General features: G+C 32.0%; 12 protein-coding genes and 2 long non-coding RNA genes across 26 annotated transcripts; 6 read left to right on the top strand and 8 right to left on the bottom strand.

Moving 5' to 3' along the window:
- The first annotated feature begins 12,646 nt into the window (after positions 1–12,646).
- Positions 12,647–19,746, top strand: LOC126842340 (uncharacterized). Of its 2 annotated transcripts, XM_050579272.1 has the most exons (14): positions 12,647–12,742; positions 13,648–13,717; positions 13,804–13,833; positions 13,916–13,948; positions 14,012–14,062; positions 14,138–14,167; positions 14,255–14,311; positions 15,390–15,440; positions 15,705–15,725; positions 16,113–16,175; positions 16,610–16,630; positions 16,830–16,877; positions 17,305–17,388; positions 19,248–19,746. In XM_050579272.1, exons 2-14 carry the CDS (start codon positions 13,654–13,656, stop codon positions 19,496–19,498), a joined length of 804 nt encoding a protein of 267 aa, XP_050435229.1. In that variant the 5' UTR covers positions 12,647–12,742; positions 13,648–13,653; the 3' UTR covers positions 19,499–19,746. The 2 variants fall into 2 exon arrangements, with proteins under 2 accessions (XP_050435229.1, XP_050435230.1); XM_050579273.1 differs by lacking the exon at positions 16,830–16,877.
- A 4,577-nt stretch (positions 19,747–24,323) lies between these two features.
- Positions 24,324–29,936, top strand: LOC126842379 (uncharacterized). The gene is made up of 13 exons (XM_050579330.1): positions 24,324–24,385; positions 25,173–25,242; positions 25,328–25,357; positions 25,439–25,471; positions 25,535–25,585; positions 25,662–25,691; positions 25,775–25,825; positions 25,999–26,049; positions 26,316–26,336; positions 26,697–26,717; positions 26,917–26,973; positions 27,365–27,448; positions 29,072–29,936. The coding sequence occupies exons 2-13, from the start codon at positions 25,179–25,181 to the stop codon at positions 29,278–29,280; spliced, it is 702 nt and encodes a 233-aa protein (XP_050435287.1). The 5' UTR covers positions 24,324–24,385; positions 25,173–25,178; the 3' UTR covers positions 29,281–29,936.
- A 4,330-nt stretch (positions 29,937–34,266) lies between these two features.
- Positions 34,267–55,244, top strand: LOC126842443 (uncharacterized protein C05D11.1-like). 2 transcript variants are annotated; one of them, XM_050579458.1, is made up of 19 exons: positions 34,267–34,814; positions 41,647–41,787; positions 41,863–41,883; positions 42,160–42,260; positions 42,354–42,563; positions 44,494–44,616; positions 44,722–44,876; positions 45,852–45,951; positions 46,821–47,096; positions 47,785–48,039; positions 48,375–48,548; positions 48,635–48,871; positions 48,950–49,130; positions 50,725–50,977; positions 51,051–51,237; positions 51,877–52,020; positions 52,114–52,274; positions 52,445–52,597; positions 53,302–55,244. In XM_050579458.1, the coding sequence occupies exons 1-19, from the start codon at positions 34,613–34,615 to the stop codon at positions 53,360–53,362; spliced, it is 3,135 nt and encodes a 1,044-aa protein (XP_050435415.1). In that variant the 5' UTR covers positions 34,267–34,612; the 3' UTR covers positions 53,363–55,244. The 2 variants fall into 2 exon arrangements, with proteins under 2 accessions (XP_050435415.1, XP_050435416.1); XM_050579459.1 differs by lacking the exon at positions 41,863–41,883 and having other exon boundaries at positions 53,302–55,242.
- LOC126842444 (uncharacterized) lies at positions 53,380–56,017 on the bottom strand. Of its 5 annotated transcripts, none has more exons than XM_050579464.1 (4): positions 55,905–56,017; positions 54,521–54,676; positions 54,092–54,434; positions 53,380–53,928 (listed from the first exon to the last, which is right to left on the bottom strand). In XM_050579464.1, coding segments are annotated over exons 2-4 (576 nt in total). In that variant the 5' UTR covers positions 54,523–54,676; positions 55,905–56,017; the 3' UTR covers positions 53,380–53,697. The 5 variants fall into 5 exon arrangements, with proteins under 5 accessions (XP_050435421.1, XP_050435417.1, XP_050435419.1 ...); XM_050579460.1 differs by having other exon boundaries at positions 54,589–54,676; positions 55,905–56,011; XM_050579462.1 differs by having other exon boundaries at positions 54,589–54,676; positions 55,921–56,008.
- Positions 56,018–63,803: 7,786 nt separating this feature from the next.
- Positions 63,804–81,044, bottom strand: LOC126842377 (uncharacterized). 2 transcript variants are annotated; one of them, XM_050579328.1, is made up of 6 exons: positions 80,787–81,044; positions 80,312–80,622; positions 65,413–65,658; positions 64,989–65,213; positions 64,399–64,528; positions 63,804–64,118 (listed from the first exon to the last, which is right to left on the bottom strand). In XM_050579328.1, exons 1-6 carry the CDS (start codon positions 80,874–80,876, stop codon positions 64,110–64,112), a joined length of 1,011 nt encoding a protein of 336 aa, XP_050435285.1. In that variant the 5' UTR covers positions 80,877–81,044; the 3' UTR covers positions 63,804–64,109. The 2 variants fall into 2 exon arrangements, with proteins under 2 accessions (XP_050435285.1, XP_050435284.1); XM_050579327.1 differs by lacking the exons at positions 63,804–64,118; positions 64,399–64,528; positions 64,989–65,213; positions 65,413–65,658 and adding exons at positions 78,145–78,446; positions 79,001–79,130; positions 79,674–79,898 and having other exon boundaries at positions 80,066–80,622; positions 80,787–81,040.
- On the bottom strand, positions 73,787–75,008 carry LOC126842378 (uncharacterized). The gene is made up of 3 exons (XR_007686325.1): positions 74,906–75,008; positions 74,279–74,408; positions 73,787–73,914 (listed from the first exon to the last, which is right to left on the bottom strand). It is a non-coding gene; the product is annotated as an uncharacterized LOC126842378 (long non-coding RNA).
- A 2,319-nt stretch (positions 81,045–83,363) lies between the features above and the next one.
- On the bottom strand, positions 83,364–87,795 carry LOC126842376 (uncharacterized). Its single transcript, XM_050579326.1, has 4 exons — positions 86,824–87,795; positions 86,432–86,656; positions 84,214–84,343; positions 83,364–83,659 (listed from the first exon to the last, which is right to left on the bottom strand). Exons 1-4 carry the CDS (start codon positions 87,714–87,716, stop codon positions 83,651–83,653), a joined length of 1,257 nt encoding a protein of 418 aa, XP_050435283.1. The 5' UTR covers positions 87,717–87,795; the 3' UTR covers positions 83,364–83,650.
- Positions 87,796–95,301: 7,506 nt separating this feature from the next.
- On the top strand, positions 95,302–149,463 carry LOC126842336 (protein unc-80 homolog). The gene is made up of 62 exons (XM_050579263.1): positions 95,302–95,502; positions 95,729–95,850; positions 97,417–97,465; positions 98,331–98,357; positions 98,442–98,462; positions 99,349–99,494; positions 99,584–99,749; positions 99,857–100,049; positions 100,119–100,210; positions 101,589–101,669; positions 101,738–101,809; positions 102,073–102,191; positions 102,353–102,532; positions 103,095–103,267; positions 103,343–103,542; positions 103,853–103,980; positions 104,704–104,800; positions 105,079–105,279; positions 105,659–105,903; positions 105,978–106,216; positions 108,199–108,377; positions 109,172–109,320; positions 110,378–110,495; positions 110,587–110,743; positions 112,684–112,843; positions 112,935–113,047; positions 113,116–113,306; positions 113,968–114,174; positions 114,546–114,681; positions 115,591–115,878; positions 116,681–116,824; positions 118,884–118,981; positions 119,283–119,475; positions 120,762–120,919; positions 121,347–121,466; positions 121,564–121,724; positions 121,811–121,964; positions 122,502–122,749; positions 123,202–123,409; positions 123,753–123,945; positions 124,228–124,397; positions 131,258–131,506; positions 132,324–132,456; positions 132,707–132,847; positions 133,710–133,903; positions 134,055–134,165; positions 134,623–134,852; positions 134,917–135,112; positions 135,562–135,780; positions 136,655–136,791; positions 137,238–137,460; positions 138,433–138,585; positions 139,131–139,334; positions 139,967–140,083; positions 140,157–140,300; positions 140,708–140,834; positions 140,920–141,132; positions 141,195–141,379; positions 142,232–142,394; positions 143,522–143,725; positions 143,803–143,918; positions 145,154–149,463. The coding sequence occupies exons 2-62, from the start codon at positions 95,759–95,761 to the stop codon at positions 145,511–145,513; spliced, it is 9,885 nt and encodes a 3,294-aa protein (XP_050435220.1). The 5' UTR covers positions 95,302–95,502; positions 95,729–95,758; the 3' UTR covers positions 145,514–149,463.
- Positions 149,464–151,518: 2,055 nt separating this feature from the next.
- LOC126842354 (uncharacterized) lies at positions 151,519–180,686 on the bottom strand. 5 transcript variants are annotated; one of them, XM_050579289.1, is made up of 6 exons: positions 180,584–180,682; positions 160,640–160,737; positions 159,672–159,920; positions 158,001–158,184; positions 157,707–157,879; positions 156,614–156,860 (listed from the first exon to the last, which is right to left on the bottom strand). In XM_050579289.1, the coding sequence occupies exons 1-6, from the start codon at positions 180,669–180,671 to the stop codon at positions 156,771–156,773; spliced, it is 882 nt and encodes a 293-aa protein (XP_050435246.1). In that variant the 5' UTR covers positions 180,672–180,682; the 3' UTR covers positions 156,614–156,770. The 5 variants fall into 5 exon arrangements, with proteins under 5 accessions (XP_050435247.1, XP_050435246.1, XP_050435249.1 ...); XM_050579290.1 differs by lacking the exons at positions 156,614–156,860; positions 157,707–157,879; positions 158,001–158,184; positions 159,672–159,920; positions 160,640–160,737 and adding exons at positions 151,519–151,642; positions 152,546–152,718; positions 166,181–166,364; positions 179,435–179,683 and having other exon boundaries at positions 180,486–180,686; XM_050579292.1 differs by lacking the exon at positions 180,584–180,682 and having other exon boundaries at positions 157,707–157,864; positions 160,640–160,814.
- Positions 153,327–154,981, bottom strand: LOC126842356 (uncharacterized). The gene is made up of 3 exons (XR_007686322.1): positions 154,712–154,981; positions 154,441–154,647; positions 153,327–153,641 (listed from the first exon to the last, which is right to left on the bottom strand). It is a non-coding gene; the product is annotated as an uncharacterized LOC126842356 (long non-coding RNA).
- Positions 180,687–182,345: 1,659 nt separating the features above from the next.
- On the bottom strand, positions 182,346–185,088 carry LOC126842344 (homocysteine S-methyltransferase YbgG-like). 2 transcript variants are annotated; one of them, XM_050579278.1, is made up of 6 exons: positions 184,916–185,088; positions 184,648–184,819; positions 183,606–183,752; positions 183,266–183,528; positions 182,712–182,920; positions 182,346–182,637 (listed from the first exon to the last, which is right to left on the bottom strand). In XM_050579278.1, exons 2-6 carry the CDS (start codon positions 184,799–184,801, stop codon positions 182,490–182,492), a joined length of 921 nt encoding a protein of 306 aa, XP_050435235.1. In that variant the 5' UTR covers positions 184,802–184,819; positions 184,916–185,088; the 3' UTR covers positions 182,346–182,489. The 2 variants fall into 2 exon arrangements, with proteins under 2 accessions (XP_050435235.1, XP_050435234.1); XM_050579277.1 differs by having other exon boundaries at positions 182,351–182,637; positions 182,709–182,920; positions 184,916–185,084.
- An 11,274-nt stretch (positions 185,089–196,362) lies between these two features.
- LOC126842360 (troponin I-like) lies at positions 196,363–201,966 on the top strand. The gene is made up of 8 exons (XM_050579296.1): positions 196,363–196,481; positions 196,987–197,036; positions 197,405–197,533; positions 197,666–197,789; positions 198,558–198,658; positions 201,196–201,239; positions 201,303–201,444; positions 201,769–201,966. The coding sequence occupies exons 2-8, from the start codon at positions 197,025–197,027 to the stop codon at positions 201,826–201,828; spliced, it is 612 nt and encodes a 203-aa protein (XP_050435253.1). The 5' UTR covers positions 196,363–196,481; positions 196,987–197,024; the 3' UTR covers positions 201,829–201,966.
- Positions 201,967–221,912: 19,946 nt separating this feature from the next.
- LOC126842415 (52 kDa repressor of the inhibitor of the protein kinase-like) lies at positions 221,913–225,178 on the bottom strand. The gene is made up of 3 exons (XM_050579426.1): positions 225,161–225,178; positions 224,044–224,269; positions 221,913–222,547 (listed from the first exon to the last, which is right to left on the bottom strand). The coding sequence occupies exons 1-3, from the start codon at positions 225,176–225,178 to the stop codon at positions 221,913–221,915; spliced, it is 879 nt and encodes a 292-aa protein (XP_050435383.1).
- A 496-nt stretch (positions 225,179–225,674) lies between these two features.
- On the top strand, positions 225,675–227,905 carry LOC126842350 (dehydrodolichyl diphosphate synthase complex subunit DHDDS-like). Its single transcript, XM_050579284.1, has 5 exons — positions 225,675–226,145; positions 226,204–226,365; positions 226,712–226,860; positions 226,919–227,103; positions 227,179–227,905. Exons 1-5 carry the CDS (start codon positions 225,982–225,984, stop codon positions 227,380–227,382), a joined length of 864 nt encoding a protein of 287 aa, XP_050435241.1. The 5' UTR covers positions 225,675–225,981; the 3' UTR covers positions 227,383–227,905.
- Positions 227,906–248,585: the final 20,680 nt, after the last annotated feature.

Here is a 248,585-nt window from a genome sequence, read left to right as displayed (position 1 = left end):
TGGATTTGTGGTTGTCTTTTGGCAATCATTAACCATTTATGTCTGGTTTTATTATTGTGTCAAGGGGATTGCACATGAGGGCTCTGGTTTTTTTTTTGACGTTTTAGACCAAAAACCTAGACGAAATTTTCGACCACTTGTAAGTCAAACGGGTGGTTTAGACAGTAAAGCTAAAGAATAGAGACCAGAAAGGCAAAACCGAGATAGTAGTTGGATTCGGGTATATTAAAAAAATTCTATTAATTGCTAGAATTGGACAACCCAACACAAGTGATAGGACATTGTGCATCATTCGAATAAAACGTTTTCTAAACAACCATCTAGATAATACATTGTTCAAGAGAAAGTTGAATAATGTTTAAAAATATTATTTAAATAGTTTGCGAGTGTTTGTTTTTTCAAGTTATTATATATTTGAAAATATTATTTCTTTTATATAAAACTAATTATTCTAAATTTAGAAAATATATAACTGTCAGCTTGTGCCACCGATTGTGTATCAAAATACATTGAACAAATTGTTTGATTCATTAAGGATAAAACATTAATTTTCTTTTGAAAAAATAGCATTTATTAATTTGCCAAATCACACGTTATTAGTTTCTTGTTGAACTCTGTGGGAATTTCGGATGATTGTTCTCCGATGAAAAAACATTGAATCGTCGTTATGTTATCTCTTATCACTTATCTGTTATTTCTTATCTCTTATCACCTGAGTGGCCATTATTTTGGTTTTGCTTAATACGATATTACACGGGCAGTAGCTAATTCAACATAAAATTACCTAACCAAGTACACCTGCCGAACCGTTTTGATATTTAAATCATTGTCAAAATTCATTAACAATTAGAAAAACAATTATTGGCCGCGGCTTAATTTAAAATTAAATTATGATAAAAACAGAAACGTCGATTAAAAAAAGTTACTGCGTGAACGATTCGACGCACCATGCTAAATTGTTGGTTTTTTTTAATACCTACTTAAGTTATTTTACGGGTAAAATAACATCCTTGAGTATTTGTAAACTGCGTTTCTTTACTAGCGTTTTTCCATCACAAAACACTTACCTGATTTTTTTTGTTGTTGAAAAAAAAACATATTAATATTTTCCAGTGGAAAACAATCTAAAAATTGCAAACCGGCGGGTGGAAGGTTGGTACGGAATATGCAAATAAAGATTTTCTTAAATCCAAGCCCAGGGGGCGAAAACATTATTTGAAAATAACTATAGCTGTATAAAAATAATTTAGGTTTACTATGAGAAAATATTTTTCTCTTAAGCTTCACCGAAATACACGGAGAAAAAAATTGTATAACGTTGACGTTTTGTATTGTTAAAAAAAAAAAAAAATACAATTGCAATTAAATTGTCATATTTTTTTTTGTCTCTCTCTCCATAACAAAATTATTATGCTTGACTAGAAAGGGCGGAAGAAGGTTAAACCCGTCCAAGAAGAATAATTGGAATATTGTTTGTTTCGATAAAATTATATTAAAGTTCAAAAATGAACTATCAAAAATACTAATTGGCGTTTTCAACAACTATTCAACGATTTTTATACATTTCTTTTTGTTATCTGTAAAAACAAAAATATGTCTAAACTTGATGAAATATTATAATAGGTACAAAACGGTCTTTGAAACAAATGTTATGTTATTTTAACATCGATGTTGAAATAATGGGCTGGATACAAGAAATTTCACGCCACCATTTAAAAATATTAGGAGATTATAGATTAGTGATAAGAGATGAGAGATAAAAGATAAATGATAAGTGATAAGAGATAACATGTATTCACGATTCAGTGTTTTTATGTGGAGCGGAGAAAATAAATTGGTTTTTTTTCTGATTTTAGATTCAATGACCGGGTTTTTTGTCGACATTATTATTCCAGATCGTGTTGTCATGTTTGTTTTTCCTTTTGAAAAAAAAGAAATCATGCAATCGTCTTTGGAAACGGAAAATATATTTCCTATAACAATTTGAAATTGAAATTCAAGTACATATTGTATCATTAGTATAATATGTATTTCGGCTTTAATTTATTTTTCCTCCTTTGCCCAAGTATATTTTGCTCGTTACTACGTTGAAAATCGACGATTTATCTCTCATGGGGAATCACTTTGGCAAATAATAAGAATTTCCGAAATCCGTCCATTAGTAAATCGAAAACATTATTTTGCGCTATACACTATAATACACTATCAGTGTTTACTGGGTAAATAAAACGGATGTCGTTAATGGAAAGGAAAAGGCGACGCGGATCTCACAAACGGTTGCAAAATATATATATATGTATATAATAGAATACCAAAGTAAATAAAAACTGAACCGTCACCTGAGTGATACGTGTGCAGGGCGATTCCTATTTAACGTGAGACACTGTCAAAATAATGTTTGACAAAATTAAAATTTTCATCGTTTTCCGAATAAATTTCGGAGCTTTTATCAACTTTTCAAACTTAGATAAGAGATAAATGATAACAGGTGTGATAATTGATAAGAGATAACAGGTTGTGTATATTGTTGTGAGCCATGAAATTGGACAGTATAATCAACAAACCGCTTGTGTTTGAAATAGTAAATTGACAAAAAAAAAAAAACTTAAATAGTTTAAAGGCGATGTGGGAAATAAAAAAAACAAGACCTACCATACTGAGGAGTGAAGGCTAAATTATAGAGATTTAAAAAAAAAATCCAAGTCGAAACAAAAATTACAAAAAATCTATTTTTAATATTTTTGGAACCATATAAAATATAATAATAATAATAATAATATAATTATTGTTATAAAATGACCTAAAGGAATGTGTGAAACTATAGTTTGACCCAATGAACAAAGGGTTTTTTTTTTTAAGTTGATATATTAATGTTATTATTTGCTTATTATGCCGTGTAGCATAGATTGTAAAAACATTCTTTAAGTAAATAGAAAAAAAAAACATTAAAATATCCCAAAAAAAAGAGCTCCAAAAATGTTATTATTCTGATAATTCTGTTTAAACGACACTTACCAGGCTTCATTTTAAGCGCAGTAGCACACTAATAATTGGACGGTAAGAAATTAAAACCGTACACTCGAGAAATAATTAGGTGTATAATATTAGGGCTATACACTATAAAATATAGCCCTAATTATAATTTCTGTCTCAAGTAACCTGGAAAATCTCAAGTTTAATTATAAGTTTGGCTAATTTTTCGAGGAAGCAGTCCAATTACGTCCAACACATTTTTTATACGGACTCTTGGAAATAATATAAAATAAAATTATTTTTCTTCTTTAGGCTCTTAACATATTAATGTAACTTTTGCCATTTTATAAGCCACTGTTAATCTTTAAGAGAACATGCACAGTATACACCAGCAAAGTAAAACATTACCGAAGTGGGCTCCGGTGTCCACAGATTAGCAGAATGCACACAATGTGATTTTATATGAACTTTGCGTCCAATGACAATCTTTAGTTTAATAATGAACAGTGACATGTTCTGGAAGACAATAATATAAAAGTGAATATTTTCTTATAATTGTTGTATAATGAAGAAGGGGGGTAGTCAGTTTATTGCCCATACAGTAAAAATAACAATAAATATGTGTAACAAAAAATTTAAAAAAAAAAGTTACTCGATTACTGTTATTATTGTTAGCTGAAATGACAATACTCTCAACACTTATGGTGAGACTTAGTGCAACTGAACTTGGGCAAAGTAACGACAAATAATTCATCACATTTTAGGGATCATTCGAGTTTTTGTTTGAAGAAATTCGGTTAGGAATAGTCTGGGTAAAATTTCATAACGACCGGTCTAAAAAACTGCGAAAGAATATGCAAAAAAAGGCACACCGTGAATAGAGTTAAAAAAAAAGATTTTTTGTCATAAAGTTTATAATATGTAGTTTCAATCTTAAACACATTTTTGCCTTTGCGATGATTTCAAGGCCAGCCGGAATTTAGGGGAATTGTCTTTAATTTAAAAATTTAGTAAAATATTATATTACTTAATTTCGATAAAACCATCGAATTTACAAAAAAAAAAAAAAATTAAACAACACATTTAAATACTTTGAAATAACATCGTAGACATTAAAATGTCTCCAAAAGGAAAAACTAAAAAATTGTGATGATTATTTTCTAAGAAAACCACAGTCTTAGGTTTAATGGATCCTTAAATTTATATAGGTATCTTATAGTTAAACTAAATACAACCGAACTGAAATAGTAATACAGACATTTCCCAATAGTTTCTTTTCAGTCAAAATATTCAGAGAATATTTTACTAAGAAAGTAAAAATCAACCGTCGGAAAGGCTTTTAAGTTGACGAAAATTCAATTAAATCGTTCGACTCGACTTTGGCTTTTGTGTCGTTCACGTTTAGGTTTCCCATGACATGTACCTGTCGAATTTTAATGGCCAACGACACATAACGGGAAAGCTTTTATAGCTTTTATAGTGGTCTATAGTGTAGCAAAAAAACAAATAAGACAATTATGAATTCGGAGTAATGGAGAAATACGGTTTAAAATCATTCCAGTCGATACCGTCGAATTTATAATAATACATTTTTAGCTTCGATGCTGATCATAATGCCATTAAGTATTTATATATATATGAGATTAGAGATAATAGATATGGACTATGGAGGAGGATGCGATACATCAAGTTGCAGGATACAATATTTATATTCTTATAAGACTTAAAAATGACAATTATCTGCGATTTCTTTGTTTTATCTTTTGATAAATAATTTAGATAGATGGTCCACCAAATGTCTCTGAAATGTATTTCCTATGATAGCTTTTTGATCAGCTTCTTTAAGATTCGTTTATATTCACCTGCTATCTATCCCATGCCATGTTTACATTTTACACATAATCTAAATTTGTAAACATGTTATGTTTGTTATCTATCATTTCATCTTTGCGGATTGCCTCATGGGCATTAATCATCCTGAGTTAAGAAACGAAAAATTAAATAACTATTATATATTTAACTTAAAACTTTTTTTTTACTTAGTCCACTTATGATGATTACTACGTACCCATTTAGTAGTCGATAGCGTTATGGATAAAAATTAATATTTTTTAGACATTAAATTGTATTATATTTACATAAAACATTTTAGTATTAATTGAAAATTATTTACAATATCTTCAGTTAATAACCTACAAAGGGAGATGAACCACATTTATAGCTTTCCAAGTACTAATTATAATAGTTAATAATATTAGTAACTAATAGTTATAAAATATTCTAAAATACATTATTCATTAAGGTTATCAGGAAAACCTAAATCCAAATAGTAAGTACTGATGACATGTTTAATGAGATCTTCGATTTGAGATCCAAAGTGATGTATGATATCCGTTTTTTCGATATGTGAAAAGTCTAATGCATATTTCTTAATTATTTCTCCGATGTGCCATTTGTCCTTCTCTGGAAGTGTGCAATACTTGTTTACAAACGGTTTCCACCTTGAGATGTTCTTGCGCATAATGGAAGTGAGCAATATTTTGGAAAACACACCAACCTTATGCTTGTAGTCAACATCGTCTTCGCCTATATAAGTCGGCAGAAGGTGAATTAAATTGTTTGATACGTCTCTGTACCACTGCATCATTTGTAATATGTTTAGTATGTCTTTGATGAAAACCAAATGAAAATAATTTTTCACGGGCGGCATCGAACTTAGTAAATAACTTAAAGCGTCATACATGTATTTAAACATCGGCTGGCCGTTTAATAATTGTTTATAGGTAAAATTAAAAATTTTCCACGGAATTTCATAGTCAACAAAATCATCGTAATGCAATGGTTGTTCGTGAGAGTTATCTTGGACAATAATTCCATTCGGTTCATTTTCTTTCTCAACAACCGATGTGCGCACATCTCTTTCCGAATCATCTCTATTATGCCCATGCCATTGATCGTGTAGTTCCGTTTTCAAGCGCTTACTTTGCATTTGTTGATGACCCTCATATACCACCTGAGGTTTCATCTTCTTTTGTCTTTCACATGCATGAAATGCTATGTTTCTTGAATTTTTTCTTTTATAGGTACACGCATGTAGGAGTTTCCTAATCAACGTTATAAATTTTTCTGTCTCGTTCATGTATGCACACGCTAACAAAGTAACGACCATGTAGGATTTTAAGTACACGTTTTCGAGACTAACATGAGAGTTTTCGACGTTTCTAGTGCGGGAGAACAAACCTCTGTGAATAAACAGATCTTTGCCAGAAAAGGTAAATTGATTTGTAAAAATTGTATGTTTGCCTTCCACATCTGTAATCCGTGCCCATTGTAAATGGCCTAAAAGAGCGGTTAGTACGTCGGTCATATTTTGTGTGTCCACTTCATATGCCATTGTACGTTCACCGTTATAGTACATTGCAAAAAAAACAAGAAACCCGATTAATACTTTGCCCGACATTCTATCAAGGTAAAAAACTGTAGATATACTGTAACAAAAAAATGTTGTTTAAGTAAAGTTTCAAATGGTGATCGGCTCAATTCTCGTTTTGCAGTTGTTTGTAAGAGTGCTATTGTATGTAAAAAAAAAAACGTATCTAGATATTCCGGCTAATGTGTATGTGCGATATTTGTATTAGTAGACGACTATTTGCAAATGTATAGTTACAAAACACTTGTCTATGAAAAAAAAAAACAACAAAAATAAGATGGTGGCCTGAAGGAGAATATTCAGGGGAGACTGAAAAATCAAACTGTTAATACCTCTTAGATAAAAACACCAAACGATTAAAACCTTTATGGCATTTAATTTAACAAACCTTTGAACTGCTACACTGTTATAATTGCAACATACAATTGTATTTACAAATTAGTATAATATGTCTTAAATTTCGGACTTGGACGTATCAACAATTATTATTGAATAGTCAGCAGATGTTTGAATTCATGTATGACGCATTAAGTTATTTATTCGGATTCATGCCGCCTGTGTACAATATTTACATGATATGTAAGATTTTTCAAGTTTTGTATGTTTTTTTCTCATAGACCAGTGTTTTATAGCTATACATTTGCAAATAGTCGTGTGCTAATACAAATATCGCATATACATATTAGCCGGGTTTTTTTACACACAACAGCACTGTTACAAACAAATGCAAAACACAAATTGCGCCGATTATCTTATACTTACACAACATTTTTTAGTTTCCGTATATCTACAGTTTTTTTTTCTCGATATAATGTCGGGCAAAGTATTAATCGGGTTTCTTGTTTTTTTTGCAATGTACTATAACGGTGAACGTACATTGGCATATCAAGTGGACACACAAAATATGACCGACGTACTAACCGCTCTTTTAGGCCATTTACAATGGACACGGATTACAGATGTGCAAGGCAAACATACAATTTTTACAAATCAATTTACCTTTTCTGGCAAAGATCTGTTTATTCACAGAGGTTTGTTCTCCCGCACTAGAAACGTCGAAAACTCTCATGTTAGTCTCGAAAACGTGTACTTAAAATCCTACATGGTCGTTACTTTGTTAGCGTGTGCATACATGAACGAGACAGATAAATTTATAGCGTTGATTAAGAAACTTCTACATGTGTGTGCCCGTGAACGACAAAATTCACGAAACAGATCATTTCGTGCATGTAATAAACAAAAGAAGATGAAACCCCAGCTGGTATATGAGGGTCGTCAACAAATGCAAAGTAAGCGCTTGAAAACGGAACTACACGATCAATGGCATGGACATAATAGAGATGATTCGGAAAGAGATGTGCGCACATCGGTTGTTCAGAAAGAAAGTGAACCGAATGGAATTATTGTCCAAGATAACTCCCACGAACAACCATTGCATTACGATGATCTTGTTGACTATGAAATTCCGTGGAAAATTTTTAATTTTACCTATCAACAATTATTGAACGGCCAGCCGATGTTTAAATACATGTATGACGCATTAAGTTATTTACTAAGTTCGATGCCGCCCGTGAAAAATGGTTTTCATTTGGTTTTCATCAAAGACATACTAAACATATTACAAATGATGCAGTGGTACAGAGACGTATCGAAAAATTTAATTCACCTCCTGCCGACTTATATAGGCCAAGACGATGTTGACTACAAGCATAAAGTTGGTCTGTTTTCCACAAAGTTGCTCACTTCCATTATGCGCAAGAACGTCTCAAGGTGGAAACCGTTTGTAAACAAGTATTGCACACTCCCAGAGAAGGACAAATGGCACATCGGAGAAATACTTAAGAAATATAAATTTGACTTTCCACAGCTCAAAAAAACCGATATCATACGTCATTTTGGATCTCAAATCGAAGATCTCGTTAAACGTGTCATCAGTACTTACTATTTGGATTTAGGTTTTCCTGATAACCTTAATGAATAATGTATTTTAGAATATTTAAAAACTATTAGTTACTAGTAGTATTAACTATTTTAATTAGTACTTGGAAAGCTATAAATGTGGTTCATCTCCCTTTGTAGGTTATTAACTGAAAAAAATTGTAAATTATTTTCAATTTATACTAAAATGTTTTATGTAAATATAATACAATATTTGAACATAGCATTGGACTAGACCCTTATTACATACACAACTCAACGGGTTACCCAAATCCCTTTCCTAAGCTTTGATGCTAGTTTGTAAACACTGCACTTCGCTTTAATACTTTCTTACTGGGATGATCTATAGCGCTTGCTAGGTTTGGACTAATTCCAATGTTGTAATAATTACTGTAAACTGGCAAGCTGCACACAAAGTGCTATTGTGTGTAAAACTAAAGAACAAAAAGCATAACATAAAAGTGAATAAAAAAAGTAATAATAATATTGTGTAATTTTCAAGAGGAAACCTAGAAAATCACTTTTTCAAGATGGCTATTTTTTGAAGAAAAAAAAAGCATTTATTGTGTTTGCCAATTTCCCTGTACCCTTTCCTTACCTTATCCTTTCAAGTGTTCAACGGTTTTAAACTCAAAACAATATTTCTTCAACAAGACTTAAATGTTGTACATTTTTCCTGGAATTTTAAATCCCATTTCTCAATGTGTTATTGGGCTTAATCTGTATAATATTCGAATAAGTTGTAGTAATATATATTGTAGACTCGAGTGTTGGTTGTACTTTTAGTGCTAATTGGTCAGTAATTATAGCTCTCGACCCTTGGATTTGTAAGTACAGCCTCAACTTGCTTACTTAACATACTTCAGTCGGGTATAGTAATTTCCACCACTCCACGCCCCCTTCCACACTTATAAAGTATAATTTTTTAATTAACAATTGTTAATTGACGAAATTAAATACTTATAATATATCTCGATCTTGTCAATACACGTTGCAAACTAATTAGAGTTAAATACTATTGCTAATATCATAGCCAGTGTACCTCTCAGTGTTTTTATTATGTAGGTAGCTCAAGTGCAAAGAATATAAAAAATAAAATTTAATGATTACCAATTATTAAAATAATAAAGCCTACACACATAACCGCTGTCCCACTATTTATCTAACTGCAGACATACAGAGTGATCCGTTTAACTTCATTTTGTACGAAAATAATTGAAATGTTGTCGTTTTTGTTTTTTGTATACCAATTTTTGAAGCTCAATATTTATAAATATATATACATAATATAATTATATAAATGTAGAACGATTGACCAATTTTTAAATCATGTCTTTTAAACTTAAATATCTTTAGAAATAATTATTCAAAACTGGATGACCAATGAAAATGTTTAGCAAATCATTCTCATTACAAACAGTTAAATATAATATTATACATATTTTAGCTACTTATAAACTTAATATAGCAACCAGAAAATACTCTATAAAAAGGAAAACATTTACTTATTTTGTAATATTGTAAAATTACATAATCATTTTTTTTTTCAAAAAAAAAAAACAACAAAAATTAAGTTGTCTTATGAGAAAATGATTATCTTACCTAAACTAGAGTGACTGTCCTATATTATGCATATGTAAATTTAGCGGCATAGCTATCTTATTTTTTTTTCATTATTATTATATGTTTGCATAAGTCTGACGCGGAGTATTTAAATTAATTGTTTCGCAGTTATTGGTTTTAAAACCACTCGTTGAACTAATGTTTGCATTATACAATTTCAATAATTTTATAGCGTATACAATCTTATATCTCCTTTTTTTATTTTATAGGTATTTGCCATTTTTTTCTTCATTGTAAGAAATATTACACCATTTAGCTATATAATTTTGTACTTTATTTATCAATTTTTAACTATTATGAAAGAAAAAAAAACACGTATTCAACTAAAAGCCACTAAATGTTTGAATTATGAATTACTAACAATTCCAAAATCGAATAACATTGTATTCTTTGGAAATTTCACAAATAATATTTATGCTCTTTTTAATTCTGCCCAACTACCCCACTAGTTGTGATAAAGAGATAATATATTTTGTGCATTTATCTAAATCAAAAGAGGAGCATTTCAAAGGTTACATTTTTGTCACTGACTCACTCATCGTGAAAATTATAAAACACTTCCCGTATGGGTAGAAACGAGAAGTTTGGCACAAAAGTAGGTCTTATATTGTAACTAAAAAGGAAAAAAATCTGTTGCAATTTACCCAAAATGAATGTGGTGACGCCCGCGATGCTGGTAAAATAACAGATATAATATTACAGTGATAGAAATAAAAAAACTTTCTAATAAACACTTTGATGTATATATCTGTAGACGGTACAAATCGATCTAATGATTTTGAAGGTATATGGGCCTAAATAAATACAAAGTTAACAACAGATAAACATGCCTTGTATGTAGATTTTCTTTTTACCCGGATTTGACGGTAAAATCCGAATAATATTTCTTTTAATAAATTCTAAAATTGGTTTCATTTTGGTTATGGAAACAGAATTTTAATTTTAAAAAATTGGGTTTAGTATTAAAACAAATTGCAAATTTCATTTATTTAACTACAAGAAACTGAAAATTTTAAATGAAAATTGACGTCTTACATAACATAGTAAAGTAGCCAAAAAACTCGAATCTCTTTACAGAATTGAATTTGGACTATCCTAAGTGACCTAAAATGAACCAAAATGGCCACTGTTACTCATAGACAAACGATTGTTTAAATTAAAAATAATACCTTAACTTTGAATTAACCGGTAAAATAATTGACATGGCCAACATTTATTAGAACCAATTTTTTCTTAAATATTGCCTTTACAAAACTCCATAAAAACTAGACCGCATGCGATCCCCTTAAAATAAAAAGTAGATCTTTTAAAGTTAAACTGCTAAATGAAAACTAATTTCGACCGGTTATCGTCAAGTTTAATTCAACTCATTCAACCAATTTTTTTTCTATTGAAAACTAAAATAAAATTCAAAGGAACGTTGATTTCGTATTAATTGGAAAAAACTTGAGTTGGAATCTCTACTATTTGAGGTTGAGATTTTTCGTTTATCAAAAAGTGTAAAATACCAATTTTACTTAACTTTATATGAATAAAAAAAACCTCTACAGAAATTAAAATAAAGAAAGAAATTTAAGTATTTTGATTTTTTTGAGTATTTTCACAGTCTTGGTTTCTTTAAGCTGCCTAATTAAACACATTTTAACGTTTAACACAGGTACTGTGTACAACAAACAAATTGATTAATATTATATTATAAAAATAATGATTATAATTATTAAACATAAAAAATACATAATTGAATTTACCTATTAAATAAAGAGTAAAATTAAAATTTTAATAATATAATTTATAAAGTCATATGTGTGTAAACTACTATATTATCAACGCTCATAAAAATAAAATATTAACTTTTTAAATATTTGAGACAACCTAAATCAATTATTATAAAAATCTTGTATTATAATAAAAATTCGTTTGAATCCAAACAATTTGTCGAATAATAGTAGATATCAAATCAACAATGCCTATTATTATTATATACCTGTCTCATAACGTTTAAACCATTTAAACATGGAGCAAGTGTAAAATTTGACTACCATTATAAAAAAAAAAATCATCCAACAGAATATCTCGAAAAATAAAAGATAAAATTATGTATTTAGGCTTAAAATATGCATAAAGTTACACCTTATAAAAGACAAAAATTAAAAAAAAATCAAAAGCGGATCTGGAAATCAAGGGGTTCCAAACTTTTTGAACACCCTGTACATATTAATATTTTTTTATTGGATCTGGGAATTGCAGCAAACAGTACAATTATTTTCTTGCGCGTGTACAGAATATTTTAACCAGAGGCCCAAATTCAGGTTTCAAATTGATAATATACGTTAGGTTTTATTTTATACTCTAAACATTTTATTCCTATGAAATACGCTAGTATATTACAACAAACGATAAAGTGTGCAAACAACACATATCTAGTGGTCACATTTCTTTGGGTCTTATTTACTTTGAGTTCGCATCGATATGAAAAAAGACGTACTAGTATAATATTATTTATAATCTAATACATTTGATTTAATGTCTTATGAATTTTTAAGTTTCGTTTCGATGTGAACAACATATTATATGAGTAATAGAACACAGTACTGTATTGGGAAATAAAAACCACAGCCTAAACATTCCTTTACACCTGTATAAATAAAATATATATTTGCACACTGCAATACTTATTCCAAATTTACACATAGACAAGCCACAAAACGAATCACTTTAAAACGGTTGTTTTAACAAACAGAAGTTCACGAGAGTTCTAGAAAATAATATTCAAAGCTAGTAAGTAATTAATGCGTTTTTATTAAGTTATTTTGTACAGAATTTGTACACAGTTTTGCATTTATCAGAACACAAATCCTAATATTTGCCTCTTTTGGCCCGATATTTAAAAAATTTTTATTCAAAATCAGAAAAATTTTTTTAAAAAATGTGTGTACGTTTCATATGAAATACAAAACACTTAGTTAAAAAAAACATTTTTTTAAAATTTGTATATGTTTACGGGCCCTACTCAGCATTTATTAAGGTGTATTGTCTATAGGAAATTTTTAACTAAGACTTAACATAAAACTAACATGTTTTTAAACATACATATTACCATGGAATTGACTCTTCTTTTCTAAGTATCTCCTTGGATAATTTTTTTTTCAACAATGTATATGTCTCAACTTATGAAAAATGCAGTTTTATTTTTTTAATTTAAAAAGTTTATGAAAAATGTAAATTTTTTTTTCTGATTAGCGTTTTATAAATATCATTATTTTAAAACTAGTCAAATTAATCATTGTCAATTGGTATGAAATATTCTTTAGATTTGATACTTTCAAATAAAAAAACTTCATGTAAAATAACACATAACTTGATTTTAACATTGATGCTAAGCTAAAAAGACTTTTTGAAACAAATAAAATAAGTTCATCCTTTCTATAACTTTTTTTTTTTTTTTAAATCAAATGAATTCCAAATTTGTATGGATTGATTTATATTATTTTGACCATTTTATCTGAGAAGTATCTCCCAAGTTTGATGTCTTATCTACCGATTAACTACATCAAGATATAGGTTTAGTGATTTAGAAGTTATCATTTTAAAACGAAAACCTTCTCGGCATATCATCGTAGCCGAATGTTATTGATGACCATATATCTAATACAAAAGGCTTTTAATTTTATTATTGTTTGCAGATTAAAATGAGACGTTTTTGTTTTTTGATTTCATTCGTTGTTGTAAATGTTTTGGCAGTAGTTGATGAAAGTAATTATTATATATTTATTTTTTACACTGACCTACTCGAGTTAATTAAAAAATCTTTAAATAATTTAATGATTGACTTTTTAAAGATGAGTTGATAAGGGAGATTAAATTCACAAGTTAGTAATTTTTTTTTATCATACAAATTTAACTGTAATTTGAAAATATTCGCATACATTTATTTCAATTTATTTATTACAGATAGACAAATCGAACGGGTGGAATGTAGTGATGGTATAGTGTACACTTATTTTTAGAATTTATTTGTTATGTCAACTCATTTTTTTTAAATTCTAGTGCGTTTGATACCGGTAATTAGAAAATATGTTCGTGGAGATAAACCGATGGGTAATTATAACAATTCTTATATTTTAAAGTGTTATTTTATAATATCTCTTTTACATTTTTTTATGCAAATTTTAGAAGAACTGTCGTTTATGTTTACTGCACCACGTAATAATTTTTCTCAAATATATGGACATATGTGTCTGCACATAGCGGTTGGACATTAAGTATAAAACGTTCTCGTTAAAATTTCAGATGCGAGATTGCGAACAATATTCAGCCCTGGTACAAACACCGAAGAATTGCTGCAGCGTAATTACTCTTAGAAATTTTAAATTTAGAATATTTACATGTATTCACATTAGGTTGTACCAAATAAAAATTGTTTTTTTTATTCTTCTCTTGACATTATGTTCCTTGGGGTAAAATAATATTTCTCTATTTTTTTCAGATTTTTTAAACTATTTTTACAGGTTGCGGGCATCAGTTTTCCAAAATAATTTTTTTTTTTTAGTTTTTAATTTTTTTAATATATAAATATCAATTTTAAACAAATGTTGCTTGTATACAAAATTATCATTACAAAAAAAACTACTATCCAACTAACTTAGGCCTTAGAATGTAAAAATTGCGAAAACATTGATATATATATATATATATATACCCCTACAAAATATTTTTTACTTATTCCTCATTTAGTTGCGAAGAATTCCGATGTACTTACATAAAACATTATTCTAACAATAGATCAAAAAAAAATTAATTAAAAAAAATAAAACAAACAAGTTTTGAATACTGTTACCTAACAATTATTTTTTTTTTTAGTTTTTAATAGTTTTTACAAGTAATTAACGAAAAACAATATTATTTTATAAAATAAAAAAAAATCTTTTTATAGAAATACATAAGTTGTATATACTAACACCGTTATTCTAACAATAGTAAAAAATTATTTTTTCGATCTATTGTTAGAATAATGTAAGTATATCGGAATTCTTCGCAACTAAATGAGGAATAAGTAAAAAATATTTTGTTCCCTAAAAATACTATTTTAGGGTACTATTAAAGGTATATATATCAATGTTTTCGCAAATTTTACATTAAAAAAATTAAAAACCAAAAAAAAAATTGTATGCTCGCAACCTCTAAAAATAATTTTAAAAATCTGCAAAAAATAGGGAAATATTGTTTTACGCCAAGGAACATAATGTCAAGAAAAGAACAAAAAACACAAAATAAAATTTTTTTTTGGTACACCTTAATACTTATACATGCATAATTTATATAATATCAGATTTATTATGTACTTGCATATTTAGTTTTATCTCAAGAAAATATGTACACAAACATTGTATAAATTAATTCAAATTTTTTTTTTTTTTAATTTTAGAATACAAAGATGCCGAAATTGAATTACAAACAGATATAAGCGCCTTGTGTGGTAAATATAATAATTTGTAATTGTACAATTTCAAAAATGACAGTCATTTATTTCCAAGCAAAATACGTAGGTGAAAATTTGAGTTCGTAAATCTTAAAGCTATATTTTCTCGCTCAAAAAGTTTCAAAGATTGTTCAAAGTATAATAATTATTCAAACGGCTAATTCAAACTAGTCTAAATAAATGTAGTTTCAAATACTGTTATAGACAAAATATAAAATTAGTTTTTATTTAATGTATAATTATTTAATTTTTTTGTTACAGGTGTCCCTGTTCCTGACGAAAGTAATATATTAGTCAAATAATATGTGTCAATAGGTTTATAGGTCCGCTATAACTTCATATAAAACAAAATAAAGATAAATGTACTAAATAAAGAGGAATAATTTATAATGTTTTAACTATTTAAGTTATATAATTAGCAACACATTTTGAACGTTTTTCTTGTTTTTTGAAAAATTTGTTAAAACCTAGACATATTACTACCTACCGTATTTTGTTTTGAGTTTTAACAGAAAATTAAATTTGAATAAAAACCATCTGCTTTCCGTTGGCTTGCTACATTTATTATTAAACAATGACGATTATTAAGTTGCATATTTTATTTTTATTTATGCTAATTTTTTTATTTGAAACTTTTTTGTATCTGAACTTATAATTTGTTTTTACTAGGTGTGGGTCTAATACGTACTGCAATAAAAAAAGTGGGTTGTGCATTTGGTGGTTCTTCGTCGGGTAATTATTATAATTATATAAAAATAAAGCTTATTAATTGTGATAAAAATATACTTTTCACAATCATTTTAAAACATATATTGCTTGGGACTTAAAAGTAGTTAGTATTTACAAGGCATATACTTGTTTAATTAATAATACACAAGTATAGGGCAATTACTTACTACCATAGTTCATCATAAGAACATTTGAACAAAAACTTACATAATAGTACTCCATTAATGTCAAAAATATGTAGATGAAAGTTTGAGTTCATAAATCTTAAAGCAATATGTTTTCTTGCTCAAAAAGTTTCAAAGATTGTTCGAAGTATAATAATTATTCAAACGGCTAATTCAAACTAGTCTAAATAAATGTAGTTTCAAATACTGTTATAGACAAAATATAAAATTAGTTTTTATTTAATGTATAATTATTTAATATTTTTGTTACAGGTGATCCTGATCCGGACGAAAGTAATATATTAGTCAAATAATATGTGTCTATAGGTTTATAAGTCCGCTATAACTTCATATAAAACAAAATAAAGATAAATCATTTAGGATGGTGTCGCCATTTATTATTAAAATATTTATTGCATATTTTATTTTTATTTATGCTAATTTTATTATTTGAAACTTCTCTTTATCTGAACTTAAAATTTGTTTTTACTAGGCGTGGGTCGAATACGGGCATGGGTAAGAAAACTGGGTCGTGCAGGTGGTACGTTGGATAATTATAATAATTATATAAAACATAAAAATAAAGCTTATAAAACTTTATTGTGATCAAATAATTTAATGTTGATTTATGCAAACAAATCAGTGATGTATCGTTGCTTAGCGACAATGCTGAATATTATGCTTACTTTATATTTTTTTAATGAAAAAAAAAAAAAATACTAAATGGCATATGCGAAACAAACTTTTCTATAATTTTAAAACATTTCGCTTGGGACTTAAATGTAGTTAGTCATATTATACTTGTTTAATTAATACACAAGCATAGGAAAATTATTTACTACTAGTTCATCATAAGAACATTTGAACAAAAACTTACACAATTGTACTCCATCAATGACACGAGCAACTATATGTATTTTATGTATAATATTTTTGTAATTAACACGGTTATTTGTTAAATTATACAGATAAGTTTCCTGAGTATAAGGCTGCTTTAGTCAGACCAAAGCGATTCCGGGATGCTTTAAAATTATATATAAATTCTCTATCAAGTAAGTTTTATATCAAGTTGCAACAGTTGAATTTTTGTTATACGTATATATATATATATGTGTGTGTGTGTGTGTGTGTGTGTATGTATATACAGGATAATTTATTTTGAGTAAGACACTAATTTTCTTGGAAAATATGAACATTAAAAAAAAAAAAAAAATTTGCTTTAATTTTCGGTACACATTGTACTATATTTTTCAATACTGTAAAAGTTTGTATCTCCAACCCTTATATAGAAAAAGAGGTAGGGCATAAAGGGGTCCACCCTAATATATACATAAACGTATTATTTCCTGTGTTAACTAAACAAAAAACAGAAATTATTTAAGGCAAGAGTCAAAGATAATAAATATTTTATTTCTATTGTTATTCTGCCAGTCAAGTGCAGACAACTTTAAAATTCATATATATATATATATATATATAAATATATCAAACTTTTTTATAAACTATTATGACTTATTCAAACTAAAAGTAACGTTTTAAGATAAAGTATACTTAAAGCATTTTTTTTTAAGCTTTAATAATATTCCTTGATTATATACATGAGTATATTAAATTGTTATTTTCATGTATATTAAAAATATAGTCATGACAAAATTGTTAAAATTAATGTTTGTTAAGATAAGAAGAATGCTCTTAAATTTCGATTAATCTTAGTTTTCGATTAATTTGGACATAGTTGTATTAAGTTTTTTCTTTGCTTTTTTATAATTTTTTTTTTATAGTATCTTTAAAATATTTTTTTAAAAATCAGTTTCAGCGGTAAAGTAATCTTAGCTCTCTGAAATCAATATTTATTTGTTTTTTCGAGTAACAGAAAATGATTGAATCGAGTTTTTTTTTTATTAAAGATTTGGTTTCAACATTAGTCATTAGTCGTTCGTGTATGATTTACATGATTTTTAGATACTTACAATAATGGTGTATAATATGTATTTTACAGTGTTTTAATTGAATTAGTGTTCTGCATAAATTGTATTATTTTGTTTATGTTCTGGATGTTGTCAGCTAGTGCTTCTTCGATTATGTGTGTGATTGTGTTTGATTGGGGACTGGGCCAGTCTTACACTTGGGTTTTTCCTATTTGGTTATTAGGTGCACGTATTTCAGGTTTGAGTGGCCAATTTGAAGCTTGCTGGGCATACCAATTCTCTTCTCGAGATATGTGGGGTGGCGTTCCATTTTGTTACTGACGTTTTACATGATTTCAGTTTGTTGATTCACATGTTATCCCATTTATTTGCATATAGCTCGTTTATCAGTGTTTTTGAGTCTGTGTATGGAACATTAAGAATCAGTGGTTAAATTTAGTTTGTATTCTAAAATGTTGATTTTGTCGTGTTGACCAGAATTTGAGAATTTTCCTAATATTTTTTATATTAACCCGGGAAAATTTTATATTATATATGTAAATCTGTTTCTGTTTTTTTTTCGATTTTTCTAAAAAGTCGAAATTTAAAGATTAAAATTTATACATTTTATGTTTCAGCTTTTTAGAAACATATTAGACGAATTCACATATTTCAGGCAACACAAAAAAACCAACTTTTTAAATTACAGCTCTACTTAATAGCTTTCTGTTACTCGAAAATACAAATAGGTAATTTTTTTTACATATGAAATTAGTTTTCTAAAAAAAAAAAAGTTGATGGTTACCTAATAGATTATGATATACGAGGTTTGCAGTCTTTTTTATCTCTATTTGAAAATGTTATTTTCTTAAAGTAACAAAGCTGTACCATACGGATCATCTGTATATAGCATTGATCACGTATAGTAGGCGTGGCTTACACACTGAATAAATTTAGTAACTAGTAAGTTAAGACTTTTATATATACCTTTTTTATTTTTTAAGGACCAGGCCATGAAGATTTCGGAGACTGTAACCAGATGTGCCGATTAAAAGGTGTTTACAAAAGTGTATTGTATTACACAAGATCTCACATAGTAAAACTAGCGGAAGTTGTAGGTGATCATTGTCATCTAACTGATTTAGAAAACAGAACAATAATAGTCAGTTGCGTTGGGGATGACGTTAAGTTTGTCCCTGAGGTTCACACTCCGATTTATTTGAATGATCACAGTAGTAGTAGTAGTGAAGACTAATTAGAAACGCATCATTAATATATAGTAAAAAGTATTCACTTGCTTCTCAGTTATTATAATTTATACCAGGAATCTTACAGTTAACTCATTAAAAATTATACAGTACTATTGTTATTATATTTCAATAATTATTCCTAACCACACCTGTATCCTAATTATCATGATTTAATGTATCTTACAATTAACCATCTTACTTACGATTATAAAATCATTTGTGGTTTTTTACCAGTATACAGATTCGATTAGAAGTGGTTTTGAAAATAGTTTTATTTCTTTTAACTATCCTCTTTACATTGGCTTATTATAATCCATTCAAGCCCTATTGAGCCTTTTATTGTATTATACTATTGTACAACATAATATATATATATATATTAGTCTGGTATATATTAGTTGGCAAATAATTGCTTTCCGTCCGAACTAAATGTTTATTTACCAAGTCGAGTCAACCGTGTATCAACCTAGTGTCGAAAAATTATATACAACCGTATCTACTATTATTTGTGTTGCCCGCAACACTTGATAATATTGTTAATTAATCGATCGATACTTTTATTAAGTTATATTGGCTGTATAAGTCATAGGTTAAAGTTGTCCAAAAGAAAAACCAAAAAAACTGCAATTATTTTAAGTAATAACGGTTGTCCTAACTGTTATCCTCGATGAATCAATCACCCTGTATGCCTATCTACTTTGAATGTTTTTTTTTTGGTATAGTCAAGTATTAAAAAAAAAGTTTATGCACTTATTCGAATATAATTCAATTTGCATTCCAACGAATAGGCAATAGAAAGTAAATAAACGATAAGTAAGAAGCTATTCAAATGTGGAAACGCATCGGGCATACATTTTAAAGTAGAGAATGAATAATTAATTTAAATAAAGTGTTAAATACAGAGTTGTTTATTTGTCTTGAAACGAAACAAAGTGGCATTAATTCCATTGTAATAATACAATTATTTTGATTATGATTTGATTTGCGCTTTTCATTTATTACTACAGTCATAATAAAGTATAGTTTTATTATTCTCAAAGGATTTCCCTCTGTATTTTCCAACCGTTTAATCATTAAACACTAGTTTATCATCATCTCACTGAGCGCACATCTCGCTCAATTATTATTATTTGTGTTGCCCACGCACTTGATAATATTGTTAATTATTCAATCAATACTATTAATAAGTTATATTAGCTGTATAAGTCATAGGTTAAAGTTGTCCAAAAGAAAAACCAAAAGCATTGACGAAAATAATTAAAATGTTGTAGTTTTGGTTTTTGGTATACCAATTTTTGAAGCTAAAAATGTATAAATATATATACATAATTAATTGTATAAATGTAGAACGATTGACCAGTTTTTAAATCATTTCTTTTAAACTTAAATATCTTTAGAAATAATTATTCAAAACTGGATGACCAATGAAAATGTTTAGCAAATCATTCTCATTACAAACAGTTAAATATAATATTATACCTATATTAGCTACTTATAAATTAATATAGCAACCGGAAAATACTTTATAAAAAGGAAAACATTTACTTATTTTGTAATATTGTAAAATTACATAATCATTTTTTTTTCAAAAAAAAAACAACAAAAATTAAGTTTTCTTAAGAGAAAATGATTATCTTACCTAAACTAGAGTGACTGTCCTGTATTATGCATATGTAAATTTAGCGGCATAGCTATCTTATTTTTTTTCCATTATTATTATATGTTTGCATAAGTCTGACGCGGAGTATTTAAATTAATTGTTTCACAGTTATTGGTTTTAAAACCACTCGATGAACTAATGTTTGCATTATACAATTTCAATAATTTTATAGCGTATACAATCTTATATCTCCTTTTTTTATTTTATAGGTATTTGCCATTTTTTTCTTCATTGTAAGAAATATTACACCATTTAGCTATATAATTTTGTACTTTATTTATCAATTTTTAACTATTATGAAAGAAAAAAAAACACGTATTCAACTAAAAGCCACTAAATGTTTGAATTATGAATTACTAACAATTCCAAAATCGAATAACATTGTATTCTTTGGAAATTTCACAAATAATATTTATGCTCTTTTTAATTCTGCCCAACTACCCCACGAGTTGTGATAAAGAGATAATATATTTTGTGCATATATCTAAATCAAAAGAGGAGCATTTCAAAGTTTACACTTTTGTCACTGACTCACTCATCGTCAAAATTATAAAACACTTCCCGTATAGGTAGAAACGAGAAGTTTGGCACAAAAGTAGGTCTTATATTGTAACTAAAAAGGAAAAAAATCTGAAAGTTGCAATTTACTCAAAATGAATGTAGTGACGCCCGCGATGCTGAAGCCAGCAAAAAGGAATATGATATCTCCAACAATAACCTTACAGTGAAAAAGAGCCAAATTCCAGACCCCTCCAGAAAAATTAAGCCTATCAAATTAGTGGTGTCTACATTGTGGCCAAATCTGTTATTTGCCTCATTCAGAAAGGCAACGTTTCATTCAGAAACTGGCCTAGTATTAAGCAATACAAATAAAAGAGCAGTTTAGCTCTTGAAAATAGGAGTGAAGTGAGGTTATGAACTAAAGAAATAGCAGACTTGGCCACAATTTTAGTTATCACTACTTTGATAGGACTCTTTTCACTGTTGGGTTATTGTTAGAACTTGAAGATATTTTGTTATCCGTCTGTTTCTAAAATCAACGCATATTTTTTTATGTGTTTGAAAGAGCTCTTTTAGTGGAACTGTGTAAAAAGCCTTTTTCAGGTCCATATAAACGCGACAAATGTATCCCTACTATATTCCATCTGCTTTTCAATTACTAGTATTCTTAATCTCAAGATTGTTTTCAACAAATTAAAAATGAAACTATGAGAATATCATTGCAGCTGTGTATCACAAATCGATGTTAAAGCAAAAATAAAGTTATTCGTTTTTGCCAAACGAACATCAAACCGTTGAATTTGCATACAGAGCAAATATTGGTAAAATAACAGATATAATATTACAGTGGTAGAGATAAAAAAACTTTCTAACAAACACTTTGATGTATATCTGTAGAGTGTAGACGATACAAATCGGTCAAATGATTTTGAAGGTATATGGGCCTAAAATGATAAATAAATACAAAGTTAAAAAAAAATTGGGTTTAAGTAATAAAACAAATTGCAAATTTAATTTATTTCACTACAAGATACTGACATTTTTAAATAAACATGACATAGTGAAGTAGCCAAAAAAACTCGAATCTCTTTACAGAATTGAATTTGGATCATCTTAAGTGATCTAAAATAAACCAAAACGACCACTGTTACTCATAGACAAATTATTGTTTAAACTAAAAATAATACCTCAACTCTTTACAAATTAACCGGTAAAATAATTGACATGGCCAACATTTATTAGAACCACTTTTTTCTTGAATATTGCCTCTAAAAAACTCCATAAAAATAGGCCGCATGCAATCCCCTTAAAATAAAAAGTATATATTTTTAAGTTTAACTACTTAATGAAAACCAAAATAAAGTTCAAAGGAACGTTAATTTCGTATTAATTAGAAATAACTTGAGTTGGAATCTCTACTATTTGAGGTCAAGGGTTTTTTTGTTTATAAAAAAGTGTAAAATACGAATTTTACTTAACTTTATGTAAATTAAAAAAACTCCTACAGAAAATAAAATAAAGAAAGAAATTTAAGTATTTTGATTTTTTTGAGTATTTTCACAGTCTTGGTTTCTTTAAGCTGCCTATTTAAACACATTTTAACGTTTAACACAGGTACTGTGTACAACAAACAAATTGATTAATATTATATTATAAAAATAATGATTATAATTAATAAACATAAAAAATACATAATTGAATTTACCTATTAAATAAAGAGTAAAATTAAAATTTTAATAATATAATGTATTTTGTACTATGTGTGTAAACTACTATTATCAACGCTCATAAAATTAAAATATTAACTCTTTAAATATTTGAGACAACTTTAATCAATATTACAATAAAAATCTAGTATTATAATAAAAATTCGTTTAAATCCAAACAATTTGTCGAATAATAGTAGATATCAAATCAACAATGCCTATTATTATTATATACCTGTCTCATAACGTTTAAACCATTTAAACATGGAGCAAGTGTAAAATTTGACCACCATTATAAAAAAAAAAAATCATTCAACAGAATATCTCGAAAAATAAAAGATAAAATTATGTATTTAGGCTTAAAATATGCATAAAGTTACACCTTATAAAAGACAAAAATTAAAAAAAAACAAAAGCGGATCTGGAAATCAAGGGGTCCCAAACTTTTTGAACATCCTGTATATATTAATATTTTTTTTTTATTGGATCTGGGAATTGTAGCAAACAGTACCTACAATTATTTTCTTGCACGTGTACAGAATATTTTAACCAGAGGCCCAAATTCAATATTCAAATTGATAATATACCTTAGGTTTTATTTTATACTTTGACAATTTTATTCCTATGTACTACGCAAGTATATTACAAAAAACGTAAAAGTGTGCAAACAACACATATCTAGTGGTCACATTTCTTTGGGTCTTATTTACTTTGAGTGTGCATCGATTTGAAAAAAGACGTACTAGTATAATATTATTTATAATCTAATATATTTTATTTAATGTCTTAATTTTTAGGGTTTCGTTTCGATGTGAACGACAAATTATTATGAGTAATAGCACACAGTTCTTAATTGAAAAAAAAAAACCATAGCCTAAACATTTCTTTACACCTGTATAATTAAAATATATTTGCACACTGCAAAACTTATTCCAAATTTACACATAGACAAGCCACAAAACGAATCACTTTAAAACGGTTGTTTTAACAAAGAGAAGTTCACGAGAAAATAATATTCAAAGCTAGTAAGTAATTAATGCGTTTTTATTAAGTTATTTTTTTATTTACTATTTTTTTATCTTCGTGCTTAGATTTGCGATCAACTTTTAACCACTCGGCTAATTTCATTAATTATAGAGTACAGAAATTGTACACCGTTTTGTATTTATCAGAAATCCAAACCTAATATTTGTCTCTTTTGGCCCGATATTTAAAAAGTTTCATTCAAAATCAAGGAAAAATAATTTTAAAAAATGTGTATATGTTTCATATGAAATACAAAACACTTAGTTAAAAAAAAACATTATTTTAAAATGTTATATGTTAACGGGCCCTGCACTAGCATTTATATTAAGGTGCACTGTCTATAGGCAATGTTTCACTAAGACTTAGCATAAAGCTAACATTTTTAAATATACATATTATCATAGGAAAGAAGTATCTATTTGGATCATTTTTTTTTTCAACAATGTATATTATGTCTCAACTTATGAAAAATGCAATTTTTTTTTAATTTAAAAAGTTTATGTAAAATGTCAGTTTTTTTTTTGATTAGCGTTTTATAAATATAATTATTTTAAAACTAGTCAAATTAATTGCCAATTGGTATGAAAATATTCTTTAGATTTGATACTTTCAAATAAAAAAACCCTCAAAAACTTCATGCAAAATAACACTAGGCATAATTTCATTTCAACATTGATGCTAAGCTGAGAAGACACTTTTTTTCAACGATGTGTTTTTATTAATTTTTAAAACAAATGATGACCATATCTAATACAAAAAGGCTTTTAATTATATTATTGTTTGCAGATAAAAATGAAACGTTTTTGTTTTTTGATTTCATTCGTTGTGGTAAATGTTTTAGCAATAGTTCCAATAGGTAATTATTATGTATTTATTTTTTACACTGACCTACTCGTGTTCATTGGAGAACTTTAAATAATTTAATGATTAACTTTTTAAAGATGAGTGGATAAGGGAGATTAACTTCACAAGTTAGTAATTTTTTTTATCATACAAATTTAACTGTAATTTGAAAATATTTGCATATATTTATTTCAATTTATTTATTACAGATAGACAAATCGAAAGGGTGGAATGTAGTGATGGTATAGTGTACACTTATTTTTAGAATTTATTTGTTATGTCAACTCATTTTTTTTAAATTCTAGTGCGTTTGATACCGGTAATTAGAAAATATATTCGTGGAGATAAACCGATGGGTAATTATAACAATTCTTATATTTTTGAAGTGTTATGTTATAATATCTCTTATACGTTTTTTTATGCAAATTTTAGATGAACTGTCGTTTATGTTTACTGCACCACGTAATAATTTTTCTCAAATATATGGACGTGTCTGCACATAGTGATTTGATATTAAGTTTAAAATGTTCTCGTCAAAATTTCAGATGACAATAACTTCCTAATAATAGCCAACGGAGAGACCGAAACGCTGCAGAGTAATAATTATTCTAATAAAATTTAAATTTAGAATATTTACATGTATAGACATACATGCTTAATTTATATAAATTAAGATTTATTATGTACTTGAATATTTATTTTTATCTCAATAAAAGATGTACACACATAATGAAAAAATTAATTCAAATTTTTTTTTTTTTAATTTTAGAATACAAAGATGTCGAAATTGAATTACAGACAGATATAAGCAACTTGTGTGGTAAATATAATGATTTGTAATTATACAATTTCAAAAATGATAATCATTTAATTCCAAGCAAAATATGTAGATGAAAATTTGAGTTCGTAAATCTTAAAGCTATATGTTTTCTTGCTCAAAAAGTTTTGATAATTGTTCGAAGTATAATAACTATTCAAACGGCTAATTCAAAGTAGTCTAAATAAATGTAGTTTCAAATACTGTTATAGACAAAATATAAAATTAGTTTTTATTTAATGTATAATTATTTAATATTTTTTTTACAGGTGTCCCTGTTCCTGACAATAGTAATATATTAGTCAAATAATATGTGTCAATAGGTTTATAGGTCCGCTATAACTTCATATAAAACACACAAGTATAGGGCAATTACTTACTACCATAGTTCTTCATAAGAACATTTGAACAAAAACTAACATAATAGTACTCCATTAATGTCAAAAATATGTAGATGAAAATTTGAGTTCATAAATCTTAAAGCTGTATGTTTTCTTGCTCAAAAAGTTTCAAAGATTGTTCGAAGTAAAATAATTATTTAAACGGCTAATTCAAACTAGTCTAAATAAATGTAGTTTCAAATACTATTATAGACAAAATATAAAATTAGATTTTATTTAATGTATAATTATTTAATATTTTTGTTACAGGTGATCCTGATCCGGACGAAAGTAATATATTAGTCAAATAATATGTGTCAATAGGTTTATAGGTCCGCTATAACTTCATATAAAACAAAATAAAGATAAATTATTTAAGATGGTGTCGCCATTTATTTTTAAAATATTTATTGCATATTTTATTTTTATTTATGCTAATTTTATTATTTGAAACTTTTCTTTATCTGAACTTAAAATTTGTTTTTACTAGGTGTGGGTCCAATACGTACTGTAATAAGAAAACTATGTTGTGCAGGTGGTTCGTTGGGTAATTATTATAATTATATAAAACATAAAATTAAAGCTTATAAAACTTTATTAATTGTGATCAAATAATTTAATGTTGATTTATGCAAATAAATCAGTGATATATCGTTGCTTAGCAACAATGCTGAATAGTATGCTTACTTTATATTTTTTTAATGAAAAAAAAAAAAAAATTACTAAATGGCATATGCGAAACAAACTTAAATGTAGTTAGTCATATTATACTTGTTTAATTAATACACAAGCATAGGAAAATTATTTACTACTAGTTCATCATAAGAACATTTGAACAAAAACTTACATAATTGTACTCCATCAATGACACGAGCAACTATATGTATTTTATGTATAATATTTTTGTAATTAACACGGTTATTTATTAAATTATACAGATAAGAAGCCTAAATATGCGTTTGGCTTAATCAGACAAAGGCTATTCCGTGATGCTTTTAAACTATATATAAATTCTCTATCAAGTAAGTCTTATATCAAATTGCAACAGTTTAATTTTTGTTATACGTATATATATATATACGTGTGTGTGTGTGTGTGTGTGTATGTATATACAGAGTAATTTATTTTGAGTAAGACACTAATTTTCTTGGAAAATATGAACATTAAAAAAAAAAAATTTGCTTTAATTTTCGGTACACAGTTTGTATCTCCAACCCTTATATAAAAAAAGAGGTAGGACATAAAGGGGTCCACCCTAATATATACATAAACGTGTTATTTTCTTTGTTAACTAAACAAAAAACAGAAATTATTTAAGGCAAGAGTTAAAGATAATAAATGAAAGTTAATAAATATTTTATTTCTATTGTTATTCTGCCAGTCAAGTGCAGACAACTTTAAAATTCGTCTAGACCATTTTTCACAATATGTCTTCTATACATATATATATATATATATATATATCAAATTTTTTTATAAACTATTATGGCTTATTTAAACTAAAAGTAACGTTTTATAGATAAAGTATACTTAAAGCATTTTTTTTTAAGCTTGATTTTTATTCCTTGATTATATACATGAGTATATTAAATTGTTATTTTCATATATATTAAAAATATAGTCATGACAAAATCGTTAAAATTAATGTTTGTTAAGATAAGGAGAATGTTCTTAAATTTGTTTTCGATTAACTTGGACATAGTTGTAATAAGTTTTTTCTTTGCTGTTTGTTTTAATATTTTTTTTTATAGTATCTTTAAAATAATTTTTTAAAAATCAGTTTCAGTGGTAAAGTAGTCTTAGCTCTCTGAAAAAAATATTTATTTGTTTTTTCGAGTAACAGAAAATGATTGAATCGAGTTTTTTTTTTTATTAAAGATTTGGTTTCACATGTTTTACATGATTACAGTTTGTTGATTCACATGTTATCCCATTTATTTGCATATAGCTCGTTTATCAGTGTTTTTCAGTCTGTGTATGGAACATTAAGAATCAGTGGTTAAATTTAGTTTGTATTCTAAAATGTTGAATTTGTCGTGTTGACCAGAATTTGAGAATTTTCCTAATATTATTTATATTAACCCGGAAAAATGTTACATTATATATGTAAATTAAAAAAAAAAAAAGAGGTAAAAAATTATAGGAAAGTAAAAAAATCGAAAAAATACTATTACAGCAATCAAAAGAGTCATGCGTGAAAATATCATAATTTTCTGTTTTTTTCGATTTTTCTAAAAAGTCAAAATTTAAAGATTAAAATTTATATATTTTATGTCTCAGTTTTTTAGAAACATATTAGACGAATTCACATATTTCAGGCAACACAAAAAAACCAACTTTTTAAATTACAATTCTATTTAATAGCTTTCTGTTACTCGAAAATACAAATAGGTAATTTTTTTTACATATGAAATTAGTTTTCTAAAAAAAAAATGTTAATGGTTACCTAATAGATTATGATGTACGAGGTTTGCAGTCTTTTTATCTACCATTTGAAAATGTTATTTTCTTAAAGTAACAAAGCTGTACCATACGGATCATCTGTACATAGCATTGATCACGTATAGTAGGCGTGACTTAAACACTGAATAAATGTAGTAACTAGTAAGTTAAGACTTTTATATATACCTATTTTATTTTTTAAGGACCAGGCCACGAAGATTTCGGAAACTGTAACCAGATGTGCCGGTTAAAAGGTGTTTACAGAAGTATATTGTACAACAAAAGATCTCAGTTAGTAAAACTAGCGGAAGTTGTAGGTGATCATTGTCATCTAACTGATTTAGAAAACAGAACAATAATAGTCAGTTGCGTAGGGGATGACGTTAAGTATGTCCCTGAGGTTGACGACTAAGATTAATTTGAGTGATCACAGTACTAGTAGTAGTGAAGACGAATTAGAAACGCATCATTAATATATAGTAAAAAGTATTCACTTGCTTCTCAGTTATTATAATTTATACCAGGAATCTTACAGTTAACTCATTAAAAATTATACAGTACAATTGTTATTATATTTAAATAATAATTATTCCTAACCACACCTGTGTCCTAATTATCATGATTTAATGTATCTTACAATTAACCGTCTTACTTACGATTATAAAATCATTTGTTGTTTTTTACCAGTATACAAAATTCGATTAGAAGTGGTTTTATTTCTTTTAACTATCCTCTTTATATTGGCTTATTATAATCCGCCCAAGCCCTATGCCTGAACCACTAGTGTTCATAAAGTCAATAGTTGCCTTTTATTCGACATTATTTATTTATAGTAAATTTAGGCCATTCTGCACTCTATTGTGCATTCGCTGGAGTTATGTTCAAGCAATCACATGCTCACTATACTGTTTATTATAACCATACAAGCATAGTCCGTTTACACTGATTGTCAAGATATACCTAACAGTAGGTATTAAGTTGTGAAATAAAAAAATCACTTTAGTTTAACACTTTAATTATTAACTGTAGAATTAAAATAGTAAACAAATTAAATGCAAAATTCCTTATTTAGTGGAAATTGTTTGAAACAATTATTTGAGCACAGAGTAACATTTTTTGACTAAATAACATAATTAAACATTCATAATAGTAACGTTTTGCGACGGTTGTCCATTCAAATGTATGCACTTATGAGATTGTAAGAGAAATTTTAAAGCTATTGTTTACTACCTATAAAAACTATAAAAATTATCATTTTTATATTAATAGCATATTAATCTGTTGAACTGTGCTGTTACTTGTTGAATGTAGAACATAGATAGTAGAAAAATATATAAGATGAAACAACATTCAAGAGAAAATGTAATATCTTTACAAAGTCATAGCTAACGACTAGATGGATGAAAATTAAAAACATATGTTGCAATTTGAAAACGTGAACTTAGACCTTTTTTTATCGTATAAGGGATGGAGATTTTGAAATTTTCAAACTATTGAAATTGTATAGTAAAACTTATACCTAAAAGAATAGGAAAACAATAACATTCAAAATATTCATATTTTCCGAGACGTTAGTTGGATCACCCTGTATACTGAACAATATATAATTTTTGAATGGACAAGTGCAACTTAATATACAACATAATATTTTTCTGAACTGTATTGTTGTGTGAAAAACGTCAATGTGTGTGTGTTGGACATTGTAAATGAGAGAGAGAGAGAGATAGAGAGAGATAGAATGGCAATATCCGAAATGGAATTATTAGGTAGAAATTGTTTTTGCTGAGAGGAAGGATTATTTGACCGACTCGAAAGACAAATTACATTTAAAAACAAATGATCGACCGAATAGTTGTGTAAACGGTGGAGTTACACCGTGCACTAAGTGTATTGTAAGACAACGTTTATAAATAATCTAGGTTTAGTAAGTACACATCAAAGAAAAACAAACAGGTCCGGTCCATTATATATCCCAAGTCCTGACGTTGGCAAATAATTGCTTTCCATCCGAACTAAATGTTTATTTACCAAGTCGAGTCAACCGTGTAACAACCGAGTGTCGATAAATTATTTACAACCGTATCTACTATTATTTGTGTTGCCCGCAACACTTGATAATATTGTTAATTAATCGATCGATACTATTAATGAGTTATATTAGCTGCATAAGTCATAGGTTGAAGTTGTCTAGGAGAAAAACCGAAAAAATTGCAATTATTTTAAGAAATAACGATTGTCTCAACTGTTATCCTCGATGAATCATCCTGTATACACCTATCTACTTTGAATGTTTTTTTTTTCGTATAGTCAAGTACTAAAAAAAAAAAAGTTTATGCACTTATTCGAATTTAATTCAATTTGCATTCCAACGAATAGGCAATAGAAAATAAATAAATGATAAGTAAGAAGCTATTCTCAAATGTGGAAACGCATTGGGCATACATTTTAAAGTAGAAAACGAATAATTAATTTAAATAAACAACAAATACTTTCTAATGTTAAATACAGAGTTGTTCATATTTTGTCTTTAAACCAAACAAAGGGGCGCTGATTAGACTGTAATAATACAATTTTTTTCAATTATGATTTGATTTGTGCTTTTAATTTATTACTACAGTCGTGATAAAATGTTTTGCATTACAGTGGTATACAAAAATTGTAATTACATTATAATATGATAAAATTGGTTTTGGCTGGTATTTCTCAATTCATGTACAATGTAAGCAATATAAAACTAATGTCAAATATATTGCAAAAGTTTTTAATTGCACATCCCACTTGACAAGTTCATGTTATAGTGACAAATAGTAGATCATAGAACTCATTTTACACTATTTTTTAAATAAATAAAAAAATACAAGTTTTATTATTCTCGACAAATTTCCCTCTGTATTTCCCAACCGTTTAAATATTTAACACTAGTTCATCATATCTCACTGAGCGGACATCTCGCTCAATTATAAAATATTTAACGCCGTTAAAACGGTTTAGCGCCAAAAGACGGTCGTTTAAATATTTAACAGTTTACTCGAATAAAAGCTCTTTCGAAAATTATTAAGAACTACATCTTTCCCTACGTCGCAGCAATACTGGGAAATATCACTCTTCCAGGATTACCTAAGGGATCCTTCTCGCTTGTTCAAAATATACAAAATTATTTGAATAATAATCATTGTATTAAGCTTTTCTGGTAGGTAGGTATGACGTCATTTGTTCATACCTACACGACCATGATAATAGTGAAGAAAAAATGTAATCTTGAATTTTTAAAAATCAAGTACCTATGTGATGGCTTGGAATGGTCTAAGTATGACAGTAGTTGAAATGACAAAAAAAAAATTGATATTGTTAACTTGTTTAGAGTTTGTTGTGAGAAACCAAATTTCTACACACTAATAATAAAAAGCTGAATATATTTTCAAAGGGAATTGCACGCTGTCTGTTTTTAAGGATTTTTTTCAAATCTTCCAAAATTAATTTATAGCAATCTATTCACAATTATTAAGTACCTTTAGGCTTTATTGGGACTAAAAAATAAAAATAAGTTTAAGTGTTGTTAAACGTTCTCTAAGTTAATATTGTTTTCTATACTGACACTTTTTTGAATTTTTTTTTCTTTAGCATGTTAATATAATATTTTGCATGATTTTAAATAAAAATGTTAAATTTCATACACGGAACAAGTGTGATTTTTTTTTTTTAATAAATAAATATAAACTTTCTATTTTAAAAGTATTGATTAGAACAAAGGCCCAATTTAAAATTAAACATTTAAAACTCTATAAATTAAAACAAACCAATTAAATAGTAACAAAATTAGACGAAATTATAGTTTTTGTTTTTAAAAAAAAAAAAAGAATATAACTAGAAAAATAGTTTTGTTGTGTTCAAAATTGGGTGTATTTTTGAACTTGATCGAATGGGATTAGTGATCTAATACGTCCATCATCGATCATCTATTAGATTAAGTATAAAACATAGTGTTTTTGAATTCGATTACTATATTAGGTTGCTCATTTAGTAGACTAATAACATACAAGTTGAGCTGTTATTCGGTTTTTCCTTATCACAACTCGTAGTGTTAAAAATCATAACACAATTATTTCTAATTTTTTTCTTTTTTTTGTTATAATTTGTTATTTTATTTATTCTTTTGTGCGAATTTAACTGAACTTTTGTTCAATGATTTATATAATTGTCTATATTGTGTATTATATAACTGTTACTATCGCATTGTATTTATATTGGACACTGTCCGAAAAATTAAATAAATTCAATTGAACTGAATTGAACAGTTCCTGTAGACTTGCGGTCTTCTAAAATGTCGACGTGATCCAATTTAAAAGGGGACGCCGCTCCGCCTATTTTTTAGGAGTAAAGTATAGGCAATTTTTTTACAAAATCTTAACTTAAAGGTTATACTGTGGTGTGTACAATATTATTAGTTCATTAATTAGGGCACTCTTTTATGGCGGTTAAATTATTTGTTTTTATGAGTATTATGGTAGACACATAATTTGGGTTTATTAAGTTTTTTTTTGTTTATATTAAATTATAAAAAACAACAGCTTGGAACCGGCTGTATGAATATTATGAAAATTATTTTTTTCCCCTACACTTTTATGTATATTGGACAAAATTGGCATATTGGCTACACTGTCAGATCAAACTTTCAAGTTTTAGTGTTATTACTGTGATTAGCTCTTGTTCAGCAATCATGTGAGTATATAGTCGGAGCAAAAAAAAAAAAAAATATTAAAGGCAAGTATTATTCTTTACATTGAAATTTAATTTTAAAAAAACATTTATCTTCTAAGTATTAGAAAATATAGAGAAATATGTACCTACGAGTATGGCGGAAAAAAAATATTATCGAAAGTATATTTGAAGTTTTCCAAGAAAATAATTAGTGTCTTATACACACGGGACGATTCAAACGTGTACACCGTATCCGGGTTTTGTTAAATATTGTTTCGACAAACATCCGGTGTGTGCATTTTGCAAAAAAAGATAAATCAAACGTCGAACAAACAATTAAATTCAACAAAACCGGCTGATAATAAAAGTGACTGCCGCTCGTTCCTCCCCCCCCCCCCCCGGCCGGATATACTTATTAAATTTATCGTATTTGTCGTTTTTCTTCTTTCCGGACCCTAGCCGTGGCCGTACTTAATATCGTTATCATCAACAGCAAGAGCCGTTTGTCGAGGGAAAATTAATTTAACGCGGGCGCACCGCCGTCGTTTTGGCCGTAATTTAATTTGCGCGGATGACGCACGCACGGGGAGACGTCGCCCGGCCGCGGCGCCCGGCTACGCTCCCGGCGGTGCCGCGGTGCCGCACAGGCGCGCATGGCGCGATCTGGCGCGACCGACTCGCCGACGGCCGCCGTACACTTCCTAACGGCCGTTCACTCCTGATAGTACCGGCAGTTTAGGCGCACACACGTTTCGACGCGTTCCCCTCACTGGTCTTCGGTACGTCTCGTCGTTTCCAAACTTACTTGTACTCATACTTACTCACCCGTTTACTCACCCGTTCACTCACTCACTCACTCGCTCACACCCGTTTTGTCACCGTTCGACACTCGTCCCTCGTCGTTATCTCGCGCCGCGTTTTCTCACGACCTTCGCCTTCCTCACTTTGGATTTTTTGAATTTATTTTGTTTTTGTCCATAACATTTTTTTTTTTTTTTTAACTTGCCACCACCGGTCTCTCTCTCTCTCTCTCTCTCTCTGAAAACATGTCCGCTTCCGACGTTCAATTGGAATCCTGTCCGGTCGACGTGGCCATCAACGAGATGCACGGCAACAAATTCGCCCTGATCAACTGCTCGCTGCTGGAGAACACCATACCGGTGTACAAGTACAAGTGCAAGCGCACCGGCATCACCATAGTCATCGGCGACATCGAAGGGCCCGTCGTCAACGGATACTTCACTCTGGGTAAATTTTGATAATAATAATAATAATACGTTAACACGTATGCTTGTTTACTACGCTCGTCGTGCCTACGCCGTGGCTGTTTCGATAATAATTCGGACGATTGAGGATTTTTGTTTTTGTCGGCGACACGAGAGAGAACGCGTCGGTTATTGCTTGCATAGTTGGTGGACGGATGAAAAATGTACGACGAGGAAAACGTTTGAAACAGTCGTGTGATAAGAATGTTTTTCATAGGATTTGTACAAAAAAAATTTGAATAAGTCTCGTGTTTTTCGAGGTTTTTAATCTAAGCGCAGAGCCGAGAGCGTATTGCTTTTAATCGTGTATTAATATTGTGCTTACGATAACTATTTTTATTCGCTAGATTGAAAGGCTTTTTTTTTTTCTTCAATTTTATTACAAGCCAAACGATTTGCAATTGTATGGGAAAAGTTAAAATAGTATAGTTTAAATTTAAAGTACAACATACTAACAGAAAATGGGAGAAATAGTTGTGCACATTTGTTTTGATGTATTTTTCGTTGTGTAGCAAGTCCAACGTGTAATCTAAAATCAGGAAATCAAGTTAATTAAACCATTTGTTATCGCTTTTTTTTAATGTACTCGTTGAATCTACGAAATTGTTCTGCCGTAAAACAAAATTGGCAATTTTTTTCCACCGATTCGGTTGGGTGTCAGTAACCGGTTTCCTAATACCAATATTGACAGTCTAATCCGTTACCCGAAACCGGTTGATCCATTCTGGCAGGTTCTCGGCCTTTTGTTTTCAGCTACTGAACCGGTTACGATTGCTATAACTGGTTCGGCTACTGAACCGGTTACAATTCCGTTACCGGTTTGAATCGGTTCCAGTGAAACCGGTTTCAATCAATCCGGTTTCCCATTGTACCTTATACAAAATAGAAATTTAATTAATTAACTACAATTGCAAACACAATTGCAATGTTAACTTCTTATTACACAAACTAGAATAACATAACACATTTTTTTTTAAATTTCAAAACCTCAATTGAACAATTGTTGTAGCCGATCTGTCAGTTGTTAGTTGTTGTCTTTTCATTTTGCCCGTAAGCTTCCTTAGCTTCGGGGTTTAAACCGGTTTCACAGTCAAGGAAATTTAGGTTAAACCGGTTCAAAATTTCCTAATAAAATCAATTTTAAAATTATTTTGTAAAAAAAAAATAACTGCACTTATTTTGGTGACGTTTGCTTTTTGTTTATAGCGTTTAATTAGATAGAAAATTTGTTTTAGTTTTAACTTCCAATGTACATACTTTATTTTGTTAAAAATCAATCGAGGGTGGATTAAAATTTTCTTTTTTTTACATTTAGATTTTCTAATTTTTATAAACATTTGTTACTTGATGAGTAAAATTTAATTAACTTAAACATTAATGAAAATTGTGTGCCGTTAGAATATATATGTTTGACTAACGATGCATACAGAACAAAAATAAAGAAAATTTGAATTAAAATTTTCTACGGCCATTAAAATTGTAATTTTTTATATTTTATTTGACAAACTTCTTAATGAAAAAAAAAAATTGAAAATTGATTTATAACTATTTTTATTGATTTTAAGTAGATGAGTTGTAGTTTTGTATATTGTATTGTCTTTATTTTAGGAATGTGATTATTTTCAGCGACTCAAACCGATTTAATGCTACCGGTTTCGATGTAAACCGGTTTTTAAATATCTTTTGTTTTATTGACACAGTTAAAAAAGATATATTTTATTAACTCAAGGGGTACAGATTAATGATACTGGTTTCATTTATGGAGGACCATTCTTATGAGTATGAGTTAGAACTTAAAACCGGTTCCAACAATACAATTTGACATAACTAAAAAGCAACCCAAAAATGGGATTATCAGACTAACTTTAAATTTAAACCCGTAAAAAAATTCTTTATAGCAAGAAAAAAACAATGGTCTGTTTGTTAATAAAATAAGAAGTCATATGTAGGGTGACAAACCGAATACATTTTTTCCCGTGTTAACGTTGTTTGCTATTCGGTTATTTTTTAAATTTTAAAACACCGGTTAAAGCTATTCCCACGTTATCGTGATAGTTGAAACCAGACTTTAGATCAACAAAACCGGTTTATTCTATAATTTTTTATTTTTTCATTATTTTATAGGTAGCATACTATTTTATATAAAGAATAATAATTTTAAAAAAATACTAAAGACAGGTAAGCAACACAAGATTTGTGAAGTTTCCATTTGAGCAAAATTGCATTAGAACAACATTAAACCGTATTATATATTTTCTTCGTTATGGTTTTTTTAAAAAAAAAATAATAGGAATTATAACTCATAACTCTGATGTAAGTATGTATCTATGTATCTAGACTTGTTTATAATAATTGTTAATTCAAAATTTATTAATTTATCATGCTAACAAATCCTGTGCTTTAAAATACATGTTCCGGTTTGAGCGGCAGTTGCGGTTACACGAGACCGGTATTTTTTATTTTCCAGGTTTCAGACCTCGTTTTTAAATGATAATGTGAAAACTAATAAATTATAAATGAAACAAATTAAAAACTAAAACTCAATCGTGGTCATGTATATTGCTTTTTATCCAAAAAAAAATACTAAATGTTTGTTTTACTCTATTCGGACACGTAGAACCGGTTAGTTGATCCGATCTTACCGGCTGAACACAGCAAATAGGTTCATGAGATCTAGTCTTCTTTGTCTTCTTAGGTAAACCGACCAGTATTGATCCTAGGCATTGGAATTGCTATGTTCTTTTGAAATTTCGGTTGTTGACGTAAAGAGTTGGATATAATCTCGTGTTGTCTTGTCTTGCTACAATCATGTATTCCGTTTTGCCCTCACTCAAGTCCAATTTTCAGTGCAGCTTTTTCCAGTCGACATGACAAAGATCTTAATCCATCTTGTGATTCATCCTTGGAATTTAACTCTTTCTTGAGGTGTAATTTTCATCTCTCTTATTACTTTCTCTGTCACTATTTTGAATAAGATTGACTTTGACAAACGTTTCTAAAATGTTTATCTCAACCAGTTGTATTAGCTTGTCCTGGAAATAGAACACCCTCATGATAGTATTGTTTAGGCTCTCTGTGTATGCTATCATTTTTATCTACTTGGACAAATCACCGCTGTCTTCCATTCTTCTGGCATTTTCTTTCTTTTCACATCTCAGTATGTTGCTGACTTCCCTTTGGCGAGTTCTAAACCTTGTCAACGTTACTTCATTACTGGTGTCAGTCAACATTGTCTTGTCTTGCTAGTTTTTTCTCCTTTGTGCGGCTTCTTCACTTATATCTTATCGAATCACAGTTTTGCCTTTGATATGTTTTCCCCTAGTGTTCCTTCGTTGATGCTTCACTTATACATTCCCAAAGCAAAATCAATTAGTTTAGTACCATTATCATTTGTGTTGACATGTAGACTATATGTTTTCCAATTGTCGCTTTGTATCATTCTTCATGTCCTATTTTTGCATTGAAGTCACCCAGTAATTACCATTTCAAAATTGTCTGTTTTTAAGGTTAAAATTGAGATTCTAGGATTTATATAACCGTAAAACCGGTACGAATTAGACCACCCTATGCAGGACCTTAAAATTTAGTAGTGTTATTAATTTTAAATTGTTGGTTAAACCGGTTTTTAGTTTCCTTTTAACTCGTACAAATGGACCAGTTCAAATCGTCTACAAAGGTGTAAAAAAAAAAAAACTGTATTGTACCATTTTTAGCAATACAATTAAATACATGTATTTTTATAAAAGTTTTTTCTTTATCGTTAAAAATTTGAAGAAAAAAATGTTTATTAAAACCTACAAATTTGTTGTAATTAGTTATTTGTAATGAAATACTTGTTTTCTTTTGTGGGAAAAACATTACATCATCAATAACTATTATGACATTATCCAATCGATTGTCTCTTATCAGCTGAATTTGTTATCAATAATCTGTTATCAGTTATCAAGATATTATTGATTTCCTTCCTCCATCTCCTCCTCTCCGTTTTTAAAATTACAAAAAAATTAAATCAATCTTTTGCCTAATGGAAATTCATGAATATGTCTTATGTTCAGCTTATTTTCTGTCTCTTGACGGTAACTCTTATAACTGTCTCTTTATTACTTGGAAGCCGAGTCGCTTGTCTTATAAGTTATCAAGAGATTATACATTTTCCCTTATTACCATCCCTATTAAATTGCTCTACTCTATATTCTACTTGCAATCCAAGCATAACCGGTTTTCTATCTCTTTTCAAAGCCGCTTCATTAGTCATTACAACTAACCATGCATTATCTCTTATCGCCCTCGCTATCACACGTTCTTATCTCTTATCACTTCTCCTTTTTATAAATATATCAAGTGAATTTATCAAAACGTTTTTATATTTCATTGAGTTTGCAAGAGTTCACATAATTTTTTGCAACTTCCCTACTCACCTTCTCGTTTAACTTTTTTCAGTAACGTCTTTCATCTTTAATTTATCTTTAACTTTTACTTACTTGCTTTCGCTTAATCTATTACTATTATTCTTTGCTGAGACACTACATACTCTAATGGAATTTCTTTGTGAAACAATTTTAATAAACGATAGCATGGATTACCAAAAAGCTGTCTTACACCATTGTGTTTAACAATTCTTGAAGATACTTTGGATGTGTCTCATTGGTTAGGAGGTTAGGTTAAAATGTCCAAGCACAGACATTTTTAAAATTATATTTTTAAACAAATTACATACATTTAATAATGTACATTTTTAATGTCAATTAATACGATAAAAAAAATATCAATATTTTTATACATTTTTTTATTATTTATTTATCTGATTTATGTAATGACTTAAAACAATTTTTTAGTTGACACTTATACCGAGACTTGTTTAATGGCAGACTTATTATGTTTTATTAATAAATTCGTCTATACTAATAGTATAATAATACAAATTCAATTATATATTATACATAATAATATATAATACTATTATTATAATAAACATCTTTTCTTATCAATTTATAACAATTTTTCTTTTTTTATTCGTTGAGCATATTAAAAAGTAGTTACCCGCCTTATAAAAAGTATTCTTCCAATAAATATCTCTAATTAATGGATTAAAAAAAAATCAGCTAACATTTCAATTATCAAATTTCCGGTTATTAGACATTAATGGCGTTAATTGAGAACACACACTCAAAACTAAGATATGGTCATGTACTCATTAAGAAATTAAATAAAAATACTTTTACGATTGTTGTTAAGATTGACCGCATTGACTGGGCGAAGGTTATAATTGATTAGGAAAATTTGAACTTATTAATATTGTATGTTTTGATAAATAAAAAAAATGTTCATTATTCATAAAAAAACTTCTTAATTATGTTTAAAAAATATAAATAAAATGTAAAATTTCACTTTTTGGTCGTATAGTAATTTTTTTATGATCTTTATGCTCATTCAGCCTTTTTGTAAATATCTCTGAATATATTTATCATATAATCAATAAACACTGTTGAAATGCAACTGAGTACAAAACTTGTAATAATTTATGTCTTCTCGAAGACTTTTTTTTTTAATTACATAATTGTTTTTTGGTTTACACTAGTAAAAAAAAAAAACTGATTTTTTAAAACTTAAAAATTACTAAAATTTTAAAATTAAATTAATAAAGTTCTTTGACACAGTTGAAGTCTTAGTCTATTGAAATTTTTTTAAAAATGCCTTCTTCCACAATTTTGAGAAAAGTTGTATTGAAAAAGAAAGGGTTTATTTTTTTAATTTGAAATTCATATTATTAACGCTTGTTTTTTATCCATATCACACTTAGTCAAAATTTAAAGGTTAATCCTTGTACTTTGTCTCAAACCGGGGCAAAATTCTGAAAATTAAATTAGTCAGCCATCTCATTGCGAGAGATCCCTGTGTTTCATGCATACGTGTAGACATGTGGTGTGTGATGTTAAAAATGTTTAATGTGCAATGAGTATAATAACTACTACTTAAAAAAAGTAATTTTCGGTAATTAATAAAAGTAAATGTCCTTCTTTTCAACGAGAAACGTATTATATTTCATGAATGTATTTTATGGCACCTACCTGTTTTTAATTTTGTCTGAACATTTCATGCGATTCATCAGATAGTTTATAACAACGCTCAGTGTTAATGAGAAGTGATGAGAGATAAAGAAGTTTCATAAGGGATAAGGAGGCTCGTATAACATTAATTAAAACTTTTAATTTTACTTAAAGTCTCAAATATATTTTTTTTAACGGTAGGATTTTTAAAAAAGTAAAGACAAATAACTGAAAAAAGAACTAACATAAGGAAAATATTGACAAATGTAACTATATGCCGCTTATTCCGGGTCTAAGTGCAACTGTGAATGCACTTCAGTGTCCAAAATAAATTTCGTTTCTCTAAATAAATTAACTTCCATAAACGATCTCGGTATTGCTATTTTGTTTCATGTTTTACTTGCAAATAGAAATATTAAAACATTCCTCTTGTGAACCTAACTTAGCAATTTAGATCCTTATACAATTCGACAGTTGACAGAGTTTAATTTATAGCTTTTACAAAATCGTTTTCAGCGTGTGGCTAAGTGGGGGAAGTGATGTGTAGTGGAAATGGTAACTGATAACGTTATCAGCTGATATGAGATAAAAGAATCAGCTGATAAGAGAATTAATGATAACAAAAATTAGCTGATTAGTGATGATCAATGGGGGAGTTTTATTCGAGGGAAAGTGTAAATTTGTATTTTTTTTTTTTTTTTATAATGTGGTTTGCATCTGAGTTATGTTCAAAAACTGAAAACCACGTACTACTTTTCTTATCTTTAGCTACCGAAGCGCACGACGACGACGGACTTCCGCACACATTGGAACACTTGATCTTTCTTGGATCCGAAGACTATCCGTTTAAAGGCGTATTAGATTTGGTCGCCAATCGTTGTCTCGCGTCCGGCACGAACGCTTGGACAGGTATTATATATATAAAAAAATATGTTCAAAATTCTTATCGCTTTTTTTTTTTTTTTTTACTTGTGTTTTTCTAAGACGTCGTACGCTCTAGGACAGGTATTATAAAAAAAAAATTGCATTTAAAATTTTGAACAGCGAGAACCAAAACAGTATCGTACCGCAAATACTCGACCCCTCAGCAGCTCACCTAACACTTAACTTGACCTAATCCTACCTGACCTACCGATAGCACGCTGAAGGCCACCCCCCCCCCCCTACAATTGGTCTTTTTGATTCTCGCTATTTTAAATTATAATGGTATATTTTTTTCAAAAAAAAATCATGTATTGTTAATTGTTATTGAATTATTGTGATGGTGTTTTTTCCCCTAAGACGTTGATCACACTTGTTACACCGTCACCACGGCCGGAAGTGAAGGATTTCTGTCGTTGCTTCCGATCTATCTCGATCACATTTTGTATCCGACATTAAAAGTATTTATATTTTGGTCTTCGATTCGATTCAGTCGACTCAAGGGCTTGCATGCATAATTATCATGTTGTTTTTTTTCGATTGCTATCACTTAGGACGCCGCGTTCGTCACGGAAGTGCACCACGTGACGTCCGAAGGCAAAGACGGCGGTGTGGTCTATTGCGAAATGCAGGGAAGAGAAAATTCCGGAGAGAGCATTATCAATTATGATCTGCTCAACCGCTTGTATCCTGGCGAATGCGGTTATAAATCTGCGACCGGAGGCATTATGAAGAACCTAAGGGAATCGACTACCAATGAAAAAGTACGGTTTACAAGTACCACCAATACTTTTGATAGGGCTGGCGGCATTTGTCGGTGGCTGGCAGATAATCACCCCACCTCTAAGGGTTAGGTCTAGCAAGTAAATTTGTTAATTAAACCGCGTCCAAATCGAACGATTACGATGTAAGAATCTTGTCTAGAAATTATGCATTCATTCCGAGACTAGTTTTGAATTGAGCAAATCAAGTACCTAGGATGAAAAAAATATGTCTAAAATGGTGTTTTTTTGCAACTGGAAGCGATTTGGAAAAAAAAAATGAATAAATGTACTTTTGAAGAAGAAGAATATTCCTTCTTCTTCTTTGTTGCCAACCTTGTCCTAAACTACCACTTGACACCATCTTACATCATCCTATCATACACCAGTAGTCCTCATATCATTCTCAATCGCATTCTAGCCATCTGTTTTTTTTTGGTCTTCCACTTTCTGTATGTCCTTTGTAGCTTCATACATTACAACAGAAAATAGGCGAGGGCATTAAGCAGAACTCTGGTGCTCACCTACTCCAACTCTAAAACCTTCATACATATATCCTCTGTCAAAATAATATAAGATTTCGGAACCCCCTTTCTTTCGTTAACCCCAGTACAAAACCACTCTCGGTACTCTGTCATAAGTCTTCTCTAAATCTATTAAATAGGGGTTTCTTCTTCTCTCTATACTTTACTACAAGCTGTCTCACGCAAAACACCGGTTCCATCGACGATTTCCCTAGCATAGACCCAAATTGGTTTTTAGATATTGATGTGTCTCACTTCTAATACTCTTTTCTGTAGTACTTTCCTAAATCTTATCCATATTCGTCAATTTTATTCCTCTATAATTTCGACATTCTTGTATAGTATCTCCATTGCCTTTAAATAAAGTCACTTCAAAACTCTTACGAAAATAACACTGAACTCTTATAGCTTAAATATATTCTTGGCTTGTAGACATTTTTTTAGGGGGGGGGGGAGAGCTTAACCCCTGTTAAAATAATTTTTATTTTAAATTTAATTGGTAAACTAAGGTCTTTAATAAAAAATGATAACCTACCTAGTAATCTGTGTAAGAACCTAACTTGTAACCAAATGTAACCTAACCTACCTAACCTAGCCTTATCAATCTAACCGTACCGTACCTTTCTAAACAGAATTTAAACTAAATCCAGCTAACTCTTTTTGACTTTTTGGCTTCGGTCCAAATCCAACTTGTTATCTAATCCAAATCTAACCTAAATGAACCTAACAATAACCTAATTTTTTCATTTGACGCTTTTAGGCAATTTGCTCGTTGCAAAAACATATTCAAATGCTAATAACGACGAACAATAATTTTCTAATGAATAATCGATGAACAAATAAGATTAAATAGAAGACGATTTTTAATTTATCTCTGTATCTAGATAAAAAAAAAAATAAATATTGCCAGTAATTCTGCCGCTAGCCCTAGTAGTACTTGTTAACTATGAAATATATACAGGGTGTTCCAAAAATAATGGTGGGGTTTCAAACAGCTGTAGGTAGTTGTGAAGTATTGGCCCTACAGCGCTCTGGCAGGGCTTGAATAAAAGAGAGAACCAATACTTTACAACCTACAGCCGTTTGTAACCCCACCATTATTTTTGAGACACCCTGTACTAATAATTAATAGTACAAAAGAGGCGTCTAGTTTCGAAAACCGGGTAAAAGCAATTTTTGAATATGTTCACTAACGACAAAGAATTTCTTCGGATGGGCGATTTTCGTACCAACCAAGACACAGTTTGAGTTGGTTATAATCTTTTTTTGGACGTTCAATAAGACAGTTTTTACGTACCGTGCAATACAGTGTGGTCACTTAGCCGGTTTTCAAATTAGACGCCTCAAATAAATGTTTTTTTTTTCTTTCTACTAACGTGTTCTGTGTTATCTAAATTCAATCGTCGCAGGTACGCCAATACCATCACGCTTTTTACCGTCCCGAAAACCTATTGCTGTTGATAACTGGAAAAATCGAACACTCCGCTTTGTTCACCGCCCTCGAACCGACCATCATGAAAATTTTGTCCAAGGTATTGTCCGAGACTTCTTGGTCGCATTTTAAAATATTTTTTCCTCTTTTCTCACAAATCGACGTTACGATTTTTAATTGATAAAAAAATTCAAAAATTCAAAAGGGCAACCGAGGAGATTACGTTAGACCGTGGCAGACCCCCGTGGAACCGATTGAGGACTCGTACAACTTCGCTAATGTCTTTCCGTGTGATGAAGAGACAAATGGGTTGATAAACGTCGGATACCGAGGACCGGACGGTGCGGATTTCATGTATAAGTGAGTGCCACTGTTGATTTCTTAAAGCACTCCGGCTAAGCGGTGCTGTACAAAAGAACCGCAGAAGAGAAACTATGTAATTCTTACACGGGCTCTCTCGGGAAGAGATAAAATCATGTCAGACATCTTGATAAATCAACAGTGTAGCCGCGAACCACGGAGAAATGTTAAAGAACGAAATATTTGCGTTCTGGCATCACTGCCTATTTCTCAATATGTCTGATCCTGAGATTCAAGAACGGCGACAGATTTTTTATCGGATTCCCACCGTCGAAAGAGGTACCCTCGTCATAGTTTACCACACTTTTGATAAGGGTATTATCAAAACCTGTCGCCGTTTTTGTGTAGAGCACTTTGATAATGATTTGGGTTTCTTTTGTAACATGGACATGTTTTTGGCATGGGGGCTATCTACGACTTGCTCGTCTTCCAGTCTATGGTCTTGAAAACCACACTGGCAAACCAAGCTCGTTTCATCTATCTCCATTCTTCTTAATCTTAGTATTACACTCTCAACTACATGGGGTCGGCCCAGACTTACACTTCCACAGAACTCGATCTTCTACCCCGGCTATCCTCATATTACTGCCTCTGCCTCATGTCTCTTCGTGACATGACCGAACCATCTCAACCTATTCTCTCCCGTTTCCCCCACAATTGCAGCAACTCCCAGACTCTCCATCACGTGGATCTCTTCTTCTTATTTCCAATCTAATCTGATCTTCTCATCTTGCACGTTAGCATTGTCAATGGCCTTTTCCCTGTCCGTTGTAATACAGCTGACAACGGTTCCTGATAAATGAAGGGATGATGAGTAGGATAATGTAGATAGAGGGGAGAGGATGTAGTGAAATAAACATAAACTCCAGCAGATAGTGGGGATGGTCCAAAAACATGTCCATGATTCGTCGTTTTACCATTAAGCGGAGATAATGTAATAACTTTTTTTTTTTGTTTTTTTTTTGTCTGCTCAAGGTATTTAGCTTGCGAATTGCTTTTAAAGTATCTCACGGACACGCCGATTTCTCCGTTGCGCAAAGAGTTTGTCGAGATAGCCGATCCGTATTGCAGCCGAGTAAGTGGTGTATATTATTGTTATGCGATAAAAATTGTTGTAATTTTAAACAATGGACCAAGTCGATGACCAGACTGGAACAAAAAAATATATATAGGTACTCATTGAATTATTACTTGTTGATGTTTGTGACAGAAGAAAGACTGAACTTTTGAAATTAGCTTAATTTGTTTTGTGATAAAATATAATTACAGTATATGATTTAAATCTTTAGTAAATAATTGATGAACAGCCTGGCCTATAGGGTTATTGAAATTTTCATTTTTGTTTTCAATCCGTCAAAGTATCAAATGATTTTGGATTTATTTAGAGCTGCTACTCGTGTAAATCGGGCCAGAGGAAAAAAATGTCAGTGTCTTCAGAATAAATAAAAAAAATAAAAATCAACATTAGAAAACACCAATACCAATACTTTCTTCTCGCCTGATTTTGGGGTCCCCGATTTCGAATTCGGCATTAGTTTTCAACTTAACCTTACGCTTATGGATGGGAAGGGGAGGGTGATTTAGATTTATATACCATAGACCATAGTATACTGAATCTTAAGTTTCTAAGCCAATAACGGCCAACAAAAATCCATATTTTTTAGTGTATTTTTGAATTTTCTCATAAGAAAAAAAGCGAATTTACTATTTATTTATCTATAAGCTTTAAGTACAAGTTCTTTAGCGCCTACAGCGGGTTTAGATAAACGCTACAGTTGACCTTCAGTTTCCAATTTTCAGCTCCAATGTCCTGTGAATAGAGTCTAAATAATTAAAAAAAAAAATAATTGTTTTATTTTATTTTATTTTTTAACAAACTTTTATCAAAACACTGTTGAACAACCTGTTTAATTTATTTGCTATCCTTGTGTTTGTTTCGAACAGGTCGGTTTCAGCATGACGGCCCATATGAGCCCGGCCATCGTGATCGAGTTCGAAAACGTACCCGTGACCAAAATAGACGCTTGGACCATTCCGGTGAAATTGGAAGAAGTGTTAAACAAACTGGCGTCGGACGAGGAATACTTTGACGTGGACAGACTCAGGGTTTTCATCGATAGGTACAAGCTGGCGTTGTTGACCACTTTGGAGAATTCGCCCCACGACATGCTCGCCATGTTGATCATCGGAGACTTTTTGTACGGAAACACTCCGGCCGACGTACGTTGAACACATTATTTACAATCTCCACTAAATTATTATCATTGAATTTTATTATTAATTAAAACACACACACAAGTGTTGCTATTACACACATGAACCGATTCCCTCCGGAGCTAAGTACAGGATAGACATATATAGTTGACCGTAAGCCCATCCGTCTACGATGAATGACGCAAACATCATGACTTGGAGTCCGTTAAATTGAAAATGTTCAGTTACATGTACAACTTTTTATATTTTCTGATCTCATTTGTATACAATAAAAACAACACAAGTCAAATATATATTTTATAATATTTATTTAACCATCAGCTATGATCTTACCACTGATCTTACAAATAATTGCTTGAATGTGTAAAAATGCAAAACAAGTTAAACTTCTGTAGAGGTGATGTGTAATATATGAACATAACTGCATAAACTTAAAAAGTTAAATACATTTTTTTTTTAATGAGCTATTCATTTATTTTATTATGTAAACATTTTTAAAATAAGACAAATCTTATTTGGACTGCTAAATTTATTGTAATGGGCTGAAAAAACACTACCTGTTAGGTTAGAGAACAAACTAAAATCGGTTGCCGTTCTTGTGGTGTTGTAGCACCGCTTATCCGTATAATATTTTTTCGCTGTCAACGCTATCGAATGATCAATAATTGTTGTGGTTTTTTTAATTGTCTCTTAGTTGGAGGAAAGGTTGAACAGAATCCGCCTTTTGAAGCAGCTATACAAAGAAGACATTTTGTTCTGGATCGAAATACTGGAGACTTACTTCATCGACAACAAGCGGGTGGTCGCCCGGGGATCGCCTTCGAACAAGAGACGTAACGATTTGGCCGCCGAAGAACACAACAGAATCGCCCAACGCAAGGCCATGTTAGGCGAAGAGGGTCTCAAGACCAAAGCCATCGAGCTGTTGAACGCCAAAAACGAATGCGAGGCAATAATTGTTAATCGTTTTAATAGACCTAGCTTGCCCCTCCTGAATCGAATTTCAGTAATGAATAATAATAATAACAGTAGCTACTGAGAAACTTGCTACCGTTATCCATTTTGTCTACTTTCAATTGATTTTCGAACAACTTTGTACACGGTTTTCATTGTTCCTCTTCCAGACTAGTTGTGCTTTGTACAAAATGATTGCTAACAAATTTGAATTAATTCCAAATTCATTACCAAACGCAAGGGGTTAATTTCAAAAATAATTTGCACAAATTTGAAATAAGCCATCTCAAAGTTGAGTAATAATCGTATCTTTTTTCATGAATTTTACAGAGAGTGCCGCCAAAGGCATTGTTGACTTCCGTTAAAATCCCAAACATTAATTCGATAAAATTCTTTTCGTACGACACGTACTCGACCAATTCGACGTTACAACACCCGTCGTTCCTGACAACCGACGTTCCGCTCTACGTAGAAGCCGATCACGTTAAAAGCAACTTTGTATACGTGAGTGTCGATGCAAAATCTGAATTGTCAACTATTAATTAAACATATATACTAATTAATTGGATGTGTTGGTTTTGGATTTACAGATGTACACGTTCATAAACACCAAGGACTTGCCGTTGAACCTCCGCATGTATCTGCCGTTGATAGTCGATTTGATTACGGAAAGCACGGTCGTGCGCAACGGCGTGCAAGTCCATTACACCGATATCATCGCCGAACTGGAAAAAGATCTGGTCAATTGGAAATCCGAAGTGGGGCTCGGATCACCGTCCTGGTTTTTGTGCGGAACCTATTCTTCGGTGTTTACGTTGTTTTTGCAAGTACGTGAAACGACGATAATGTATAATAACCCAATTTTTTATTAATTAATTTATTTGTTTTTGATTTGATGTATCCAGTTGGAACCGGAAAAGTACGAGAGAGGCGTTAGATGGCTCAACGACTTTTTGTACAACACTAAAATAACAAAGGAAAAGTTTTCGGTCAGCGTATCGAAAATCGCCAACGAAGTGTCCAGTTTCCGTAGACACGGCGATCACATGTTGAAAGACTTATTGAGAAACATGATGTACAACAAAGGTGAGACGTCGAACAAAAAAAAAAAAAACTTAAATGATAGCCCGATAAAAGAAATTATTTTAAATTACATTTTTTATTTTTCTGTGCATTTAATCATTTTTTTTTTTTTTATATTATTATTATTTGCTAGTACTCGAAATGAAATATTTCCAAAAACAATTAACCCGCTTAGACTAAGAAGAATTAAATGGCTAAACGCCACACGTTTTAGAAATCTTAAAAAGTTTGGTAAACTTTGTGGGTTTGCCGGATTATATCAATTTAACACAAAATTATAAAAAAAAATGTCTGCTGTAGAAAAATTATAGGTAAAATGGTTTAAATTAAGATGTTGCAAAATAGTTAAAGCACAGCTTTATTTCTAATTGAAACAAATTTCTTATTACCGTTTTAAATAATAAAGTTATTTGAAATAATTTATTTCTTTTAACGGTTCAAATAGTATTAAATTGTTATATTTTATTTTTGTTAAATAACGGCTTTTTTTTTATAATTATAATGGGTAAAATATTATCACTCATAAAACTGGTCATTTTAATACAAATTCAAATAACCAAAGATTATTTAAATATATAAAAATTATTTATAAATATAATATATATAAATTAATTATATAATAATAATTTTAATTTTTTTATTTTACAATACGGGCGTTAGCCCAAAATACAAAAATTTAACAGATTAACATTTAACAAAAAACTTAGTACTATTTATGTTTACAAAAAAAAATATATAGCATGCAATAATATTTCACAAAATAAAGATTAAAAAAAGAAGTACATAATTGATATCTGAATAGAAAAATAATTTATTAGATTGGCTAAATGAGAACATATTTACAGAATTTACCAGGATAGTAAGAAATCAGGATTACTGTTGGCAATGCACATTAAACGAATCGGGGGGGGGGAATGAAGATAATAGTTAATAGAAGTGGAAGGAATGAAAAAAGGAGCAGTGTATCGAGTATGTCGAGCAGGAAAGTTAACTTTGAGAGCAAGACAGCGGAATCTATCTCTCCAGATATAATTTTTAAAAGGAAGATGTTTATTTGCGAAGACATGTCTTCGGTCAGATAAGGTGGAGAGTTGTAAAAGATCTTGAATGGGAGTTAAGTCGTGGGGAGAATGTGGAATTTTTAAGATAAATGCCGCAAAACGTAGAAATTTACGTTGGACTCTTTCAAGCATGACAGAATCAGTTGAGGTATAAGGGTCTCATAAAACAGAACCATATTCAAGAATAGGACGAACTAAAGAGCAATAAAGACTTTTTAAGGGTTTTAAAAGATGAAACTCGTGAGCGACTCTTTGGATAAAGCCTAGGGTTTTCAGAGCCTAGGGTTTTTTATATAATATAATATAAATGAATTATATATTATATAAAAATTATTTAGTCTAACCGAACAGACATTTTATATTTAAATTAAATTAAAAAAAAAAAGATGTTTTAATGAGTTATAAGAAAATATATATAATTTTAACTGATCATTTTTTTGTGTCGACAAATGCGCGACGGTTAGAGTATGACATAATATGCAAAAGATATACTTGATGATTTCTAATTTCTCACGCTTGATTAACGTTGCCGACAGAGAACAACCACTACGCTTGCAGCACGCTTAGACAGCAGACGTTTTTGGCCGGCTTGCAGGAGAAAATCGAAACCGAAGAAGGATGGTTGTCGGTGACCGAAGATTTGTCTGCCCTGAAATTGGCACTGGCCAATCCGGACAACATCAAGTTGCACATCTCAGCCAATTTGAACCGTCTTTGCGAAATCAAACCGAGGGCGTCGGCCATGTTGAAGCGGATAATTCCTTCGGAAGCCACGCCGACCAAACAGCAGTACGGCGACGACGCAACGATGTTATCCAAACAAAGCATTTTATTTATCTATGAAAATCTAAACATTTCACAGGTTTGACACTGTCGACGATTACAAGTACACGTTGCCCGTAGCCCAGTGCGTCAACCGGGCTTGCATCGTTGGCATGGGTTCCATCGAGTCGAGCTTCTTCGTTCAGATCACCGACTGCATCAACGACTTCAATCATCCCGACCTGCCCGCTCTTTTGGTGTTTTTGCAATACTTCACTCAGTTAGAGGTACGCAACGATAAAACATTATGGGAAATACAAAGCCGGCGTCTGTTTAACATTAATATTTAATCATATCGGTTAAGTCGGCGGTAGTAAGTTACTATTAAAAAACAAAAATGGTTACTTGAAGTACGTTGCTTCAAATTCAAGTCTTTTGATATTTCATCTATGAAAAAAATAAAACTGTCTTTCTCTCTTCCCCACATTCCGGAACGCCGTCGAGCTACTCATGAGACATGTTCATGATCCAATTTTTCCAGGTTATTAGTCAATAATGTTCATTGGATCTTGTGTCTCTTGTCGGCCAATTTTCTTATATATCGTCTCCCATCGGTTATCTCCAAGGTGTTGGACTGTGTAATCATTCAAATAATTAAATCTTCTTCGTCTTCGCTTTACACGCCCAACCACGTGGGGTAGGCTACCCTAGTCCTACGTCTCCATAGAGTTCAATCGCCCCGGCTATCCTCATATCACTGTCTATTCGGTCTTCTTCTTCCTCTCTTTTCCTCTTGATAACAACTCTCATTGTCTCAACCTATTCTCTCTCTCTCTCTCTCACTACTAGACTCCCCATCATGTCCGTCTTAGCATCTCATTCTCCGTTCAGTGTATTTAAAATACAATACCGATTATTTATTTCAGGGTCCGATGTGGCGAAAGGTGCGCGGATTGGGTTACGCCTATTCGTACAGCATTTCTCCGAAGATTCACGAAGGAAAGATTTACTTGTACTTTTACCGAGCCGTCAACATACCCGCCGCCTACAAGGCCACCAGGACCATTTTGGTAACGTTGGTTTTGTGTTTATTTTTAAATAGAGGGAACTCGCCAATGACTTGACCGAGGATTGTTGTTTTTTTTTTGCGTGTGTTCCCCCAGGAAGAGCACGTGTTGACAAACGCCCCGTGGGACATGGCCCTGTTCGAATCAGCCAAGTGCGCCACCACGTTCGAAATCATCGACCGCGAATCGACCGTGGGCGATTTGATTTCCCAATCGGTGTTGCACCACTTCCGGGACATGTCGCAGAACTACAACCAGTATGGGAAACGCATAATATTTCATCTGTGCAGGGTGTACAGGAACGATGGGGTTTCAAACGGCCGTGGGGGTTCCAATGACTGCCGTTTGAAACCCCGCCGTTCTTCTCCCTGTCGTGTTTTGTTTTGAAACACCCTGTACATTCCGAGTTGTTGTGTCGTTTCCGCAGGGACCTCGTGAAGAAAATCGCCAGTGTCACCATCCGCGAATTGCCGAAAATCGGTAGGAAATACGTGATGCCTTTGTTCGATCCCAAAGTGACCGTAACCGCTATGGTGTGTCAGCCATCGAAAATCGACGACGTGGCCGCCGAGTTCAAAGAGTACGTACACAATATAATGAGTGTAATATTATTATTATCTTCATCTTCTACAGCTCCCTTCGGCACGGCCGATAAAACAACGAGATGACCCATTCGGGACCTGCACAGCACGGCTGTATCTTCACTCTCATCTAGTTTTAATTCTAGTGCACTCTTTGCCCGTTGATAGTGCCTGCCCATACTTATTTTAAGATCTCACAACACCTGTGCTCGGTTGGAAGGATAATACAAAGTTCATTAAGATCCGAGAACAAGAAGAGTGAGCGTTGTGGATATTGTGAAGGGCCAGGCAATTATAATTAACCCCATTTCCTTCTAATGAAGGGCGCAGAATACATAGGAGTTAGAGCTGGCACAAGATTATGGCCGAACCTATGGGGAGGGTTCTGCTAATTGTTTTCTATGTAAAACCAAGGCAAGTGAGGATAAACAAGTGGGACAGACAAATTTGAGCCATTCGTTTAAACTGACATACATTTTGAATAACTTCATGAAAAGTACAGTGAAACATACTTTATGTTGTTTTAAATAAGTTTTTGCAACCAAAAAAAAATAAAAACTGTACTATTTGAGATTTTATTTCTATCAATCCTTTTTTAAAAATTTACTCACTATTGCCAATAATAATTTCCTAAACCCGACATATGTTTGATACGGCCAAACTAATTAAAAGATTATTGTAATGTTTTCCCCTATTATTTCAGGATGGGCATTCCAGTGAAGGTGTACCAAAATCTGGACGAGAGTTTTCTCAGCGATGCTTAAAAAAAAAAAAAAGTCACTTAATCGGTTGAAACGTTAATTTTTAATTCCATTTTTATTCGCTTTCAAAAATATTTCTCGCTCGTTTCGAGTTTAGCCAATTAGTTCCATTTTTTTTTATTAGCTTTTAAAATTTTTTTGAGCTGTTATAGCTTATCTCGATCAACGTACGCGACATTAGGTTGTTTTATCTTGAAATAATACAATTTATCTTGAATCATATATATATATATATATATATAACATGTGTAAAATATTCAAACAAAATTCTCATCGTTTCGATTAAAATAAATCACAATTAAATATATCAGTTGAAAATAATTAAATAACTAGCAACGTTAGTTTTGAGAGGTTTCGTCCGGGTTGGCACGAACCGATATTCGGTCCAACTCCAACGAAGAAAGACCGGACTGTTTGAACGTGTCGTACACTCCGCCGGCCACTTGAATGCCGAACGCAGTGATGTTTTCTACGTTCAACGTGGGTCCGTCGTCTAGCGGCTTGCCCCGATAGTAAGGCTTGAATTTCTTCAGCGGCAGTTCCACAGTGTTTTCCGTGTCCAACGTCACCTGGTGTGGTAGTAATAAGTCGTTTAAAGAATAATTATTTCTAATTTGTTTTTTTTTTTGTGTATATTTCATAATGTGTAACATATATAATATATATATATATATATATTATTATTATTTTGTATTATACTGTATACGTATGTATGTGATTATCGACAAAAACCTGGAATTGTTGTTCGAACGACGGGTGCGGCTCGTTGTTTTCGTTGTTGTGCCGCAGTACGATTTTGTAACGGGTAGCGTTGCCCTTCGGCCGGCACACGAAATGTATGTAATCGTATCCGTTGAGATTTAATTGCTGTCTCGTCGTGCGCACTCCGCAAAAGCCGGCGCCGTTTGGTTGCGGGTTTACCAACGTGAACAGAATGGCCGACTGCGCTTTGCTGGTCTTGTACACGTCAAACGACGCTTTCGATTTGCCTTCGGCTCTTACCGTGTCCGACAGTTCCGACCAGTCTTTGGACAGATCCCGAACGTTACCGAAATCGAACAGCGTCAAACTCTTCCTGGGTTTTTGTTTATTTATTAAAAAAAAAAAAAAATCAATCAATCAGAATACAATCATTTGATTAATATAATGTAATTTTTTTACATTAAACATATTCCGAGTTTACATACGAGCTTTTTTCGCTAGTCGGTACGTCTTCTGGGTAAACTTACGTCGGTTTTTCTATCGTAGTCGACAAATGAGAAAGTCGGATGCCCATCGTAACCAGTAGTATCGCCAACAGTGTTCTGGTCATATTCGCTTAAACAAAAACAAACTACTTTGAAACATCCGGGCAATGAAAAATCGTAGGTACCAAGTTAAGTTTATAAGATACGGCACCGACAAAGTGTATACCAGTTTTTTTCCCGTTTGTAATATATATTTAAATTTACCACGAGTGTTCGACAAAGCACTGACCAATTAATAGAATTTAATAAGGACGTGCCACCAACGTAGTATAAAATATATTATAATAAAAAGCCGTTTAATATTAATCGCATAACCATTGACACATTGTAATATTGTCATTTCTCATAATATGTTACCGTGATTTTAATGTACCATTAAGGTTATTTTCTGGCTATGTGATAACTTTTACGTTATTTATTTGAAACAATAGTTTAAAAGTCTTAATCGTATGAAAATAATATATGTTATACTAATGTTAATTCGTATACGTACAAAAGAATTTAATCGGTGAGTTACTTTTTCCCAAAACTATAATATTATTATATAAACATTTATTAATTTAAGTTAGACAAAATATGTTAGTTTTACCATTATGTGTCAGACACACATTATATGATAACAAACAAATTAGTCATTAGCAATCGGTTAGATTAGTTTTAATAATATCATTAATTATCTTTAGAATAGAAAAATGTTTTAAGATTTAACGATTTGTCACGACGTACAGTCGTATTTAGAATTAAGATGATAATTTCTCATTATATTATAAAAAAAAAAATTAATTCATATTATACCATTAACGTTTGATTATTGTAAGATTAAAAATAAAATTTACTTTCAACTGAACAAAAAAGTTCTATTTAATCACGAGAGCCATTTGATTATTATTATTGGCATATTATAATGTTCAATCATACACGAATAATTGTTCCGATCCTTGTTCCCGTTCCGTGTTCCATTTTCTGTCACACCGACTGACGGTAAATGAAATTGCTTAATTTTTATTCTTGTCATTACCTATTTTCTTATAATATTAAAAAAAAACCACCAGATCGTTAGTACGAGCATGTACCGAGAGCAATGTAGGTAAGTGTGTACGTACGAGACGGGTTTAGCTTGGAATTCTCGACACATAGCGTACGACAGTATTTTATCACGATAGCGTTTTAAGTAGAGTGGTTTGTTTAGTTTTGTTCTAGGCCATCGGATCGGACAGGGATAACGATAAAAAAAAGGTTATTATAGTTTTCAATGTCAAAATATATTTTTGTAAGTAGTATATAGTAATAAACGTTACCTCGAGTGTCACTTACTGAACAATTTATGTATTTGTAGATATTTAACATTAAATAATGTACATATTTTTTTTTTAAAAAGTCACCATGTAATAATAGTGCAGCTCGGATGCATTTGTGCATGATAAGTGATAATTGCAGCTGTTATCACTCCAATATTGCGCTATCAACAGCTGTAGCGACTGCCGTCTCTTTGCGCCATAGATAACGAAAAACCACGACCACACAAACACAGGTATGCTGGCAACTCGCGATAGCCGACAAAATGGCCGCCGGTTTTCACGGGCGATACCGGCGACCATGTTGTTAAAAATGGACAACACGAGCTTGCCGACATACCTGTTCGTTTTTATCACACTTTCCGCCGAAATTTCACAACAATCGACAGTTTATGGTGAATTTGATTTTTTCAGTTTTCCATAACAAAACGGTTTGAATTTTTGCAAGCTGTCTTACCATCACTGAATGCAAGCTCTACATGCGAATACCTAATGTAGTAAGTAAAAAAAAAAAAACTCTAGATTTTAGACATTGTAAAGTCATCGGTGTTGAGTCATCGATATTGAAAAACCAAAATCCAAATTCATCAAATAAAAATCTAAACCTATTGTTTAAAATAAATTATTCGTTTAGGAAGCATTTGATTTGAGTTATTTCCAAAACATTTTACACAACTCTTGAAAATAATTAATTCCGTACCTAGGGTTGCCAACTTTCAAATTGTGTAATGTAGGACAATATTTTTCATATCCAAGCCGGCAGCGGGGCTCCATGGTCCCCTGCCAAATGAGAGCCTCACCCAAATAGTAAATACTTATTTTTAGTTGATAAGTAAATGAAATTTATTAATATAAATTATCATAACAAAAAACAATATTAATTATGAAATGCATACTGCAACTAATGAGAACAAACAAAATAAAAAATAATATACATGACTCTTGAGTCTTGGTCCAAATGTAGGACTGTCCTGGCCAATGTAGGACGGTTGGCAATCCTAACCGTACCTAACCCAACATTTCTCTAAAATAGTTTTTTAAGTAACAAAATTTGGTGATTGCATATTTCATATTATTTGAATTATCATTTATTTGTTCAATAGCTATGACTTTGTTAAGATACTACATTTAGTCTTAAGAGAGCGTCGCACCTGTGATTTTCAGTGGTAAAAACATGTTTAAGCAGACTGAAAACAACTCGTTTAATTTTGGGTTTAGAGTAAAAGCGCCCGTTATAAAATTTAAAGAAAACAATATTCCGAAAGACAAGACGGTGCGTTTAAAAAAAAAAAAATCATTTTTTGAAAAGTTACAGTCATTTAAAAATGTTAAAATAGTCGTTATTTCTAAACTATGTATTCAGGGGTTATACTTGGAATAATGAAAAAAATGCTGTGATAGTCCAAAAAATAAATTAACTGCCAAAATAGAGCCCTAGATGTTGAACTAATAATTACACATCACAGTTTTATCTTTAAATTAAGATTTTGTAAAAAATTGCCTATACTTTACTCCTTAAAAATGGGCTGTGCGACGCCCTCTTAATCGTTCTAAAAAAAATCAATACAATTATGTTTTTTGTTTCCAACTGCCATTAACTGCTATTGGGTGATTTGTGAATAGCCGATGAAATCCAAATAGTGAACTTATTGTGTACTATCAAACTTCAACCGTGATCAAAGTATGTTTTTTTTTTGAAAGTCGGAATTAACTTGTCTCCTTGTACCTCCTCCTTGTATCTTGGATTCTTCACACTCTAGTCGGTAACACCGTGCTTGTTAGTCTGAGATTTCATCAGATTACATCTAGTGAGTTAATTAATCGTCAATGAAATGTAGATGTACCTGTTAATTATATTTTACTTACTTTTTGTAAAAAAAAAGCATCGTTGGGTCCATTTTCATTTTTATTAATTGATAGGTACTAAACAATTATTTGGCTGTGTGTTAGTTTGACATTTTTAGTTTGACCGTAGCAATCGTTATTAACATGTTAATTTACTTGTTGTTCAATCCTGAGCGACCACTTTTTGTTTGTGTACAAATTAAAAGAAAATGGCCGGCAACCATGACAAAGGTTCAACTTTGGGATTTTTAGGTGTTATTTAAAACAGAACTCGTATCTCATTAGAAAATTGTCTTACGACAAAAATAATTTCAGATTTGAAATCAGGAGAAAAAATCTTGTTGAATTGATATGTAACATGATTTTGTTTGTGACTGGCCACGCTTGCGTCCACCGAGTGGCCACTGAATGGCCGGCATGTGACCAAATCCAACATATGACACGTGACACATTATTTTGGGTTAGAATTTTATTCTCAATTCAGCGGTGTCCTTAAAATTATTTGAAGCTCGGTAGAACTTTACATTACACCACTCTGTATATGTATATTTTCAAAATGCCCAAACCTGTTATTTTTTTTTTTGTGCATCCAAGTACAACAACGAATGATGCGAATTTAGATTATATTATTTGGCATTGTATATCCATCTTAAGTAGTTAAAACAACTCGAATAAATCAAACGTAAGCTATGTGTTTTTATTTATTAACACACTTACTTTAATATTTGCTATAAGCTTGGCAAACGTTATTGGGCTAACGAGGTAAAAACAACAACACACCACATGGGAGACTGTTGTAAATATTATTATTGGCGAACCGATAGAGTCTGTTAACGACATGGTAAAAAGTTAAAAAACACAACTCCTTCCTCCACTAACATACCCTAATAACGTTTAGCAAAATATTTATTGAGTAATACAATAGTTGGCACGATATGGTCTAACAATATAACCAATGGCTGTTTTGAGCGAAGTAATACATTTAAAAACAACTTAAAATTAATGCCAAATGCTTTGAAAATTCAATTTTATTGATAAAATCATCTAGCTCTTAAGGAGCCAATAAAAATAAGGCAAGTCGGGTTAGATTTGCTTTAATGGTTTAAAAGTTGAATAAGAATATGAACTCCACAACACATCCTTTTATTTGCGTTTGTGCGCTTTTATGAGAAAACCATTGTTTGTTATTTTAGAAAAAAATTAAAAAAAAACAATCCCATAAGTTGCATAATTAATTTATTGTGCAATATTTTGTGTAATTTTAACATCAGATTATATTATTTTCGATTATTAAATGAGACATGTCAATGTATATTTATAATATCAGATCCAAGTTTCTTCGTGCAGGTCTATGGATTCTGGAAAAACTACAACAATTGTTAAAAATGGATATAAGTTTGGTTATTGGTTAGTAAAAACCAAATGTATATTTTGCTAGCCACCTTTCTTATAATTTTCCCATTAAGGCAAAACCTTATTGTAGCAAATATAAACGTCGTACTAAAAAAATGCTTTGTAAATCAAAAAAAGTTCTGAGAGGAATGAAAATCATGAAATACTCTTAACTTGCACATGGGACACTTTAATTGATACATTTAAACATGTTTTCACTAAGCGAGCTTGTGAATAAAAAGATTTAAGAAAATCCTAAACCTTTAAGAACACAGAAAAAATAGATTGGGGCAGGGTAGGTATTTTTAAAAGGTTTTGAAGGGTCAAACTCCACAAGGCATACCGTTATCCAACTGTGTTGAGTTTATCTGAGAAATCACTAAGAAAAATAAATATGTTGCAGAGGTAATGTATTGTACATTTCCTGTATACTTCATACTACTGTACTCTCATTCTTTGTTAATAGACGTGTATGCTCTGCTACATTCCTACTAAATATCAATACTTAATACTTACATGTCTGCCGCTTTCAGGAAGATAATTGAACGATTTATCTTCATTGTGAAACAATATCATACCAAATTTTACAACGTGTTCTTGCCTGTAGCGGGTGGTTTCCACAAGATTCATTTTTATTTCGGATGTGCTAAAATATGTAATAATGATAAATATTAAATGATAGAGGGTTTCTTAAAGTATTAACAGTTATTAAGTATTAGAAGCAACGAATGTACCCAAATCCGTCTATCTCGTTTATGCCCTTTTAGTCTATATTCTTTAGCTATATACTGTCTAAGCCCCATTCTCTACCAATCCACCGTTCGATAGGTATACTTCATCACATCGTTCTACTTCCCGGAAAGTTCTTTGAATCTGCATTTGTATAATAGCATGTAACAATAATTAATATCATACCGTACAGGGCTGGTATGGCCATAAATGTTCGTTGGGTCGGTAGTGTTTGCAAAATCCGATTTCAAACCAGAAATCTCGAATTCCACATTCTCCACGAAGCAACCCGAAGCCTTTATTTCGGGAAATGCTGGCGATTTTCCCGGAATAGGTTTCGAAAAATCTCTGTACAATGCCGAATAAGTGTCTGTGGCCTCCAGGTACGGCACAGGTACAGCGCCTTCTCGACTAAATAACAAACGCATGCTATTCAGTATATTAGGTGGATAGTTGGGGAAGTAAATACGCTCACACTCGGCGAGGCCAAGCGAGACACCGAAGACAAAGCGCAGTGTATTTTGTATTTTAAGATTGAGATACTAAATACGCGAGATACGTGCAACTTAAAAGACGAAAAACAAAAAGAATTTTTGAAATACTTATTGTCGATACCTACTTGTATTTGATATGCCGTCCGTCCACGCTGGCCTCTTTGGCCTGCTTTGCATCGAAATACTCTAGGAGCCCAGTGAAATCTCCGAGGATGCTCGTCTTTAGGGATTCGAAGTTCTTTACAAAACCGCGGTCGTGTGGTGCGCACTTGTCTACTAGGAAACGGTCGAACAATTGAATCGCCTCGTTGATAACACAGGCGAGTTCGTTGAGGGTGTCGATGAGCGGTAAGTTATATTCGTTTGTAAACCTCGTTTTTATCACTTCGGTGTAGATGTTGTACTTGATTTTAAAACCGAGATTCTTCTCGATTAATCCTGCCCAAAAATTGTGCAGTTCCCTCTTTGGCATACCATAGGTTCGGTGGAATGCGTATATTTTTTCGGTGTTTTTTTTTTCCAATCTAATGTCATAGTCCAATATATTGTATTCCCACTGTAACGAATGATATAATTCATAATATGTTTCGTTTTCGTATATCGATCGAATGTCGAATTTCGAACAATATAGTTCCGTTTGACTTATGGCCGAGCTGATGTTGGTTTTGTGCTCCCACATATCCTGAAATATTAAGTAAGCGGTTATGGTTGCGTGCCTCGCTAACGTGCATGCATACGCCGTTTTTATTATGCTGCGGATCCATTCCAAATCCTCCGCAGTACTGTTGTCGGCATTTTTCTTAAAATCGTCCACAGTGGCCTTAACATCAACGGTGATTTTAGTACCATTTACATCTTTGACAATGATTTGTTGGGCCATAGCCGCTTCCCATTCGGCAATGTTCATTTCGTTGTTAAAAACTTGTTTTAGTCCATTCAATTCTAAATAGTCAGTTATAGATGGCATGCAATAGGTGCCGTAAAGACACAATAGAACCAAACTAAAATGACTAATCATATTGGCATTGTTTAAGTGACGTTATATTCTTGCTGTAGCTTCTTATACACTAAAACGTTTTTGTTCGTCGGTTTAACCTGCGGGCAAGCAACACGGCGATTCAAGTCAACAAAGGCAACGTTGGTAAAACTATAAAATATAGTTTCTGTTAAAACGCATCAACAACATTTAAATACGATTATACAAAATAGGTACCTATTCTCTAAAATGTATGCAAATGTAGAGCGCTACCGCGCATGCAAACATTCAAAACAAATAAACAACCGAATGAAACAAGTTTTCAATAACAGGATTTCTACCTAGTAAAAAAGTTTGCTTCGTTTTTAGAATAACATTGCGCTGAAAAATACAAGAAATAAAATATCCAGTACAGAGGGTCAGAAAATAGTGGGCAAGGGGGACGTCTCAGGTTTACAGGAATAATAATAAAATAAAATTCTACGGCAACGCGTTTTTTTTCCTTCGCCCTGAAAATCAAGAGAACTCAAAACTAAATTTAATAATTTTTCAATTTCAACTCTAACCCCCTGTAAATTTGATGGAAAACTATTGCCAATTTCCTGAAATCTAAATTTCGTTTAACCTCCAAATATCCTGTAATTATTTTTTTATTGTAGAAAAACTCTATTTTATAAAGTTTATATTGAACAGTTGTTTTGCATCCACAGTTTCACAATGAACCATTTGTTTAGCATAGAAGCCTTTGCGATGACACCATGCAGATTTAAAAATTGATGTGACCCAAATTTGCTAACTTTTTCTGTTATGATTTATATTGTACTTGATTTGGGCTGTGCTGGCTTACATTGTACTGGTTTAAACCGTAGTGAACTGTGTTCATTTATTATTTTGTTTTTGGGTTTTTACTGTATACCTGTAGTCTTTGATTATTAATCAAATAAAAATTCAATTGAACATTCTACAGAAGTTTAGACTGAAGTTCGGACATTTCGGACCGAAGGGTTTGAACATATTTAATTTTTGGTGTTCTAAAGGGGTATGATTTCTGATCTATGGATCTGCGTCCAGAAATTAAATTTCTGTTAAATTTAATGATTAAATATATAAAAAAGAATATCAGAAACGTAGATTGTATAAATATTTAAAATAGATATTAGGAGGAATCGAAACCAACCGAGGGCCTCTCAAATATCTAAAGACGTAGTTAATAGGTAAAACATAATGTGCGCGTGTATTGTTCAAATAATAAAATAAAATATGTTTTTATACTTTACGCAAAACATATAACGATTACTCGTGTACAGATTTATCGGATTGAATAAAGGCGTACAGTGGAAGTAGGGGCATAGTGAGGACGGGGAGGTCACAATAATTGTACAGGAATTATTACAACTGAAAATGATAAAATTACTTTCAAATGAACGATACGATGTGAATCTGTGGTTAGTAAGTTCAAACCAAGTATAGTCCAAGTATTTACTTATCAGCATCGAGCCGTTTAAAACCCCACTATTATTTTTGAGACAACCTGTATTTTCAAAACCTGTGAGCTCTCCGTCTCCACTATCCTTTGATCTACTATCCCACTGTACTGGCAAACTCGGATAAAATAATCAGTTACAATAACATTTCTGTAGCCCTGTAAATTACCCGTTCCTACTTTAATTTGACGTTGAAGGTTTTTTTTTTGGTGCATCGAAGTAGGACAACGAATCATACGAATTTTGATTATAATATATTATATCGCAGATCCATTCATTTTAAAAACACCATCTAATTGAAACTCGCACATAGCACAGTGTTATCAAAAATTATTATTCTGGTTTCTTTGTGAATGATAACAGCAGCTGTTATCACTTAAATCTTGCGTTATCAACAGCTGTAACGATGGTTGTTTCTTTGCGCCATAGATAACGAAAAACTACGACCATACAATCAGGTACGCTGGAAACTGGTGATAACTGCCAAAATGTCTGCCAGTTTCCATGGAACACTTGTGTGTTTCTTACCGACGAACATGTTCGTTATTATCAAAGTTTCCGCTCAAATTTCATAGCAAACGACAATTTATCACGAATTTTATTTTTCATGAATTTTTTCAGTTTTCCAAAAAAACTGTTTGCATTTTGTAAGCTGTCTGCTAACAATGTTTGACGATTATTTTGTATATTTCATCTTTTGTAGGGACTTTTAAATTATATTTCTGTTAATTACACGAGTTTACTTCTAAGATTGCATTTAGCAAGCTATTTTATTTATTCATATGAAATTATTAACACACATTAACAATACAATATAAATTATAAGCTATGAAATAATAAGGAGATTGGCAAATTACACAATTCAGCATATACAATTAAAATAAAACAATAAATTAGAACTCCACGTTTATCGTCAATGAAATGTAGATGTAATAATTTTTTATTGATAATGAACAACTTATTATAAAGTTATTTCCTACTTAAAAGCCCATACGTAGGGTCACTGGAAATATTATGGGATATTGATTTTACATTTTTAGTTCAAACACAATTTAGCTATACAGACGGATAAGAAAAAATAATTTTGTCTTTGAAAGGTATTCGTTTTTGTCAAAAGGTGTAGGAATTTATTTTAGAAAAAATATTTATTAAGAAATCCCTTAAGTTTGCTATCTAATTCATTGTACAATAGCTTCTGTAATTTTAATATTTTATTTTATATCTAATTATTAATTGATACATGTCAATGTATATTTGTGATACTAGATCCTAGTCTCTTCGTGTTGGTCTATGTAATCTGGAAAAAATACAAAAATTATTAAGAATGGATATACCTAAGTTGGGTGTTTGGTTGTTCCTGGTAAAAACCAAATGTATATTTTGCCAGCAACTTTCATTATTATTTTTCCATTAAGGCAGAACCTTTCTGTAGCTAATATAAACGTCATATTAAAATAATGCTTTGTAAATCAAAATAAGGTTCTTTAAAGGAATAAAAATAATGATTTTCTCATTCTTTGTTAATAGACGTGCTTGTTCTGCTACATTCCTACTAAGTATCAATACATAATACTTACATGTCTGCTGCTTTCAGGATATTTTTTGAACGATTTATCTCCATCGCGAAACATTATCATACCTATTTTTACATCGCTTTTTTCCTTATAATGAGGGTTTTCTATAAGCTTCATTTCCATTTCAGATGTGCTAAAATATAACAATAATAAATATTATACGATAGAGGGTCTATTAAGATATTTACAGTTTTCTGATTTTCTATTTGCTTATTTGGCTTAATTAAAAAAAAAAATGGATAGTACAGGAGAAGCACAACTTTGGAGGTGCAGCAAATATATCAAAATTCTATTATAGATGCACATCTTAAAAGTGATGAGCAAACGCCACGTAAGTCATATATGGATGTGAAGTGGGCATATCCAGAGTTTTCCTAATCGAGTGTAAAATCTAAAACAGTAAATGTACCTAAATCCATCCATCTCGTTTATGCCCTTCTTGTTTATATTCTTCAGCTATATACTGTCTAACCCCCATTCCCTACCAATCCACCGTTTAATATGTATGTCTACTACATCATCGTTCTTCTTCCCGAAAAATTCTTAAAATACTGCATTTATACAATAGCATGTAACAATAATTTATATCATACCGTACAAGGCTGGTTTGGCCATAAATGTTCCTTGGATCGGTAGTATTTTCAAAATCCGTTTTTAAACCAGAAATCTCGAATTCTACATACTCTACAAAGCAACCCGAAGCCGTTATTTCGGAAAATGCTGGAAATTTTCCAGGGATTGGTTTTGAAAAATCTTGGTACAATTCCGAATTAGCATCTCTGTCCACCAGGTATGACACAGGTACAGCGCCTTTTGGACTAAATAAAAAATACAAATTTATTCTGTTCACGAGGTGTATAGTTGGGGAAGTAAATACGCTCACACTCTGTGAGTCCAAGCGAGACACAGAAGACAAAGCACAGTGTATTTTGTATTTTAAGATTAAGAGTTCATGATACGAGTTACTTAAAAGACAACAAACAAAAAGAATTTTGAATACGTATTTTTGATACCTACTTGTATTTTAGAAGCTGTCCGTCATAGGTGGCCTCTCTGGCCTTATTTTCGTCAAAATGCGCTAGAAGCCCCGTGAAATCTCCGAGGATGCCTGTTTTTAGGGATTCAAAGTTTTTTACAAAACTGCTGTCGTGTGGTACGCACTTGTCTACGAAGAAACGGTCGAACAATTGAATCGCCTCGTTGATAACACAGGCGAGTTCGTTGAGGGTGTCGATAAGCGGTAAGTTATACTCGTTTGTAAACCTCGTTTTTATCACTTCGGTATAGATTTTGTACTTGATTTTAAAACCGAGCTTCTTCTCGATGAATCCTGCCCAAAAATTATGGAGTTCCGTCCTAGGCGTACTAAAGGTGCGGTGGTATGCGTATATTTTTTCATTGCCTTTATTTTCTAATTTAATGTCATAGTCTAATATACGTTTTTTCCACTGCATCGAACGATACCATTCTTGATATGTTTTATTTTTAAATATTGATCTAATATCGAATTTCGAACAATATAGTTTCGTATTGTTTATGGACCAAGAGATGTTGGTTTTTTGCTCCCACAAATCCTGAAATATTAAGTAAGCGGTTATGGTTGCGTACCTTGTAAACGTGCATTCATAAGCTGTTTTGATTACGCTGCGGATCCATTCCAAATCCCTCGCAGTACTGTTGTCGGCAATTTGCTTAAAATAGTCCACAGCGGCCTTAACATCAACGGTGGTCTTAGTACCATTAACATCTTTGGCAACGATTTGTTGGGCCATAGCTACTTTCCATTCGGGAATGTTGGTTTTGTTGTTAAAAACTTGTTTGAATCCATTCAAATCTAGATAGTCAATTACAGACGGTATGCAGTAAGCACCGGAAAGACACAATAGAACCAAACTAAAATGACAAATCATATTGGTATTGTTTAAGTGACGTTATATTCTTGAAATAGCTTCTTATACACTAAAACATTTTTGTTCGTCGGTTCAACCTGCAGGTAAGCAGCACGGCGATTTAAGTCAACAAAGGCAACACTGGGAAAACTATCAATTATAGTTTTTGTAAAAACGCGTCAACAATATTTAAATATGAGTACACAAAATAGGAACCAATTCTCTAAAATTTATGTAAATTTAGAGCGCTACTGTGCATGCGAATAGTTCAAACATTCAAAACAAACAAACAACCGAATGAAATAAGTTTTCAAAAACAGGTTTTTTGTGCTAGTTAAAAAAACGTATACTCGTTCATTGAACTATATTGCGCTGAAAAATACAAGAAATGAAATATCCAGTACAGCGGGGTCAGAAAAAAGTTGGCAAGGGGGAAGTCACAGGTCTACAGGAATTATAATAATAATATGATTATTAATAACTCTCGAAATTATACATATATATGTCAAGTTACATTATCAGGTGTTCACACAAATGCAAAAAAAAGATTTGATGGCAACGAATTTTAACATTGAATATTCTAAAAGACAAAATTATTTGATATTACATAGAACCAAAATGTTTATTTATTCACACTAGTTTAAAAAAAAAAATAATTTTCTTCAAAGTATGTGAAAATGTTAAAAGAAACTCAATTCTTCGTCCTGAAAATCAATAGACCTCAAAACTAAAGTTTGAAAAACACATTGAAAAAGTTATAGAATTTAAGAATATGTAAATTGCTAAGGCAGGAGGGTTTGAACATTTATAATTTTTGGTGTTTTAAAGTACACGTTATGGGGTTCCATTTCTGATCTATGGATCTGCGTCATTAAAATACCTTTGCACTCACAGATCCACACCAAAGCTTATACTTCCTAAAATTTTAATTATGTAATAAATACAATATGAAATGGGATATCAGCAATGAAGATTGTATAAATATTTAAAATAGACTTTATACATTTTGTATTAAATGTAATGACTAATATTATTAGAAACAGAACATCAGAAATACAAATTGTTTAAATATTTGAAATACACTTTAGGAGGAATCCGAAACAACAGAGGGCCTCTCAAACATCTGAAGATGTAGTTAATAGGTAAAAAATAATGTGCACGTGTATTGTTCATATTTAAAAATAAATATGTTTTTAACATATTTATAAAACATATAACGCAAAACATATAACGGTTACTCATTTATAGAGTTATCGTATTTAAAAAAAACAGTACACTTGGGTCGAGACATAGTATGGACGGGGAGGTCACAATAATTGTACAGGAAATAATACAACTAAAAATTATAAAATCACTTTCAAATGAACGATTCGATGCGAATCTGTGGTTAGTAAGTTCAAACCGAGTATAGTCCAAGTGTTTACAAATTAGCATCGAAGCGTTTTTTTGATAGTGATTTTATCGCTTTTATTTATAATAATACCTGTAAACCTGTGACCGATTTGTCCCCACCAAGCTTTGATCCCATTGTACTGGCACATTCGGATAAAATAATGTTAAGTTAAAAGTATTTCTGTAGCCCTGAAACTTCCCTATTCCCACAATGATTTGACCTTGTAGGTTTATTTTTTTTTTTGGTGCACCCCAGTACGACAACGAATCATACGAATAACGAATCCTAACGAAAAATCACGACCATACAAACAGGTATGCTAGAAAATCGTGGTGACTGTCAAAACCGACGAACATGTTGTATAAATTGATAACACGAGTTTACCGACATGCCTGTTCGTTATTATCAAACTTTCCGCTCAAATTTCACAACAATCGACAATTTATCGTGAATTTGATTTTTCATGAATTTTTCAGTTTTTGAAAAAAACTGTTTGCGTTTTGTAAGCTGTCTGCTAACCAAATTTGGCGATTATTTTGTAAATTTGATCTTTTTTGGTGACATTATTAACTATATATAAGGAGATATGGAAACTACAAGATTCAGCATATAGAATAGAATAATACAATAAAGTAAAACTCCAGGTTTATCGTCAATGAAATGTAGATGTATTTATTTTTTATTGATAATGAATTATTTATTATAAAGTTATTTCCTACTTAAAAACTAATACGTAGGTTGCTGCGAATATTAATGGATATTGATTTTACATTTTTAGTTTAAACACGATTAAACAGACGGATGATGAAAAATATTTTTGTTTTTGAAAGGTATTCGTTTTTGTCAAAAACTGTAAGTATAGTTTATTGTAGAAAAAGATTTTTAAAAAAATTCTCTTATGTCGCATATTTAATTCATTGTACAATAATTTCTGTAATTTTAATATTAGATTATATATTCGATTATTAATTGAGACATGTCGATGTATATTTATGATATCAGATCCTAGTTTCTTCGTGTTGGTCTACGGAATCTGAAAAAAGTACAAAAATTGTTAAAAATGGATGTACCCAAGTTTGTTTATTAGTTGTTCACGGTTTAAACAACATGTATAATTTGCTAGCCACGTTTCTTATAATATTCCCATTAAGGCAGAACTTTTCTGTAGCTAATATAGACGTCGTATTAAAATAATGCTTTATAAATCAAATTTAAATCAAAGGAAAGTACTTTTAAGGAATAAAAATTATATAAATTAATTAAACTACTCTTAACTTTCACACGAGAGGAAATTTATTATGAAAAACAATAGGTTGCAAAGGTAATTAATTGTACATTTCTTGTATACTTCATACTTCTGTATTCTCATTCTTTGTTGATAGATGTGCTTGCTCTGCTATATTTCGAATTAATGTTAATACTATATACTATGTACTTACTTGTCTGCTGCTTTGAGGATGATCATTGAACGATTTATCTTCATTGCGAAACAAAAACATACCAAATTTTACATCGTGTTCTTGCCTGTAACGGGTGGTTTCTACAAGTTTCATTTTTATTTCGGATGTGCTAAAATATATAATAATAATAAATATTATATGATAGAGAGTTTCATAAGGTATTGACAGTTATTCAGTATAGAAGCAATGAATGTACCCAAATCCGTCTATCTCGTTGATGCCCTTTTAGTCTATATTCGTTAGCTATATACTGTCTAAGCCCCATTCATTACCAATCCACCGTTCGATAAGTATTTATACTTCATCACATCGTTCTACTTCCCGGAAAGTTCTTTTAATCTGCATTTATATAATAACATGTAACAATATTTTATATCATACCGTACACGGCTGGTAAGGCCATAAACGTTCCTTGGGTCGATAGTATTTGCAAAATCCGTTTTTAAACCATTAATCTCGAATTCTACATACTCTACGAAGCAACCCGAAGCCTTTATTTCGGGAAATGCTGGCGATTTTCCCGGAATAGGTTTTGTAAAATCTTTGTACAAATCCGAGTCAGTGTGTCTGTTCGCCAAGTATGGAAAAGGTACAGTGCCTTCTGGACTAAACAAAAAATACAAATTAATTCTGTTCACGAGGTGAACAGTTGGGGAAGTAAATATGCTCACATTCGATGAATCCAAGCGAGACACAAAAAATAATGCACAATAAATTTAGTGTTTTAAGATTAAGATAAAAAATACATGATACGAGTTACTTAAAAGACAAAAAACAAAAATAATTTTAAAAAAGGTATTTTTGAGACCTACTTGTATTTTAGATGCTGTCCATCCTTGCGGGCCTCTCTGGCCACCATCTCATCAAAATACGCTAGAAGAACCGTGAATTCTCCGAGGATGCCTGTTTTTAAGGATTTAAAGTTCTTTGCGAACTTTTTGTCGTGAGGTACGCACTTGTTTACGAGGGAACTGTCGAACAATTGAATCGCCTCATTAAGAACACAGGCGAGTTCGTTAAGAGTGTCGATAAGCGGTAAGTTATATTCGTTTGTAAACCTCGTTATTATCACTTCAGTATAGATTTTGTACTTGATTTTAAAACCGAGATTCTTCTCGATTAATCCTGCCCAAAAATTGTGGAGTTCCATCGTAGGCATACTCCAGGTTCGGTGGAATGCGAATAACTTTTCGGCGCTTTTATTTTCTAATTCAATGTCATAGTCTAATATATGGTATTCCCACTGCATCGAACGATACCACTCATTATATGTTTTGTTTTCAAATATTGATTGAATATCGAATTTCGAACAACACAGTTCTGTTTCATTTATGGCCGAGGTGATGTTGTTTTTGTGCTCCCACAGATCCTGAAGTATTAAGTAAGCGGCTATGGTTGCGTACCTTGTAAACGTGCATTTATAAGCTGTTTCGATTATGCTGCGGATCCATTTTAAATGCACCTCATCACTATTGTCTGCATTTTGCATAAAATAGTCAACAGCGGCCCTAACATCCCTAACGTAAGTTTTAATACCTTTGAAGTCTTCGACAATTATTTGTTGGGCCATAGCTACTTCCCATTCGGCAATTTTGGTTTTGTTGTTAAAAACTTGTTTGAATCCATTAAAATCTAGATAGTTAATTACAGACGGTATGCAATAAGCACCGGAAAGACACAATATAATCAAACTAAATTGACTAATCATATTAGTATTGTTTATGTGACTTTATATTCTAGCGTTAGCTTAAGATACACCAAAATATTGTTGCTCGTCGCTTCAACCTGCAGGTAAGGAACACGGTGATTTAAGTCAAAAAAGTTAACTTGGTAGAACTATAAAATATTGGTTTTGTAAATACGCATCAATAATGTTTAAATACAAATATACAAATTAGATATTCTCTAAAATGTATGTAAATGTAGAGCGCCGCCGTGCATGCGAATAGTTCAAACATTTAAAACAAACAACCAAATAAAATAAGTTTTAAAAAACAGGTTTTCTTAATAGTAAAACAAAGTATACCTCGTTTATAGAATAACATTGAGCCAATTTAAAATATCCAGTACAGAGGGTGTCAGAAAATAGTAGGGAAGGGGGAGGTCTCAAGTCTACAGGATAATAATAAAATACAATTTTATGGCAACGCATTTTTTTTCCTTCGCCCTGAAAATCAAGAGAACTCAAAACTAAATTTTATAATTTTTTAATATTAACTCTTACCCCCTGTAACTTTAATGGAAAAATATTGCTAATATTCTCAAATCTAAACTTCGTTTAACCTCCAAATATCCTGTAATTATTTTTTTATTGTAGAAAAATGATATTTTAAAAAGTTTATATTGAACAGTTGTTTCGCATCCACAGTTTCACAATGAACCATTTGTTTAGCATAGAAGCCTTTGCGATGACACCATGCAGATTTAAAAAATTGATGTGACCCAAATTTGCTAACTTTTTCTGATTTATATTGTACTTGATTTGGGCTGTGCTGGCTTACATTGTACTGGTTTAAACCGTAGTGAACTGTGTTTATTTATTATTTTGTTTTTGGGTTTTTACTGTATACCTGTAGTCTTTGATTATTATCAAAGACTACAGTCTTTGATAATAATCAAATCAGAAAGTTGTTTTGTATCCACATATGAACCGTTTGTTTAGTATAGAAGCATTTGCGATGAAAACTTGCAGATTTAAACTTATGTGACCCAAATTTGCTAACTTCTTATTTTATGATATACATTGTATTTGACTTGGGTTGTGATGGCTTACATTGTCCTGGTTTAAACCGTACTTGGTTTAGACTATCCTGGTTTAAACTTTGTTTAGTTATTAGTTGTTTTTTGGTTTTTAACCGTATACCTGTAGTCTTATATTATTATTAAATGAATATTCATATAACCATTCTACAGAAGTTTGGATTAAATTGTCTTTTTGAAAAAAAGTTATAGAATTAAAGTATATGTAAACTGTTAAGCATTATGGACTGGAGGGTTTGAACATATTTAATTTTTAGTGTTATAAAGTACATAATATGAAGGGGTATGATTTCTGATCTATGGATCTGCGTCTTTATTAGGCACTTTATACACTTTGTATTAAATGTAATGACTAATATTATTAGAAACGGGATATCAGAAATACAAATTGTATAAATATTTGAAATACACTTAAGGAGGAATCTAAAATAACCGGAGGGCTCTCAAACATCTAAAGATGTAGTCATTAGGTAAAAAATATGGTGCGCGTTTATTGTTCAAATAATAAAATAAAATGTGTTTTTATACTCTACGCAAACCATATAACGATTACTCATGTACAGATTTACCGAATTGAAAAAAGGCAGTACATTGGAGCATAGTGGGGACAGGGAGGTCACAATAAGTGTACAGGAATTATTCCAACTAATAGTGATAAAATCAAAGCTTCGATGCGAATCTGTGGTTAGTAAGTCTAAACCATATAACACAGTATAAACCATCACAGTAAGAGAGTCTATAAGTGAGATGCAGTGTTTATAAATTAGCATCGAAGCGTTTATTTGAAAGTGATTTTATCGCTTTTATTTATAATAATTTCTGTAAAACCGTGACCTCTTTGACCCCACTATGCTTTGACCCATGGCAAACTAGGATTGCTAGTTTGCAATGCAGGGTCCTTCTACCGGCCAGCCTGGTGTATGAGGCTCCTCCAAACGAACCTCAACCATTGTAGGCTGGCCCAGACGATCGCTGAGGAAGCGATCGACGTGGTCATAGCCTCGGACCCGTACAGGCAGGCACACGGAGTCGGTGGCTGGCTAACTAGCACCGACACTGGTCGAGCGGCCCCGGGAGTGTTCGGGACAGGAGTGACGGTGGGATCCGTCGAGAGGGATGTAGAGTACATGGATGGCGCGTCCCCCCCCCAGTATTCTATGGGTGCATGTGAAAAAAAAAAAAAAAAAGGTAATTGCATGTCGCACACAGCACAGTGTTATCAATTATTATCATTTGGATTTATTTGTGCGTGATAACAGCAACTGTTATCACTCTAATATTGCATTATGTGTATTTCTTTCAGGGCCGTACCGACGAACATGTTGTGAAAATTGATAGCACGAGTTTGCGGACATATCTGTTCGTTATTATCAAACTTTCCGCTCAAATTTCACAGCAATCGACAATTTATCGTGAATTTGATTTGTCATGGAATTTTTCAGTTTTCGAAAAAAACCTTTGCATTTTGTAAGCTGTCTGCTAACAAAATTTGGCGATTATTTTGTATATTTTATCTTTTATAGCGACATTATTAATTACGAATTAATAAGGAGTTTTGGAAATTACAAGATTCAGCATATAGAATAGAATAATACAATAAAATAAAACTCCGGGTTTATCGTCAATGAAATGTAAATGTATATATTTTTTATTGATAATGAGTAATTTATTATAAAGTTATTTCCTACTTAAAAGCCAATACGTAGGTTCACTGCGAATATTATGGGATATTGATTTTATTTTTTTAGTTCAAATACAATATTAAGAGTAGCTATACAGACGGATCAGAAAAAATAATTTAATTTATTGAAAGGTATTTGTTTTTGTCAAAAATTGTAAGCATAGTTTATTATAGTAAACGATTTTTAAAAAAAATTCCCTTATGTTGCATATTTAATTCATTGTACAATAATTTGTGTAATTTTAATATTGAATTATATATTTGATTATTAATTCAGACATGTTGATATATATTTATGGTATCAGATCACAGTTTCCTTGTGTTGCTCTATGGAGTCTGGAAAAAGTACAAAAATTGTTAAAAATGGATTTACCTAAGTTTGGTTATTAGTTGTTCCCGGTTTCTTATATTTTTCACATTAAAGCAGAACTTTTCTGTAGCTAACATAGACGTCGTATTAAAATAATGCTTTGTAAATCAAATTTAAATCAAAGTTAAGTACTTTTAAGGAATTCAAAGTATGAAATACTTTTAACATTCACATGAGAGGAAATTTATTTTGAAAAACAATAGGTTGCAAAGGTAATTAATTGTACATTTCTCGTATACTTCATACTTCTGTATTCTCATTCTTTGTTGATAGACGTGCTTGCTCTGCTATATTTCGAATTAATGTTAATACTATATACTATGTACTTACTTGTCTGCTGCTTTGAGGATGATCATTGAACAATTTATCTTCATTGCGAAACAAAAACATACCAAATATTACATCGTGTTCTTGCCTATAATGGGTGGAATCTACAAGTTTCATTTTTATTTCGGATGTGCTAAAATATAATAATGATAAATATAATATGATAGAGGTTCTTTTCAAGTATTTACAGATTTGTAGTTTACTATTTAAAAATTTTTTTTGTTTATGTTATTTTACAATATTGTAATATTTATTTATAGTCTAACACTTTGAAATATTATTAACTATTATGCCTTCAAAAAAAGACACTAAATAGTGTAGTTTTTTTTAGGAAAAATGCTTGAGTAATGAGCAAACGCCACGTAGGCGTAGGCCATGTATGAGAGTCAAGTTGGCATATCAAGAGTCTTCCTAATCGATTGTAAAATCCTAAGCAATGAATGTACCCAATTCCATCTATCTCGTTATGCCCTTTTAGTCTCTATTCTTTAGCTATAATGTCTAATCCCTATTCTCTACCAATCCACCGTTTGATATGTATGTCTACTACATCATCGTTCTACTTACCGGAATATTCTTTAAAAAATGCTGCATTTATATAATAGCATGTAACAATAATTCATATCATACCGTACAGGGCTGGTATGGCCATAAATGTTCGTTGGGTTGGTAGTATTTACAAAATCCGATTTCAAACCAGATATCTCGAATTCTACATACTCTACGAAACAACCCGAAGCCGTTATTTCGGAAAATGCTGGCGATTTTCCCGGAATAGGTTTTGAAAAATCTTTGTACAATTTCAAATTAAAGTCTCTGTCCGCCAAGTATGGCACAGGTACAGGGCCTTCTCGACTAAATAAAAAAGTATAAACTATTCAGTTCACGAAGTGAATAGTTGGGTAAGTAAATACGCTCACACTCGGTGAGTCCAAGTGAGACACAAAAGAAAATGCACAATACATTTTGTATTTCAAGATAAAGATACAAAAAACATGATACGTGCAACTAAAAAGACAAAAAACAAAAATAATTTGAAATACTTATTTTTCATACCTACTTGTATTTTATATGCCGCCCATCCACGCTGGACTCTTTGGCCTTCTTTGCATCAATATACTCTAGAAGCCCCGTGAAATTTCCGAGGACGCCTGTTTTTAGGGATTCGAAGTTCTTCACAAAACTGTTGTCGTGTGGTACACATTTGTCTACTAGGAAACTGTCGAACAATTGAATCGCCTCATTGAGAACACAGGCGAGTTCGTTAAGAGTGTCGATAATCGGTAAGTTATATCCGTTTGTAAACCTTGTTTTTATCACTTCGGTATAGATTTTGTACTTAATTTTAAAACCGAGCTTCTTCTCGATGAATCCTGCCCAAAAGTTGTGGAGTTCCTTCTTTGGCATAGTATAGGGTCGGTGGAATGCAAATAGTTTTTTACCGGATATATTTTCTAATTTAATGTCAAAGTCTAGTATATTATTTTCCCACTGTAACGAACGATATATTTCATAATACTTTTCATTTTTAAATATTGTTTGAATATCGAAATTCGAACAATTTAGTTCCGTATGATTTATGGCCCAGTTGATGTTGGTTTTGCGCTCCCAAAAATCCTGAAATATGAAGTAAGTGGTTATGGTTGCATACCTTGTAAACGTGCATTCGTATGCTGTTTTGATTATGCTGCGGATCCATTCCAAATCCGCCGCAGTACTGTTGTCGGCAATTTGCTTAAAATAGTCCACAGCGGCCTTAACATCAACGGTGGTTTTAGTACCATTAACATCTTTGGCAATGATTTGTTGGGCCATAGCTACTTCCCATTCGGCAATTTTGGTTTTGTTGTTAAAAACTTGTTTGAAGCCATTCAAATCTAGATAGTTAATTACAGACGGTATGCAATAAGCGCCGGAAAGGCACAATAGAATCAAACTAAATTGACTAATCATATTGGTATTGTTTATGTGATGTTATATTCTTGCTATGGTAGCTCAAGATACACTAAAACATTTTTGGTCGTCGGTTCGACCTGCAATGTCTTCAGAATACTTATGATAATAGATGGTGTTAGTACAGCGGTAGGTTTATTTTTATTATTTGTTTAGCCTTTGATTGTTATAAAAAACACATTTAGGTTTAAAAACAAATGTGATCCAAATTTGCTAACTTCTTCTGTTCTGTGTTATATTGTACATTGATTCATTTTTTTCTTTAATTTTGTAATAATAAATAATATATATGTATATATATTATATAAATGCATTTAATAATGTATTATCAATTTATTTGTTTATTAAATTAGTTCACATTCGACGTATTTAGATCGATGTACATTTATCAGAGTAAATTTTATCAACCCTAACAAAAATAATTTTTGAATTTTAGTTGTATTTATTAGGCACTTTTTTAAATATTAATTGTGTAATAAATATAATATGAAATAGGATATCAGAAATGAAGATTGTATAAATATTTTTATTAGACTTGAGGAGCAATCGAAAACAACCGATGGCCTCTCAAAAATCTGAACATGTAGTCAATAGGTAAAAAATATTGTGCGCCCGTATTGTTTAAATAATAAAATAAAATATGTTTTTATACTTAGCGCAAAACATATTACGAGTGCTCTCATGTACAGATTTATCGAATTGAATAAAGGCGTACAGTGTAGTAGAGGCATAGTGAGGACAGGGAAGTCATAATAATTGTACAGGAATTAATACAACTGAAAATGATAAAATTCCTTTATATTGGGGACGGGGAGGTCACAATAAGTGTACAGGAATTATTCCAACTAATAGTGATAAAATCAAAGCTTCGATGCGAATCTGTGGTTAGTTAATCCAAACCAGTACAGTCCAAACCATATAACACAGTATAAACCACCACACTAAGAGAGTCTTAAAGTGAGATGCAGTGTTTACAAAATACCATCGAAGCGTTTATTTGAAAGTGATTTTATCGCTTTTATTTATGATAATTTCTGTAAGCCCGTGACCTTTTCGTCCCCACTATGCTTTGATCTCACTGTACTGGCATATTAGGATAGAATAACGTTCAGTTACAATAATATTTCTGTACCCTTGTAATTTCCACATTCCCACTATTTATATTACATCGTATATCCATAAATTCTAAAGTCACCATGTAGTTGCAACTCGCACACGCCATAGTTTTATCAATAATTTTCATTCGGTTTCGTTTGTGAATGATTATAGCTGCTGTTATCACTCTAATATCGCGCTATCAACAGTTAAAGGTCATCCCTTTGCGCCATAGATAACGACAATTCAGTTTTCGAAAAAAAATGGTTTGCATTTTGTGAGTTGTCTGTTACGAATTTGGCGATTATTTTACATATTTCATCTTTTTTTGCGACATAATAAATTCTGTTGATTACACGAGTTTACATCTGAGATTTCATCGGAATAAATCTAGTGAGGTAATTTATTATCAGTTATTTTATTTATTCGTATGACATTATTCACACACATTAACAATATAATTTAAACTATATTAATTATAAATAAATGAATTAATTATAAGATGTGAAAATTGCAAGATTCAGCATATAGAATAGAATAATACAATAAAGTAAAACTCCAGGTTTATCGTCAACGAAATGTAGATGTATTTATTTTTTATTGATAATGAATTATTTATTATAAAGTTATTTCCTACTTAAAAGCTAATACGTAGATTGACTGCGAATATTATGGGATATTGATTTTACATTTTTAGTTCAAACACAATTTAACTGACGAATGATGAAAAATATTTTTGTTTTTGAAAGGTATTCGTTTTATTAATTCGGTGTATTAATTTTTTTAGTAATTATAAATAATTTATTATTTTCACGTTCACTGCGAATATTATGGGATATTGATTTTACATTTTCAGTTTGAATACTATTTTAAAAGTAGCTAAACAGACGGATGAGTAAAAAATAATTTTGTTTTGGAAGGTATTCGTTTTTGTCAAAAATGTTAACTATACTTTATTTTAGAAAAAGACTTTATAAAAAAATCCTTTAAGTTGCATATTTAATTCATTGTACAATAATTTCTGTAATTTTAACATTAGATTATATATTTGATTATTAATTGAGACATGTCAATGTATATTGATGATATCAGATCCTAGATTTTCCGTGTTGGTTTATGGAATCTGGAAAAAGTACAAAAATTGTTAAAAATGGGTATACCTAAGTTTGGTTTTTGGTTGTACCTAATAAAAACCAAATGTATATTTTGCTAGTAACGTTTCTTATAATTTTCCGATTAAGTCAGAACTTTTTTGTAGCTAATATAGACGTCGTGTTAAAAGAATGATTTGAAATCAAAAAAGTACTTTAAAGGAATTAAAATCATGAAATACTTGCACATGGGATACTTCAATTGATGCATTTAAGCATGTTTTTACTAAGCTAGTTGATGAATAAAAATATTTAAGAAAACCTTGAACCTATAAGATCCCAGTAATGACAGATTAGTGTAGGTTAAGTTTATTTAAACGGGTTTGAAGGGTCTAAACTCTACAAGGCATACCGTTATCCAACTGTGTTGAGTTTATTTGGGAAAATGACTATGAAAAACCATAGGTTGCAAAGGTAATTTATTGTACATTTCCTGTATACTTCATATATTTGTATTTTCATTATTTTGTTAATAGACGTGCTTGCTCTGCTACACTCCTACTTAGTATAAAAACATGATACTTACGTGTCTGCGGCTTTCAGGATAATTTTTGAACGATTTATCTCCATCGCGAAACATTATCATACCTATTTTTACATCGCTTTTTTCCTTATAATGGGAGGTTTCTACAAGGTTCATTTTAATTTCGGATGTGCTAAAATATAATAATAATAAATATTATATGATAGAGGGTCTCTTAAAGTATTTACAGTATTGTAGTTTTCCATTTGCTTATTTGGCTCAATTTTAAAAAAAAGATGGTTAGTACAGGAGAAGCACAACTTTGGAGGTGCAGCAAATATCAAAAACCTATTACAGATGCACATCTTAAGATTAATTAGCAAACGCCACCTAAGCCATGTATGGACGTCAAGTGAGCATATCAAGAGTCTTCCTAATCGAGTCATGGCTACTTTGAAGCTTTTCTCCATTTAGTTTGGTACTAAATGGAGAAAAGCTTCAAAGTAGCCTAAACAACGATGGTATTATAAAGTTAAATACGAATTAAACATAAGTTATGAATGTACCTAATTTCATCTATCTCGTTCATGCCCTTCTAGTCTATATTCTTTAGCTATTTACTGTCTGATCCTTCTACCAATCCATCGTTCGATAGGTATGTCTACTACACCTTCGTTCTACTTCTCGGAAAGTTCTAAATTTATATAATAGCATGTAACAATAATTTATAACATACCGTACAAGGTTGGCATGGCCATAAACGTTCCTTGGGTCGATAGTATTTGCAAAATCCGTTTTTAAACCTGAAATCTCCAATTCTACGTGCTCCACGAAGCAACCCGAAGCCGTTATATGGTCAAATGCTTGCGATTTTCCCGGGATCGGTTTTGAAAAATCTCTGTACAATTTCGAATTAGTGTCTCTGGCCTCCAGGTATGGCAAAGGTACATGACCTTCTCGACTAAATTAAAAATACCAACTATTCATTACATGAAGTGAACAGTTGGGAATTTAAACACACTCACACTCGGTGAGTCCAAACGAGACACAAAAGATATTGCACAATAAAATTTGTATTTTAAGATTAAGATTAAAAATACAAGTAACACGTAATAAGATTTTTTATACTTGTATTTTGCATGCCGCCCATCCACACTGGCCTCTCTGGCCACCATTGCATCAAAATGCGCTAGAAGCCCCGTGAAATCTCCGCGGATGCCTGTTTTTAGGGATTCGAAGTTCTTCACAAAACTGTTGTCGTGTGGTACACATTTGTCTACTAGGAAACTGTCGAACAATTGAATCGCCTCATTGAGAACACAGGCGAGTTCGTTAAGAGTGTCGATAATCGGTAAGTTATATTCGTTTGTAAACCTCGTTTTTATCACTTTGGTATAGATGTTGTACTTGATTTTAAAACCGAGCTTCTTCTCGATGAATCCTGCCCAAAAATTGTGAAGTTCCATCTTTGACATTGGTTTGGTTTCGTGGTATGCAAATATGTTTCCGTCGCTTTTATTTTCTAATTTAATGTCATAGTCTAATATATTTTTTTCCCACTGCATCGAACGATGCGTTTCTCGATATGTTTTATTTTGAAATATTGATTGAATATCGAATTCGGAACAATGTAGTTGCGTATGATTTATCGCCCAGTAGATGTTGGTTTTGTGCTCCCACAAATCCTGAAATATTAAGTAAGCGGTTATGGTTGCGTACCTTGTAAACGTGCATTCATAAGCTGTTTTGATTATGCCGCGGATCCATTCCAAATCTCCCGCAGTACTTTTGTCTGCAATTCCCATAAAATAGTCCACAGCGGACTTAACGTCAGTAAGAGTTTTAGTACCTTTGAAATCTTCGGCAAGTATTTGTTGGGCCATAGCTGTGTCCCATTCGGGAATCTTGGTTTGGTTGTTAAAAACTTGTTTGAAGCCATTCAAATCTAGATAGTTAATTACAGACGGTATGCAATAAGCGCCGGAAAGGCACAATAGAATCAAACTAAAATGACTAATCATATTGGTATTGTTATGTGACGTTATATTCTTGCTATAGCTTAAGATACACTAAAACACTTTTGTTCGTAGATTCAACCGGCAATGGCTTCAGCATATCTATGTAAATAAATAGATATATGTAAATACATGTGTGTGTTAGCACTGCTGTTGGCTTATGGATAATAATTGTTTACCTATGGCCGTATGCATTTTTAAAAAATTGAAAATCACCGATATACTGTGTTTCCCTTAAGTCAGCATTTTTTCTTTACTGAATATTTTTATCAGTTCGTAGATAGGGTTGTATGTTAATTATTCAACAACTTTGTTTTCAATTGAAAAGAAACCCATAATAATATTGTAATATTGTGTTTTTGTCAACAAAAGCAATATTGGTAAAACTATAATATATATTTTTTGTAAAAACACATCAACAATATTTAAATATGAATATACAATATAGGTATTTGCTAAAATGTATGTAATTGTGGAACGCTACCGTTTAAGCGAATAGTTCAAACATTCAAAATAAACAAACAGCCAAATGAAACAAGTGTTAAAAAACAAGTATTTTTACTATAGTAAAAATTGGTATACTCGTTTATAGAATAACTCTTAGCTGGAAAATACAAGAAATAAAATATCCAGTACAGTGGGGTCAGATGTTAGTGGTGAAGGGGGAGGTCACTGGTCTACAGGAATTATAATACTATTATCAAATGTCAATCTGTGATTTTTGATAACCTTCGGATTTTTATATACTTTAAATTACATTATCAAGTGCTCACGCAAATGCAAAAAAATAAAAATTCGAGGGCAACGAATTTTAACATTGAATATTCGAAAAGACAAAATTATTTGACTTTACACCGAACCTAATGTTTATTTACTCACACTAGTTTTCTTTAAAAAAGAAAATGTTTTATAAATATGTGACTTTAATGCAAATGTTAAATGAAAATCAAATCTTCGCCCTAATCAAGAAAAGTTATAACTAAATTTGATAATTATTCAATTTTAACTGTAATCCCCTATAACACTATTGGAAAACGATTGACAATATCCTTAAATCTAAATTTTACTGAAGCCCCAAATATCCTGCAATTATTGTTTTGTAGAAAACAATATTTTAAAAAGTTTATATTAATAGTTGTTATGCATGCGATGTTTCATACCGCACCGTTTGTCTGAAGCCTTTGATTGTGATGAAAACACATTCAGATATAAAAACGCATGTGACCCAAATTGGCTAACTTCTTCTGTTCTGATTTCTATTGTACTTAATTTGGACTGTGCTGGCTTACATTGTACTGGTATAAACCATACTTGGTTTAGACAATGCTGGTTTAAACTGTGTTTAGTTATCATGTACAGATTTATCGAATTGAATAAAGGCGTACAGTATAGTAGAGGCATAGTGAGGACAGGGAAGTCATAATAATTGTACAGGAATTATTACAACTGAAAATGATAAAATTCCTTTATATTGGGGACGGGGAGGTCACAATAAGTGTACAGGAATTATTCCAACTAATAGTGATAAAATCAAAGCTTCGATGCGAATCTGTGGTTAGTTAATCCAAACCAGTACAGTCCAAACCATATATCACAGTATAAACCACCACACTAAGAGAGTCTTAAAGTGAGATGCAGTGTTTACCATCAAAATACCATCGAAGCGTTTATTTGAAAGTGGTTTTATCGCTTTTATTTATAATAATTTCTGTAAACCCGTGACCTTTTCGTCGCCACTATGCTTTGATCTCAATGTACTGGCATATTAGGATAGAATATCGTTCAGTTACAATAATATTTCTGTACCCTTGTAATTTACACATTCCCACTATTTATATTACATCGTATATCCATAAATTCTAAAGTCACCATGTAGTTGCAACTCGCACACGCCATAGTTTTATCAATAATTTTCATTCGGTTTCGTTTGTGCATGATTATAGCTGCTGTTATCACTCTAATATCGCGTTATCAACAGTTAAAGCTCATCCCTTTGCGCCATAGATAACGGCAATTCATTTTTCGAAAAAAAATGGTTTGCATTTTGTGAGTTGTCTGCTTACGAAATTTGGCGATTATTTTACATATTTCATCTTTTTTTGCGACATAATAAATTCTGTTGATTACACGAGTTTACATCTAAGATTTCATCGGAATAAATCTAGTGAGGTAATTTATTATCAGTTATTTTATTTATTCGTATGACATTATTCCCACACATTAACAATATAATTTAAACTATATAAATTATAAATAAATGAATTAATTATAAGATGTGAAAATTGCAAGATTCAGCATATAGAATGGAATAATACAATAAAGTAAAACTCTAGGATTATCGTCAACGAAATGTAGATGTATTAATTTTTTATTAATTATAAATAATTTATTATTTTCACGTTCACTGCGAATATTATAAGATATTGGTTTTACATTTTCAGTTTGAATACAATTTTAAAAGTAGCTAAACAGACGGATGAGAAAAAAAAATTTTGTTTTGGAATATATTCGTTTTTGTCAAAAATTTTAACTATACTTTATTTTAGAAAAAGACTTTTTAAAAAAATCCTTTAAGTTGCATATTTAATTCATTGTACAATAAGTTGTGTAATTTTAACATTAGATTATATATTTGATTATTAATTGAGACATGTCAATGTATATTGATGATATCAGATCCTAGATTTTCCGTGTTGGTTTATGGAATCTGGAAAAAGTACAAAAATTGTTAAAAATGGGTATACCTAAGTTTGGTTTTTGGTTGTACCTAATAAAAACCAAATGTATATTTTGCTAGTAACGTTTCTTATAATTTTCCGATTAAGTCAGAACTTTTTTGTAGCTAATATAGGCGTCGTGTTAAAATAATGATTTGAAATCAAAAAAGTACTTTAAAGAAATTAAAATCATGAAAAACTTGCACATGGGATACTCCAATTGATGCATTTAAGCATGTTTTTACTAAGCTAGTTGATGAATAAAAATATTTAAGAAAACCTTGAACCTATAAGATCCCAGTAATGACAGATTAGTGTAGGTTAAGTTTATTTAAACGGGTTTGAAGGGTCTAAACTCTACAAGGCATACCGTTATCCAACTGTGTTGAGTTTATTTGGGAAAATGACTATGAAAAACTATAGGTTGCAAAGGTAATTTATTGTACATTTCCTGTATACTTCATATATTTGTATTCTCATTATTTTGTTAATAGACGTGCTTGCTCTGCTACACTCCTACTTAGTATAAAAACATGATACTTACGTGTCTGCTGCTTTCAGGATAATTTTTGAACGATTTATCTCCATTGCGAAACATTATCATACCTATTTTTACATCGCTTTTTTCCTTATAATGGGAGGTTTCTACAAGGTTCATTTTAATTTCGGATGTGCTAAAATATAATAATAATAAATATTATATGATAGAAGGTCTCTTAAAGTATTTACAGTATTGTAGTTTTCCATTTGCTTATTTGGCTCAATTTTAAAAAAAAGATGGTTAGTACAGGAGAAGCACAACTTTGGAGGTGCAGCAAATATCAAAAACCTATTACAGATGCACATCTTAAGATTAATTAGCAAACGCCACCTAAGCCATCTATGGACGTCAAGTGAGCATATCAAGAGTCTTCCTAATCGAGTCATGGCTACTTTGAAGCTTTTCTCCATTTAGTTTGGTACTAACTGGAGAAAAGCTTCAAAGTAGCCTAAACAACGATGGTATTATAAAGTTAAATACGAATTAAACATAAGTTATGAATGTACCTAATTTCATCTATCTCGTTCATGCCTTCTAGTTGTAATGATTATATTGTACTCATTGAATCATTTACATGTAATATCTCAATACATAATACACAACACACAATACATGAAATTATATGCACTAAAAATACCCCTATATATGATAAGATTATATGCACTAAATTCAATATATGCACTAATCAAAAATGCCAATTATATAAGATCAATTATATGCACAAATAATAATATCGCACACAATTATTTATATATTATTTCAAATACAGTATTTTATAAAAGTATTAAAGGATATACTAAAATAAACATGACACATAACATATGCTGACTCATACCATACAATTATACGCTTGGATGATTATCCTAGAAAACATTTCATACCTCACCCCCTGCTAATGACGCATTTACTCCCTATATAAGACAATACGACGGGCTTGTCGCCGCTCAGTCGTTTAACTACAATCGTCTGCAACTTATCAATTATTTAATTGTTAAGGCAGGGTGTGCGTAGTTAACCGATTCTTTTCGTAATTGTTTATGGTTTTGACTCAGTGTATGTTCCAAGTCCTATGCACAACAAAACATTGTGTTTATTTATTTATTTCATTTAATAATTCGTCTATTAATTTAGCTATCTTAACATAGTCCGAGAGACTGGCCTGGTTCATTTAATTCTCTTGAGAAGCGTAAAGCAGCTCTAGGGATCCAATTCCTTTGAATTAAATTATTCACTTGGAATTTGGATGTTCTCGTCAGCAATTGGAAAATTTAAGTAGTTAAGTAGTTAATTAATTAGTGTTTAGCTAAGGGAAGACAACTAGAGTAGCGGCTGTTTAGTGAGGTTAAATATGGACCCTTAAGGTCTGTTGCTTCTAAATATCGCAACCTAGTAGTCTGATCTTCTAAACGAATTTGTGTAGTCCTCTGACTAGTTATCACGTAGCATGCTAGAGGATCACCAAGTTAAAAACGCTTAAAAGTAAATTAATTAGTGTTTAGCTAAGGGAAGACAACTAGAGTAGCGGCTGTTTAGTGAGGTTAAATATGGACCCTTAAGGTCTGTTGCTTCTAAATATCGCAGCCTAGTAGTCTGATCTTCTAAACGAATTTGTGTAGTCCTCTGACTAGTTATCACGTAGCATGCTAGAGGATCACCAAGTTAAAAACGCTTAAAAATATATCTGAAAAGGGTAACTTTATTTGGACAAACAGGAATACACTCCGAGCCGGATCATTAATACATTACACCTAATAGTACGCGTGTTATTAAGTAAAACTTTCGGTATCTATTAGAAACTAACGAGTTCGGTAAGTGCGTGTCATACGGGACTTCTATTTTCAGTCACTACAGACAACAAAGGAACAACGGAGGACAGCGAGACAACGCATTTCCACTCTATAGCTGAGCCATAAGGTACGTGAAAGCTTATTAACACTAGCATACTATTGTAGTAATAGGATATGGAAGAGTAGGACACATTTAAAAGCACACATATATATATATTAAAAATAATTTCATAAAGACATCACAGATTACCCCTTCTATCTCTATATTTATAGCTACCCATTTGTATTACTACATAGTCTATATTCTTTAGCTATTTACTGTCTGATCCTTCTACCAATCCACCGTTCGATAGGTATGTCTACTACACCTTCGTTCTACTTCTCGGAAAGTTCTAAATTTATATAATAGCATGTAACAATAATTTATAACATACCGTACAAGGTTGGTATGGCCATAAACGTTCCTTGGGTCGATAGTATTTGCAAAATCCGTTTTCAAACCTGAAATCTCCAATTCTACGTGCTCCACGAAGCAACCCGAAGCTGTTATATGGTCAAATGCTTGCGATTTTCCCGGGATCGGTTTTGAAAAATCTCTGTACAATTTCGAATTAGCGTCTCTGGCCTCCAGGTATGGCAAAGGTACATGACCTTCTCGACTAAATTAAAAATACCAACTATTCATTACATGAAGTGAACAGTTGGGAATTTAAACACACTCACACTCGGTGAGTCCAAACGAGACACAAAAGATATTGCACAATAAAATTTGTATTTTAAGATTAAGATTAAAAATACAAGTAACACGTAATAAGATTTTTCATACTTGTATTTTGCATGCCGCCCATCCACACTGGCCTCTTTGGCCACCATTGCATCAAAATACGCTAGAAGCCCCGTGAAATCTCCGCGGATGCCTGTTTTTAGGGATTCGAAGTTCTTTACAAAACCGTTGTCGTGTGGTACACATTTGTCTACTGGGAAACTGTCGAACAATTGAATCGCCTCGTTGATAACACAGTTGAGTTCGTTGAGGGTGTCGATAAGCGGTAAGTTATATTCGTTTGTAAACCTCGTTTTTATCACTTCGGTATAGATGTTGTACTTGATTTTAAAACCGAGCTTCTTCTCGATGAATCCTGCCCAAAAATTATGGAGTTCCGTCCTATGCGTACAAAAGGTACGGTGGAATGCGAATAACTTTTCGGCGGTTTTATTTTCTAATTTAATGTCATAGTCTAATATATTTTTTTCCCACTGCGTCGAACGATGCGTTTCTCGATATGTTTTATTTTGAAATATTGATTGAATATCGAATTCGGAACAATGTAGTTGCGTATGATTTATCGCCCAGTAGATGTTGGTTTTGTGCTCCCACAAATCCTGAAATATTAAGTAAGCGGTTATGGTTGCGTACCTCCTAAACGTGCATTCATAAGCTGTTTTGATTATGCCGCGGATCCATTCCAAATCTCCCGCAGTACTTTTGTCTGCAATTCCCATAAAATAGTCCACAGCGGACTTAACGTCAGTAAGGGTTTTAGTACCTTTGAAATCTTCGGCAAGTATTTGTTGGGCCATAGCTGTGTCCCATTCGGGAATCTTGGTTTGGTTGTTAAAAACTTGTTTGAAGCCATTCAAATCTAGATAGTTAATTACAGACGGTATGCAATAAGCGCCGGAAAGGCACAATAGAATCAAACTAAAATGACTAATCATATTGGTATTGTTATGTGACGTTATATTCTTGCTATAGCTTAAGATACACTAAAACACTTTTGTTCGTAGATTCAACCGGCAATGGCTTCAGCATATCTATGTAAATAAATAGATATATGTAAATACATGTGTGTGTTAGCACTGCTGTTGGTTTATGGGTAATAATTGTTTACCTATGGCCGTATGCATTTTTAAAAAATTGAAAATCACCGATATACTGTGTTTCCCTTAAGTCAGCATTTTTTCTTTACTGAATATTTGTATCAGTTCGTAGATAGGGTTGTATGTTAATTATTCAACAACTTTGTTTTCAATTGAAAAGAAACCCATAATAATATTGTAATATTGTGTTTTTGTCAACAATAGCAATATTGGTAAAACTATAAAATATATTTTTTGTAAAAACACATCAACAATATTTAAATATGAACATACAAAATAGGTGTTTGCTAAAATGTATGTAATTGTGGAACGCTACCGTTTAGGCGAATAGTTCAAACATTCAAAATAAACAAACAGCCAAATGAAACAAGTGTTAAAAAACAAGTATTCTTACTATAGTAAAAATTGGTATACTCGTTTATAGAATAACTCTTAGCTGAAAAATACATGAAATAAAATATCCAGTACAGTGGGGTCAGATGTTAGTGGTGAAGGGGGAGGTCACTGGTCTACAGGAATTATAATACTATTGTCAAATGTCAATCTGTGATTTTTGATAACCTTCGGATTTTTATATACTTTAAATTACATTATCAAGTGCTCACGCAAATGCAAAAAAATAAAAATTCGAGGGCAACGAATTTTAACATTGAATATTCGAAAAGACAAAATTATTTGACTTTACACCGAACCTAATGTTTATTTACTTACACTAGTTTTCTTTAAAAAAGAAAATGTTTTATAAATATGTGACTTTAATGCAAATGTTAAATGAAAATCAAATCTTCGCCCTAATCAAGAAAAGTTATAACTAAATTTGATAATTATTCAATTTTAACTGTAATCCCCTATAACACTATTGGAAAACGATTGACAATATCCTTAAATCTAAATTTCACTGAAGCCCCAAATATCCTGCAATTATTGTTTTGTAGAAAACAATATTTTAAAAAGTTTATATTAATAGTTGTTATGCATGCGATGTTTCATACCGCACCGTTTGTCTGAAGCCTTTGATTGTGATGAAAACACATTCAGATATAAAAACGCATGTGACCCAAATTGGCTAACTTCTTCTGTTCTGATTTCTATTGTACTTAATTTGGACTGTGCTGGCTTACATTGTACTGGTTTAAACCATACTTGGTTTAGGCTATGCTGGTTTAAACTGTGTTTAGTTATTAGTTGGATTTTGGTTTTTAACTTTATACCTGTAGTCTTATATTATTATATAATGAATATTCAAAGTTATAAAAAAGTTACAGAAAACCTGTAGTCTTCGACTAACAATTAGTTGAACATTCCACAGAAGTTTGGACTACATTGACTTTTTAAAAAAGTTACAGAATTAAAGTATGGTAAACTGTTAACGCATTTTGGTACTAAAGGATTGGTCATATTTAATTTTTCGTGTTTTAAAGTACATATTAAGGGGTATGAATTCTGATCAATGGATCCGGGTCTTAATTAGGCTCTTTAAAAAATTATGTATTAAATATAATGATTACAAATATGAAACGGGATATCAGAAATGCAGGTCGTATAAATATTTTAAATAGGCTTTAAAAGGAATTGAAAACAACCCAGGGCCTCTCAAACATTTGAAGATATAGTCAATAGGCAAAAACTAATGTGCGCGTTTATTGTTCAAATAATAAAATAAAATGTGTTTTTATACTCTACGCAAACCATATAACGATTACTCATGTACAGATTTATCGGCTTGAAAAAAGGCAGTACAGTGGAACCCTGAAAATCAAGAGAACTCAAAACTAAATTTAATAATTTTTCAATTTTAACTCTAACCTCCTGTATTTTATACGGAAAACTTTTGCCAATTTTCTTAAATCTAAATTTCCCCGGACCTCCAAATATGCTGTAATCATTTTTTCATTGTAGAAAAACGATATTTTAAAAAGTTCATATTGAATAGTTGTTTTGCATTCACAGCTTTACAATGAACCGTTTGTAACTTATGTGACCCAAATTTGCTAACTTCTTCTGTTCTGATATATAATTGTATTTGATTTGGGTTGTGATGGCTTACATTGTCCTGGTTTAAACCGTACTTGGTTTAGACTATGCTGGTTTAAACTGTGTTTAGTTATTAGTTGGTTTTTGTTTTTTAACTGTATACCTGTAGTCTTATATTATTATTAAATGAATATTCAAATAACCGTTCTACAGAAGTTTGGATTAAATTGTCTTTTTGAAAAAAGTTATAGAATTAAAGTATATGGAAACTCTTAAGATATTCAGGACCGGAGGGTTTGAACATATTTAATTTTTAGTGTTATAAAGTACATAATATGAAGGGGTATGATTTCTGATCTTCGGACTTGCGTCATTATTAGGCACTTTATACATTTTGTATTAAATGTAATGACTAATATTATTAGAAACGGGATATCAGAAATACAAATTGTATAAATATTTGAAATACACTTTAGGAGGAATCTAAAATAACCGAGGGCCTCTCAAACATCTAAAGATGTGATCAATAGGTAAAAAATATTGTGCGCGTGTATTGTTCAAATAATAAAATAAAATATGTTTTTATACTTAACGCAAACCATATAACGATTACTCATGTACAGATTTATCGGCTTGAAAAAAGGCAGTACAGTGGAACCCTGAAAATCAAGAGAACTCAAAACTAAATTTAATAATTTTTCAATTTTAACTCTAACCTCCTGTATTTTATACGGAAAACTTTTGCCAATTTTCTTAAATCTAAATTTCCCCGGACCTCCAAATATGCTGTAATCATTTTTTCATTGTAGAAAAACGATATTTTAAAAAGTTCATATTGAATAGTTGTTTTGCATTCACAGCTTTACAATGAACCGTTTGTAACTTATGTGACCCAAATTTGCTAACTTCTTCTGTTCTGATATATATTGTATTTGATTTGGGTTGTGATGGCTTACATTGTCCTGGTTCAAACCGTACTTGGTTTAGACTATGCTGGTTTAAACTGTGTTTAGTTATTAGTTGGTTTTTGTTTTTTAACTGTATACCTGTAGTCTTATATTATTATTAAATGAATATTCAAATAACCGTTCTACAGAAGTTTGGATTAAATTGTCTTTTTGAAAAAAGTTATAGAATTAAAGTATATGGAAACTCTTAAGATATTCAGGACCGGAGGGTTTGAACATATTTAATTTTTAGTGTTATAAAGTACATAATATGAAGGGGTATGATTTCTGATCTTCGGACTTGCGTCATTATTAGGCACTTTATACATTTTGTATTAAATGTAATGACTAATATTATTAGAAACGGGATATCAGAAATACAAATTGTATAAATATTTGAAATACACTTTAGGAGGAATCTAAAATAACCGAGGGCCTCTCAAACATCTAAAGATGTGATCAATAGGTAAAAAATATTGTGCGCGTGTATTGTTCAAATAATAAAATAAAATATGTTTTTATACTTAACGCAAACCATATAACGATTACTCATGTACAGATTTATCGGCTTGAAAAAAGGCAGTACAGAGGAGTAAGGCATAATGGGGACGGGGAGGTCACAATAAATGTACATGAATAATTCCAACTAATAGTGGTAAAATCAAAGCTTCGATGCGGATCTGTGGTTAGTAAGTCTAAATCAGTACAGTCCGAACCATATAACACAATATAAACCACCACAGTAAGAGATTATTAAAGTGAGATGCAGTGTTTACAAAATTACCATCGAAGCGTTTATTTGATAGTGGTTTTATCGCTTTTATTTATAATAATTTCTGTAAAACCGTGACCTCTTTGACCCCACTATGCTTTGACCCATGGCAAACTAGGATAAAAGTCGTTCAGTTACAATAATGTTTCTGTAGCCGTGTAACATCCCCGTTCCCACTATGATTTGACCTTGAAGTTATGTTTTTGGTGTATCTAAACAGGACAACGAATGATACAAATTTTGATTATAGTACTTTATATCGTATATCTTAAGTAATTAAGTATTCACTGTCACGTATTTATGTAAATATTTTCGTAGTACCCAACCCACGTCAATTGCAAGCTTACCATACTCGACTAGCGTATCTCGAAATAAGAATAGCGAAGATTACGTCAGAATTAGGTTTAGCGACTTTGATGTAAATCATATGCGGTATTTTGGTCATTAAAATGGGTTTACCCTTTTTTTTTTTTTTGTGCAGCGCTTCAATACATTACTTTGGCCGTAAAAAGCTTTAAAACACAACTTCTTCCTCCACAAACATACCCTAATAAAGTTAAGCAAAATATTTATTGATTAAGAAAATAGTTGGCACGATATGGTCTAACAATATAACCAATCGCGGTTTCTAGGGGAAGTAATACATTTAAAAACGACTTAAAGTCAATGCCTAATGCTTTGAAAATTCGATTTTATAGCTAAAAAGATCTAGCTCTTAGGAAATTTGGTAATTTCACTGTGAATATTAAAAATATGTTTCAATATGGACCTCATTCATGTTTGTCCCTCGCAAAGCAGTTTTAATGGAGAAACAATTGTAATTTGTGACTGTGATAGTCTGACAAAAAAAAACAATGACAATCAATAAAGAATTCCCATTACTGTCTTAATACTTATACACTATAGATCCAAATTAAGATTTGGCAAAAAATTGTCTTTACTTAACATATTTACGATTTTTTGTTTTTATGTAAAAAAATTGGGTTTTAATATTGCAAATTTGATTTATTTCATTACAATAATCTGAAAATTTTAAATAAAAACCGGCTTTCTACATAATTATTTAAAGTAGCCGAAGAACTCAAATCTTTTTGCACAATGGAAATTGGACCATTGTATGTAGTCAAAATTTAGTCAAAATGGCTTTTACTCATAAAAAAAATGTTTTTTAATAAAAAAATTCCTTTAAAGTTTAAACAAATTAACCCGTAAACTAATTGACATGTTTGAAATTTATTAAAAACTATTTTTTCTTAAATAATGCCTACACAAAACTCCTTAAAAACAGACCGCATGCAATCCCTTATTGGAAAAACGCTTTCATTAAGGGGCTGAGGATAGGCAATATCTGACCCAAAATTGGTTTGTAAGACATTTCTTGGGACTTAATCTTTATATGTAATTTAATACACTATAATTTCTTTAAAATATGTTAGACTATCGAAATTGAATGTTGTAGCCGTCGGTTGCTTTAATTTGTATTTTCTGTTAACAATACTAAAAAGTAAGCAAGACAGAAATGTCTAAAAATAACAAGAAACAACGAAGACACTTGACAACTGCAACATTCAAATTTGATATTTTAACATATTTTAAAGAAATTTAAGTTTGGTATTGACCAAATTTATTTTTTTTCCTGCTTTTTTATAGTTGTGGGTATTTTTTTAGTTTAATTCAATTTTGTTGTGATAACCTTTTCATAATTTTATTTTTTATTCTCTTTTACTTTAATGTTTGTGATATCAGCAGTAGGTCAAGTGCCTACTAGAATCAAATGTGTTTTCTTTCGTTTAACTGAAAAAAACGTATGTTCAATTGTTTTATTACTATTAGGTATGTTCTTATTTTTTTTTTCTTGTCTCGAAAAATTACACCATTCAATTGATTAGTATTCTGTGTCCTATTGGCAACCCGAATTAATGGGCAGCTCGCTTTACATTATTTTATTAATAAAGTTGTTCATATTATATTATAATGAAAAAATGTTTGAACTGTTCACACTACATTTTACACGGTCTGTAAAAATATTAAACATCAAACAAGGTAACTGATGTAAACTGATAATTGTGGTTGGTTTCATAGTCACTCATCTGATGATGTTTATTTTTCAAAATTAGCCAAAATCATAAAGTCAATTTTAAAACCAGCCTTATGTGAAAAAAAATAGCCCGTACAGTGGGGTCGGGGCATAGTGGGGACGGAGAGGTCACAGGTCTACAGATTTTATTATAACTGAAAGTGATAAAATCACTTGTAAATAAACGCTTCGATGCGAATCTGTGGATAGTACGTTCAAACTAATTATAGTGGTTTAGAAGATATCGTGGGACCAGCAATAATGTACTTAAAATTCAAAAATTTAGTCTTGTGCAGGGTGGATACGATAAGGGTTGATCGCCTGTCTATAAAAATGTACTATCATAGTTACCCATTTATCATGATTAACAATATAATGAAAATATTTTCATTACCTGTTGACTGTTGATTCAAACACACACACACATAGCCACCTAGAAACTGACTACGGCCAAAGTGTAAATTCACCCTATTTTTGGGGTTTTTCCTTAATAAAAAAAAAATTTGACTACAGATTTTTGAGAAAATTGTATATGTTACAGTTCCATTTTAGATCTACTTTTGGTCTAATTTTCAGATCTAAATCCTTAAAACTTTGCTTGAAAAAGTGAAATAAAGAAAAAAATTCTATCCCTTCCAAGGGAAAAGGTTCAAATATTTTAGCGTTTGAATTTTGAATTTTCATTTATTTGTTCATTTGTTATGACTTCATGAAGATTTGATTTTTTGACTGTATTTGTTAATATTTTCAATCGTTACTACAAAGACGAAAAGTTGTATTACACGCATAAAAATAATTTGATAAAGTGGGTTTGTAAAACCAACCTGTGTTGGAATAGGTAATCTGGTAATCTGTAGATAAGAACCGTTTGTCTATCATTATTTCAAAATCTTTTATACCAGTGACTTTTTTTTGTTAGAGTGTTATCGCCAAACGGACAATGCGAACATAAATATGAATTTTATGTGCTACCAGTTTTGGACAACCGAAGAAACATGATAATTATTAAAAGCAAATGTAGTATCTTAACAAAGCCATAGCTATTGAACAAATAAATGATAATTCAAAATTCAAACGCTAAAATATTTTTTAATTTTTTGTCTACAAATTGATGTAAATAAAAACATTTGTTGCCATTTAAAAAAAAACTAAAATTCCCCTTTTTGGCCTTCAAGTATTGGTGATAAAAATTTTCAGAATATTGGAAAATTTAGTACAACGTGCACCGAAAAATCATGGAAAAAAATATTGTTCAAAATATTAATATATTCCGAGAAAATTAGTGTCTTACCCTGTACAATGAATCACACTGTACAATCCAAAGCGTTGATCAAATATTAACTTTATTGTCGTTTTTTGTTGTGTTTTGAAAACGGACGCCTCAATTCGGCGGCCGCTACCACGATCGTGGTCCGGTGGTCTGTTATCACGACCGCTGCGTTTTTTCCTTATCAATCGTACTGCGTCGGCGGCGGCAGCGGGCAACGGTGAGCGGTGAGTGGTGAGCGGTGAGCGGGCTCAACGATGGCAAACGCAACGGCGGCGGCGGCGGCGGCTCCACAGATCCTGCCGTTTCGCCCGGTGCTGTAGTATTGATCGCGCAGCCCGCGGCAGCCGTCGCCGCCGCAGCCGCCGCCGCCAGAGCCACGGCTCGCACACACCGCGTAGGGTGCACAATACTTTTCGGCCACACAGCATTCATATTCATATTATTATATTTTTGTATACATAATAATATACAGATATAAATTAATTAAACATACCTACACCAAACGCATTAAACATTAAATAACACACGTAAAAGCCGTTCAGTGAAAAAAAAAAAAAACAATATTAATATGTATTATTCTACACGTGAGTACAACAACAAAAAAAAAACCGTATAATTAAAATAACAAAATAACACAGCCCAAATCGCGCAATCGATTATAATAGTATTGTTATTTTTTTGTAGTATTAAAAAAATAAACGAAGATGGCCGTGTGCCGAACGTGTCGTGAATTTTTTTCTTTGAAATTTTAAACATTCTGGTTTTCTTGTGATAATTTTTGTTTGTTTGCTTACATTTTTTTTTCAACAGCTTGAGAAACGCGAAAAACCCGCCAAGGCCATGGACCACCATTTGCATTGGAACGAATGGTGCACGACCGTCGACCAGCATGTGCCAATCAATCTGCAAAACTACTTTTGGGGTTTGACCAGGTAACCTATTTGTACATACACATGTAGGTGTTTTTGTTTACAGCCAATAGTGTCTTCAGCTGTTTTTACCGCACATGTGGGTTTACATTATCGGTAAAATGCTCTAATCTATTTAATAATGATAATAATAATATTTTATCTATTTGAAAAGAACAACAAAATAATTACACGCCCTCAAAAAAATTAAACCAATAGTATCAAACGCGAAACCGTGACTAAACTAATAGACAAATTTATAATGTAAATTTATAATGACACATCAAACTAAACACACAAAGAAATAGATTTAAAACATAATCGAGGGGCTACAATTTATTCAAAACGTACCTTTTCCAATTTTCTACTTTTTCAGTACAGCAAGTTTAGAAACATTTTAAATGGCTTAGATATCATAACTCGAGATTTAAAATATATGTATATTTTTAATTGATTTATAAACTCTATCGTTTCCTTATTGTTTTTTTTTTAATACATTTTTTTGGGGATTTGAAAATCCTATTTTCGGCGAAACGACCATTTTCCGTGAACAGGCAATTATTTTGAAAAATCTATTAATTTAAAATAAAATAAAAGTACACAATTATTTTTCTTTTGCTGTCTTTATTGTAACTCTGTAAAAAATATCACAAAATTAGTTAATTTGTAATATTTGTTTTGTTTAATTTTTGTACACAGTTACATTATACGTCTTCATCATATTGCTGACAACAATTTTATTAGTTCTAGTTCTTTTCATAGTGATTATTGAAAATATATTATAATTCCAAAAATAAAAATCAACCACACTAGATATTCAAAAATATTAAAAACTTAACAGTACCTATAACTGCAGTTTGATAAGATTTTTGAGGGAAATTGTACCACAAAATCACATTCTAATGAAGACAGGAAAGATATTATTACAATTTACTAAAGTTTAAATTATGTATAATTTTAATAGAATGTGTGGCACAAGATATTTCTTAATTAAATATTATTAATCAATTAATTAGATATAATTTTTCAAGTATAAATTGTTAAAAGAAAAATAAGTCCATTTTGAAAAAAAAATATTTAAAATTAGAGAAAAGCCCACTGGTAGGAACTTGCATACTATAATCTTGTTTATGAGTTGAATTGTAAACAAATGGTGGGGATCTGGTGTGTTATGCAGAGAATTTTTATGGTTTTTAAGCTAATAACCCAAGACAATCAATATCATTATTAAGTTAATTAAAAATAAACTTAACATTAAATTATTATTATTAAATTATCTTGATCTTCAGTGAATCCAATTTTACTTCCAACGCTAAGTCCTCAATTATAATTAAAAACAACCGATTCTTTACTCCTACAAAGAGTAATTTTAGAGCATTTCAATCCGTTAATGCAAATGGAATTGCTACTACATTAGGCTTGAAAACTATCTAAATCACCTTGTAATTTTATACAATCGTTAACATTAATAATTTCAAGGTGAAGCTTCAAGTCTTTCAGTTCATAAGTGGTCTTGACTTATTTCCATTTTTCACAACACAATAAAGTCAAATTGTTTTAAACTATAACATAAATCTTGTTTTGTTTCAGTGCATTTATTCGGCCAAAAGTGGGGAAATTACATGAAAATTCATGCCTGGTAAGAAAACAGTTTTTTTTTCCATATCTGGTAATGCTTTATAATAAAAAAATGTAATTGAATTAATTTCAAACTACATATTAACGTTTAATATGTATTTCACAAAAAAAAAATTAATCATTCAGAAAATAAAAGTTCTAAGCTAATTTGAAAAATCCATTGTTTCACATAACGAATTTCTTTCCGGCTAAATATTTCATGTTTTCGTATTAATCTAAAATTATTAAACTTAACGATATTATTTTTATTGTATATAAATGTTGATTCTCTCAAAAGAATAATAAAAAAAGAATATGTAAAAATGTAAAGCAATTTATTTAAAAGTTTACATTTGTTTGTTAACAATCCAATAATATCAATGATTCTACTAAATCTTAAAAATCATATTTTTTCTAAAGAAGGGATTATTATTTTAAGAGATATCTTTAAGTTTTAAGGACTAAAAATTCAATTAAAAAGAAACCTACCTATTTAAAAAAAATCAAAGTGTAATTACTGTTTTAAAAGAACTATTATTTTTATAGGAGTCGCTAAACAAGCAAATATATATCGTTTTAATTTTGCTTTTATTTTTCAATAGATATATTGCACTGAATTGTTTTACAAGTTAGTCACAATTGGGGATTTCCTCTTTATTTTTATTTTTTTTTGGTAGAACTTTTTATCTAAATTCCAACGAAAAACCTTTTTGAGTCAGTCCAACGGTTTTTTACAAAAGATACCGTTATTTACTTTGTTCATGATTTGTACTAGTAATAATATTAGAATATCAACACAATACTTTTTTGTTTTTATTTTTGTATATTATTCAATAAATTGTTTTAATACACAAAATGATGTTTTTTATGCACTTTGAACAATGAAGTTTTGTCAACACGTGCACGGTCATCACGTAAGTATAATAATAATACAACAAACAACTTTTTTTAAATGCAACACTGAAAGACAATATATTTTATTTTCACGCTGAATTAAGGAAATGAAAGAAGCATGCAAGGTAAACCGAATCGACACTGTTTATCGTATACGTTTATTTAGCTTTGGTTGGGTTCAAAATTTGCTAGCTAGATAAAAATCTGTGATAAAAATCTTTATTGACAACTTTCCTGGCCGATGTGCCTATTTATGTCACATCACACTTTCTCATCTCTTTAACTCCTACCCTTATTATGAAGTATAACATTACATTTCTGAGTGCACTAAAGCAATTGTGTTTTAGCTTCTTTTTGTTATGAATAATTTGACTAATAAAATTAAAAAAAAATAATTCAATGAACATGTCTAATGATAGACTGTTTCTCTGTCACTCGTCTGCTGATTAGAATAGAAGCTAATGAGAAAGATATAGTTTTGTTATGATGTCTTTTATTTTAATAACAACATCATTAAAAAGGACTATTTTTGAGATTTTAGTTAGTTTAACGCTAAACTTTGGAACCGAATATGCTGAATTTACTAATAAAATCTAGCCTCAATTTTGACAATTGTTGTCCAAAAGTAAATCATTCCTTTTATTGCGACCATAATTTGCCAATTCCATGTACAAATTATAAATATTAATAGGTATAAATAACTAAACACCTTAATAATATTTTATTTTAATATAGTATTAAAAGCATTAATTTAGGTGACACCAAGTTGTATACATTTTTCCATAACAATTATACCGTTTTTGAATTTGAAAAGCTGTAACTTTCAAAGTATTCAAATAATCACCATGAAACGTTGAACAGATATTTAATAATATGCTTACGGAAAAATGTGATATTTTTACATCATTTTCGAGAAGGTCATAAAATATTTCAAAAATTCTTGTTGATTATACTTATAAATTGTATGGATTTCAATGTATTTACTTGAGCGTTTTGTCCGCTTTTTCGTAGGCCTTTGAACGATTACTAGTCCAAGACATACGAACCGACGTGCCCGATCCGCTTAAAGAAGAAATTAAGACGTTGAACAGATGGACCATTATCCAAGCTTCGCTTCCCCATCTTGTTCACTCGGCCGCCGCCATTCTTCAAAACCGGTTAGTAGTATATTCTTATTCACGTTGAATTAAAGTTGTGAGAGTTTTAGACATTTTCGTTGGTAATAATGTTTTGGAAACGTTTCTAGAAAAGGTACCAACATGCAATACATCGGCGCCATCGAAGCGAAACTGCTGCATATCTTACATTGGATTTTGCTGGAAGCTCCAGACGAATGTGCCGACTCGGATTACGAAAGAGGAACGTTTCAGACTTTACCACACTATTATCTTTACAATATACCTGCGATAACGGTCAGTAAACGGGTAGACCGAGTAGTCCATCTTCGACGCGAAGCCCGAGAATTTGGAAATTTTAGGTGGACAAAAAAAATATTATATTTTGTTAATGTCTCTTTTAGCTATTCATCTACCTGCTCGCTCCGCTGGTGAACCAAATGAAAGAAGCCGATTTGTTGAACAACGGTCTCGAAGGCGGTTTGAAACTGTGGCAAGCCCTTTGGGAAAACCGAGCACCGATCAACGCTTGTTTCACAGCCCATTGTAAACCCAAACCGAAATCGATATGGTACAACCTGAAACAGTTTTCACAAGGTATATATATTTATATTTTTTATTTTTTTTAAATCTGAAAATTCAAAAACAACTTGTTGTACGTTTCAGAAAAACTTAGGAGTCAGGACTACAGCAGTCGCACGATATCGGGTAGCTCGACCCACGCTAACGACGGGTTCAACAAATCGGTCGAAGAAGAGGTGATTATATTTTTTTGTCGGCACTGATAAAATTCTTTTAACAAAGACACATGCTATAAGCCTAGGGGTTAATTCGAAATTTCAGTGGATATTTTCATCTCGAAATCCGTTACGGTGGATAAGGAGATATTATAGATTATTCCTTGATAACTGATAAGATCATATTGATAAGAGTGGTAGCTGATAAGAGATTTAAGACGTGCCTCTGATCCAATGTCTTTCCCTCGAGGAAACATTAGTATTACTAACCTAATATTTTCAGCCCGGGGAATAATCTGTTTCGCAACAATGTAATCAAGAACATCCTATTGAAAGTCGGTTCTATCTTTTTATCGAAGGAAAGTGTTATGATCAGCCCACTTTCATGTCATTCATTCGCTATCATCTGTATTTGTTATCGACAATATCTTATCAGTTATCCGGGAATTACCGATTCCCTCTTAGATCTATTCCATCGCCTTCTCTCGGCAGTGTTGGGAAAGTTCCTTTTTAAATGAACTCGTTCTGCTTTCCTTTTTTTTTTTATTGAAACAATTTTTTTAGAAAATTTTAAATTTTAAATAATAACGTATTATCAAAAATATTAGGTTATTATATTATCTACACAACAAGTCAATGATATTTAATTAAATTTGAAGTCCAAACATATTTATTCTACCGGATCAAAAGCAAAATATATTAGAGTCGTTCATGTTGTGTTCCTAACAATTTGATGTCGTTCATCTGTGCATTGACTTAATTTATTCTTCAGTAATATAGTTTTCAAATATTCCTGTAGGTACTTACTACATTTAAGTTATATTACTTCTTTTGATTAGATTATATATTACTTCTTTATGCCTTGTCTAAATAAACGATATTGTATTATCAATAGAAAATAGCTGAGTACACAATAGACATTTGTATATTGTACAAAAATTGTGTTTTGTTTGAATAGTAGTACTTTTTTTTCAAATAGTAGATCACTTGGTTTCTCTGAGGGTGATACCGGGAGCATGACTTTTGCTTTTTGTTAACAATGATTCTCATCAGCGGTTGAAAATGAAAAAAAATATGCCTTGTGCCACAAATGTACCACAACGAAATTGACAAAATGCATAATGCATAATTATTTAAATGCATAATGATATCCATTATTAATGGACATACGTAATGGAGATACACAGAAAATGATTGAGCAATTTTTTAAAGAAATTTTCGTTCACGTTTCCAAAAAAAGGAACCATTTCCTGTTCCTCGTTTCTTTTTGTTGTTATTTGTTCCATGTGAAAACATCAAGCCATAGTGGTCATGTGGACCACAAGTGGCGGATAATGATATATTAAATGTATTCAACAAGAATAACGAATCGTTATTTGTTTTTTTTTTTTTTGGTCAGATTTGGGTAACGTCACCAAAAGACAAGTCCTTTCCCGAGACCATACCGGAAGAGAGTTCCAGCACCGAAGACGAGCAAGTGGTAGGTCGCTATATTCCATTCGTTTCGTTTAACTTTCAATGCAAGTGACTTTGTACGTGCAATTGTAGGTTATTTTTCATATTCCTCCGTGCGAAGAGTACAACGGCAACGTCGACGACGAATTATCAAACAGTTATCCGGTACGATATTAAACGGTTTTATAAGATTAAAAAATCTGTCCATTGTCGACCTACAAAAAAAAGTTATGAGCAAATGTGATATAATGACCGGGGGTAAGAGACGGAAGGAGGGGCGGTGAGAGATCAGTAGGTGTGATGAGAGATAAGAAATGTAAAAAAAATTACTCGGTTACTGTTTCTCCTTAAAGAGGAATACGTTTTATTTATAGTTGCCTTGTTTATACTTTATTTTTTTTATACAAACATATTTTTTCCTCCCACAGGGAAAACCGAGTATTTATCAACTGCCCGTCAGCAAATCGGATCCCTTGTATAATTTTGAAGATTTCGCGGCGATAACGTCTCCCGAAATGAAACAACTGCAAAAGAAGATCAAAATAAGGTGTCTATCTTTGAACGTTAAGTAGTTTAGATGCAGATCAGATTAGAAGGGATAATTGAACTAAATTTATTCAAAATTAGCCACTAATTGTGCAATATTTTTTAATCCGTTTACGATAACTAACTGATCTGTTAAACTGTTCTATTGTTATTTTCGCGTAGTCAATCGAAAAAAAAGAGCTGTTCGAGCAATTACAAAAGTTCCAGTATCTTATCGGAAGAATCGATCTCCGTCGACTTGTATGCGGCTACTTTTTTGGACGTGGCGGTGATAAGATGTTTGTTTGTCCCTCAATGGTGTGAAGAAGGCGTATACTGGAGTCTTCAATATCTCTATCACAGGTAAGGTGTCTAATTTTCTAAACTCAACCGCTAAATTCTTACCTAAAAAAAGTTTTCATCTCATCTAGGAGAAAGGGTTTATTTTTATTTGTTTGGTTTGTCAACGTTTTTCAGTAGTACTATGACTAAAAATATTCCATACATATGTGGGGACTAATTAGACTATATTATACTTAACCGTTATAAGACGGAAGTGAGGCCAGCAATGCTATATGGGTCAGAATGTTGGCCAATAGACAAGAAAACTGAACAGAAAATGGGGGGATAGGAGAGGCAGAAGGAGAGGAGAAGGGGATGGGAGAGGAATTTGTCAAATCTAAAAACAAGGAGAATCAGCTAAAAAGAGATGATGATTTATAAGGAGTGAAAAATCAGCTGATCATAAGACGTGTCTTGTACTTTTTTTATTATAGAAAAAATTAAAAATTTTACCTTTTATGTGCTGTCTATCATACTATGAATAGTTTATGAACTACCCCTTATGGGATAAACAATTTATTTTTTATTTTTTCGTCTAAATATTCAATTTTTAATATTTTACTGTCTTTGTTTACACCCAAAGACTGCAGAGCATTAACGAAAACATAAAAACCAAACAAGAACCACGGCGGAGGAGTAATTCGTTGCCGATTCCGAAAATCGAAGTGTCTTTCCACCACGAACCGGATTTTCGCGGTAAAATCGTCAAACCGAATTATTCCAACACCATAGCCGACATGGGCGACATTTCCCCAGGTACTAAGATTAGCCACTAGCCACTTGTAAGCCTGAAAAATTCTCAAAAAGGGCTTATTATGTTTTCTACTTTAGACATCAGCAAAGAGAGGAAAAGAACGTTTTTCGACGATCGAGATTCCGCTAACGCTCAGTCCAGGCAATCTAGCGAGCGAATTAAAAAGAAAAAGAAAATAGTCGATTTGAAATCGTTTGTGGGCTGTAAACTATTGTCGAAGTCCGAGAAAAACCTCCAGAAGATGGATTACATCAACGACGTGATGATGCTGGAACAGGTCAGTCATGGATTTCCTATAGCTTTGTTTAAACACAAATGTTCAATGGGCGGAGATCAAAATCTATCCCATATTGTTGACCTATAACGTTTTGGCCGATTTGACTCCTAAACACCCATTCTTATCACTTATCACTTCTCCTGGTCATTCGTACTTTTTGTAACCTAATGGTTGTCAGGTGAGAAGTGTGAAATGTTTAGTTAAGACTAGAAGCGAGTGGGCGCCATTAAAAATATTCATGTTTCATCTGTTCCTCCTTTATATTTTCTTCTAATCTTTCTTATTTACAACATTGTTTATTTTATTTTAGCAAAACCGTAATTCCGTGTTTACAAGTCAAGAACTGTCGAACCCGTTGATGAAAAAACTAGAATTCTTCTTTCAGGGCAATAAAACCACGACGTTTCTGAACAGAGGAAAAAGTCTTCCGAGTCTAAGGTGAGTACTGAGACAACATTTGATAAGCCATTTAATGAAGAAATCAATAGCATAAACATTTCCAAATAGAGTTTTTTTATTTCCTTTAAGTGCTAGGTTGGATTACCTATGTACTTTAACAAAGTAACCAATAATTCTACTGGTGCGCTTATTTTCGAAGCTCTTAGAAGTGTATTTTTTTAAATATCTTAAAAAAATATTGAAAAAACCAACAAGTCTCAATCAAAATTAAAATTTAACTTTCTGGAAAACAGTATCTTTCATTTAAAAATAGTTCACGTTTTTAATTGTTTTTGTATATTTTTATGAATAAGTAAAATGTAGTACTTAAATTTGTATTGCTAAATGGTCAGTAATGATAAAATTAAGTTATTTAAAATAATTTAACACTGTTGGTACGATAAAATTATTGACTTAAAAAAAAAGAAAATACATTTTTTCAATAAAAAAATAATTTTGAATTGATTTTTGTTTGATATTTTTTTGCAATATTTTTTTTAATATTTGAATAATAAAAGAATAAAATGGAACTCTAAGAGCCATAAATACAAATTTCGCAAATCACTCTTGCGGGCACTTTTGATATGCAAAGTACATCCCCAACCAAACTTAAAAAAAAAGTTTTTTTATGTTTTTCCGTCTTATTTCTTAAATTTTGGTTTTTATTGACTGTAACCTAATAATCCAAAACGTTGAGACGATATTATGGTTTTAATATTTCAGGGCTAACGACATAAAAAACGTAAAGAATTTCATGAATCCAATAATCACCATAACGGAAGATTTGGACGCTACTTCGCCCGACATAAATTATTACAAAGTGAGTGTCGCCGTTTAGCCAGTTCTTTACCTTACCGTACCCCGTTCAGTTATCATCTTGAGAAACTGGTGACCGTTACACGTTTTCAAACTATTAGGGATTAGTAAAACTATCAGCACAGAAGTGTTGCCAACTTTATATTATGACATTTTCATGTCTTAGCTCTGGCACATAATCGAAAAAAATTGTCAACTTAAAAAAGGTCACGCTAGCTCAAGATGGACAGCGGGTTGTAATGCGAATCCGTTAATAATTAATGTTGCTCTTCTGCCTGTCAGGCTCGTTTTTTTGACGAGTTCCAGTTCGACAATTTTTTCCCGCAAGCCAATAAGCTCTCCAAAGACTTCCATCATTCGCCTTTGACCAGATCTCAGACCGATTCCAACATAACGTACATAAGCGAAGAAATAGCCGAAGTGCCGGGCTCGCAGAACTTCATCACCAAAGACGGCGACGTCGACTACGACGTCGTGTTGAGGGTAAGTGTCGTCGGTCATTTACAACTGTCAATGTTACAATATCGAAACAAATATTATGTCTTATATGTCTTATATGTCTTATACCATGAGTGCCATGCGTGACCCAAAGGGAAGGAAGGTAATGTGAGAATTAGGGTTGCAGAAGGTAGTAAGGAACTGATGGGGCGAGAAAGAGACGGGAAGGAGCATAGGAGGGGAAGGGATGGCGAGAGAGGCTTGTAAGAGAGGGGAAGAGATTAGATAAGTGTGGATGATACGGTGTTAAGTTAGTCTTTTAATATGAGATCAGAAATTCATCCATGACCATAAGAAATGATACTAACGATCCAACGCCATCTTGGGATTAATTTGTTTAACGACGGCCGTCATGTTTTTCCAGGCTATTCATTTTTCCGTTTATCAACTGAGCACCAGCAAAACGTTTAGGGTTTGTGAGGTAATCGTCAATTTGCTAGAACTGCTTTTGGATTTGGGCATTCTGAACCATTCGTGGACCGGAGACGTTTCGAAAATGTCCCATAACAATTTATACAGCATTAACAACGCCTGTTCGGATTACTTGTCGCACTTTTCGTACAGCAAACCGATGTCGGCGCACGCTCTTGTGATGAGCTCGCTTATCAGGTATGGGAAAAGACTAAAATTTTACCGTCTAGTATTTTGCTTAAGCCGTTGATTTTTTTTGTTATTCGTTACAGAGTGATACAGAACTTGGGATGTCCTCACAGCTGTGGCGAAGGCCATAGGGGACCGCCGGCCAGTTTCGTACGAACCCAGTGCCAGATAATGCTGAACCGGCTAAAGCAGTCCGACAGAAAACAATTTTCCAACTATCTGAGGCATTTCGTGAAAACCAACTCGTTGACTTATGTAATCAATTTCGTCCATTCATACATCGGGTTTTGTATCGAGCCCGCGCTGACGTATTCTCCCATATGTGAGTATTTTCAGTAACACAGAAATGCGAATCAATGAGTGTGTAAACAAATAAATATTAATTCAATTCTACCACATTGCTCATTTAAAGTACCTAAAACAGGTTTTTTTGTTGTTCATATGCCAGGGTATCTATGACCATAATGATCATCAAATGAAGAGTAGATAAGATTAGGTTAGGATTCACCGTGACGCTTTTAAACTATTATTGCTCTTCAACGGCAGATGAGCATTGAGCATGTATTATGCAGCATGATACTATCCTCGTATCACTCTTTATTCCATCTTTTTGTTCGATCTTCCTCTCTTTTCTTTTACATTCATCTTCATAACAACTCTTATTGTCTCTGCATTATCTCTACTCATAACATGACCGAACCGTCACAACGTATTCTCTCTCTCATTTTCCCCACAATTAATGCAACTCCTAGGCTTCCCATTATGTATTTATTTCTTATTCTATCCTTCCTAGTCGCTCCACTCGTCCATCTTAGCATTCTCAACTCCGCTACACTCATTCTCTGTTCAGTTTTCTTATCCACTGCTCCTCAATACCGTCCTATAAAATTTACCTTTCAATCTTGTAGGCATCCTCCATTTTTTTGTACCACCGATCTACTTGAACCTATCACACACTCAACAACTTATAAAATGATAAAGAAATGTATATTGACCAAGTTGTTACGTTTTTGGACCACTGTGTGACGTTCCAACTAGTCCACGGCAAAAACGGGTTGGCACTTGACACACATGGGCTACTTTTGAAACTTTTTACGAATTTTTAACGCATAACGTTATTAATTTAACCGCCGTCTTTTAAATATAAAGATAAGCGATTCTATACACAAGAACGGCGACCGATTTTATGCGGGATTCCCACCATCATGAGAGGTGTCCTCGTCATAGCTGATGGTCGGGCGAACGGTAAACTATGACTATGGTACCTCTGTTGATGGCGGGAATCCCAAATAATATCCATCGCCACTTGTGTATATTTTCAAAACCAACGAGTCGTATCTGTACATTCACACAGATATTAAATATATGAATTTTAGTTAAAATCGAACGCTTTATTTGGATAACATTCGATACATATTAACATTTCCGTTGGCACGTGTAGTAGAAAACATCATTAGCCTTGCTCGCCTTCGGCGCCATCGGAGCCACCTTCGCCGTTACTTATCATGTAGGCGACTCCAAAAGTGATAAACGATCCAATTATAAATATGACGAGATCGACTTCCATCTTATCGTATCGCGCAGTCGGTTATTGAATACTTGTAAGGTTCAACGGTATTGGCGTAAAATCTGCTTGACAATGTCTGCAGTATTGAACTCTTTTCAAATTCTAAGTTTAGTATTTCATATAATAATAATATAGCATGGCAACGAGTTTTTAGCCAACGATATTCGTCGTTAAACGCTATGTTTCATAACGTTATAATAACTTAATAACATCACTGCTCGAATAAAATCATTTTGAAAAATATCTGTTACGATCTCAAAACGAAATATTTAAAAATGTAAATAAACTGTTAAAACTGAATTAATGACCATGGCCATTTGTTCGTTCCAATTAACGTGACTTCTGGAATTCTCCGAGGTGTACATTTATCCCCTCTCTTATCAATGATGTTTATAAGGCTTTCCGTAGTAGTAAATTTGAAATTGACATTCGAATGACTTGAAATCATCTAAAATGAATTCTTGCATTTATGTCTTTGAACAATTTCCTTGATGGACATCTTTAATTTTAAGAAATGATGTGCTAAACATACGATTACGAGCGTCTATTATTGTGAAATAAATAAATAAAAACTATTAACTCGAGTATTAAAGGGAAAAGGTCTACAGTTTAAAAAGTGATAAACTTTAAGAATAATTTATTTTCGAACGAAATATTAATTTGTTGTTTTGAAACTTTAACACGTAGGTCTTCTTTTCTTATTTCTTATTTATTTTATCGTGCAATTTTTTTCGTAGATAACAAAAGAAAATCAATCGATACAGTTTCTCAACTCAGCGGTTCTCCATCGGGCTATGGACCTATGAACACGGCTTGTTGTCGCGCCAACGAATACCACGTTATCAGCGTGATATTCAGAAATCTAATATCCAGAGTTGTTTGTACATTTAAAGAGCTGAGAAGTTCGGAAAACGCTGTAAGTATTGTGACATGCGCTTGACTTGTATTATTTCTCTGATAGTCTATTGAAAAAAGCGACATTTGGAACTATATCGTTTAATTAACAGCAAACTAAGAGAAACACAATTATTTAGATGTGTCCCAAAGTTTGTACCTCACTACCTAGTCAAGTTTTGAATTTGCCACCAGGGTAATGATGGGTAAGGAAATATTTGTGTTATGAGTTAGAAACTTTGGTCCATTCCCACAGTATCGTGCCTGCTTGTTTAGTTGGCTAATTTGAACAAAGCGCCCGTCGATGGGGTTAAATAAGTGGGTCCTTGTAGGAACCGATGGCTAGCCTGTGTGTGCACTTAAATAAACCCAAAGATAAATAATCTAACTCTCGAGTATGCAACAAATAAGTAATGAAATTATGATAAAAGTAAATGTTAAATATATGTATTTATCACATCTCTACCTGGATCCTAAGCGTTCTCTGTAGTTGGTCCGTGTAATGGCGGAGTTGGTGTTATCTAGAAGTATAGATCCGTATCGTTAAAATTCAGTTTTCTATGACACTCCCACTTCCCTAGGATTGCACTTAATGGTGTGTTGGGTCAATGTAAACAAACAATGTTTTTTAGTTTTTAATGGATTTTCGCATAAATAAAGTGATAAAAGAAGAGGTGATTAAAGACATTTTAATTAAAAATAATAACAATTTTTTTTGTTCAATTTTAAAACTAAAAGTGACCAATTTTCGCGAATGGCCCATAGTATTTAGCCGAACCAAAATCGTTACCAAACACTTATGCGAAATTCTTACAGGACATTTACAGCACGTTGAGGTTCTTGATTGCGTACGTCAAAGACATGCACCCTTCTGTGTTCAAACGAGCCATGTTAAGCGGTTTAATCGATACATCGTACCATAAAGACGGAAAACATTGTAACGTACAGACCACGCGTGTAATAAGGTAAGTAATTGGCTTTTGTACAACACGAACTCGATTCTTCGAGAAAAGGAATAAGTTATAATTCAAATCGGTCGTTCAAAAAACGATACAAGTCATATTTAACCTCACACAAACCTAATCTAACATAATTCTATACAAACCTATCCTAACTTATACTAGCCAAACCTGACAAAAAATAATTTTATTACTTCAGGAATCAAACTTAATTTGTAGTTGCATCTTTTTTGTAAAAGTTATTTTTAGGATTTGTACTATTTTATGATTTATGGCTTAAAATAAATTTGTTTTGAACAAATCAATATGAAACACATTTGACTATTGTAATCGCAAAAAAATTGGTCAAATAATACTATTTTTATATGTAACAGAAGTTTTTTACTAATAATAATACAAGTAAGCAGGTGACTTACCTAACGCCTTGTTGGAGTGTCATAAATAACACATTTCCTAAAAAAAAAAAAAAAGTTTTTAATATTTATACCATTGCACATACATTTGCATTTTTATTTTCAAAACATTTATACAAAATATAGTTATTGCTGGTAAATACCACAATTTCAGAATAAAAGTCCAGAATAATACTTCAATGTGTTGTTAAGTTGGTAAATTGAATATTTATTAAACATAAAGTGGTAATAAACAAAAAATAATGGCTTTTATATGATACATTTTTTTCAACAAAAAAAATTAATAATTTTTGTTTTTGAAATAAACGATTTAATCAGATTTAGGTTTTACATAAATGTGTCAGTTGTTAAATTTCCTTGTTTTCATTGATTCAACTATTTACTTGTCGAGGGGTATATTATATGGCAAATAGACCATTTTTAATTTGTTGAAACGCTTTTCATTTCTGTGGTTTTCATAATTTGTTTAGGAAAGAGAATAAGTCCACCAGCCGTGAGAGACTAAAAAAAGGCACAGAATAAGTGCAGTTGTTTGTGCTTTCCCAACTTTTTGTATTTTTGGTTTACTTATTCCCTTTCTAGAATAATTCATGCACACAGTTTTGAACGTTAGTATTCAAATCGACCGAAACCGTTTGTTTTTCATTCAGGCATATACCGTTGCACGACCACGAGGAACATTCCAAATCCATTACTGAACCTTTTATCATCGACAAAGTGAACAGGAAACTATTGTTTAAAAAGCGCACTACTTCGACCAGTTATTCGGTAATGCGGTCAACGTTTTATAAACCTGGCCATTTCACGTAGCCAACTATAATTCTCGACCTGACTAAATTATGCATGTAAAAACGTTTAGAATGCTTTTGAAAATCAAATCAGCGAAGACATTAGAAACCAGGTGGCGTTGATCAATTTGAAGAAAAGAAAAAACCCGATGACTTCGAAGCCGAGCGAAGGAAGTATGCAGTGTCCGAAGAAATCCTACTCCGAACGTCTGCAAATCAGAGAAATCGGTAATAATTGTGCGATGATTTATATTTATTTTTAATAAATAGATATGTTTTTTTTAATGGCTGGGAACAAACCGGAATTCGCTTGAATATTTTCACGTCATCTGTACGTGTTACGTTTGTTGTAAGGGATGTGAGGGAAAAGGGAGATTAATTAATTACATGCCATTTTTTTAGGCTGGTGCAGTTACATTAAGGAAATAACCATGTTTAATACGAGCGATTTTGGCCATTTAATTAAGCTCGAGCTGACCCCGTTTGTATGTGATAAAAAGGAGAAAAATTATTTTAATATAATATAACTAAAATTCTAAAAAGTTCTCCTTCTTAAAAAAAAAAATTAGATAATCCTAGATGTTTTATTTTTATTTTTACTATCATCAAATGATATGAACATGATTTCAGTATCGAAGCTATATAAATTATAGAAGTTTTTTTTGTTATAGAAGTTTCATAAACAGTGTTGTATACAATGACATAAGTGATATAATTAATACATTCAATATTGGTTGTTTATTCATCATTATTCAAGTTTCCAATTCTGGTAATAGTTCTTGCGGAATTTTTTCACATTTGTACATTTAATTTAATAACTCCAACAATCTCATAGAGTTATTAAATAAAATGGCGAATATTCCGTCGATGTCAGTTTTAACGTTGAAAATTTTAACGTTATTCATAAAAAAAAAAAAATATCCGGCTACTACCTCTGTGTACTCTTGGGACGTTTCATCATGTTTACTAATTAAATCAACCATCGTTTGCAGATACGTGAAATATTCGTTCAAACCATCAATTACTTGGTGGTCGTCTATGTCGGCTTCAAAGTAATCTCTGACTTCTTTGGCGTAGTCAAATGCTTTTACAAAATTCATCAAATTCTTCTTTAGCATACACACTTTCGTTAGTTTCCAACCAACGTGGAAATTGATCGCACAATTTCTTTAAGCATGAATAAAGTATGTCAAATACTGCAGTGGATTCGAATAGAAGACCTTTCAAATCACATGTGCTGGCCTCGGGTGCATTTTTTTCCGTTCACTTTCAATAAATGTTGTTATGCATTTATAAATCTCTTTGATCAATAAACCCTTATTATGTTCTTCTTCGAGAAGAACCAGTAGCACTTCCAACCTAAATGTCTGTACAACTGGAACGGACTGAAGTTTGTTCCAAAATGTACTAAAATGTTCCAATTCAGTATAAGGTTTAAGCGAGCTACAAAAATCCTTACAAAATTCTGACAGTGTTTCTATTTTTTTTGGCACCAATCCAACTTCTACAGAACTAGGAATGTTGTCTTCATCGCTTTGCCATTTATCAACTTGTTGGTCCGGATTCACTTGTGTTAAAGTCTCATCTAGTGGATTTGGTTTTAGCTCAGTCGCATCTACCGGATTATCTTCTGGTAGACTCTCATCTATGTTTTAAATGTTTCAAATATGTTTTATGACTGATAAATTTGAAATCCATGCGACTTATAAATTCTTTATTAGTTTGTATACTCAACATAGCTAAAGTAACATTTAAAAACTAGAGTTTCTATTTTTTAGTAATTTTTTCTAGAAATCCAAACACTTCTTAGTAAGAAAAAAACATTTGTGGTTTTAAATAAAATAACAAATTATTATTAATGTTGTACAATATAAAATTAGATCACTTTTGATATGAAATTGTTCTATAGGGGGTTGGTTAAAAATTTGTGTAACATATTTCAGTAAGATCAAAATATGTCCAAGTGTTGACCTATGACTTTGGCCAATGTGCCTGCTTATCGCTTATCAACCATCCTCAGCACACTTCTTAACTATAAACTATCAGGTGAATCGTGCGAAATGTTCACTTATGATTGAGAGTGGATGGATTCCATGAACATATTCACGACTCGTCGTATCTTCTTGGAGTGGATGAAATTTCTCATTTTTAAAAAAAAATTTTTTTAGTTAACTGGATTAGTTCAAAGTCGAGCGTTCACCAATGTCGTGGCAGGTCACAAGGCATGAGTTCTTCGTACGACTCTTCGTCCGACGTCGGTTCGCTCGTGCGGCAAGCGGCGAATTTACACCAGTCTTATTGCAGAGGATCGAAAAAGAGTAGTACCGGGTAATGTTTGTTTTGTGATACGGCCGAAAGGTGTTGTTGGAAAGCTCATCGATTTTAATCGATACGATACGCGTTTGTTTTTTTTTCGCAGAATGTCGTCGACGTTTAAAAAGACCAAAAAGCGAATGGGACACCAACTGAACAAATACATGTTCCGCAAGGGCAGGAAAAAAGACAAGAGCACCGACGATTCTCAAGGCAGCTGTGAGGCGGACGATACCTCCTCCTTTACCGGAATTCCCATTTAATCAAAATCTATTGTTCTTTTTTAGTTATGAGTCGCCGCGATTCGTTGGACGACGGCGACCATCCTCATCAGTCTGAATTCGTCGTGTTGAAAGAAAGGAAATTGGTGCAGATCAAACAGCTGAAATTGGGCATCCAACGTTTTTCCGTCATGATAGAAATGTGTGGCCCGGGCACGGTGCCCGATGCCAATTTGATATCTGCGGCTTTCGATTTGGTATGTAAAATACATAACTCGGCCGTAGTCGTCTATTTTGAAAAATACGTTTGCTATTAAAAGTGTATGCAATCATCTTTTGATGACGAATTCCATACTTGATTAACAACCCTGAAACTTGTTGATTGGCCAAATCGCCCCCGTTGTCAGTACTGACAACCTTTTTTTTATTGCTGTCTCATTTTTTATAACATTTAATAAACATTTCAAGTATGTCCTTGACTTCACTTTTATGTTTTGAAAAAAAAATGACCACGAGCTCTTGCAAACAAATCCTATTTAAGCCAAAACTGCTAGGGCTGACACGCGCACACAACTGCACGAGGCTTACAAAAACAATCTTGTTTTTCAATAACATTTTCCTGTTTACTAACTTAGCGTTTGTATTATAAAGATAAAAAACATATTTATATTGCAACATACTTCCTAGTGTATAAAATATGAATTATTATTTCAACAAAAAGTGCTACTGTGCAATTTTTCTAAAAAGTTCCACCGAAAAAAAAGCAACCGTGACTAACTTAAAATTTGCAAATTTAATTTATTTCAAAATAAATAATAATAATAAGTATAAAATTGTTTTAAACGCTATACATTTTGACGTTAGAATATGTTTCAAGATAACGGAAAAAAATTGATTTATCGCGTCTACTTGTTTCAGCCAAACACTCCGGTGCTGGCCAGGGCGGCTTTTCTGTTGGAGTGTTGCCATTACGTCCATTGTTGCAACAAAGGCCAATGGACGACGTGGGCGAGATCGACCAGACCTTCGGCGTTGAATTTCAAGACGTCGACCCTGTTGAACGGGCTAAAGAAAACCGCCATGGTGCAGCATAACGCGGGCAAACTGTTCCGGCAATGGGGCGAGGTAACGGTGTAAGCCACTGAACTCAGTATATGGAACGCTTATTCGGATCGAAAAATGTCCAGATCTGGAATGCTGTCATTTTGTGTAGGTACCAATTTCATGGAAAGTAAAAATGCTACGTTACTTTCCAGGATACATATTTAAATGTTAGGTAAGGTGATGACAACACCTTCATATATTTGATGTATCATGGACAAAACAATAGCTGTTTACAAAATGGCAGCTACCAGTGGACATTTTCGTAAGCAGTCATCTATAGGCAATGCGCGTTCCATAATTATTGAGTTCAGTGATGTAAAACCCACGAATCGACGGTGTGATACGATGGCGAAGGATTATATTATTAACATTGGCTTTTTGTCGGTCGACAGATAATTTCTGCACGCATCGACGAAATGATGGCCGACGACCTAAAGCAAATGCCTCATGTGTTGTCTCTCATCACCAACGAATCGTATCAGCGAGACCTGCAGACCGAAGACGAAGAAGAAGACTTTTTGGACGAAAGTAAGTGACCCATGGCCGAGTTTTTGTGTGAATAATATTATAATTACTTGGGGTCTGGATAATATTCTCAAATGTTTTCGTTTTTGGACTGGTGTTTATCTGGCATTAGCGTGTTCGCGACACCGGCAAGTTAGGTTAGCCAAGGCGGGGAGGAGAAAAAAGTGAAAGTGGGGGAAGAGTAGGAAAAGGAAATGTGATAAGAGAGAGAGCTGATAATGGCTACTGATAAGGAATCAGTGATAAAAAACCGCAGACAGTCCAATTAATTGCAAGTCTGTATCGAACTCTTACTCTTTGCGGAAGGTTTGGAAACTTGTATTGTATTTCTAATATAAGGTTGCAAAAAAATGTGGTTTTATCAAAAATCTAGATTCAAATATTAGTATTGTTTTAACGATAATGTGCTTCGATCATTGTGACTGGCTTCTCGATATCTTTTAAATAATCGTATCTTGTTTTTTAGTGTAGTAAGTCATTACTACATTACATATTGAGCTAGTAGTTTTAAAAATTCATCCCTTCTCCCTTGAAAACAGTAAAAAAAATAAACTAATTTTTCAATTTAAAATTACTTTAATTTTAAATTTGAATGGAATATTCTTTAGGCGCTGACAATAATGTAGGGGTGATTTATACATTGGCATAGTAAATTATCAGGTTATTTTCAATGAATCAACAGCGAGTAGGTGTCTGAAAAATATTTGGGATACATGGGTAACGATGGAATTTTAATCGTATCCACCTTATACTAAAATTACAATCTCAAGCACATTATTGTCTTAACAACGCTTTTATCAAAAGTTTTACGGTTTCACGACGAAGCATTTTTATTTGAATGTGATTTTATCACTTTCGGTTGTGGTCATCCTAAAGACATGCGATCTCTTCAATCCTTTTGACATGTTTCAGCTTGTGGCGTCACCCGGACGATGAACTGTCCGTTGGTGTTGCGAATGGTGGCCTGCATGTTGTTCCTGGAGATCACCTCGTACTTGCGGGAGACCTACAGGAGTCGGCCGAAAGCCAGGCAATCAAACACTTACACCACGTTGCCAGTCGCATCCAGCACTTGGGACCGGGAACCCCGGCAATCGCACAGCCGGGAAGGGAGACGGTGGTCTATGGCACTGTCATCTATGGGCCATTCGCAGGCGTCCGCTCAGAGTTTACAGTCCATAGCTTGCGACAAAGATACCGGTAAGTCGTGGATCGAGTAAAAAAAAAAAAAAAATGGAAAAAAATGATACTTACATCAAGTGAAACTTCTATAGGAGTCGTGTGAAATTTGGGAAACTTAGGCTTTTTGGTAGAGACAAAAATACATACACAATCAAGTCGTTTTTGGAAAAAAATATAGTTTATTTTTAAGTTTACTACTACTGTTTCAATTATATTTCATATCGTTTGATAAACATTATATATTAATGAAACACTAGTTTAACTAAACTATATATTTCTATCTCGTTCAATCACCCCAGCTATCCTCATATCACTCTCTATTCCATACATCCATATTTTCTCCGGTCTTCCTCTTCCTCTATTTTCATAACATTTCTCATGGCCTCTGCTTTATCTCATGACTGAACACGATCGTAACATCTTAACACGACCGAACTGTCTCAACCTTTTCTCTCTCTCATTTTCCCCACAATTGATGAAACTCCCAGACTCCCCCTTATGTATTCATTTTCTATTCTACCGACCCTAGTCACTCCACTCATCCATCTTCTCATCTCCACTAAACTCATTCTCTGTTCAGTTTTCTTGTCTGCTGCCCTACATTCCGACTCATATAGTATTGCTGGCCTCACTAATGTCAAATAGGTATGTTTTTTGTCTGGATACATTTAGGTGTAAATAATAATTGGAATTATAACTATTACTGCAATATGTATAAATTGTGTAATACGTACGGGAAATGCACTTGCATGCGAATATATGACTGTATAGTCCTACACATATTTTGTTGTTGATGGATTTGTGAACTGTTGTATCGCAGAAATGGAGAAAAGCGGAAATAACGACCTTCCGCAGAGCCATTTAAAACCGGAAGAGGACGTTAGTCGAAAAAGTAGCATCGTGGTCGCTACCACCGTGTTGACCAAACTCCGCAGACACGCTAAACTAATTAAAGAAAAGCGCGGTATGACCTTCCAAGAGTGTTACTGATCGATAATGTTGCACTCGAGTAGATCACATTAGACTTTATAATTAACTATACATATATTGCAGTGTGAAATCAACACAACGGTTTTCACACAATTATGCTTGGAATTTTCCCAAAACTTTTTATCGTTATTTTAAAAAAACCCCACTGTACTATAATACACCGACCTGGTTTGGTAGTCACGGGACTGTAGAAATTTAGATAAATAAAAAATAATAAAACTGGTCAACAAGATTAGAATACTCTGCCATAACTAGTCCTGTATAGTTTGACTTGTAACAGAAAGTTCTAAAACGAGGTTCCTGCCTCTCATCATGTGGCAAATCACCTTCGGAGACCAAACTAGTTTGGTTTGGACTGTACTACTGGTTTAGGCTACGCTTGTTTATTTAAATTTAATATTTATAATCAATTTAAATAAATTCTGAATATGTGGGAAAACATTGTACTGTTGATTGCACACCGAATATATTTTATAATGATACTACAATAGGTATAGCATGCATAGAGTATAGTCCCATAGCTAATTTTACATAATATACCTACGCTTTTTTTTTATTACCTATTATTTTTTTTTCGAATACATTCTAAACGTTTTAACAATAATATGTTTACCAATTATTATTATTGTTAATAATATACTTATTATGTTTTATGTTTTTTCCGTGCACATTTTGAAGGACAAATCGCATTTTGCACATTTCCCGAGAAAATTAAACCGTGTACAATGCAATACAGTTTTTTTGTCTGCTTTGTTGGCTCTTTTTTTTTAAAAAAATATTAAAATTAAATTTACCCATTCCCACAATGATGGCCTTTTGTAGATTTCTAACAACAATTTTTCTTCAATTTATTTTAGTACTACTTACTTTTTCTTTTTTAGACTTAACTTTATTTATAGGCTGTTTCCAATGCACACCAACTGTCCGATGAGATTTTTAAAATAGAATTGCTTGTTCAACAAAGGAAAAAAGTTTTAAAAAATCGGAAAAACACAAAAAATGTCATTAGAAACATTTGATACTTTTTTTAGTTTAATGATGTACTTACTTTATGCCCATTTTTAATGCTTACAGCTGGCGGACTTGTTCCCTTTCCTAAATTATAAAAAACCTGATAGAAGAAAAATTAGAAACCTTTAAATAAAATCGATAACTTTCAAGGTTTTTGAGAGGAAAAAATTAGTTTTTTAAACCAAAAATAATAGAATTGAACTTATGGTGTTAGCAAAAATATATCTATATAATATATATCTAAATATATTATGTATTTATAACTTTTAAAAGAGAGCCTAAATAGGTAAAGTTGTGCTGTGTTTGATTAATCATAGTAAAACTATCATTAAAAATATGTGAGAGAGCGTATGCCCCTTTTTGTTCTTCCCTCAAATGCAAAACTGATCCGGGCGTTGTTTAGATGATAACAAAATTATTCATTGAGTTTTATGAACTGTTATTAATTTTGTCCTATTATTTGTTACAAAACAAATTATAATTTGGTTTTTTTTTTCTTTTTAATTTTAAGATTTTTTTACATTGTAGCTGTAACGTTTACCTACGCTGTGCTGTGTATATATTAGATATTATTATTACTAGTATTATTATTATTATTATTATCTGATTATTAGTAAATAGAACAGCACCAGTATTGTATTTTTTATATTTAACTGCAGTTTTACCCGTCATTTCTTATTTGTTTAATCAAGATTTTCTATAAACTTCGGACAAACCGATATGTTATATTTTATTTAAACAAAATAATATTATAGTGACCAGCTGCTATTATGATATACCTAGAACAAGCTTATGAACCACAATCGCTACGCAAGAATGCACTTACAATAATGTCATTTTCTTGTATATTTTTTATATTGTACCCATATAGTTTAATACTGTTCCAAAATGATTTGTAATTAGTATTTAGTTTTGGTAGAAATGTTTAATACCGTTTGTGTTTGATTATACTAGGACATTTTGTTTTTGATTTTATGTGTTAACCGTATTTTTGACATGGCATTTTTTCCCCCATAAAACAGCTGCTCCAGCCGATAAAGGGAAAACGTGTCTGAAGAGCAAAGACAACGAACAGCAGAACAAAAATGAAAATACCAATCCAAACGTTCACTTCAACCAGGTGAGAGTGATTGGTTAAAACACTAAATTTAATTAAAATGTACTCACCAAACTTCATCTTGTGGAATTCGTGGCTACTCTTCCTATTTTTGGGGGCCAAAATCCTTAAACATAATACACGTACAAATGCATTATTTTCAATTAATTAACTGAAACCACAAAATGACGTTTAATTAATTAAATTGATTTACCGTTGGCGAATCACTCGAGTACTCGGAATCTAAGTCTCGCATTATAGCGTGTAATTCAAGTACAAATATTGGACCGGAGTCGACCTAATGTTGTATTTTCATCGCCCTTAGTGGGACGAGGGTGGACCTGCGACGGTCATCGACGAAAAAAAAGCCAAGTCTTCTGGTGGTCAACCGACGGCGGGTGGAGCACAACATTTTTCTCAGAGAAGAGGCACGGCCGGTTCATTCAAGCGGTACAGTTTGAAATTGCGTCGGAACACCAAGGAAGGCATCAAGGAGATCTTGTCGTCCGACGGCGATTGTAAGTTCGAGAGTAGCTGTTGTTTTTGTCCAGAACACCAGTTACTCTCATTTAAACATCAACGGCAGTAATAAATTCGACCCTTTGGGCCTAGAAATAGGAGCTAATCCTCCCCCCCCCTCTTGACTCCGCCTTTTTGTTTAACTTCGCACTTTGAGAGGACATAGAATATGATTTTGCTTATCTCCCAACCGCATTTCGCATTGTCCGGTGCAAGAGACATGGCTATCAACATTTGTAAATTGTTCGGGAGAGCATGAAAATTGTCCAGGACACGGTTTTGTCAATTTATGAATTTTGGTACCAGGGTATACCAGGGTATCTAAGGCGCTCAGATGCCAAACCGTTTAACTCGTTTAACTTTTTTTCAAATTGCGAATAATAGCATCAAGATAAATAACTCCGTAGTTGAATTTTCACCACTAGAGTGCTCTAAGTACATTGCCAATTGTACTTACATACATTGTTTCAAATAACTGTAACTGCCTGTACTGAAAAATTTCAGTTTATGGAGTTAATCAGTTTGGCTTCTGAGCGCCTCATGTGTAAAGTGTGAATACATACCAGTACGACTAATAACATATCCACGATTCAATGTTTTCCCACGGAGAGGAGAAATCAGTTGTGGATTTTATTTATTTCAAGTTCAATATCATACGGTACAATATAATATATTTATCATAAACGTTTTTCTTTATTTTTGGCAATTTAATAACACCAACACATAGACAGTTAAACATGACAGTTAAAATAAGAAATAATTAGTCATAGCCACCAAAACCATGAAATTTAGAGCATTTTTAATTTACATAATTTTATATAACTACTCTCGCTGGACAGTTTCTTCATTTTCATTAATTCTATTATTTTCACTTATGCTTACTGTACATTACCCTTGTACATACTGTAAAATTATCCAAATATAAAAAAAAACATAATATTATATAATCTTTTTTGTGCGTTTTCAAACTCTGTTCATTAAATATTTTGCAAGACAAATCCTGTGGACTGCATTTGTCGCTTGTGATGCGTAGTCTATGATTATCTAATTTAGTGAATTAATTCCTCGAATCAGATAGGGTTTATCGATTTACTCTATATAGATAGTTGTCGGTAGTTCAATAGTTAGAACCTAACTAATCCAAATCACACCTAAACAACACTAAGCTAATTTTTTTTAATTTCGTGACGCTTTTCGGCATATTGTGATCATCGCAAAAACTTATTCTATGATAATCATATTATTATTGCATTATAATAACATCATTTACTCGCTGTTGTCTTAGACCGGAGCGACACTTCGGAAGGATGCGGTGCGGCCATTGCGGGCGAGGCGAGCGGTGAAGAAGAGTCGGCTGCCATGTTGAGCGACGACCACATACCGGTCAGCCCTTGCGACAGCAACGAAACCGACGACACCACTTACTTCATGCCCTGGTTAAAGGTCGGTATCCTTTATGTTATGTAGTCTAGAAAATCGCACTTAGTCTAGTGTCTACTAATTATTTTCCATCAGGAATGAAAAGAAAAAAAAATACTTTTATCCTTTCCTAAATTATAAGAATAGCTGAATGAAAATAACCAGTTTCTAGTAAACATTTTTGAATTATTTGTATTTGGTTTTAATTGGAGGAGTAGAGTGCTGGTACGGTGCGTGGGGATATAATTTAATACCATTACCAATCCACCCCATTGAATGCTAATTAGTAGAGAAGTATCTATCCCCAAATGTGGTTATCGACCAGTCACTATTTCCATTGCACCATTCAGTTAGAAAATCATCCGTCAATAAACTTTGACCGTAACTAGCCTAACCCTAATTGTATTCACCCTTTACGATGATTTTTGTGTTTGTGTTATTTTTCCTTCAGTCGGTCATACAAATCAACAAGACATTCGATCACAGTTGCACTCACCAGACGTTTTGTCATCCGCTTTGCTATAAACGGCACATGCGGGCTTGTTCGAGGCTCGTCAAAGCCATGAGAAAGGTACCCGGAACACCGTAAACGGTTTCAAAATAATGTTTTTTTATCTTGCCCAATCGTTGCGATATTGTTGTGATGATATTTTTTTTGTTCTTACAAGTTGTACGGCGAAGAATTTGGATTGATGAGTTCGTTGGAACTCGACTTGGATTTGGACGTGTTGATAAACACAACGAAAATCGATATCAAAAAGAACGTGCCAGTGACGAGCAGTCAAACGTCGCCTAACAAACGCAAAGACAGTTTCGGAAGAATCGAAAAGTAAGTATAGCGATACTTCCTTAAACAGACGTGTCGATGGACCATATGAAATTATAATATGATACCGTGTCGGTTTGGTTTTTCAGCACAAGTCTTTTGTACAACATCGGCGAAAGCATTTCGACTAGTAAAAAACTGTTGTTGAAGTCTGATTCGAAAATCCACGAAAAGAAGGACAGCAAAAACCCGAAAGAGCCCAAGAACGACCCACCTATAATTTTAAAATACATAAAAAACCAAGTAAATATATTTTGTATTGTGTATCGCGATTGAGAGTTGGAAAAAAACCAGCCCCTCCTCAGAAAAAACCAAAGATTTTTAATGTCTTATCCAAACAAATAAAAAGACTGTCTTTCTCAGAAGATATCAGGTCGTAAACACGTCTTATGGCGACTATAAATTAATATTCATCGTATTAATACTATGTACCCTAACCAATCTCCTTGCCTTGCTGCGCTCTTTCCTTTTCCTTTTCAAGAAAGAAAAACTAGAAAATTGTAATCATCTTCCGAGAAAATATCTTAAGTTAAAATGGTCATTATGTAAACTATCCCATCCACTCCTATTGTTATCTGCACTGCTTTCTTTCCTCTTACCCTTCCTTCTCATTCCCCTCCATCACGAGGGTGTCAATTGCGAGGAAATGTTCAACAGACCCCTAGCCATAAGACATATTCATGCCAATTCGACAATTTGCTTTATAACGTTTTTAAACTAGTAATCAGAGTATTCAAAACTCGCGTGACTTGTATAGTTTAACTTGTTTGACTTGTCCAGGTACACGATTTGTTCCACTGTTCGATGGCGTTATTGATCAAAGCCGCCGTGGTGCTGACGGAAGAACAGGTTTTGGACATATTGCCAATCGCTTGGGAATACCTTTTGGACTCCAACCAAGAATTGGTGGCCGCGTCTTCGACTTTGTTCATAATAACCGCGTACAAAGCACCGCAGAAGTGCATCGAACTGATGAACAATAGTTTCACCGACCGGGATATTACGGTCAGGGCAAACTCTATTTTGAAGTGAGTACTTACAACAAGGGTTATTATAGTAATTTGAAACAGAGCAAATAAATTGACTATAAGTGGTGTCTAAAAAAGGATTTTGTATGGCAAAAGTGGAAATAGTTTACTCCTGTTTTCTTCAAAAACTTAGTTTGCTGAAAATTGTCGAATATATATTTTTAAGCTGGGCATCGTACTAAAATTTGCATGAGACCCTCAACGTGGAGGAGAGGGGGGAAGAAGGCGATAGCATGGAATAGCGATGGGATCATTGTTGATATTGACAGGTTATCGTGAAGAGAATCAGCTGATCACGAGACACGTTCATGATCCGTTGTCATTCCTCTAAGAGAATTATTGAATTTTTAATTTGCTAGCTTTTTAATGGCCACTTTGGTTTTGACGGGACTCAAAATAAATAGCAGTTGACATCTTATCACTTAGGCTAATATTTTTTTGTGCGTGATTAGGTTTCACGTGTTGTGGAAGAATCGGTATCAGTCTTGGCCGCGGATGGAAGAAGGAGCACAAAATTTGTTCCGGATCCCTCCACCAGGCATTGAGTTCACGCTGACTTCGCCAAAAATCGGTATCGAATTCTTGCCGACCGTCGACCCGCCTTGGATGCCTCAAGTGGAGACCAAAGTGGAAGAGGTTGCCATCGGCCAAGACACGCACGTGAGTAGTCGAGGACGAGTCAAAATGTCGCCGTTATTATTAATAAGAACGTCTTACGGTTAGGGGTCTGACAAAAAAAATTGTTTGCCTTAAATATAGCTAATTTGATTATGGCCGGGGTCCGTCGAAAGCTTGCGTGACGCTTTTGTGTCACAAAGGTAAGGAGCCAGTAGGATAAGGAAAATAGGAGCGGGGAAAGGGTTGGGATGGTGTTGAGGGGTCATCGATATTTCCCGGATAAACGATAAGAGTTGATCAGTTGATCATAAGGCATGTTCATGATGAGATACGAGTTTTTTCGAGGCAAGTATTAATGTTTTCCACTTTTGTTGTTTATCCGCAGAGGTCTTTGGTGACGGCCACGAAAACCAGGAAGAAACAACAGACGGAACTGATCAAAATGGCTCTGGAAGCCAAAGAAGACCAAAGGCGCAACGAACGCGAGAGTTTTTTGGTCACGGCCATTCCCATCAACAGTCAGGCGGCACACGAGCAGAGCATGCACCACGGTCTGTCGGATCCCGAGTACGACGAAGGTGCGCGTTTATTTGTTTCATCATCGATTTTAAAATATTTTAACACTGACAAGCGGTGTTGTACACGAGAACGGCGACCGTTTGAATACGGGATTCCCGTCGTCGACAGCGGTACCCTCGTCATAGTTTATGGACGGGCGGACGGCCGACAATGGCGAGGGTACCTCTTTTGACGGCGGTAATCCCACATCAAATCTGCCGCCAATTTGGTCTATAGCGCCGCTTATCTGTTGATTTGTTTACCTACTAAGTCTTTGCCGTGTGTTATGTTATCCTGTACAGAAACGGACGAACACGAGAATCAGGCACGTGTCGTCACACATCATTCGGTTCCCTCCGTCACCATGCTCTTCCCGTCGGTCCTCTGTTCGGCCGTGGTTGACATCGTGGCGTTGCTCAACGATCCGGCCGTGACGGGCGACGGTACGTCAGTCTGCGAAACCGCTTACCAGGTAACGGGTTATACTATATTACTGCGTAACCGGTCACGGCACACGTATTCGCGTCTATTGCACAGCGTGACTTTTGTTAGCGAGTGGAAAGGGGGCGGTGTGTACAGCCGAAGTTATTTGAACTTTTTCAGGCTAGGGTCAATTCAAAATTTGAGTAGACAGGGAATGGTATGCGAAAGAAAAGGAGAGTGGAAAAGATAGAGGATGGGATGGTGATAAGTGGAAATCAACGATTCCTGGATAACTGATAATAGATTATTGATAAGATAATCAGCTCATAAAAGTATAACATAATCGGCTGATAAGAGATGACTGATAAGTTGATTTAAATTCTTTAAAAAAAAAAAATTATAATTTCATTGAAATTTTATCAATGAACATTCTCTGTTTTACTTTTTATAAAACGTGTATATTTTGAAAAACAGTTTTTCTTTACAAACTCAAGAGACAATTTACTAACAGTAAATTATTATTATTATATAATATTGTCAATAATGTTTTAAATACTTTTAGTACTTAAATATAACGTTATTAAGTTATAAAGTATGTATGCAGTCTGAGAGTGAAGATCCCTCACTTATCTGCATTTAAATTTAAAAAAAACTTGACAAGGTATAGTAAAATCAATACCTTTTCAGTGCCTCTTTCAAGCCATTTCAAATATGTTTGGGATATAAAAAAAAATCATATTGTATAATAATAATACAAATAATAAGAAATAAGAGTAGCCTCAATTATGGATAACTAATGAGGATTATGATTAACAGAATTAATCATACAAAAAAATATAAAATAAAATAATCATATTCTTGTTATAAACTCTAACTGCAACAGTACCCGTTGTGCTTTTTCAGAGTCGCAACCCGGTTTTGATATCCTATATATGTTTGCATATTTTTATTTTGCAAGAACGAATTTCAATTATGCATTATTACACCATTATAAATAAAATTAAAATTCGTTATTTAAATAAAGTTTTAATGTAAGAAACTTCGTTGTCAGTTATTATCATATTACTATTTTACTATCGACCCTCGGATCTCTATCACTATCATTTCCATTTCTTTATAGGTCTATGTTAATTATACAAAAATGCACTATTTCCATAAAATATTGTTGTATGACATACTTATAGGAGTAATAAAATAGTTGATCCAAAATTAAAATTAAAAATATAAGCCCATATTTTTCAAAACGTTTGAATTATTTTTGATAAAAATAATGATGTATGTATAAAAATAAATATAAAACACTTTATCTTCTAAGTCCCGTTTATTTTCTATACTAACTACGAACCAACATTAATTACACGGTATGCTTAAAATTAAAATTTTACAAAAAATATCGGTTATACTAAGCTCCAAAACTAATAGGAGGTGTAACATCCTCTCAAAAGAATTGTAATCAAATATCATAAAATTTTATAAGTGTATATTTTATTAAATTTAAAACATCTCCTATTCAGCAACCTAAATAAATATTAACGTAAAATATATATCTATCCTTTATTTTTTTTTTAACAACACCAAGTCGGATAAAGTCGAGTTCTAGTAAGATTTTTTGTCGATATTTTCGCTGCATATACTTAACAAACGTTTACTTATTTGCTGACGACCGACCAACTATCGAGGGCTCCTTGGATTTTTTCGAAGACTGGTCATTCGATTTCTTCATGGTACCATGAATCTATAAACAAAAATAATATGAAAGGCATTACGAGCAGCACATGACTGATTTACATAAAACTGTTTGTAGTTTGTATGAAATTATCATTATTATATCAAATGTGTCAAACACTATGTCACAGTAATTAATTTTCATTTAGTATTATAATTATTAATCGAATTTATGGTTTTCGAGAAAGGTTATAGTCTTAAAAAAAAAAAAGTGGGAAAAGTACATATTAACCGTAATCAATTTCTAGGTGCTACGTGAAAGTAAACCAACGGGTATCAAAAACATATTTTAATTTTATTGTAACAACAACAGCAATAACTATTAGAAAAAACAGATGATCAACATCAATCGTATTCATTCAAAGACATAATCTTAAAACGCAGACAATGACGAGTAATAGTTTACTTTGTCCCACGCGTAGCAGGTCAGACCAAAGTTGACTCTGAAGTTTATATGGTGAACATCGTGGAACATTACGTCTGGAGCCCCAAGCTGCCACCACGAAGGTTTGAAATCGATGCCAGAATGTTGGACGATGACGTGGTAGGCGGTGTAAAACGATACTGTGGCGTAAGGAACTGAAACGGCGTGGTCATAATGAAATACAGAAAATCATTATTAATAATAACGATACAGCATAATTATATATTCTGCGCATAAAATGGAATTAGATGTTTCAGTATTGGCCAGCAACAGGCTGTACTCACGCCAGTGTATTGGTACGACGAACAACAGTGCTAAATGAGTCAACAAGTTGGTTATGATTTCAATCGGGTGTACTGTATAAGCGTTCCACGGGTACGGTTGATCGTATCGGTGGTGGTAGGCATGTACATGTTTGTATAGAAACCGTGTATGATACGCTCGGTGCATCCAATATGTAGTGTAATCCTGTCAAAAAAAAAAAAAATAAACCCTAAGACGAACCAAATGTTTTTCTCGGTAAGATCGTGCCAATCAACGTGTACATTTGGCTGTAAATATTTGTAAATTCTTGGATTCAACACATTGGCAGCGTCGCAACAAATCATATTGTCCTAGGATAGCTTAAATTTGAATCTGCTCGGGAAAGGAACAAAGATTAGGGTGTAACACTATTCCCGAAAATAGGATGGCCAAAATATGGAGCTTGAAGTGTTGAACCGAATCTTTAAGTTTGTGGTGTAATAACTGTGCAGTAAGTCAAGAAGACCTACATAAGCTGAAGAAGCAGAACTTTCATGACTCTGTAATTGTGCTTTTACAATTTTCTTACTGCACTCATGGTACTAGTACAATAACTTCATACCGCAAAAACCATCGAGGAGCGGATAACTCAGGCCAGTTTGGGTTAAGCTGTGATCTTTACACCTCTTCGGGCCCTCGGAGTCGGACGGAGAGGAGTGTGGCTACTAACGGATACAGCTAGAAAACGGCTTATGGCATTGGATGTGACATTTAAAAGAGTAGAATTTTATCACGATTATATTTTTAAGCAGACGGCCAACCAAGAATTTTTTTTAACGTGCTTCTTCTTCTGCTGTCATATATTACTCTTTGAGAGTTTTCACCGACACCACGATGTGCTTCAATAATACAAACGTACACAAATAAAAAATAAATACCTGGGAAAAGTATATCAGCGGCCATTGAACAATCCACCACTTCCAAGAGTAAGCGTCAAATTCCGTGTAAAGTAAACTGGGTCCGCCACAAACTACGTATGTGGTGTAAACTGATATCGTGGCAGTGGCGGTCGACAGCCCGATGATACTGAGTTTGATATCTTTCAACAGAGCGTTTTTATTTGGCCATTTAGTTGGCTGGCACTTCCATTCGGCAGAGTTTTCCTTACGCTTTACGTAGTACGACCACTTTGCAGAAAAAGAAAGGCACATCAGTATAAAGAACGTGTAGAGACATTGTACTCCGAATCGCAATAGAGGGACTACAGGGTGTGCCCTAGTAAATCTTTAAAGCAAGAGAATAAGTCTTGTTTTTAAATATAAAAATTTATAACCAGGTCTCGGAACTTGGTGACCTTTTTCTAACTAATTGCTATGCGTTGACTATTTTATATTCTCTATACCCTCATTTGAGAGTAATATTTCTCATTCAGAGCTTATATTGAAAATAATTTCCGTCTGAAGTGTTAAACTTTAACATCTTTAAAATGAATGACTTGGTTATTGAACAGTATCAGCAAATTATTTTTACTTAAATAAACTAATTTAAAGTATTCGTTTCTAAAAATAAGTAGATGGCGTATTGGAAAATACTATAAACGGTCAACATTTGAATATTGTCTAATATTTTATAACATCATAAATTATAGTGTAAAAAAAAAAAATTAATAATTATTATGAGAATGTGAGTTTCTCTTTCGTGATAGATTAATGAATGACCTTGTATTATAGTTTTTCGCTTTTATGTATTTTTTTTTGTCTTATTTACTTGACATAATATTAGTGTACTAAGGCACACCCTACACACCCTGTAGTCCTATTTATGGGTGTATACCTACCTCTAAATACTTGCAGATCACAAAGTGCCCGGTAACTACTATGATAGTTAGCAAGATCCAATGTGTCCAGTATTCGCGAAACACCGAAGAGCACCGAACTTCCATCAGTATATTATCGTTGGTCAAACTGGTATTGCTTTTCAAGTGGTTCAACAACCCAGGCCAACGGTTCGCTTGACATTCCATAGTATCGAATATAGTCCAATCCTAAAATAATTTTTCTATAGAAATTTTCACTAAAAGTCATACATTTTAATTTGATTTACTCGTCATAAATTCAAGAATTATAATAAAAAGGAATAAGTCTCGTCTTTTGTAAAACAACAATTAGAAAATACAAGAAGTCTATACTAGAGGAGTTATAAAGACATTTAGAAAAATAGTTGTAAAACTACAGTCCACGACTGCATATTATGTAGTGTTGGGTTAAAAAAAAAAAAATCACTGACACAATGCATTGTTTTAACAATATTAACATAATTTTAAAAAATGTATTCACACAACTTAAGTGTTTTTTTAAATTTATTTCTTACGTAATCACACATTTATTTATATGCCTTCTAAGTGTTGTCGGTTAGTTTGAAATTGTTATTAATATTATGATATTTTATTTTATTCAGTTAAAACGACGACCTTGTTCCATGGGTATTTTTTTTGTTTTGAAACTTTTTTCAAATATTGCAATTATTTTAAGGTAATGACAAGAATTTTAAACTTTTCAGTCCATACAGCTCCACTGTAGTCCAAAAATTCACCGACACAATGCATTGTTTTAACCTTGATAGAACCTGGTCATATTAAAAATGCCAGTACAGTGGGTTCGGGGCATAGTGAAGACGGAGAGGTCACAGGTCTACAGATTTTATTATAACTGAAAGTGATAAAATTACTTTTAAACAAACGCTTCGATACGAATCTGTGGATAGTATGTTCAAACTAGTTATAGCGGCTTAGAAGTATCGTGGGACCAGCAATAATGTACTTAAAATTTAATATTTAGTCTTGTGCAGGGTGGATACGATAAGGGTTGATCGTCTGTCTATAAAAATGTACTGTCATATTTACCCATGTATCGTAATTAACAATATAATGAAAATATTTTCATTACCCGTTGATTGTTGATTTACACACACATAGCAACCTAGAAACTGACTACGGCCAAAGTGTAAATTTACCCTATTTTTGGCGTTTTTCCTTAATAAAAAAAATTTGACTACAGATTTTTGAAGAAATTGTATATGTTATAGTTCCATTTTAGATCCGCCTTCGGTCTAATTTTCAGATCTTAATCTCTAAAACTTTGCTTGAAAATTTGAAATAAAGAAAAAAAAATCTATCTCTTCTAAAAGAAAGGGTTTATGATATTTTTTTGGTTTGTTAATGTTTATTGATAGTACTATGTTTGAAGAACAATTCATATAAATTTGGAACTTTTTCAACTATGTTTAAAAAAGTTATAGAGCATCGTATTTTTAAGTTGAAAAATTTGTAAATTTTTTAGATGTTTGTCTCGTTTTTGGTGGGGAAGGGGAGACTTTTTAAAATTTTTAGCTTAATTTAAGTACTTTCCAGGTATGATTTCTAATCTATAAAGTTGCTACACGAAAAAATCGGTTCAGCGGATTACGAGATATCGTGGCACAAAAAAAAAAATTTTAAAAAACACATCATTGTAAAATTAATATCTTCTCAGTTTGCACCGAAGCTAAAATCAATTTTAATAAAATATACCTTTCGTGACCTTGGAAATAATATTAATTGTATTTTGTTTCAAATATATTCATTTTTTTTTTTTAATAAATGCAAATTTATTGATTTTGATTATTATGATTTATTATGAAACAATGTATTCCCACATTCATTTATATACATTCTTAGTGTTGTTGTTTCGAAAATGCAAAAAATTTAAATGTTTGTATAATATATTATATTTACTTCCGTATGCATAACAGCATAACAAAAAATACTTTTAATCATTACAGATTTTGTATTTTGAACTGGTATTTCATTTTTATCTTGCACCTATCCTAAAAACTAATTCAAGACACTTGTTTTTTCTATCCTGCTTTTTATGTTATAAATATCATGTATTTAGTCGAATAAATACCGTTTTTATTCTAATTCTGCTTATACATTAAATAATAGTAGTTTTATCGTTTAATTTATTTCTATAGCCACACACTATTGATTTAAAAATTATAGATTTACTTAATGTTTAACGGGATCGCTACATATTATTCCTTCCACCGTTAAGATATAAATGCATACGTTGAATTTTATACACTTTTTTTTTAATATAAGCTGGTCGCTACAATATTAATCTACGAACTGTTTAAATATACACGTTGAGTATACTATATTTATCTTTAAATGGAAAAAAATTACATGATGAAAATTTTTCCCTCGAAGAAAAGCCATTGACAATATGTCTTATGGTTCTCTTATCAGCTGATTCTCAGAATAATGGATTTTTTTTATTCCTGTAATTCTGGATTGCTTAGAAGAGTATTCTGGCAAACTCTGGGTGTTACTAAGGGGGGGGGGAGGGGCTAGGATTGACTTAACCACCTCTCACCCCATTTCAAGAGTTCGAAGGCTACGCTAAAATTTTTAAATATTTTCTATCAAAATAATTTTATAGTTAAACTGTCGAAATATTTTAATGTCGTTTGTACATTAGGTTATTTGGGCTTGCTTGGTTGAAGACTGCAACCTGTTTTTGCGCTTCGTGTTCGAAAGGCTGACACGCGACAACCAAGAGAAAATGTTCAAGTTGCTGCGACACCTGATACGGTTCGTGCCAAAACTGCCCCACCAGGCGGCGTTCACCCTGTACAACTACATCATCGGCTACATAATGTTCTACGTGAGGTCGCCGCACGAAGAAGGCCAAGCAATGATCGGTTCAGCTCTGTCGATTCTTTGGATGGTATTTGAAAAATAAATAAACAAATATTTATACAATCATAACAAAACACCCTAAAATATAAATTAGACTGTGCCAAAAAAATAAGAAAATTATTATTTTAACCCCTCCCTACCACTCCCCCCACTCGAAAGTAAAATATTCAAACTAAAAATCTCTAAAATGTAAGCTTTATGATCTAGTTTTATTTACAATTTAAAAAGTTTTTCAAAATTCTTAAATCTCAAAATCACTCTCTCGATATTTCGCAACATTGTTTTTATAAAGCTACAGCCCATTGAAAAAATTCTAATAACTTTAAAAGTTGCTAAAAAAAAATGTACCGTTTAATATTCAAAGAAGGAAGTGTCATAGCTTAACTTTATTTTTTTCTAACCCGTTGTAGTGTTGGTAGATTAAAATTAAATATACAGAGTCATTTAACTATAACTTCAACAGTTAGCAATTATCTAAGACTATCCTTTAGAATATAATTCTTTTTTTTTTACTTAATATCAAATATATTTTATACATTTTATTAATATAGTTTGTAAATTTCGTGTCATGATTTCGTTAATACATTTTCTATTATAGGGTATTTTTAAGTTAATTTTAGGTAGAGAAGACTTTAAGGAGAGTGAGAGGGAGGAAAAGTAAGTGAAAGTGGTTGGTTAGTGTGTATTGTATAGGTCCAAAGTCATCAAAAGTTGTATTCATGGTCTAATGTCTTGCGTTCGAGGGAAAGACGATAGTTTTTTTGGATGACTCTGTATATAATAGTATATGTATTATATAACTTTAAGTTGGTAATGCAGTGCGATTTGATTTTTTCGCGGTACAGGTTGTCCACAGTGTACACGGTATCATGTTTAAAGACCTAAAGCAAATATTGCGAAAAGAACAATGCGATGGATCCATTCTGCTGACAGCCAACGTGCCTTCGACGAAGAAAGTCGTCGTCCACGGTCCTCAGGGTAAGAGAAACAAAAGGAATAACAAATTAATGATTATTACAATTAAGAACTCTGCATTAAATTAGGTTACCACTTTTTAATTTTTCAATGTTGCTATTGATTTCCTTCGAGTTTTTCGTGTAGTAGCTACGGGGCCTGTCCTAATATTTCTCTACACTTCCTCGGGTCACCTACACAACTAACCTAGTCTGTTTCAGATTTTAGTCATTTCTTCGTTCTATAATTATTTTACTGGTGTTGATGTCCACAGAGCAAATGTCCGGAGGAATCCCATCGCAGTTTCCCGTCCAAGAAGACACGCAGTTTTTCCAAATCCTCAAAGAATCGTTGGATTTCTTTGGGATACCCGTAGAGCGACAAAGAGAATATTTCCTCGTCAACATCAAGACCCGTACGTTTACATGTGTTCACATGAATATGTCTTGTGGAATTTGGCAAAAATGTGCGTTACGCTTCTGTGATGGAATAGTGATAAGTGTGAATGCGACGAAGGTAATATGGTAATAAGGGTAAAACGATAATTTCTGGATAACTTATAAGAAGTTTTTGATAAGAGAATCAGTTGATTAGTGAATCATCTTATCGTGGAAGTAATGATAGCTAAAAGTAATGGAGAATATGGGATGGGGGAAAGAAGGGTGTAACTGATAAATGGTCATACGAGGTGATAAGTGTAAATAAGAGGGGGTGAAATGGTGATAAGGATAAATCGATAATTGTTTGTTAGCTGGTAAGTGATTTTATTGGTTAGGGAAGGAATCTTATCTTGAAAGTACCTACACAAAAAAAAAGAAGCATGATAACTTTTTGGCAATTGGTAAACGAGTAAATATATCAAATAAACGTAAAACGAGTAAAAAAACTTGGGTAAATAAAAAGGTAAAATAGGAAAATTTTAGAAAGAGGGGCGGTACTTGGATGGAGTTAAGTATATAAGAGATTATTGACAAAAGACAGTATATCGACAAACTATGAGACATGTTCATGACCCACTGCTCAATCCAAGATTGAATCAGTCAAATCCGAGATTTTGTGGTATTAAATCCAAATGTGGTATATCTTTTAACATTAACTCCTTATTAATAAAGGATGGTGGTTGCGCTTTAAGACATACATGATACGAGAATTAGTCGACAAGAGGCAATCGAAAAAAGCCATAAGACATATTCGTGATCTTATTGTTTTTCCACAAAAAGAAAAAATTTTTTATTTTTTTTCTTCTAACAAATCCTCATCGCGTACTATTGTTTCAGGTCAAATCCACAACCCCACGTCGTACGTTAGGGATTATTATTTTTTCAAACGCTCGCAGTATCCGCAGCTGGAACTCATTCAGATGGATCTCGTCGAAGCGTTCGACCAGTTGCAGAGCCAAGAAGTCATTCACAAGTTCATGGAGATCGGCAAAGTACTTTTGACTTGGGCCATATTGAAAAACGTCGACATGGTAAGCAGCACACTTTTCTAAAAAAGTTAAAAAAAGTTTGGGGCAAAATTATTCAAATTAGCGTACCTAAAAATGGTTAAACACGTCCTATTAAGCACGTGAGGATGTTTTTTGTTGGAAAACTTCACTACACCTATTTTCAATTGAGCAGGTCGTACAAAGAGTGGTGTTCTTGCACGAGGAGTTGATCAAACTGCCGTCGTTTCCCAGGAAAGCATTGGAAGCCGATCTGGATTTGTACAAAGGAGGCAGCATGGGAAAGGTAAGACCGTTTGTGACTGTTGTAAATTTGTATTTAATTATTATGTATTAGCTAAACAGCTGGTACCCTCGTACCCTTAGTTAAAATTTATAATAACCTTACAAGGTTGCTCACGCGCACAGCTATACATGTGCTTACGTGACCAGAAAGATGTCATCAGCATATAATTGAAATTTCTTACAAATATCATGTATGTGTCCAGAAACACTTTGAATCTTCGGTTAACTATCATATTTCTAATCGATTTTGTTGGATGATTCAGCTTAAGCGTCAATGCCTCGATCTCTTCATACATTATTGTACGCTGAAGATAAATCAATAAATAAATGCTATGTGAGCTAAGAGGGTGATAACTTGCTCACAGCATAATTTCCCATCCCTAAAACCGGTTTGCTCTGTCGGAAGGGTAGCATCTATCGTTTGGACTTTTCAGTTTGTTCACGTGACTTGTTTGCAGGAGCTGTTGGGACTGGACTTATTGCACAAGTTCATGTGGGTTCGGTTGATAGCCCGAATGTTCGAAGCCATGGCCGGCAACTTCGCCTACTCCGGTGATATACACTTGTTCTTGAACGTTTTGAACGGAGCAGTGACGTTGCATAGTGAAGACTCGTGTATTTTGCGCTACGTGATGGCCACTTATATAAACGCAGCCCGGAATTTCAAGAATATATTTTCCAGCAACGGGTACGTCCGGTTAGGACCATCCAACCATACTGTTTGAAACTCAATTGTTTTTTTCCCCCCTTAGATACTTGCTCATTATACCGACGCTGCTTCAGTTGTACGCCAGCCACCACACCAACAAGATCGTTACCCGGTCCATCGAGTACACCATCAAACAGTTCTATCTGATGAACCGCAAACCGTTTATACTGCAAATGTTCGGCAGCGCTTCGAGCATACTAGACTTGGACGACGCTACCAATACGGGAAATTCCAACAAGGTAAAACCAAATGAATAACTCACGAAACCTACATGAATATTTTCGTGAGGATTTTACAAACAGAATGGGCAAGAGAATGGGTAATGGGAGGTAAAAGGAGTGGGTGTAGAGATGATGAGATAGTATAAAATGTGGATGTGGTGGGGATGGTATGGTGATACAAGGATAACAATAATTACTAATGATAACAGCGGTATATCAGCGAATCATAAGACGTATTCCAATCTCTTTTCTTCAAGGGAAAGATTGAACCGAATATTTAATTTAGAAACTTCCAAATAATATGTAATTACACTTTATTGGTATTACTGAATCCAAATGTGGTATCTTTTCTGACATCAACTTCATATAAGGGGGACTGAGGAAGTTACGCATTTAAAAAAATATGCAAAGGAGAGGGATCTTTGATGGGATAGTAAGACAGAAAATAAGACACGATTATGTCACAGGTGGAAGCCAATTACTTTTTCAAGCTGATACTAAGCTTGGAGACGGTATCGCACGACCCAATACACATAAGCGAGTTAATCAAGGAAGAGAAACCGCTACAAGCCGTCGACTTTTGTTACCAAGACGAAGACGAAACCATTACCGTGCAAGACTGCACTTCGTTGTGCGTTATGGTCATAGCTTTTTCGCCGGAAACGTTGCGGTCTTATCAGATGCTCGTGAGTACACAGTGTTCGGCTTTATCTCTAAGACTAGGTCAGTTTAACCCTTTCGGGCTTGTAATTGACTTTGATTTGTTTTTAGGCTTTGGGGTGGCGGGGGGGTTAACCTAACCCAACATGGTTCTTATATTCATTTTAAGAAACAACATAAAATAATCTAAATGATTGAATTAAATTATTATTACAGTTAGAAACAGCCAAGTTGTGTTTTTTTGGCTCTAAAAAGTTGTATTATTCTGTATCGAGGAGAATAAAACAATTAAAAACGATAACTTTTGTTAACCACAACAAAACAGACAGATAATTTTTTTTTTACATATACTTAACTAGGAAAATACCAAAAAACATTTTATTGTATTTGTTACGATTCGAAATCAAACTATGTAACTTAACTCAACTTGAAACGTTTTAACTAAAATACATATAACATTTTATCCACCTGGAACATTTTGTACGAATAAAAACTAGTTAATATGTCATTTTTGTTAGGGAAATATATGAATTAATTTCTTTTTTAACCAATTTTGCATCAAATTTGCAATAATCAGGTTGATTAACTTAACGCAAGGCGCTCATTTTTTGGTAAAATAATTACAAAGTTGTAGGTTTTTTTTTAAACATTTTTATTTATGTTATTTTACAATATTATAAGAACCTATATCACGGCTTAAATTACTTTAAAAGTAATAATACAAAACAGCCAACATTTTTTAATTAAATTATTCTCAATTCAAAAATTTAGTAAAATATATATTTTATATATACTCTTTTGCACGACTATCATTTTGAGTAAACACAACCGGTTTAAGTTAACCCAACACTTGGCCGTAACATTAAATGATGTTTATATTTTCCACTATATTGTTCACAGTTGATATTGGAAGCGATTTTGCCGTGCTACCTGAAACACATACAGCAGCCAAAGTACCGGGAAATCGAACGCGACGTCATCAACCAGTTGATCACATCCATAAAAACATTGATCAACAATAGCGAGGCGTTGTCCAAGTAAGTTTTCTGTGCGTTTCCCCCAAAGAAGTAAAACCACAGACTATATATTATGATGAAAAACAAATAGCTCACTCTGCCGAAAACAAAGGAAATGTTTAAGAAGACTGATTAGGAAGTGGCGAGGATATCAGCGTAGCCGCACGTATTAATATAATTAATTGACTAGATTGGATTCGGTTTATACCAATTTTCGGTCGCTTAACATAGAGTCCTAGTACTTCGGCACATATATCGACAATATCATGGCTGTTTTATAGATATTCAAATCCGATGGCCTGAAATTTTACTTTCCTGATGGTACAATCTGCCTTGTGGTCGGATGGAAGAGTGTTGGGAGGGTTGAAACCAGTGGGGGGGAGGTCAAAGAAATTTTATTTCCCAAAATGATTGTTGTCATCGTAGACCGACACTGCTCACGGTCACACAATTGCTTTTGCTTTCAGACATTACAACGGTCCGCAAAAAACCAGCCCCGAACCCAAAGACTCTAGCCAGCGAAATTGCAGCAAGGGGTTGTGTTCGCCGACCGGAGGCGGAGGCGTCGGTGGCATCGAAACCAAAGAGATGGAGTCCAATTCGAAAATGTTTGCCGAACGCAAATCGCACAAAACGCCGTTGGAAAGGGACCTGATCGACTGCGAGATACAAGTGGAAGAGAAATACGCCGTAAGACCTAACCTCTAGGAAATTTTCAAATTACATACTATACAATGACATTCGTGTTTTAAGAATCGCTGGTTTTATAAATGGCATACGTTGCTTTACTAACTGCCAACGTTCAAAAGGGGATTTAATTTTTAATAAACCCTTAACTTTGAGAGTTATGAAGGATATTGGTTGATTAGGGGGATTGTTTTTTTTTGGTCGCGTACGGTTTGCTATGTCAATTTGTATAATTCACAAACGCTGAAATTTGATTTCTAAGTGTTAAACATAACCTTGTGTATCCGGTGTAGATTAATCGATATTCTTCAATTCAAAATACTGGTATTTTAGGTATGTAGAGGAATAAGTTTTTTGTTAAGAGACTCCTATGAAATTTATAAAACCAAATTTAACTGTACAAATTTGGCTAAAATCATTAGAGTAGAGAAATGGATTATAAAAATCAGTAGAACTATGTTTTTGTAGACACGTTGTGCATTCAGTGTGGATAAGGATGATACCGTACCACTGATACGTCACTGATAAAATGTTCCTTGAACTGTGCTACTATAATTCTTAATTTATAATGCGATTGATTTGTTATAATCTTCAAATTACTAGTTTTTCGAGCACTTTGCCTTATCAACAGTTTGTTTTAAAATACACGGGCAATTTTCCGGCTAATTAAATTACTTTTCTAACGGCTGACAAGCACTGAACTCAATATATGGAACTCGTTTTGCATATAGTCTAAGATTTATCAAATATATTATGATAGAGTTATCATGATGTAATCATCACTTAACCCAACAGTTTAATGTGTATCACAGAAAAGTAGCGTAGCATTTTTACTTTGCATTAATTTGGTACACCAAAAAAAGGCTGCCTCTCAGGTCGGGAATTTTTTTAACCCGAATACGAGTACCATACATTGAGTTGAGTGCTTACATTTGATCATTTGATCCAGCTCACAGTTGTCGAATTGATTCACAGGCACTGCGAAACGAGTTCCGGCGGACCAGGGACGTTCTGTTGTCTGTTGTTACGGATTTCGTGGTGATATGCCACGCCAGGCTGACGGAACTCAGCAGGAAGTATCCGCAAGAGGGAAAGCCGTTCGACATCCTCGACACTAGGATGCAAATCGTGAGTATCGGTTATGGGTGTTCAGTTATTTACCTAACCATAGTGGCGACAAAGCATATTGAGAGCGGGAGAGGGGGTAGCTCAAAGGTCTACAGAAGATCTATTTTGTTTTGATTGAATTGTACATGTTATAGCCCACTCTAGATCAACCTTCAGTCTAATGTTCAGATCTAGAGTTCTAAAACTGGTTATTTATCAGTCATTATTTTCATTAAATCATAACATATAGGTTGCTATTCGTCTTTGAAAAGTCACCCCTTAATATCACTCTCCAGAATAAATGTATAAATAAAAATAATTTTTTTTAACAAGAGTGTTAAATACAGTAAGGATTTTATTTGACACGTTATCAAGGGGATTGAGAGCGGTGAGATTTGTTGACGTATTAAACCAAAAAGGCTGACAAAACGTTGATTACTTAGTGTATAGTCCGTTTTAATACTGTATAGATCTTCACGAGTCCTTTAGCTACTTAACTAGATTGAGTTGGAAACGGATCTTTTATTTTTAAATTGATCAATTTTAATTTTTTTTGCGAATTTCAGAGACTCGGCGAAGTGGCACATAGTCTTTTGAAGGTATCGCCGTACGATCCGGAAACGATGTCTTGCAAAGGTTTGCTTAAATACATGACCAACATATTGCCCATTGTGGATTGGGCGGCAGAACCGCTGCGGCCCACTCTGTTGGGCATACTCAGGCGATTGGACAAGACGTTCAACAAGATCTACAAAAAGCCGTCGATCCGCGTAAGTCATAGTGCTTGTTCTGTTTTGGGGAAATTTATATTCAAGTCTGGATTTTTTTTTTGCGGGGGGATCATTAGGAGGTACAAAAATAACTTATAGCTTTTGATTAATATGTTTTGAGTTTTTTTTTTGTCATTTTTAATAATAAAATTCCTCCAGATGAACTGAGCCAAAAAAAAAAAAGATATCCATTTAGATTTGCCCCAGGAAACATTTCTATGCTTTCGTTGATATTTGCATGTTCAAAAGGCATAACTATAATATATTTTGGATGTATTTGTAAGTTGTTACATGTACAATACGATATAGTAGTTCATAATGTATTCTGTTACGTATATTGGACTATTTTATTATGAGGTCAACACTGGAATGACCTACAGAACTATTCCTGTTTTGTTAACCCATCTCCACCTCATTTACACCTATCCCACATTCTGCCCTTCCTCTCCTCTACCCACAACCACCGTACCACTCCCCATCTTCTTCTTAGACTTTCCATCCTTTCCACTCCCAAATGTTCCACAAAAGCGTCACGAAAATTGTTGACTGATCCCCAGCCATAAGAAATATTCATGAAAAAATCTTAGATACGGTGCTGTCGATGTTAGTCTTGACAATATTGTGTTCCGCAGAGATACACAGACTGGTTTGCCGCCGGAGAGCTGATCAAAGGCGTCTACGAAACGCTGTCCGAGCACCCGTTCATCGTGCACATACCACACTTCAAAACCCTCGTTTCCACTTGCCAAGTGAGTTTGTTAATTACAATATATATATATATATATATGTATTTGTCTATATTCGGTTCGTTTAATTTTACAGGGCATTATCGTAGGCGAATCAGGTAGCTCAAGCACAACGGCTGGAGATAATTTTCAGACGGCCGCCATTCCCGTGGAAACGCCTCCACCACATTTTTGCGCTATCGTCATACGATTGCTGGCACTGCACATATTAGCTATAGGGGTGAGTACATAGATGCAATTTGGTAAGGGGGTCTTGGGTGTGCTAAGCCCCGCTAATTTTTAAACAACTAGCAAAGCACTTCTTAATAAACGAAATAAAACAAAATCCCGAGTTGCCAGTTAACAGTGATAATTTCCATCACCCACCAAAAAGACTTATGTCCAGACACCCCGACGTATGCCAAGAATAGATGTAGGAAATTTGATGGATAGAATCAGGAGTTCACAATGTAGGTAACATTTATAAGGGACCCAATTCTTAAAACACCAGGGGATACGTGAGAATTCACCTTTAGCAGAATATTTAGCACTTACCGAAACCACTTGTACTTAACACATCTATGTTACCTAAAAAAAAAAAAACAGAAAAAAAGAATCCAACGGGGTTATTGTGCTTTCGCTTTGTAGGACAATTACACGTTGGAACAGTCGGTCGGAGGTATGGCCAACATAATGTCGTCGCAAGTGAAGACCGAGAACTTTCTGATGAACTTGTTTTTACCGCTTTGCTTCCGAGTGGGCATCGGCAAGAAAGGTCGGTAAATCAACGGTAGCTCGTGGCTCGTACTGGCCATACTTTACTCCTCCGTCATGTTGCTTTGTTTTTTTTTTACTGTTAGACATGCACTGCATGAGATCCTGCGACATCAAATTCATGTTGTCCGTCGTTTTGAATTCCATGAGCCCGCCCGTCAAGACCACGTGCCTGACTTTCGTGCAACTCGCCAACGTCAAACAGTCGTCGGACCTGCGGACCAATTCGTTCACGTTCAACAGGGACTCCAAGCCGTCGCCGACCGTGTCGAAATCGTTTTTCAAAGTTTTGTTTCTAGGTAAAATGCTACCGCGTCTCGTTTTGTTTTAATTATCTCTAAAATGCTGTGTTTCGTCACAGCTATGAAAATAATGCTGGTGTGCTTCGAACCCGAACTGGCCCTTCAGTACCAGCGCATCGCTCACACCGTCAAAGAGCTCATGAACGTGCAAGACGCCAGAGCGTCGTTTTGGTCTTTCATCGAGTTCATCATCGTCAACAGGTCGCCGCTGTTCATACTGCTCCAGCCTTTCATCTTGCAACGGGTAAGCACGGTTGTCACAATTCTGCCATTTCATTACAACGTGACTTTTTTAAGTGACCTATCACTATGCCAGAAACGACCTTAAAAACATCAGCTATAGACCCCGGGACAAGCCAGAAGTGTGATAAAATGGCTATTAAGTAAATGTGTTGCCTTTGTTTTTGGTGAAATGACCAACCCTATAACGGGTATGAGGCGCTGACTAGGTTGAAAAAAATTACGATTACATTTCTATGAGACTTATTGATTTATTTATGAGTTTGTAAGTTGAGCAAACAAGAGAAAAAAATTAAAGCGGCCAGATTGAGATGGTTTGAGCATGTTGAAACAAGGCAGGAAATTAAAAGGTGCCTTCCCATGTAGACCCAAAAAGAAGTTGACAGTTGGGGTAAATGAAAAGACATATAGTTGTGTGAAGTGACTGGAGGATCCCATTTGTATGAGATAATGTGAATAAGAAGAATAAAATAGATAAATATATTATAAATTAATATAAATAATAATTACAAATTTAATTTCTTTTTACTTTTGGTAAACTTTATGTACCAGACACTCCCATTGTTTTTAACCGATAATCGCCCATACATTTTTTAAAAACTTTTTTACAATTTATTATTCTGTTAGCCGCCCAAGGGCTCTAATAATTATTTTTAATCTTTTTTTTGGACATTTACTAAACTTCTCCCGTGAGTTCTGTTATATTGTTTAAGGCATTTTGTAGATTTTCTTTTTCTTTATTTTTGAGTACTACTTACCGATAGTAGTGTGAAACACGAAATTGTCTAATCGACAAATAGGATTGCAGAAATTGAGATATTATGCTTGTATTTATTTAATATTTATGTACTTACAGTTGGGGTTCATGTCGGTGACAGAAATCGAGGCCAGTTCTCAAAGTCTTGTCAAAGAAAAACTCACAGAGTACACGGCCATCACGCCGTTGTGCAGGAGTTCGCTGCTGGTAGAGCTCATGAACGAAATGACAGAACTCAAACAAGAGCTGGACGACCGTTTGGGTATTTTTATTTTTCATACCGGCCTCCCCTTTTGATAAAATTTTTTTTTTTATCTTTAAGTGTCAGTGATTTTAATTTAAAAAAAATGAATGAGAGGAAAAAGAGAGGGATAACGATAGGGCAGGGGAGACAATAGCAACAAGGGTGTATAAGGTGAGGGTCGTTTAGTGTACATTATACAGGACCAAAATCGTCATAAGATGCAATAGTGATCCAATGTCGTCTCTTTAATGGAAAGATTAGTGTTTGCAAAATTCTAACATGTTAAATAAGTATATAAATAAGGTTCTTTTTTTAAAAATCGTTTTTGTCTGTCATAAGATAACAATTTGAAATTATTCGTAAGTTAAAACAATTTACATGAAACTTAATTTATAGCACTCAGGTTTGATTTAGATTCATATAGGCTAGACTTAGATTTTATATGTAAGGTTAGGTTAGACTTGAATTAGTTAGGTTCTAACAGATATTAATACTGCTGTCAGAAATCAAACGTAAGGCTATGACGGAACGTAGGCAGACAAAAGCAAAAACATATCTCTTGTATTTGTTTTACACATAGTGCTCGAAGTGCGAGGATGATAAATAAACGTTTTTACTAAGTTGCTAGATTTATATACTCGTTATAAAACCAAACCCAATAAAATTAACTGTACGAATAGTAACCACTAAAAACATTGTCTACAAATTATATCATAATGATAAATAAGAGAACGAAATGATAAAAAACCTAGTTGCTTTAAGAAAAGCATTTAATCGTGGATATGTTTCTCTTGTCACTTGTCGATTATATTTTGTCTCTGATCTCTTAATTGGAAGTGAAAGTATAGCGTGAAAATGACGACATGAAATTCCTTATATCTCGAACTGTTTTTTATCTAAAGTACTATTATTATCATCACGACAAGAAGATTCTCTGATCAAGAACCTCTTATCAATTATCCGGGAATTATCTATTTTCCCTTATCACCGTATCATCTACCCTCCCCCCCCCTCATCCACACGTATCACTATCCTATCGCCTTACCGACGATTCTTTTAGGATTTGGAGGGACGGCGCGTCCTCAAGCATTATTACTTTCGAAATAAGCAAAACCTAATCATTTTTTTTTTTTGTTTCACATTAGACGAGCAACGGATCAGATCCAGCAATGGAGTGCGCAATTCGTACGAGACTCAACACAGGCCGTCCGTAATCAACTTGCTGCCCGGCGCGTCCAACCAATCTTACAGCGTGTGCACCGTATCGCACAGGGAGTCCATATCGAGTGTCCGGAGCAACTTGAGCGCCCAAGACAGTTCCATCAAAACGTTGGGAAGTATCCAAAAAGGTAGGTGCATCGGCGGTTGTTCGACCGTTTCGACCATGTTGCCGAAACGACGTTGTTTCATTATGTCTCATTCGCAGAAATCAAAAACTCGGACGCAGACCAATCAGATTTGACCGTTAAACCGGACACCCGTTTGCAACGCACAAGGGCGCCAAGCCGAAAAACCTTCCGGTTCCGCAAAAGCCGCATGGAGGTAAGCCGCATCGTAGGAAATCACCAGGGACAGTGTGTGGGGCTTGATAATTTTACCTGGGGTAGGAGAGGGGTGATTGATGAATGGTCACTAGTGATGGGGAAATCCAGATTAGCCAATGTTCCAAAATCCAGTGTTTTGGAATCTAAAATCCGAAATTTGTTGTAAATCCGAATTCTGATTGGCTTCTAAAGCCTTTGGCAGTTTCAGTCACTATAGAATTTGTTTAGGTTTTTGCGAATAGAGTAATTGGAAGTGTAAGAAAACAAAGACAAGTATTCATTAAGTGTTTTATATTTTGTATGTATATGTATATTTTACAAATTTGGAGTTACACACTTTATAATGACTTATATGGGACATTACTAGTACATAAGATTTTGATTTGGAATCTCTAGGGACAGTAAGTGTTGGAAATTTTGGTAGATCCCCACAATTGTATGCCGTATGACCAGATGGAGTTTAATAGTAGTTTGTAGAGGTAGGTTGTTAAGAACATATAGTGTCTGACATATTCCATGACGGAATATAAAATATGTACAATGTATGGACTTGACTTCATTTTTACACCGCGTTCTTTGTACCAAGTTTCGAGGAGATAGAGGTGATCTCGGGTATAGTTAGAGGCCAGGATAGGGTCAGGATTGTCAGCTATCTTTGCTTTGTCAACGGAAATGTCATAAGCTGATATGCAAGTTGAAGTTGGCTGATCCTAGATAAATGGGGTGTTAATACAATAGTGGTGTACGTCAAATTTTCGTAGAATATGAGTTCAGTATTCTAGGCATATGTTTAAAAGTCAATTTAACGAAATACAAAGTGCAATAATTCGTAGCCTACAATCTCTATCACCAGATGGCAGCGCTATACGAGAGTTTTTAATTAAACCTTGTTTTTATTTAATTAAGGTCGTATGTGACTTACATCACTATGTTTTTTTTTAAGCATTTTACAGTTCATGAAGGCCTTGAGCTGCTTCGGCCAAATTCCTCCGCATCTCCTTATTAACTGTTTCCTCAATTGTTGCCGTTTCATCTACCTGAATTAAATCTTAGTCTAGCCAGCCGTCGCTAACGTGGTCTTCCTCTGGGGGGTGTTTTATTTAGCCTAGAGACTAGCACTTGTCAGATTAAACTATTTTCATCTCGCCATAATATATGCCCGGCCAATTGCAGTCTTTTTGAGACAAGACATTTTTGGATATTTGGTTCATTAAACATTCTCACATCGTGCAGGTGATACACCAAGGGATGAAATCACCCCGGCAGACCAGGGATGCAACGGCTGCCGTCGAAGGGAACGCGGCCGCGGTCGACGAGAGACTGTTGCCGTCCAAGGCCGACATGATATGGGAAGAGGACAGTCACAGCGGCCCGTCTAGGACGTCCAGCACGTCGGGTTACCGGGAGAACTGCAGTCTGCTGATGATGCCCATGGACAGTTCGGACGAGAACTCATCGCCGGTGCACCACTGCCTGACCAACAGCAGTTCCACGATAATACCCATGGAGAGTCCGGTGTTGGCCAGAGACAGGGAACAAGACGTGGGCAGCCAGCAGACTATAATCACGTGTCACGAGGACACGCTGGTCTAGACGTTTTAGGGTACATTTCTCCAAGGGCGCCCACATGGGAAAATTCCAGTGGGGACCGCCTATGGTTTTGTGTAATGGTTATAATTTGTTTTGTAACTCAAAGAGGAGCTAGGCTAAGGATAGTTATCCCCCTGTCCCTCCCTGTGGGCGTCCTTCGCTGAAAGCTTGCTAATTTCTCTAAGCAAGAGGTTTAAAAACCGTACTTTTTATTTAGCTATTATAAGTATAGTTTGATAATCGAATGAAGAATCGTTAGGCTTTAAAACGAAAAAAATAACAATTTTTGAAAACTGTTCGGCAGATACGTCGGAAAGTGATTTATAGTCTTAATTTGTAAAAATATGGGCTTTTTCAGTTTCTCTTGACAACAGCAAAAACACTATTGGCCTCTTTTGGACCAAAAAACAAAGAAATTTACCACCAAAAAGTTGACAGAGCATAATTTATGCGCCTTAGAATACATTATTGAGTACAATACGAGATAATAAGCAAACCACAGTTGGTTTTGTAATAGTCATGTAAATAGATTAAGCGAGCAATAAGACATTACATTAGACAGACTATGCTTCAACATGTGGATTTCAACTCGTTTGTGAACCACAGCGTTGAGCTATAGTCTGTCTGCCACGACCAATTATTATTATATTATAATGTTTATTTCTAGTCTAATTATTGTTTATCTCTAGTCTATTCGTTGGAAGTCCACAGAGCTATAACAAGTCTAAGACAGTTTAGACAAGTTAGCGAACTTTTCTCTCGACGAGCTTATTACACTGAATTTATTTACTTAGGTAGTCCAGTTAGACATTTTGTTTAGTTTTGAAATTCCGTTTTTCATTATGTTTTCATAAGTCGTCGACGCCTATTGTCTTCGTTACCTTATTTTTCGAACGATAGAATTATAATATTTTTAGCGCAGGATTATTATTATTATTAAGAGAAAATTGTCATCTTTACTTTAGGCCGTAACTATTAATGTTATTAATCGATAAGCTGTTTTTAGGTTACACTTAGAACACTAAAACCAAACTACACTTTTATGTATCTATTTTTTTACTTTTCACTCGGTTCAAATAGTATAGTTTTCTTCATGGCTGGCAACCGGTTAAAAATAAACGGTATTTATTAATAAAAATCAAAAAACCAATACAAAAAAAAAAGGGTATCTAAAATAAAAATGCAAATAAAAATAATCCGGTTTTCATGATAGAAGTAGACATTTTTACTGTCAGTTGCAAACACTGTTTTTTTTTGTTTAGAAAGTTTTTTACCGTAGGATTATTTTTTTTTCTATCAACGTGAAATACTGAAATTGAGAAGATGTGATGATATTTACTTTAGGTCGTAAACGATATTTTATAGACTATTTTTATTTTTGAAGAGTTCAAATCTATAATCATTCTAATAGTTATTATTACACCGATCATGATGTCTTCGGTTTTATTTATTATAATAATTCGAGTTCTTACCGTTGTCCGTACGCCAAAATTTGTACACCAAATTAATGTTATTATTATTATTACTTTTTTTGAAAATGTCGATCTTCCAAATTATAAGTGCTATTAAAAAAATGCTAGGTAACGCGTAACGTTGTTGGAAAAATAATTTTAAAGTTTATTATTATTATTATTATATGTATATATATATACTTACGGGTCAGGGTCAATGATTAACGTTAACTGTGTGTAACTTAATTTTAAACTCGGTATGTAAAATACCGTGCGAAATCATTATAAATTACGACGAATTCTTATAAAAACAAAATAAAAAATAATAATAATCAGTTTGCCTTAAAAAAAAAAAAAATACATATAAGACTTAGAGGTTTTTGATAGGTTAGTTTAAACACAGCCTGAGAGTACGGTGGCGTTGTTGCTCGGCACTATAGTGTTATAATTATATTTTGTAAAAGTCAAGTGCCATTATTAAAATATATTCCTTATGTGATTTTGCAATGTTCTTCGAAAAATTCTCTTTCGAGATTTTTAGCCGTTTACCTGATTAATATTAGACTATTTTTATTGTGTTTTGTGTATACTTACGGATATTTATATTTATATATATGTATAATATTAGTGTTTAGATTTAGCGGTTTAACTGTCGGCAAAATAGGGTAGTTTTTAATCGTCGACTTCAACGAATGCCTTTGACCGCAGTGGTTACCGTCGGGCGCACGGTCCAGTGTTGCCAACCGCAGGAGAAATCCTCGTGATGAGTGTGTAGTACACCAAATAATAAGATGCGACTGAATATAAGCTGACTGTAAGTTAAAATTTGAATTAAATGTTTGAATTACCGACCCCTGGAACTATTCTGGACCAACCGTAAGTTTTAATTTTCTATCATAGTTATTGAGTGAAAACGATGGCTTTTCGCCGGCTAACTCGAAGGGTTTTGATGCAAGATTGTATTGATATACAATTTATTAATTTTACATTGGGAAAATATACGTCTGCGTACTGGCAACACTGGGCCCGTCAGTGTTTAACGGTGACATAATACTGAATAGGTTATTTCAAAAACGACACTAGTCATGACACTGCTATTGTACACTGACCAACCTAACCTAACTTAATCACACCGCAAATTAAACTTCTTTTGCACGTTCACCTCAAATTTATTTACAAGATCTGGTTATTCGCAGTTTCAAATATAATCTACCTTTGACCGTATCTCAATCAATCAATATAAAACATTTTGATTGACTCGAATGAAGATTAAAACAAGTAAACATTACATCTAACAATATATTTTTTTAATTTTAACTATCAATAAGGGCTGAAAGTATGTGCATTTTTTTTATTTTTCGAAAAACAGGCGTTTTTTATGGTAAAACATAAATTATCAGATGACAAGTAAACAATGTTGATATATAGTAATCCAGTTTGTATTGTAACCGTACAATCACTTTTACATAGCGCTCATTTTTTTTTAAGATACCAAAAGTAATAACAATACAATATAATATTGACTTTAGGGTTTTTTTCATTTGGTCATTCATACACCACAAGTTTTGATTAAATTTGATTCTGAAAAAATATATAGTTTTTATATAGATTAAATTATAAGCTGTGCCTACCGAGTTTGATAAAATAAAAAAATAAATTATTTTTGTAAACACAACTACTTACCCGTGTCGTTTTTGAAATATCCGATTCAATTGTATGATGAAAATTTGGTCGGCGTTCGATTGAAATTGAATTTCGCCCACGTCAAACAATAATAATATTAGGTTTAATGATAATTAATTAGTTGTACAATTTAAAATTTAAACCGTCCATACGATAAGTTAAAAAAAAAATTAAATTATTCAGTATTTAAAAAACTTCGACCAAATTATTATTGTTATAGTTTTTATTAAATTATTTATCGGTATTATTAATTTCTAATGTAAATTTCGCACAGCGTGTGTTATATTGTGACGATTTAATATTGCCAATTTGAATTAAATTATATGAAATAAATTTGAAATAAGCGGAAATAAAAAAAAAAAAGCTTCGGGCTACCGTAACGTTTTTTTTTTTTTATTTCGTGTCTTAAGTAGTCTGTGAAATTCGACTGGGTAGTAGTCTATAATAAATAATATAATAGAATTTATATAATATAAATTAGAAATATTTATCGTTCCTATAACCCGGTAATAATAATCACAAATTAACTTAACTGGGTACTCACTCATTCCGTCTATTATTAATTATTATTATTATTATTGTATCGTGTACTTGAAAAAAAAAAATTATACACCTATATTTTATTAATTAAAATTATTTATTCATCTTACTCTTACCTTATCGAGAATTATTGATCGGTTAAACCAAACGATCGTGTAACGATTAGTGTGTTAATCTAACTTAGTTGTAAACGTGTTGTAGTATATTTGAACTTATGTTCGGGATCAATTTACTGTATTATTATTATTATTATTATTGTATTGTATTATTGTATTGTTAGTGGACAATTAAAAACTATGTTATAAATATTGTATTGACACGGTGACGGTATTGTTGCGTTTTACTCCAACCAACCGATTTCTCATCGAGTTCTTATGAGCTATGAATTAAATTGAAGGCGTATCTAGGCTTTATCAATAACAAAAAATATATAAACAGGGTGTCATGGAAAGTTCTGCCGAGCTTCAAATGAGACGTTTAGGATGCTCTATGGGTACAATAAATGGTATTCATTTTTTCAAAAATTTTAAAATTATTTAAAATAGAACTCGTATGTCATGAAAAATGGTCTAACAAAAAAAAATATTTGCAGATTTAAAATCAGGAGAAAAAATCTTGTTGAATTGATATGTACATGATTGTTTGGTATCTGGCCACACATGCGTCCACAGGGTGGCCACAGAGTAGCCTGCATGTGATCAAAATCAACATATGGCATGCGACACATAATTTTGGGTGAGAATCTAATTCTCAATTTAGTGGTGACCTTAGAATTATTTTATATTCAATATTTTAGAAAGCAGTATCATTTTTTTGGTAAAAATGTCATTTTTATTTAATAAGTTTGTTTCTAATTATTCTCCTACCGGTACCTAACCGGTAGCACATAAAATTCATCTTTATACTTGCATTGTCCTATTGGCGATAACACTCTAACAAGTCACTATAAAAGAATTTGAAATAACGATAGACAAACGGTTGTTATCTACAGATTACCAACCTATTCCAACACATCGACAGAATAGGTTGACAAACCAACATAATCGTGGTTATTGTGAAAATTTGTATACTTTATAAAGTAAATAATAACCGACAATAACCGTCGTGTCGCGTCGCTATTATTTTTAAAAAAATGTACAGAAAATATAGAATTTTTTAGTTAATTTGTTCAATATTTTTTTTTTACATAAGCAACTTTATTAATAAAATAATACATTAATAAAATGGACTGCTCAAACAAAAGAGTTGCCTAAAGACTTTAGATATTTGTAAACTGCGAAACTCTAGGAAAAATTCATCACGGTTAAGTTTGGTAATATTGTTAGATATTATGGATAACAGAACTCTTACGTTGTTTTCTGGTTTCCCACCCAGCCCCCTATTGGCAAAAAAGAGTGTAACGGTACATTTTTTTTTAACAATTTTGGCATTTAACTTTTTTTTTATAATTAGTTTTTACCATTGAGGTTCTGTTCATAAAAATGTGGAATAATAATTTGTGACTCAATCACAACACTACATTACACATTGATACTCAAACTCAATTGCGTTTTGTACTTGGAAATAAAATAAGAGTTTGTGTCATACCAACATTGAAAGGACGCAACATACATTTTGTATTTTATTAATGACTATTAAATTAAATAATTTTTATAATTTTTTATTGAGGAAATCAGATCAACTAAACGGCGTACTTGATGTATTGTGGAGTGTTTTCCATGACAGGAATAATGTTATTTTCTTTAATGATTACATTTGCTCGGTTTTAAATAAGTTTTTCAAACTTAAGATAGCCATTTTATTAAGATTAATTTGCTGAAAATGTTGACGGGTCGCCAACCAGAGGTTACGAAAATTACTTTTCAAGATTTTTAAGTTTAAAGTTTAGGATGGCAGGTGTGGAATGCAGTGGAATAATTGTGGAGTTTTTTCTAGGGAAATATTAATTTTTCCCACTATTATGGTTCATCCTCAGATGTCTTTTTATAAAAATAGTGATATATGTATTATTAAATAATGAAAAAAAAAAGAACACTTTATCTTTAAAGTTACCGGTTTATTTACCATACTAACCAGGAACCAACAATTCATACAAGTAACGCTCGATATTAAAATTTCACAAAAAAATCACCTATACTAGGCTTCAAAATAAATAGGAGGTATAACATCCCACCAAAAGAATGATCATCAAATTATATATCTGTGTATGTTTTTTATAAATTCGAAACATCACCTATACAGCAACATAAAAGACTATTAACGTAAAATATATGTCAGTTATTTTTTTTTTAACAACACCAAGTCGGATAAAATCGAGTTCTAGTAAGATTTTTTGTTGATATTTTCACTGCATATGCTTAACAAAGGTTTACTTATTGGCCGACGACCGACCAACTATCGAAGGGTCCTTGGATATATTCGAAGACTTGTTGTTCGATATTTTCATGGTACCATGAATCTATAAACAAAAATAAAAAACAAATCATTGCGAGCAGCACTTGACTGATTTACATAAAACAGTTTGTATTTTGTATAAAATTATCATTATTATACTAAATATATCAAACCCTATGCCACAGTAATTAGTTTTCATTAAGTTTAGTATTATAATACATATATTAATCATATTTATGGTTTTCGAGAAAGATTATAGTCTATCGAAAAAGTATTTTAATTTTGTTATTACAACAACGGTAACGAATTATTAAAAGAAACAGATGATTCAACTCTAATCGTATTCACACGAAGACAAAAAATTATTTTTAAATCGCACATAATAGGCCTTAACAACGCTTTTATCGATATATATAATATTCCTACCATCTACAGGTTCGCATCGAAGCGACTGTTTAAGCTACTTTTTAAGTTGTAAGTGTTTAAAGCTTAGAACGGGATGAAAGGTGGACCGTATTATTGTTTTAACATGGATATGTTATTGGGCTGGTACAAGAATTTCACGTCGCCATTTTCGCGTTAAACTTTCAATTTCAGTTGGTGATAAGATATTAGGAATAAGAGATAAGTAATAAAAAATAATATATTATCCATGATTTAATGTTTTATACCTTGGGGCCGATAAAATAACTAAGTTTTTTATCTGTGTGCATTACTCAACCGCATTTTAACTCCTATCCTGTTTTTTAAATTAAAATATTTTAAATGTAATCGATATTCATAATTGGTTATCGCCAAGTTTACATTTTCGGCAAATTATTATCGTTCGATAAAAGTTTAGAATGTTTTTACACTTTTTTTTATAATTTAAGTACAGTATCGAAAAGTCAGGTGTTACGTGAAATTCTGAACGCTGTGTATATATTTTATTATAAATATTTTAGTATATTTTATTGTAATCATTTACTTTGTCCCACGCATAGCAAAACAGACTAAAGTTGACTTTGCCGTTTATATGGTGATAATCGTGGAACATTACGTCTGGTTTCCCAATCTCCCACCACGATGGTTTGAAATCGATGCCAGAATGTTGGATGATGTTGAGGTATGCGGAGTAAGCCAAAACCGCGGCGTAAGGAACTGAAACGGCCGTGGTCATAATGAAATACAGACAATCATAATTAACAATAGTAATATAAAATCTTAAATATTCCGTGCTTAAAGTAGCATTATGTGTTTCAGCATTGATCAGCAATAGACTATACTCACGCCAGTGTACCGGTACGACGAACAACAGTGCTAACTGAGGTGATGCGTTAATTATGATTTCAATAGGGTGTATTGCAAAAGCGTTCCACGGGTTAGGTTGGTTATATCTGTGGTGGAGAAAATGTACGTGTTTGTATAGTAACCGTGTATGCAACATTCGGTGTAACCAATATATAATGTAATCCTGTGGAGTAAAGTAGTTAAACAATTAAAAAATAAACCCTAAGACGAACCGAATGTTTTTCTTGGTAAGCTCACGCCAGTCAACGTTAACGTGTAGCTCTGATGATTTGCAAACTATTGGATTTAACAAATTGGCAGCGCCGCATCATATCATAGCGTCCCAGGATAGGCTAAAAGCCGTACCTGCTGGCCGAGTATGGAACAAATAGGCGGGTGTTACACTATTCCCAAAAAGAGGATGTCCAAAATATGGGGTCCGGAGTGATGAACCGAATCATTAATCTTGTGATGGGAAAACTGTACTGTAGGCTTAGATGACCTACAAAAGATGTTTTAACGTATACAAATAAAAAAAATTATACCTGGAAAAAGTATATCAGCGGCCATTGAACAATCCACCACATCCAAGAGTAATCGCTGATGTCCAAGTAAAGTAAACTGTGTCCGCCACAAAATAAATATGTGCTATAAACTGATATCATGGCAGTGGCGGTCGTCAGCGCGGTGAGACTGTGTTTGATTTCGTTCAGCCGATCGTTTCGTTTTGGCCATTTGGTTGGCTGGCACTTCCAATCAGCGGGGTTTTCTCTACGCTTTACGTAGTACGACCACTTAGCAGAGAAAGAAAGGCACATCAGTATACAGAACGTGTAGAGGCATTGTACGCCGAATCGCAATAGAGGAACTACAGGGTGTGCCCTAGTACATCTTGATGTAAAAAGAATAAATTTTATTTTTAAATATTAAAATTCATAACTTTAGCTCGAAAATTAATAAATTTTTTCTTACAAATTGCTATGCATTGCCTTTAACATAATAATGGCTATTATACATAATATATACCCCCATTTGAGAGGTTTTCAATTTGCACCTTGTACAAGCGCATTGTCTTAAGAATAATATTTGAAATTTTCGTAGTTTTCAATTTGAAATTATTTTAGTTTGTTTTATTTTACATATTCCATTTTTTATGTAGTAATTTTCAGAGCTTATATTAAAAACAATTGTCGTCTAAAATGTTCAACTTTAACATCTTAAAAAATAATGACTTCGTTATTGACTAGTTAACATTATCAGCAAATTATTCTTAATTAAATAAACTTTTTAAAAGTATACATTACCAAAAGTATGTCGATGGCGCTTTGGAAATTACTAAAATCGGTCTACATTTGAATATTGTCTAATATTAAACAATTAAACGAATTTATGTATTTAAATAAAAAGCGATTAATAATTATTAAGAGAAAATGAGTTTTTTACCCTTGATAGATTAATGAATGACCTTGTAGTGTAGTTTTTTGCTTAATATAATATGTATTTTTAGTGTTATTTACTTGACACAAGATGAGTGTACTCGGGCACACCCGACTCACACTGTAGTTCTGTCTATAGGGGTGCCAAAATACCTACCTCTAGATACTTGCAGATCACAAAGTACATGGCGAATAAGAAGACAGATGTTATGATCCAATGAGTCCAGTATTCTCGAAACGCAGAAGAGCACCGACCTTTCATCAGTATATTATCGTGAGCCAAACTGGCATTGCTTTTTGAGTTTTCCAACAACCCAAGCCAACGGTCCGCTTTGTTTTCCATAGTATCGAATATAGTCCAATCCTAAAATAATTATACTATAACAATTTTAACTAAGAGTTGAAATGGACGTTTTAATAGGATTTACTTGTCATAAATTCAAGAATAATAGTAATATAGAATAAGTCTTTTGTAAAACGACTAGTAGACCAATATAAGATGACAATTAGAGTAGTTATAAAGACATTAAGAGAAATATAAGTAAAACTATAGGTCACTTGTACATATTATGTAGTGATGGTTTATAATAAATTCGACTCATACTATGCATTGTTTTAACGGGCTAATTTTTGTCATGACCCTGAAATATATACTATTATTTTGTTTTTAAAAAGTGCATTTTAGCAACAATGGTAACGTAAGAAATACAAACGGACACAATGCAGTGTTTTAACATTGACAGAACCTGGTCACAGCTTAAAAAAAAATAATAAAAAGAAAACCTGCCGTAACCCTGACAATTTCATTAAAAATTTGATAATTATTCGATTAAATTAATTTTAAAATTCACATTATTAACAACATAAATAATTTATGTAATTCGTAGTTATATAATAAATAAAAATGCGCATTTGAAATTATTACAGATATATTAAAAACGACTCAATGTCAGAAAACTTTCAATTAAAAAAAGAAAACAGTAAGAGACAATAAGATAAATGTTAAAAAATGTATTCACACAGCCCAAATGTTTTTTCCGCATTAATTTATCTACATTCTTAGTTTTTTCGGTTAGTTTAAAATCATTATTAGTATTATGATATTTTATTCAATAAAACCCGTCTCGCGACACTGTTTCATGAATATTTTTTGTTTTGAATCTTTTTTTAAATATTAGATCAGTAATGATTCGAATGACTGAATGGCCTAAAACAAAGAATTGCATTAACAGTCCAACTCCAATTTGTATGCTGCTCCGTCGATCAAAATTAAAAGTATAAGCAGTTAGAACAACGTTACATAACAAGCATGATAGACATATATAAGTTAAATTAAATGTTACGTTGATTTTTTTCCCACGTTTACTCGATTAACTTACTTATTTACTAGATTTATTCAACATTATCATTATTCTGCACTTATAGCATCAGCGAAAATTCTCACAATTGTTTTAATAAAATGTACCTAGTTAATTTAGAAACGTCCAAAAAATAAAGAACTATACGTTTTTATGTTGCTCAATCTTAACGTGGTATCTTTATTACCATCATCACCTAATTAAAGGACGTTAATAGTTTGTGTTTTTTTCTTAAATATAGGTATTCAGACAAGTGACATATACACAATTTTTATTATATCTGAGGAGAGAATTCTGTTAAAATTATAAAATGTATAAATAAGAGTCCTTAGTCGCAAATTAACAAATGAAACAAGACAATTTCATCTCATTGTACAGACAAACATTAAACCTAAGTACCTAACCTTTATAACTCTACTAATTTTAAAGTAATTTGTACCAAGTACATCATTATAATCATTATGGACTGTTATTTCCAGAGATGAATATCGTATACACAGTAAAAGCCATATACACTGTTTTATCATAATTAAGTTATATTTTTTAAATTAATTTCTTGTATGAATCTATTTAATGCAGAGCTCGCCTTACTATGGACCAAATCCCATGTATTGTCAGAACAATAAACAAGTGCCATCCGCACAGGTGACTACCAGACCATCAATATCTATATTGCATAAACTGTTAACGTGTATAAAACGAACAACATGGTGTCAAGCACACTACCTTGAGATACACCACAATGTAAAATACATTCATTACTTTTATGGTCGTTTTTTAAGACATATTGTGATCTATTTTTTGTTTATACATAAAACGTACATCATTGTGAAAACTGAGAAAATATATGGTTACTGGTCACACAATTAGTTCGTGTAAAAAATCACCTATACTAGGCTTCAAAATGAACAGGAGGTATAACATCCCACTAAAAGAATGATCATAAAATTTATATATATATGTGTATGTTTTTTATAAATTTAAAACATCTCCAATACAGCATCATAAAAGACTATTAACGTAAAATACATGTCTGTTATTTTTTTTTTTTAACAACACCAAGTCGGATAAAATCGAGTTCTAGTAAGATTTTTTGTTAATATTTTCACTGCATATGCTTAACAAACGTTTACTTATTGGCCGACGACCGACCAACTATCGAAGGGTCCTTGGATATATTCGAAGACTGGTTGTTCGATTTTTTCATGGTACCATGAATCTGTAAACAAAAATTATAAGCAAATCATTGCGAGCAGCACTTAATAGTCTATCAAAAATTTTTTCAGCCGATTCTGCAACCACGAAAGAGCATTTTCATGTCTCGTTGAATTACCGAATATATTTCGCTCCCTATCTCCTAACCTTTATCTTACGCCCTACCCTTTACCCTATTCCCACCCATATATAATATCCCTACCATATACAGGATTGCATCAAAGCGACTGTATCTAACTAGATGTAGGAGGGAGACCATTTGAACTTAAAAGGTTATGTATACAACTGATCGATCATCAGTTTCCATTAATTTTTAAGTTGTAAGAGTTAAAAGCTTAGAACGGGATGAAAGGTTGACCGTATTGTTGTTTTAATATGGATATTGGTCTGGTACAAGTATTTCACGTCGCCATTTTCGCGTAAAACTTTCAATTTTAGTTGGTGATAAGAGATTAGAAATAAGAGATAAAATATTAGGGATGAGAGATAAGATATTAGGATAAGCGATAAGTAATATGAAAAATATATGCATGATTTCATTTTTTATACCTTGGGGCCGATAAAATAACTAAGTTTTTTATCTGTGTGCATTACTCAACCGCATTTTAACTCTTATCCGGTTTTTTGAATTAAATATTTTAAATGTAATCGATATTCATAATTGGTTAACGCTCAGCTCCCATTTTCGGCCAATTATTATTGTTTGATAAAAGTTTAGAATGTTTTACCAATGAGTCACTTTTTTTTATAATTTTTGTACAGTATCGAAAAGTCAGGTGTAACATGAAATTCTGAACGCTCTGTATACATTTTATAACAAATATTTTAGTATTTATTGTAAACCATTTACTTTGTCCCACACATAGCAGGTCAGACCAAAGTTGACTTTGCCGTTTATATGGTGAACATCGTGGAACATTACGTCTGGTTTCCCAATCTCCCACCACGACGGTTTGAAATCGATGCCAGAATGTTGGATGATGTTGTGGTAAAAGGTGTAAAACGATACTGTGGCGTAAGGCACTGAAACGGCCGTAGACATGATGAAACACAGACAAATATTATTAATAATGACAATATTAAATATTCCACGCTAACATAGGACTACATGTTTCAGCATTGGTCAGCAACAGACTGTACTCACCCCAGTGTATTGGTAAGACGAACAACAGTGCTAACTGAGTTAATAGGTGGATTATGATTTCAATCGGGTGTACTGCAAAAGCGTTCCACGGGTATGGTTGACGGTGTCGGTGGTGGTAGGCGTGCATGTGTTTGTATAGAAACCCCTTATGACTCACTCGGTGCATCCAATATGCAATGTAATCCTGCGGAATAAAGTAGTTGAAAAAAATCAAATAAACCCCAAGACCGACCGAATGTTTTTCTTGGTAAGCTCGAGCCAAACAACGTTTACATGCAGCTCTGATGATTTGCAAACTTTTGGATTTAACAAATTGGCAGCGCCGCATCATATCATATTGTCCCTGGATAGCTAAAATCAGTTCCTGCTGGCCGGGTATGGAACAAACAGGAGGGTGTTACACTATTCCCGGAAAGAGGATATTATCCAAATTATGGAGTTCAGAGGGTTGAACCGAATCTTTAATCTTGTAGTGGAATAACTGTACTTTAAGCCTAGATGACCTACAAAAGCTAAAAGAAGCAGAACTTCCATAACTCTGTAATTGTGCTTTTACACTTACTGCACTCGTGGTATTAGTACAATAACTTCGTACCGCAATGGGTTTGGCTGTGAACTTATAAGCTCACCCGGCCCTCGGATTCGGATGGATAGGAGTCTGGGTACTAACGGATGCAGCTAGGAACGGCGAATGGCATCGAATTGTGACAGTTAGATTTAAAGCAGAGGGTCAACCAAAAACAGTTTTAACTTATACGAATAAAAAAAACCACAGATAAATAAAAGCCAGTACAGTGTGTTCGGGGCATAGTGGGGACGGAGAGGTGACAGGTCTACAGATTTTATTATAACTGAAAGTGATAAAATTACTTTTAAATAGACGCTTCGATGCGAATCTGTGGATAGTATGTTCAAACCAGTTATAGCGGTTAAGAAGATATCGTGGGACCAGCAATAGTGTACTTAAAATTTAATATTTAGTCTTGTGCAGGGTGGTTACGATAAGGGTTGATCGTCTGTCTATAAAAATGTACTATCATAGTTACCCATCTATCGTGATTAACAATAAAATGAAAATATTTTCATTACCAGTTGACTGTTGGTTCACTCACACATAGCAACCTAGAAACTGACTACGGCCAAAGTGTAAATATACCTTATTTTTGGGGGTTTTTCCTTAATAAAAAAAAATTTGACTACAGATTTTTGAAGAAATTGTATATGTTATAGTTCCATTTTATACCTACCTTCGGTCTAATTTTTAAATTTAAATCTCAAAAACATTGCTTGAAAAAGTGAAATTAAGAAAAAAATTCTATCCCTTCTAGGTGAAAGAGTTTATGATATTTTTTTGGCTTGTTAATGTTTATCGGTATTACTATATTTGAAGAACAATTCATATAAATTTAGAACTTTTTTGACTATTTTTCAAAAAAGGTAAAGACCGTCGTAATTTTAAGTTGAAAAATTTTGAAATTTTTTGCGTGTTTTTCTCGATTTTGATGGGGAAGGGGTGACTTTTTTAAATTTTTAGCTCTTTAAAATACCTTTCAGGTATGATTTCTGATCTATAAAGTTGCTTGAAAGACACAAAAATTAAAAATTTAATAAAAACACACCATTGTAATAAAAATACCTTCTCAGCTCCGCACCGAGGCTAAATTTAAATACCTGGGAAAAGTATATCAGCGGCCATTGAACAATCCACCATTTCCAGGGGTAATCGCTGAATTCCAAGTAAAGTAAACTGTGTCCACCACAAAATAAGTATGTGCTATAAATTGATATCGTGGCTGTGGCGCTCGACAGCGCGATGAGACTGACTTTGATATCGTTCAGCAAAGTGTTTCGTTCTGGCCATTTTTTTGGCTGGCACTTCCAATCGGTGAAATTTTCCTTACGCTTCACGTAGTACGACCACTTAGCAGAGAAAGAAAGGCACATCAGTAAGAATAAATCTTTTTTTTAAATATTAAAATTCATAACTTTAGCTCGAAAATGAATAATTTTTTTCTAACAAATTGCTATCCATTGGCTTTAACATAATAATGGCTATTATACATAATATATACTCCCATTTGAGAGGGTTTTAATATGCACCTTGTACAAGCGCGTTGTCTTAAGAATAATATTTGAAATTTTCGTAGTTTTCAATTTGAAATTATTTTAGTTTGTTTTATTTTACATATTCCATTTTTTATGTAGTAATTTTCAGAGCTTATATTAAAAACAATTGTCGTCTAAAATGTTCAACTTTAACATCTTAAAAAATAATGACTTCGTTATTGACTAGTTAACATTATCAGCAAATTATTCTTAATTAAATAAACTTATAAAAAGTATACATTACCAAAAGTATGTCGATGGCGCTTTGGAAATTATTAAAATCGGTCTACATTTGAATATTGTCTAATTTTAAACAATGAAACGAATTTATGTATTTAAATAAAAAGCGATTAATAATTATTAAGAGAAAATGAGTTTTTTACCCTTGATAGATTAATGAATGACCTTGTAGTGTAGTTTTTTGCTTAATATAATATGTATTTTTAGTGTTATTTACTTGACACAAGATGAGTGTACTCGGGCACACCCGACTCACACTGTAGTTCTGTCTATAGGGGTGCCAAAATACCTACCTCTAGATACTTGCAGATCACAAAGTACATGGCGAATAAGAAGACAGATGTTATGATCCAATGAGTCCAGTATTCTCGAAACGCAGAAGAGCACCGACCTTTTATCAGTATATTATCGTGAGCCAAACTGGCATTGCTTTTTGAGTTTTCCAACAACGCAAGCCAACGGTCCGCTTTGTTTTCCATAGTATCGAATATAGTCCAATCCTAAAATAATTATACTATAACAATTTTAACTAAGAGTTGAAATGGACATTTTAATAGGATTTACTTGTCATAAATTCAAGAATAATAGTAATATAGAATAAGTCTAGTCTTTTGTAAAGCGACTAGTAGACCAATATAAGATGAAAATTAGAGTAGTTATAAAGACATTAAGAGAAATATAAGTAAAACTACAGGTCACTTGTACATATTATGTAGTGATGGTTTATAATAAATTCGACTGATACTATGCATTGTTTTAACGGGCTAATTTTTGTCATGACCCTGAAATTTATACTATTATTTCGTTTTTAAAAAGTGCATTTTAGCAACAATGGTGACGTTAGAAATACAAACGGACACAATGCAGTGTTTTAACATTGACAGAACCTGGTCACAGCTGAAAAAAAAATAATAAAAAAAAAACCTGCCGTAACCCTGACAATTTCATTAAAAATTTGATAATTATTCGATTAAATTAATTTTAAAATTCACATTATTAACAATATAAATAATTTATGTAACTCGTAGTTATATAATAATTAAAAATGCGCATTTGAAATTATTATAGATATGTTAAAAACGACCCAATGTCAGAAAACTTTCAATTAAAAAAAGAAAACAGTAAGAGACAATAAGATAAATGTATTCACACAGCCAAATGTTTTTTCCGCATTAATTTATCTACATTCTTAGTTTTTTCGGTTAGTTTAAAATAGTATTATGATATTAGTTTAATTATAATTAGTATTATGATATTTTATTCAATAAAACCCGTCTCGCGACACTGTTCCATGGATATTTTTTGTTTTGAAACTTTTTTCAAATATTACAATTATTTTAAGTTAATGCCAAGTTAATTTTAAACGCTTAGGCAAGTAATGATTAATTTTTTGTTGTGGCCAAACGTTTTTTAGTAGTCTTTTAGTAATTGGCCTTAATCGATTTATTGGCAAAACATGCACTTGGTTAGTTATTTTGTATCAATTTAACCATTCATTCAAGATTATTCGTTGTGAAAACCACAAATAATTAAAAAATTTAACTTTTAACATTTTTACTTTGAAATTCAATGCCACGTTTACTCGATTAATTTACTTATTTTCAACTTTACTAGATTTATTCAACATTATCATTATTCTGCACTTATTGCATTAGCGAAAATTCTCACAATTGTTCTAATAAAATGTACCTAGTTAATTTAGAAACGTCCAAAAAATAAAGAACTATACGTTTTTATGTTGCTCAATCTTAACGTGGTATCTTTATTACCATCATCACATCATTAAAGGACGTTAAGAGTTTGTGCTTTTTTCTTAAGTATAGGTATTGGGACAAGTGACATATACACAGTTTTTATTATATCTGAGGAGAGAATTCTGTTGAAATTATTAAATTTATAAATAATAGTCCTTAGTCGCACATTAACATATGAAACAAGACAATTTCATCTCATTGTACAGTCAAATATTAAACCTAAGTATCTAACCTTTATAACTCTGCTAATTTTAAAGTAATTTGTACCAAGTACATCATTATAATCATTACGGACTGTTATTTCCAGAGATGAATATCGTGTGCAATTATACACAGATGATGCCATATACACTGTTTTATCATAATTAAGTTATATTTTTAAAATTAAGTTCTTGTATGAATCTATTTAATGCAGAGCTTGCCTTACTATGGACCAAATCCCATGTATTGTCAGAACAATAAACAAGTGTCATCCGCATGGGTAACTACCAGACCATCAATACCTATATTGCATAAACTGTTAACGTGTATAAAATGAACAAAATGGTACCAAGCACACTACCTCGAGATACACCACAATGTAAAATACATTCATTACTTATATGGTCATTTATTAAGACATATTGTGATCTATTTTTTGTCTAAACATAAAACCTACATCATTGTGAAAACTGAGAAAATAATAGGTAAAATAAAATAATGTATTGAACTACTTAAATTACAATGTTACAACTAATTGTAACAATGCTACAATTAATAAAGTCAGTGTTATCCGAAAAAAGTTAGAATGCAATCCTTTGTACTATTGTCAGAACGATGAACTGCTTACAATATACGATTTTATTTTTCCTTTTGAATGATAATTTTAGAATTAGTAGACATACTCAAAACTGACTGTGCTAATTATTAGGTATATTTAAATAATATAATTACTATTAAATAACGCTTGTAATAAAAACAATTTTGAAGGTACATAAATAAAAACAAAACATTAGTTTAATACCTGTTACAAATTATAAGAGAGGATATGTAATAGATAAATATATCTATTATATATTTATTTAATAAACGACAGTTAACTTATTTACTTTTACTTCTTTATTGAACCAAATAATAGACCTATAATAATCCTTGACGATTTTTTTTTTTATCCATTTGCAATACTCAATATTGACTTGATAAGACGATGAGAAAAACATATTGTTATGTGATTTATTTATTTTATTCTAATTAAAAAATTAGAATATCAAATGTATTAAATTGTATTGTAAAATATTGACTAAGACCATTAGACAAAATAAATTATATTTTATCATATTACTTACGATACCTATCTACATATTTATAACAGGTATAAGATTTAAAATTAAATCATGAATAACTAATGCAGGTCTATTATGTCTATTATGCAAGGTGAGTACTTTTTAAAATTATTTATTAAATTACATTTTGAAGATTGGATTCGATCAATGATAAATGATACTTTAGTTTCAACAACAATAATAACTTATTTTTAACCATGAGTACAACATTAAATGTAGGCACCATTTAATTATAGTAACAAATAAAAAACTTGTGGTCTGAATCTACTATGATACAACATGTTTCCAATATTTTTATTATTTTTTTCTTTCAAATATTTTACTGTAGAAATTTGTGAGCCATTAAATAAAATATTATTAAATTATTATTATACCTTAAAAGTCTTTAGTGAAAATCTATTTTAGAATTCAAATAATGTACAGTTGGCTAATGGAAAAAAAGATTTGTCGATAAAACTGTTGAAAATTTAAGGTTAAATTTGAAATATTAACTTTGCTAGTTGTGTAATAAATTGTATTGTTACATATAAAAAAAAAAAAAAAATTGTGCTTTAAAAGAGTAGAGTTAAAAACATTAGTACCCAATCAAAGAGTTGATTGTTATTTGAAAGTGAGTAAATGTGATCTTTTTTCTCTTCACTTGTGCAAAATAACAATAAAGTATTAGTAAGTCAATGTTTAGATTTGTCATATCGAATAATATGCAGAGATTTTTGCAGTTTGAGATTTATTATTTAACTTCTCTATTTCTCATTTATTCATTATAAATACTAATACAATAATAATAATCAAACTTCAACACATTTTAATGTATGCAATTTGGATTATATTTATTTAAAAAAAAAAGTAAGGGTTGTCATTTGAAAATGAAAAGTTGGTGTCGTGTACTCGATGAACGGCGGAGATACAAAATAAACTATTTTCCAATAAGTCACTATTTTATACACAAACAAATTATTAAACCTCCTTTTTTTTTGTAGAAATCTAAGTAGTTTTTGAGTAAAATAGTGTGTCCTGTATATATTTGTATATATTTTTTTTTTTAATTAAAACCACTTCTTATACATCAACAAAAACAATATTAACGTTAAATATATATATGCCTTTATTTTTTTTTTAACGTCACCACATCGGATTAAATCGAGTTCTAGTAAGAACTTTTGTTGATATTTTCACTGCATATACTTTACAAAGGTTTACTTATTGGCCGACGACCGCCCAACTATCGACGGGTCCTTAGATTTTTTCTGGTCATACGATTTACACATGGTACCATGAATCTATAAAAAAAAAAATATTAACAGAACATTACTTGCAGCATTCGACTGATTTACCCAAAACCTTTTGTAGTTTGTACGAAAGTATCATTATTATATTATATGTGCCAATAAACAATGATGAATTTTCATTTCGTTAATTTAACCAATTTACAATGATGTACACGCTATTTCTTGAAATTTGGTGTCTGGACCAATAGCAATATAATTGAAGGACACAGGGGAAAAACGGTAGTAGTCACATAAGGAAAATTTTAGAATATAGCAAAAACAAAGTTCGTGAAAAACTTTTCCTAATGTGGCTACTACCGTTTTCCCCTGTGCCCTTCAATATTTATCAAATTTGTGGTTTTCAAGAAAGGTAAAAGTCTGAGATGGGAAAACCCATCATAGTAGGGTCGGGGCATTGTTATTTATGGAGTTGCTACTCGGAGGAATTGGGCCAGTATTGACATAAAATAATTTTCAAATCGCACATATTGCATTTACAACGCTTTTATAGATATTTAATATTCCTACTATCTACCGGTTCGCATCAAAGCCACTATAAGGAAGTCAATTTTTCACTTCCAGATACAATAAATTCTGAAAACCTGTGACCTAATTATGAAAATTTTAGAGTACAGCAAAAACAAAGTTCGTGAAAAACTTTTCCTAATGTGGCTACTACCGTTTTCCCCTGTGCCCTTCAATATTTATCAAATTTGTGGTTTTCAAGAAAGGTAAAAGTCTGAGATGGGAAAACCCATCATAGTAGGGTCGGGGCATTGTGATTTATGGAGTTGCTACTCGGAGGAATCGGGCCAGTATTGACATAAAATGATTTTCAAATCGCACATATTGCATTTACAACGCTTTTATAGATATTTAATATTCCTACTATCTACCGGTTCGCATCAGAGCCACTATTAGGAAGTAAATTGTTCACTCAAACATTCTGAAAACCTGTGACCTATATCTACCTAGGCGAAGGAGGGATAACATTTAAACTTCAAAAGTTATGTACACAACTGGTCGATCACCAGTTTTTAAGTTATTAGAGTTTAAAGATTAGAAATAGTGGCTTTTTTTTATAATTTTAGTACATTATCAAAAAGTCAGGTGTTCACGAAATTCTGAACGCTGTGTATATATTTATTAACAAATATTTTAGTATTTTTTTTTTGCAATAGTTTACTTTGTCCCACGCGTAGCTAGTCAGACCAAAGTTGACTCTGCCGTTTGTATGGTGATAATCGTGGAACATTACGCCTGGTTTCCCAATCTCCCACCACGACGGTTTGAAATCGATGCCAGAATGTTGGATGATGTTGAGGTATGCTGCGTGAAACGATACCGTGACGTAAGGAACTGAAACGGACGTGGGCCATAATGATTTACAAAAAAATCATAATTAACAACAACAATATAACATCTTAGATATTCCGTGCTTAAAGTAGCCTTAGGTGTTTCATCATTGACCAGCAACAGACTGTACTCACGCCAGTGTACCGGTACGACGAACAACAGTGCTAACTGAGGTGATGTGTTAATTATGATTTCAATAGGGTGTACTGTAAAAGCGTTCCACGGGTTCGGTTGATTATATCTGTGGTGGAGAGCATGTACGTGTTTGTACAGAAACCGTGTATGCAACATTCGGTGCATCCAATATGCAACGTAATCCTGCGGAATAAAATAGTTTAAAAAAACGAAATAAACCCTAAGGCGAACCGAATGTTTTGCTTGGTAAGCTCAAGCCAATCAACGTTAACGTGTAGCTCTGATGATTTGCAAACTTTTGGATGTAACAAATTGGCAGCGCCGCATCATATCACAGAGTCCCAGGATAGCCAAAAGCCGTACCTGCTGGCCGGGTATTGAACAAATAGGAGGGTGTGACACTATTTCCAGAAATAGGATATCCAAAATATGGAGTCCAGAGTGATGGACCGTATCTTTAATCTTGTGATGGGAAAACTGTACTGTAAGGCTAGATGACCTACAAAAGCTAAAAGAAGCAGAACTTTCGTGATTCTGTAATTGTGCTTTTACACTTACTGCACTCATGGTACTAGTACAATAACTTCATACCGCAATAACCACTGAGGAGTGGGTAACTCAGGGCAGTTTGGCTTAAGCTGTGATCTTAACAACTAATCGGGCCCTCGGAGTTGGACGGAACGGAGTCTGGTGTTATGAACCCCTGAATAGAATAACATGTTTTTTATATGTGTGTAAATAATTATATAAGTTACAGGCATCAGGTAACTGGTGTTGGCCACGACCGAATAGAATGGAATTCGCTGACTTAGGGATTCAGCCCTAGTCAGACTCACCTCGGCCGTGTTCCACCACCAATGGTGAGTTAGTCGTTTTGCTGCAGAGCATCAGTCGTGTCTTATGAAGTATGTAAATTTATCAGAGCATCTATGTATGTTTCAGAGTATCTATTAAATAATATTTGTAAATTGTGTACATAAACTATTCTTTTTTGTTTAAATGAGTTCATTTGTGTTGTTTTATAATACAAAATCAGAATATCCGTCGAAAGTTTGCGTTAAAATTACCTTAGGACTTAAACTCAAATCTCTGCCTCAAACCGTGGCTCACGTTACACTGGATACTAATGGACACGAGTCAATTTTTTTTTATAATTTAAGTACAGTATCAAAAAGTCAGATATTACATGAAATTCTGATCGCCCTGTATACGTTTTAATAACACATATTTTAGTATTCATCGAAACAGTTTACTTTGTCCCACATGTAACCCCTTATGACTCACTCGGTGCATCCAATATGCAATATGCAATATATCCAAAGACGAACCAAACTATTTTCTTGGTAAGCTCAAGCCAATCAACGTTAACATGTAGCTCTGATGATTTGCAAACTTTTGGATTTAACAAATTGGCAGCGCTTCATCATATCATATTGTCCTAGGATAGCTAAAAGCCGTTCCTGCTGGCCGGGTATGGAACAAAGAGGAGGGTGTTACACTATTCCCGGAAAGAGGATGTCCAAAATATGGAGTCCAGAGTGATGAACCGAATCTTTAATCTGTAGGGAATAACTGTACTGTAAGGCTAGATGACGCTACAAAAGCTAAAAGAAGCAGAACTTTCATGACTCTGTAATTGTGCTTTTACACTTACTGCACTCCTGGTATTAGTACAATAACTGCACACCCTAATAACCACTGAGGAGTAGGTAACTCAGGGCAGTTCAGGTTGAGCTGTCATCTTCACAACTCCTCGGGCCCTCGGGGTCGGACGGAGAGGAATTGGAGTACTAACTGCTACAGATAGGAAACGGTTTGTGGGCTATAGCATTGAACGTGACAGTTAAGAAGATGGAATTTTACCATGATTATATTTTTAAGCAGACGGTAAACCGAGAACTCTTTTAAGGTCAGCAAAAAAAAAATAAAATTAAGACCTGGGAAATGTGTATCAGCGGCCATTGAACAATCCACCACGTCCAAGAGTAAGCGTCGAGTTCCAGATAAAGTGCACTGCGTCCACCACAAACTAAGTATGTGGAATAAACTGATACTGTGGCAGTGGCGGTCATCAGCGCGGTGAGACTGTGTTTGATTTCGTTCAGCCGTGCGTTTGGTTTTGGCCATTTGGTTGGCTGGCACTTCCAATCAGTGGGGTTTTCTCTACGCTTTACGTAGTACGACCACTTAGCAGAGAAAGAAAGGCAAATCAGAATCAAGAATAATATTTGCTACAAGAACAATTTACCAATCAATTGTAGCACGTTTTGTTTAAAATATCAGTTACTTTGAAAACAACCGAAAATCAACTACAATTTTAAACATTTTAAACATCTTTAATTTTTCCATTCAAGTAAGTCCCTAATACACTTATCGGATAACATTTCAGTTAATGTTTTATATTGTATATATATATGTATGTGTCACGCACTAATATTAAGCCAAATTGAAATAACAAAAAAAAGTTACAATATAAAACATTAACCGAAATGTTAACTGATATATTTATTAGGGACTTACTGGAATGAGGCACAAGATTTTATTTTTAGTCAAAAATTAAAGATTTTTATCACTATTTAAAATTGTAGTTAATTTTCGGTTGTTTTCAAAGCAACTGACATTTTAAACAAAATGTGCTACAGTCGATTGGTAAAATTGTTTTTGTAGTAAAATTAGTTTTTGCTTTTTAGTTCATTTTTTTACTATTTTTTTTAGAAAAGCATGTTTTTAAAAAGTTTTTTTTTATGTACCTAGTAAATTTTGAAGCTCGTATTAAAAATAACTGCCGTCCTAAGTATTAAACTTTAGCATCCCAGCAATGACTTGACTATTGACTAGTTTACATTATCGGCAAATTGTTCCCAATTCAATTTTAGTGTATCGAAAAAAAAAGCTTAAAAGTTAATAATCATTAAGAGAAAATGAATTTTTTACCATCGAAAAATTAATGAATGCATTAAAAGTTTTTTTGATTTTACATTTTCTATTTTTTTAGTTTTATCTACTTGACATTATATATGAGTAAACCAGGGCACGCCTACACACCCTGTAGTCCTGTCTAGGGTGCTAAGAAACCTACCTCTAAATACATGCACATCGCAAAGTACCCGGCGAATACTAAGGCAGTTAGTATGATCGAATGTGTCCAGTATTCGCGAAACACCGAAGAGCACCGGCCATTCATCAGTATGTTATCGTGGGCAAAACTGGCGTTGCTTTTCGAATTGTCCAACAACCCAGGCCAACGGTCCGCTTGAATTTCCATAGTATCGAATATAGTCTAATCTTAAAATAGTTTTACCATAGAACTTTTTCACTCAAAGTCAAACATTTTAATCGGATTTACTTGTAATAAATTCAAGAGTTATAGTAAAAAGAAATAAGTCCAGTCTTTTGTAAAACGTCAATTAGAAAAATATAACAAGACAATGTTAGAGAAGTTGTTAAGACATTTAGAAAAATAGATGTAAAACTACAGTCCACGTCTGCATATGATGTAGTCATGTGGTATAAAATATATTCACTGGCATTATGCAGTGTTTTAATAGGCTCATATTTAAACAAAAATATTTAAAAAAAACCCGAGGTGACGTTGAAAATAGTATTGTTTTTTTTATAATTATACATAATAATATAATATATATATATATTTTTTTTAATAAATGCAACGTTACGAAAAATTTAATTATAATACACCTGCCGTGACCCTGACAATGATGTAATAAAAAAAAAGTAATAATTAGGCATTCAATCTATTTAATTCTATAACTTGTACTATAAATAAATTAAATAATTTATTCAGCGGTTATAACATTATTTTAAAATGCGCATTGGTTGCAATTGTTATATATATATATATATATATATATATATATATATATATATATATATATTTATTATATTAAAAAAGGACCCAAGGTTAGAAAACTAAAGATTGAAAAAAAAAAACAAAATGAGACAATAAGAAAAATGTTCGAAAATGTATTCTCACAACTCAATTCTCATATGTTTCTTTTCTGCATTAATTTATGCACATGTCTTAGTGTGGTCGGTTAGTTTGAAATCGTTATTAATATAATGATAATTTTTTTTATTTAACTAAAACCGTCTCACGACATTGTTCAGTGGGAATTTTTTGTTTTGAAACTTTTTTCAAATATTGCAATTATTTTAAGTCGATGACATGAATATTGACTCACTTTTCGGACCATATAAAAAAGATCCAGGCCGATTGACGGCCACTTATAGCATGTTAAATATTATACTTTGTCAAAAATTGATTGGATACCATTTTATATTTGCCATTAAATGTTAACATTTTTTTTTTGTGGTAAAAAACATTGTTACTGAATAATTTATTTACAAAACTAACTATGATTTAATATAATATAAGACGAATATAAAAAAAAAAAAAAATGTTGAGATTAACTACAATTCATGCAGATTGGTACATCAATACATTCGATATGTCCTGATAATATTATGATATAGTCTTAATTATATGTTCTGGCCAAACGTTTTTTAGTAGTTTTATAATACCTGACCTTGTATTAAGTACCTATGTACTTTATTTAATTTAATTGTTTTGTGTCCACGATAACTATCAACTAGGAGTTTTTAAGTAGGATTTTATACCAATTTAAAATTGAATAAAATAAAATTAGGTCAATAATTGTTAATAAAACATTTTAAAGCATTTTTTCTTGTAGTTCACATACATGGCTCTTCTAGGTAGTATTTGCGTTTAACCGTGTTTTTTTTTTTTTTGTTCCGTTATTTGTTCTTGGCAATTCTGTAGATGATAATAGTTTAGCGAAACGTACATACTTAAAAACACCATACGAAGGCTTATATGTAAACGGTGCCAAACTTTAATATTATGTTACTATAAACCACACTAGCGTTACGAAGAAAACAACGATTAAACTTTTTGTAGATAATATTATGTATAGTGTATAAATATCCAAAAACTATACTAATTATAGTAAAAAACAAATAGTTGAATTAGACTAGATAATAATATACAAATTTACTTATTCGGTGAACATTATTTTTATTGGTATATGTAATAGACATAATATAATTTTTATGACGGGTACGAGAATATGTTATTTCGGAATACATTGTTATTAGAAAAATCTGAAGGTCGAAACATAAGAATTATGATGAAAAAATATGAACATTTTACAATATACAAGTATTAGTGAGCATATAGTGTATTTTCAAAATGTAACACAGGTCTTGGATCTGCAGCTTTGTTGGTAAATTGAACTGTCGTTAGTTAGCTAAAAAAAAAAAAAAATTTAGATATTGTTTAAAAAAACGGTTTATTTAAGTCAGGCTCCTTTATAAAGGTAATAAGTACAGGTGTTTCCGTTTTAAATAAAAATCTTTGGGTTTACTATTATCCATTGTTTACATTTCGAAATAATTGTGATTTTAAAATATCAGATACACTATTATGTATAAAATAATTGATTATAAAAAAATTGTAAATATTATAGTTTAACATTTTCAGCTTAATTGAAAATAATTAAAAAACCGCTAGTACCTATCTTTGTAAAGCGCGAAAACTTACAATATCATTCAAGTAACAGTCATTTGAAAAACGAATGATAAAATTGCATATTGAATTACACATTTATAACCTATATAATAAGTTTTATTAAAGTCTCAAAACTTACCAGGTGGATTGGTGGTGGTACTGGTATCGGTATTGGTGGAGTTGCTAGTGGTGGTATTTGTGCTGAAACACAGACAAAATAACTTAAATACTTGTTTTCCCAAGTTAACTTTTAATTTTCAAGTATCTATACTGGTGTAATAATTTTTAATTATATAAGTTAAAGCAGTCTCAAAAACTTACTCGGGTCGTGAGTTACGTGTAGGCTCAGCTAAAATATCGAAAAAAATTACTTTAATATTTTATTCGTCCCAATGCATCATATGGCTCATTGTTCTAGGGCTAAGTACACAGTTTTTTTAATATGTGTTCATTTTAAATGGATTTTTAGGTCAATATTTTTCTACATTCAAAAAAAAAAATGTTAGTTTGCAAAAAAAAAAACGTGAATTCAACTACAAAAAATGCAGAAAATTGTCAATTTTTGTTTGATATACATTTTCTTAACAAAAAAAATCCAAAGGTTATAATAAATCAGAAATTGAAATTTTTTTAGAAACAAATGTATGGTCAAAATATGGATAGGTATACCCATTACGAATTTATGCTACTTATGTATTTGAATAAAATAATGTTCCTCTTTTTTTTTTTTTTGATTATTTTGGCTTTGGTAGTTAAGTATTTGTAGTTTTTTCTTGACACTACTTTTTTTTATAGTCTCTTCGGCCGTCAAAAAATTACAAATCAGGTTTTCGTGTAAAATAATGTCAGCTTTCTGAAAAAAATGTTAATTTTTTTTTCGCGTAACAGAAAGTCATTAAAATTGTGTTTATTGGCTAAGACGTTATAATTTTTGTATTGCCCGAAAATTGAGAATTGTTCGCGATATTTTCATCAGAATGCTGAGGAAATTTTACATAATGTGTACATAGTTTCAAATTGGGATCTCCATAAAAAAATTGTAAATGTGTATAGGTTACACTGAACGGTTAAATTTAAAAACCTACAGTTAATTTGAAAATATGTGAAGCAGTTCTAAATACAGATGTACACGTGCTTGTATTTAGATTCACAAAATCTGCATCTTCAAATAACACATTTATTTGGCAATTAAAAAAAAATTTGTCTAGTGCTGATTAAATTACCAGGTGGCTGTCTGTAGCTTTGTTGGTAAATTGACTGTCGTCTGTAAGCTAAAACAAAATATTAAAATATTGCGTAACAGACGGTTTATTTAAGTTAGGCTCCTTTATAAAGGTAATAAGTACAAGGTGTTTCCGTTTTAAATAAAAATCTTTGCATATTGAATTACACATTTATAACCTACATAAGTTTTATTAAAGTCTCAAGACTTACCAGGTGGATTTATTCGCTCTTGTGCTGAAACACAGACAAAATAACTTAATTAATTGTTTTTCCAAGTTAATTTTTAATTTTCAAGTATCTATACTGGTGTAATTATTTTTAGTTGTTTTTAGTTATGTAAGTTATGGCAGTCTCAAAAACTTACGGTACTCGGGTGATGGGTTACGTGGATCATCTAAGATATCGAAAAAAATTACTTTAATATTTTATTCGTCCCAATGCATCATATGGCTCATTTAGTTCTAGGGCTAAGTACACAGTTGTTTTAATATGTGTTTTTTTTAAATGGATTCTTAGGTCAATATTTTTCTATATTCAAAAAAAAAAAAATGTTAAGTTTGCAAAAAAAAAAAAAAACGTGAATTCGACTACAAAAAATTCAGAAAATTGTCAATTTTGGTTTGATATAAATTTTCTTAACAAAAAAAATCCAAATGTTATAATAAATCAGAAATTGACATTTTTTTAGAAATAAATGTATGGTCAAAATATGGATAGGTATACCCATTACGAATTGATGCTACTTATGTATTTGAATAAAATAATGTTCCCCCTTTTTTTTTTTGATTATTTTGGCTTTGGTCGTTAAGTATTTGTAGTTTTAATGAGGTATAAAAAAGGTAAAATTTCATAGACAATTTGAAAAATCTGGTAAAAACAACCACAGTATTCAAAATATTTGAAATAATTTTGTTGGCCGAAGATGCTATAAAAAAAAAAAAAAAAACTATAATATACTAAAAATGTTTTTTATACCTTCTCGAGCATACGCCGGCATCATTATGCAAAATATGGTGGTTAAAAAACAAATTATGCGTTTCAAATTCATTTTATTCGAGTAGTTATTGTTATATTAAACACCAAGAACGTAGAACACTATACTAGAGCAACAGTACGTTTGCTGCTTGCACTATATAGAAGGAGATATGCGTTTTTACTATTTCGTAGGCGATGTAGGAGTGTACATTTATTGGTTCATGTATTGTTCTTGTGTATGCGTTCATTGTTTGTCAAATGTTTGGTCGAATCGAGTACATTTATTTCGTGTACTATTGTTGCGATTAAACCTGTAAGCAACGCACAAAACGTATGGGTTTTGGTTCTAAAACCTAGTTTCAAAATAACAGCCAAACTTTTTTATTTTTTTACCAACTTATTTATTTAGTTTCGCAGCAAAGTGTCATATAACGTCATATGAGTAATATTTTTTCACGCTAGTGGTGTAAATTGTATATAGGTTACACTGAACGGTTAAATTTAAAAACCTACAGTAGTTTACAATGCTAATTAAACATTGTTGTTTTACAATACGGTTTAACAATGCAAGTCTATTTTATCATAATGCACTAATGACTAAGGTTTCATATGGTACATTTTTACAAAAATTTAAGCCCGGCATTTTCATTATTTTAGTGCGATTTCGATACACTAAACACTTCTTCTTAGTCCATAGGTTACTACAACCTTTTAAGATAAACAACTATACAATTTTTGAATACAGCGTGCAATAATGTTGTGTGCAAAATATTTAAAACCGTTCTAAATACAGATTTACACAGTCTGTTGAACCCAGAAAATACCATTAACCCTTTTACCCAATCTATATATTTGGTACTGTTTAAAAACTTACTGTATGAAAACTAAAGTTAAGATAATATGAAGAATGAAAGTGTCAAACGTTCCAAGTGCCAAAGTATAAAAATTGAACTTTATAATTTGATTTGTATTTTATTCATTACCGGAAACCCTTTAACATATTTTTGAGTTTTAAATATGATTTTTTTTTTTTATAAATAACTATTCTTTACTTGAAAATTTTACAAAATTGTTTCCGGTAGTGAATAAAATACAAATCAAATTATAAAGTACAATTTTTATACTTTGGCACTTGGAACGTTTAACACTTTCACTCTTCATATGGATAAACACGAGCCCTACCTTCTGACTAATTATCAACTATAAGCTTTTAAAATTACGTCTATAAAACAAAAAAATTACCATCGCCCGTGATGAGGGGAGAGAGGGGGTGAGAAAAAAGTAAAATTTAAAATTAAGGTCACTGTCGTAGGGGCACGGCATGACGATGTGTGATCCATAGAGATAATATGTTACTCGAAGAAATTTGTCTGGCGATTCAAATGCTCTGTGTATAACTTTTTAGAGGGTAATTAGAAACTTAAGGTCAGAAAATTACACTATAAGGTAGTTCACTGTAGCGCCATATAACACATATAGTCGCCTTAATAATCTCTTGACAAATTGTTTTCCACTAAGGAAAAACCGCAAATAAATGGGGGAAATTTACATTTTAACCGATTAAATTTCCAGGTTGCTATGTGTGAATAAATTCCACATTCATCGTTCATCTGAATAACATTTTAGTCATACATTAGTTGATTACGATATATGGCACAGACGACATATATATTGTTTAAGTTCATAAAATATAAACAATTGGTACTATCCATAATACATAGGTCGTATCAAGTAACGTAACCGGAAATTGTTGAGACCCAGATCCAGTGTATAGTTCTAGAAATCCTTCTAATAGATAGGTTATAATTTTTATTTTGGCGTAGAGTGAATATCACCCTTTCCCTCGTCCCTGGATTTATTGGATTTAAGTAGTTATTCCATTTTACAACTCACATTTAAAAATGTATGTAATGTTTTTGTTTAGTTAGCAAAACAGAATACGTTTCAAAAAACCACTTGTTTTCGGCAAACAACAAATCATATAATATGATATTTTTTAAGTAGATTTTGCGCGTAGGCACCAAATAGCGCAACTTTAAACTTAAAAAATGTAATGTAAAACTATAGACATTTGGTTTTTTGCCAATTATGACTACTTGTAAAGGTAAAATAAGACGATTCTAACTGGAATTTGTCGTAATGTGAAATAATGTGTTTAATGAAAGAATATGTAACGTTGGCTTTGTACAACACAGGACTTTAGCTAAAATGTATAATACAAGTTGTATTAGTGTACTATAGTTAAAATGGTAATTATGTAACTCAAGGACCTGCGTTTATCGTTTTCCCGTAAGGGGTTGATTAAGTAATTTGAATGTTTTTTTTTTATTTTAGGACAAAAGAGCTTATTTCAATTAGTCTGAAAATAGGTATTTAACATATAACTAAACATGTTTAAAAAAAAGTCTTTGGCCAAAATTTGTTTTTAAAAACAAATTTAATCAAATTAATTATCCACAATGTGACAATTTACACACTTTACTGTATTTAAATGAAATACAGAAGAATATATTCAGAATGTTATTGAGAATCTAAATATAAAACCGTTTACCTTATATTTATCATCGATCTTAGAAATGACAATAAAAAAGTCACATTGTGTCAATCTCGTGCACAAAATTATTATCTCGACAGTTGAACATCTAAGTCATTATTTTTAAAAACGATAAAAATTATGATTTATGTAATATTAAAAAATAAAATTTAAAAAACACCTTATCTTTAAAGTTATTGGTTTTATTAACCAAACCAACCATAAACCAACAATATTTACACGGTATGTCCTAAAGTTAAATTTTACAAAAAATATATAATATATATGTATATATCTATCCTTTATTTTTTTTAACGTCACCAAATGTTCATATTTTCACTGCGTCGGGTCCTTGGATATTTCCGAAGACCGGGTTTTCATGGTACCATGAATCTATAAACAGAAAAAAATAAGCAAACATTACTAGCAGCGCTCGACTGATTCGCCTAAAACGGTTTGTACGGAATTTTTCATTATTATATCAAATGTGTCAAACCCTATGTCACAGTAATTAATTTTAATTTAGATAATTTAACCATTTAACAATGTTGTACAAACAATTTCGTGAAATCCAGACCTGTATTGTTATAAATATCAATGATTTTCGCGTTATATTTTCCCATTCGGTTAGAGAAAAAGATATTAGAAAAAAGAGATATTAAGGATCAGAGATAAGTAATGAGAAATATTATTCCTATGAAAATAATTTTAGGTTGTTTTATCTGTGTACACCACTCAACCACTTTCTACCTCCTGTCCTGTTTTTTTAAATTGAAACTTTTTTAAGGTATTCGTTATTTTTAAGGGTATTCGTCGCAATAGTTTACTTTGTCCCACACGTAGCAGGTTGCACCGAAGTTGACTTTGCCGTTTACATGGTGAACATCGTGGAACATCACGTCTGGTTTCCATAGCTGCCACCGCGACGGTTTGAAATCGATGCCAGAATGTTGGATGATGTTGTGGTAAAACGAGTAAAACGTTATCGTGGCGTAAGGAACTGAAACGGCCGTAGTCACAATGAAATCACAGAAAAATATTATTAATAATGACAATATTAAATATTCCACGCTTAACATAGGACTACATGTTCCAGCATTGGCCAGCCACAGACTGTACTCACGCCAGTGTATTGGTACGACGAACAACACTGCTAACTCGGTCAATGAGTGGATTATGATTTCAATCGGGTGTACTGAAAAAGCGTTCCACGGGTACGGTTGACGGTGTCGGTGGTGGTAGGCGTGCATGTGCTTGTATAGAAATCCCTTATGACTCGTCCGGTGTATCAAATATGCAACGTAATCCTGCGGAATAGAGTAGTTAAAAAAAAAAAAAAAAATCAGCCATTTTTCAGCCGAGTCTGCAACCACGATGGAACGTTTCCATGTCTCGTTGAAGTACCGAATAAATTTAGAGTAGTGGTGGAATTGTAGATAATGATATAGTACGTTGAGAAGCAGTGACAAGCTAGTATATTAAAACGTCAAGTTTCTGGCTAAAATTTTAGTGTTTATTATCTGGCTTAAAACAATTCATAAACAATTTGGGCCCTTAAACCGTTTTGAATTTATTATTTAGTTCTAATTTGAACGTTGAACGTACAACATATCTCTTATCTCTTATCTTCTATATCTTACCCCTATCCCTTATCCACTATCTCCCGTCCCTAGCACTCACCCCCATCCCCTACCCCTATCTTCCACCCCTGATCACTTACCCCTATCTCCCACCCCTATCACTCACCCCATATCTTCCATCCTACCTTCCAACCCCTATCACTCACCCCTATCACTCACCCCTATCTCTTATCTCATATCAGATAACAGCGTAACGCATTTTTCGTTATCATTTTTTCGGTTATGTGCCAGAGCTAAGACATGAAAATGTCAAAAATAAAATAAACCCCAAGACCAACTATACATTTTTTGACATTTTGATGTCTTAGCTCTGGCACATAACCGAAAATATTATAACGAAAATATTATAACAAAATTATTATAACGGAAAATGCGTTACCAAAAAATAAATGGGGATGAAGATGAGGTGGGGGGTGGGAGATAGGTGTGAGAAATAGCCGGTACATAACCGAAAAAAAGAGTAACGAAAACAGCGTTATCAAAAAATCGTTACCTAAAAAGCGTTACGCTGTTATCTGATAAGAGATAAGAGATATGTTGTACGTTCAACGTTCAAATTAGAACTAAATAATAAATTCAAAATAAATTAAGGGCCCAAATTCTCTATGCATTGTTTTAAGCCAAATATTAAGCACTACAATATTAGCCAGACATTTGATGTTTTAAAATAATAGCTTATTACTGCTTCTTAATATACTATATCATTATCTATAATTCCACCACTACTCTTAATTTATTCAGTACTTCAACGAGACATGAAAATGCTCTTTCGTGGTTGCAGACTCGACTGAAAAACTTTTTCTTGATAATCTCAAGCCAATCAACGTTTACATGTGGATAGCCACAGCAAAGCCATATGGATTCAACAAATTGGCAGCAACAAAGAAGAGGGTGTGATACTATTCCCGGAGAGAAGATGTCCAGAACATGGAGTGTAGAACCGAAGAATCTTTAAGTTTGTAGTGGAATAACTGTGCTGTAAGGCTAGATGACCTACAAAAGCTAAAAGAAGCAGAACTTTCATGACTCTGAAATTGTGCGTTCACACTTTTCTTACTGCACTCGTGGTATTAGTACAATAACTTCATACCGCAACAACCACCGAGGAGTGGGTAACTGAGGGCAGTTTGGGTAAGGACGTAAGATCTTCACAACTCCTGGGCCCTCGGAGTCGGACTGGGAGGAGCCTGGATATTAACGGATACGGCTAGGAAACAGCTTATGGCATTGAATGGTGACAGTTGAGAGGATGTAATTTTAACGAAATTATATTTTTAAGCAAAGGGTAAATCAAGAACCCTTTTGACGTGCACAAATAACAAAAATTAATATATACCTGGGAAAAGTATATCAGCGGCCATTGAACAATCCACCACTTCCAAGAATAAGAGCTGACGTCCAAGTAAAGTAGACTGTGTCCACCACAAACCAAGTATGTGCTATAAACCGATACCGTGGCAGTGGCGGTCGACAGCGCGATGAGACTGACTCTGATATCGTTCAGCAAAGTGTTTCGTTCTGGCCATTTTTTTGGCTGGCACTTCCAATCAGTGAAATATTCCTTACGCTTCACGTAGTACGACCACTTCGCAGAGAAAGAGTGTGCACATCAGTATACAGAACGTGTAGAGGCGTTGTTCGCCAAATCGCTGTAGAGGAACTACAGGGCGTGTGCCCTAGTACATCTTGATATCAAAAGAATAAATCTTATTTTTAAATATTAAAATTCATAACTTTAGCTCGAAAATTAATAAATTTTTTCTAACAAATTGCTATGCATTGGCTTTAACATAGTAATGACTATTATACATAATATATACTCCCATTTGAGAGGTTTTTAATTTGCACCTTGTACAAGCGCATTGTCTTAAGAATAATATTCGAAATTTTCGTAGTTTTCAATTTGAAATTATTTTAGTTTGTTTTATTTTACGTATTCCATTTTTTATGTAGTAATTTTCAGAGCTTATATTAAAAACAATTGTCGTCTAAAATGTTCGACTTTAACATCTTAAAAAATAATGACTTCGTTATTGACTAGTTAACATTATCAGCAAATTATTTTTAATTAAATAAACTTTTTAAAAGTATACATTACCAAAAGTATGTCGATGGCGCTTTGGAAATTACTAATATCGGTCTACATTTGAATATTGTCTAATATTAAACAATGAAACGAATTTATGTATTTAAATAAAAAACGAATAATAATTATTAAGAGAAAATGAGATTTTTACCCTTGATAGATTAATGAATGACCTCGTAGTGTAGTTTTTTGCTTAATATAATATGTATTTTTAGTTTTATTTACTTGACACAAGATGAGTGTACTCGGGTACACCCCATGCACCCTGTAGTTCTGTTAATGGGAGTGCCAGAGTACCTACCTCTAAATACTTGCAGATCACAAAGTACATGGCGAATAGTAAGACAGATAGGGTGATCCAATGTGTCCAGTATTCGCGTGCCACCGAAGAGCACCGACCTTTTATCAGTATACTATCGTGGGCAAAACTGGTGTTGCTTTTTGAGTTTTCCAACAACCCAAGCCAACGGTCCGCTTTGTTTTCCATAGTATCGAATATAGTCCAATCGTAAAATAATTGTACTATACAAATATTAACTAAAAGTCAAACATTTCGATTGGATTTACTCGTCATAAATTCAAGAATAATAGTAATAAGGAATAAGTTTAGTCTTTTGTAAAACGACAGTTAAAAAAATATAAGAAGACGACGTTAGAGAAGTTATAAGGACATTTAGAAAAATAGAAGTAAGACTACAGTCAATGTGTGCATATTATGTAGTGGGTTTAAAAAAAAAAAATTCTAATAGAATCATTTTTGAAAATTAAAATAAACCTGTCGTGACCTTAAAAATAATATTGTTAGTATTTTATTTTTATTTTTTTTTTTGTATAAAAGCAACTTTATGAAAAAATAAATTATTATACACCTTTTGTGACCATGACAATGATATAAAAAAAAAGTGATTAAATAATTAATTTAACTCGTGGTTATAACAATATTTTAAATTGGGCATTTTTAATTGTTATAGATATATTAAAAACGACCCAAGGTTAGAAAACTACCGATTAAAAAAAAAAATAACGAAATGAGACAATAAGAAAAATGTTAAAAAAATGTATTCACACAACTCAAATGTTTTTTTTCAGCATTAATTTATGTACATTCTAAGTGTGGTCGGTTAGTTTAAAATCATTATTAATATTATAATAATTTTTTTTATTTAGTTAAAACCGTCTCACGGCACTGTTTCATGGATATTTTTTGTTTTGAAACTTTTTTCAAATATTGCAATTATTTCAAGTTAATGACAAGAGTTTTGAACTTTTCGGACCATATTAAAAAAGCTCTACGCCGATTGATGGCACAGATTAGATAAAATTGTATCCAATCTGTGCTTATAGCATGTTAAGTATTATATTTTGTCAATATAACTTTCTAACAAAAAAAAAAAAAAAAATGGATACAATTTTATATTTACCATGAAATGTGAACATTATTTTTTGTGGTGACAAAAATTATTACTGAAGAAGAAGAAGTTACTGTTTTAGAAAACGTTACAGTAGTTGAAAATATTGTTACTCGCCGAATTCCAAAAGTATTAGTATTTATTAAGAATGGATGATATAAAATATATATATATATATATATATATATATATAATGATGTGTTTTTATTATTTTTTTTCTGGACCCACGGTGTCTTCTGAACCGTTTTCTTCGTATAGCGACTCCAGAGATCAGAAATCGTGTCTAAAAGGTAATCATAATTGAGCCAAAAATGTAATAAAAACCTTTCAAAATCTAGAAAAACGCCAAAAAAAGATATATATTTTCCAACTTGGCGCCTCATAACATTTTTTAAAAATAGTCAAATTTATTCCAAATTTGTATGAAATATATTTAATATGTGTAAATACTAGTCAACGGGTAATTGAAAATATTTTCATAATATTATTAGGTAATACGGATAACTATGTCAATAAATTATTACAGACAGACGAACAACCCTAATCGTGTCCACTCGGATACTAAAAATTCATTTTCAAGCACATACTTGTCATCAGGGGTACGATGCTTTTATCGATATAAATTTGTAAGCAATACTTGTTAAGTTTGCACCAATATAACTGCTGATAAAGAGTAATATTTTATCGATGGACTTTAGACGGTTACGTAAACGTTGATAGAGTAATTACATAGTTTAACTAGAATATAATTTTTTTTTACATCAATTTAATAAAGAAAACTTTTACAAATTTAGACAAAACAAAAGAAGAAACATGAATGAACAATATACATTCATTTACAATCGAAATGAATTTACTATTTAATATTATATTATATAACGTTAAATCCGGACGTCTTACTTGGACACGTCGTCGATTAAGTCTCTAAAATGTGAAATGTCTTTAGCGGTGCACATGCAACATCCGCCCAATATTTTAAGTCCCCTACTTTTCCACAGTGTCAAATCTTTGTCGGAAATTGTATACGATTTTGTGTTATCCCAGCTGGAAGGAAAACACACATAACAACATTATAGAAATCGTTAAAACTTTGTTTTTGATATTGTGTGCTTTACAACTTGTTTTCGGCATCCCAAACGCCACCTCCGTTCGGATAGACGATAAATGGTACGTTCTTCGTTTGAACCGACATCAAAAGCGAGGAAATATAACGTGCCGGTACACAGTTAAAACCGACGGCGACCAGTTGTTCACGGAAAGCATTGTTCGTCCAACATTGTTCCACGGCACTGGCAAACGTTTCTCCGTGACTAATGTGCGTTTCATCCTACAAGTGAAAACAAAGTAACCAATCAAGAAAAAAAAACATACTACAAAAAGCTAAACAATAATTAATAGCTAACGACAAAATCCTAAATTTCCCCTTTCTAAGGAATTGTGTTTTAATATGTAAAAATAAGAAAGTTTAAACGAACCGACTTTGTTAAGAGAAACTTTAATATAATTTAAGATAGTATGGAAATAAATACTCGGTCGACAAACTAAATGTAATTGTTAATTTTTTTTAAATTTAAATACACTTTTTTAAGTTATAACAATTTTATTTTATTTAAATTGCGAAAAAGCAAATTTAATGATTTTAACGTCAATGTAAATTTCAACAAATACTTACTTTACAGGAGAACGCTAAGCAAGCTTTCTGTCCTGGAAAACCGGAAAGTATCTTTAACAAAACCTCGGCTTCTTTAATCGAAGGAATAGTTTCGAAAAGTAAATAATCGACTCCGGCCTCGATAAGCGCACGAATCCTGGGCATATGCCAGTCGATTAACTCTTGCAAACTCATGTCGTCTATATAATTTCCTCGGTACTCGGAACCGTCGCACATGGAAGCGCCAAACGGTCCAACCGCACCCAATATTTTCACCGATCGTCCTGAAGCGTGGGTTGTTTCTAATTATTTACTAAAATAATAATAATAATAACTGACAAATAAAGAGAGCCAAATTTACCAGAACTTTCGGTTTGTATGGCTCGACGACACAACTGCACGGATTTCTTGATCAGTTCGTAGCTTTGGTCGTAGTCCAAGCCCAAATGTTGTTTAAAACCGTTAATGCTCGCTTGATATGTATTTGTCGTTATCATGTCAGCACCGGCTATGAAAAAAAAAATGTCAATGACATTTCCAGACATACATATATTAAGGAATTTATAAAATATTTTTCTTGTAAGCAATTTATAATATGCATCAAACTGCATTATATTACATTTGAACAATTATTTCCATTTCATATTGTGACTGATGCGTGAGAAAAATTCACAAAAAATAAAATATTTATTATTAAATACCTATCTAAAGATTTAATTGAAGAATCGAAACGCATGTACACTATTATACTAAAGTAAAACAAAAAATGTTTATAATAATTTTCAGTGATACATTTTGTAAAAATAGGCACCACTTTTATTCAAAACTTCTGCTACATTAAAATACAGTTCTCAAAGTGCTATAACTGGCTAAAGCACATTTTGAAACAATTGTTCAAGTTTTATTTTAAACGTTCTATTACATTGCAATGATATTCAAAACGCACCGTTACTGACAAAAGCATTTTACACATCAGTTAAGATTTTTATATTCATGAAAAATATGTTTAAAATTAAAAAAAATATATGATTTTTATGTTTTTATAATTAAAATGTCTGTGGCAAAAGGTAATTATTATTTTAAGTCGGACGCGGTCGGTAGATGTTCAGAGATCAACTGATCAACGTTTCGCGCCGCTGCCTATTTGTCTTGCGTGCATCCGCTATGGGCCCTACCTATTGTTTTACTTTAAAAATGCTTAGCAAACATACTGGGGTGAGCGGTAACGGGTTGCCGAATGTACCCGTTACACTGTCATATTGTATCTACTTTACGTGTTACCTTTAACAGTATTGTGTTTAATCTAGTAACATTTATTTGCGTTTTTAGTATTCTTACTTCAAATTGGTAACCAAACTTTTCACCGGGTTGCGATTACAAGTGACACGGCGATCCACACCTACCTCTAATGTAGTCCCTGTGCGACTTGTAAATGGCTTCCTCGTCGTCTTGCAGCAGATGCGAACCCCAAAGCGGATGTTTCATCAGACTTTCGTAGTCGGTGTACGGTTTAACGCCGTCGGTGAAACCGCCGTCGAGCAAATGAATCGTTTCCATTTTGGGCGTCAGAGATATCTAAGCAACAAAACCAGAGCCATTTAATAACGGATAAGAATAACATAACGTCGCAGGAATACTTATTATAATAGAAAAAAAAATTAAAAAACATACAAGGTCTGGTCCGAGCGAACAGCGATTGTACAATGTAATGTTAATAAATAATTGGGCATCGCAAAAATTATCAAACGGAATTTAATCTATAACTGTAATACACTATTGCTATTATGCGATTATTAATTGTCTATTCATTTTTTTTTTTTTTTATAAGAGTGCCGTCGATTAAAGCTAAACGGTATAAACATTTTAAATGAGTGATAACGCGTATCACGTGCCGCTTGTTGATGTGCTCGTGATCACTTTTTTTTTTTTTTTAATACGATTTGTTATCAATGCAAATTGCAATGCAGATTGCAGACTATTGACAAAATATTATTATACACTATACATATATACAGGTTATTATTGCAAATCGTCTCTTCTCTTGAGAAATAAAATAGCACAGCGAGGGGATATCCATTTTACCGTGTAAGTACATAGGTATATTATATGGGTTAATTATCCTAGAAAGTGCTAAATTATTCCCGTTGTATAATACAACGATTTCAATATAATAAACAATAACAGATAATAATAATAATAAACTATACTCGGCTGTGTTAAACCTAACCAAGAACACTTCTGAGAATTCACAGATTATTTTAGTTTTTGTTTCATCAAAGTCGGTTTAGGCGGAAAATTGGGAACATTGTTTATACGTTGTAAAGAGTGTTTCTAATGAGTGATAACAATAATTAGCCAACTAGTAAGATGAAAGTTTCATTCGCTCGCCCAAAATTTAGTGAGGGAATGAAAATATTTAGTTTTTCAGCTTGTGTTGACGATTATTGTTAATACAAAATGGCATTTTTTTTGGAAATTTTAAAGTAATTTCTTCCATCCGAAAATGGGACGGGGACAGAACATTTGACGAAGATACCCCATAATATGTGCATTAACCTTGTATATTTCAATCACGGTGTAGACAATAATCACACAGACATAATATTATAATAATTACCGACCGGCGTTGTACTTGGGCGGCATAATTTCAAATCGTTTTTTTGTAAATAAATGTTTATGCTTCCACTGCCGATTAAAAAAAACAAAAAATCCAGTATTCGGTAGTGAAAAATAATTTCAACAGATAGAAAAATATGAAAGGAATTTGAAATATTTTGTAATTTGTATGTTTTGAATCACCAAAGACCTATTCCGCGGCTGGCGAACCGATTCCTCTGGTAGGCGAGTGGTATGCGGTAAGTGGTATACCATACCTGCGGTTTTAGTTGTTCGAATAAGAAACTTTTGCGCTCCGTCTAATATTTTTGGTACTTATTAAGAAATAATTAAAGGTAAGTAAAAACTGATTACGTTTTAGAACGATAATAGTAATATAGTAAAACCGAATTAAGTAAAAATATATACCTATGTTATGATTATTAAATATATTATTTTCTAACCAGTAGGTACACATTGACCAAAAGCATGAGTTTTCGAATTATTTACTTAATCAACTACTCTTTCAGCTAAGCACACCTAACTCTGAGCATAATATTTAAATTAAAAAAAATTCGAATTTGTTCTCCTATGTTTAAACAACAACAATGTTTGTATTATTCTAAATAGACATATACATGTCAAAATAAAAACATTAAAAAAAGAAACATACAAGAACCGATAAAAAATATCATAAAGATATTTTGTACTATTAATAACGTTTTTTTTATTTTATAAGAAAAATTATTAGAAACTATAATTTATACTAAAAAAATATGTGTACCTACCTATACAAATTTATATTTTCTATTCGTTAGCTGCATTTATTTTACGTTTCCTACATAGTTACTATGAATTTTATTTTGATAAAAATAAACTGTTCAAAGAGCGTTAGTATTTCATTAAATTTATATAGTCATTTTTTGTTCTCTTGTGTTTAGTTTTTAATTAATTAATTTTGTGAACCGCTGTAGTACTTGGGTATGAGTTGTTGTATTACATAAGTACCTATAAATCTGCATATTTTACCAACAATTTTACTTTATAAACTAATGATAATATACTCGCTTAGAAATTTAATCACATTATCTGCTTTGTCGTCGCCTTCGTCTTATATACAAGGTGATTTTGGGTTTAATTAATAATAGCATTTTTTTTCATATAACGTGAACTCGATTTTCCACAAATCATTATCTTTCTACCAAACTAATTATTTTTATAACAACTTAAATGGTAATGCATACATTTCATTCACTGTTTAAATTGAGAATAATGAACTAAACATTTTGACTGGTCGGTAACCAGTTTTGGATAACTATTTTTGAATTTATTGGTGTTCCAATTTTAGGGCAGGAGAAATAAGGTAGTGTAGCAATAATTTTATCTTTGCAACTTCCCAGATCACATTATATAAAAAAAAATTGGAAAAAAAAAATGAAATGATCAATTAAACCAAGTGAGATACTGAGTGGCCCACAATAAAAAAAATCACCCTTTATGCATGCAGTATGGGGAGAACTAATAATTGCAAACGAATTTTGGTGGATTAAATGAATTTAAAAAAACCTTGGGCATTCCGAATAGGAAACAGACACATCAAATCATCAATAATACAGTAGGTAAAAAAAAAGAAGTCGTAAATACATGGTTTTTCCTCCTAAGTTTTATTACATACATTCTTGTTTTTAACTTAAAATTTCCTAAAAGAAACTCCTTAAATAATGAAAGTTGAGGCGTCAAAAAAATTATACCTAATATTATGAAAAAAAAATGATGTAAAAATGATAATATAGAGGAAAACAAATTGCATAAGGACGGTGTTTATTAACCTGACGAAAATCCATTTACAAAGTCGTTTACAAATAATACAGTAGTGTCGTCATACACAACTATATTAATATGTTTTTGAAACCGAATATCTTTATAAAAAATCACCTTGGCGATTTATAACAATTAGACAACCGTCAGTTTAGCAACGAGTGTTACCGCAAACAATTACTTCTTGATATATTTTAGTAATTTTCAAGTTTTTCTTAGTTAATGTGTTTTTGTTTTGTTTTTGACATCTTATCGAAAATATCATACAGATCAATTATTCCAAAGGTATGCGATAAAAAAGTAATCAATGATAATTATTATTATTACCAATATTATTATTCTCGAGACGGATTTAAAAATACAACATGTTCAAATTTCTAGATTTTACCTTGCAATATAGCCTTAGAGAAATGTTCTATGAGTAAACCACTTTAAAAAGTGTTAGTATGTCTTTTAACGTCAAAAGTAAAAAGCTATATTTTTGATGAGATGTACTATGCTATAGTGAATTAAAATGATGATTCCTTTTTTTGGAAATCTTAAGCTGAAGTACTGTTTTGTGGTATGATTTATGATCTATGGGCTTTCTACCAGCATAAATCGGTTCAGCGGTTTATATAATATCGTGGGTCTAGATAAAAAAATTAAAAAATAAGGACATGACTATAAAAAAATAAATACCTTCTCAATCGAAGCCTATACATTATGTTATTGTTTTTAACTTTAACTTGGCTGTACGTAACCCCGTATAACGTGGTAGTTGAAAAAAGATAACTATTTGGGTGTTCAAAGTAAAATAAAACTTATGATGTAACAAAGGTGAACAAAATTGACGATATAAATATGTGCAAAACGATCAAATAGAGGGAAATTACTTAAATAAAAATGTCGTTAATTAAAACCTGGCTTAAAAAAGCTGTACAAAGACATTTATTAATAATAAATACGAGTTCCGCCGTAAACAACTAACATATCTAAGAGACCGTAGATCGTTGTAACAAAAATCGCCTTGGTGATAAATAACAAATAGAAAATATTTGGTTTAGCAACGAGTGTTTTCAAAAGTTGTTTAGAATTTTTTCTCGCGAAACCATTTATTTAAATTTCTTTTCGACATCTCACGTTAATGACAACCTTCAAAAAACATTGTGCTTGGAAAACGTTTGTCGAACTGAAGGGAACCCTACACGAGGTATGCGATAGAAATATTAATCAACTATAGATATTATCATCAATCACTATCTGGACATTTGTATTAAAAAAATAGAATATATTAAAACACTACACTTGCAGTATTCATATTACGGTAACTTGTGATAAATTAAAATGTACAATTATCCAATTCAATATCAGCCTGTAGCTGTTATACGCATATTTTATAACGGAATAAGAAATAATTACTATTGGCCAACCCGCTGGGCACAAATCGTGAGGGGGTACATGTTTGTGTAAAAAGTTTCAATTATAATATATAATAATGTATATTTTCAATTATGTATGCTATAATTACAGCTTGTCAATACGCCGGTGCAATGTAACGCGTACCCTAGTGCCGCTTAATAAGTAATTCACTTGTAAATGGTTAATTGGAAAAATAAATTTTCATCAACCTTTAAACGCGTTTTCCAAAAATACCGACGCCCCTTCTTTTGGCGTATTGACAAGCTGTAATTATAATATACATACAGGGCGTTCAAAAAGTTTGGAACCCCTTGAGTATTAAAAAACAATGATTCTAAAACAACGTTTATATTAGCTTCGATGGCGTCAGTTATGATTTATTTGAAAATTTATTAATATTGTTATGATGTGTAGAAATCTTGTTCTTTGCCTGAATGTTGCTGTTCTTCTAATAACATGCAGCAATTCTCTACTTGTAACTCGAACTCTGCCATTTGTGCGTTTTGAAGGTTTTCTTGTTCTGTGTTTATACAATTTTCAATTCTGGAGTATCCATTTTGTTTTTTTAATTGTCTTTCAGCAATAAAATTTCCATTTTTAACTTTGATTTCTTCTGATTTTAATATTTTTCATTGCAATATGTGACGACGTATTAATTTTAGTTTTTTCACTTGGTTGTGGCGACATTTTGATTAATATTATGATTATCACCTCAAATAAATACAGTTGCAACGACAATGAAGGTTACGAATAAACTGTAACTGTTAAGTTGTATTTTAGCAAACTATAGTTTTTTTATTTATATTTATAAATAACTACCTTCTGTACCTGTCGACCGTTGGCCATCTCATAACAGCTATAATTTATGGTCGATAACATGAAACATGGTGAAAGTGTAATCTTTTCTGCCATCGTAGTAAAAAAAGGCGCTAGATTGTCGAAATTTGCCATTTTTGAGCATTAAAATTGTAAAAACTACTGGTTAAAAATTCAAAATTTGACCACCGTTATTTAAAAAAAAATTTCTTTATTTACAATCTTTACAAAATATGTATAATCAGCAAGTCTGATGACAACGATACAATGACATAATGTGTGAATAGGAAGGCTCTCAGCAGTGTTACGTGACCAGAAAAAAAAATAACGGTTAGATTTATTTGTTATCGTTTTTTTTTTTGCTATACGGCAAGACAGGTAATAGGTACGGGGTGATAGGCGACGATGAAGTGTGTAAGAGATGAGGCATAGCAATGATCTTATCGGTAATGACCAAAATAATATTGGTGGACATTCTTAATATACTTACAGCGGGCGGGGCGTTTTTTAAGATCTATTTTGGCCTTTTGTCGGTAGCAAGCGGCGGTCTCTTCAGAATTATTATTTTATTAGTGTTCATCGGCTCAACAAAAGATACTTTTTTCGGCCGATCAACAGCTGTTGTTTACTTTGTTTGCTGGCGTCGACAATTTTTTAATACTTGTAATGTGTTGTTTATTAGCAATATCCATTGTGATTTTATTTATTCTCTAGCTGTACTCACTAAGTTTCGAAATGCGTATGGAATTTTGTATTTTTTTTTTTAGCGCCTTTTGGCTCTTTATTAGGCCGTCCAATGCCGCGACAAACTCTTTTTGCTTTTGATTCTACCATTATTACTTCTCGGCTACTTCCCGGAGATGAGACGGAGTCAACGTTAAGACGATTCTCACTATTTGTGGGATTTGCCATTTGATTTTAAAAATCGGTTAGATTTAGAACAAATTAGAACAATTATAGATTTTTATTGTGGTCAGGGTCAGACATTGAAATGTATTGTTTAATTGATAATGAAGCATTTGTAGTAAAACGGACCACTTAGTCATGTGGTTCGACAAGTGAGCTTTAGAATTAACTATTAACTGCTTTATAACTACTTTTACAAAACGTGCAACTGGTTAGTAATCACAAGTCATTGTGTGGACTATACTTGGGCGAGTATGCTGAAAGACATGCCACCGGTAAGCACGCAAGTCAACATTGACTGTATTGGTCGTAAGTAGACTGAAGTCAAAAAATCGTTTGGATTCTACACTTACAAATCAATGAAATTTGTTGAAAAATAAAAACTTTTATGATTTAGTCGTTAACGTGGCAATGTATACTTTAAGTATAAAAATAAATAAATAAATATAAAAATAAAAACATATCATTGTTATGATACCTTACAATGACTTCTCAGCCATCGCATCGAAGCTAAAACTATTTTATTTACAAAATTTGTTTCACAATATTTGTTCTTTAGCAACTACATAAGTGGTCTTTTTTAATTTTTACATATCTTTTAGTTAGAAAACATTTTTCATTCACACACATTTTTACATATTACAAATATAGAGAAACATGGATTTTCAAGGTTAATGCCGCAAACACACTGACTTGTGTTGTTGTTGACAAACAATGATTACCCTTGTGATTTTTTATTTTCGAAAATCATAAACTCATACGACAGTTTACAAATTCTGGTTTGTTTTTTAGAATTTTTTTTTTTTACTGTTCATTAGTTTTGTGTTTATTCTGAATTACTGCTGTTTATTTGACTAATTTATTATTATTTTTATATGACAAACTGTAAAAAAGTTAAAATGTTATCTGATTGTATAGCCAATATTGTTTATTTTATTCTATAATTATTTAAACATTTTTTGTGTATCAATTGACAATTGCAATTTTTTTTGTATTACTTTTTTATAACTGCTAATATGACAAAAAAAAAATAGATAAAATTGTTACCTTAAATGAGACTGATTTGTTTTACCAATATTTACACAACTTTTGAACTAGTATGATTTTGATGGAGAACATGTAATTTTCGAACCAATTAAGTACGATTTTTGATCTATGAACATCAGTGGTGCCATAAATAAAAAAACTAAGCTTACTATGTCCCATAGTATGGCCACATTGATTTTAAAAAATATCCGATTCCGGCTAATATAAAGTACGGCTTTAGTTTTTGTCCCATTTTTAGTTTCAGATGAAGGAAATCAGCAAACTCGAACACGTTACTGGGAAGTCTTACGTTTTTGTCTGGTCTTTACTTAGATTTAACAAACGACTTTTTTGCTTCTTTTTTATTAGAACGGACGTCTTCCTATACAATTATTCAAATTCTTCATTACGAAATAAGTAGAAAAATATTAGGATTGCATTTTAAACAACAGGCGTTGCTTTGCTTTGCTTTCATTTATTGCACTAATAATTATAAGACAACACAATAAAACATGCATTACTCGTATCTTTTGGTTGTTCTTTCTTGTCGTAATTATTTCTTTTATCCCTACCAGTTGTACATATTTTTTTCTTTTTATTATTTTTATCTCGAAGACTTGTTACTTTTTGGTTGTTTTTGACTTTGATCTTCATAAAACTCAGATCTTTATTATGCTGAGACAGTGTAGAGAAAATGCCAGAACCGTTTTAGAGATAGCAAGCTTCTCGTAAACAAAACAAAAATTTGAAATCTGTCCAATAGATACCTACGACGGCAAATGACTTTTTTGAAAAAATAATACGTAATGGTCTATTACAGCTCGAAAATTCCCAAAAGCTTTAAAGGTCATAAAGGCTAACGGTAATTATTAGTTATTACTAATAATAGTAATAACTAGTTTTAACCATATTTCTACAAAATATACCACTCCCGTTACATTATCCTTATCAATTTTAGTTTTCAATTTTAGGCTTGACTTCTTTTTAACACTTCCTCGCTTTTTTTTTTGTCTTTTGTTTTACTATCTGACATGTTTTCAAAATTCTTATAGAGAGAAAACAATATTCTTTAACACTTCATTTTATATTTTATAAATTATTACGCACACATATTTTGTGCACTCAATATGTATATTATAGACACCATATTTTTTTTGTTTAAGTACTAATTACAACAAAAATGTTTAATAAAATAAAACTTTTTATAAACAAAAAAAAAAAACAAATCAAACACATTTTAGCTAAAAACAAATAATTAAAAAAAAGGAGAAGAAAACCCAATACACATACGAATTTAGCATTATAATAAGTTATAACTTGTTATAATACTTGTATAATTAAATGTGGATTAATATTTTTAATTTTATTGATTTTTGGTTGTGGTCAAATTTTTTAAACTTATAATTTTAATGAACAAGAAGAAATTGTTTATATTTATAAACTAGAAGTAGGTTCGGTTCCTTAACTGCCTTGAGGATAAGAAGAAGGCAGTTGTAATCTGAAAGTTTGTAAAATCAACATAATAACAGAAGGAAAACAAAGACAGTTCAATACATCCGCTTTTACAGTACATATTTTTACAGTTAAGGATTTTGATGGAACTTGTTTTTCTTTTCGCCATCCTATATAATTGATTAGAAATAAATTATAAACACAAAAATTATTTCGGCGTCGGCTAAGCTAACGTTATGCTGGATTTTTTAAGATAAATTTTAACATAATTAACTTGTAAATTGGAAACAAAAAGTGTTATTCAAAAAAGACAGTACGCTTTGATACGATAAATAATACCCTAAAATATAAACACATTATTTTGAGAAACAAATTTAACTTGTTTTACCCTCCTCATAAATTAATAAAAAATTATTGAAAATACTGCAACCATAATGCCCAAGTCAAAAAACTAAATTTAAAAATTTTCTTTTATGACTTAATTAACAAAATTAATTATAAAGCTATAATATTAAAATGTTGTTTCCACGTTTATTAAGACAAGTATATTAAAAATAAAAATAACTTACTTTTCAAATTATAAGCAAAAACTTTTTTTTCAGCTGACCACGGATATGAACTTATCCGTAACTTAGTATGAACTTTAGTAATTAAATTTAGAAAAATATTGTTAAATTATTCGCGCTTCTTCGTCGTATTTATTTGTTCCCGTTTCCATTATTTTGTTTTTATTAATTTTATTATATAATTTTTTTTTTTTTTGGGGGGGGGGCAGAAATTTAATATCATACTGCTATAGTAGGAATGCCACCCTACATCAAAATATCATATTATTGCTGTAGCTGTCCGCGAATAATGCTGTAGATAAATTTAAAACTACCAGTTGTTTATAACAGTTCATAACCAATTATCTTTCCGAGTCAGTTGATACTGAATCGGCATAAATAAATATAAATTAAGAGTGAACTGCATAAATAAATAAATAGATCAGGCATCTAATTAACAATATTTATTTAAACTAAAATTAAAACCTTTTTTCCCCTTATTTGTTGAAAAAATTGGGGGCATAAAAAAATGTATTACAATTTTATATAAATTTAACAAAGAATATAAATAGTTCAAACTATAAAATTGTATATCAGTCTCATCATAATACAACTATTAAATTGACTGTCATTGAATTAAGATGAATAATTAAAAAATTATTGCCTGCTCGGTACATAGAAAGAGGCTAATTAAAGCGTTTCACACAGAGTACATTTTTTTTTTTAATTAACTGTGTTTGTTTAATTTAACTAACCTCAGATTGTGTCTGTTGGACGAATAACAACATTGAGTCATTCCACAATTCGTTAAAAGCAAAGTTCAACACAAACCATCCAAGCCTGTTAAAATTAACTTTTTTTGGCAGTAGATGAAAAATTTATGCCGGACCAATTATATTTTCAGCTAATAATGTAATTCAATTTTACTTTAGAGTTTTATAATAGTAAGTATTGTTTGTTCAGTTTGGTTTTAGTGGGGTGAATGAAGTGTGTCCAATTTAGTTTTTGGTCCTAGTGGAAGAGAAGGATTTTGGGAGTAGGGCCAATTGAATAAGAAATTTTGAATTTAATCAAATCAAATCAAACCAATAACTGTTTAAATGTTTCTCTGAGTTCTTCCGCAATCTTTTTTTCTTCTATATAATCTATATAATCTATCATTGTTCTTGGTTTACGTTTTTTCGTTACCTCGTTTGTTATTCCAAAACATTGTACATATATAATTTCCCTTCATCACAAAAAAAAACTGAATAACATAAATCCTAACTCACGTATAACTTCCACAATTTTATTGTTATTACATAAACCATTCTATTTTTAAGTATACTCATCAATAAATCTATTAGCTAGCTGTAGTTTATTCTATCGCCGCTATTTTAGGTTAAGGAGAAGATTTCGGGAACAAGACTGCTTTTAATTATTTAGTGAACTGGTGTGCATTTCTAAAACATCTTAATTTAGAAGACGACAACGATAAAAATGAATCGGTTAGTAAACTGGTAGTTTTAAACTTTTAAAACTTTTAATTACTGCAATAAATGAAACAAAATTATTTTTCACTAAAATGAATGCACAATTAACTGTCACAACTAAATTTTATAAAATATTCAAACGTGTTTTATGCGTAGGAAGAATAAGATATCAAAAGTTATGGCTTAACATTATCGATTTTTTCGAAAGGCTAAATTTAATCAAAAATCAATACACTGCCTCTTTCCGGGGATTTTTAAAAGTTCAAAAGCACTTTTTACTTAATTAGGAATTTTTCCTCATTCCGGGGATTTTTTTTTTTAATACCTTGGATCATTTTCAAATAAGTATTTAAGTCCGAATAACGTTTGCTAAGGACCAATCCGCAAATTTTACAGTACCATCATAAAATGTTCATAATGTGCTGACAAGATTATTTAAGGGAATTTTTGGAAGTAATTTGATTTTTTAAAATAGGTTTTTCTAAACCTAATTAAAAAAAAATATTTCATCTCCTGAGACTGGGTCATATTTTCATAATATTTTCCAGGACTTTACGGCTTTTCTGGTATTTTTTTCAGAAAGCTAATGATAATTTTAATTAAAATTTGTAAATTTCAAAAAGAGTCGTCTCTATAAAAATGCCCAGAGACATAGAAACAGAGAATAAACGACCCCGCAGCAATCGAAATAGTTTAAATAATTATGTGTAATTCGAATTATGGTCGTTTTCGCGGTTTTGTTCGTTTTGGCGTTCTCGCCCAATAGGTGTACATATTGTTTTTCGTACAAAGTCGCATCACTATTAATAATTATTATCACTGTAATAAGGCCGTCGACAGCTGCAAGGAAGGAGAAGGAGTTTGGGACTTGGGACTACTCGGGAACCGAGGAGACGGCGATGACTATAAATAGCCAACGTTAACGGACCGATAATAACCGTCGCGTTTGCTGCACACGATATGTGTAGTAGTCCGCCTGTGTATTTTATTATATTATAATATACATAAATATTGTGTAACCGCCCACGAGTGTTTACATCTTAGCTGATACAAATAGAAATAGACCAGGCCGACCAATAGCAGTCGGTTTTGTGTGTCGATCCATTGCTTAGGGACTCGTCTTGGACAAAACCGTGGCCGCTTCACTTCTCTAGTCTCCTGGAATCCGGTGTGAAGACAGCTGTTGTGCCGCAAAAACGAGCTCAGGTTGGTTTTAAAAAAAAATTTATATATATATATATTTAAAAACATAAAAAAGACGACTATTGGAAAAAAAAAAGGAAAACAATTTATTTTTGTTTACTTTAGTCGTACCGGGCTTGCTGTAAAAGAAATATTCTATCCAAACAACGGCATAGCAAGTCGAATAATAGACATTTTACATGCAATTATTATAGTCGGACGTTTCTTTTTGTGTTAGTTAAGCTAAATAAGTTTTCATTTTCGAATTGTTTTTTACATTTTTTATTTGGTTTAAAAAAAAATAGGGAGAAATTAAAGAGAAAATATTAATTTAATATTATTGTAATTATTGTATCTTTTTTAAATACAATATTTAATATGTATTAGCTTAACTCGCACCGGTTACAAATTGCATATTTATTATTAATAAATTAAATAAATACTTTAAAGTATTAAATAAAATAATAATTTTGGTATTACCGCATTTTAAAATTATTTGTTCTTTATTTTATTATTTTTTTTATTTCAGATTTTCTTGACCAGCCTATCACACCAAACTAACCAACCATGGATGACGAAGTGAGTTTAACTTTTTTTGCATGAGAAACAAAAGTATTGAAAAAACGGTTTTCTTGCATTTATATGCCATTTCACATAATGTCAGTGAAAACGATAATATGCAAAATAATTTTTTGTAAAAAGTAAAACGATTTGGATCAAATTGCACACACAAAATTTTTTAAATAGCCATTTTTTTAATTTTTTTTTTTATTTTCTAGTTGCTTAGTTAAGCGATAAAATATAGTTTACAAGTTCACAAACTCTATTTTAAAAAACTCAGGTTTAAAAATTAAAAATAAAACCAATAAACGGTACTGTGAAAATACCGATAAAATGTTCGTTTACTCCGACTTTTAATTTGTGAATTTGCTTTTTTTATCCGTCAGGCGAGGAAAGCAAAGCAGGCCGATATCGACCGCAAGAGGGCCGAAGTACGGAAACGCATGGAAGAAGCTTCCAAAGCTAAGAAAGCCAAGAAAGGTTTCATGACTCCGGACAGGAAGAAGAAGCTTCGTGTAAGTATACACCTGGCGCACCTTGACAGCTTATTACCAAGTTAGGTTAGGTTTTTTAACAGGTGTTTTGCACAGCTGATGTTGATCTTTAGTTATGTGCTATGTTAACAACATGTTATTGGGATTTGTTAGTTGCTGTTGAGAAAGAAAGCGGCCGAAGAACTGAAGAAAGAACAAGAGCGCAAGGCGGCCGAGAGGAGAAGGATCATCGAAGAACGGTGTGGACGCCCCAAGAACGTGGACGACTCAAACGAAGGTCCGTTGACGTTTTTGAAATGTTTTCTATAAATAAACCAAAAATTATGAAAATACTGAAACGCTTAGACCCCTAACCTAGGCTATTGCTGTTATAAATACAAAAAAAAATCTGTTGAGAAAATTGAACGCTATTAGTCTTAATTAGACAAATTATAAAACTCTACAATTTTTCCTTTGCTCACACTTAATATTTGGTTCATCTTCGACGACTTCTACTTCCAGTATTCCAGACAGCACGTCTTTTTTTTTAATGACAATATTATTTTTGACACGGAAAAATTGTATATATACTGCAATATTTGCTTAAAGATGAGCGATAATAGTTTTTCTCCAGATGGTGCTGTTGGGGGGAGCCTAGTTGCCTTCAATTAAAGTTCAATTCAGTTTAAGAAATAATTTTTATCGAGTATATTATAACTCCAAAAATCCAAAAGTGTTTACTAAAAATGCAACTTGTAAAACTGTTAATTTTAATGAGATTTATCATACAAAAATTTCATATACATATGTGAAATCATAATAATCCATCCCTTTTTTGTACATGTTATTACCAATTGTTCAAAACGTCCACTGAGGAAGCACCTTTTTCTTAGTTTTTATGTGTTTTTTTTGAAGAGCTGAAAAAAACCCTTCCTGTTTTGATTATTTTAAAATTTGCTTGTCGAAACACGTTTGTAAATCAGTTTGTTCAGTTTTTTCAAAACAAGCAAATTACCAGAATATAATATTGGAATATTATAAATTTATCGACGACATTGTGCTTTAGATGCGATCAAGAAGGTGATAAAGGAGTATTACCAAAGGATCCTCCAGTTGGAAGATCAAAAGTTCGACCTGGAATACTTTGTCAAAAAGAAGGACTTCGAGGTTAGCTATTTTTTTCGGGTCCGGCGCAACGCATAACAACGCTTTCAAATAATAATACTAATACTAATTTAGAAAGCGCAAATAATAATAATAAGTTAGAAATTAAAGTTTTGCGCTACTCGTACAAATGACAAGTGAGTCATAAAATATGTCATAAATTCTCTGTTATATTTGTCCAGTTTTTGTCAACGTTTCCAGAAGTAACAATCAAAGTGTAGAACTACTTTATAACGAGTGTTGCTTAAGTTTTTTTTATTGATTTTAACTAATTGCTATCATATCATTTTACTTCTTAAAATTCATCAAGCCCGGTTTTTGTACCTACGTAAGGTGATAATCTCGGTATTATTTTCGGTCTACTCTAAAAATATACACGTGAACAGTTTTCGCTTCACGAGTTTGTTAAAAAATGAAATATTATTATTATTTTTATTTTTATATATATAACGATTCTTGTTTTTTGGCTCGACATCAACGCACAAGGCCTAAGATTATTAAGACACTTCTTCGCTCGCACAACTCTTTTAGGGTCATTTGCCAACTCAGAAACGACTCCGAGTCATGGCTTCGAGTTACCACAATTATTATAAAAAGTGTGCAGCAACATGAGACATAGTTACAAAACTCCCATTGATGGTTATGTTGGTTGATAAAATGTTTTTTCGTGATATTAATTTCCTCGATAAATAATAAACTGAATAAGAGACAACAATAATAACAGCAAAACTTAAGAACTTTTTTTAAAAATGTCCCTAAACTCGAATGTCACCCTTAAATACTCCTAACACTTCTAGTTACTTTCAAACCGCCTCGAGGTGGTGTTTTAATGTATACAATCGCGCATTTTATAACTTATTTGGACAGGTATCAAATGATTAATGAGGCGTGAAACATGTTACATGATGTAAAATGAATCACTCACACCCACAGTAAACAAAACATGGAATTATAAATAGAATGCGGTATTAAAATATTTACAAGCCAAAAAAAACATATTTAAATCCTGTAACTTTGCTAGAGGCTTGAAAATAGATTGAAATTATTATGTTTTAAGAGTTGGTTTAATATATTTAACTATAAGGGGCGAACAATTTTGTAAAGTTTGTAAACACATAAAAGCCACCAAAGTAAACAGTTAAATTTTTTGAGTCACTTTTGGAGTTTTTTTATAATAAAAAAATGTTTTAAAATCATTTTTATATTGTTTTTTATTCGAATAAACTTATAAATAAACTTATTAATATTCAAATATGAACAACTTATTAACTTTGAATCACTTTTATAATTAACTTATTAAGTAAATCAAGTTAAAGCAGGCTAAAGCATAGTCCAAGTTTTATCATTTTAGCCGTTGGGCTTTAAGTAGACTATAACTGTCGACCAATATCTAAAAATTAAATGCCTTGTGTTTGAAAAGCTGTTTGAAAAGCTAGTAAAAAATTCAAATCAACTGTCACTAATTCAACCGTTTGATAAAAAATTGTTTTTAAAAAAATACCAAATAGCCAAAACTTTGGCGGTATATTATTAAATTTAAATATGCAAATTCAAATAACTATTCGAATTTTCTACTATCCTAGTACAAGTTTGACCTACATTCTCTCGGGCGCCGTCGGTCGTTATAAGTATTTTTTTTTTTTTACAAGAAAAAGTTATATATAATATAAACTTAAAAATAGACGATGATGTTACTCGTCTACAGAGCTACGAGCGACTAAATAAAAAAAGTGTACATATGTTTAAAAATATGTGGGTTATATGGTCGAATGAACTCGTTACAATAAAAAAACCTAACCTTTTTTAGATAACATTTTTTTTTAGGAAATTCTGGTAAAACAAAAAAATTTTGAATGTTTTTTGGATTTTTTTTTTTACCATCAGCTGGCCGAGATGTGGGAAAAACGATGTAGAGTATAGACAGTCAATTAATCCATTGGATACAGATTTTAGAATAATGATAATAACCAGAAGGTAATTTGTTCAAAGGCATGCACAACCCTTTTTTTCCGGTGCCTTAAACCTAATTTTGAATACCACAGAAACGCATTGTTTTAAAATTTGGAAAAATAGCCTTTTTGTACACCTAAAACTTACTATAAAAATCAAATCAAACTTGGCAGTTATAATAAAGATCCAAATAATAATTCATAGAATGTTTAATTGTGTGTTAATTTTTAAAAAAAGTTTAGTTTTACAAACTAATTAAAAAAAATTAGTTATTGTACATTTTTTTTTTGTAAAAATCTTTATTTTTCTTAAATATTTTCAATATTTTCTACAAACAATTATTTCAAATAATAAAAAATATTAAACATATTTATAATAAATAAAAAAAATAAATACATTTTTGTTTCAAAAAACTTGAATTATTAATATTTTTAATTTTCAATTGTTTGCTTTTATCTATTTATATTTTTTTGATTTGGTACTAACTGAACAGCGGTTTTTTCCTTAATTATATTTTGTGTTACTTCGTTTGCTTAGATAAAGAAAATGTGTAATTTTAAAGGAATTTATTGGTTTTATTTTTATTACAGATCAGCGATTTGAACACCCAGGTCAATGACTTGAGAGGAAAATTGTAAGTCCAAATGATTTTGTATTTTTCGAAATTTTATTTTTTATTTCGTTTTTTTGTCAACAGCGTTAAACCGACATTGAAGAAAGTGTCGAAATACGAAAACAAATTCGCCAAACTCCAAAAGAAAGCGGCCGAGTTCAACTTCAGAAACCAACTGAAGGTAGTGAAGAAAAAGGAGTTCACCTTGGAAGAAGAAGACAAAGAGGTGAGTGTCCAAATTTTCAATTATTAAAAATAAACTCTAATATTGACTTAATTTGGGTCTAAAATTTATTTGGTAAATGTTATAAGTGAAATATTAATAGATCACGTTCATTTTAAAAACCAACTTCACAGCTTAATTTTGTTGATTCGTTTGTTATCAATATAGATAGCTCATGGAGAATTTTAACCATTTTTTTATCCAAGTTGCTTAGGGAAATTATAAAAAAATCTAGCATTAACTATTGATCAAACAATTATCTAACTAAAATAAATAAATTGTCTAACAATTAATTATTGATATTTAAACGTTATGTTTTGTTTGCAGAAGAAGCCAGACTGGTCGTTGAAAGGAGACGAAAAGAAGCTGGTGGAAAACGAGGCATAATTCTGTCCTGTACCTTCTGCCTGTTGAAAATGTTTTTTTTTTTTATTATTAATCCGAGATTTGTTATATTAAAAAATAACAACGAGGTTTGTCAGCAACGCACTTTTCATCTAATATAATAATTATACAATTCTGAAACACCTCGTTACACACGCCTCGTATTTTAACATTATATATTTATTTATTTTTTATCAATATTCTATAATATCATCGTTAGGTAGCACTCTAGCACTCTGGTAGAGCATGCAATTGTTGTATTGTTGTATTAAAAAAATATTTATTGCTCCAAGTGGGGGCGTACCATAAACGATTCACATTGGTATATTAGACGCCTATCTTGTGTGCCTAGTAATGGTAGTAGTGTATCTGGAGATTTGTTACACACAAAAAATATATGATATCTATACCTATATTTAAACAGCTTATAAATTATGATATCATTTATTATCATTAATCTATATATATATATATTTGTCTTTTAATTGTATTTGGTTCGATGTCTTAATTTTCCAGTACTACTTTTTAAATTATTCTTGATATTTAATAGTTAAAGTAGTATAGTTAAAGACTGCCACGTTGAGGCTTAAATCCTAATGGTTTTTATACTTCAAACCGTTTTATCGATTTGTAAGTGTAGAATCATTTGGAATTTTTAACAGAAGTCCAATACTTTACTAACGACACACTCAATATTGTCTTGCGTGCTTACCGGTGGCGTGTCTTTCAGCACACTCATCCAAGTGTAGCCCACGCAATGACTTGTGATTCGTTAACCGGTTTATATCTATAAAGTGGCTAATTGCGTGGGATTTTTTTTTTTTACCATTTAACCCTCTAATAAAGACATAAGCCAATTAAATATTTTAATAGCTCTTTGATTTTTTATCTATTGGAGTTATAAAATATAAAATAGTATTAGGGCATACAAAGCACATCAACAAATACGCCTAAGAATTATTAAACCGATAATTTTGGCCAGCGCTAGGTCAACTGGAAACATTCGGTGCGGCTGCGGAAAACTGCATACTTCCGTGTGGCTTCGAGGGCGGGGTGCAAAAAAACTGCCCAAAATTGATAATTCTTTAATTTAACCCCAAAAAATTAAAGAATCATAAGTTTCAATAGGCCACGGAAACCACATTTGTAATCAGTTTTAAAATTAGATTGTGTTGGTTACAGTTTTTATTTCGCTAAAAGTCACAAGTAAATAAAACGAAGTCAAGTAAAAATGTCGAAAAGATTGGTACCATTTTCGTGGGCGGCAATCTTTAAACGCGTGTCCGATGTAGAGAAATCGGCGTTTTTAACTTTCAAAGAAAACCCGATTTAAAATTTCAGGAAATTTTCATCAGCACCGGTGAAAATCGACTTATTTATTTATTATGTATACTCGTACTTACAGACGGAAATACATTTAATTTTTAGATATATAGATAGTAATTCCATCAGCAGCTGTCGACCTGTAAAGAACTGTCTAAATTGGAAACCGTAAAATATAATATAAAAACTGTGTATAAACTAAATATAAACTAAATAAACTATGTAAAAACAAAGGATATATAGATAGTACATTGTTATTGTTTTTTTTTCTCATCTTATTTTTTACATATTGTATACTTATTAGAACAATACAAAGAAACATGATAAAAACCAATAATTAAACCACTTAAAAAAGTGTAGTTAGCCTTTTTTTAACGTCAAAAATAAAAAGCTATATTTCTGATAAGATGTACTGCCCTGTAATAAAATAAAATGATGATTCCTTGTCAAAAAAGTAATTTTGTGTATATTTTTCCACTTTATTTTGAACATAACATTAGTGATCTTTTATCTTAATAACTATAAAGAAAAATAAAATACATGATGGTCTAATGCAGCTTAAAAAATTTCCAAAGTTTTACAATAACGGTAATTATCGTTTGTCTTAATAATTTGTTTACCGATGTTGTGAATACACAACACAATAAAAATATCTATTAAACATTTTTTTTGTTCATACATAGCCACCTAGGAATTTTAATTATGGAAAGTTATATTTCTACAGAATATTCCATAAAAGTTTGAAACTACTTCGAATATTAAAAAAAAAATGTTTTAGCATTGTAACTTTTAAGCAAATTTGTTGGGTGTTTTTCATGATTTTGGGGTAAACTCTTTTCTTAACTTAATGATATAAAGTTGTGAAATATGATAAAGTAGAGAGAAATCATTTAAATAAAGATGGCGTTTAACGCGATTGGTAAACAACGGGAAAGAACAGATAGTTTGAAAATCCATGAAATACTCGCCCGGCGTGTATGGATATTGTCTTGATAGGATGGCAGGCAATGGTAAACGGAAATAGGAAACATTTTATGTGTATTGTTTCTCGAATTTACTAAGATCACATACTGAATGTTATATCATCGTATGGGCTGCAAAACGTAAGTACTTAATATTATCTCATTATTGATTTACGACGAAACTTCATTATTATTAGTAAATGTCTTTGTACAGTTATTTTTTTCGACAGGTTTTGATAAACGCCATCTTTAGTTAATTAATTTCCCACTATTATATTATTTTTACAACTTTAAATCATCAATTTTTCTTAGTTAAAAAAACATAATATATAAGCTTCAATTGGAAATGTATTTTTTATTTTGCACAATGTTGTTCTAATTTTTATTTTTATTTTGGCCTACGATATTGTAAAAACTGCTGAATCGGTTTATGCAAGTAGAAAACCCATAGATCATAAATCATACCGAAAAAAGGTAATTCAACTTAAGATAGGTGATAAAGAAAAGAGTTTACCCCAAAATCAAAAAATACACCCACATACAATAACACAAATTATTTTTTTAAATATTCAAAGAAGTTCTAAATTTGTATAATTGGTATATTTTGTAGAAATACGGTAACAACTAAAATTCCCAGTTTGCTGTGTGTGAACGAATCAAGTAATTGGATAACATTTTATTGTATTGTATTGTCTATTGGCAACAATGGGAAAGAACTATCAGTTCTTTGGTTAGTTTGGTTAGGTAACATGCATGATATACGGTTGTTATACACGGTTGTTTTTATTCAACGGAAATGATAATTATTACACTTAGGTATAGGCGTTTCCTGTTCCCTGCTGGCGGTGTGGCGAACGAGGCCACTTCAAGGCGAACTGCACTGGCTAATTGGGGAAGGCTAAGGAGTTTAGCAGGGATGACGTAGGTCCCGATTGCCGTGTCCGGACACGAGGGCAAGATCTCGGTTCTCCATAAAAACCATTTTTTTATGATGAGTAGCAACAAGAAGAAAGCTAGAGTTCCTACTGGGAGGGGTCGGACCCCAAGGAGCGGCAGGTCGGGGTGGCTTGCCCGACAGGTCGACATCGCGCTCAGCCATCAAAAGTGCAGGAACTTCACGGGGTCCTGTGGCCAGCATCGGAGCTAGTACCGCGACCGTAGCTGAGGGTGAAAAGCAGGCCCTAGCTGGTAGTGATTAAGTCACTTTTTTACAAAAATATAGGTAACCTTCGGTCAAAGTAAGTTTCAGAACTCAACGACATTTTGGCTTGGGAGGCACAGAACTGCCGAGCCTCGTGTGGCTTTAGGCCCACACACTAAGGTAACATACCTTAGATAAAAAATCACTAATATTATGGACTAAATAAAGAAGAAAAATGTACATAACATTGGTTTTTGCACGAGATAGGATGGCAGGCACTGGTAAACGAAACAAGAAAAATTGTATATGTATTGTTTCTCGAATATACCAAGAGCACATACTAAATGTTGTATCATCGGTCAAAGTAAGTTTCAGAACTCAACGTCGTTTAGGCTTGGAAGCACAGAACTGCCGAGCCTCGTGAACAAGTTCAAGTTCCTACTGGGAGGGGTCGGACCCCAAGGAGCGGCAGGTCGGGGTGGCTTGCCTGACAGATCGACATCGCGCTCAGCCATCAAAAGTGCAGGTACTTCACGGGGTCCTGTGGCCAGCAACGGAGCTGGTACCGCGACCGTAGCTGAGGGTGAGAAGCAGGCCCTAGCTGGTAGTGAAACATCTACCGACAATACTGCAACGTCACATGGAAAACTTGGATTTTATGACAACGATTCTACTGATGACGCGAATGGTAATATTTTCAACAATAATTAAGCAAATTGTCATTAATTGAAAAAGTTTATCAAATATTTTAATACATTATGTCCAGAGCGTGATTGATAATGTCTGTAGTTGATTACATTCCTATCGCATACCTTTGATTATTTTTTATCTGCTTTAGTCCCAACTATAACTAAGTTGTTTGAGGTGTTAACATCGGATACATATGCCACAGCTAGAGCATTATCTCCAGAGGGCTTACCCGTGGCCCATCCGTTCACCGAACAAGACCGGATTGGATTAATTTTCGCTCAAGCCATCAAGATCCTGATAACATTGAGTACTATTCCACCTAAAGAGTTGGCTGCTAATTAATACCTATAGTAAATCTGATTGTAACCATGTGTAAACAGGGGACTCTCTCTGGCCAGTTTATTGACAAAATACGCAGGGCTGTCCAGAAGGATATTGGAAGGAACGTTAAGATCACGGCTGCATACATAGGAAGTATATGGGGGCGTATGGGCAGTATATAAAGAAAGAAGATGTAGAGTCTCTCATGACACATTTTCTTCAGAATAATATGAGTGAGTCGGTGCGTTGAAGAGTAACGGTGCAACAAGCTAAGTATAAGGCTTTGGCCTGGCATTTGATTGAGACTATAGTTCCAGGGCAACTTACAAGATATCACTCGGCGTTAGATGTGGTGACAATTAGCTGGTACAAACGTTTTATAACACTAATTAAGTAATAGTATTAAATATTATTATTTTTCTTATGATATACTTTTGTACGCATTTTAGGGTCAATAAAATAAGCACATTAGGACGATAAAACAGGTTATCACAAAAGAAAGGCAGTACAGTTAATATTATCTTGCTTGCTTACCGGTGGCATGTCTTTCAGCATACTCGCCCAAGTACAGCCCACGCAATGTCTTGTGATCACTAACCAGCTGCACGTTTTGCAACGTACATAACCAAGTTAAGTACTCGACCACTATCTATAAAGTGGGCAATTACATATTTCTAACCGATTATACGTCTGGTAACGTACTTAACCAAGTATAGACTAATATATACTATGTAATATAAAACCGATTCACTATATATTACCTTTTTACTTTGGTGTTTAGACATACATAATGGCCTAAGCTGGCCAATATAATATTTTAGGTATTTTTTTTATTGAAGTTTTCACTAGCATAAAGGTCAGGCAAACAAATAATATTAGAATATTTTAATATTATCCTCCCTGTGTCTTCTATAATCCTTTAATAACCAAAAGGTTTTTCAACGGAAAAACAATTTTTTTTTCTCTTTTATTAGCGAAACAATCTGTACAATATTTACACAAAGTTTTTTTGTTGACGATATATGTATATAACTTGAGTAATAGCATGCGAGGAAGCCACCCATTGGTAACACCCCAGTAAAATATTAAATTTTAATTTTTGCTGATGGTTTTATGTTATTAGGTCGCGATTCCAGTTTTTTTTTAAGTCTGCGTGTGGGGTTGTCGGGGAAGTTTGTAGTGCACATTCATTTTATTAGGTAGTTTGTATTTAAGGTAAGTTTTGAGTGAAATCTATTGTAGTGTAGTTTGGCAAGTTCGTTAACTGTTTTAATTTGTAAGTCCTTATGCAGGTTGTTGTTGGTTATATACCAATGGGCATTAGTTAGCATCCGAATCGAAATGTTCTGAAACGCCTGTATTGGATGTATATTTGAGGGCTTTGCAGGCCCCCAAATTTGAATACCATAAGACCATACTGGTCTTATAATAGACTTGTGGATCAGCATTTTAGTTCGGAGTGGTAATTTGGACTTGAGAAGAGGGAGTAAACCATCTAGTCGAGCGTTAGCTTTTTTTCTTTTATCCTAAAAGTGGGGACGCCAAATTAGGCGCTTATCCAAAATAATACCCATGTATTTTGTGGGAAAAAAATGAAAAGTCTTTATGGGAAATTGACATTGTAGTGTTAATCTAGCAATATATTTTATTAGTTTTGTCTGTTTTTGTGTGTGTTGCTTAAAAAATGTTTAACTCACTGTGGATTGTCGCACCCGTGGGCGTAGTATGTGCGTTGTATTACGTTTATTACGATTACAACCTAATCTCGTATGGTGTACTAATGCATAAAGGTCAGACAAACGAAAAACATAAAAATAATATTTTAATATTATTCTCCCTGGCTCTGCTATAAACCTTAAATAACCAAAAAGTTTTATTTCCTATAAATTGAGGCGTTTATAAAAAACTATAAAAATTAACTTAAGTTATAAAAACGGTACATTTTTGAGTTAAATGTAAAATAAAAGATATTGTATTTAATGCGTCAAAGAATGAATACCGACGCAATACACTTTTGCTGAATCCTCTAAAAAACTTTGGAATGAACAATTGAATAATTACCTAATCTCGTATGGTGTACTAATGCATAAAGGTCAGATAAACAAATAATATTATCCTCACTGTCTCTGCGATAAACCTTTAATAACCAAAAGGTTTTATTTTCTAAAACCGCGACCGTTACTGTGAATGAGAAGCAGGTCCTCGCTGGTGGTGAAATATCTACGGACCCTACTGCATCGGTACATGGAAAACTCGGATTTTATGACAACGATTTTACTGATGACGCGAACGGTGATAGTGTCGGATGACATTTTCAACAATAATTAAGCAAATTATCATGAATTTAAAAAGTTCATCAATTATTTTAATACAATATGCCCAGAGCGTGATTGATAATATCTGTAGTGTATTACATACCTATCGGATACCTTTGAATATTTTCGATCTGCATTAGACCCTGGTAAACGGAACAAGAAAAATGTTACATGTATTGTTTCTCGGATATACCAAGATCACATACTGAATGTTGTATCATCGGTCAAAGTAAGTTTCAGAACTCAACGTCGTTTAGGCTTGGAGGCACAGAACTGCCGAGCCTCGTGAACAAGTTCAAGCTCCTACTGGGAGGGGTCGGACCCCAAGGAGCGGCAGGTCGGGGTGGCTTGCCCGACAGGTCGACATCAAGCTCAGCCATCAAAAGTGCAGGAACTTCACGGGGTCCTGACGCCAGCAACGGAGCTAGTACCGCGACCGTAGCTGAGGGTGAGAAGCAGGCCCTAGCTGCTAGTGAAACATCTACCGACAATACTGCAACGTCAAATGGAAAACTTGGATTTTATGACAACGATTCTACTGATGACGCGAATGGTGATATTTTCAACAATAATTAAGCAAATTATCATTAATTGAAAAAGTTTATCAAATATTTTAATACATTATGCCCAGAGCGTGATTGATAATATCTGTAGTTGATTACATACCTATCGCATTCCTTTGAATATTTTCGATCTGCATTAGACCCTCGTGTAGTGTTTCCTTCTGTTCAACTGACGTTTTCCATGCACAATGCTTTTGAAGGTTGTTATTAACATGAGGTGTCGAAAAGAAAGTTTAATAAATGCGATCACGAAAAAAAATTTCTAAGCAACATACGAAAATTACTGAAAGCGGTAAATGTTTGCGTTAACACTCGTTGCTAAACTAAGGATTGTCTGTTTGTTATTTGTCGCCAAGGTGATTTTTGTTACAACGGTATCCGGTGTCTTAGACATGTTAGCTGTTTACGACGAAACTTCATTATTATAAGTAAATGTCTATGAACAGTTTTTTTTTCGACAGGCTTTGATAAACGCCATGTTTATTTAATTAATAACTTCCCTCTATTATATCATTTTTCACAGTTTAATATCATCAATTTAGCCAAGTTTAAGAAAAAAAAATTAACATAATATATAAGCTTCAACTGGAAAGTTATTTTTTATTTTGTATAACGATGTCCTAACTTTTATTTTTTTTTTTGTCTTGACCATAGATCATAAATCATACCACAAAAAGGTATCACACCACCTTAAGAGTTAAGACAGGCGATCAAGAAAAGAGTTTACCCCAAAAGCAAGAAATACACCCACTTACAATAACACACATTTTTTTTTTTAATAATCAAAGTAGTTCCAAATTTGATCATGTAGCAAGCTTAAAGATTAGTTAACGTGCCACGAAAAAGGTTCTTTAAAGACGCAAACACTGAACAATTTTACTTATCCGAAATCGAGAAATACGCCGAACAAGTTTACATAGAATTACGGCGTGATATAAGATTATTTTTTCAAATGGCCGATTTCACATTGATAGTGTTTAAGTCACTTTTTTACAAAAATATAGGTAACCTTCGGTCAATGTAAGTTTCAGAACTCAACGACGTTTTGGCTTGGGAGGGGCACAGAACTGCCGAGTCTCGTGTGGCTTTAGGCCCACACACTAAGGTAACATACCTTAGATAGAAAATCACTAATATTATGGACTAAATAAAGAAGAAAAATGTACATAACATTGGTTTTTGCACGAGATAGGATGGCAGGCACTGGTAAACGGAAAAAGATAAATGTTATATGTATTGTTTTTCGGATATACCAAGATCACATACTGAATGTTGTATCATCGGTCAAAGTAAGTTTCAGAACTCAACGTCGTTTAGGCTTGGAGGCACAAAACTGCCGAGCCTCGTGAACAAGTTCAAGTTCCTACTGGGAGGGGTCGGACCCCAAGGAGCGGCAGGTCGGGTAGGCTTGCCCGACAGGTCGACATCACGCTCAGCCATCAAAAGTGCAGGAACTTCACGGGGTCCTGTCGCCAGCAACGGAGCTAGTACCGCGACCGTAGCTGAGGGTGAAAAGCAGGCCCTAGCTGGTAGTGAAACATCTACCGACAATACTGCAACGTCACATACATGGAAAACTTGGATTTTATGACAACGATTTTACTGATGACGCGAACGGTGATAGTGTCTAATCTTGAAAAAATACTGAAATATATCGAGAAGCAAATGTTCGCGATAACACTCGTTGCTAAACTGACTATTGTCTAATTGTTATTTATCACCGAGGTGATTTTTATAACGATATTCGGCGTTAAAGACCAAATTGTTGTGTAAGGCGCGACACTAAAGTATTATTTATAAATGACAGTGTAAAATAATTTTTACTGTTCTCGTGTTCAAGGTATGTACAATGGTATCCGGTCTCTTAGACATGTTAGCTGTTTACGACGAAACTTCATTATTATTAGTAAATGTCTTTGAACAGTTATTTTTTTCGACAGGTTTTGATAAACGCCATCTTTAGTTAATTAATTTCCCACAATTATCATTAACTGAAAATGGTTAATCAAATATTTTAATACAATATGCCCCGAGTGTGATTGATAATATCTGTAGTTGATTACATACCTATCGCATTACACGTTAGTCAATACTGTTGTTGGTACACAGTGTTTTTTTTTTTTTGGTAAGTCTATATTCGTACGTAACCTAACCGAGGATACTCCCCCCCAAAAAAAAAGAAAAATGTGCCTTTGCAATGGAATGCCTTGGCAGTATATGTAGAAATTACACCTTAACGAACGATTAGTACGTACCTAATCTTGTATGGTGTACTAATGCAGAAAGGTCAGACAAAAAGAGTAATATTATCCTCCATGTATCTTCTATAAATCTTTAATAACTAAAAGATTTTATATTTGAAAAAAACCAAAAATCTTATAAAAATAATGAAACAAAGAAGCAAACAAGAAGCAAATGTTTGCGGTAACACTCAATGCTAAACTATAGATTATCTATTTGTTATTAGACACTTTATTGGCTATTGACATTTTGGTATTAATCTAGCAATATATTTTATTAGTTTTGTCTGTTTTTGTGTGTGTGGCCTTAAAAATGTTTAAACCTTTGTGGATAGCTGCACACGTGGCCGTAGTATGTGTGTTGTATTCCCTTATTACGATTACAACCTAATCTTATGGTGTACTAATGCATAAAGGTCAGACAAACGAAAAATATAAAAATAATATTATAATATTATTCTCCCTGTCTGTGCTATAAAACCTTTAATAACTAAAAAGTTTTATTTTCTAATAATTGAGGCGTTTATAAAAAACTATAAAAATGAACTTAAGTTATAAAAACGGTACATTTTTTATTTAAATGTGCAAAAAAAGATATTGTATTCAACCGTAATTTAACTTAAGATAGCCGATAAAGAGTTTAACAAAAATCCAAATCAAGTTTAAAGAATTTAGAGACTATAAATACATAAGTCGGTCTTACTTTATGCGTCAAAGAATGAAAACCGACGCAATATACTTTTGCTGAATCCTTTGTAAAACTTTGGAATGAACAATTGAATAATTAAAACTTTTTACACAAACATGCACCCTTTAACAATTTTATCCCAGGGGGCTCAACAATAACAATAATTTCTTATTCTGATTTCTTGTATGGTACCGTAATATGAATGCAAGTGTAGTGTTTTTATGTATTCTATTTTGATATCTTTCAGACCATTAATTAGCTACCTTCAATGTATAAAATGTTGAACAAGTTTTTGTGAAATTTCTGTACCGAATCAGTTTAGTGTACTGATAGCTGGTGATTATATACCACCATCGGCTAATGTTGAAGTATATGAGAGCCATGTTATTGAAATTCATACTATATGGCAGTCTTGCGTGTATAATGTAGGCATTGTGTGTGGGGATTTTAATTTACCAGGTGTAACATGGATTAAAAAAACGATGAAAACTTAATATTTAGTGGTACAATTAATGACAAGGTAAGAGTAATTGGTCACCAATATGCCCTCTTAAACTTGGCTTAAAATAACGATATCAGAAACCGAAACAGTGCTCTACTTGACTTTGTATTTTTAGGTTCCTATCTATGTATTGAACTTGCCCTAGACTCTCTTGTCCCGTGTGAAACCCACCATCCACCTCTATCAAATAGCTGTCCACATTTCAGTTGATATACCAATGCTTAATAATGGACTTGCCTATAGGGACTCCAAACAAGCAAATTTTGAACTAATCAAACGTAGGATATTATGTAATATTGCTTGGGATACAGTTTTTAACGAAATGTCAGTTAACTAAACAGCAAATTACCTTCAAAATATTCTTTTTAATGTAATTAATAAATATGTACCAAATAGAATTTTTTTTTGCCCACCACTAAAAATTAATCTTTATAGTATATAGATAAGTTTATCAAAATTTTGGGTCATTCGGTAAAGTTTAACAGGTCGGCCAATGGTAAGATAAATGGGCATCACTATTGGACTTTATCCGCCTTTGAAATATATCTTTTGTAATTTCTATCTAGCTTTTAACTAAAAACTCAAAAACACATTTTTAATTTAATAGTACTTCGATAATAGTTAAATGTAGTAGTATGGTAAATATTCATTTGTTTAGATTTGAACTGGAGAAATCGGAACTGCAAAATAGTTACCAAGAACGACTGTTAGGGGAAATTCAAGCTGAACGGGAAACTTGTAACATTAGGTATGCAAAGTTTTAAAACACTAATTAAGTAATAGTATTTAATATTATTATTTTTCTTATTATATACTTTTGTAGGCATTTTAGGGTCAAGAAAATAAGCACACTAAGACGATAAAACAGGTTAATATAAAAGAATGGCACAAATACACAAAAATTAATGATATCTGATCAATTATATGTAATACTATGGTCGTAATTTATACGAATGCAACGTTATTACACAATGTATGCCTTGATATTATTGCATAGCATTAATGAAGCATACACACGTCTTTTCCAATATATAAATAAATAGATCTACCGTCGAAATGAATAGTTTTTAAATTACTTTTTGATATATAAAAATTATACATTAACTAAATCATAGAAGTTTTTATTTTTCAACAAATTACATTAATTTGTAAGTGTAGAATCTAATGGAATTTTTGACTTCAGTCTACGACTAATACAGTTTATATTGTCTTGCGATCACTAACTAGTTGCACGTTTTGCATAGCCATGTTAAGTACACCACCAGGATCTATAAGTGGGCAATTACATATTTCTAACCGATTATAAGTATGGCAACGGACTTGACCAAGTATAGACTAATATATACTCCGTTATATAAAACCGATTAACTATATATTACCTTTTTACTTTGGTATTCGACTTTGGTTTAATGTATAAACGAACTAATTTTTTATACATGAAACTATTAAAACTGTTAAATTGAGTAAATTATTTTCACTAATTTCAATTAAATCGTTATTAGTTTATCATTACACTTTTACATAAAAAAATTAATTGTGTTTACTAGCCACCTTAGATACATAAAAATGAATCCCGTGGTGTTGCGGACTCGTACGCAAGCTGTTATAAAAATATAATATGTAATACACCTTTAATGTGAAAACCTTTAATAGAGCCTATCAAACCATTTTTTTTTTTATGAGTAGCAACAAGCAGACAGCTAAAGTTCCTGGGGCCCTCCTACTGGAAGGGGTCGGACCGCAGCGATCGGCATCCAAAACGAGAACATAAATGATAATTATTACACTTAGGTATAGGCGTTTGCGGTTCTCTGCTGGCGGTATGGAAAACAAGGCCACTTCAAGGCGAACTGCACTGGCTCATTGGGGGAGGCTAAGAAGTTTAGAAGGGATGACGAACTATGGAAGACGAAGGTCCCGATTGCCGTGGCAGGACACTAGGGCAAGATCTCGGTTCTACATAAAGACAATTTGTTATGATGAGTAGCAACAAGAAGAAAGCTAAAGTTCTTGGGGCCCTCCTGCTGGGAGGGGTCGGACCCACAGGTCGACATCACGCTCAGCCATCAAAAGTGCAGGAACTTCACGGGGTCCTGACGCCAGCAACGGAGCTGGTACCGCGACCGTAGCTGAGGGTGAGAAGCAGACCCTAGCTGGTAGTCAAACATCTACCGACAATACTGCAACGTCACATGGAAAACTCGGATTTTATGACAACGATTCTACTGATGACGCGAACGGTGATAGTGTCGGATGACATTTTCAACAATAATTAAGCAAATTATCATTAATTTAAAAAGTTCATCAATTATTTTAATACAATATGCCCAGAGCGTGATTGATAATAGGTAAGTATGGCGACACTACAGTATTATATTTTATAAATAACTTTTTAAAAGAATTCTCTCCAAGTTAATAAACACCTCCTTTATGTAATTTGTTTCCCTCTATGCTACCATTTTTACACATTTTATTGGCATTGTTTTGACGCCAGGTCTTCCATTTTTCAATGAGTTCCCGTAGGCAATTTAAAGTCGGAAACAACAACGTACATTAATCTACGACCGAGAAGGTATTTTTTTTTTTACAACGGCGTCAAAATTTTTAATTTTTTTATTTTTGTCTGCACCTACGATATCACTATAATTGCTAAACCAAGGTGATCATGTAGCAAGCTTAAAGATTAGTAAACGTGCCACGAAAAAGGTTCTTTAAAGACGCAAACACTGAACAATTTTACTTATCCGAAATCGAGAAATACGCCGAACAAGTTTACATAGAATTACGGCGTGATATAAGATTATTTTTTCAAATGGCCGATTTCACATTGATAGTGTTTAAGTCACTTTTTTACAAAAATATAGGTAACCTTCGGTCAATGTAAGTTTCAGAACTCAACGACGTTTTGGCTTGGGAGGGCACAGAACTGCCGAGTCTCGTGTGGCTTTAGGCCCACACACTAAGGTAACATACCTTAGATAAAAAATCACTAATATTATGGACTAAATAAAGAAGAAAAATGTACATAACATTGGTTTTTGCACGAGATAGGATGGCAGGCACTGGTAAACGGAAAAAGAAAAATGTTATATGTATTGTTTCTCGGATATACCAAGATCACATACTGAATGTTGTATCATCGGTCAAAGTAAGTTTCAGAACTCAACGTCGTTTAGGCTTGGAGGCACAGAACTGCCGAGCCTCGTGAACAAGTTCAAGCTCCTACTGGGAGGGGTCGGACCCCAAGGAGCGGCAGGTCGGGGTGGCTTGCCCGACAGGTCGACATCAAGCTCAGCCATCAAAAGTGCAGGAACTTCACGGGGTCCTGACGCCAGCAACGGAGCTAGTACCGCGACCGTAGCTGAGGGTGAGAAGCAGGCCCTAGCTGCTAGTGAAACATCTACCGACAATACTGCAACGTCACATGGAAAACTCGGATTTTATGACAACGATTCTACTGATGACGCGAACGGAGATAGCGTCGGAAGACATTTTTAACAATTTTTAAGCAAATTATCATTAATTTAAAAAGTTTATCAAATATTTTAATACATTATGCCCAGAGCGTGATTGATAATGTCTGTAGTTGATTACATTCCTATCGCATACCTTTGAATATTTTCGATCTGCATTAGACCCTCGTGAGGTGTTTCCTTCTGTCCAACAGACGTTTTCCAAGCACAATGCTTTCGAAGGTTGTTATTAACATGAAGTGTCGAAAAGAAAATTTAATAAATGAGATCACGAAAAAAAATTCTAAGCAACTTATGAAAATTACTGAAAGCGGTAAATGTTTGCGTTAACACTCGTTGCTAAACTAAAGATTGTCTGTTTGTTATTTATCGCCAAGGTGATTTTTGTTACAACGGTATCCGGCTCTTAGACATGTTAGCTGTTTACGACGAAACTCCATTATTTTAGTAAATGTCTTTGGACAATTTTTTTTTCGACAGGTTTTGATAAACGCCATGTTTATTAAATAATAACTTCCATCTATTATATCATTTTTCACAACTTTCTATCATCAATTTAGCCAAGTTTAAGAAAAAAAAAAATTATGTTTTAACTTTTATTTTTTTTTTGTTTTGACCATACATCATAAATCATACCACAAAAAGGTATCACAACAACTTAAGAGTTAAGACAGGCGATCAAGAAAAAAGTTTACCCCAAAATCAAGAAATACACTTACCCACTTACAATAACACACATTTTTTTTTTTAAATAATCAAAGTAGTTCCAAATTTGTATGGTATATTTTGTAGAAATATGGTTACAACTAAAATTCTCAGGTTGCTATATGTGAATCAAGCATCTGAAAGACATTTTTATTGTATTGTCTATTGTCAACGACGGGAAAGGACTACTAAGACAAACGATAATTCTATACGAATGTATCTTATTACTAAAAATAAATTTCAACAGATTTAATATAGGAACTGTACTTTTATATCGGATGCCATCCAAATTATTATTAACAATTACCGTTAACCTATATGACAAGCTTTTGGGAATTTTCGAGCTGTAGTAGACCATCGAGAATTTTTTTTTTTTTTTAATAGTAATTAAGATTAAAGATCACTAATGTTATGTTCAAAATAAAGAGGCAAACTGTACAAAACATTATTTTTTGTATAAGCAATCATCATTTTATTTTATTATAGCGCAGTACATCTTATCAAAAATATAGTTTTTTACTTTTGACGTTAAAAGACATACTAACACTTTTTAAAGGGGTATAATTATATAACATTTCGGTAAGGCTACATTGCAAGGGTAAAAAGTTAGACATTTTTATATGTTGTATTTTTAAACCTGTCTCGAGAATAATAATATTGGTATAAGTATTATCATTGATTAAATTTCTATCGCATACCTTTGGCAAGAACGATTGTTGATCTGTGTGATATTTTTGATGGTTGTTGGTCGCGTAATATGTCAAAAACAGATAAACAAAAACATCAACTAAGAAATACTTGAAAATCACTGAAATTTATCATGAAGTCATTTTTTTTTTATGAGTAAATGTTCGCGGTAACATTCGTTGCTAAACTGGCGGTTGACTAATTGTTATTTATCGCCAAGGTGATTTTTTATAAAGATATTCGGTTTCAAAATCAAAAAAAGGTAAGTGTGGCGACATTACAGTATTATATTTTATAAATAACTTTTTAAAAGAATTCTCTCCAAGTTAATAAACACCTCCTTTATGTAATTTGTTTCCCTCTATGTTATCATTTTTACACATTTTATTGGCATTGTTTTGACGCCAGGTCTTCCATTTTTCAATGAGTTCCTATAGGCAATTTAAAGTCGGAAACAACAACGTACATTAAGCTACGACCGAGAAGGTATTTTTTTTTTTACAACGGCGTCAAAATTTTTAAATTTTTTTATTTTTGTCTGCACCTACGATATCACTATAATTGCTAAACTAAGGTGATCATGTAGCAAGCTTAAAGATTAGTTAACGTGCCACGAAAAAGGTTCTTTAAAAAGCCAAACACTGAACATTTTTACTTATCCGAAATCGAGAAATACGCCAAACAACTTTACATAGAATTACGGCGTGATATAAGATTTTTTTTTCAAATGGCCGAATTCACATTGATAGTGTTTAAGTCACTTTTTTACAAAAATATAGGTAACCTTCGGTCAATGTAAGTTTCAGAACTCAACGACGTTTTGGCTTGGGAGGCAAAGCACTGCCGAGCCTCGTGTGGCTTTAGGCCCACACACTAAGGTAACATACCTTAGATAGAAAATCACTAATATTATGGACTAAATAAAGAAGAAAAATGTACATAACATTGGTTTTTGCACGAGATAGGATGGCAGGCACTGGTAAACGGAAAAAGAAAAATGTTATATGTATTGTTTCTCGGATATACCAAGATCACATACTGAATGTTGTATCATCGGTCAAAGTAAGTTTCAGAACTCAACGTCGTTTAGGCTTGGAGGCACAGAACTGCCGAGCCTCGTGAACAAGTTCAAGTTCCTACTGGGAGGGGTCGGACCCCAAGGAGCGGCAGGTCGGGGTGGCTTGCCTGACAGGTCGACATCACGCTCAGCCATCAAAAGTGCAGGAACTTCACGAGGTCCTGACGCCAGCAACGGAGCTGGTACCGCGACCGTAGCTGAGGGTGAGAAGCAGACCCTAGCTGGTAGTGAAACATCTACATATACTACTGCAACGTCACGTGGAAAACTCGGATTTTATGACAACTATTCTACTGATGACGCGAACGGTGATAGTGTCGGAGGACATTTTCAAAAATAATTAAGCAAATTATCATTAATTTAAAAAGTTCATCTAATATTTTAATACAATATGCCCAGAGCGTGATTGATAATATCTGTAGTTGATTACAGACCTATCGCATACCTTTGAATATTTTCGATCTGCATTAGACCCTCGTGGGGTATTTCCTTCTGTTCAACAGACGTTTTCCAAGCACAATGCTTTTGAAGGTTGTTATTAACATGAAGTGTCGAAAAGAAAATTTAATAAATGCGATCACGAAAAAAAATTCTAAGCAACATACGAAAATTACTGAAAGCGGTAAATGTTTGCGTTAACACTCGTTGCTTAACTAAAGATTGTCTGTTTGTTATTTATCGCCAAGGTGATTTTTGTTACAACGGTATCCGGTCTCTTAGACGTGTTAGCTGTTTACGACGAAACTTAATTATTATTAGTAAATGTCTATGAACAATTTTTTTTTCGACAGGCTTTGATAAACGCCATGTTTATTGAATTAATAACTTCCCTCTATTATATCATTTTTCACAGTTTAATATCATCAATTTAGCCAAGTTTAAGAAAAAAAAAATAACATAATATATAAGCTTCGACTGGAAAGTTATTTTTTATTTCGTACAATGATGTTCTAACTTTTATTTTTTTTTTGTCTTGACCATAGATCATAAATTATACCACGTAAAGGTATCACACCAACTTAAGAGTTAAGACAGGCGATCAAGAAAAGAGTTTACCCCAAAAGCAAGAAATACACCCACTTACAATAACACACATTTTTTTTTTAAATATTCAAAGTAGTTCCAAATTTGTATGGTATATTTTGTAGAAATATGGTTACAACTAAAATTCTCAGGTTGCTATATGTAAATCAAGCATCTGGAAGACATTTTTATTGTATTGTCTATTGGCAACGACGGGAAAGGACTACTAAGACAAACGATAATTCTATACGAATGTATCTTATACTAAAAATAAATTTCAACGGATTTAATATAGGAACTGTAGTTTTATATCGGATGCCATCCAAATTATTGTTAACAATTACCGTTAACCTATATGACATTTCGGTAAGGCTACATTGCAAGGGTAAAAAGTTAGACATTTGTATATGTTGTATTTTTAAACCTGTCTCGAGAATAATAATATTGGTATAATTATTGTCATTGATTAAATTTCTATCGCATACCTTTGGCAAGAACGATGGTTGATCTGTGTGATATTTTCGATGGTTGTTGGCCACGTAATATGTCAAAAACAGAAAAACAAAAACATCAACTAAGAAATACTTGAAAATCACTGAAATTTATCATGAAGTCAATTTTTTTTTTATGAAGTAAATGTTCGCGGTAACATTCGTTGCTAAACTGGCGGTTGACTAATTGTTATTTATCGCCAAGGTGATTTTTTATAAAGATATTCGGTTTCAAAATCAAAAAAAGGTAAGTATGGCGACACTACAGTATTTTATTTTATAAATAACTTTTTAAAAGAATTCTCTCCAAGTTAATAAACACCTCCTTTATGTAATTTGTTTCCCTCTATGTTATCATTTTTACACATTTTATTGGCATTGTTTTGAGGTCTTCAAGGTCTTCCATTTTTCAATGAGTTCCCATAGGCAATTTAAAGTCGGGAACTACAATGTACATTATCTTCGACTGAGAAGGTATTTTTTTTTACAACAGCGACTTGATTTTTTTATTTTTGCCTGCACCTACGATATCACCACAACCGCTGAACCAATGTGTTTATGAAGCAAGCTTAAAGATTAGTAAACGTGCCAAAAAAAAGGTTCTTTAAAGAGCCAAACACTGAACAATTTTACTTATCCGAAATCGAGAAATACGCCAAACAAGTTTACATAGAATGTAATTTTGAAATGGTCGAATTCACGTTGATAGTGTTTAAGTCACTTTTGAATTTGTTTTATAATAAAAAATAATGTTGACTACAGATTATATTTTTTACACACATGTTATAGATACATGTTAGAACTATATTTTGTTAAACTCATAATAGTCTTTTTTTTTAATCGTTATAACGAATAGGGTAGAAATTATTGACCCAGTTGAGAAAATGCTAAGACAACGTATGATCGTCTCCAATCCCTTTAACATTAGAAATTGATAAAATTACAGGTAATTAGATTGAGTGACCATATGACACCGTTTTTATTGCTTATCTGTACATAGCATGCAATACAGGTAAATCAATATTATTAGTCGTATAGGTAGTATGTCTTATTGATGGAAATTAATTACATTTTACTCATCTAACATAGCCAAGACAAAACGTTCAACCGGAACATGAATATGACAGAAATATAATCAACTATTTTTAAACAGTAAGACAACAAATTATTTTGACTATAATAATATATATTATATACTACTATGAATATATCAGTTATCAGGTTGTTGAGTATTGGTTTAAAATTAAAAAAAAAAAAAAATAAACATTACTTGAAATTGAATCGCTTTTTGTTAAAAGGGCATGTGTTACATTTTTTGTTAATTTCTTTTTGCAACTTTCAACTAGTATAAACTTGAATTCAATATTTTTACAGTATCGAGATTTGGTATAAATGTCGAGTACCATGCACGTCCTAATACACATAATACAAAGTATTTACAAAGTTACAACATTTTGAAAGTTATGCAGTTTTTTATCATTTCCCAAAAGTTCACCTGTTGAAACATGTGCCCTTTTAACAAAAAGCGATTCACTCGATGTGTCTTAAAAATGATTTTTTACTCTCCCTAAGTCATTGAAACAACTATACCTACCTATTCATTCAGGGGCGTATTTAGATATTTTTTTTGGGGGGGGGGCTGAGGCATTGAGTAAAAGAGCTGTGTAAAGAGTTATTTCTAAATTCTGATCCAGAAATAAACTTTAAAAATTTGGCCAAACTTACCCATTTCTCAACCTATTAAAAACAAGACTTCGAAATTAAGTGTAAAATTGTAATATTATAATTCTGATATAATTATTATTAGTTACACAATCTCAAGTCTTACAAAATATTATATAATAAAATAGAAATTATAATTCTTATTAATACTTATTAATACTAATTATATTAAATTCAAATTTCTCTCTTTACCACTGTTGGCAAATTTGTCTAATACCATATCATCATTTAAATCAATGTCTCGGTGAATGGATAAAAGTGCTAGTCCTACTAGCCTGGACCCAGAAGTTGTATTTCTTAAATATGTTTTAAGTCTTCTAAGAGTAGAAAAGCTGCGTTCAGCCGTAGCGGTGGATACTGGAATTATAGCTAGTATTTTTAGTAATTCAAATATGTTAGGGTACATTAAACGATCACAGGCTCTTAGAGCTTCTATAGCAGTTGCAGGTCTTAAGTTTTCTTCAATATTTTTCCATTTAGCCTGCCAAATTTCATACTCTGCTTCTATAATGTCGTTTAGCCCAGGTAAATCACTTTTATAAAATTCGACAGCTTTTTTTAAATTAAAAAATGGTTTTTCAACTATGATACGAGGTAAGACAAATTGTAATGAAATTATAGTTTCATTATGAGGTAAAAATCTTTCATTTAATGCCATTATTAAATCGTCCAAATACGGTATAAAAATAGTTTTTTTGTAAAAATCTTCAATATTATTAAACGGGACATTGCTTCTATTTTTTTGATTGCTGCATGTTCGAGGTATTTTTGGTTCAACATTTAACTTTATAGCAATACCTTGGGCGTCTTTATAAATACCGTTAAATTTTAAATCAACGTTTTCTCTTATGGTATTTAACACAGAAACCACCTGGGTAACTTGTTTAAGAGCGTTAAAAAGATCGATATTTTTACTTTGTAAATATTTAGATAAATTATAAGTATAACTTAATAATTTACTAGATACGCAAACAGATATTAAAAAATTAAAATTACAAATACAATGTAAAAGACTATTAGTCCTTATTGAAGAATCCGTTCCAGAACATTCATTCTGCAGTTGTTCTAATGCAGCAAGAATGGGTTCTAAAAATTCTTTAAAAAACATAACTGCTTCATGGCGTAATACCCATCGAGTTTCACATAAAGATTTTAATTTAGTGGATTGTGAATTTGGTTTAATTTCTAGTATTTTATTTTTAAGGACTGTAGTTCGTTTTGCCGAACAGTTAAAAAATGAGCAACATTCACTTATTATACCAAAAGCATTTCGAATATCTAGAGATTTAGACGCATCTGATAAGCAAAGATTTAATGAATGTGCTACACAGTGTGTGTATAATGCTTTTGGGTACATATCTTTAATGATTGCCTGAACACCTCTAAAACGACCACGCATTGCTGCTGCCCCGTCATAACCTTGGCCTCGTATTTTGCTTAAATCAAACCCATTTTTTTTAAAGTTTCTTTAATCGTGTTGGCCAATCCTTCACCAGATAAATCATGAACGGGAACAAATGTGAGAAAATCTTCTCGAATTGAAAAAATTTCCTCGTCAACATAACGAATACATAAGGAAAATTGTTCAACTTGAGATATGTCAGTGGTTTCATCTGCTAGTATTGTATAAAAATTTGTTTTTGATACTTTTTCAAGTATTTTTAATTGAATTAATTCCCCAAACACATTAATTATTTCATTTTGTATAAGTGAGCTTGTATACATAGATTTACCACCACTAGTTTCTAAATGTTCTTTTAATACGTTATCACCATTTTTTGCGCGATATCGAAGCAAACAACGGAAATTACCATCGTTATTTTTTGGTTCTTCTAAAGAGATTCGACCAGAATCCTCATGTCCCCTTAACGCTATTTGCTGTCTGCCACATAATCTAACTGTTTGAATAATTGGTTTAAGTTTTTCGCGATTTTTTAAAATTTCATCCTTTCGTTTATTATTTAATTGTACCAATATATTATCTTGTTTTTTATCTAAAATAGCCTTTATGTTATCAGCGGTAAGCAACGAATTTTTATGATATTTATTTTTTTCGTGATTTCTGAACTCTTCCAATGCATCTTTCAATTTCGTCAAGGGTTTTAAAACAAGTTTGCCTAACTGCTCATGAGAACCCTTACCAGCCTGACTTGAATTAAAAAACAATACACAGTATTTACAAAAAGAACCTTCTCTTAATTTTGAATAAGCCAACCATTTAAAAGTGTCAAGCCATTTAATTTGAAATTTACGTTTATATTTTCCAGTAGTATCATATGGAAAATCAAACTTACAATCAGGGGTCCATACGTTTTGTAAAATAGAAACCTTTTCTTCGTCACTTAAATTTTGTTTAAACTCAACATAAGCTCCTATATCAAACTTAGAATCTAAAATATGTTTAATTACCGGAGAACTAACTTCTACACTTGAAGCGGCTTGTTTTGTTTCAGATGCGACAGTGTCTTCATCTTGGAAAACATTTGATAAAGATGGAACAGTTCGTTCAAGATCGGTTGACTGTTTAGATTTTTTAAAAAAAGTTAACAATGACTGAGTTCGTTTCATTATATTATTTTAATAAAATTAATTTTACACAACAGAAACACAGAACACAGAACACTGTACACACGTCTACACACGTTATTAGTAAAATATACTATGAATTCGATAATATTTCTTGGCAAGCCAAACCCCCCAATTCTTAACATACCATACAAAAAACAAATAAAAACATTTCGTTTTTGCTTTATTTTTATATAACATAAATATTATTCTATTATTTCTATAACATCTGCGATTAGTTCGATTTGTTATTGATATAAGTAGGTATATATGTATACAGGCTATAGCAATCTTTTTTTTTTATCGTTGACATTTTTTCCCCAATATAAAATATACTACTGATGTTTAATTGTTTGTATTTATTTATAATAGCTCTACAATAGTAGTGTACACTGCATGTATCGCGAAATAAACCGAAATAATATGACGATGATCACTCCTATCCCTACGCTTTGCCACAAGACTGAAGACAATTGGCGCCCGTAAATCAGCCGCCCAAAATATAATAATAACAACATCAGTCGTTGTGTTATAAAAATAAAATCATAAATAGCAATTTATTATTTTTAAAACGACTATACTGAACTTCTACAATATTTATATCCTATAGATAAAGGGTATAAGCTCATGCCGCTTAGGCAGACTTAAAAAAAATTTCCTGGAATTTCGGGGGGGGGGGGCTGAAGCCCCCTCAGCCCCCCCATAAATACGCCCCTGTATTCATTGAATTAAAAGTAAACACAAGTACACGTATACAAAACACACAACATTGTTAACTGAAATTTCCTTTATTTGTATAGTTAAAAAAATTTCTGTTAGGATATTAGCTAAACGCTTTGTACTTACCAAACTGGAATTATTCATATTGTGGTAAATACATAGGTACATGGTTTTTTTTATTTTGTTATTTTAGTATTTTTATTCTCAACTCGATTACATAACTTTTTTTGTTAATTTAACATGAAATACTTGGAATATACTGTGTTTTATATTTTTGTTATTTTGTTGTGTCTAATTTACCTCCTAAAACCCAAGTCCTCTATTTGTCTCGACTTTTGAGCCAAGGACAAAAATGATAATTATCAACATATTATTGTATTATAATATAATTTTTTAACGTTTCTATATTAGCTGAAAAACCAAGGCCTGTTGTTGTTTAGTAAACTCTGGCTCTCTTGTAAAATTTTCTAAAATATTTTTGTAGTCGCTGTTTTAGTTTTGGACAGCCTTGCACACCGTGATCGTTTCTTCCATGACGTGCGCCGGTCACACCTAAGCGGTCATGGAATAATGTCGGTTATCAACTGCTCGTCGAGCGATAACAGTGATAACGGGTCGCTTATCAAACGGCTTTCGACGACGTGTAGAGGCGTGTGTTGGCACGTCCAAAGTCAAGCGTTAATATCTAGTCGATTGTTATTCGAGCGTTTGTATTCGTTTACAATTTATTTTTCTACACCAAACTTTAACGTTTAATAATTCAAGCCGGTCGACCGCCATCGCTTTGCCGTACAAACAGAAAACGGCACCGTTGTTGAATAGGCTGCACGTGCCGAGCTATGTGTTTTTCAAAGGATATTGTCATATTATCCAGATAAAACGCAATATCCGAACGGATCGGTCGTGTCAAGCCACACCGATACGGGTAAGTTCAAGGCAGCGTCCACATGTCTTGGATCCGTGACAACTCGTCGATGACGTGGCCGCAACGGTTTTGCGGCCACGTCCTGACTTACGGGCCGATACCGAAGCACGTAGCGTTCATAATGGACGGCAACCGACGGTATGCCAAAAAGAGAAACGTGGACAACAGCGAAGGACATTCGAAAGGGTGAGTTCGCCAACGATAGGTGTTTTACAAAAAAAATATTGTGATTGCAAATGTTTAGGTTCGATAAACTGTCTGAAACTTTACAATGGTGTTTACATTTGGGCATCAAAGAAGTTACTGTGTACGCATTCAGTTTGGAGAACTTCAAGAGAACCCGAGAGGAAATCGAAGCGCTGTTCGATCTTACCAGAGAAAAATTCAAGAAGCTCCTAGAAGAAAAGTAAGCGCCGTACCTACAATTTTTTCGTTTATCGCCCATTGTTTCGGTGTAAATGATATTAAAACAAAGTAAAAAATTGGCCTAGTAAAATAATTCAATATGGAATATCGACAATTTATCCAAAATGATCTTGTTCTACGAAAAAAGTTATTTGTCTTTAGCAAGTAAATAATATGATCAAAATTAATCTAATCTAATTTATAAACTGTTCACATGTATTTGACTTATTTTTTCCGAGTTGAAACCGCGTTTCGTCCATTCGACAGCGTCTCGCCGCGCACTGTGTGATAATTTTAATATACTTTGTACACTTTTTATACTGACCGAATGTGTTCTGTTGATTTAGAGACAAACTAAACGAGCACGGAGTGTGTGTAAAAATTATTGGAAATCTATCGAAACTGCCAGACGATTTGACCAAACTGATGGCCGAATCCATGTTGGTCACCAGACACAACACTCAAGCGATCCTGAACGTGGCTTTTGGCTATACAGGTTAGTTTTGTTAATGGTGGTTGAGTTACACCTTGTTGAAACTAAAAAAATCGTCCAGGTCACGACGAGCTGACCAACGCTATGAGTCAAATAGCCAACGGCGTCAAAGAAAATCATTTGGACTACTCCGATTTAAGCGTCGACATGATCGACAAGTGTTTGTATACATATCCGTCGCCGCCGCCAGACCTGTTGATACGCACGTCGGGAGAAACCAGACTTAGCGACTTCATGATATGGCAGGTACGTCGGATGTCTACCTACGGTTCCACGTTTCGTCGACGTGTGCTCGACTAATTATTATCCTTTGTGTTTCAGTGTTCGTACAGTTATATTTATTTTACGCCCGTGCTGTGGCCGGACTTCACGTTGTGGGATTTTCTGACCGCCGTGTTCATGTACCAAAGAAACGCTCATTTGTTTGACGACTACAAAACGCCAAACAGCATGAGTGCCAAAGCCGACAAATTCGTCAACGACTTACGAGAAAAACGGTTAAACCGACTGTACACGGTCCTATGATTTTTTTTTTTTTATTATTATTGTTGTTTCTTTTTTTTTTAAATATTATTTTTAATAATGTTCTTAACGTACTTATTCCAAAAACAAAATGGTACGTAGTAAATTTAAGTATAATTTATTTATAAAATATAGGTAATTTATTTTTAAAGAAAACAAAATTCCTCTTGAAACTACTTTATACGTTGTAATTTGTTTAACAGTACGTATTTTTGCCGCGTTCTTAACGTTATTAGTTGTCGCGATCTCATTGTTTCAACGTTCGACCTGTTCGAATACTTTTAAATACATATTTGCTGCAATCTTTTGAACATTTGTTATATTTCAATTTTGTTATCTCATTTACATAACGCGTGAATAAAATATATTGATAATTTTCTAACGACGTTAAGAAATAATTTTTCCTATTTCGCATTGACTTGCCAATTTTTTTTTTTTTTTAAACACTTATCTAGACGAGTTTGTGCCGTTAAGTATACAAAACTATGACATCACGGACTTTTATTCTTAGATCACTTGACCTGGGCATTTGTTAAAAAAAAAATTAATATAATAAGCTATTAATGAAAATAAAAATAACAATTGTATATTTTAACAAGTATCCAAATAATCAAATGTCAAATGTATTTATTTTAACAAACTTAAATAAGTTTTTGTTAAATTTAAAATAATAATTATAACAATCAATAGCTGTTGTTAAAATAAAAGTTGGGGAGTAATAAAAATCATTAAAATTTGTATTTAAAATGTATGTTAATGGGTGAGGTAATCGTAAACGAATGGAACAATATGTGTTACTTATGTATTATAATTGGCATCTTTTAATTAAAAGTATTGCGTTGCGTTAATAATGGAAAAATATCAATTACACATTGCCTCATTTGTTTACAACTGCCCTACTCGACCTTATATTATAATATTATAAACAATAGAATTATTTAAAGTAATTTATTCTTTTAAAAAATTAAACACAAAATATGTATTTTAAATAACAAACAGTAATTTTCAAATAACTATTCGTTATTTACAGCAGCAGCTGTTATTTAAATAAAACAAATACCCAGGTTTGTTTTGACTAAGAGTATTGTTTTTTCTATTGAAATTAAAACAAACCTGGGAAAGAAATATAGTTTATGGTTTTAATTGAAAAACATATATATAGATAATATGTAATTATTAAATTATGAAAATTACTGTACACATTTACAAAGTTAGATAAGGTTGTTGTTAAGTAAAAAAATAGGCAAGTAAATACGTATGATAATGTCAATCGTAAAGAAAAAATTTAAGTTGTACACTTTAAGTCCATCAATGACCGTATGCATAATCAATTTATGTGTCACATAAGAGTTCTCTGTTGCATACTTATGTGGAAGTTTCCACATTAGGAGAAACATAAAGTGTTTTAGTCGATTTCCATCAGATAAGTTTAATGGGGTACCTTATGAATAGTTATTAACATACTATTATTTTTTTCATCATAATACATTTAATTTTCATAATGAAATAACATTTTTTTTTGTAAATTTTTTTTTATTATTTTTTATTGCTATAAATCATTGATATATACTACAATATACAAAGTACAATATTTCATTTTTTGTAAACGAGTTCAAAAAAATTGGGTATAAAGAGAAATATAGTAAATATAACATTTTTTTAATAATTTAGATAATTATGACTTTTAAAACTATCAATGCGCATATAATCTATAATCTATAAAATAATTAATTTAACAATAGAGTAAATATTATAAACTTTCTAATGAATGCGCAAACACATTTTTTTATTTTATTGAAAGCCACGATTTCTACTTAAATTATTACAAATACATTTTTTTTATATACAAATAATTTAAAAAATAGTCGTACCTAGATAATCAACAAAATGTTTAACAAATTCTTTCTTTGTGTACCAAAACATAATATCGTACGTTCTAATGTCACGTTTAGTTTCTGTTTTTTAACTATTTGACTGAAAAAGAATGGACAGACCTACAACAATTGTATTCATAGATAATTGATCTACAAGACTATCAATATGAGCACTCCAGTCCAAGTCATAGTATCTATGATTAGACCTAAGTATTTTACTCTGTTTATCATTAAAATGTTCAGACAGTTGGAGCAACTCGAAATGTCATTGCTACACGAGTGAATTTTAATTTCATTTATTTGTAAAAAAAAAAAAAAGGCCACTTTGTAATGGAATACAGCTTTTTACCATTCAAGTGCAACTCGTTACTTGGAAATAATATTGTTAATTTTATCAAATTTAACATAGTTCAACAATAACGTTATTTGGTATTATTATTATTATTGTTGTTAAGGTGGGGCTTCATGACTGTGTAAATATTGCCTATACAAAACCCCTTAAACCCGACCGCTATCAATTCCCTTGAGAGGGCGTCGCACCGGTGATTTTCAGTGGTAAAAACATGTTTAAGCAGACTGAAAATAACTCGCTTGATTTTGGTTTTAGAGTGAAAGCACCCATTATAAAATTAAAAGAAAACAATATTGCGGAGGCCAAGACGGTGCGTTTTTAAAAAAAAAATTTATTTTTTGGAAAGTTTAGAGTCAATTAAAAATATTAAAACAGTCGTTATTTCTAAACTATGTATCGAGCGTTATACTTAAGTCTGCTTAAACAAGTTGAGATGAAAAAACATTTTTAAACCGCTTTCAAGGATGCCGTGATAGTCGAAAAAATAAATTAACTACCAAAACAGAGTCCTAGTTATTGAACTAATAATTACACGTCACAGTTTACCCTTGTAATTAAGATTTTGTAAAAAATTGCCTATACTTTACTCCTTAAAAATGGGCGGTGCGACGCCCTCTTAAGGTGAGGCTTCATGACTGTGATAATATTGCCTATACAAAACCCCTTAAAAACCGATATACAGAAAACTACTGTTGGAGGATCTGATGTATCAATGAGAAAATAGCAATTAATAACTGGTAATTAAGGACTTGAGGACATTTATATAAATATTAGCTAATGGTAACCATAATCTCAGAAAAATGTTATTGTTATAATACCGCTTAAACTAGTTGTGTACCTATTTGTATTTCAAGTAAATCATAACTCTCTACCTTCGACACAAGCTTGCTAGTATGCATGACAAATGACTCATTGTAATTTGTATATTGTACGCGTTAAATAAAACGACAAAAAATATACTGCACATAAAATATTCGATTAAAGTTAACAATACATAATAATTTCAGCGGTATGTGAATAAATATTATATAAATAAGAAAATTTATAAAACAGAATCATGGTGATAATGTATAACATATATTGTACAAGAAAATAATCATAAAATGTAGAACATTATGTTTAACATGTAACACAGGTAAATTTACACATTTCTCAAGGTTCATATACTTTGACACTACATACGTTTATAGTACATAAATGATATTGGCAATTTAAATATGGTTTTTTTATCAATTGGCAAAAGTTATAAATAAACGCGTTAAATAGCGACGTGTGTCCGAACGTGCATATTTAAGGCCACTCGCGTTTGTGTGTCATTTTGTGTCTTTTAAGATAAAATCGTAAAAAAACCTTCAGGCACACGTCACACTGGTAAAGCCTTTGGCCGCCTGACCCCGTGTGTGTCGTTTTGTGGATCTTAAGTGTTCCAGATCGTGTGAACGTCTTCGAACACAGTTCACACTTAAAAGGACTCTCTTTTGTGTGTATCCTTTGATGCTCTTTAAGATTGTAAGACCGCGAAAACGTCTTAAGGCACACGTCACAGCCAAAAGGCTTTTCGCCAGTGTGTGCCATTTTGTGTCTCTTGAGATTTCCAGACCGTGTAAATGTTTTTAAACACAAACCACATTGAAAAATCCTCTTGGACTTTTCGGGAAACGATTCTCTGTGTTCTTCAGACGGTGCCAATTGTGAGAGACGATGTGTGGATTCCTGAGTGGACGTTGATGGGTTTTCGATGTTGCTAAAACGATAAAATTGTGATGGTCATTTTTTTTTTTAATTCGTGCGAACAAAACATTCTTTAACGTGCACTGTTTTACCATTTTCAAACCACAACGTCTATGTTTTAATACATTGCATGTGACAAACAAAAACCAGAGTAATACATATGTGTCTTACCCAGTAAAAAGAAGGTCCACGTCTTCATCGTCAATAATTGGTAAAGCGTGATCCTGAATTTCTAACTCTGATTTTGTACAACGGTAATCATCGAAATCATCGACTTCAAATGTATGTAAGGCCGCGCCACTTGGCCTAATAAAGTAAAATATAACATTTTCAAAACATACATATAGTGGAAATTCCTAAAATTACGTTTAACGAAACCCCATCTAGTCAATGGTCGATTAGTGCAATTATATAAACATTAGGATTAAAGAAAGTTTTGATTAAAATATAATTTATACATTTTATAAGCCCTAGTAATAGTGTGACATTGTTGAGCGAACAATAGTTATGAATAGTGTTTTTTTTTTTTTTAAAGATGACAAAAGAGTTATTAAATTTTCCATATATATATAATCACATCCTGTTATCAGAAAATTCTTATTATGGCTTTGAATAAGCTTTTTTCAAATTCGAATCAACCGCTAGTGTTTAAATTTGCATTAATTATTTATAATTTATCACTCGGTAACCGTGGAGCCATGTTGTTGGATAATTTGTATGCAGATACATTAACGTAGTCATATATATTTACCCTGTACACAGATCCTCTGGATTGGAAATAGTCAAATCAGATATCTCCCCAAATTCAGCTGACGTTGTCAAATTAACATCTTCAATAATAATACCTTGAGTCTCCCCGGTTGATTCGCCAAAACTACAAAAAAAAAAAAAAATACAAAGATTTATTAGGATTTAAAACAATTTTTGTCCAAAGGTTATCGCGTGGTTTTAGATTTATTTGAACAAATTGCCTAATTTAGTACGTGTAAGGTTGTCCACTGCAAAGACTTGTGCACTTTTAAAGATGCAATTTTTTCAACAAAAAAAAAATGTATTTTTTAACAGTTTAAACACAAACATTTAGCTAATAATCTCATCGTCTAAACGACAATAACGAATGGACTTACCCAGTGGCAAGAAGGTCCAAGACTTGTTCTTTTATAACTGGTATATCAGGATCTGCAATTTCTATCTCAGATTTGAAACAACGGTAGACACCGAAATCGTCGACTTCAAATTTAAATCCGGCCACGCCGTTTGGTTTGCTTACAATAGAGAAAAAATTATGCGTTATAATGTTAGTAGATCGCTATGAACGTTTATTTAAACTTACTAAGGCGAATGTACTTGGCTTGTGGTTTGTTCCTCATTTGAATCATACGCTAGATCTGGACATATCAATTAATATAGGTAGGGTAGATATTTAGTATAGTTTTAATAGCACAGAAATAGCTCGGCCAGTTGAGTTATGTCATAATGTTCTACTTCTTCTTCTTCGCTTTGTCCTATTTAAATATGATTTTCTAGAGAAACAATTCCCCCCCCCCCCAAATTTCTATCTACTGCTATTTCTTTTATTCTCCACACTTCAAAAATAGTTTTTTTTTTTTTTTTAAATAATTCTTTATTTTTTTACACTTTTCCCCCCAATTATTTCTCATTTATCTCTTATTTTTAACCCTTCTACATTTATCTCTGCAACCCGCTTCTTTATCTTACATTATTTTTTTTTTAACTGTTGGTGGGAATTCTATAAATCCACATTTTATATCAAAACATTTGGGACATTTAAAAACCATACTAACACAATAAAAATGTCTTATACAATATAAAGTTACAGGGCCGCGATAGTCAAGTATGGTCCGATGCAGTGACTATAAGTGTTAATTTTTTTTTCTTTAAAATCATTTTACCTAGATGCACAAATTGTTATTGCAAGAATATCACTATTTTCACGATTTTAAAATGGCTAAAACATGGAAAAATTTTATTTTCGCATTTCTATTGCTACTTTCAACAGACCTAAACCATTTAATATACATTGCCGTTTAAATTTTAGGAAGAGCTCTAGATATACAAAAAGTATAATGAAATATATTTTTATGTTTAGTACTCACCTTTGTTTGAAACAGCTTTGCCTTCCATGTGGAATGATTGTTTACTGTATTTTTAGCCAACGCTCAACAGCCTTAACTTTTAAGGAAAACAACGAATCTGCCAACTAGAGATAAAAAATCAGGTCAATAATATTCTCCTTGCAAAATAAAATAAAAGAAACAGAAATCATTAAAAGAGTCAAAAGAATCTTATTTAGTTTACACTGTAATTGAAGGGACCGGTACAAATCTCCATATTTTATCAAAAACTATTATTTCATGGGAAAATGTTTGTAGAAAAAGTATGAATGTAGATGGTCACTGTCCTACAATACGCGTGAGACGTTTCCTTCTTGGACTGTATTTATACTATTTAAATTATTAACAATTATTACAAGGCGAACCTCAGGTTTCTTACTGACACACACTCTTATGGATTTAACGGCAGCTAAAAGCTGTGGACAATTTTAGTTTTGTAAGTATGTCAGGCTAATAGCCATCGACAAGCATAGAAAATTTGAATTCAACAATCTGAAAAAAAAGGAAATTTATGTGCAGCTATACTCGTGATAGGAACTTTTAAAATATTATTTAAGAACAAATTTGTAAATCAGCACTGTTATAATATGTTTAGATAGTCGAGTGTGTCCTAGACGTTTTAAATGTGTTAAAATTGTTTTTTGTACATGCTAAAACCAAATGTCGAAATGTTTTTAATATTATTTTTATCATAAACAGTCCAACAAGTACTTACAGATGTCGATGGCGCTAGTCCCAACCTCTTACAAGCTTTGAGTATAGAAAATATAAGAAATTTTAATTTTTTTTGAAAAATTCACTTAAACTGCAGTTTTTACAAAGTATTTAAGTTACATAAAGAACATAAACGAAAACAATGATGATATTGCTAGGCACTCGCAATTAAGCTGCTACGAAGAGATCGCCTGGCACGTCTGACGCTAACACAACTAGCATACTTTTTATTCCAAAGGGACGCCACCCTTAGATGTTATTATCGATTGCTTACATTTAATGACAAAAGCAGCATCCGCGGATGGAGGTTAAACGCGGTGGAGGTAAATATTTATAAGCTCTATTGATTTTTAATGGTACTACACTATGGTTGGATACAGGGCCGCTTTTATCGAAGGCCGAGGAGAGGCAATCGCTGTGGGCAGCAATATATTTGAAAATAACATAAGAGCAAAATGAACAGAGTATATGAATATGATAAATACACATTATTGATATATTTATGTGTTTATCGTTTTTGTACCGTTACAAATGCTGGGAATGTAAGCGATTATACTATACTAATTTAAACAATAACCCGTGTAAACACTTTTTAAACTAATATTAAATATTAATTTATCTTACATAAATTATTGACGGATACGGAATTGAAAGATAATGGCCAATAAAGTGTTGGTGAACTAGAAAAACTGATAAGCTTCATATTTTTTCCAACAAAAACCTGACATCTCTTTCAATTTCAAATGTTCAGGACGAATTACTCAAATCCATTAACTGGTCAGATGGTATATACAAAAAAAAGCCGTTATAAAATCAAGGAAAAAGAGCATTTTATAATAATATAATTTAAAACCCCCTGTTTTTTTTTTACATTTTATTATTATATCATTCATGTATTCTTGGATCGGTTATTTCATAATTCATACGAAATAGGAAATGTCAAAGTAGTAGATAAAATAAAAATACAAAATTTAAATGCTTTAATTATTGTTGTTTAAAAAAAAAAATGTAAGATCTAAATCTTGAGGACCAAGTCTGATTTGTGTATCGTTGATTAATGGTATATTTTTTTTTAGTTTTACTGATGTTATTATAACAACAATTATATACATTAAAACTAAGGCTATAAATGTAGTATAATTTGATAATTTTTGCAACTGTTGGAAAGCCTTTAAAATTGGGATGTGTGGAGAAGTACCCCTAACGTATTGCTACTTATGCTAATGGTACATGTCTACTTTCCTCAGGAAATTATTAGGTTGATGTAAGCATTGAAACCACTTAAGAATATTTAAAAAATTAGTCGGTTCTTGAACCATAAAAGTTATGTGTACAGTTCTGTGATATTAAATATCTAAGGTTTACTAAAGGTTATCTCAAAAAAATGGTGTTGTTATAACACCGCTTAAACTACATTGTAACTCTCTACCGTCGACACAAGCTTGCTTATACATGACAGTTTTGTACCAAAACATAATTTTGGTTTTAGAGTAAAAGCACCCATTACAAAATTAAAAGAAAACAATATTGCGGAAGCCAAGACGGTGCGTTTTTTAAAAAAAAATTATTTTTTGGAAAGTCACAGTCATTTGAAAATATTAAAACAGTCGTTATTTCTAAACTATGTATCGAGCGTTATACTTAAGTCTGCTTAAACAAGTTGAGATGAAAAAACATTTTTAAATCGCTTTCAAGGATGCCGTGATAGTCGAAAAAATAAATTAACTACCAAAACAGAGTCCTAGTTATTGAACTAATAATTACACATCACAGTTTGACCTTTAAATTAAGATTTTGTAAAAAATTGCCTATACTTTACTCCTTAAAAATAAGCGGTGCGACGCCCTCTTAAGGTGGGGGCTTCATGACTGTGATAATATTGCCTATACAAAACCCCTTAAAAACCGATATACAGAAAACTACTGTTGGAGGATCTGATGTATCATTGAGAAAATAACAATTAATAACTGGTAATTTATGACTTGAGGACATTTATATAAATATTAGCTAATGGTTACATTATCTCAGAAAAATGTTATTGTTATAATACCGCTTAAACTAGTTATTGGTACCTATTTGTATTTCAAGTAAATCATAACTCACTACCTTCGACACAAGCTTGCTTGTATACATGACAAATAACTCATTGTAATTTGTATGTACATTGTATTTTGTTGTACGCTTTAAATAAAACAACAAAAAAAATATTATCCACATTAAATATCCGAGTAAAATGAACAGTTCATAATAATTATAAACGAATTTGAGCAGTGTACAAAGGTAAATTTACAGGTATGCTTTACGGTATACTTTGATAGTACATATAAATTTGATAATAAATTCTGTAGAGATATTACCAAATTCAAAAATTGGTTTTAAATATCTATTGGCGAAAACCGGAATTAAACTTCATTTAGCGCATTGTGTCATTATATGTGCGCGTTAGGGTCTGTCGCGCAAGTGTGTCTTTTTGTGCTGTTTAAGACTGTAAGATGTTAGAACCTTCTTCGGGCACAGATCACATCGGAAATGCCTTTCGCCCGTGTGCGACATTTTGTGGTTTTTAAGTGTTTCAGATCGTGTAAACGTCTTCAAACGCAGAGTACACTGGTAAGGCATCCCGTTTGTGTGTGCTCTCTCATGCTGTTTAAGATTGAATTTTTGTGTAAATCTCATCAAACACACCTCGCACTGGAAAGGCTTTCCGAACATTTTTAAGCACAATTCTGCTGTATCTTCTTTAGACTGTGCCGTACGTAAGCGATGATGTGTGGATTCCTGAGTGGATGTTGATGGATTTCCTCTGGAAAAAAGTTGGCGATGCTTCGCAGTACATTCATTACATGTGTTGCTAAAACAAAACGATATATAATAAATTGTGATGGTAAATTTTTGTTTTTTTGTATTATAGCATTGCACATTATGTCTTAGATTCATTATCTAAACTAAAATAAAACACAGATTTATAAGGATTTAATTTTTAGGATTAAATTGCAATATATATATGTATTAAAGTAGTCATATATATTTACCCTGTACGCAATTGCTCAGGATTTGAAATAGCCAAATCAGAACTCTTCTCAAATTTATCTTCGTTTTTTGTATCTGGTAAATCAACCTTTTCAATTTTAATACTCTGTGTCTCGGTAGCCGATTCGCCGAAACTACATATAAAAAAAAGATTTATTAGGATTGAAAACGATTATTAGGTTATTCAAAAGTTTTAAAAAATTCCCTAATAAATAGTTTTTTTTTAGTTTGTGTAAGGTTAGCCACTCTGAAGTCTACTGCCCTTTTAAGGCACAATTTTTTTAAGAAAAACGCATTTTTAAACACAAGCATTTAGGTAATAATTGTATTATCTAAACGACGATAACAAATGGACTTACCCAGTAGAAAGAGGGTCCAAGACTACTTCTTTTATAACTGGTATATCATGATCCACAATTTCTATCTTAAGTGTTACTTATTTATAACTCTTAACTAACGTAGGTAATAATTGTTTTGAATTTTTCATAAACACTGTGGTTGATTTAAACAGCTATTTGGCCACGTCAAACTAGTGTATTCAAGTATGTTAAGATCGTACTAAAGTAAAATAGAACACGAAATCCCTACAAGTACGTTTAATGAATCATCTCACCTAGTTAATGCCTGATTAGTTATAACATGAACATAAGCAATAAAAACTGGTTTTGAATAAAATATAATATCTAAATCACTTAGTTCATTAGCCCTAGTAAGAGTGACATAGTTAAGAGTATAATAGTGTTAATTCGGGTTTTTATTCAAAGAAAACGAAATAGTTTTTCTTTTTGCCATATTTAACGCCTTGCCGTTGTCATTACACCACTATTAAAAAGCGTTTAAATTTTTTTAAGAAAGTAAATTGTAGTTATGGCACCGAATTGGCTTAAAACAAATTCAAATTGTCCGCTAGCAATAAATAGTGTTTAAATTTACAGGAAATATAATTTATAAATTATAAACAGTAGAGCCGCTTGTACAAAAACCATGTTGGTCGATAATTTTTATATATATATACATACATCTTAAAGTAAATAACTATATATTTTTTTACCCTGTACACAGATCATTCTCTGGATATGAATAATTTTTAGGATTAAATTGCAATATATATATATATATATAAAAGTAGTCATATATATTTACCCTGTACCCTGACTTTAATGTAGCTCTTACACAAAGATTTGGTTAATAATCTCAATCTCTGAACCATGATAGCAAATAGACTTACCCAGAAGAAAGAGGGTCCAAGACTTCTTCTTTTATAACTGGTATATCATGATCCACAATTTCTATCTCAGATTTGAAATCATCGACTTCCAATTTAATTCCGGCCACGCTATTTGGTTTGCTTGCAGTAAAAAAAAACGTATGTTACCTCTGATATAATATTTCAGCCGGAAAACATATTTTTCAATCAACTCCGTACAATCCACGACCTTGTTTAAAAACTTATGTAGAAGTTTAAGTGTTAATAATTCATATCTCTCATTCAGTATGAGGGGTTCCAGGTAAATCACAGTAGAAACATAAAAATTGCCAAACTGTGATTGATTTAAAGACATATCAAACTAGTTTATTCGAGTTAAGATCGTACTAAAGTAAAATATAACATCTTTAAAGCATACATATAATTGAAATTCCTACAAGTACTTTTAATGAGACCTCGTCTATTAATGCTTGTTTTTGTAATAATATGAACACAAGGATTAAGGAAAATGTTGAGTAAAATATAATTTATAAATTGCTTATTTTACGGCCACACCAGTTGGTTTGCTTAAAATAAAATAAAACTCACGTTACCTATGATATAGTATTTCAACCGGAATGTATATTTTATTAGATTAACATATCAAACAAATGTCTTCAAGTTTAGATCGTAATAAAGTAAAATACAACATTTTTAAAGCATACATATAGTGGAAATTCCTAAATTAAGTTTAACGAAAAATCGTATAATAATGCTTGTTTAGTTATAATATGAACACACGGATTAAAGAAAGTTTTGAGTAAAATACAATATTTAAATCACTTATTTCATTAGTAATGGACAAAGTTAAAGGGACATAGTTATGAATAAAATAGTAGTAAATAGGGTTTTTATTTAAAGAAAACGAAATGGTTTTTCTTTTAGCCATATTTAACGCCTTGAATTTTTCAAACCAACATCTTTAGTTTTAATACTCTGTCTGGACGGTTGACTCGCCAAAACTAAAAAAAAAACAGAGATTTTTTAAGGATGTAAACTAATTATTGTCCAAAGATCATAACAAAAAAAAAAAAATAATGTATAGTGTTAGTCGACTTATATTGACAGACTTCGAAAAACACCCTAATTTTGTTTTTTTATTATGTGTAAGGTTGTCTACTCCAAAGACTTATGTACTTTTAAAGACAACATTTTTTTTTTTTAATATTGACCTTTAATAAGTTTAAACACAAAAATTAGGGTAATGATCTCATTATCTAAACCACGATAACAAATTGACTTACCCAGTAGAAAGAGGGTCCACATCTTCTATTTTTTTATCATTAACATCATCAATTTTAATATTTTGTGTCTCGACGGTTGACTCGCCAAAACTAAAAAAAAAACACAGATTTATGAGGATTTAATTTTTAGGATTAAATTGCAATATATATATTAAAGTAGTCATATATATATATGTATACCCTGTACGCAACTGCTCTGGATTTGAAATAGCCAAATCAGAACTCTTCCCAAATTTATCTTCGTTTTTTGTATCTGGTAAATCGACATCTTCAATTTTAATACGCTGTGTCTCGACGGTTGATGCACTTAAACTACAAATAAAATAAAATTTGACCTTTAATTAATTATAACACAAAAATTAGGGTAATGATCTCATTATTTTAACCACGATGACACGGGTACGGTGTGGCGCAGTGGATACCGCAGCTGCCACAAGGCGCCTGAGGTTAAGCGGCGACCGGTACCGCTTGATCCCGGATAGGTGACCACCCGGGTTTTTAGCGGCAAACCACACCAATAGGCCGACCGGTGAGGACCAAGTTAGCTATAATCCCGGTCAATAAGTCCACATGACATTATTATTATTTTTTTTTTTTAACCACGATAACTAATGGACTTACCCAGTAGAAAGATGGTCCACATCTTCCTTTTTTTTATCTGGTAAATCAACATCTTCAATTTTAATACGCTGTGTCTCGACGGTTGACTCGCCAAAACTAAAATAAAACACAGATTTATAAGGATTTAATTTTTAGGATTAAATTGCAATATATATATATTAAAGTAGTCATATATATTTACATTGCACGCAATCGCTCTGGATTTGAAATAGCCAAATCAGAACTCTTTCCAAATTTATCTTCGTTTTTTGTATCTGGTAAATCAACCTCTTCAATTTTAATACGCTGTGTCTCGGTGGTCGATTCGCCAAATCTAAAATAAAACACAGATTTATAAGGATTTAATTTTTAGGATTAAATTGCAATATATATAATAAAGTAGTCATATATATTTACATTGCACGCAATCGCTCTTGATTTGAAATAGCCATATCAGAACTCTTTCCAAATTTATCTTCGTTTTTTGTATCTGGTAAATCAACATCTTCAATTGTAATACGCTGTGTCTCGGTGGTCGATTCGCCAAAACTACATAAAAAAAAGATTTATTAGGATTTAAAACGATTATTGTCCAAAGGTTATTAAAGGTGTTCAAAAAATTCCCTAATAATTAGTTTTTTTAGTTTGTGTAAGGTTAGCCACTCTGAAGTCTACTGCCCTTTTAAGGCACAATTTTTTTAAGAAAAACGCATTTTTAAACACAAGCATTTAGGTAATAATTGTATTGTCTAAACGACGATAACAAATGGACTTACCCAGTAGAAAGATGGTCCAAGACTTCTTCTTTTATAACTGGTATATCATGATCCACAATTTCTATCTCAGATTTAAAAAAATAGCCGGCATTGTTATCATCGATTTCCAATTTAATTCCAGCCACACCATTTGGTTTGCTTGAAATAAAATAAAACTTATGTTACCTTTGATATAATATTTCAACATAACACTAATAATTTTGTAACATAATATTACAAAAAGTACAACTTATAATGTAGTTAAAACCACATTGCATAAAAACCATGTCGTTCGATAGTTTTAATATTTATGTTAAAGTAGTCATAAATATTTACCCTGTACACAAATGATTTGGATTTGAAATAGCCAAATCAGAACTCTCCTCAAATTCATCTTCGTTTTTTGTATCTGGTAAATCGACATCTTCAATTTTAATACGCTGTGTCTCGACGGTTGACTCACCAAATCTAAAATAAAACACAGATTTATAAGGATTTAATTTTTAGGATTAAATTGCAATATATATATTAAAGTAGTCATATATATTTACATTGCACGCAATCGCTCTGGATTTGAAATAGCCATATCAGAACTCTTTCCAAATTTATCTTCGTTTTTTGTATCTGGTAAATCAACATCTTCAATTTTAATACGCTGTGTCTCGGCGGTTGACTCGCCAAATCTAAAATAAAACACAGATTTATAAGGATTTAATTTTTAGGATTAAATTGCAATATATATATATTAAAGTAGTCATATATATTTACATTGCACGCAATCGCTCTGGATTTGATATAGCCACATCAGAACTCTTTCCAAATTTATCTTCGTTTTTTGTATCTGGTAAATCGACATCTTCAATTTTAATACGCTGTGTCTCGACGGTTGACTCGCCAAATCTAAAATAAAACACAGATTTATAAGGATTTAATTTTTAGGATTAAATTGCAATATATATATTAAAGTAGTCATATATATTAACATTGCACGCAATCGCTCTGGATTTGATATAGCCACATCAGAACTCTTTCCAAATTTATCTTCGTTTTTTGTATCTGGTAAATCAACATCTTCAATTTTAATACGCTGTGTCTCGGCGGTTGACTCGCCAAATCTAAAATAAAACACAGATTTATAAGGATTTAATTTTTAGGATTAAATTGCAATATATATATTAAAGTAGTCATATATATTTACATTGCACGCAATCGCTCTGGATTTGAAATAGCCATATCAGAACTCTTTCCAAATTTATCTTCGTTTTTTGTATCTGGTAAATCGACATCTTCAATTGTAATACGCTGTGTCTCGACGGTTGATTCGCCAAAACTACATAAAAAAAAGATTTATTAGGATTTAAAACGATTATTGTCCAAAGGTTATTTAAAGGTGTTCAAAAAATTCCCTAATAATTAGTTTTTTTAGTTTGTGTAAGGTTAGCCACTCTGAAGTCTACTGCCCTTTTAAGGCACAATTTTTTTAAGAAAAACGCATTTTTAAACACAAGCATTTAGGTAATAATTGTATTGTCTAAACGACGATAACAAATGGACTTACCCAGTAGAAAGATGGTCCAAGACTTCTTCTTTTATAACTGGTATATCATGATCCACAATTTCTATCTCAGATTTAAAAAAATAGCCGGCATTGTTATCATCGATTTCCAATTTAATTCCAGCCACACCATTTGGTTTGCTTGAAATAAAATAAAACTTATGTTACCTTTGATATAATATTTCAACATAACACTAATAATTTTGTAACATAATATTACAAAAAGTACAACTTATAATGTAGTTAAAACCACATTGCATAAAAACCATGTCGTTCGATAGTTTTAATATTTATGTTAAAGTAGTCATAAATATTTACCCTGTACACAAATGATTTGGATTTGAAATAGCCAAATCAGAACTCTCCTCAAATTCATCTTCGTTTTTTGTATCTGGTAAATCGACATCTTCAATTTTGATACGCTGTGTCTCGACGGTTGACTCACCAAATCTAAAATAAAACACAGATTTAATTTTTAGGATTAAATTGCAATATATATATTAAAGTAGTCATATATATTTACATTGTACGCAATTTCTCTGGATTTGAAATAGCCAAATCAGAACTCTTCCCAAATTTATCTTCGTTTTTTGTATCTGGTAAATCGACATCTTCAATTTTAATACGCTGTGTCTCGTCGGTTGATTCGCTTAAGCTACAAATAAAATAAAATTTTACCTTTAATTAATTATCACACAAAAATTAGGGTAATGATCTCATTATCTAAACGACGATAACAAATGGACTTACCCAGTTGAAAGTGGGTCCAAGACTTCTTCTTTTATAACTGGTATATCTTGATCCACAATTGCTGTCTCAGATTTGGAACGATGGTCGTCATCGGAACCATCAACTTCCATTTTAATTCCGGCCACGCTATTTGGTTCGCTTATAATAAACAAAAAAAATTATGTTTCTTATGTAATATTATATCACCCGAAATATATATATTTGAAAGAGTCAAAAAATATTCCAAATTATATAGAAATTAGTAAATCGCTATGCACGGTGATTTCAACTTACTTAGATGAATATAATTGGTTTGTGGTTGGTTCCTCATTAGAATCATATTTCATTTCTAGACATAGAATGATACATGATTTAATATATGTAGGTAGAAATTTAGTACAATTTTATCACAGAAAAAGCTTGGCCAAATGTAAGAATTCTTTATTAATTTATTATTTTATATAATATAATATATATTTTTTCAATTATAGATATTTCATTTATCTCTTAACCCGCTGCACTTTTACATTTTTTTTTTTTTTTTAACTACCAATGGGAGTTCTATAATTCCACATATTATCAAAAAAAAAACCAGTTTAAAAATACAATAAAATATATTCTATGTTAGGTACTCACTTTTATTTGGAACAGTTGTGCCTTCCATGACGGATGATTGTTTGCTGTATTTTTAGCCAACGATTCCAACAGCCTTGACTTGGAAGGTTTGAAACGAAAACAACGAGTCAACTAGAGATAAAAAAATCGGATTAATAATAATTTCCCTAAAAAAGCCAACTAAAAGAAACAGAAACCATTGAAAGAGTTAAAATAGTCTTATTTAGTTCATACTCTAATTGAAGGGACCGGTCCAACAATTGGATATCACCAAGTTTTATGAAAAAATGTTTTCAGAAAAGTATGAGAGTAGAATGAGTATGGTCAATGGTCACTGTCCTACACTACGCGAGGCGATTGTCATTTTTACTGTATTTATATTATTTTAATTGTCAAGAAACATTACAAGCCCAACTTAAAAGTAACAACGGCAACGTTAAGAGACGCAGCTTAAGTCCAACGAGTACTTACGGACGCCGATGGCGCTAGTCCCAATCTCTTACGAGTTTCGAGTATAGATAATATGAGAAATTTAATTTTTTTGGACAATTCACTTAAACTGCAGTTTTTACAAAGTATTTAAGTTACACAAAGAACATAAACGAAAACAATGATGATATTGCTAGACAGTGGCAATTGAGCTGCTACGAAGAGATCGTCTGGCACGTCTGACGCTAACACAACTAGCATACTTTTTATTCCAAAGGGACGCCACCCTTAGATGTTATTATCGATTGCTTACATTTAATGACAAAAGCAGCATCCGCGGACGGAGGTTAAACGCGGTGGAGGTAAATATTTATAAGCTCTATTGATTTTTAATGGTACTACACTATGGTTGGATACAGGGCCGCTTTTAACGAGGGCCGAGGAGAGGCAATCGCACTGGGCAGCAATATATTTGAAAATAACATGAGAGCAAAATGAACAGAGTATATGAATATGATAAATACACATTATTGATATATTTATGTGTTTATCGTTTTTGTACCGTTACAAATGCTGGGAATGTAAGCGATTATACTATACTAATTTAAACAATAACCCGTGTAAACAATTTTTAAACTAATATTAAATATTAATTTATCTCACATAAATTATTGACGGATACGGAATTCAAAGATAATGGCCAATAAAGTGTTGGTGAACTAGAAAAACTGATAAGCTTCATATTTTTTCCAACAAAAACCTGACATCTCTTTCAATTTCAAATATTCAGGACGAATTACTCGAATCCATTAATTGGTCAGATGGTATATACAAAAAAAAGCCGTTATAAAATCAAGGAAAAAGAGCATTTTATAATAGTATAAATTATAACCCTCTGTTATTTTTTTTTACATTTTATTATTAAATTATTCATGTATTTTTGGATCGGTTATTTCATAATTCATACGAAATAGGAAAAGTCAAAGTAGTAGATAAAATAAAAATAAAACATTTAAATGCTTTAATTATTGTTGTTTAAAAAAAAGAAGTAAAATCTAAATTTTGAGGACCTAGTCTGATTTGTGTATCGTTGATTAATGGTATATTTTTTTTTGGTTTTACTGATGTTATTATAACAATAATTATATATAATAAAACTAATGATAAATATAATATATTTTTTGGAAAATTCTCTTTAACTGCAGTTTACAAATTAATTAAGCTACACAAAGAAAATAAACGAAAACAATGATAATATTACTAAGCACTTACAATTGAGCTGCTACGAAGATATTGCCTGGCGCGTCTGACGCTAACACAACTGGTATAATATTTACTCCAAAGGGACGCCACCCTAAAATGTTATTATCGATCGCTTACATTTTATGACAACAGCGGCATCCTCGGATGGAGGTTAAACGTAGTGGAGGTAAATATTTATAAGCTTTATTAATTTATAATGGTACAAATATACTGTGGTTGGACACAGGTCCACGTCGAACAGGGGAGCGAATTTTTTGGGAACTTACATAGAAGCAAAACAAAAAATAGAGTATATTTGTATGATTTATAAATGCGTTAATAATTTATTTTACAGATGTCATAAAAAAGAATTGCCATTATAAAATCAATAGAATAGAAATAGATTTTAGAGTAAACGAATATAGGAAGAAAGTATCTCACAATTTTTTTATTGTTTATTATCAATTATAGTCCCTACGACCGGCAAAAGCATTTGCCTCCGTCTTAAAGTCTATAACGATTGTAAATAAGGAATTTAAAAAGATTACATTCTCATGTACTGTAGAATATAAATTGATTACATAAAATTAAGATAAATTCAATTAACATATTATAGTCGGTACTCACAGTTTTACACGGATGCTATGAGAGCTGGCCAGAGTTGCGAAGAACTGGCTAAATAATCACACACATATATTATATAAACGCGCAGTATTTTTTAAATATTATATGTATATACACACGACGATTTAACTATTCAAACAGATCACAAGGCGTTGGTTTCAAGCAAGACATAATATTTTATACTGCAAACTGCAAAGGGACGCTACCGTTATTTGATAAAAACATTTGTTTGGGTTTTATGCGATAAGGGTGGCGTCTGGGGTGGTTAGCTGGAGGTAGAACGCAGTGGAGGTAAATATTTACCTCCACTCCATTTATTCCAATTTAAAAGCTCCCAGCTAAACAGTGTTGGTACATTGATATTTAATTGTATTTAATGCAAATTAGGTGTAGTTTGAAATAGGATCTACATAATTTATTTTTTTTTACAAAAACACATGTTTCTACTCCAAACGTGCTCTGCTGCCCTCCTACGCAACAGTAACTCTGTTCTCAAAGAATACTTCTATTCAAGTTTTGAAAAAAAAACATTTCAATTCTTTATTACATTTTCAAGGCGTCGACTGTGGCACAATTTTTTTAATTATTTGTATTTTGTTAATTATTTCAATGAAAAAAATTGCAATTTTTTATTTATTTTTAACTGCTATAATAATTTAACATTAAATAATTTTAAAATTGTGTCACATTCGATGACTTGAAAAATTCTCGTGTAGAATTTAAATGTTTTTTTCAAAACTCGGTGTATTATTAGGAGCATTACGTTAAAGTAGAATGAGTTGTTTTCGATCAAAAAAACAGACCTTGTTTTTTGACGTTTTAGACCAAAAATCCAGAAAAAATATCAATTACTGTCTACTTAGGACTGTCCTATTTCAATTCTGTAAAGATATTCGAGTGCTGTGAGAACACAGCCTACTACTCAGAGATTTTCTGTCCAAATAACTCAACAGTACAAATGGTAATGTATAATTGTCCTAATGTGTCTTTCATCATATCAAGACACAATGTCGTGAGAATTGTTTTTCCTAGATTATACATCTTCAGTAGAACTTCACTAGAGCAGGGTAACTGAATTTTTCAAAAATCAAAATTGCCATACCGATATAAGATATTTAAAATAATCTACTGTTGTATTATTAAGAGTACTGTTAGTACTTGTGTATTTTATTTCAACAAATAGAACTACTTTTTGATAAAATTTTAATATCATTAAAATACTGAAAAAATACAATTTGTACTTACAGGCGGCTTTGTGAGTTGTTCAACAAACTTCCAAAATATACAAATCCTTACCACTGAGTACAGACTAAGCACAAAATAGATTTAATATATTCTGTGGAATAAGTTTAACAGATCACATGCCTCATGCAAAGTTGTGATGACAGCAAAATTATTATCAGGTCACTTGTGTCGGAATAAAAATTTAACTTGGCACAAGATATCTAGAGGAGGAAGGGTAAATAGTAAGTACCCACTGAGCCACTCCCAGGTAAGGCGATAATAATATGGAAAGGAAATATTATTTATTTATCATTAATTCTTAACCGATAATATTAGTAATTATTTTTAATAAGTAGGTAATAGCTATCCGTCACAGGAAAATAATTTACAACAGGTATTTCTAAACCATATTATTTACCAAAGTTTTTCTAAACAAATCCATGAATTATACAATAAAAACAAAATACATTATTTGTGTAATTTTAAATTAATATAAGTAGATAATAATATATTGGTCATTTATAATAAATTCGTACATGTTCAGATAAAATTTGAAGGAAAAAAAAACACTTAGATTCTAAGTTCAGTACGGTAACACATATTTTACGACACTAGTCAATAAATTATTTTTTTTTAGCAATTTTACATTGTTTTCATCTATTGGGTTTTGTATCAACAGCAATCAGGACTTCACCACTGTAGGTACACTTAATTATTTAACATAATATAATTTATAATAAAAGAAAATAATATAATAGTGAATATTCAATGGCATAATTTTAAGCCATTAAAATTTTCATCAAAGTAAACAATTTCCACAACATAAACAAGTATATTTTTTAAATAAAGTGATTTATATTATATTTTGTTTAGCCAAACATGAGATCATTATCTCGATACATGTAGCTGTGCTATTAAATCATCTATTAATCGTTTTTTTTTTCATTGCTTCCTTGTATAACTCATAAAGTGCATCGTCGGTTTTCAATTCTGACGTGCACAATGGACAAAAATTGCTCTGATGCAAATATTTATGGGTCATTAAAAATTTTATACTAACTTAGGCTGTTTCAAAAAAGAAAAAATCCGTTTTATTCTCAGCATAAG

This window comes from Adelges cooleyi, unplaced genomic scaffold (genome assembly GCF_023614345.1).
Source record: "Adelges cooleyi isolate 19-005CV unplaced genomic scaffold, UGA_ACOO_1.1 ACOO_flye_CR_arks_rails_tigmint_CR_PRNA_519, whole genome shotgun sequence".
NCBI classification, from domain to species: Eukaryota; Metazoa; Arthropoda; class Insecta; order Hemiptera; family Adelgidae; genus Adelges; species Adelges cooleyi.
This window is presented reverse-complemented; position numbering and strand designations above follow the sequence as displayed.

Bases quoted from the DNA above. Each gene is read 5' to 3' on its own strand.
- LOC126842344 (XM_050579277.1), bottom strand. From the start codon at position 184,801: ATGGAAACGATTCATTTGCTCGACGGCGGTTTCACCGACGGCGTTAAA. The intron at 182,921-183,265 runs GTAAGTATTTGT...TTTCACTTGTAG, and splicing joins GCTTAGCGTTCTCCTGTAAA to GATGAAACGCACATTAGTCA. The intron at 182,638-182,708 runs GTAAAGCACACA...TTTTCCTTCCAG, and splicing joins TGGGATGCCGAAAACAAGTT to CTGGGATAACACAAAATCGT.
- LOC126842443 (XM_050579458.1), top strand. From the start codon at position 34,613: ATGTCCGCTTCCGACGTTCAATTGGAATCCTGTCCGGTCGACGTGGCC. The intron at 49,131-50,724 runs GTGAGACGTCGA...CGTTGCCGACAG, and splicing joins AAACATGATGTACAACAAAG to AGAACAACCACTACGCTTGC. The intron at 52,275-52,444 runs GTATGGGAAACG...TCGTTTCCGCAG, and splicing joins ATGTCGCAGAACTACAACCA to GGACCTCGTGAAGAAAATCG.
- LOC126842377 (XM_050579328.1), bottom strand. From the start codon at position 80,876: ATGGCTTCAAACAAGTTTTTAACAACCAAACCAAGATTCCCGAATGGG. The intron at 65,659-80,311 runs GTTTACAAACGA...GATAAAAACGAG, and splicing joins ACCAAAGTGATAAAAACGAG to GTTTACAAACGAGTATAACT. The intron at 64,529-64,988 runs GTATGATATAAA...GTTATATTTTAG, and splicing joins GGCCAAACCAGCCTTGTACG to CACATCTGAAATGGAAATGA.
- LOC126842340 (XM_050579272.1), top strand. From the start codon at position 13,654: ATGAGACGTTTTTGTTTTTTGATTTCATTCGTTGTTGTAAATGTTTTG. The intron at 16,176-16,609 runs GTAATTATTATA...TTTTTGTTACAG, and splicing joins ATTTGGTGGTTCTTCGTCGG to GTGATCCTGATCCGGACGAA. The intron at 17,389-19,247 runs GTAAGTTTTATA...TTATTTTTTAAG, and splicing joins ATATATAAATTCTCTATCAA to GACCAGGCCATGAAGATTTC.
- LOC126842360 (XM_050579296.1), top strand. The intron at 201,240-201,302 runs GTAAGTCCAAAT...TTTTGTCAACAG, and splicing joins AATGACTTGAGAGGAAAATT to CGTTAAACCGACATTGAAGA. The intron at 201,445-201,768 runs GTGAGTGTCCAA...TTTTGTTTGCAG, and splicing joins TGGAAGAAGAAGACAAAGAG to AAGAAGCCAGACTGGTCGTT.
- LOC126842379 (XM_050579330.1), top strand. From the start codon at position 25,179: ATGAAACGTTTTTGTTTTTTGATTTCATTCGTTGTGGTAAATGTTTTA. The intron at 25,243-25,327 runs GTAATTATTATG...AACTTTTTAAAG, and splicing joins TTTAGCAATAGTTCCAATAG to ATGAGTGGATAAGGGAGATT. The intron at 25,358-25,438 runs GTTAGTAATTTT...TATTTATTACAG, and splicing joins AAGGGAGATTAACTTCACAA to ATAGACAAATCGAAAGGGTG.
- LOC126842415 (XM_050579426.1), bottom strand. The intron at 222,548-224,043 runs GTAAGTTTGATT...AAGACGCCCAAG, and splicing joins AAACGTATGGACCCCTGATT to GTATTGCTATAAAGTTAAAT.
- LOC126842444 (XM_050579460.1), bottom strand. From the start codon at position 55,953: ATGTTAAATATCTACAAATACATAAATTGTTCAGTAAGTGACACTCGA. The intron at 54,677-55,904 runs GTAACGTTTATT...TTTTTGTTTAAG, and splicing joins TTCAGTAAGTGACACTCGAG to CGAATATGACCAGAACACTG. The intron at 53,929-54,091 runs GTTTTTGTCGAT...CTACCACACCAG, and splicing joins CGTTCGAACAACAATTCCAG to GTGACGTTGGACACGGAAAA.
- LOC126842350 (XM_050579284.1), top strand. From the start codon at position 225,982: ATGTCTTGGATCCGTGACAACTCGTCGATGACGTGGCCGCAACGGTTT. The intron at 226,366-226,711 runs GTAAGCGCCGTA...CTGTTGATTTAG, and splicing joins AAGAAGCTCCTAGAAGAAAA to AGACAAACTAAACGAGCACG. The intron at 227,104-227,178 runs GTACGTCGGATG...TTTGTGTTTCAG, and splicing joins GCGACTTCATGATATGGCAG to TGTTCGTACAGTTATATTTA.
- LOC126842376 (XM_050579326.1), bottom strand. From the start codon at position 87,716: ATGATTAGTCATTTTAGTTTGATTCTATTGTGCCTTTCCGGCGCTTAT. The intron at 86,657-86,823 runs GTATGAAAAATC...TTTTTAATTTAG, and splicing joins GGGCGGCATGCAAAATACAA to TCGAGAAGGTCATGTACCTT. The intron at 84,344-86,431 runs GTATGTTATAAA...ATTATATTTTAG, and splicing joins GGCCATACCAACCTTGTACG to CACATCCGAAATTAAAATGA.
- LOC126842354 (XM_050579290.1), bottom strand. From the start codon at position 180,671: ATGGAAAACAAAGCGGACCGTTGGCTTGGGTTGTTGGAAAACTCAAAA. The intron at 152,719-166,180 runs GTGAGTACAGTC...CGGCCGTTTCAG, and splicing joins CGTCGTACCGGTACACTGGC to TTCCTTACGCCGCGGTTTTG. The intron at 151,643-152,545 runs GTAAATGATTAC...TTTTGTTTATAG, and splicing joins TTTGCTATGCGTGGGACAAA to ATTCATGGTACCATGAAAAT.
- LOC126842336 (XM_050579263.1), top strand. From the start codon at position 95,759: ATGGACCACCATTTGCATTGGAACGAATGGTGCACGACCGTCGACCAG. The intron at 99,750-99,856 runs GTCAGTAAACGG...TGTCTCTTTTAG, and splicing joins ACAATATACCTGCGATAACG to CTATTCATCTACCTGCTCGC. The intron at 142,395-143,521 runs GTATTTTTATTT...GTTTCACATTAG, and splicing joins AGAGCTGGACGACCGTTTGG to ACGAGCAACGGATCAGATCC.